The 280,817-nt window shown below is 32.7% G+C and overlaps 8 protein-coding genes, 1 long non-coding RNA gene, 1 other non-coding gene and 1 pseudogene across 30 annotated transcripts; 4 read left to right on the forward strand and 7 right to left on the reverse strand.

Moving 5' to 3' along the window:
• Positions 1-1,483: 1,483 nt before the first annotated feature.
• Positions 1,484-13,979, reverse strand: LOC148601279 (caspase-7-like). Its single transcript, XM_088555006.1, has 9 exons — positions 13,840-13,979; positions 12,619-12,776; positions 11,828-12,050; positions 11,174-11,265; positions 9,904-10,107; positions 8,597-8,819; positions 7,598-7,783; positions 6,044-6,153; positions 1,484-4,952 (listed from the first exon to the last, which is right to left on the reverse strand). Exons 2-9 carry the CDS (start codon positions 12,751-12,753, stop codon positions 4,803-4,805), a joined length of 1,323 nt encoding a protein of 440 aa, XP_088411132.1. The 5' UTR covers positions 12,754-12,776; positions 13,840-13,979; the 3' UTR covers positions 1,484-4,802.
• Positions 13,980-20,472: 6,493 nt separating this feature from the next.
• LOC148601280 (voltage-gated potassium channel subunit beta-2-like) lies at positions 20,473-70,471 on the reverse strand. 10 transcript variants are annotated; one of them, XM_088554779.1, is made up of 17 exons: positions 70,388-70,471; positions 63,273-63,308; positions 50,276-50,316; positions 47,882-47,925; positions 40,847-40,884; positions 39,969-40,048; positions 39,102-39,191; positions 36,180-36,223; positions 34,990-35,076; positions 34,487-34,693; positions 32,561-32,655; positions 31,419-31,539; positions 31,002-31,090; positions 30,081-30,169; positions 29,405-29,464; positions 24,991-25,002; positions 20,473-22,814 (listed from the first exon to the last, which is right to left on the reverse strand). In XM_088554779.1, the coding sequence occupies exons 3-15, from the start codon at positions 50,302-50,304 to the stop codon at positions 29,431-29,433; spliced, it is 1,047 nt and encodes a 348-aa protein (XP_088410905.1). In that variant the 5' UTR covers positions 50,305-50,316; positions 63,273-63,308; positions 70,388-70,471; the 3' UTR covers positions 20,473-22,814; positions 24,991-25,002; positions 29,405-29,430. The 10 variants fall into 10 exon arrangements, 9 of the variants coding, with proteins under 9 accessions (XP_088410905.1, XP_088410910.1, XP_088410909.1 ...); XM_088554784.1 differs by lacking the exon at positions 24,991-25,002 and adding an exon at positions 53,345-53,438 and having other exon boundaries at positions 70,388-70,467; XM_088554783.1 differs by lacking the exon at positions 24,991-25,002 and adding an exon at positions 59,322-59,373 and having other exon boundaries at positions 70,388-70,467.
• Positions 70,472-73,614: 3,143 nt separating this feature from the next.
• On the reverse strand, positions 73,615-78,574 carry LOC148601281 (large ribosomal subunit protein uL29m-like). Its single transcript, XM_088555128.1, has 5 exons — positions 78,404-78,574; positions 77,304-77,404; positions 76,751-76,811; positions 74,789-74,885; positions 73,615-74,043 (listed from the first exon to the last, which is right to left on the reverse strand). The coding sequence occupies exons 1-5, from the start codon at positions 78,532-78,534 to the stop codon at positions 73,630-73,632; spliced, it is 804 nt and encodes a 267-aa protein (XP_088411254.1). The 5' UTR covers positions 78,535-78,574; the 3' UTR covers positions 73,615-73,629.
• Positions 78,575-78,621: 47 nt separating this feature from the next.
• LOC148601282 (prohibitin-2-like) lies at positions 78,622-90,384 on the forward strand. The gene is made up of 7 exons (XM_088555127.1): positions 78,622-78,819; positions 81,952-82,113; positions 83,730-83,854; positions 84,884-85,069; positions 86,093-86,200; positions 87,714-87,791; positions 90,039-90,384. The coding sequence occupies exons 1-7, from the start codon at positions 78,690-78,692 to the stop codon at positions 90,144-90,146; spliced, it is 897 nt and encodes a 298-aa protein (XP_088411253.1). The 5' UTR covers positions 78,622-78,689; the 3' UTR covers positions 90,147-90,384.
• LOC148601283 (small nucleolar RNA U85) lies at positions 86,523-86,806 on the forward strand. The gene has a single exon (XR_015917536.1). It is a non-coding gene; the product is annotated as a small nucleolar RNA U85 (small nucleolar RNA).
• A 2,135-nt stretch (positions 90,385-92,519) lies between the features above and the next one.
• LOC148601284 (solute carrier family 2, facilitated glucose transporter member 1-like) lies at positions 92,520-141,210 on the reverse strand. 2 transcript variants are annotated; one of them, XM_088556206.1, is made up of 11 exons: positions 141,109-141,210; positions 110,882-110,989; positions 108,635-108,945; positions 107,647-107,771; positions 106,654-106,794; positions 105,949-106,086; positions 104,732-104,919; positions 103,985-104,215; positions 103,320-103,395; positions 102,228-102,355; positions 92,520-101,416 (listed from the first exon to the last, which is right to left on the reverse strand). In XM_088556206.1, the coding sequence occupies exons 1-11, from the start codon at positions 141,124-141,126 to the stop codon at positions 101,222-101,224; spliced, it is 1,659 nt and encodes a 552-aa protein (XP_088412332.1). In that variant the 5' UTR covers positions 141,127-141,210; the 3' UTR covers positions 92,520-101,221. The 2 variants fall into 2 exon arrangements, with proteins under 2 accessions (XP_088412332.1, XP_088412333.1); XM_088556207.1 differs by lacking the exon at positions 141,109-141,210 and adding an exon at positions 129,997-130,145.
• LOC148601285 (uncharacterized) lies at positions 123,322-125,653 on the forward strand. Its single transcript, XR_015917246.1, has 3 exons — positions 123,322-123,978; positions 124,397-124,488; positions 125,323-125,653. It is a non-coding gene; the product is annotated as an uncharacterized LOC148601285 (long non-coding RNA).
• A 1,399-nt stretch (positions 141,211-142,609) lies between the features above and the next one.
• LOC148601286 (solute carrier family 2, facilitated glucose transporter member 5-like) lies at positions 142,610-166,243 on the reverse strand. Of its 2 annotated transcripts, none has more exons than XM_088554713.1 (12): positions 166,115-166,243; positions 154,786-154,835; positions 152,295-152,402; positions 151,259-151,518; positions 148,071-148,195; positions 147,563-147,703; positions 146,909-147,046; positions 146,424-146,611; positions 144,962-145,192; positions 144,381-144,456; positions 143,159-143,286; positions 142,610-142,877 (listed from the first exon to the last, which is right to left on the reverse strand). In XM_088554713.1, the coding sequence occupies exons 2-12, from the start codon at positions 154,792-154,794 to the stop codon at positions 142,659-142,661; spliced, it is 1,623 nt and encodes a 540-aa protein (XP_088410839.1). In that variant the 5' UTR covers positions 154,795-154,835; positions 166,115-166,243; the 3' UTR covers positions 142,610-142,658. The 2 variants fall into 2 exon arrangements, with proteins under 2 accessions (XP_088410839.1, XP_088410840.1); XM_088554714.1 differs by lacking the exon at positions 166,115-166,243 and adding an exon at positions 162,710-162,844.
• Positions 166,244-172,071: 5,828 nt separating this feature from the next.
• On the forward strand, positions 172,072-216,667 carry LOC148601287 (membrane metallo-endopeptidase-like 1). 6 transcript variants are annotated; one of them, XM_088554561.1, is made up of 23 exons: positions 172,072-172,172; positions 179,980-180,128; positions 180,678-180,716; positions 181,508-181,669; positions 182,960-183,043; positions 185,810-186,024; positions 188,196-188,372; positions 189,478-189,573; positions 189,916-190,061; positions 192,226-192,319; positions 192,697-192,825; positions 193,332-193,430; positions 193,947-194,024; positions 195,148-195,251; positions 197,519-197,577; positions 202,102-202,153; positions 203,168-203,235; positions 205,202-205,335; positions 205,869-205,934; positions 206,869-206,967; positions 207,517-207,593; positions 211,227-211,326; positions 212,826-212,980. In XM_088554561.1, the coding sequence occupies exons 1-23, from the start codon at positions 172,132-172,134 to the stop codon at positions 212,868-212,870; spliced, it is 2,313 nt and encodes a 770-aa protein (XP_088410687.1). In that variant the 5' UTR covers positions 172,072-172,131; the 3' UTR covers positions 212,871-212,980. The 6 variants fall into 6 exon arrangements, with proteins under 6 accessions (XP_088410687.1, XP_088410692.1, XP_088410689.1 ...); XM_088554563.1 differs by lacking the exons at positions 172,072-172,172; positions 212,826-212,980 and adding exons at positions 174,697-174,767; positions 216,432-216,605; XM_088554560.1 differs by lacking the exon at positions 172,072-172,172 and adding an exon at positions 174,697-174,767.
• A 3,251-nt stretch (positions 216,668-219,918) lies between these two features.
• Positions 219,919-231,129, reverse strand: LOC148601288 (GDP-fucose transporter 1 pseudogene; annotated as a pseudogene). 3 transcript variants are annotated; one of them, XR_015917082.1, is made up of 3 exons: positions 231,050-231,129; positions 226,277-226,343; positions 219,919-225,799 (listed from the first exon to the last, which is right to left on the reverse strand). The product of XR_015917082.1 is annotated as a GDP-fucose transporter 1 pseudogene, transcript variant X3 (transcript). The 3 variants fall into 3 exon arrangements; XR_015917080.1 differs by having other exon boundaries at positions 230,953-231,118; XR_015917081.1 differs by having other exon boundaries at positions 231,028-231,102.
• Positions 231,130-238,298: 7,169 nt separating this feature from the next.
• Positions 238,299-241,404, reverse strand: LOC148601289 (uncharacterized). Of its 2 annotated transcripts, none has more exons than XM_088555914.1 (2): positions 241,220-241,404; positions 238,299-240,179 (listed from the first exon to the last, which is right to left on the reverse strand). In XM_088555914.1, the coding sequence occupies exon 2, from the start codon at positions 239,423-239,425 to the stop codon at positions 238,424-238,426; it is 1,002 nt and encodes a 333-aa protein (XP_088412040.1). In that variant the 5' UTR covers positions 239,426-240,179; positions 241,220-241,404; the 3' UTR covers positions 238,299-238,423. The 2 variants fall into 2 exon arrangements, with proteins under 2 accessions (XP_088412040.1, XP_088412039.1); XM_088555913.1 differs by lacking the exon at positions 241,220-241,404 and adding an exon at positions 240,664-241,189.
• Positions 241,405-280,817: the final 39,413 nt, after the last annotated feature.

Raw genomic sequence — 280,817 nt, forward strand, 5'->3', positions numbered from 1 at the left:
AAATGGTTTCAAGGATTTTGGAGTTGTTGTACAAAGAGTTGTTGACAGAAAGACAGTGGTATACCATAATACTTCCTATAAAAAATGACAGGCCTATAAAAAAAAGTCCACAGTTTTTTTCTAATTGTATAAAAACCCTCCTGCAAGAAATAAGACACCAAAAAGTTGAATACTGCATGAAAAAAGACCCCAAAAAGGTGAATACTGCAATTTTAACTAAATTTAATTTGTGCAGTAACTTAAAAAATGTTGGTGCAATTAAAACTGTCCACATGTCTGATCAGACAGCATTGATTATTAAACTAGTAGTTCAAATGGAAGAAAGGAAATAAGGGAGTATAAATTAAAGTAATAGGACATCTCAATTTAGAACTTTCTGTTGTTTTAATTATTTCTATATATAATAATAAAACACACAGTAAATGAAACTATTAACAAGCAATAGGTATTACACCTTGTAATGGCAAATGTCAAGAGAAAAAAAACAGTGATACATTAAAATGTATCTGCCAAAAATAATGTAATTCTTTTTGAAATTACCACTGTTTTGAAGTCATTCAGCAGAAATTTTGAGATGTGCATTATTATTTTCTATTAAAAATGTTAATTAGCAATCCTTCTGTTAATCTGCAGCTCACATGGGAATTTAAGAGTAAAGAAGTGTATACAATATTCCATGATTATTCAGGATAATACCAAAAGTTAACAAGTCCTCCATTTTCATTATACACATGAACCAAAAAATGTAATTGCAAATCAACTTTTGTTATTCCAATACACACAGAAGGCTTTGCTTCTATGTATAAATAAAGAATAAAGTAAATAAAGACCAAAAAAAAATGCAACTGGCATAACCTGTGTAAACCAAATTATTTCTCGTCAGCATTGAATCTGTGATGACCAAACAGCCTTTAAGTATGATAAAAGTTCACTTTTGCCAATTTCTTGACATTACCAACATGAGAAAACCAAGAAAATTTGTTGGCGATTTGTTTAGACAAACACTATAAAGGGAGATAATTAGGAGTCTGAAAACAAAGCAAATTCATTGGTGACTGATTTAGACAAGCACAATAAATGGAGATAATTAGTAAGTCAGAAAACCAAATAAATTCACTGGTGATTGGTTTAGACATTTTTTACAGTAAAAACACCATAAAGGGAGATAAAACCAAACCAATCCATTGGTGATTGCAATTGGTTTACATGTTTTACTGTAGAGACACAATGAAGGGAGATAAATAGGGTGTCAGATTCACTGAGTTTCTAATATTACATTTTATCACATTTTAAGCTAACCATGATTGTTGAATAGGAAACAACATTAAAATGTAATCAAATATTAGCTTTGATTTAATACACAAGCAAGACTGATACTATTCTAAAGTTGATGATTGAATGATATAAAGCAAGTTCCAAAGCTGTTTTTAAAAGTAAATCATTCACAATTATTTTATGACTGAATGAAAATTAATACAATTCATAAAACATATGCACATTTACTCATTTAAAAGTAATTTTAAATACATTTTGTATTTAAACTTCTTATGTTAGTCAGTTTACATGAAATTATTTATATTTGACATCAAGGAAAATACTCGATCCTCAAATACATATAACACATTTCCTGCAAAATAGCTCTTTTGAAGGTACATAACTATAACATTACCCTTACACACTAATGTTTGTTATCCAAAACAAGTAACTACTACACCAAGCCGACATGACTGTACAACAGGTCATTATAGTGAAATTGATAATATCATAATTAAATCAGGACAATATAAACATGTATGGTAAGCCAAAGTGGACAAAAATCAATATTTTGTAATATTAGAAAATGAATTTTAATATTACAATATCATTTTTTTAATATTAGAAAAGATTTTTTAATATTAGAAATTCATTTTGTAATATTAAAAATTCATTTTCTAATATTATAAATTCCTGATTTAGTAATATTATAAAATATCACACATTTTGTAATATTACTAATTGACTTTGTAATATTAGAAAATCAGTCACATTTTTTAATATTAAAAAATGATTTTCTAATATTAAAAAATCGCAACTGAATACGACAAATCCATTTTCTAATATTAGAAAATCAATTTCTTATATTCAAAAATCACTTTTAATGTTAGAAATTCAAATGAAGTTTTGATATTAAAAAAGTATTTTGTGATATTAGAAATCTGATTTGTAATATTAGAAAATGAATTTGTAATATTAAAAAATCATTTTTTAATGTTAGAAAATTCTCATTTTTGTCCACTTTGGCTTGCCATAAACATAGTAATAAATCTGAATATATAATAGTTTATACAATGAAGAACTGTACTAAGGAATTTAATAAACCTGTTCCAGTTTTTGATAGTTTCAAGAGAAACTTGTCTAAACCAAATTTTAACCAATCCCCTCATGTAGACCTTGTTTGGTTTACTCAAGTTAAAAATATTTATCAGATGTGATTAAAAAAAGTGTCTAGTGTGGACAGGTTTTCCTTTTCTCAGGGTTTGGTTTAGACAGGTTTCACTGTATTGATTATCATGTGTTGACAGATGGACAAACACCGGTATATTCTGTATTGAGAATAATAATTACGCTCAAATTTGACAATTAAAAACTAAAAAATAAAACAACATTTTTCTGTTTATCGTTTATCTAATTATTATGTGTAAGTGTTTGTAAGAATCAGGCAATATGGAAAAAATCAGAAACATGCATGTCAAAACCCCACCAATCTGACAGTGTAATATCACTCAAGGATGCTTTCTCAGTCTGAAAAAAAGCATTATTTGATCTGTGCATCACTGGCTTTGCTCAGAAATTTTTCAACAGAATGTTAGAAAAATGAGATTTTTTTTACAGAGTTGTCTGCCCTTGAAATATTCATTGTCAATGCTTTTCAATGAAATTATAACTCAATGCATCAACATGATATGGAAAATATTGTCTTCTTTCTTTGATTCTGATGCTGCAAATAGTCAAATTACACTAACAAAATGATGGGTTTTTAATACCAAGTTTCACCCACTGCTAGATTCTTACAGAGACTGACACTTAAATATTTTAATGTTCTTTTGTCACACAAAAAATCTTTTAGTGTAACTACACACTGTAGCTGTGTGACATGATTTTCATTTAAAACTCTACAGATCTGAGCAAGTGACAATCACCCCTAATATATAGAAAGATAGTTTTGAATATCTTGCCATGTATGAGACAGAGAACTATCTGTTCAAAGGAAACATGTAGATCTACATCATACAGATAAATCACAATAAATCTGAGAAAAATTAGCTGTAGAGAATAAGTAACTTATAGGCACACAATATAATATACACTTTGTTCCTACAGCTGCATAGACTGTTTATTTCTCTTCTTTTGGCACACTACTGGGCTGTAACAATAAGCTATATAAACATTCAGGAATGTAAGTACGTACTTAGATTTTTTCAAATCTCAGTCCTTGCCTTGAATATACTTGCCTAAACAGGCTTGCAAGATTTGACTTCAGTATTAAATTGGTCATTAGATATCAGACTGTCAGTATCATCATTAAATTACTCTGAAGCCTGTACTGCTATAAAAACTAAATTGGTTCTTTTTTTTTTATACTAAATCTTTGAAAGGGTGGCAAAGTGTAGAGTGAAGTGGGGGGGTCACCAGTTTCATTCCAAGCCATCTTGAGTTAAAATACTTTTAAAATTATCACCTATACAATTAATTATATATAAGAGAAAATGAAACAAGTACCCTCCTCTTCATTAATATTAGTGTGGATTGTGCTTAATTGAGGTAGCATATTAAATATACATTAAGTAAAATTCCACTGAAGAATCAGGCAGAACCAAAGATTAGAGATATAAGCACAAAAAAATGAATTAAAACAAAAAAAAATCAATTGATTGTTATTCTTTAGTGCACACAATAGAAAACATTTGAATGAAAGTTGAGTTCAGCAGATACATGTATTACAAATTTATAGATAAAAAAAAAGTAGTGTAAAATTTCTTGCAAAAATTACTATGTTATAGCAATGCAGTCAAAAATTATATCATATTCTGGTGTCATATGATATTTTGATCCCCTATGAAGAATTGATGCCAGATGCTTCAGGTGTTGTTTTATGATATACACCTTAGCTATTTAAAGCTATGACTTAAGCATGGTTTTGGATGGAATTGTACTAATCCTGAATTTTAGTGAAACCTGTCTTCTGAACTCACTGGATATCAGTTGAAATGCATTTTCAATTTGTGTTTCCAAGGAAATTCTTCAGTCTTAAATGGATTAGGTTAGAACATGTCATACATGTACATGCAACTAAACATTAAACTACAATTAATCAATAGCAGGAATGTTTTTTTTTCACAATTAAGGGCCACTAAAAATAAATATTTGGTTCTCAAGTCTCTATTGAGTGTGCCTCTTTACTCATTTTTATCATCATATCAAAAAATAAGAACAAAAAAATCCCCCAGTGGGAGCCCAACCAACGTTTTTCTCCTTGTAAAAAGCACCCTCAGCACTTTTTTAGGGCATTAAAAGGTAAAAACAAATGTATCCCTCCTTCACTGGTTTTCATGTAAAATGGCCTGAGAACCAAAAGAAAAAAAAAAGTTAGAATAGCTTAATGCCAGTACAAATTAGATATATTGCAATACAAATCAAGAATACATTCAACTGTTGACTACCCTTAAACTTTAGTGCCACGATATATTAAAACCTAAACCATACATTTTTGAAAAATTCCTGAATAGGGCAAGAAATAAAAAGCAAGGACTGCCAGCATTCTGTCAAGGACTTGATGCCTGAATTGGAACAGTCTCACATTGCTGTGGAAAAAAGAAGAACTTTTTTGACAAAGTCGATTCAAATTCTGAAACAGCAACTGCATCCCTGTTTGCACTGTCTCTGGCTTTCCCTAGGCTCACAAGGTGGTTTACCTGTAATAAAGGTTAAAATTATTATGGAATGAAAAAGTTTTTGCATGTGAAATCATTTAAATGTTATCTAAAATTGTTAAAATATCTTCAAGATTTTGGAGCATTATTTTGCATTGCCACAAAAATTAACCTATGAAGATAAAATTTTGTTCAATTAATTACAAGTTGAATCTACATTTTTAGACTACAAAAAATAATGTTTTTTTGCCTGCTTCTTTACCTATAAATATCTGGTTTCACAGAAATTTTCTGTTGTAAGGAATGCGAATGTATTTTGTCACCCATCTTACAATTTTACAAAACTCCTCAATAAGGTATCAGTTAAAATGAATGACGGCCTAGGACCCTGGGGTAACTGTTACATCAAAGGTCTGAAATCAGAAATTGTGGGTCCATGACCTCAGACTGACATTAATTTGGACCTGGACATATACAAATGTAACAGTTTAGGAGTGTCTCAGGGAACACTGACATATTCTACATCCTTCTTTTATTTTCTTTGTCAAACTTTTACAGACTGCTCTCGGTTAGAACCATGAAAATGGTGGCAAATGGGTTATTCCAAATAGAATAATGAGTGTCACTCAACTAAACAGTACATTATAATAAAACTTTTAGTATAATGGCAAAACCTTATGTAAAACTATTGTCAGTATATCAGGAAAATCCTTGTGTTTGGCCCCCTGTTTGGCCCTCTAATTCTTAATCAGTTCAAGTCACAACCCCAAAATTTATCCCTGGCATTACTTTTGAGGCATGACACCTTGTGGTACAATTTGAATGTGATCCATTTACATTTAACTGCTTTATTTTCCAGATATTATGAAAATGCTTGATTCTGGCCACTTTTGGGTCACTAATTCCTAAATGGTTTAAGTCACAACCCCCAAAATCAATCTCAGGCTTCCTTTTGTGCTATGACACTTTCCGGTATAATTTCATAAAGATCTGTACACTTACTCTCAAATTATTGAACAGAAGTGGAAGTGTCTACAGACCAAGATGATGATGAAGCATAATACCATTATTGGACCACAAATTGTTTGCGGTCATATAAAAAGAAATCAAGCTACAATTAATACTATCTCTACCTCTGAAAGCATGGATAGAATGTCCTCACAATGGGCTCTTTTTCTGAAGGTATATATAACAGCCTGTATAAACCAGGATCCTAAAATCTTGTTCCTGAATGAAACCATGTCTGAAATGATAAACACAAGTCAATCATTACAAAGATCAACAAAACCAGGGTCAAAAATGTCTGTTCCTGAAGAAATCTATTTCTAAATTTACACATGTCAACAAGATAAAAAAAAAGACCTGGATCCTAAAATCCTGTTTCTGAAGGAAACTATCTAAAATGATAACACAAGTCAATCATTACTAAGACCAACAAAACTGGGGCATAAAATTCTGTTCCTGAAGGAATCCATATCCAGAATAGTTAGCACATAGCAATGATAATAAGATAAAAAAACCAGGAACCTCAAACCCTATTCCTGAAGGAAACTATGTCTGAAATGTCTAACACAAGCTCTAAATGATCTACAAAACCAGGAGCATAAAACCCTATTCCTGAAGGAAACATTGTCTGAAATAACACTTGTCAGATACACATGACAAACATTTTAAAGATCAACATAACAGGTTAAAGAAGTTTTTCTAAATAATAATAGATTAAAGCTGCATTAGCTGTCATTTTCCTCAATGTTTGTTTCTGTTGAAATATGCCTTAATCTTAAATTATTTCTACTAAATAGTACTTTTTCTGTATAAATTCATTTGATATCCACAAATAAAATGCATTATATGTAAATACATGAAATAGGTGTCTAAATATTTATTGTCTTGGAAGACAAAAAATTGACCTGGTTAAATTCGTATGCATGTGACTTCTGGTGACCTTAATCTGCGCATGTGCTGTAAGGGTCGCTTCTTTAATATCAAATCTGATTGCAAAGCAAAAGTGGTTATTCAACGGCAAGGAAGACTGGCGGACTCAAGTAGTAAAAGGAAAAAGTTCGAATTTAACGCAAGGATCCTTTTGAAATTTACATACTGTGTTATAATGTGGCACAAATATGGCCATTATTTATTTGAAAACTAATCAAAAAATAGATAAAATGATATGAAAATAAGACACGTGCTTACCTGTGTATCTGTTATTGTTATTTTTTAACCAAGGTTTAAGTATTTTGAACCCAGGTAAATGGCCTATTAGCGATCTTCGGAAGTAATGGCAAAAAATAATTAGATCACAGCTATATCGATCTTCTCTGATAAAAAAAACATTGTTTTCACAATATTCTGTACGCATTATGGACATTTAAGGCTACAATTGCATTACTACAAACTTATTATCAACAAAAATTCAGTGGAATCAAAACTGAACAGCTAATGCAGCTTTAATATAAAGTTTCAACAGAACGGGTTAAAAAAGTTTTTCTAAATACTAGATTAATATAATGTTTCAACAGAACCGGTTAAAGAAGTTTTTCTAAATAAAAGATTAATATAAAGTTTTATTTATCTTTACATGTACATATACACCTCAGTTATACACACATATAATGCACATTAAAGGCAAATCATGTGAATCTAAGAAGCAATCTAAAGCATACGGTAGCAGAAGTATAAACACTTACCCATAGTAGTCGCCATGGCAACAAGTCTATGTGAGTCTGCTGGAATACTTCGCTCAACTATAGCATCTGAATCATTAGCATTTTGTATAGTCATACTGTCCATTTCATTCTTCATTCTTTCTAATTTTAAGTTGATAACAGGTTTTTTTGGTGCTGCCACATTGACTCTACCTTCATCATAATCCTCTAAGAATAGAAGAATAAACATTTTTATATACTATGCAATCTAAAAATCATGCAGATGGTCATACCCTCCATTTATTTGATTTTTAACCCTATGTTAGGTGGTGTATCTGATATACTGTTAAATTTTTTTTGCAATGTTATTTTTTCCAGGAATGGTGAAAATTATGAGATAATTTTTGACTGGTAACAGTGAAAAATAGTGTTTCCTTCATTAGCAAAAAATGTTTATTGCAGATTCTGATAACCTAATGATAAACCTCTTCACCAATCCTGACTTTAAGTGGCCCTAAAATTTTTAAAATGTTTCTTTTGAGCCTTCTGAAGGGTTCTGGTCAAAATGTTTTTGTACAAAAGAAACATGAATCCCTTTTTTTCTGCTTTTGCATTATTCTTAGGTTGACTTATACATATGTAAACAAGAAAATAATATTGTACATCTTCACAAATGGAAACAATAAAAATCACGTCATTCCAAGATTGAGTTCAGCAGAATTACAATTAAATACAGCAATTAGATTTTCTTTTGCTTTTTATTCAGTTGGTTTCTATTCCTTCCATTTAATTCATGGCCTTGCACATCTACATTTCATCCCAGAAAACAGGACAGGTAAAATAATTTCACACTTCAAAATTTTGCATACCGAATAGGATACTATAATGTATATACATAAAAAGAATGAACTCATTTTCCACACCAGAGTAGAAATACTAATCTTACAATGTTAGAAGTAGAGTATCAAATTTTCAATTTGATCCTTGGTGAATTATATTACTTTATAACAATCAAAAGTATTAAATCAGAGATTACCGTACCTCCACGGCATGCCTGGATGAAGAACAGCTTTGGTTTTGTGTCCATACATGCAAAATTTCTAGCATTAAAAATGTCTTTTATGACCCTTAATTCTACAGTTTTTCCATCGCTACCATAAATAGCATTCTGAGTTCCGTGAGTTAGAATGACTAATATAAAACAGTCAGCATGGCGATGGAACTGAACATCACTGGCCTCTTGTTTCAAAATATCTTCTATTTTCTGTGAATAAAAAACATTCATGACAATAATTTAGCTAAAAAATATATTAATGAAATACAAATCACATATAAAGTTATATCATTACACCAACCCACTTTAATAAAGTTAAATCCATCTGTAGGGTCCTGCAACAAACTTAGAGATATTTTATTAGCCAATTTCAGTCATTCTGTCAGTCTTGGAAAAACTTCAGAAATATATTTTCATGTGAACTAAGGTAAAGGCAATTTGCATTGCTAACATGCGTGTTTGCTCCTCCTGAATGTAATTCAGGAAGAAAATTTGTTTAATAATAATTTCTGTCCAAGTCAATGTACTGTTATTGTTTTTCCCCTGGGAGCAATCCAAGTTTCATGACAATATGTCCACTCTTTCAAAATTTATTATTTTAAGAGAAAAATCTTCATAAGCAGGAAAATAAATGGACAGATAATAGATAAACATGTATATCATATATACAACTAAGGACTACTAGCACTTAACTGACATGCCAGCTCCAGACCATTTTAAACCTACAAAAAGTTATGTCCCCATAGTATGTAAAATGAATCCCAATTTTTCCCATGCAGGGTTGAGAATCATGGTACATCATAAGTCATACAATAAGGACACAACCCATGTCATGCCAAAAACTGCTTTTAAATATGGTGTTTTAATTTCCAAGTAGACCCTATGAGCATATCAATGTTAACACAAAAAAATGCTATCCTTAACAATTTGTCAACAATATCATAACTACATCCCTTAGAAATTAGCCTATTAAATGGGAACTCAAGTCAAAAACTACATCCCTTAGGAATTAGCCTATTAAATGGGAACTCAAGTCAAAAACTACACTACACTTCAAGTGGGAATTAGCCTATTAAATGGGAACTCAACTACACTACACTTCAAGTGTTGTTTTGTAAATTCCACTCATACATTGTGGAAATTAAGCTTAATCCACCTGAAATGTCAACAATTACTTCCTCTCTATATATATATGTGTAAACATAAAAATATATGCTCATTAGCTGCACTTCAACAGAGAAGAGTGGATCTGGCCAAATCTACTTGAACTGTAATGTATTATCTACCACTTTACCCCAGCATTTTTATCCTTGTGAACTTTGACATGAAAATGCAGTTCTTTGAATAGTTTTTCCAGTCCTGCAACATCTTCATCGGTACCTTCTCTCATAGCTAACATAACTCGATTCTTGCCGTCAATCTCTTTTACAGGGCCATGGAATATTTTGTTATTGATTATCACAGCTCTTCCTCTTGGATTTCTCTTCAATGAATAAGCCTGGGAAGGAGAAACAGAAAGTTAAAGTTAGATATTGCCTACAAAAAGGTATATATGTATGCCTACCCCCTGTTCTGAAGTTAGAGGTATTATTCCCAAAATTCACTGAATAATAAATTCTTGGTAATATGCACTACTACATATCATGTCCAAACTACCTACAACGTTTCATGAAATTGTGTGCAGTAGTTTCTAATGAGTTATGCTTACAAAAGTTACAGACAGACAGGGCAAAAACCATAAGTCTCCCCACCATAGTGAGGGAAGACATAAATATTAGTAATATGGCCCTGGATACAAGGAAAGTGTATGCATATTTCTAGTATTGACTCATCACAATTTATTCTTCTGAACTGTTAGTTCTTAGTTTTTGAATTGGGTTTAAGTGCTGTTTTCATTATCATCATATGTCAAAACAAATCATTGAACAGTTAAGTATAATTGTTTAATTGTCTTAATACAAAATTGAGATATATTCATTGGTAGAATTAAAAAAAAAAACAGTCAAGCAGTCTAACTCGTTACATCATTATAAATGATTCAATTTACTTCCAAAGATTCATAACAAAATTTCAGTTTTTAATCTAATTATCTACTGGTACTCGAAATATTCAAAAGGGATGTTATTGTGTTTATCAGTGAGTTCAAAAGTCATTTGATGTAATGTTGTCATTAGACATTGCCAATATTTTTAATATCACAGCAACACACAGCCAAATCTGCCACATATGATAATCATATGGTAATCATATGAAAATCATATGATATCTGACATATGATAGTCATATGATTATCATATGTTAATTTTGGCTTGAAAACATATGACAATTATATGTTTGTGAAAAACATATGATTATCATATGATAATCATGTGAATATCATATGTAAAGTGAATCATATGATTATAATATGGTGCTCAATTTATATGATAATCATATGGTGCAAACCATTTGATTCCCATGTGTGGCACATTTGCCTGTGTAGGATAAGATAGTAAATATCAGGCAGTTAGAATAACAGAATAAAGTTGCCAAAAAATATGAATTCCACAGACAATACTACTTACTCTACCAGTATCTAAAAGTCTACTGAGTGAGGGGTCAAAGGGCTTTATTACATGTTGGTCAGCCTCTAATATGCTTCTTTGGTCTGGCCATACTGTAAAATGAATATGTGCATACAAGTGTCATCATTTAGTTACTGAATAAGTATTAATATCAAAGATCAAATGTCAAATGTGCACTTCATGATGACATTGAATAATTTATTTGGGCAATCATTCATCATCTATAGAAATCCCTCAAATTATGACCATTTCTGGTTCAGATCACAATTGTACATCAATAATCAATATTGTAGTCTTGGTCATATGTTTAGTCTATAAAACTTTCAGTAGGTTACTGAGTGATGGGTATTTCAATGATGTCTGTAATATTTGTATTTCTCAACTTCGATGTAACTACAAATCTATGGCCTATAATTTCTTTAAAAAATTAGTGGAGCCGAACAAAACAGTAGCTTTAATGTAATAAAATAGATGCAATCACATACCAACAAAAAATCTCAACATATGTACCTGCAAGAGTTTCATACTAAGTCTGGAGAACTGTTTACAGTAGAATGACAAACTGCTAAACAATAGTATACATGTAACTATATGCCTTGGCAACTTTGAGGTGCAGGTATAAAAAGTAACTTGATATGACCTTCAGGTACTTACCTTCAGGTAGTTGGTAGTCTCCTGACCCTGTAGACAAATCTACAGGTTGTCTTATATAACTTCCTTGCTGGGAAACACCACTAGCACCATTCATTAGCCTATCATAAATATGGTCATTCTTTGTTTGTCGTAAGACATCCAGAAAAAAGTCAAAAGCTTTGGGACCTCTTCTAGGTAAAATATCCAGTAGTTTTCTCACTTTCTTATCCTTTGTCTCTTGAACCTGTCAAATTAAAAAATAAAATAAATCATTTACCTGATGAGTATACACAAAAGAAATTTAAATATACCTGAATAAAAAATAAAAAGGAAAGAAATAAACACATGAATATACATAGCATAAAAAATAAATGCCACAAACACTAAAGAAATTTTGTTTAGAGTCAGATTTGAATTAAAGGTAATGAAGAATATAATTTTTACATCTGGCCTAAGCCCAAAAAACTTAAGTTTTTAAGTTTGAAAAAATTCCATGGTAACTCCAATCAATGTCTTTGAAATTAGTGTCACAAACAGTTATGAATTCTCTCAGACTTGAGTAAATTTTGTGGCAGTGGGGCCAGAATTTGAAGTAGGCGGAACTTATAAAATTATAAAGAATAAAAAATCATATTTTTGTGCAACATGTATTGTCAGCAATCATATACATGTACATACATTTGCAAATACATGTACAACATGTACACGACTTGTGTAAATATATTGAAATAAAACATTATTCAAACAGCATTAGTATTGCAAATTATTTATAATGGCAAACTCTTTGTATCTTTTTTTTCATCCTTTCATACCTCTACATCACATTTCATTCCTTCTGTGAACACATCCAGGCTATAAAGTTCTTCATTGATATCCTCAATGTTTTCTATATTTTTCACCAAGAATGACCTATTGGTTTGCAGTCTTCTTCTGTCTTCATCATTCATGATTACTAGTAAAGCTTAATCATCTGAAAACATATAAAGAAACAATGAATCAAGGTCAAATTGGCTTCTAAGAATGAAAAGTCTACATAGCAAACATGAAGCTGCAGGCATTGCCATGCTAAGTAAACCCCCAGTCACATGGCAATCCCATGAAAAATAGTAGTTGATATCAGACAAAAGCCAAATTGCTAACAAAATTGTATTAAGAAGTTCTTAAGTTCTCTGTGTCTTATTTCTTCAAATTATTAGAGGGGGGATAAATTTACAAAATCAGAACTAATAAAGCAGTCTCTTCATACATTTTTTTGTATTTCATACTCATAATTCAAAATAATGGATGGTGAAGTCAATGTAAAAATAAAAATGTGGATACAAAATTCAAAGAATAAGTACAAGATTACTTTTTTAAAGATATTTTTCTGTTACTAATTTTATGAGAGCGAAATATATACTAAATGGCCAACCAGCCATTGTTGGACTCTGAATCACAAACACTTATTTCTGTCAGTTACTATCAAATATTAATGTAGTTAGTCCAGATAATCATGACATTTGTTGATGCATTTTTTTCAAATCTTACATTTGATATACAATATTAGCCAAGAGTGTAGTAACTGACCATTGATTGAAACAAGTGCCTGCAGTGGTCCACGGTTTAGGTTGCCCCAATAGGATGAAATTTTGGGGAATTCCTGACACTGTACCAAAAACCAATCATCCGGAACGAGGCTCCTCAGACAATTTCTAGATTTTGGCCAGAAGAAAAGTATACTCTTATACTGAAGACCAAAGCTGTTTACAGTTCAGTGTACATCAGCCATAAGTAAGTAGTCGTAAGCACTATAGTCTATATGCCTGTACCCTGTTGTTAGTGTTATCTAGTTTTTTTTTTAAAAAGCTCGTTAGTTTTTCTAGAGTTACCATTTTAAGAATATTCTGTGTAATGATCAGTGACTAATTCAATACCAGGGTTAGTCAATAAGCAACACTAAGAACATGACAATGTAAACATTGTCTTATTTTCATTTTTATTCAATCACAAAAGAATTTACCCCCAAAAAATATAATTGTCTACGTATACTGTACCTGATCTTGAAATGAAACTTTCAATTGCAGAAAATCGTTTGGTTATCTTTTTAAAGGGAAAGTAAGGGACATTTTGTGTCATTCGTGTTTCCCTAGCAAAACGAAAGTAAAGGTATTTGTGTATGCGTTCTACGTCATTGATTTTTTCAGAAAAATAAATAAAAGAACTTCTGTCGGATTCTTATCCGGAAATGCATCACTTTCCCGGGCTTTTCCGCTACAATGTGTATTTATTTAAACATATTTGTTTTTATCATGTATCATTATGGTCACAAATAAAGCAATAATGAAAGAGTAATCAAGGGAACCAAGGCTATGGCGGTAATCAAAAGAATGTAATCCAGGGACAAAGACCAGACATACACAACAAAGAACATAAAGTAACTGAAATCATACATACAAAGTAACAAAAGCAAATGAGCAACTCGGACTCCACTGAAAACTGGGAACACGGACCAGGTGCACCGGTAGGGTAAGCGTCCTCTGCTTTTCTAGAAACACCCGCCGAGTTGCTCATAAAAAGTCAAGTCCGGGTTAGAAAAATATGGTACAAGAATTAACGCCGAATGTTTTATCATAACAATTTAATAAATAGGACTTTTATATTTGAATTGTCCCCATTATACCATAGACATGTAATTAATTATATGTCTCTGATTATACTATCCCCATCTCGTATTGATCAGTGGAAGCATATATTCATCATGATAAGTAACCGACTATAGGAAACAGAAAATGAACCTCTCATTCACCATTTCTATCGGAAATGCTTGTACCAATTTAGTCAGGACCATTTCGTTTTTTTTCTCAACTTACCGGATTTTACTTTGATGTTGCCCTTAGAACTTTCCTACTTTTGGTGATTCCTTTTGACTGTTGTCTAGCTAGAGTTTGCTATTATTTATTATGTGGCTCAAATGTCCACAAACCATTTCATAATGTCATTCGTTTTCTTGTTGATCGTTGAGGCTCAAATTTTCATTGTTTTGGTTATTTGAATATTCTTCCAATGTATACCCAAAAGTTGCGCCTATGTTTTTAAATCAGAGCTATTTACTGATGATAGTATACTGCCAAGGATATACTAGAAACTTTCTTCCCAGGATATACTGGAAACTTTCTTCGAAGTTCTCGCTCATATTCAATATTTTCATTTGTTCTAACACGTGTACAGTAAATGGTAATAACACAAATAACAGAAACAAAGTATGTAAATTCTGACAACAAGAAGTTAACAAAAAAAAAAGAAAGATATAAATGCATATGGTCTACATCTAGTTTGATTAACATAGGAACTTGCGGCAGTGGTGACTCAGTTGTTCCAATAAAAAATAAATAAATAAAAAAAAAAAAAAAAAAATTGAGTCTTTAAAAATACACTTTTTTGTCTTGAGATCACCAGGAACATATATTCGTATATATATATGTCCCTGAGATCAACCAAGATTACTTCAAGGAAGATTTGGCAACGATGGTTAAGGATATTAATATAACGAGAATATGTGTATATATCAAAGAGACAACAACCCCATACACCTTTAGCACGGGGAACATTTTATCATTGCCACACGGCACTAAAACTCTGTAAAAAAAAAAAATAACGAGAATAGGAATGGTGTATATATCAAAGAGACAACAACTCCACCGGGATGAACATCTCAGCTCATGTAATATTTGTCATAGGAGGTTGATGTTAAATCGGCCGTAGGTGAACCAGGCCCTTTATTCGTTTATTTTTTTTTGTATTTTCATTTTGTTTTCAGCGTTTTTTTGGTAGTTTTCGGTGATGGTGGTGGTGTACCATTCTCAACGACAAAAACTTAGAATTCTGACCACCCCTTTTTCTGTCTAATTCTGGAGATAGTCGGAACCATTCCTCCCCTAAAGGACCATGTTCTTAACTTCTTATAAGATCAATCATTGTAATTGATTTTTTTTTGCTCTTTATGGGTCCTGTAATTTGGAAAAAAATATTATATTCTATTCTATGCTATGCTATGCTATGCTATGCTATGCAATGCAATGCAATGCAATGCTATGCTATGCTATGCTATGCTATGCCATGCTATGCCATGCTATGCCATGCTATGCAATGCTATGCTATGCTATGCTATGCTATGCTATGCTATGCTATGCTATGCTATGCTATGCCATTGCTATGCTATTGCTATATATATTCTATTCTATTCTAAGCTATGCTATGTTATGCTATGCTATGCTGTTGCTATGCTATGCTATGCTATGCTATGCTATGCTATGCTATTGCTATGCTGTTGCTATATTATATTCTATTCTATTCCATTCTATTCATATTGTGACCTTCCATGGTCACAATGACAATTTTTGTTGTGTGTTTGTCATTAATAAGTTAATCGGTTTATTATTTCATCCTCTTGATACACTGGTAGTTCAATTAGGAACCCAACTCCTTTTGCTTCAAAAATTTTGGTTAAATATGTATAGAAAATACGAAATCACTGAAGTGGTACCCTCTTAGGCCAGTCATCAAGCCCTCTCCTTATAACAGTTTCAGATTAGGTGGCCTAAATAGTGTTTAATGCCGTGGAGGAAAGACATCTATGAAAAATCAAGATTTCATGCAAATAAAAAAAATCCATATTTTAGGGGCATATATTGTGTTTAGTCATTGTATATGTATGTTGTTATTTGTTGTTTTGTTGATTTTGTTTCAACATTTTTTTTATTAATAATATCCTCTCGTTCGTAACATTTTCTTAAAAATGCACTGACTAATCCACTTCTTCCCATAGTTGAGACAAGGGCACTACTGTTTCTCTCAACTTATCCCTTTGCATTCACAGGCCGATGTAAGGGCCCATTTAGTCTCGAAAAGTTTGGATGATTATACAGAAAAAAAAACACCTGAATTACCTTGAATGCCCTCACCTTGTAGGAACTTTTGGACCACTACTGCCATGGCTGTACACAGGCAAAATTATTTCACATGATTTTCACACGAATTTCACATGACTTTCACCTGAATTGAGCAAATAAACTAAGTGACAGAGTTCACATGAAATTCGTGTTTAGTGAATTTCACATGAAAATCATGTCAATTTCATGTGAATTTCACATGAATTTCACGTGAAGCTCGATTAACATGAATTTCTCGTGAAAAATATTTGCCTGTGTAATTCAATATAACTAATACCATCACAATAAACTAAAAGACTATGTAATACATATCTATTAGAGTTTCGAGGTTTATTTTCACTTTATCTGACCACTAGGTCTTTAATAGTCGTTTAGAAATACATTGCTTAAGCATATATAAAGATCCCTAATCTCTGCAGCTTTTTCTGTCCATTTAGAAACCAGGTAGTTCCTATGATATGGATGACACAAGGTAAATTTTATCACTGTGATTATTTTTTTTGTTCCAATGTAATGTTTATACATGTTTGTCATACGTATGTCCAACGGTTAAAAAAAATTTTTGAATCGACAATGGATGGCTCAGAAAATTTTAACGTTCCCAAAGAAAGCAAAAAAATTTTGCACAAAATGAAGGAGTTTCTCCCTTTTTCAATGAATTTCATTTCAATTTATTTCTCTTTCACTGCTGAAGTTAATCAAAAACCAAAATTCATCTTTGAGAAAGGATGCATTTGTGATATAAAATAGACGATTTAACTTGGTGTGCGAAACTGTGCCTAAATGTAACTGTATAGTGCACCCTCAGGTAAGACAACACATTTGCAGGAAAAAGTGACATGTGAAAAGTGTTTTTTTTCACTTGGTTTCAGCTTAAAAAAAACCAGTATTTTTAACATCACTAAACTTTGAACAAGGTTACTGTGTGATACTGTTTATATTTTGTATTTGCGTCTTTTAAAATAACAGTCATCGATTATAAATTGCACTCAAAGACCTTTCCATGATTCCCTATAGACAAAAGACCATGCTATCAAAAGATGTGTCTATGACATTGTGTCTTCTTTAAATTGTACCTGTAAAACATAATCAAAGTGCTATCAACACGGTAGGTTTTTGATTCTTGTGAAAATTGTACCATCAACAAGATTTTGAAGATTAAATGATGTGATGTAAAATAAAATTGTGATCATACATTTGCATTTTTTCATATCTAATATCAAGAACGGTTTTTTCATAATATGTATAAACTGAATGTCAATCCATACTTCTGATCCAACTTCACACAAAAATACAAATTTTGTTCCATTTCACCTTTTTCCTAAATTTTTAAAACTGTCCAAAAGTGAATTTGCATTAACATTAAAAAACTACAGTAACAGATTATTTATTATACAATGTACTCAATTAAAACCAATTTCAACTAAAGAAAAAAAATTCATTGATGAACATAAGATTTCCAAAAACTTGACACCTTTATCAATTTGAATCTTCCTGCTAATTTTACTTGATTAAAATCACTGCTCTTCACTTCCTGTTTGTTATTGGTAAAATATTAATGATAAGATGGAAAATTTGACTGATACATTGTGTGTTAAAATGGTACATGCTTAACACATTTTATGATTCTTGACACATTACTGCAAGAACTAAATTTCCTAAATACAAATTTATCACTAAATATGACCTGTCAAGGCCAAAAAGGAGTCCCTCAAATCTTCAGTTGATATGAAGACTAAATCTCAATTCTATTTACAGAAATAATAGAATATTACTGAGCTGAATAATTGCAAGAAACATATTTACTGGTTATAAAAGAGGTATTGAATAATATAAAAGGAATTACATATGGACTATATTTTTGTGTAGTGTTCTGAAATAGTAGGGAAGTTCCAGTAATAGACCGGTGACATAAGGTATTTTGATAAATCAAAAACCTAAAAAACTTCACTGAGCACAGCATAATACAACAACAGTGGTCGAACCCTGAACCATTCGGGTAAATGTGGACACAATATTAGTTTTTGACACACTTAAGCATAGGGACTTACACAATTCATTATGGACACAAAAAAAAGGTTTGGACACTATATTTCAAGATCAGACTAAAAATAAAAAAGTAAATTTATTTGTGGGTGTGGCCCCTTTTAAACCCTTATATCTTGAAAACCGTAAGAGGTATCTGAAATCTGACTGAAAAACACAGACAGGAATCTTTAAAAGACATCCAATAAAAAAATTTGAAATTGGACCAAAAATAAAAGTCAATTTATTTGTGGGTGTGGCCCCTTTTAACTTGAAAACTGTAAGAGATATCTGACATCTGATTGAAAAATGGAGGAAGGAATATTGAAAAAGAATCCAATCAAATTTTTTCTTTTAAAACGGACCAAAAAAAAAAGTTGATTATGTTTTTGGTGTGGCCCCTTGTAATTCGAAATCTGTAAGAGAATTCTGAAATCTGATTGAAAAATGCAGGCAGGGATTTTTGAGAGGTCCAAAACACATAGAATTTGCTGGATACATTTGTTTACCAGAATTAAATAAGGAACACAATAAAAAAGAATAATTAAAATTGAAAAAAACCATACATTCTACATGGGTTTTAATAAAACACCTATTTTTACCCTTTTTGAAAATGGTACGGGCCACAAAGTCCAAATTAAATAGGAACCTTTCTTTTATGGTTAGTAAAATCATATCCAAATTTCAAAACAATTGGTCATTCACAACTCAAGTTATCTCTTGGAAATGAAGTGTCCCCTGACAACGACGACCACTGTGCCATAACATTATACAACGCAAAATGTTTGCGGTCGTATAAAAATTAATCCATGCCATATGTGTTCATTCAAAATAACTTACATCAAATTTACTGTCTTACCATCTTAATTTCCAATGGAAGTGTGTTGGACATTAGACTCCTTGGTACCTTATGACCCAAGTGACCCTAATGCGAAAAAAATTGTTTTAAGGACATTTTTGTAAAAGAGTTAAATAGTCAGATTTAAAAAAAAAGATTCTTGTAGAAATTATTATATATAACCTCGATGCAATTTGTTCGAGATTGATATTCTGGTATAACCCCACAACACTTTGGTGGTGTTCTAATGACCACAATGTATAACCCCCATTAGAAATTAAGGGGATTGGTTACCAGGGTTACAATTATGACCCCTACTTTCTGTACTAGGGCTTAAAGCGATGTGTTTTACTACTACCTGGTAATTACCCCTGGAAGATACATGGACAGGTGAACAAATAGATTATATATTTGTAATCTTAAGTAGAAGTCTCAATAAAAATCAGACAGGAGGTAATTCATGTATGTCAAAAACCCACCAAAGTCACTTTCATTTCTTGTTCAGAAACAGCTATAGAACATATAATCAATCTTAGTTTTTCATTTGGATGTTGTGCTTTTGAGATAAAATTCATATTGATTGTAAATGAAATAAGCACTCTGCAAGAGTTATTGTTCTTGATTTGGTTAATTTTAGTAAGAGGATGAAGTGCAGTTTTCTCAAAAGTACAGATCTAAATACAGAAAAGATTATTGTCACATAAAATTGTAGCATATGCAGACCAAAAAAGCATTGTTTGTTCTGTGGGTGTTTCTACACCATGAATCCCTTTACCATGGGCAGTGTCTGAATTTTATATAGACAGGTACTTAGAATCTTTCAAATCAATTGAGCACTAATTTGAAATAAGAAGCAAATATAAGTTAACAAAAGATGCAATTGATTTTTATTTTGTTTGTCCTTGTGTCTATAATCAATGTTATAAATAGAAGACATTATGTTATAGATATATATACAGTAACAATCCTTAACAAATATTCACAACCTGTTGAATGAGATATGTCTGGAGTCACATGGAACTAACAACAATGAAAACTACGGTGAAACACCTTGGACTATAGAGGCCAGTGAGTGAGGAAAACTACGGAGAAACACCTTGGACTATAGAAGCCAATGAGTGAGGAAAACTACGGAGAAACACCTTGGACTATAGAGGCCAATGAGTGGGGAAAACTACGGAGAAACACCTTGGACTATAGAAGCCAATGAGTGAGGAGAACTATGAAGAAACACCTTGGACTATAGAGGCCAGTGAGTGGGGAAAACTACGGAGAAACACTTTGGACAATAGAGGCCAATGAGTGGGAAAACTATGGAGAAACACCTTGGATTATAGAGGCCAATGAGTGAGGAAAACTACGGAGAAACACCTTGGACTATAGAGGCCAATGAGTGGGGAAAACTACGGAGAAACACCTTGGACTATAGAGGCCAATGAGTGGGAAAACTATGGAGAAACATCTTGGACTATAGAGGCCAATGAATGGGGAAAACTACGGAGAAACACCTTGGACTATAGAGGCCAATGAGTGGGGGAAACTATGGAGAAACACCTTGGACTATAGAGGCCAATGAATGGGGAAAACTACGGAGAAACACCTTGGACTATAGAGGTCTATGAGTGAGGAAAACTACGGAGAAACACCTTGGACTATAGAGGTCTATGAGTGGGGAAAACTACGGAGAAACACCTTGGACTATAGAGGTCTATGAGTGAGGAAAACTATGGAGAAACACCTTGGACTATAGAGGCCAACGAGTGGGAAAACTATGGAGAAACATCTTGGACTATAGAGGCCAATGAATGGGGAAAACTACGGAGAAACACCTTGGACTATAGAGGCCAATGAGTAGGGGAAACTACAGGGAAACACCTTGGACTACAGAAGCTTTCCAGGAAATAACAAAGAATGGGGAAAACTACAGTAGAAACTTGACCTTATGAGGCTTTCTATGGAAAACAATGAGTGGGGAAAACTACAATAAAACCTTGACTATAGAGGCTTTTTAAGGGAAACAATGAGTGGGGAAAACTACAGTAGAACCTTAACCTTTAGAAGCTTTCTAAGAAAACATAATGCATGGGGAAAACTACAATAGAACCTTGACCTATGAGTGGGGAAAACTACATTATAAGTTAATCTTCAGAGGCTACATAAAGACAATCTATAAAATAGGTAAGATATTAAATAGGAAAAATACTTTCACATAAATTTTACATGATTTTCACTGTAATCAAGCAAATTAGTTCTTGAGACAGATGTCATGTGAATTATGCTTTTATATGAACTTTATGTGTGAAATATTCACATGAAAACCATATGACATAGATTCCACATGAATTTCATGTTAAAATGCATAAGCATTTCAAGCAAAGCTCAATTTAAGTGAGGTTAACATGAACTATATTCCCCTTGTTCAATTAATTGGCTTTAAAATCTGGGGATAAACTAAAGATGGGTACTTGCTAAAGGTAAGTACGTTAGCACCAGAAATATAATCATGTACTAGTCTGAAAAACAAATTTTAAAGATTTTGACAAAGTGTATGAATTCTACTACTCTGAGGTATCAACCAGTGTAGTCTGTCAAGCAACTCAATAAAAAAGGTGATTTCAGCCTTATTTTAAGTAAGCTCAAGGTTCTGCCTTTAAAAAAAAATTGTTTTTGTACTTTTTAGTAATAGTGACCTTCTACTTTGACAAAATGACTCTAAAAGCAACGAATTCCATCTGTGAAAGTTTTTATAAAAATCTGTGAAATATTTAGATACGTTACAGAAACTACAGTCAAACTTGTCCTACGACCACCTGTATTCAGCAATTGAAAGACTGTAATTAGAATATCCCTATGTAATGCATTCTTGAAAAATAGAAATTAAACACCTAAAATCTACATAAGAATCTAAATATTCACAAGAAAACATACTAAAGTCTACAATCTTATTTTCACCAAAAATTTATATGTACAGTTGGATTTTTCCAAGGATGTGCTTTCAGTCTTCAAACTTCATCAATAGCACATACATTTTCTATCACCAAAAAAACCCAACCCACCAATTTAATTGTCACATCTCTAGTATAAAGTCCTAGCCATTCTGTGTGTGTCTATATTTCTAATGGAATGTTATGGCACAGTGCATAAGTGTCCCTTTCATGCATCAAGCTTCTGTAGCTTAAAGCTTCTGACTGGATTCCATCAATTCTTTTCCTATCACCTGTAAAGAATGAAATAAATGTATTGTTCATTATTTACAGCCAGTAAAATGGTTATCTTCAGGGGATAGACTTCCTTTGGTAGAATGACCATCACCTGATGTAATATCTTAGGCAGTTAACTGAACAATTAAAAAGGAGTTTTTGAGGACGCTTACTCCACAGATGCACCGGGTCCATGCTCTCAGGTTTTAGTGGAGTCTGAGTTGCCTGTTTACTTTTGTTACTTCGTATGTGTTATTTTAGTTACTTTGTGTTCTTTGTTGTATTTTTCTGTTCCATGCCTGGTCTTTGTCCCTGGATTATATTCTTCTGATTTCCGCTAGAATCTTGGTTCCATTGATTACTCTTTTAAACTTTCTATCATTCTATAGGTATTGAATCTGTGTATCTTCTAAATTGTCTAGTTGACAACCTATGGAATTTCATGAAGCAATTGTCAGTAAAACAAAGGAAAACCAACTTGATCCCAAGAATATCATTACAGAATGTGCTATAAGTCAATGAAAATACAAGGATATTCAACAGAATAAAAAAGAGATTTCATTGAAAGTTCATGGTCAAAGGCAAATATTTTTTCACATGAAATCGAGCTTCACATGAAATTAACATAATTTTCACATAAAATTAACTTAACACAACTTTCATGTGAACAATTCACATTAATTTCAAGTGAATCCTCATTTCATCAAAATTTTACATGAACTCTGTCACAAAGTTTATTTGCTCAATTCAGGTGAAAATCATGTGAAATAATTTTGCCTGTGTAAGACCCCTTCCCCAAAGTCAGGGTTTTGATTCTAACTACGCTACCTCAAACTGGTGTGAAGGTGGCTCAAAATGTGGATGTGGTTAGACAAAATTAGGAAAAGCATGAAGATTAATTCCCATCTGTCAATACTTTCACAGTATTTTAAATACCACAATATATCTGGTTCCATGTGATTAACAAAAAAATGTTCATACAAAGAAGCTAAAATTTAATGACATATCCTAAGGGCTGTACAGTCAATGTAAAAGGAACATTTCTCCAGACCAAGGGTCCGGTAAGGGTAAAAAAATGCCAGACTTTTAACTATTTTTCTATACGGACATTTCTAAAATTCATTTCAGTAGCTTTAGATCTTTTAATCAAAAAGCACTAAACTGTAACCTAATCATTTTGGTTAATTTAATATTGCATATCAATAATTGTGTGCAATTATTATTTTAAGTCTTATTATGATAATTATCAATTTAAATCCAGCTTCATTTTATAAACAATTAGCAATGATATACCAGTAAATAAACAACTTGCTAAAGCACATGATACATTGGTTTTAAAAAAATTATAACTTGTAATTAAAAATACTGTGAAATCTGCCTATACCAAACCCCTGTACAATTTGTCCTTTATTGCAAGGTGTCAAGGTTCAAAATGTAATCAAACTGATAAAAAAAGGACTTAAAAAGTGTCTGGTTTACACAGGGTTTCAATTTATTCAGGTTTTCAGTTTTGACAGGTTTCACAGTGAAATCAATGAGAAAACATAAGGAAGCTTGCTCCCATTCAATCAAAAAGTTTGGAGTTTTTATTTGACATACAGACAGACAGACAGCGCCATACCCTTATTTATCTGACAAAAAAAAGAGGCATATAAAATTGTAGAAATTGCATACTGCAAGAACTTCAATCTGAAAATTTTTTTTTTCTAGCCAACCATAAAACAATATCCAAATTTGTAACATAAACATGATATCTAGATGGTGAAATATCTAATAGTGTGTGCTATACATGAAAATGTGTTCATAAAAAGTCAATATGAATTAGAAAAAAAAATGACATGCAGAAATAAAGAAAAACAGGCCTCAAATGTTTTAGCAAAGGAACATTTTTTCAGTGTCTTAATAAAAAAAAAGCTATGAGATTATTAAAACAAGCAATTAGTTGCACTCCAAAAAGTATTTTGTATATTTACATAACAGGTAAATTTGTAGAAAAAGGAACTTTTCATTCTTCACAATTGAATTGAGAAGGATGAAATCCAGAGAACAAAAAAGCATAATATAAAAAGTTTGTGAAGAAATATCTGTATGTACTCATGAAGAACTCTGTATAGAACTGAGCTACTAAAATAAGAATTATATTCTCTCTAAATGAAGTCATGAAGATGCACTGATGATGACATATACAGTTACCTTCGTACTGGCCTAAAATGACAGAAATATTGTGATGAAAAAAAGAAGCTTAAGTAGCACTCCACCTAAGAATCAGGCAAAATGTGATACATGGCTGGAAAGCCTGCATATTTTTATTTTTGATATTTTGTATCAAATGTTATAGAAAACAGAAATTAGCATGTGGTTTTTCATACAACCCATGCTCTTAGGAGACAAAAATAACATAGAAAATGCTGTAGAATTCAAAATTAAGGGAGATACCTCTGTAAATGACAATATAATACAATAGAAACTGTTGTATTTTCAACATGGATTATCTACCAAGAGCAGACAGATTGGAATGAATAACTATTCACTTCATCATATAGACCTATAAAGCAACTTAATTGCAAAAATAAAAATGTGTAGACTTTTTTGGGGTGTATCACATTTAACAGAATTTGCATGATTCTTACAAAGACTGATACTTAAATGTTAGAAAAATCATTCTCATATGAAGTCCTATAAATGCTGAATGATATATTACCCAATATATCTATCCCTGCGTAATTCAGATGTAGAGTTAAATGGTCTTTTTGTCATATCAGAATAATTGGTTAGGTATGGTTTAGTACTAATTTACACAGGGGTACCCTTAATATATGTATTTTATACCTTAAAAATGCTTGGTATAAAATAATCAAATATAAAGATCCATTCCATGTTTAACTGAGTACAACACCATATTCCCTTGAATTATTTCTTAAATTTTACAGGAAACAGTAGTGTATGGCAGCACTAACCAGGAAGTACTGTATACTAACTAAAAAAATAATTCAATCCTGCTATGCTTTGACATTCAACATGTAAATTCTTCAGCTGAATTATCTCCCCTTAATATTATTTTCCTTCCATGCTTATATATATATGATTTCTTAACCTTTAAATATAGGTTCAACAAAACGCATTTAACAGCTGATAAGATACTGGGGCAGAGGGTTGGAGGGACCAACAGACAGATAGACACTGAACCTGGTGGTGCAATATACCACTAAAATTGTAGATAATCAAGTGTAGTAGGACAGACTTGATTATTGACTATCTCTAAGGATTATTTTACAACCAAGAATTGTATAAAAGCACACATTACTTTTTTGGTTGTAAAAAGCAGTTTCCTTCCAAAACTTAATGAGAGTAAAAGGAGCCCATGATTATAATGAGGAACATGATATCCATAATCAATGGATGAAGACCAGACCTTAAAACAGACAAACCATTACAATTAACACCAAATAACTTAAAATTACACAGAAAGAATGAATCAATGCCTGTTTACTTTATGTTCATTAGAAATCCAGAGGGAGGATACCTACTGGTATGCTATGGTTGTCACTGAATCTTTAAAAATGAACCAAAGGACTTTTAATAGTGATGTTGCAATAGTCATTCCAGAGTTTACATTTAAGCACAAAAACAATTTATCTTTGGACCCTGGTGACATAGCCTGAGACACCAAAACTAGTTGGCACCAATAATATAAATTAGACTTGCAAATCCAGATGGTTTTGTGGTTCACTTTATTAGTTCAACAATTTTAAGAATATACACAGAAACTTAACAACACATAAGCTACTTGGAATTCACTTGATTTGAAATTTGGACCAAGTTGTGGGTAACTTTTAAAAAGTTGAAACTACATTGTTAGTTACTTAAAACTTTATCTTTTGCCAACATGCCGTAAGTAAGAGATTGACCTCATGCTCACTAGTATTAAATTTCAGACACAATAATGAAATACACAATGAAAGAAAGATGCATAGTAACAATCATTCAAGGACTTAGTAAACTTTGCCTGAACAGTGCATTATCTTCTAACCAAGCAGCGATTTACCTTCTTTTGTGTTTCCTATATCAAATTAGGAAAGAATGGACTAAATGTACTTTTAAATAATACCAACTTCTCTCTCTCTCATTTCACTAGTCAATAATGTATAGACAAATTAAATTACAAGTAATAAAATTAATATTGGTGGTTGATAGATTAGACCAAAGGACTAATGAACATTGAAACTGTTGTAAAAACATGAACATACTAGAGAGTTCAAGGGGTGATGGTGACTCCCCTCTTTTGGGAGCAAAAAGGCATTAAAAAGTGCTAAAATCTACCTTAAAATTTGTTAAGCATCATTAAAACAAGAAGATTTGGTCCAAAATGACCACTCTTAGAATCACCCTAAACATTACTGCCTACAGGCTTGCAATTTTCATTAAGCTGACAACATAACAAGAAGCTGCCAGGAGCCTGAATCTCACTCACCTGGTTAAATTTCTGCCATTCAAGGGCAATAACTCTAACAAGGAGTTGTCCAACAATTTTGATTCAAAAAAGACTTTGGCAGGCCTCATCATATCACCAATTGAAAGTTTCATTCTGTCTATCATAGTTTTCAAGATATTGGCTGAAAACTGCTAAAATTATAATTGTTTGCCTTTCAAGGGCAATAACTCTCGACAAGGAATTGTCAAACAACTTTGATCCTCACAAACTTTAGTAGGCCTTATCATAAGGATCATTTCAGCAATAGAAAATTTCATTCTATCTAACATAGTTTTCAAGATATTGCCTGAAAAATATAAAAAAAACCCCTCATTTTTAACCTTTCAAGGACAATAACTCTTACAAGGAGTTGTCTAACAACTATGATTCCTCAGAAACTTTTGTAAGCCTTATAATAAGGATCATTTCAGCAACTAGAAGAATTTGGCAAAACTTACCCTTTTTTTAGATATATGTTCTATTTTTAGTAACAGCAGCCATGTTTTTTGATGGACCAAAAATCCTAACATCAATTCTATGCAGGACACCCAAAGGAAAATTCAAACCAAGTTTGGTTTCAATTGGTCAAGTAGTGTCAGAGGAGGAGAGTTTTGAAAAATTGTTAACGACGATGGACCCCAAGTAATGGCAATAGCTCATATAGCCTTAGGCCAAGTGAGCTAAAAAGGTGTAGAAATAATAAAAATTTACTTTATTTATAGATTGAAAAGGTATGATTCTGAATAATGCCTGGGATGTCAAATTTATTGTACTTTAGCTAGAATATATAAATGAATGGATGTACATGCACATGTATGTACCAGTGTAAAGGTCTCAGTATCGCATTGATTTTTCCATAGACTTTTATAGTGAAATGCATATTTTTAGGATTAAAAAAAAAATGTACATTGATTCAATAAAACTTTCACTTATGAAGCATTTCTAAGGACATGTCAAAAAATAATTTTCTGCAAAGAAAGTAGGGTGAGTCCACAAAGATTGGACAGAAAAGTAGTCTTGAACTATAAATAGCTATTTTCCCTACTTTCACTTTCATTTTGCACTCATCAAACCAACCTTTTCAGTGGAACATTTTTATGTTATTATGTCAGATTTTCTTTAAAAAAAAGTTTGTCATTTTATAGATGCTTGCTCCATTGAATAAGTCATAGTTCATACCTTTTGACAAAATATTACTTTGTAGAGAGGCAAAAAGATTGATGTATACACCCACTCAGGGATATGCAATGCAATACTGTCCCTAAATTTTAGGTTTCAAGAACTTTGAAATCTGATCAAACTGATAAGGCAGAAAGTTATATCCAAAGATATAGAGTTATCTCTCTTTACATGGTAATGCAGTTATTGTTTAGGGTTATAACATATCTTGACTGATGTCTTTTAACGAGCAAAGTTTGTTTTTTGTGAGTGTAATAAACAAATAAATAAAATAAAGATACCAATATGACCAAATGACCAGACTAGTATCCCCTGTCACCTTGAATAAGAGAAATTTAGGTGAAAGAAAGACACCTATTCTCTTTCGCAAGTAAAAAACCTGAATTTCAGGGAAAAAAACAGTTAGGTTTGGAATGCAGATACTGATTGCAGCACATTTAATTTTCATACTGTGAAAGTACTATTGTTCATGGGGTACAATTTTCGTGGTTTTCATTGGGAGGTCAAACCATGAAATATAGTTCAAAACAAAAAGGAAATTTCTATTGTTGTGTATACCAACAACTTCAAAACCACGAATTGAAGAATCCACGAACTTGTGTTTATTCCCTAATCCACGAAAATTGGTATCCACCAATAAAAGTACTTTCAAAGTATGGATCTCCTTAGAAGCCTAAATTTTTTAAAAATCCTAATAACACTATAGACAAGGTGAATGCAGAATAGCCTTTACTCTTACAATTGGGTTATAATAAGCCCTGTTGACCATTTGGTTTGAATGTTCTAAAAACCACCAATACTTAAAATACAGAAAGTCGAGGAAATGATCACTACAAAGAACAACACAATAAACTCATTCTGAAGGATAGGAAGGGAAGGACAATTTCTATACAACCACAAAAACAAGGGAAAAAATCATTCAAAATTGACATGGCTATTAAATAAATGGAGAAATACCTATATTTGGTTGTATGACATAAAACTTATGGTTTACTTGATGATCTGTGCAGCCAGCTTCTATTGAATTCAAAAGAGCAATAAACATTGGGATACATTCAGTAATATCATTACAGCTATTACTCGTTTCAAAACAGCAGTTAGCAAAGGATAAGGATTATTTTTATCCAGCAATTAGCAAAGGAAATCAATTTTTCTCATCACAACAGTTGGCAAATAGGGATTTATCCCTAATCAGAAATGAAAGCAATTAATTGAGGCGTATCAAATTAAAAGAAAACATTTTCTGCTTTCTGTGACCTCCAAATTTCTATTATGATTTTGCATAAAAACCATGCCAAAAATTTACTACATGTCGAGTTAAAACCCTAGTACCATAAAGAGTTTTGACACAAATAACCTGCTATCGAATAATACATAAAACACTTTAAAAAATTGGTTATGGGGTCCACACAAGTCAATGAAGATTAACTTACACAGGGAAATGAAACATCTAAATATACCACATATTTCACGACACCTCCACTCAAAGCACACAGAAGAAGTAATTTCACCTTAAAATTTAATATTTTGACAAATGAGAAGGAAATCTTAAGTGTGGTAATTAAAATCATATGCAACGACAAAAAGTCAGAAAATGGAAATGGGTTAGTAATTATTATAACTATTAACTTACCTCATACTTCCATCCTTTTTCAGTTTTGGATTATTTCCTAAAATTTTATCTAATTCTACCATAATACTGCTTGTTAACTTTGGAACATACTGAAAGAGACAGAAAATTTGACTTCCAAATGTATGTTATCTATAAATAAAGATCCAATGCTTGATAACTTAAAATATTTCGATTTATGCATATACTTTGATTTATTTATTTTTTTTTTTGGAATTTTCAATACTGCTGTATTACTTCTAGACTGCAAGTATAACATGCCAGACAGAGAAAATGTACTTGAAAAATCCCATTTGAGCACTATCTCACAAACTCCTTAACCTTGAGTGTCATGTTAACAACCAGTATGTGTGAAGATAGATTTGGTTACTTAATTTAAAACTCCTTAACTGTAATGCAGTTTAAATTTAGAATCAGATGGTGTTAGAGGGTCATATCTAGTTACTATCATACCATCTCCTTTACTTGAAATGCACTTCATTTTTAGAATCAGATGGTGTGAAGGGGCCATGTTTAATTCCCGCAATACCATCTTCTTTACCAGTAATGTACTTTATTTTTAGAATCAGATGGTGAAAGGGAGCCATATTTAGTCACTGTCATACCATCTCCTTCACCTGTAATGTACTTTATTTCTATTATCAGATGGTAAAGGGAGCCATATTTAGTCACTGTCATACCATCTTCTTTACCAGTAATGTACTTTATTTTTAGAATCAGATAGTGAAAGGGAGCCATATTTAGTCACTGTCATACCATCTCCTTCACCTGTAATGTACTTTATTTCTACATGTATTATCAGATGGTAAAGGGAGCCATATTAAGTCACTGTCACACCATCTCCTTCACCTGTAATGTACTTTATTTCTATTATCAGATGGTAAAGGGAGCCATATTTAGTCACTGTCATACCATCTCCTTTACCTGTAATGCCTGTATATTTAGATACAGCTGATCCACTGTGGAAGCTCCTAACAACACACACTGTACATGTTCATTCTTTAACACCCATGCTAAAATATAGAATTAGATTAGCTAACATAACAATGAATATCCAGTGCAGGGTGGGTATTATCACCATAAATGGTAGTATTTAAAAAAAAAATGTAATATGCCACACTCACACATATATTTAAAGCATGCTAATTGCAAATCTGTGAATATTTTCACACAATTAGAAAAATCTAGTTTGCTTTATTAGATTGTTTCAATGAATGAAATAAAAAAAATATATAACATGGTTTTAATATTTTTGCTGTTGTAAAAATACTCAATACCTACCTATATTAATATACAAAATGAAATATGACGGGAATATAATCATTTCTAAAATAATCTCACCTAAAGCTAGCTGTGACATTGAACATCCAATTCTATCTGCTATAATTGCAGCCTCCCTAAGTTTAGCTTGTTGCCTGCGACCCTCTTCACCTAAAATTTTATCCTTGAACCAAGAATAACCCTGTATAAATAGGAGACAGAAATTAACTCAATTGCCTCCAGATTCATTTATAAATTTATAAATAAAACCTTTTATAACTTCATTGGTATACAGCCCTTTCTTTTAGAGAAAGCATTATTGACATAACTGCACATTTCTAGTTTCATTAAGTCAATTTGACCAGTTGTAATTTGAACTATATAAAATACCAAAAATCAATGAACAGTTAATCCTAACATTTTTAACAGTGTGAAGTTTATATTTCACAGCATTGATTACCTTAGTAACAATATCCATCTGCTCAAAAAGTATAAATACACAGATGAAAATTTTGGTAGTCATGTGAAAGCCATGAAATCAAAATTCTATATTAAAATTATCACTAAACTTGTTTATTTTAAAATGAAAGGAGTTAGGGCACAAAGTTTTGTTTTTTCAACTTGATTATTTATATACTGTAAAAGAACTATCGTTCCTGGGATACCAATTTTAGTGGTTTTTCGTGGGTATGCCAGACAATGAAATTTGATTCCCAACAAAATGCAGATTCCCTTTGATGAGTATACTGAAAACCTCAAAACCACAGAATCAAAAATCCATGAATTTGTGTTTCTTCCAAAATACATGAAAAATAGTTATCCATGAATCAATGTACTTTCACATTTTATATCAAAATTAAACCGACAATATTTTACTGCAGGACACATACTGTGTTTTGAACATGCTTATACTGTGAAAGAACTATTGTTTGTGGAGTACCAATTTTCGTGATTTTAGTGGGTAGGCCAAACCACGAAATTAGATTCCCATTAGATTTCCATTGATGTGTAAACTGAAATCCTCAAAACCACAGATTCAAGAATCCACCAACTTGTGTGTCTTCATTGATCCACGAAAAATTGGTATCGAAGAATTAAAGTACTTTCACAGTATGTGTTTTATAACACGACTGTTGGACAGAAAATTTTGACATTTCATATTACTTTGGGTTAATTGAAGCCTTTGTTAATATATTTCTTGTGAAGTACCGGTAGATGAATACCTTTAAAGCAGCCCTGGAATAAATAGGAACACCGTCATCATATTTCCCTGTTAGTATTCCACCAGCCAGAGGGGACCAGGTAATTGTACCAACTCCTATGAAAATAAATACATCAACATATATGAATAATGAAATGAAATGTCATGCTTAAGTTCTCCCTATTACCATATAGCCGGTAATTTTTGCAGGGAGCTAATTTCGGAAGATTTCAACAGTAAGTTTAAAAACACCAAATCAATTCCGTAAAATATTCATTCTAGGCTGAATTACATACAAAATATTCACTCTAGGCAGAATTACATACAAAATATTCACTCTAGGCTAATAATTTAGTGCATCACTCATCACCAAAATGAAAAACACTGATTTTGTTTGTATACTTTTTGCATAAAATCTTCAAATTTTACATCTGCCAAAATAACCCACCATACAGTAACACTGAATAGCCTAAAGAAAAACTGGGAGCATTACGTCACAAAGAGATTACCAACCTCTTAAAATAGAGTTAAATGTTAAAACCCTTATGTTTGATTTTATCAATTTTGAGTCCTCCTACAATAATAATAAATACTTTCAACCTGTATTTTGATAAATGAAATTATGTACATAGATAAATGAGCAAACAGACAATGATTCCTATATAACCCCCAAACTTTGTTTGCAACAAGTCAAAATATGAAGGAACTTGAAATGAGTATATGGAAGATATTTCCCATTTTCTACTTTCTTCTCTATGAACATTTCCTTTCAATATGCAACTCTTCAAGACAGAACAACCTAAACCAAATATCATTTCAGACAGAAGAACCAGGAGAAGACACCTGAATTTTTTCTAGTTCAACAAATAACAAACATACAGTCCTTGAACCAATCCATGCAAGGATTTGACAGATTGATGATCGTTGACTGATTGACCGCTGACGGATCGATGACCAAAGACTGGTGACCGATCTGTTCACAGTTTGTTATGTAAAATGACATAAGATCTATTTGAAATAAAAGAAATGTAAAATAAAAGTATAATTTGTTGTTTAAATCTATTATATTGACCGCTCTGTGGTCAAGTGATGCAATCAGTTTAATGGATCAGTTTGACGGATCAATGACTGACTGGAAACTGATCGGTTATTGATGACCGATTGCAATTTCTGTTGCACGGATCGGTTCAGGTACTGTACATAAATATCCCATAAATAGCCAAATACTCACTAGGGTTGGTTTTGTAAAACATAAATTGAGATTTTCCTCAAATTCTTCTTCAACTAAAATTTCAACCAACCAGATCGCTTGAAATTGAAGATTTGAGGAGAATCTCAATTTGAGATTTTTTTTTATTAAACTGGGCCCTGGTAATTTGTATTTCTTCGAGCAAGTGAGTCTACATTGGTGAATTTGTTTTATTAACCACAATTTAACAATGGTAAACTAATGAAAGAAGAATTGGGTAACAGAGATTTAACAAAAGGAAATGAAGATAAAACCCTAATATCATTGAACAGTATATTTCATGTAGTATAATACTTTTTTCCATATAAAATTCAGACACTGCTTTTGGTGAGGTGATACAAGGTAGATAAAAAAAATCACTGAAATAAACAATGCTGTTTTTAGTCTTTGTATTTTTTTTTAAATAATTATGGTCCTTCCCAAATATAAATATGTATTTTGGAGATGACTATACATGCATCTCCCTCTGTAAATCAAACAATTCAAGAACAATAACTCTTGCAACATACCAACCTCATATACCATCTGTATTATTTATATCTCAAAGTGCAACAACCAACTGACAAACTAAAACTGGTTATATGGTCTGTCAATGTTTCATAATTAGAAATATAAGTGAAGTTGGTAGATTAGAAATGAATAAATAACCTCCTGTCTGATAATTATAAAGACTGTTAATAAAACAAAGGTGAAATTAACCTATTTTCTGGAATAGCTCTGGCATCTGTAGTTCCACCTTATCTCTCTGTAACAGATGATATTCTGCCTGTTCTGCTATTGGTGGAATCTGGTTAAATTGTCGCGCCACTGAGTATGCTTCCATGATCTCTGTTGGTGACCATCTTGATGTGCCCCAGTACATTGCCCAGCCCTGGTTGATCACAAATGTAAACGCCCTAACAATTTCTACAGAAAAAAAGTTTTTACTCAGTCACATTTTACTTCATTCAATTGATAACCTAATTAAAGGAAATACTAATATGCTTCAGATTCCCATCCATTATTCTGGTCCAGCAAGTCTATAATAAAGAATTGACAACTTGGCAAACAATGAAAAATAAAGAAAAAAAGAGACATTTTAACCATAAAATCAAATATTTTATAAGAAAGATTAAAATTTCTTTATACTTTCGTGAGTATTAACTGTAGACCAAGAGACAACTAACCATATAATGTTAGTCAACCTCTAGCAAAGATAATACCTTCCATAGGTGTATGAGAGTCAGGTCTGTTTGCAAATACAATATCTACATAGTCCAACTGGAGTCTGTCTAATGAGCCTTTCAAACCTTAAGATGGATAATTATAAACAGATAAAAATGTATAAAAAGTTTAAGAAAATGGTTATGAACTTTTACATATGTAGTATAAATTAGACTATAAAAATCTAATTTAAAAAAATACATTTTTGAAAACTACTATGGATGCTTTGTCAGGTCATTACTAAAAGAACAATTAATTGGAAAGAGTGAATAACCAAATATGATCATGAGTGCAGAAGAATGCCTGGACTTAAAGAGTGTGTGGAACATGTCCTGCACATGAGTTAGAGATTTATGCTTTCTTGGCAGGAATGATAATATTTTGGTTATTCACGATAACCAATTGATTATCCTATTTATTATGTCAATTTCCTCCATTATTCATTGCTTTTTTCAACATGAATTTTAAATTTTGTAAACAGTGGATTGATATTCGTGTTGTGACTTTTTGGCAGGAGAAAGTCCAAGAGTAAAATTACTGAATTTATTTCACAGTGTGAATTATCGAAATTTATCACACTGGGAACAGTTGATAAAACACTGCTATCTATATAATAGTAGTATTTTTCTGATACTTCATCATGAACTTGTAAACTTGATTTAAGCAGCTGTCTTTGTAAGAATCATGCAAAATCTGAAAAATATGATACACCCCAAAAAAGGCTACATATTTTTATTTTTGTAATTAAGTTGTTTTATGGGTGTATTATGAAATGAGTAATTATTCATTCCGATCTGTCTGCTCTTAGGAGATAATCAACACTGAAAATCCAGTAGATTCTTTTGTATTTGAGTGTCATTTACCGAGTTATCTCCCTTGATTTTGAAATCTACAGTGCATTCTATATAATTTTTATCTCCTATGAGCACGGGTTATATAAAAAACCAAATATTAATTTCTGTTTACTAAAGCATTTTAAACAAAATATCAAAAATAAAAATAGGTAGGCTTTTCACCAAAGAATTACGTTTTGCATGATTCTTAGCTGGAATGTTACTTAAAAAATCTCAGTTTAATGTTGTTAATTGCGACACTATATTTTATTACTTTAAATTTGAAGAAAACACCCTAACAGTAAATCAACATTGTGCAATTCGCCTATCAAAATTTGTATGAAAAGAGAACAAACCTTCTATGATATGTTTTCTAGATAATCCTTTCTCTGTTTCTGCTCTAAAACAAACAAAAAAAAATACATCAAGATAGCAGGTTTACCACTGCTCTAGCTCTTGTTAATACATTTCCTATCTGTGTAAATGTACAAACTCCACCCTGATCAGTACATGTCTAAGTAAAAATCAGGCAGTGATTTGAACAGGTTCTGGTCTGTTCACAACAAAACTTATAAAATACTTGTAACTGAAATTATCATCCTTCATGTCCAATTTGTTGTTTTCATTGGTTCAATACGATGCTTTTAATGAATTTATATGATCAACTAGAAATACTGTGAGCCCTGTCAAATACCCATCCCCCCAAAAAAAGTAAATAAAAAATGCACAAAAAATTTGGCACTATCAAGGCTACCTTAAGTTTAACAAAGTTTGTTGTCTTGATTTTTCACCCATACATTTTTACCTTGTTCAAAACCCACTTTTCTCACATGGTTACCAAGTACCTGTTATATTTCTTAGTTGATCATCATAACAAATGGTACGTTTTTAACAAACTTTCTATGGATAAATTTCCTTCGCAGTTTCTGTCTTTTTTAAAGAGAAAAACTTCGTAACACGGAAATGTAAAATTTGACATTTATACAAATCAGAAGGGAACTTACTTCAATAGATATGAACAATTCACCAACGTTTCATAAAAGTTGGTGAAAGCGTTTTTGAGTTATTGTCCGAAGTGTTGATAATGGACGAATGGTAGACAACAGTATACCATAATACGTCCTGTCTAAGACAGGCGTATAAAAATGTGTAGCCTTTTTTTGGGTGTATCACAGAATTTGCATGATTCTCACTAAGATTGTTATTTAATCATCCCAAAGATTGAAAAAAGAAACATTGGAAAGGTAAAAAAGGTATGTTGCACTAACATCGTGGGTACAGTAAATAACACAAGACAAACTAATATATCTGCTTATCATAGTTAGGGCATAGCTGGTATATATCAACATGTATCAATATAACATCTAGAGGCTGTCAATTTAAACACTACAAGTTACCCATAAATTCACATTAAAGCTTATGTAATCAAATTAATTTCTGTTTTACATTAGCCATCAGTATGTTCATCTTGAAAGAAAGGAACAGGTACATTTAGTTGTAAATTTGGCCACCTGTTTTTAGCAAAACTGAGAAACAGTTATACCTGCAGTAAGAATGCCCTCATTCAAATTTTCTCTTTTATTTGGAATACTAATATAACAGTACTGACTGCAGATTTGATAGACCTTACTCAGAACAGTTATCAATAAGAATTTAATCTTTGCTCTTAGAAGCACTGAAAGTCTGATTTCAGTCTGGCAGAACTTAACCTGTAAAACCAAGTAAGGAACTTTATTAGTTTCATACCTTAAACAAAACAAAATGTTAATCTGTTTATAGCTCACATCTAAAACTTTTAGTAAATTATGAAGAAAAATACATCATAGTTGATGAAAAACTGTACAAGGCACAATTATTTAAAACTGGAGGCTCCCAGGAATTTGCTCACCTTGTTAAATTTTTGCCTTTCAAGGGCAATAACTCTAACAAGTTGTTTGACAATTTTGACTCCATGAAGGCTTTGGACTTATCATGAGGATCATTTCATCAATAGAAAGTTTCATTCTATCTATTATAGTTTTAAAAATATTGACTGAAAACTGCAAAAATTGTAATTTTTGGCCTTTCAAGGATAATAACTCTTATATGGAGTGGTCTGACAACTTTGATCCCTGGAGACTTTTGTAGGATTATAATAAGAATTATTTCGGGAATTGGAAGTTTCATTCTATCTATCATAGTTTTCAAGATATAGGCTGAAAACTGTAAAGAAAAAAGTCATTTTTCCCCTCTCAAGGGCAATAACCCTTATATGGAGTCGTCCGACAACTTTGATCCCTGGAGACTTTTGTAGGCCTTATAATAAGGATATTTAAGCAATTGAAAGATATTGGCTAAACCTAACGGTTTTAGAGATATATGCAGAAAACTACCGTACGACCACCATGTTCTATTTTTAGTAAAGGCAGCAATGTTTTTTAAACAATACACAATCCAAAAGGTAATTTTGTTAAGGATACACTAAAAAACAAAAACACCAACTTTCATTGAATTCTGTACAGTAGTGTCTAAGGAGATTTTTGAATGTAATAAAATTTGACCAGATAGATCTCATCGTGCTGAATACTTTTTGTTTTGTCAGAATTTGGCTAAACTTAACGGTTTTGGAGATATATGTAGAAATCTGCTGTCTGACCTTTATGTTCTATTTTTAGTAATGGTGGCCATGTTTTTTTTAACTGATCAAAAATCCAAATGATCAATTTGTTAAGGCTACAAAAAAAAAATCCCAAAAATTAAAACTTTCATTGAATTCGGTATGGTAGTTTTGAAGAAGATTTTTGAAAGTAATAACATCAAAAACAGCAAAAAATGTCCAAAAAGGGCAAAAACTTGAACACGGTCAACAGAATTTCACCAGAATTTGACCACAGATAAATCTCATCATGCTGAATACTTTTACCCTATGTCGGAAATTGGCTAAACCTGTCAGTTTTGGAGATATATGCAAAAACCTGCTGTCTGACCCCTATGTTCTATTTTTAGTAACAGCAGCCATGTTTTTTAACCGATCAAAATTCCAAATGGTCATTTTGTGCAAGATACTCAAAGGAACAGTCATTGTAAGTTTCATGCAAATCTATTTAGTAGTTGGAGAAGAAGATGTTTGAAGAAATTAATAACGATGATGACGGACATCAAGTGATGTCAATTGTTCACATGGCCTACTGCCAGGTGAGCTAAAAAAACACAATATATTCAACTTCATCCTCTTACAATCTACACCTGCCTAATATTATTATACACCAGTACTTTATGGATGGAAAATTAACACTTACTTTCCACCCCAGTAAAGTTTTGTTGATATAATATAACTAGATCTTCTCCAGGATTTCTTCTTTAGTATTTTTCCAAGCAGAATTTCAGCTCTGAAAAAATGTTTGCAGTTAAATTCATACAGAATGTTGCATAAAAAATAAAGTTAATTTTACAAAAAAAATGTGTAAAGTTGTAAGTGAAAATATTTAAGAACAATACCTAGTCATATCAAATAAGAAACTGGATCTGAATTTGAAATGCTTCAAAGGTATTCAGACCACAGTAGAAGTAAAACTTCAATAAACAAAAGCCCAATGTCATAAATCGATGACAGTCTTATATCCAACTTCATAGATAAATTTTCAGCAATTTTACGGACATCGCAACAAGATTTTGGTTGTTAACGGTTGCCTTTTTGGTAGATTTTACAAAATTTATTCTGTCAGAAACAAGAAAAAAGGTTCAAAACATGCATAATTATAAAGATGGCCTCCAAGAATTAAGTACCATTCTGGGTAAGGATCAGGCAATAGGTGGCACATCATTTTTTCTCGGTTTAGTCTTTTTTGCCTAAAATATATTCGTTACATCTAGAAAACAAGTGAAAAGCTATTTAAATTTATCCTGAAGCATCTGTAATGTAGGTATTTTTTTACTCCTTATTTTCCTGCTATTTTTTTATAGTGTATTTCAACTAAATTTGACCTATCAATATCTTAAAAAGGCAAACTTTACAAACACTTTGATGAATATTTCTGGATGTTATGAGGTAAAAATACTTTGATAATGCAAAAAATTGTCGGCATATTTTTCTTTGTGTCCACATTTTATACACGTTTTTCTTGATTCTTAGACAGAGAAGTACTTAAATCTAAAATAGAACTTACTTGCCAGCAGCATAAACTTCAGCAGTATCGAAGTAATTAATTCCACTTTCATAGGCTAATGTCAAAATTTCTTCTGCCATCTACGATACAAATGGAAATATGTTAAAAAAACAACTAAACATAAAAGAGAATATACATAAAAACAAAATACATGTCCTTCATGTCAACGGGAAGAATGTATGGGTGGATTTCATGTTTCCTTTCATAATGTGTATGCTATTTTGGTTATTTCATGTTCTTTGTTGTATGTATCTATTTTCCCCATTTAGTTGTTATCCTAAGATAATATTCTTTTGTTTTTGCTAAAATCTTGGTTCTCTTATTTCCATTTCAATCAGGGATGACAAGTCTCTACTCTCTGATATCAAATCTTTGAAAAATCATGAATTTTCAGAGAAAAAGAAACTTAAACTGTACCTTCAGTGTGTAATAACTACTGCAATTTTCTATTTTTAGATTACCAGAAAAATGTAATTCTAATTATTGAGACATCAAGAAATTTTGTGTTGAGAAATAATTTCTGAATGATCAGTAAGCAGCTTCAGTGCAATTAAAAATATCTGTTTCATAATTGTGTTTTCTATTCCTTGAAGTAGGTAGACCAAGGGTAAAGGACATAACTCTTGTAATCAGTGATGTGTTTGTATCATATTCAATCTCACCAAAGCCTATCAAGCTTTCATTTGAAAAATAATGAAATCAATTCAAGTTACTTTGATGCTTACATGAGATTGATGTAAAGTGCTGAATACAAGCAATGCAAAGAGTTGTGTCCCTTACCTTAAGGTCTATCTTTTTCAATAAATGGTTTTTACAAGGTATAAACAAAACGCATTAAAGGTCATAGAATAATCGTTTATTTAGAAAATGAAACTGACCTCATCTGTAATTTGACCACCAAAGGTTATCCATGTTCCTAAAATAGAAACAATATAACATAAAGTCACACAGGTTGTCAAGCTAGGTATACCCCCACTTATACAGGAAGTTGAAATGGACACAAACGAAAATTGCTTATAACCTTTGACCCATACCTATATAAAGCCAAACATCAATTTGGAATGAATCTATCCATTGAGAGCAGATATTATTGTGACAAAAAGTGTGGACTGACAGACGGATGAACAAGGTGATTCCTATGTACCATCCACTTGTTGAGTAGAAATATAATTTTATGTACCATTCTGTGTAAGAATCAGGCAATGAGTGGCACATCATATTTCTCAATTTGGTCTTTTTGGCCTCAAATATATTCAATACATCTAGCAAACAACTGAAAAGCTATTTAAGTTTATCCTGAAGTATCTGTGACATACATATTTTTTTACTGCTTATATGAGGAAAAAGTGTGGGAAAATTTCCCTGCCATTTTTGCAAAGTGCATTATAACTAAATTTGACCTATCAATATCTTAAAACAGCAAATTTTACAAACACTTTAATGGTTATTTCTGGAGGTTATCAGGTATTTATACTTGGTTAATGCAATAAAATCTCTGTGTTTTTCCCTCATGTGCCACACCTTATACATATTTTGCCCGATTCTTAGATGGATAAGTACTTAACAAGTATAGTAATTTTAATACCAGAAGAATGCATGCACTTAAGTCTGCAAAATGAAGTGTCATACACTCTGTTGCTAAATATTACTTAGTAACCTATTGATGTCCTCCCATTATTCAGAAAATCCAATGATCCAAAGTTGCAGTAGTCAAAAGGCTCAATAGGCTGATGGCCAAACATAAGTAAAATTTTAAATGTTTGAAATGATCCCCTACAATATTAATTCAATTTGTCTCACTTAAGAATCAATTTCATTTTGAGGTCATGGTTTACCCCTGAGATCCCTACCTTAACACATGCATGACCAGCAGGGAGAACTATAACTCCAATTAAAAGGACTTTAAAATAGAATTTTTTGTCAAGCTATAATAACAGGAACACCTGGTTTTTGCAAAATAACAAATCAAGCCCACCCTTATTCATTTCATATAGTACAACACAGATATAAACACTTTTCACCGAGATCTTAATCATGTAAATAGCAAGTTAATTTTTAGATCAAAATTTCCCTAGATATTTTCAGCATAATTTATTTTTTTTGGCTTAAAACAGAGGCGCATGAAAGCAGAACATATATATCAGCGTGATAATGTACCTAAAAATAGACCAGAGAAAGTCATAATGAAGTTAAGTTGCCAGAAGGTCAAGAAATGGGTCAGAGAATCTGATAAGTTGCTCAGTAACATAAACAATGTTTTATTTGTAGGAAATTAAGTGTAAAACTGTTTACGTTTAGTGGATTGAGGAAAATGCATTTTTGAGTGTACTTATTACTCTTTTTAACCTTTTCTTCAGAATATTTCCCGTTTTATCTACATGTACTTTCCAGTTGACTTTGTAACGGCTCTTGAGACATTTATTAACAGCACAGATAGCTTTGAAGTTCAGGTTTGTTGAACCTTTTTGTTCTACCATGGGCCATAGATTTTCTATGAAGAAATTATCTGAGATACTACCAGGAAAAAAAACAACAACCCACACAATCACCAAAGCCAGCTGAAAAATAGGGGATTGCAGTTTGATGGGCTCTCTGCCACTAGAAGAAAATAAAAAATCAATTCAGTGTTTTTTTGTTTTTTTTTTTAAAAACCTCTATTTTAAGTTCTACTTACAAATGCATTTAAATGCCAACTTGAACCAAGAATTAAGGAGAAATACCATTTAACCAGGAATGTACAAAATGTGCTCTTCTTAATTTTGTTAACACTAATGACACCATCTACAAGCCTTCAACATTAAATCCAACCAATACACAGCAGTGAGCTTTTATTTGTTTGATATGATGCAAACAAGAGTATTAAAAATTGACATTGACCTTCAACCTATGACCTTAAAATTCAACAGGGTCAAAACACATTGCAAGATATTAATTTAAAAGAGTTCAAGAGGATGTTATAAGATTTTTCAAGTTCCACTGTAACTTTTAAGATTTTAAAATCAGTAGGACCTATAATGTTTGCCCCCAAAACCAAATGATGGATGTTTATTCAGGACTGGTTTATGAAGGTGTAACAGTACACATACTGGTTGAATGTAGTGTTAATTCATTCCTCTGAAACTCCATTGGGAAGAAAATAATATACCTAAACAAAATACCAATTAACCAATCATTTAACATAAGAATTTTTGCTGCTCATGTTCAGTCATTTTTGTCAGATTTTCAGACTCCTCTGGTTTTATCCTATGCTTAGCAAACAACTTTTTGCCTTGTGACTCCCACCTCTTTCATAATCTCATTAAACAATACTCAAAATGTAATTTTTTATGAAATTCTGGTTATTTCCTTGGGATTTTTAATAAAAACAATGTATATAAAACCTACAAAGACAAAACCTTTACAAGATCAAGAAATATCCTTTTCCCACCAAAATTTCAAATGCTTACATCTCAAAAATGAGCACACTAACCCATCAATTTATTCTACTAATATTGTTCTAGAACAAAAAATCTTCAAAGATTTGACAACCCTTTGAAATCCTTCTTATTCTTAAATAGAGCATCAAACATCCTCAAGTACAAACCCATATAAAAATTCAGACACTGGATACAAGGTGTAGAAAAACCCACCAAACTAGTCGTGTTTTTTTTGGTCTACATTTATATGCTATACTTCTAGGTAACAACAGTCCTGAATTAGCTAGGTTTTTGAAATGCATGAATCATCTTCTGTGTCTGCTTCTTATGAAGACTAGTAGTTAAAAACTATAACCATTATGAGAAAAAGGAACAAAAATCAATCAACTTAAATCTCCACAGCATATCTCTACTAATTATAAAAGATAATTTAAAAAAGCTACAAAAGAGAAAAAAACAAAGAAAGTAGAAAATAATACTGTTACATGTATACAAAAAAAAAAAACAAAACAAAACAAATATACAAGTTACCAACTGACTTTAAAACAGACTTGATATATTCTATTGATTTTCGTCTTTAAAACTATTCATCTAAAATACCTTTTCCCTTTTCTTTGAAGCTTGTTAAAATAAGGAACAAAGCTTTGTGAGTATCTAAGTTTATTTTCTTACTTCTAATGAAAAAGGAATTTACTTTAATCACAGAGAGATTGTCAGACAAAAGTGTTATTCTCTGTAAGAATCAGGCAGTGGGTTAATCATGGTGAAAAAAAAACCACACACAAGTATTTCCATGAAACTTATTCAAAGTGCAGAAATGGCATTAATTTCATTCTTATTCGGCAATTTATTTGTATAAACAAAAAATCTGTAAGCCATGGCTCACTAGTGATACCCCTGCTTTGAATCACAATATAAGGAAATTAAACAAAGTCCTCGATAAACAGGAAGTTGTTATCAATTTTTTCTGAAAATGAATCCCACCATATGGCATACCTACAGGAAGAATGTGTTAAAATTTCAAGCTTTATGATAAGTAGTTGTTGAGAAATGTGCAACAGAAAAAATTGTTACAAACAAGAATAAAACAATGTATGCCCTCTCCTTGTAGTGAGGATATAATAATATGAAATGCATTGCAATTTCACCATCAAAGGGAGATAACTCACTTTCCACCATCATTCTATAACTTTGAACTCCCTTTTCTGTATCCTCTGATACTTCTCAATAAAGGAACTGTAAATTTTTTTTTCCAAAGACCATAAATTATGTGCCCACAATGTAAAATTTGTGTGTTTTTTCTGATTCATTATTTTTCAGTTTTGCCTTATTTTAACAGATTTCAGTACTTAAAAAAAACCGAAAGTTAATGCATTTCACTGAAAATTCAGGTGAATTAGCAATTACATGTAGGTAAGTTCAGATTAAGTGCAATTCACAACTGCATGGAGAACGTTAACATTCTTCATGTTTAAATTACAAAGACTTTAGTGGTCAAAGACTTTAAGTTTGTATGAGAAACACTACCAGAATCTCAGATTTTATGCCAAGCCATTAGTGCTAAACATTGTTGACTTTTATCTTCATCTCTTTTACACAAAGCTTCTAAAAATTTCATTTAACTTGAGGATAAACCATATTTTTACTAAAGAAATTTTAACATCAAAAGAAATTGTTTTAGTTTTACTATTTACACAATAAAAGAATATACAACAAAAGTTAATCAACATGAAAAAAGAGAAAGCAAAGGAAAGTGTATCAGTTAAGTGAACATTGAAGAGCCTCTGAGTCTTATTTGTTTTTTATTTACTTTTTGGCATTTGATACACCATTGGTACAGTGAAACCTGTCTTAGCAAAACCATAAATAAACTGGACAGGAAGGCAAAATTAGATATCTGCTACCATCTGTTAATTTTCAGATAAAAAAAAAGGCATTTGGTGGTTGTACATCCCCTTCAGTCTTGTGCCTGTCCTATATCATTTCAGTGTACTTTGAACCTATGTATACCTGCTTAAACTAAACAGTCCTTAAAGGGTTTGGTTTAGACAGGTTTCATGGTGAAATGTTAAACAGTCAAACCTGTCTCAGGTAACCAGACAGCAAAATTATGGCCAAAAAAGACAGGTTGCTTTCTTATACAGGTGAATATAAGACAGAATGCACTATAATGTGATACTTAAATCGAAGTCTTCAAGGTTTTTAGTGAATATGTGTGGTTACTAGTATAACGAGAACAGGTATGGTGTATATGTCGGATGAATCGGATGTGGTTACTAGTATAACGAGAATAGGTATGGTATATATGTCGGATGAATCGGATGTGGTTACTAGTATAACGAGAACAGGTATGGTGTATATGTCGGATGAATCGGATGTGGTTACTAGTATAACGAGAACAGGTATGGTGTATATGTCGGATGAATCGGATGTGGTTACTAGTATAACGAGAATAGGTATGGTGTATATGTCGGATGAATCGGATGTGGTTACTAGTATAACGAGAATAGCTATGGTGTATATGTCGGATGTCGGATGAATTGGATGAAAAGGTTTTACTGTAATACTATGTAATGAGTCCCAAGTTATCAAGATTAAAAAATCTTTTATCAAAATAGAAAATGAAAATGTAATCATGCATGCTAGTGAAAAGCAGTAGGATGATAAACTTATATCATTGGAAGACTTTCAAGACATTCTTATCATTGTATAACATTATACAAATTGTAGAAATTTTCTGCATCATATTCTGCAGGTTTCCAATAATAACAGGTGTTATCTAAAATGGATACACCTTGCAACCACAGTTTATGTAAGGCTTATGTAGGATGCAACAATATGATGAATGAAATTTTCAATGCTAGGCCTGGTTTCATAAAAAAAAAATTCATATTGAGATTTTTCTCCAATCCTAAAGTTTTCCTCAAATTTCAAGCAAAGTTATTCATGTGTTATTGGCTGAAATCCGAGGAATTCTCAAATTCAGAATTTTCTTGAAATCATGCTCTTTATTTTTTCTTATATGTCTGCCCTGACTACCCACAACAGGAAATGGAAACTTCAATAGTACCACTTTACAAAAATATCCCTAGTCTCCATATACATAAATCCTAATACAGGAAGTTTGAAACTGCTATTTGGAACACAAACCCAAATCTCATTCAGATAATCAGATACAAAAATCAAAATAGTAACTTTAAAATGCATAAATCATTTCTGTAAATTTTAAAAGACATCTAAATAAAAGGTTAAAGACAACAATATAGCAAAGGAAAGAAGAGAAGTGGTTGAAAAGATTTCCTTTTCAATTTTTCTAATACCCCTTACCCCTACCCCTGTTTCAGAGTTCAAAGGAGTAAATCTTCCATCAAATTAAGTGGATCTTAAATTTCTGGCAATATGGACATCTACATATCATGTCCTAATAACAAAGTTTTATGAAATTTGGGAAGTAGTCTCTGAGAAATTGCACTTACTAAAGTGTGACATAGACAGATGGACAAGACAAAAACAATGTCTCCCCACCAAAATTGGGGGAGACATAATAAAGAGCTGAGCCATGAGCGCATGATACGCCTGTCAGATGAAAGCTTTTTTCAAAAGAGCACGAAAACGGAATCACCCCCCTTTTTCATGAAAAAGTGCCAAAAATCAAAAAAGTGAAATTTAGATTTCATTGAAATCAAAAGGAGACCTATAAACATGGATACAAAGAATATCCTAAAGTTCCATGGCATTTGTTGAAATCATTTTTCAGTTAGAGCAAAAAACTTTCCTCCATTAACACAATATATTGACTTAAGTTTTATTTAAATGGCTTAAAGCATTTTGGAGCACGAAGTGTTGATAATGGACAGATGGTGGTATACCATAATACACTGCATAAAAATTGGCGGTCCTACAACAATGAAAAGCATGGCAATAAAGGAAATCTCTACAAGTATCAACAATGTTATCCAAAGGTTATGCATTAGTGTACCCTTTCAATATTGAAATAAAATTTGGCCAGCAGAGTAATGGTGGACCTCAGGGATTGGTTTGGAACCCCTTTTGTTGAAAAATTCTGTTAAATTTGTGCGAAGATATTTCAGAGCATCTTTATATATAGGATGCTGCTGAAACTGCATCATTATCATTGAACATTTCTGATGACACTGAATTCTCAAGATATTTTGACAGGCATATGGAGTTATACCTTTTTCTCTGCACAAAATTAAATGTCAGAAGGTCATAGACAAAGGTAACATCTTACCAAAAAGGTAAAAAAACCCTCACTACCAATGAAGAAAAACTGTACATGGCCTTATCTAGAAGGCGAAATGAGCAATAACGTTCCATTGTGTGTACTCACTTCTTCTACTTGTCTATGACACAGAGAAGTTTTTGTAATCAATTACATAGACAAAAAAGTCAAAAGAGTTATTTTTCTAACACAATTTACTTAAATTCCTCTTGCCATGCATGTCTATATTAGGCCTTGTGATCAAGTTATCTTACCAAGTCCAACACATGACACCCTCAACCCAGATTTTCCAAGGTACCTGAAAAAGACAGAATTTGAAGTAGTACTCCGGATAAGAATCATGCAAAATGTGATTTATGGTAAGCCTACATAATTTTATTTTTGATATTTTGTTTAAAATATTGTAGTAAACAGAAAGTAACATGTGGTTTTTCATATAACCCCTGGTCATACGAGATAAAAATTATATAGAATGCTAAGTAGAATTAAAAATTAAGGAAGGTAACTCTGTAAATGACATTGAAATACAATAGAATGGTTGGATTTTCAATGTGGGTTATCTCCTAAGGTATCAGTCTTGTATTACATATTCCTGAGCGGGTGTACGTCAAAACATGGAGCCTAAAAAATATAGTGTGCTTCCTTTTTGCCTCTTCCTTTTTTGTTTCTTGGCAAATGACTATCATTTTTCATCACAAGTACAGGGTTAATATCAATCTATGACACAAAAAAAATGTTTTTGAGTAAAAACAGTATTTTCATGAAAAATAATGCTTCAGTATAGGGGTCTACCTTATGAACTCAAAATAAAAGTGAAAGTAGAAAAAGTATATTTTTAGTTTGACCTGTCCTGGTGTACCAAAGTTCGTGTCTTTTTTTTCTAAATTGGATCTAAAAATTATTTTTGACAATTCCTTAATTGAAAAACATGGTCAAAATTTAGATTGAAACTCCTAGTCTATTTTTTAAAAAATCATGAAAAATTAAGGTATACTATAGAAGCCTATAAGCCTATGGGGAAAAGAATACAAGACTGAGACCCTAAGAGCAGACAAATTGGAATGAATAGTAGACCTAGGATAAGGGACATAACTCTTGAAATCAGTGATATGTTTGCATCATATTCAATTTCACCAAAGCCTATCAAGCTTTCATTTGAAACAGAATGAAATCAGTCCAAGTTACTTTGATGCTTACATGAGACAGATGTAAAAATACAACTGTTCAAATGATTTGTAAGAGTTGTGTTCCTTACCCTAGGTCTACCTCCTAAAGATGTTAGTCATTTTCTGATGAATCAAGAATCATACTAAGACAGGGGTATCCTTAATCACTTGAAGCCGGAGACTATCTTAAGTAACACTTTTAAAGTCATAGCTTTATTACTTGGAAGCATATTTAATAATTAGGTTTTGATCGACTGATGTAATATTGTTGTCATTTTGTTGTATGTATGTCTTCAATCACTACTGAGCTTTACTTGCTCCTCAAGAGCCCTTAATTTGTCAAATAAACTTGTTTTCTTGTACAGATCAGTATTTTGGAGAAAACTATACTTTCATTTCCCACATAAATCAACCAAATTAAGAATGACAACTCTTGCAAATACCAATTTCATATATAATCTTTATAAATATTTTTCTCTAAGCACAAACACAATCAAATCATGGCATTGCAAAATTTGTCTTTAGTTTAATTGGGGTTAAAATCGCTGACAAACTTTAATGTTTGCAAGCCAATAACTTTTTGAAAAGACAATTTACTAATTGATATTTATAGCTTTGCATTAATTCATTTCATTGATTATTGTTCCAAATTTCTACTGCACAAGAAATCCATTCAAAATACCTGCCAGCATGTATAAAATTTTATTTCAGTTTTCATTCAAACTGCATGATATAAATCTCTTTCTCAATAGTCTAAGTGATTTGTTGTAATTGGAAAATATACATTGTAGACATTCTTCAAGTACAGGTAAATAATAGTTAACTGGCTGATTAGTGGAAAAGAGAAAACTGCACTCATACTAATAATTACTAAATGAAAAGGTGCATACAGGGATTAATTACAAATTATAAATAATGCTGGTATGTATCTTGTATCATTAAAATTCCCACTATATGAATGAGGTTCTATGCACCTTTAAAAGACTTTGGCACTGGAGTGGGAGCAAACGTCATACTAACAAGATCCTGAAATTTCGAAAAAGGGGAGCAAAAGGAGGGGTGGGGGTCTCCTAGGCAACTTGGATCCACCTATAGATGAAGTTTGCTAAACAGTCCAGTCAAAGAGCCACAGGAGGATGGTGTTAAGTTGGCTGTTAAGTCCAATTAGTGAAACCATTGCTGACATTAACTGCCGAAAGGTCTCCAGACTTGCAAAAATCTTTTTTAAGTAACGAAACCTACTGAAAGTAAAATATGTTGGTGCCAGTAATATTTGCATCTGTGCATCAAAAATGAAAGCTAAAGCTTTGTAACAGAAACTGATTATGGATGGATGTACAGTACATACATTCTATAGTTACAATGGAACTTAAGCTACAAAAGGTGAAAAGGACAAAAATTTGTAAGATGACTATATGCAAATTTGAAGTTTTGACTCCACCTGTTTCCAAATAAGTGTGAACGGTCTATTATTGTACTTACCTATAGTTTACCAGTGAGTTGGCACTCATTTTGTCTTGTTACTGAAATCAATAAGAAAATCATAGCAAGCCGATCTACAAAACATTTATTATGTCTAACAAAACATGTTTTGATTGATTCATAATAATGGACAATGAAAGATACACGAAAACATGTATGACTGAAACTCAAATATCAGGTGAAGTAAAAGAAACGACATCAGTTCTTACATACAGTGAAACCTGTTTTAACCAAACCATGAATGATCCGAAAACTTATTGCAATCAGACACTTACATGTATCATCAATATACATTATTATAAACCTTTGTAAACCAACTACCTGTCTAATCAGAACAAATTTTACAGTACAAAAGGAGTTCACTTTAGACTGGTTCCACTGTATGAAGTCAATATTTATTGGATATGAAATGAACTATATGTCTCCTGATATATTGATGAGATTTTTATGATATTTTATCAGACCATTATCTAGTATAGAATTAGAAACAAATGATTTTAACTAGACATTATTGTAATTCCATGTTTATTTTAGATCTCTACAGAAGCCTCTGGGTGTAATGGATCTCCAGTTAAATAATTAGAAACATATTACATGTACATGTACATAGAGCAAGTCTACAAGTCCCTCTATATTACATATGACACAAAATTATTTACGCCACTACTAACTCCCCCGCAATAATTTGTAGATTTGCTGTCAGAGAGATATACATGCAATCATTTTTTTTTTCATTATTCTATTTTTAAATTTAAAGATAGGGACTTGTCTAATGCCCATGTAGTACTGATGTAGTTAGATATTCTATTCTTGAACTGCTATTTCTCTGAAGTGGGAATATTTGAAGGATATTATGCTTGAATAAAGATTTTATAAGTTCTGATATGTTGTAAGCTTATCAAATTTTATGACAATGTGACCATCCCCCTCACCTGAAAAAAAATTTTCATACAACATAAACCTTGCAACAGAATACATGCCATACTTGTGATAAAGTGGTTCCTTCAAAACTGGAGATTTGTCATTTTTCAGCTGGAGATCGGGTTTGAAAACTGGAGGTTTTTTTTTTCCTTTGGCGTAATGAAGCAGATATATGTGAAACTTATGGAAAACCCTGTATTAAGTCTGTTTCCATGAGAAAAAATGTTGAATACTCTACTTGAATAGTTAGAATAACCCTTTTAATGGAGTAACACTTGGACATTTTAATGATTTTATTTATCAATGACGATATTTACATAACAAGAACAGCATAAACATTAATAACCTTCCTATTTAAGAGTGTCATCATTACTAAATAGCTAATATTAATTAAATAATTTTCATTTAAAAATTGTCACTACGTGAAATTGCTCCTATTGCATTAATATGCATCAAAATGATTTCATTTAAAATAGTCATTACTGGCTTGGCACCACTTTAACTTTAACTTCCATGCAGCATTGAATTTGGAACAGTACTTTGCCTCCTAGGCAGGAGGTGCTGAAGATGAAATATTATGTTTCGGTATTTTGACAGTTGATGATCATGAGAGTGCTCCAAACTGAAAAATTCACATAGTTGACTTGGATAATAAACAAAACCATACTTTGAGTCAATTTCATTCTTTCCATAACCATTAAAAGATCAAATGTCCCGCATCAATATTTACACAATGCGTCGCTAATAAATACTAGTTTAATCATTGAAGAGTGTGCCATTAAAACTTTGGATAATTGTCATCTCCTGTTGTTATATAATCATCGCATCTTTTGAATTACATCTCATCGATAACCACAAAGGCTCTAAATTACTGTTTATGACCCTAATTTGGGTGCACTATATAGTTACATTAAGGTGCACTGTTTCGCACACCAATTTACCTCCGTCAAATTTTGTAAAATTAAAAGTTGAAATTTGGTGGATATATTGTTTAAATGTAGATAAGCATTTATACATAGACAGCTGTAATATATGTTATGGTAAATAGGTGTAATTTAAATGAAGAATGGTTTCATTTCAGTCCCCTGCCGTACTAGGTTCTCTCCTCGGCATCAGATGGCTGATTTTCAAAATACCCTATTTTGCACAAACTTTTGGGACTAAAGAATCAAAAAGGGTCATATCATTTTTACCTTTTTTCCACCTACTCCATGCATGCTTTCATCCTGTGGTAGTGTCTGATATTTTATAAAAACAGTATTTGGTTGTTAGTTTTGGAAAGGCACCCCTGAGTTGTACTAAAACTCAGTAATATTTGATCTCAGTATGTTACCATGGCTACTGGATTTTATAAGAATAATCACTAAATTATTTATAAATGACTGGAACCTCCACACACCAAGGATTTCAGAAATATGCACTATGTGCGGACTGCCTCAAAACAGCTTTATTTCAACAAAATGAGACTAAATTTTCAAAAATGACTTAACTGTAATGTACTACCTTAACATGTTCACCTGTCTACCCCAAATCAACCAGAAATGTTGTTATTTGATCCTCTCAGGTTCTTTCATTCAGTAAATAAAAAAATGGCGTCCAAAATTTGTTTACAGTATAATGTTCGGAAAGCAGTAGATTTTCTGTTTAAACAGTAGAAAGGTAGGCAGGTTCTAATTCTGGTAGAATTGAACTACCGCCGGTAGGTTCACGTGTATGACATGCCCCACATCTTTCAAGTTGTAAAAGTTTCATAATTTCAAAAATGTACTAAAATTTGAAACATTTTCTTTTTCACTGATTTAATTCTTCGAATTCCACTAACAAAATATCAAATTTTTTATTTGTTTCAATATTATCTTAAAGATATTTCCAAAGAAAAAAATCATAACTGGTGCATTTCTTCAATTGCTGAGTATAGTTTTGTGAAGCCTATGAAGTAATGACCATGACTAGAAATTAAGAACAGTAATTCTTCCAAGAATTTTGATGTGTAGGAAAAACCATAGAAAGAGTGTATTTGTAAAGCCTATATACAAATTAGCAGGACTATTCCTTTTAACTGTTTCCCAGATTTTATCAGTTCAGTAATTTTTTACATGTATTACCCTTCATATATACATGTAAAGGGTAAAACTTAATCATCCTTACATTGTGTAGCCCCTGAATTAAGCTCATAATTCCATCTTCAATCACATAATGATCACACATATATCAAATAAGAAATCTTCCAAGTAAGTATCCTCTGAAACATGAAAAATGTACTCAAATTCACACATCATTTAACAAAATATGTAACCATGGTAACATTGCACATTTATTAGAAAAACACAAAACCTTCTGGCTTGGCTGTCTGCTGTTTTGATGTCACCTCATCATTGCAAAAATTATAAAACAATAAGAAGTGTGAGCAATGCTAATTAAATTGATACCCAAATCCTCTATTTTCTATAGCTTACCCCTATCACAATATATCTCCACTCAAAGTGGGGGGGGTATAAAAAATGATCAACACATATATTTACCATTACCCTAACACAATTTGAACAAAATGAAAAGACATTGCAAGAAGTATGACAAGCTACAGAGGATAGAAACACAGAGCTATCCTCAAGTTCCCAAATCTCTCACCAAAATTTAATTTTAGTAACAACCTTGACCTTTTTGTTGCAAAACTAAACATTAAAACACATCTTCTTCATTGTCAAAAGGCTTTCATTTGTACTAACATCATTAAAATCCATCCAGGTAAAGTAAATCTATGGAACCAAAGATGTGCAGGAGGACATTTTTATGACAGTTTTGTTTTTGCTTTATTCACTGTAAGACTTGTAACACATTATTAAACTGTTGTTTGTGAACATTTTCTTTGAAGAACATTATATTATGATTTGGGAAACAGTTGTGAATATAAAACTGCATGATAAAATATTGATCGCAGAAACTGCAAAAAAATGACGGTGGCTTAAGGTAATAGTCAGTAGCTGTAGATACAGGGGAGGGACAGAGTGAACATTCATCCATTCATGGTGGAAATAAAAAAACATAATCTCAATTTATCTTGGAAAAAAATGCACATTTTAACAAAATTATACCACAAAAATCCTAATATTAGAAAAAAATGTATAGTTTGCTAACAACTGGGATTTTCACATCAAGCTACACCCCTAAATTTGGCACCTTGTTCTGCTAGACAATTACTTAACCATACATTCCCTCTACTCTGAAATCTTGAATCTGCCCCTGATAGTGTAATAAACTGTATTGATTCGACAATAATAACCAACTTAGCACCAAACAAATAATGAAAAAACTTTGTTCAGAAAATTCAAATACATATGTGCAAGAGATAAAACTGCTCACAAACATAAGAAGGGAGAGAAAAATTACAATAATATTGAATTGAAACACAATCTTAGCAGCATATAACTGTGATATGAACATTTTCCTAATATCCTAATAGTAAGATAATTTTTCTTTTCACTTGGGAAATAACTCCAATTAAGCTGGCCTTTAAGCTGAGAGGAAAATTCCCTAATATTAGCATTAAGTCATGAAGTCATGACAAAGAATGACATTTTGGTTAGAATGCTTGACACTCAATTTTTCTCTTCTGGAAGTTTCAACTGAAGAGTGCAGTTGTCAAAGACCATTTTAGAAAAATAACAGTATTGTAGATATTTTCATTTAAGGACCTGGTAGTGGGTGGCACAAGGCAAATTTTGTTTGTAAAAATGTTCACCCTTTCATATTACAAATGCAGCCTTTCTAAAAGTTGAAAGTTGGTTTTTGATTAACTTCAACAATAAATTGAAATTCAATGAAAAAGGGGAGTAAATCTTTAATTTGAGAAAAAATTGGTTGCATTGTTAGGGACTTTTAAGCCATCCATTGTCGATTTAAAAAAAAATTACACTATTTGATAAACATATGATATATACAATACATTGGAACAAAAAAAATTCAGCGGAACGAAATTTAGTTTGTGCCACCCAATTCATTGGATCGCCTGATTATTACATGGACAGCCTCTAAAATGAATGAACCCTAGAAAATTTAATGATGGCATATTTGGTTATAATTCTTCCCCTTATTTGGACAATTGAGTGAAGTTGTTCCCACTGTATCCCCTGGAAGCATCCTAATGGATATTTACATTCCGATAACATCTGTCTATGAACATTGTATGGCGGCAAATGGTCTAGTTAAATATTAGCATTGGATAAATCACGGAGACATTAGTCTAAGTTATAATAAAGCAGCATAGAAACAAACTTTTCTTTATTGACTTTCTATTGTACAACTGTTGAGAAATATCCTTATGGCTCCGAACAGAATATGGAGTGATTCTTGATGATGACCTACATACTAACCTTTCAAATAGAAGAGTTAGAAGTTAGAAATACCAGCCTTACCCCAAATTAGAGACTGGTTATACAAATAGAAAATATTTGCTTAAAATTACTAAAAATCAAAATATCTTTATAATGATAGCTGGTACTTTTTCCAATGACTTCCTAATTAACCAATCTAAAATTTTATACATACTTGGATTATTTGTATAATGACATTTTTTTAATTTCTGTTAAAATCATCATTGATATGACAATTTTACATACAATGACATTATGGAAAGTTTTATAAAGAATTGGAATTCAAAATTTAAAGGTTGTTTGCTCTCCAAATACCAGTCTTTGACATTATTCAGTAGACCAAAGCTTGACTAGAAATTTGTATACAAAAACATAAAGTTGCTGTGCTAGGTGTTCCCCCACTCATTACTTACAATGTAAATGTTCCATTTATACATAGACACATACAAATATGAAATCAATCAATCTATTGGGAGCAGAGACGGTGATCAGCATGGGCCTAAGATGGACACCTGGTGTCAGTTTCACAAAAAGTCGTAAGTGTAAAATTGATGGTAAGTAATGACCTCATACACTAAAATAGCATTGCAACGTCATGATTTACGATTAATTTCACACTTACGACTTTTTGTGAAACCGACGCCTGAAGAAAGAGGGAGATAAGGAAAACCTAAGACAACATGGTGACAAACTACTGAGAAAGAAATAGTGGAAAGATAATACAATAGGGGTCCCATTGAAAGGTAAGCCAATAGTCAGGAGTGGAGGAAGCTTGTTCTTGCTCTATGTTCCAACTGACATAGCAAGGACTACTATAAACATACTAATTTTTGCAGTGTACCTATTTTCACAGACGAGAAAAAAACACGAAAAATAATACCTGCAAAATTGATTTTTTACCCTATATAACACTAACCATTTTTTATACTGCAAAAATGATACTGTGAATATATTCACTCGACAGAATCCATGAGAATTAAAATGTTTACAGAATTTGAATAAAGGAATTGGGAGCTGAAGAAAACAGCGACCAAAGTTGGACCAACAAACAGACAAGCTGATTCAAATGTACCACCACTCATTAAGTGGGTATATAAAGACTATCAATACTATGGTACATGTATTTATATATTTTACAATCAATTGTCACTAAAATTTAATTCAGAGTAAAGGCCAGGATTTGTTCACTAATAAAAGATTCATCTTTCCTATATCTTCTACACAGCATCTTGAGCTATTCCTAGAAGCCAATCAATTATAAATGATGGAGAAAGACCCATCAGAGAAAGGGGATCAATAATCTATTATGTCTATGTGTGATAATTTAATCAGGGTAACACCTTGGATGATTAACATGACAATTGGTAGGTTGCTCAAAGAAGATTGAAGATACAGTGAAATCTGTAGTAACTAAAGCACACTTTCTTGGAAGATGGAAAAATTTAGGCTTGCCTATCTTTTTTTTAATAAACATAGTTAATGATATTTTGTTAATTTTATATACATATGTTGGCTGAATAATACCCACTATTGAAGTGAAAAGGTACAGTAGTATATAGTGATGGGGTGTCCAACCTTCATTCCTTTCATCAAGCAAAGGGTACAAATTTCTTATCAATTACTCTTCCTACACCAGTAAATAGAATTTACTTTAACTTTCACAGAATCTTTATTACATATTGCCATTGTGCATCTCCTAATTCATATTTTAATCAAAATCATGTTGGAGGTCAAAAAGTGAAATGAGGGAGTGGGGGTATTAAGTTAATGAGCACAGATTTTCTAGTTTTGAATATGATTTCTACTTCATGTTAAAGGCTACTAAATTCAAAATCTAACGATGTTTCACTAAATGCACAAAAAAAGAAATACATGAGGTAGATAGGTCATGAGAAGATAACCAATCTACACATTCACTCATCACATTTCTGGTGCACTGATCCAGCAGTTACCACAATACTTAGGAACTGATCCACCTATTCCCACAATACCAAGGAACTGCTCCAGCAATCACTACAATACAGGGAAACTTCTCCTGTAGTCACCACAATACTGGGAAACTGCCCCCTACAGTCACCACAATACTGGAAAATTTTTGCAGTCACCACGAGACTGGGAACAACTCCAGCTATCACCACAATGCTGGGAATGTGCCCCTGCAGTCAACACAATATTGGGAAACTTCCCCCACAGTCACCTTAATGTTGGGAAACTTCCCCTGCAGTCACCACAATTTTTGGGAATCTGTTCCTACAGTCACCACAATATTGGGAAACATCCTCTGCAGTAACCACAACTGGGAAGCTGCCCCTGCAGTCACCACAATATTGGGAAACATCTCCTGCAGTCACCACAATGTTGGGAAACTTCCCATACAGTCACTACAATGTTGGGAAATTTCCCCTGCTGTCATCACAATATTGGGAAACCTGTCCTGCAGTCACAACAATATCGGGAAACTTCTCCTGCAGTGGCCAAAATATTAGGGAACTTCCTCTGCAGTCACCACAATGTTGGGAATCTGCCCCTGCAGTCATCACAATATTGGGGAACTTCTCCTGCAGTCACCACAATATTCCTACAGTCACCATTTTATTTAACATTGGGAAACTTCTACAGCAGTCTTCATACTACTAGAAGATTCCCTGTAGCAACACAGCATGTACCCCCAGTAGGACACATAATGAAACAAGTAATTAATTACATATTTGTCATTATCTTCATGATCAATTACAATGTAATTTAATTAGATTCACACCTCTGCTAATTACACTGACAATAGCGATATCTGTGAACAGTAAAAATAGAAACAGATATATATCATATTGTTTATTGTAGAGACATGGACAGGAATAACAATAGAGATAACCTCAAACAAATGTTTATAATAGATGAAGACCTTAACATACCACTTAGACATTAACACAAAATCTTGACACTATACATTGTAATGCTTTGGTGCATATTGGAAACTGAAGTTTACTACATCTTAATGTTCACACAATTCTAAATGTTTACACAAGACGAGTAACAGGAATTATTCCAAGTCTTAACAGATAAAACACTACAATAAGGCAGAAAGTTTTCAACCCCTCATACATGTACATGTAATTGCACATGTAACTAACTTGTCTACCATAAAAGATGCTTGTAGTACCTTTAGTAGAATTTGTTCCACTTAATAACCCAGTACTGTTACTTGAAAAAAAAGGATTAAATTTTTGTATTTTTAATAAAATTTTCTCAAAAAATCATATTCAATTTTTTTTTTAAAAATAAGGCATTAACGGAACATTAATTGATACCCCACCATGTAATGGTGAAAAAAGGGGAATGGCAAATTATTTTCAAAATGGTTGAAACTTGCAACTTGCTTGCCAGAGAGTTTAATACATTAATTGTACTAAATGTAAAATTCTAAATATGTCAGGAAACTTACATGTACTGTAAACATTTTAATTTTCACAGTGGACAGAAAACAACCAAAAATAGTACCCACAAAATGGATTTGGTAACTCTATATATTGCTACTCACGAATATGTCCATTTAACAGAATCTGCGAAAATTAGCAACTGCGAAAATTAATATGTTTACCGTATATTGAACAGCACAAACAAAAGCAAGTTTATTACCAAACATTTTCTATCTTTAAAAGGTAATAGCAAAACTTTCAAAACAAAGTAAATGTAAAAAACCATACTTGACATACTGTACACTATAACCATACTTGACATACTGTACACAAAAACCATACCTGACATACTGTACACTATAAAAAAGATAAAAGAACAGCGTTCCAATATCCCCTGCGAAAAAAAAAAGTGTGGAAAACTTTAAATTCCCTGAAATTTTCTAAGTCCAAGGGCCATAACTTCCATAAAAATCAATCAACCGTAACAAAAGTTAAACTTTATCTGTAACTTCTCATAGTAACACTACATACAAAATATAAAATCAATTGGTAATAGCATTACAAAAAAAGTGCGGACAACTTTAAATCCCTGAAATTTTCTAAGTCCAAGGGCCATAACTACCATAAAAATCAATCAACCGTAACCAAAGTTAAACTTAATCTGTAACTTCTCATAGTAACACTACGTACAAAATATAAAATCAATTGGTAATAGCATTACAAAAAAAGTGTGGAAAACTGTAAATTTACTGAAATTTTCTAAGTCAAAGGGCTATAACTACCATAAAAGTCAATCAACCGTAACCCAATTTGCACTTTATCTGTAACTCTTCATAATAAGGTCACATACCAAAAACAAACTTATTTGGTAAAAGCATTACATAACAAGAGGCTCCTAGGAGCCAGAATCGCCCACCTGGTTGAATTTTGCCTTTCAAAGGCAATAAATTTAACAAGAAGTTGTCCAACAATTTCGACTCAAGAAGTCTTTGGTAGGACTTATCATAAGGATCATTTCAACAAATGAAAGTTTTCAAGATATTGACTGAAAACTGTAACAAAAGTCATTTTTTCCCCTTTCAAGGGCAATAACTCTTACAAGGAGTCATCTGACAACTTTCATCCCTGAAGACTTTTGTGGTCCTCATAATAAGGGTAATTTCAGCTACAGAAAGAATTTGGCTAAACCTAACGGTTTTGGAGATATATGCGAAAAACTATTGTTTGACCACTATGATCTATTTTTAGTAACGGCTGCCATGTTTTTTTGACGAATCAAAAATCCCCACATCAGTTCTATGCAGGTTACCCCAAGGAACATTCTAACCAAGTTTGGTTCCAATTGGTTAAGTAGTATCAGAGGAGAAGATTTTTGAAAGAAATAACATTAAAAATAGCAAAAATTGTTGAAAAAGGGCAATAACGGATTAAAACCAAAATTTAACAAGAAATAGATCTCATCATGCTAAACACTTTTCCCTGCATCAAAATTTAGCTAAACCTAATGGTTTTGGAGATATATGCAAAAATCTCCTGTCTGACCCCCATGTTCTATTTTTAGTAACGGCAGCCATGTATTTCGACAAATAAAAAATCCCCACATCAGTTCTATGTAGGATACCCCAAGGAACATTTATACCAAGTTTGGTTCTAATCAGTCAAGGTGAAGAGTTTTGTATAATTGTTAACGACGACGAGGGACGCCAAGTGATGGCAATAGCTCAAATGGCCCTTGGCCAGGTGAGCTAAAAGGTGGGGAAAACACGGGTGGATGGATGCCTAGCCATTTCCATGACCCCTCGCGACGAGTCACGGGGGACAAAAATCAACATGATCAAATTTAAAGTCAAAAGAAGTTCTCAAGTTTCTTGAACAGAAATCAACAGACAGACCAGTAGTAAGGGGAAAAAAGTTCTGTCTGATCTGTCATTCTGTAAATTACAGTAAAGTTAAACAAAGTAAAACTAAGAATATAAATTTACCTTAATTTTGTAAAAGAACAGTGTACATTTGTATATTCCTTTCCTCGATGTGTTAGAAAAAGTAATGTTTACAACATATTAGCACTTCATTACTTAGGATGCTTTTATTGTCAAATTAATGCCATGCTGGTAATAATTGCTAATCAAGCACTATCAGAGAATAGGTATAATCAACTATTAGATGTTTGGCATTGTATAGATATACTGACCCTCTTTATAGTGAGCTGTTGATGGATAAAAGTACACTCTGGGGTGAATGGGAATTTTGTCACAGAGCCATAATGTCTTAACTTTATTATTGCTCAATGAAATTTGACTTTTTTAGATCCTTTCTATAAGATTTTATTAAAAAATTCAAATCATAGGGGCAATCTTAGTCTTTCAGCAAAAATATTTAAAAACTAGACCCATTGTCTCCCTATATCCTGATTATAATGGAATATACAACAATTCTTTAGGGAACGTTGAGTGGTGAAAGACAACTATAAGGAGATCAACTTTCTATACGTTTAGTTTCTAGACATTCCATACAAGAGTTGCCGCTTCCTGTTGTGAGGTAGCAATTATTATGTTACTAATTGCGGGAAATAATGGTAATCTCTCTGGTTCATAAATAAAAGATAATTGATACTCAGAAATAAAGAATCTATTCATAACAATGCCTTTAAAACATGTTACACATATTATAGGGAAAACAAAACAAAATATGTTCAAAAACAGAAGAAGGAATTAGTTTCTTGGCATTTTTCAAAATAACCTTTTCCAATGAAATGTTTGTGAATACATAGTACAAAAATAGATTCAACATTTTTTTCCGAAGACAAAAGGGATATAGCACAACATTCTTGATTTCTTCGTGTAACAAAAAATTGTAAATGTGAAATATATATATATATATATATATACTGTTAAACCCTTCAATTGGATAAGTGTTAATTCTTTAAACTCTTAGATTGGTAATAAAAACAACAAAATTTGGTATGAAGGGAATGGAGTGGAATTCCCAGGGGCTAAATCATAATATATGTACTTTCAGTTTATAATGATTAGCTGTATCTAATATCCCAACAGAGTCCGATCAAGGGTGAAAATGATCCTGTATCACAAAAGATCGTAAAATTGAATGTGAAAATACCTATAACTTTTGCTAATGGTCTGGTGAAGTAGAAAAACAGAAGTGACAGACAGAAATGATGTATTGCTTACACTTAGTACAATATAGCCACTTATCCTTGAGTATAGGTGGGTTACAATCAGGCAGGGTGTAACTTTGGCACTTATCCTTGTTTTCAAGGCTTGTAAATTATTTCTCAATTTCTGAATGTAATTCTACAGCTTCTGTGATTCTAGGAATAAATCTGATTTTTATCATTGGGAATTCAATTCATAATAAAAATATAATTATCTTATTTGTATAATACAAGAAACTTACGTTTGTTAATATTCCAAACTTTACAGGTAACATGTAAATGAGTAATATGTATGCTGATGCCAAATTTTTCCAACAAAAAGGGGGCATTCCAGTTACTAGAATCCCTATTAGATGTGCCAATGGACACAGCTGGGTCATTATTAAAAGTAGGCTCCCTATAACATCTTTGTCCTGGAAATTGAACCTAAGTAAGCTTGTATAATGAGAAATCACGAATAATCTCATAATTTAAGTAAGGTTTATCCAAGTGACAAATTATAATGACACAGACAAATGGGCGAAAAAAGCCTACCCCATAAGCTAACCTAGTATATACCAGGGACAGTCATCACAGTAAAATGGTCCAGTAATAACCCCAAAATAGAATAGATTGATTATGCTTCAAATGTGATACATATCATGGGCAGCAGAGAGATAGTCAATAAGGAACAAACAGCTCTATTTAAGTATTATACTTTATATTCAGTAGAAAATGGAACAAAGATTCTACAAAAAAACATTATTTTTAGAGAGTTATTTCCCCTTTCCAATTAAATTTTCCATTCAAAATTTTTACAGGAAAATGCTTCATTGGAGCTTTCCGCAAGTTATAAATTAGAATTTTTACACTTTTTCCAATGTATATATTCGACATGATGCAATACACTGTAAAACATTTTCTGTTGCAATTAGTAAAAGGTTAAAATTTATTTTGACTAGACAGAAAGCATGACACAAAAGAGATTTCCTTGGTGAAGACAAATATTGTACGAAAAAATTATGAAAATTCCTTGGAAACAATTTTTAGACAATACAAAAGACTGGCATATAAAAGGTATATCAACATGTTCAAGAACTTGAAATTGAAGACATAATAAAACTACATGTACTTGTACTCACAATTAAACTTCCTTTCCCTAAAATAATCCCTTCTTTCTGAAATAACAAAATTCAATACATGAGAAAGATACATATCAAACACATAAAATAAACATATAACTGTTAAAACGGAATTTTAAATGATCCCTAATCAATGCCAAAGGCATGTTTCATCTTCTTATTGATTTTGTTAATTTAAAAATAATACTCCACAAACAATCCAAAGGTTCAATTAATAGGTATTTCCAGACAATACAAGTCAAAGCTACTGCAGTTCAAGCAATATGCCTAATTGTCATCATTAATTTCAAAGCATGCATTGATGTTTCCGAGATGCTAAATTGATTGCATAGCTGCAAAAATTGTCCTTAAATTGTCAATTCAGCACTTGTGTAAAATAAAGGCACAGTAGCAGATATACAATGTACGTCTTATAAAATCAGGCTTAATCCTTAATCCACGGTATCTAAGCATTCAAGCAAAATCATAAGTAAATTTTTAAGACTTACAAAAAGCAAAAGCTGAAGTTGATATTTATGACATTTTCAAATGTCATCAACATTCTCTCAGAAAAATGCTAGATTGATTTTCTTTAGGCACAATAACACTCTAGCGATCCAGCTCAATCACGTATTGATTTTATTTCTTGGAGTTTTAGAAAAGTATTATTCTTGATAAGTAATGTATTAGATAAGGTGATTATTGCTTATTGATATTTTTGTTTATTTACACCAGATGTATTGCAATCTTTGTACGATTAATTTTATCCATGCCACTGAACTGCATTTATAAATTTCATCATGCAAGGCACTAGTAAACAAAAAAGAAATAGCATTAAAACCCAGCTGTGAAGATCTTTTAAAAATTAGTTTATTTCCATTCATTCTATAATGTTAAGTAGCACTCCAGCTAAGAATCATGCAAAATTTGATTCATGGTTGGAAAGCCAACATATTTTTATTGATGATATTTTGTTTAAAATATTATAGTAAACAGAAATCTGCATGTGGTTTTTCATATAACCCTTGTTCTTAGGAGATAAAATTTATATAGTATGTACTATAAAATTCAAAATTAAGGGAGATAACTCTGTAAATGACAGTACAATTCAATAGAAACTGTTGGATTTTCAATGTGAATTATCTCCTAAGAGCAGACAGATTGGAATGAATAATTATACATTTAATCATGTAGACCTATAAAACAATTTAATAACAAAAAAAATATGTAGTCTTTTTGGAAGTGTATCACATACATGTATTACAGAATTTGCATGATTCTTATAAAGACTACTACCAAAGTAAAACCTGTGTAAATGATACTCTGACTTTACCAGATACCTGTCCAAACCAGACATTCCTTTCAGGCATTGTGTGTCAGTTTCAATGTATTTTGAACCTGTGTGAACCAAATTGTGGCCCCACTTGAACAAAGCCCTCAGTCTACACAAGGTTTAGTTTAAACAGGTTTCACTGTACATGCTATAAAGTATCAGTCACTGTAAGTATCAGGCAGTGGGTAAAACATGGTGTGGAATGAACAACTACTTGGACCCTGTAATTTGATGAGGTAGACCTAGGGTAAAGGACATAACTCATGGAATTAGTGATATGATTGTATCACATTCGATTTCACTAAGTCTTTCAAGCTTTCATTTTAAACAGAATGAAATCAGTCCAAGTTACATGTACTTTGATGCTTACATGAGATTGATGTAAAATGCAGAATACAAATGTTCCAATGATTTGTAAGAGTTGTGTCCCTTACCCTAGGTCTACCTCCTTAACTATCTGTACCATCAGAGTAAAAGAATGAAGATAAAATTATCCATAACATTTTGGTAAGTAAGTTATAATTTCACTGAAAAGCACTGCAAATGAATATTTCATGGAAAGGCACTCTCTATAAAAATACTTCCATTTTGAAAAATTCCTAAATATCTCATGATGCAGGAAGATCAAATACTGTCATTTAAAGTAGAGAAGACTTCAATGAGTGGAAGTATGTTGTCAGATCAGTGAGTATTTGACATGCATGTTTAACAGATTTTTCTCATTTTCCCAGATTCTTATAGAGACTTATACTTCATTCACAACATTCATATACATAACAAGAGCCAGTTATATCAGATTGATTTCTGCTGATATAGTACAATCTATAAATTTTTATTTTTCTAATGAGGAGATAAACAACAAAATTATATCTTTAATTTTAAATTTTTACTACATTTTGAAAACAGACAGAGACAATGGATATACATGAAAGGCATAACCTTTTCAGTACAAATCTGAACACCTGATAGGAAAGAAATTAAAGGCTATCAGTATTTTTTTCTAAAAAAGTATCCCTTAAATTATGCTTCTTTTACTAGTTATGCAAAACATACTTACCGCGGTACTTTTACAATTGTTTCCTTTCACGGAACCCTGGCTAATGAATATTACATACTTTATTTTTTGTTGACAAATGGTTTACTTTTTTGTACTTATAAATCTCTTGCCAAAATCATAAACCTTTTGAAAAAATCCTTATTTTTTTTATTAATATGGTTAATTAATCCTTTGCTTGAAATTTCGACTAAATTGTGGTTTTAAACCTTGCATTTCAATAATTAAAATAAACTGGTCCTGTTAATTTGTAATGAAGCCGTAAAATTAGTCAGTGTATATTGTATAAGTCAAAAGTTAGATATGTTGAGCCATTGAACACTAATTGGATAAACATACAAAGTAGTTAGTGATAGATTTATTGAAGGGGCTGCTGCACCTATTGATATTTGAAAGTATTCATTAATCAGCTATATTTATGTCCATTTCTGCCCACATATTGGAATTCAAAAGCTCTCTGTACAATTAACAACCAATTACTAGTAATTGTAAAGGATAGTTTCACTGTTGCAACTTCTATCAACAATAAATCAAATTTCAGTGCACGCAGTGCTACATTTTCCAATTATCACTTAAATACATGTATATAACTTCACTGAAAATGTTTTTTTTTATTAAAGGAGAATAACTCAAATTATCAAAGGGTAGAAGGTACCAGTATCGTATTGCATATCCCTGAGCAAGGGTACGTCAAAACATGGATGCTAGAAAAATATAGTGCATTTTCTTTTTGCCTCTCTACAAACTAATGTTTTGTCAAAAGATATGAACAATGACTTAAAAAATAGAGCAAACATCACACTGTAAGATGAAGAACTTTTTTTAAAAGAAAATCTAACATAATATCATAAAAATGTTCCACTGAAAAGGTTGGTTTGGTGAGTGCAAAACGAAAGTGAAAGTAGGGGAAATGGCTATTTATAGTTCAAGACTACTTTTCTGTCCAATCTTCGTGGACTCACCCTATTTTCTTTGTGGGAAATTGTTTTTGCACATGTCCTTAGAAATGCTACATAAGTGAAAGTTTTATTGAATCAATTTACATAATTTTTAAAAAACCTAAAAATATGCACTTCACTATAGAAGTCTATGGGAAAATTAATACGATACTGAGACCTAGTAAGCCAGTTTTTCAAGTAAAGTTGGATACTCAGCAAGTGGTCTTTACCAGCTGAAAAAGTAGTACCCAAATGCAGGTAACACTTTTAAGATGAATTAGCCAACTTTTGAACCTGATTTTTTATGGTAGCTCTGTTTTTTTGCATTTATGGTTAATCTTTACCAAATTTGGAAATGCATTTTGTTTTCATGAATTTGTAGGATATCAGTTCAATAAAATTATTATCTTGACTATTTATGATGAGCATATCTATATTCAGGTAACCTAAAGCAAGTAATACTCCTGCATAAAGGATAGTTTTCAAGTTACAACACATTTTAAGTATGTGGTTAGGACTTGAAAATAGTCAATTTCCATACATTGCCTCTTATATATGAAAAAATGAATATTTTTTTTATTTTTTGTTTTTCTTTTAAATAAATAGCTAAAATCAGTTGTCATATAACTGTGTGGTTGATTTAAACACAAAAATGTCTCACAAAAGTCATCAGCCAATGTTTTAGTGGACTTTTTTTAGTGGTTCAAATGGACAGATTCTAATGCGGCAAGAAAAATAATGGTATTTTTTCATATAAAAACTGAATTTTTTCAAAAAGTACCTAAAGTAGACAATTATTATTATAATATTTATACCAGTAAACTATTTTTCTTGCATCATAGCTATCTGTTTTAAAGAAAAAGTCCTTTTCCTGTCATATTGAGGTCCATTTGTATCTGCCTGGGGTACCAAAATGGCTTAAAATCTGTATTTTCTGCATATGAAAAGCTATATTTTTTTTAAACTATGATATTGGTATATTTTTTTCTGGATTTATTATAATTGAAATGACCATATCTATAGTTTAAAACAGTTGGTTGTACCGGTCATTATACTTTACTTTAAACAAGAGGCTCCCTTGAGTTAAAGACAAAAAAGGAAGTTCGGATATTAATATTTCCATATATGGAACTCACAAGTGGGGATTAAATAATGATTTGGAACTCATAGTATAGCTCATGTATCTACCATGTCAGAATAAACCACAAAGTTGCTTAGGTTGATTAATGCAGCAGCTTTTTATCAAAAGTAATATTTTCTGGCTAACATTGAGATATTAGTCTTATGCCTGGAATAGGGTACCTATATAAGAATTTTAATAGAAATTGATATTCTGAATTTTCTGTATGAAAATGAATACTCTAGCAGATAAACAACAACTTTTATGATTATATTGAAATGTTTATTAGTAATAGGTACCAGTATCGTATTGCATATCCCTGAGTGGGTGTACGTCAAAACATGGATGCTATAAAAAATATAGTGCATTTTCTTTTTGCCTCTCTACAAACTAATGTTTTGTCAAAAGATATGAACAATGACTTAAAAAATAGAGCAAACATCACACTGTAAGATGAAGAACTTTTTTAAAAGAAAATCTAACACAATATCATAAAAATGTTCCACTGAAAAGGTTGGTTTGGTGAGTGCAAAACGAAAGTGAAAGTAGGGGAAATGGCTATTTATAGTTCAAGACTACTTTTCTGTCCAATCTTCGTGGACTCACCCTATTTTCTTTGTGGAAAATTATTTTTGCACATGTCCTTAGAAATGCTACAGAAGTGAAAGTTTTATTGAATCAATTTACATATTTTTTAAAAAATCCTAAAAATATGCACTTCACTATAGAAGTCTTTGGGAAAATCAATACGATACTGAGACCAGAAACCTCAAGATTGATATGGAATTGTGTGCATAATAATTACATGTACATACATACAATTTTGTAAATACCAGAACTACCTTTTCTTACAAGAAATATAATTTTTTAAGTTACAGATGACTTAGAAATCACGGCCCAAATAAAAAAATGTATCTAAAAGAATCTGTTCACTTCTCTTTTAAGTGGCAATCCCAAGTACAGTTGTAACCACTATACACAAAGCTCAAAATAAGCACTCTCTCTCAGGATTAGCGCAAGCAATTCTCTTGACAGACAAGTCAAGTCAAACAGAGCTGGCCTATGGGGCTACCAAATTTTGGATGTTTTTTTATTCTCTCTTGAACTACATGTATCATTAGGGCAAGTAAACTCTTGCCCATTCAGTTCAGGCAAAACTTGCCTGCTTGATCAGTTAGACAAATTTTACCATTTCTACCCCTGTTGGTTTATGGATAAATTATAATACAATAATCCTTAAATTTATTATCAAACACATATATAGACATGCATGTAGTAAGACTATCAATACCACTTGCTTGCACTTTTATATACTTTGTTTTAAAGAGCCAACCAAAAAAAAGTGAAAATAGTGGAAATCAGTAGTAAACATACGGTAAAAAAAACCATAACAGTAAATCAGTGTTTTATGATTTAACTTTCCCATCATCTGGAGCAAGTGCAATTTTTGTATGAGAAAGTTGATTATCATGATGCACTTTCCTTTTGGTAAGTAGAAAGCTTGAATTGGATATGTTAGGTTTGGAAAGCATACTTCTAGTGTCGGAAAGTAAATCTTGTGTGTGTGACTCCTTGTTTAGTTGTCAAAAATGTCATACATGTACCCACTTTTGAACACTGTACCATTAAGAGATTTTCCATACCCCTGCACATACATGTACCTTTCAATCTACATGTAAACATTATATATTAGATTCTTTGTAACAACTTTTAAATAGGAATACATGCAAGTTAACTGGACATAGTGTTTAATGTTATGCAAGGAACTTGAGTGTTTTTAAGTCACCAATATTGTAAGCAATTTCTTGCACTTGTAATTTCAGTACTGTACATTCGTGTATAATTTGCATAATATATATTACTACACCACCTTATGCTGCTGACCAGTGGTGTAGAATTGTCAATTATAGCTTCATACTAGATCAAAATGTACCTCTTAAATAAAATGTACCATATGTGAACATGTGTTTTACATGTTTTTACTTGTATGAGAGCGGGAGATTTACATTAAAAGATGAAATAATGGGTTAGCATTGAACTTTCTGTAATATAGCTGAGAACACCTAGTCCCCGAGTTGTTTATTCAGGTCATCACGGTTATGAAGTCACCCTTATTTAAATAAACCATATCGCTTGAAGTTTGCCGATCTTAACTGATTGATAAAAAAACAAAGCGCAAAGTTCAAAAGTATTTTAAGTCGGTACAAGTACATATGAAACATTACAAGACAATCTCTAACGAGATTTCAGAACCCACATAAACTTTTAAAACATTCTAAAATGTCAAGAATATTTTTGAAAAAAGGAATACACTTATTTTGCTAGTACTAGTGTACACATATATGATACAAACAAACAAAACAAACAAATGCTACATGTATGTCAAAAGATGTGAAATGGAAAAAAAAACATGAATGTATATTATCAATTGACCTTAAATCTTTAATTTTCAGCTCACTAAAATTTGTGATTTTTTTTTTTAATTATTAACCAAGACCAAACATAAATCAATGCTAGGCCTAGGGTTTCTAAATTCTAATTTCTAGTGAAAATGAGAAAATCACTGATTAATTGGGAGTTCAGTTTAGTAGAGCATTGAATTCGCTTGGATTTTGAAAGCAAGCAAAACTCAGTGACATAGAATATTTGACAATTAGCTACTTTGAAAACTTAAGTCTTTGATTTTAATACCTGTCCGAAGCACTATAGTCTATATGTATTGTTTTCATAATTACTATGTTGCAACACGTCTTTTCGAAAATGGCGCCAAATTCAATGTGAAAAATCTATAAATCTAGAGAAAATCGGAAGACATATATTAGGGCTAAAACCAGACTAACAATTTCGATTTTGGCAAATATTTGGAAAATGTTTTCAAACACGTACATGCTTAAACATTTTTTATTGCACATTTGATTAATTTTAATCATCAAAGTTCTTTCCTGTGATAGCTTTCATACTAACATATACTGAAATAATTTTCTTTGCATTAAGATACAAACAATATATTTTTACGGTTTTATGGGGCCACTGATTTTAAATTTGAAATAAAAATTTCAAGAAATAAAAAGGCAGGACAGCCCATTAGAATTTTTGAAGACCAAACAATTGAATTTCTCATAATACAGAAGCAGCCACTGCATTTTTTTTTGGAGAAGTGTACTAGGAAGAAATTTTCTTCACATTTTTTTTAATTTGAGAATATAATTGCTTTTTTGCTAATACATTTTGTATTGTAATGCAAATAATAATGTTTTTATAGATCTGTTGCACCGTCGATAGGTATTTCCTGTTCCTGAGAATTGTTTTTCTCAAATAAATAAAGCACAAGGAGAACATTTTAATTTTTTTTCCTTATTTTTAATTTTCTTTCTTAATCTTTTCAAGACAGGCCATGCAGTAATGCTCTTTCTCATGAGTGTAGGCTAACTGTAACTGATCTTATTTATGCAAACATGAATATGCTTAACACTTTTTTTATCCATAATTGACATTATATGTGTGTGTGTGTGTGTGTGTGTGTGTGTGTGTAATCTAATCATTGTAATATCTCTTCACTTTGTGAGACCTTGATTATGTAAATAAACTGTTTGTGCTTGTTTTGTACATACATGTATATACATGGAAAAAAGTTTGCACTCCTTTTTATATACCCCTTTCTTGTTAATTGGATTAAGTCCTTGGTAATGCATGACAAATGATATACTTCCAAAATAGAGGGTTTTGGATGAACAAAAAACATTTCCTCACAAAAGCACATACTGAGCATGCTTCATTCATGCATGCTGATCGACTGTCCCACATGTAATACACAAGGGTCTATTGGTGCAAAGTGCAAATATTTTTGGGGAAATATAAACAATAAATTATCAAGACAATAAAATAAAAATTCATCCTAGCCCCCTCCCCTCTTTTATTAAAATGGTATTGCTTTTAGACATATGAAAATAAATAATTTGATTCATTGTTTGTGAAAAATAAATATTTCATAGTGTATAAACTTGAGGACAGTAAATATCTGACTAGAAGAAAACCCCTTCAATATTAAATTGCCACCCTTAATTTAAGTATGACTGAAAAACAAAACTGAACAGTGATGTTTTACAAGAGCATCTATCTAATCTTTTTCAAAAGGAACACTTTTTCTTGAAATAATTCTGAAATTACTTGAGTGAATTTGTCTCCTACTTCAAGATAGAGGCCCATTGACTCCATCCTTCCTTGTGACTAATCTAATCTTAAGTGTTTTTTAAATCAGACTAGATGCTCTAGAGAGCCTCAATCACTCACCTGGTCAAAAATAGTCTTTATAGATGTAGCTTTCTAAAGCTGGACTCTTGACCCTACTATACTATGTCACAAGCATCATTTAATCAACACAGAGCATCTTAGTTATCCACCTAGTTTTCATATTATAAAATAAATCTCTAATTGTCATTTTTTTCTCTTCAAGGGCAATAACTCCAACATTGAGCAACAGATCTTTATGAAGATTTCATTATAGGTCTGTCTCACCATGCTGATCAATTTTCCTCCCTAGAAAATTAGGCTCAACCCTTAGTTATTTCAACAAGTCATCAATTTTTAATAGGGGTGGCCATGATTTTGACAGATAAAGAATTGTTAAGGATATCCTTACAAACATTTTTGCGATGTTTGGTTACAATCCTTCCTACAAGTTATCTCAGAGGAGATTTAAGAAAAAAAATCAATTTCAGGACCTGTAACTCATTCATTTATCGACGGATCTTACCGAAAATTTCAGCATTCACTTACATGCAGATAATACCATCATGCTGAACAAGATTAATCCCTGCCACATTTAGGTATACCCAACTATTTTTGAGTTATTTGCACAATTCTTCAATTTGACCCCTATGATCTATTTTTAGAAACGATGGCCATGTTTTTCACAAGATCAAGAATCCACACACATAGATAGCTAAACGTATTCTACATTATATTCATGCAAAGTTTTGTTTTAATTCATCCAGTACTTTTAGAGGAGAAAATTTTCAAAGTTGGAATTCAATTTGACCCCTATGGTCTATTTTTTGTAATGGTTGCAATATTTTTCCAAAGATCAGAGATTGTTAAACATGTTCTTAAGATTTTCAAAGTTGGAAATGTAAAATTTGGGGAAAAAATCCATTTCAGGACCCATAACTCATTCATTTGTCAACTGTTTTTGACTTATTTGCATAATCCTACAATTTGACCCCTATGATCTATTTTTAGTAATGGCGGCCATATTTTTTGCCAAATTAAAAATTCCCACACAACAATAGTTAAAAATACCCTAAGGAACATTCATGCAAAGTTTGGTTAAAATCTATTGAGTAGTTTCAGAGGAGAAGATGTTTGAAAAAGTTTACGGACAAAGACGACGGACAATGGACACACAGTGATGGCAATAGTTCACGTGGCCTTTCAGCCAGGTGAGCTACCAAATCTTTGGATAGTTACAGAATAACAAAACAAAAACATAGGTAAAATGACCATAAGATAACAACGCAAATAGAATAAAATCAATGCAACTACAACAAAAGAGTACTATCTATCCTGTAACCAAAAATAGCAAAAAGGACTTACACTACACAGCAAGCTCCTTTGACCCATCATCATAAGTGAACAAAATTATATAATCTGATTAATTCTATCTCAGCCCCAACTTGATGTGAGTCCTTTTATTAAAGTTTTATAAAGGTATCAATATTCAGTCTGTTATGACAACCATCTGTATCTGTACCTGGTACATCCTAAGATTTTGTTTAAAGTGTAAATGCTATTAGCTTAATACTTTTTGAGTTACAGATTACTTAAAGTAGGTACCCCTAAGTGTGATGAACAGACTGACAGTTTGGGGATGCAGGTAAAAATAAAAAAAAAAGAAAAGGAAGGAAAGAAAAAGAAATTCATTCAAACAAATAATTTTAATATGACTGTTTAGCTGTTTCAGTATAGCTTCCCATCTTTTTCATTTCTTCCTGTTCTTGTTCCCAGGCAAAATCTAAGTCCTCCTCAGTTAAATGAGGAAACTTCTCTTTTAACTTATTCAAATATTTTGTTTTCTCTTCCTCATCCTTTTCAGCCTTTTCCAACTTTTTCTCATTGTAAAGTCGAAGATATTTTTCCATCCACTTTTCATATTTAGGATGTGTCAATTTATATTGTTCATTCAGACAAGACGGGACTAAATGTTCCTTTTCTTCTTCTTCAACAGTCATGCCTAGGTAGTTCATGACCTTTCTGACCTTTGGTTCCCCGGTTTCGCCTGTCTCTAGAAGGTTAATTGCCTTCTCTCTTTCTTTAATGACCTCCATTACATTTCTCATTGACTCCTCAACCTGCACAGGAAAAGAAATGAAAATCGAATTGAACTAAGCTGTAACTGCAAATCAGGAGACAAAAATTGAAGAACATCAAGGAAAAAAAAACAATACAATAAAAATATACACCCAATATTTAACTAACTGTAAACTAACTTATTTTCACACTTTATGCCATCAATTCAAATATGCTGGTTTTTGTTTTGAGTCTGACATTACGTCTACCATCTCATTCACAGTAAGGCACTTTTTTGTAAAAGTGTATTTTCAATATTTTTTTCTTGCTTACGAAATCAGCAAAAAAATAAATGGGTCATGAAAATAAGTTGGTCTACAGAAAAATGATAAATATTCAGAAACCTGTTACAAGAGTGTTTGTAGTAAATGTACATGTATAACTAGAAACTGTGCTGTATCACCAGATGTTTATGTTTTTAAGTGACATCACTGAAATGATATTAATTTCCTCTCAATAAAACTGTGTCATTTAATATAAGTTTAAATAAAAACCATCCTGCAAAATTTTCTGGTAATGTGATGCTTAAATATCAAATATTTTTTATCCTCATGCTATATTGGTAAAGTCACATTTTTTTGTAAATACAGACTATGGATACTTAGAGTTTTTGTGATGAGTGAAAGTTGAATATTGTAAAATATCAACTAAAGTTATTTAATTTCTTCAACATCATAACAGACAAGCTTCAGCTACTACAGACAGACAGGTTGATTTAAGATTATCAAGGATATGTATTTACTGTACCTTCCATACTCTTTCAGGATTGGGAAAAGCCATTCCTTCACTCTTGTACATCTCCTTCATAGTGAATAACATATTTCTTTCCTTCAGCAAAATATACCTGAAAAATAAATGATGCAATACAAATTAATATGGTAATATCAGACAGTACATGATAATATGAAGTTTACACCTATAATCAGTTTAATTCTGTCTTAATTCATACAATTACCATATAAACATGAAGTTGCACACATTGTCATGCTAGGTGCCGTATATCCCCACTCCTACAGCTATTAAAATTGCCTACAATGTATGCCTCATCTGTACAAAGCCGCATGCCAAATTAAATATCAATCCATATATTGGCAGTCAAAATAATTGATGAAATTTGGACAGCAGGATGTAATGACCAAACGTAGATGGATGGACAAGGTGATTCTAATATTCCATCTACTCTCCCCCAAAAAGATTTCCATATAGTGAATACAGACAGATGGACCTACCAAAACATTACACCATTTGCAACTTTGTTTGCAAGCCAATGCAAAGGTTATAAAAATATCTAATCCTGTACTTCAATTAAATTTTTCCCTTAAGGAGGTAGACCCAGGATAAAAGACACAACTCATACTATTAATCATTGGAACGTTTGTATTCAGCATTTTACATCAATCTCATGTAAGCATCCAATAACCTAGACTGATTTCAAATGAAAGGTTGATATTCTTCAGTGAAATTGACTATGATACAAACATATCACTGATTTCAAAACTTATGTCCTTTACCCTAGGTCTACCTCCTTAAATTAACATGTATTAATTATTATTCAAGTCCCTGAACATAAAGTATCCGGGACTTATTTTTTTTGTACATTTTTTTTAACCAAAGAACTTGTCAGCGCATTTTCTCAGAAACTATTGGAGGGATTGGATTGAAAATTTCTCAGAAGTTCGGACTTACCCTATAAATGTCCACACCACAAAAAAATTTTGAAAGGAAGGTGCTTCGGCAGAAAAGGCATATAGGTCATAAAATAGGACATTTTGATATCTCAGAAACCAAGTTGGCCAGGAATTTGAAAATTGGTGTGGTGGTGAAGTTAAATGAGCTCTCCAATAATATGCAAAAAAAAGTGAATAGATTTTTTCTGTGTTCCCATGGTAACAAAAAAAAACCCAACAAAACTTTGGGTGATTTTTGTGATGTTTTTTCTTAAATTAAGGAAAAACTAGTGGAGACATCTTTATTAAACTCATCATATAGATAGAACTATCTAAGCATGGTTTTATGCATATTTTGAAATAACTAAGATGGCTGCAATTCCAAAATGGCCTCCACCCAAAATAAAATACCCTATTTGAAAAAAAGTGTTAAATTCATCAAGATTTTATGTAACTTGGTATTTTAGCTTAAGATTATGCAGATTTCTAAATTTTGGGTTCTGGGACCATTTGGGGAACATGTGGGGACTTTTGTGACTTGTTGCAAGCACAATTTAAAACTTGTATTTTTTTCTTTCAATATTTCTTTGATCATGGAAATATTTTAATAGATTACATTCATACAATGTACCTAAATGTTTGAAATTTCTTTAGTTTTATTTGAAAAGTTTTTTCTGCCCTAAATCATAACAGTATAAACACGAAGTTGCTCACATTGTGATGCTAGGTACTGTATACCCACACTCCTATAAGAAAATCACAATGCACAGTATCAACTACAGTGGGAGCAGTGTTCAAAATTAACCATAAGTTTGATGGCCCTGGCCAGTAACATTTGTTTTGGGCTTGTGAAAATCTGAAAATGTGGAGTTACAAGCCAATTATATTTAAAAAGTTTACATTTTCCAAATAGTTAGCAATGAAGACTGAATGTGACAAAAAATTTTGACGATTGGTATGACAGATGGACAAGGTGATTTCAATATATGGTACCACTCACTCATTGAGTGGGGATATAAATTTTCAGCACAATACACCATACCATAATTTATGAAGATCTTCATTACTTTTTAATCTAAGTTCTCCCATATTCCATGGTCTTCCTGTGAAAAACAAAACAGCAGTCAAGAACAAAAGTTCAGGAATTTAAATGAAAAGAACAGCAACAATTAAGTCTAAATGTATAATGCCCTCAAGTCTAAATGTAATTTAATACAGACTTGGGTAAAAGATAAATAGCTACACTAATGTGCCCCCCTTTTTTTTTTAACTTTAATCATTTGTAGCTTTCTCAAATACAGATTGTTTGATCCATCAAAGCATTTTTGATTTTATGCCCAGTGTGTGGATGGATAGATGGAAAGAAAGTATTATACACTTGAATTTGAGAACATTCGATGAAAATTCCTAAAATCTCATTTATATTTTCATGTTATATTCAATGATTTTGAAGTGTCAAAGTTTGAACCAATTCCATTAAGAGTAAAAGTTACAATACACTTAATAATTATCAAATTTTCATATAATGTATATTGTATGTACAACTGGAGCTCAAACTCAAAGAACTATAGCTACAGTTGCACATTGTACTCAACCTGTTTTCACATCACTTTCAATCATTTCTTCCTTAGTTGCAAAGAAATCCATCAAATCCTGGCAAGCTTTTGATGTTTGAAAGGACCTAGTGACAGAGCATCTACAAATTTTAAAAAATCAGCTGTTAAATCAATAAACACAATGATGATACACACTTACAGCTATTTGAAGCTGATCAGTTCAAATATCAATAAAAAAAAATAGGTAGGTTAGTGAGCAATTTAAATAGATCTTTTGTTAAAAATCTGCCCTACATAATACCATTGTAAGCTACTTAACTACTATATAACACCTGTGTGATCTTTTGGATACTGCTTTTTTGCCTTTCAAGTATGAATACAAAATGTAGCCATGTCAATTATAATGATGGATGTCAAATATAGAGGTTAAGGTCATCATAATTGACAACTATTCAAAATTAAAAGAAAGTGTCCAAAAGATCACTCAGGTGACTGAAATATCTTGTCAGATGCAAAAAACTACTTGGGGAAAAAAACCATTAAAATGATCCTCATTTTCGAACGCAAAAGTGATTTAAGCTTTCAAAATCCTGAGAAAAACCCTGTAATATGCAAATTCATGAATTAATACTATAACCACTATTAGGTGGTTGGAAACATACAGGAAAGTAAACACTCTCCAAAGAAAAATGGACCATTAGCAAAAGGAGCTAATTACAAGGACCAACAGACTTGATACCGTATGTTCAGAGATGACTAAAGCGCTACAGCCTGCCTAATCCCTTTTGGGATTCGGCACTGTAGATATTCTTTGTTTCGACCACCACCGAGAGGTCAAAACAAAACATATCTCCAGCAACGAATCCCAAAAGCCTTGAAAAAGGATTACAGCCTGCCTTTTACTCTTAAAAGTCAGAAAAAAAAGTGAATGAATTTATGTGATGTTGTGAAATTAACAAATGATAATTTAAACAAAAATAAATTTGAATAGGATACAGTAATGTCTGAAAATTTTGAAAGACTCAACTGCAGCGGTAAGTACATTTTGTACTACTGTTGCGTGGAGCTTGCCAATACGGCAATAGTCAATACCCAATATCCTTTCATTAGTTTCAATTATACATGAGTTAACTGCGTACTTTGAACATGAATCGTCGATTTTGTGAGACTGACTCAGTTTATTATGTTTGGCCTGGTTGTATAATGCTGAAAATTGTCGGCATAATCGCTTAGAAGTCCAGGAAAATCGTCGTACACTGCAAAGTGACATTTTCGTTTTAGCCTATTTTTTTTCTTCGAAGTCAAATCGACGCTTGAAAACAGCCGTCAAGATTCTAGTTTCTTTCAAGTGCTCTCGTGATATATACAAAGCGAGAGCTTGCCCACATGTTCTGAAAGTCAGGACCGGTACGAAAACATTTAATCATGGACCCTAAAAAGATGGGAGAAGCCCTTGGACGAATGAAGGGAGGCGGTGGCAGAATTGGTGGACTTGGATTGGGTCTTCTAGCCGCTGGTGGTGCCATTTATGGCATTGCAAATTCCTTTTACACGGGTTAGTTTTCAGTTGCATCATGATGAAACGTGACCTTTGCGTTTCAGCATTACGTAAAAGTAATTGTATTTAAAAACGATCTCTAGCCCATATCATAAAGAAAATCCAACATTTTGAAAAATATAAAATCTTAAAAAATATGGTCCATAAAAAGTACAGTATACCAGAGTCATAATGCACATACATATACTCGACCCACATACACAAATAACGAGAATAGGTATAGTGTATATATCGAACAGACAACAAGCCCCCTGGGGATGAAAATATCAGCCCAATGCCACCCATTAGTCTTCAGTGAACAACAAAGAAACCCTCATACTCATCCCTGGCACCAAAACATTATACACAGGTATAGTGACAGAGTTGCCTCTATAATACTCGAGAAACCAAAAAAAAAAATGAAAAATTAACCAAAGGTAAAGACGAAAGGCAGTAGCTTCTCGTGCATGCATTCATGGATGGAACCCGAAAATATAATTTTCCCATGTGTTAAAAAACGCATGGAATGTTCCTAAATTTCAGTTTCTATAAAAAAGGACCAGTGTGAATGGACATGTTTCACATCTGCCATCTGGAATGGCAGCATTATGATTTAAAATGTGCCTGACTTAATCATGTGCCAAAACAGTCTTTCTCGATGTGCAAACTTTGTTTAAAGTAGTCTTTCAAATTTGTTACATGTGTATTTTGTATTAATTCTGTATGAATTTTAATTGTTATTTGTTACATCAGTTACTTTTGTTTTTGTTTGTTGGAGTTTATATTCAGCTATATTCAGGCAATTTTACATCAGTTACAATTTAAGTTGCTCCGTGCAGGTCCGGGTGTCAAAAGAATAGGCCTGCAGCAGCGCTAAGCTTGTCGTAAAAGGTGACCAAATAGTGCTCATTATAGTGCCGGGGGCTAGGGCGCTTTGCCCACAGAGCAACTGGATTGTGTGCCCCAGGTGGTGGAATGGGGTACCCCTGGCGTGTCACATGCTGGGGTTGTCAGGCTATAATACAGAAAACCTGACCGCAAACCATAGTAGTGCATAGTGTTGGGAAAGATGCCACGTTCCTCACAAGTTAAAAAAAAACCTACTGTGGTATTCTTACGGAGTAGGAACCATAGGGCTCCGCCACAGGAGGCTAAATTGCCTGACCCTGCCCACCTCCCCCTATTTCCAGTGGCAATCAAAATTTCTCGACCCCATTGTTCATGTTCATTTTATCATCCACTTCATGTTCATCGCCTGAATATAGCTGAAATATTGCTGCTCGGGCGTTAAACCCGAACAAACAAACAAACAAAGACAATTTAAGTTACATCAGTTACAATTTATATTGTATTGTATCATTTGCATATATTTATATAAAAAGAATTTATCACAATTTCCACATTACTAACGTAAATGAACTGTTTCTGTCATGATTTGGTGTGTTATTGTCTTAAACTTGATACGTGGATGATTAGCATGTAGAGGCTCCCAGTCCATGAATGCATGGACAAGCAGCCACTGCCAGAATGGAACAAGATATACAGAGGCCAGAAATTACTGACTTGGGACAAGGGACAGGCACAAATAATGTGGTGGGGTTAAAGTAGTTAGGCCTGATCACTACCCTTACCCTTTGTCTGGCAACTGTGGAAAAAATATTACACAATTAAACGCACCTAAAATCAGATCAGAGGTCTGAGTCTCTTGTTACAATAGAAATCAAGAAACTGAATATAAATAACACAAATGTACAAACTAAGGACTACTAGGAGTTAACTGACATGCCAGCTCCAGACCAGTTTAAACCTACAAAAAGTTATGTTCCCATTGTATGAAAGTAAGGCAAAATTTAGTTGGTCCATAGGACAATCATGAAAATTTTTCAAGTAGTTGACTCCAAAATTAGGGTGGCACAGGACTATCAGACTACTGTAAGTGTCGATCCCTGCATATGTTAAATCAATCCCAATTCTTCCTATGTGTGGTTGGGAATCTAGGTACACAATAAGTCATACAATAAGGACACAACCCATGTATTGCCAAAAACTGCTAAATAAATATGGTGTTTAAATTTCAATGCGAACTACTATATTTTCCAGACTATAAGTTGATGTGGAGTATAAGTTGAATTGCCTAATTTTTACCAAAATCAACCAAAAAAACATAGATAAGTGGAATGTGCTGATGGTCAAAACAAATAAATATCTGGCACCAAATCCCCAAAGGGTTCAAGTGGATTCAACTTATTGGCCAACATGTTAATTGCATATTCCTGTTAATCATATATTAACTATAAAAAAAAACACACAACCATTTCCCATATTGTCCATATTGAAAGAAATCCTCCTTTTTGTTCAACATATGGAAACCAAAAAAATTAGAAAATTCTTTTTTTTTGCTGAAAGACCTTTCAAATTTACTCAAAAATGTACCTACAAATGTGAATGGGTAAAACAACAATGCATTATTTGTGAATTCCCTCAGATTTCTTATGGAATTTGTTTTTTCTACAATATTTTCTCTTTCCTTTGTCTATACACTGAGTAGTATGAGAAATAGATACGTCCCACATGAACGTTGAAAATATTGGATATTTTCCCTAAAATGATAATTTTTGTTAATTGCATATTTTTTTCCCGGACAAATAGGGTATGCAATTACCATGAATCCACTGTATATATAAGATTTATCAATTTTGTTCATCTCCATCATTTTACTCCTTTGGAGTCATATGGTTGTAACAATGGTACAAGACAAATTAAATAGCTACAGAATTAAGGAGGTAGGCCTATGGTAAGGGACACAACTCTTACAAATCATTGGAATGTTTGTAATCAGCATTTTACATCAATCTCATGTAGGCATCAAAGTAAATTGGACTGATTTCATTCTGTTTCAAGTGAGAGCTTAATAGGCTTTGGTGAAATTAATATGTTACAAACCTATCAATGACTTCAAGAGTTATGTCCCTTACCCTAGGTCTACCTTCTTAAAACAAAATGTGAGGTTCTATCACATAAATGTACTAATGTGGAGCAACAATATTTAAAGGTAATAGATGTTCAGGTGTACTTTTGCATGTACAACCAGCTTGAATTTCTTTTTTACTTACAAAAATGCACTTTACTATACTTACTCTGTCATTTCAGTTGATGGTGGTCACAGGTCTATAATATTCAGTAGAATTGGAGGTGTACAGAAGAACATTTACCCTGAGGGTTTACATTTCAGAGTTCCATGGTTTCAATACCCAATTATATTTGACATCAGAGCAAAGCCCAAGAAATTAACATCACCAACAGGAAGTAAAGGTATTCACCATACCTAAAGATTCAGGCTTTGAACTTAGCTGGGGCCCACTTGCCTATGGCCCCCAAAATTTGTGTGGGCTAAATGTACTCCTGTGATAATGAAGAACTATACATATTCAGTGTTCTAGGATTCCTATTTCCCGTAACCTGGGGCCAAGTGAAATTTGGGTCATGGAAAGTTAGGTACTTAATTACACTTTCCTGTGGCAAGTTGAAAACTTCATATGCTGTAAGGATTTGTTTCGTTAGGAAAGCAGTCACTGACTGTGGGAAAGTTGATTTTATATGGAATTTTCCTGGGAAAACCTCGATTTCTGAAAAATCATAGAACACTGCATATTGGCTATTAAAATTTAAAACTGTAGGGTACCAAGTGAAAATTTTAAGTTAAAGCCCTGGTATATGGACTTAGATACAATATACATCCTTGCATTTACAAACAAACAAGTCTAGGAAGACAGGGTAGAAGAAAGAGCAGTCATTTTAAAGTCTCACATATATTTCTTTCTTAAGCTAATGGAGTGCATTCATTGTCCATTTACTGCTAGGTTAAACAAAATTTGTGTGCACTTATTTCCTTACTTAAAGATCAGGATTTAGTGCTTATTAAATGGCCCCTTCTAATCTGAGTATTCAAAATAATGCCATTGAAACTGTATTGGACTGTATAAGTGTAAGTGCCCATCATTGATTTCTGCTGATAAAATTAAATTTGTATTTTCAAGAAGAAATAAAAACAGAAATTTAAGTAATTTACAATAAAATAATTAAGAATCAGGCAGTGGGTGAAACATGGTATGGCATAAACCATCATTTTGATAGTTGAGTTTGACTATTTGCACCATTAGAATCAGATAAATTGGAGAGGAATTTTCATAGAATGTTAGTAAATTGAGTTATTTCATTGAAATGCACTAAAAATGAACATTTCAAGGGCAGATAACTCTTTAAAAAACCCTCATTTTTCTAACATTCTATTGAAAAAATTCTGAGCAAATCCAGTGAAGCAGATATCAAATAATAGACTTTTCTAATAGAGAAAGCATCCTAGAGTAATACTAGAGTGTCATATCAGTGGGGCTTTGACATGCATGTTTCTGATTTTTCCCAATTTACTTGATTCTTACCAACACTTACACTTAATTGGAAAGATATGATCACAAGTGCTGAAGAACACAACAATTAAATAAGTGTGTGGAACTTGATCTATGCACAAGTTCAATATCCAAGCATTCTTGACAGGAATGATTATATTTCATTTATTCAAGATAACCAGTACTATATATATTTTCTCAGTTACTTCTTGTTATTTTCAAATAAATTTTAAATTTTGTGATCAAGAGAATACAAGAGGATTGATATTCTAAATCATCATGGAACATCAGTATTGTCAAATGAAGTTAATGTATCAAGAGTTATGCTGGTCTGAGTGAAATTACAGAATTTACTTCAAATGTAATTATTCAAATTTATTAGACAGGGAACATTCAATTATTCACTGCTATCTATATACTAAAAGAATATAAGTTCATGATTACTGCCATTTGATGCTTCAGTATTCCTGCTCACTTGTTTCTGTTTTATTTATCTTATACTGTTAATTCTTCTTTCAAAAGATCTTCAGATGGTAAATATATCTTTGAGAGTTCTATACAGACCTGACCAGAAAATGTTACCAGAGATTTACAGACAATTAGGATTGGATTATGACGAACGTGTTCTGCCTTCCATATGTAATGAGGTATTGTACAGTATTCCCAAAATTTGGCCACAATCCCAAAGACAAGGTGTGAACAGCATTTGCATATGAAATTCCTTATAGATACTATAGATAGACCTTTCAAAAAATGCAAGAATCTTGCAAAGTCTTGGAAAAAGTGAATGATTTTATGCCATGTTACCCAATTGTTAAAAAAAACCCATTTGATTTGAATAATGTCAGATAATTTTGAAAACCTGTGTGCAGTGGTAAGAAAAGGAAATAAATGTCTGCAGCTGCATGGAGCTTGTCCTAAAGGATAGTTACATTATTTTTTCAGAAACAGTATTTAAAAGCCATTGTAGGTTTATTTATAGAAAAATGATGGAAAATGAATTTCAGTCATGTGCATCATATTGTTGAGTGATGACTGATAGTACACACTTACCTGAATATTTACAGCATACACAGTTTTAATTGTTTTGTATAGTAAACTTGTACACACTATCTAAAAAGTAATTAGGGCTGATGAATAAACATGCATACATAATTTTAAATGTTTTGGTATAGTAAACTTGCGAGTTCCAGAACCTGTGAGAGTGCTGCCAGAAGTGCTTGTTTAAATGAAATGTAATCCAATTTTCCAATTGAGTCCGAGTTGCTTATTTGCTTTTGTTACTTTGTATATATGATTTTAGTTACTTTATGTTCTTTGTTGTGTATGTCTGTTTTTCATGTCTGGTCTTTGTCCCTGGATTACCTTTTGATTATCGCTAGAATCTTGATTCCCTTGATTACTCTTTCCAATAAGTCATGGTAATTAAGTACTGAAACATCTACTTTTGAAATGAGCACAAATGTTATGCCATAATTTAGTCACTTCACTTCACATTTGTATAAATATCTTATTGAGCTGTAGGTCAAAGGCTGAATTGATAAACATTATTATTTGTAGGTTTAAAAAATATATAAGACCCTTCCAGTAATTTTATTAAACCACACAAATGAATCAAATTTAAGTGCACTTGCACTGTGAGCAATATTGTTGATGTATTTTTTTATTCTTTTCAGGTCTTAAAATCAGTTGTAGCTAAATTCAATGCATCACAATTAATCACACAGCGTCAACAAGTCAGTTTGTTGATCCGACGAGAGCTGATGGAGAGAGCTCAGGACTTCTACATGATTCTTGATGATGTGTCAATCACAGAGTTAAGTTTTGGCAAAGAATACACAGCAGCCGTAGAATCAAAACAGGTAATATAAAGAACTAAGGTCACTACTGCTGTTCCCATTGTTGAATTAGTTAAGTCCTTAAAAAAATACCGGTGTTTCCACTAACCCTACCATCTATAATTTATTGTGCCATTTTTTGACAAGCACTGTTTAGTCTGAATGTGTCTTCGAAACAAACCGGTCAAAAACTGTTGAAAAAATAGAACATTTTGCCTTCCTATCAACTCTTGTCACCTGGACAGTGCCTTAATTTTTCTACCTATTTCCTTCAAAAGTTCATGAAAGCTTAGTAGCAACAAAGTCTTTGTTGGGATTGATTTTCATGGAAATTGATTTAGGAGGACCACATTTTTTTGGAGAGGAACTTAGTGAAAAATCAATGATTTAGGCTTGTTGCCTGGATAGTGCCTCTATATTTTATGGATTTCATTCAAAGTGAATGATTAGTATCAATACAGTTAGGATGGGATTGAGTTTTACAGAAATCATAGGGAGCAACTTTTTTTGGAGGGGGCTTATTAAAAAAAAAATAATGATTTAGGCTTGTTGCCTGGATAGTGCTCCATCATTTTGACCATCTTCTTTCAAACTTCGGTGAATGGTTAGTTAAAATTGGGATGCGATTGATTTCACAGAACTTTTTTTAAGAGGGCAACTTTTTATTTGGGTATAGGGAATGAATTTTTTTGCGAAAATGAAATATTTGTGTGTGGGGTATTGTGAGTATGCTCACTCAGTCACTAGGTTTATTTGCCATGGAGTTATTTGGTATCAAAGTACATTTTAACATGTTTTTTTTTCATTTTGGCAATGCTGCATTTTCACATTAAACATGTCATGATGTATTAGCAGGTGCAAAAACAATTTCATGGCAAAGATGACGTAATTTATGACTATCCTAAATGTCATGCAGTAATCCTTTCCAAAGACATTAATTACAAGATCCCATTTTGGATTTAGAGTGTTTGCAAATATACATTGTAGTTGTGATTTGCTGTGAACATTTTCAACTCTGCTGTTCAATATCTTTTCTTTATATAACAGGTAGCCCAACAAGAAGCTCAGAGAGCTCAATTTTTAGTAGAGAAAGCCAAACAGGAAAGACAACAGAAAGTAGTACAAGCCTCTGGAGAAGCTGAAGCTGCTAGACTTATATCCTTTATCAAAATTAAGAATATATGGTCATTTTTGAAAAACTAAATTTCCAGAAATATACCAATGTACAACTTTCAAGCCCTATTAAAAGGGCTATCTGTAATAAATAAAAAAAATACTACAATGGGAATAATTTTACAAATTAAGAATTTAAGTGGACATGCTGTATATAACGAGAATAGGTATGTGTATATATCAAAGGGACAACATCCCCACTGGGATCAAAATTTCAGGCCAAGGCCACCCATTTGTCTTCAATACTCTAAACTCCTATTTTTTCAGTACTTTGAAGAACTGTTTATCGTAGTGTTTATGATTTGGCATATGATGATAACTGCAGTCTTGAGACCAGTGATTGTGATTTTAAACCAGAGTCATACTATTGTCTGTAATCTTGGTAGGCATGTCCTAGTGTGCATGTTTGCTGTAAGGCCAGACATATACAGGGGACACTGTCAATCAATATGGCTGACTTAAGCTGTAGTCTGCTGTGATTGCTAGTGCATAAATATTTATGGGTCTGGGGTCAAGGGGAGTTTTTTGGTTGGGAAATTTATAGCCAATCATTGGTCAGTGAGACATATCTTTAGTAATCTGATGCCATATAGGTTTATAAATACTTGTATAAACCATGTTTTGTACTTAGCAATGAAATGGGGAAGAAAAAAATTCCAGTGTAAGTTTGCTTTTAAAGATGGATTGTTTTGTTTTTACTTATACACTTGCAAGACTCTGCACATCATTGATCAAATAAAATCACTGTTAATAAAGTATCACAAGTGCATGCTATGACTTCTAGTTTGACTATTTTTAAAAAAATAAAAAACTTTTGTGGGACTAATTTTGAAGATTATGAATTAGTTTTGGCAGTACATTTGAATTTTTACTCCCCATGGAACTTCATATTTCTGTTTTCAAAAAAAATGATTCTCTAAAGTCTAAAACCTTAAATCCATTGCCATGACTTTACAAAAATATTAATAATTCACAAAAATTTGGTCTCGCTGGTTAAAGCTTTCTAATGCTGTATTCATGCATAATTTGCATTCAAAGTATATTTTAAAATATCCAAATTGCATTGAGTCAGTGTGCATTGAAAACTGAATAATATTCACACATATTTTGAATTCACATCAATGCGCATTTGCTTTCCATTCACACATGTTAAAAAGTTAAATTCACATTGGATTTCTTTTAAGGATCCATTTTTTGTCTCATCTGAATATAGCTGAAATATTGCTGCTCGGACGTTAAACCCCAACAAACAAACAAATATTTTTTGTCAAAATCATCAATTCTCACAGCATTTTAATGGGAACTATTAAATTCACATTTTGAGAAAGGTACATGTATCTAGAAGCGAATTCAATACTGCTCATTATTTCAGCAGTGGAAATTGGTTTTATGTGTGAATGCATAACTTGATAAGAATTGGCATGGAGTGTGCATTATTTGACCATGTGATTGCATGATAGCATTTTTGTTTATGTATTGTCTTTAACGGTCATACATTGGTGAGGCTATCTCTTTGAACCCTGGATATCTCAAATTGAGGAAAATCAGAGCATCACAGAGCATTGCTAGAACAGTAAGTTTTGACTGGTTTTAATTGAATATTTTATTGAAATAACACCAAATTTCCATGTGTAATTGAAGAATAGATTTGTTAGTTATTTTTACACGAACATCACCAATGATGAGAGCAGTTCTTTGTCTATCTGTTATATTGAAAATGTGCACTTCCTATTATGGAGAAATTTGGTTGTTTTTCACCAATGATGAAAGCAGTTCTTTGTCTATCTGTTATATTGAAAATGTGCACTTCCTATTATGGAGAAATTTAGTTGTTTTTTTCTACATTTTATGATGTTGAACTTTTTTTATCCCTTTATGTTGTGGCCAGTACCTGCATTGTGTAATCTGTAACTCAAAAAGTGTTAAGTAGCTGTCTTTGTAAGAATCATGCAAAATCTGAAAAATGTAGTACACCCCAAAAAAGGCTGTATATTTTTATTTTTGTAATTAAGTTGTTTTATGGGTCTATATATAATGTGTAATTATTCATTCAAATCTGCCTGCTCTTAGGAGATAATCAACATTGAAAATACAGTAGATTCTATTGTATTTGAGACCCATTTACAGAGTTATCTCCCTTAATTTTGAAATCTACAGTGCATTCTATATAATTTTTATCCTAAGAGCATGGGTTATATGAAAAACCACATGTTTATTTCTGTTCACTATGACATTTCAAACAAAATATAAAAAAAATAAATATATGAAGGCTTTTTACCCTTTAATCACATTTTGCATGATCCTTATCTGGAGGGCTACTTAAACAAATATTATTCAAACATGTTTTGGTGTTTTTTCACATATTGAAGATATGCACCTCTAATTATAGAAAAAAAATGATAAATTGTCTAGTGTTTTGGAGGTTGTGACTTGAACTATATTTGAATTAGGGGTCAAAAACAACCATTTTCCTTATAACAGGACAAAAACTACTATAAGTGAATGGATATTTAAAATTGTATCACAAGGTACCATGCCACAGAAGGAATGCTTGGTTTAATCTGGGGATTGTGATATGGATTGTGTAAAAATGAGGGCCCGGAAACAAGCATTTTCATGATGTTTGAACTATAACTTTGAAGTGCTTCCTTCAATTTTCTTGAAAAACTTGCTGAATTTTTATTTCAATTCATGTATGACCCCTTATTTTTTTTATATATTTTAGATGATAATCCTGTGGTCTGTCTTCTGAAAAACATTTTGGAACACTCTCATTCTTCTACAGGTGAAAGCTAAGGTCATAGATCTAATATCCACTTTACAGATTCAAGTTTTCGCAAAGAACTATGATGCCACTTTTTAGCTCACCTTGCCGAAGGCCATATGAGCTGTTGCCATCACTTGGCATCTGTCGTCGTCAACAATTTTTCAAAACTTCTCCTCTGAAACTACTTGACCAATTGGAACCAAACTTGGTGTGAATGCTTCTTGGGGTATCCTGCATAGAACTGATGTGGGGATTTTTGATCTGTCGAAAAACATGGCTGCCATTACTAAAAATAGAACATAGGGGTTAGACTATAGTTTTTTGAATATATCTCCAAAACTGTTAGGTTAACCCCATTTCTGACCGGGTAAAAGTGTTCAGCATGATGAAATCTATCTGTGGTCAAAATTTCATTTTAATCTGTACTGCCACATTGGAGTTATTGCCCTTTTTCGACATTTTTTTTTGCTATTTTTAATGTTATTTCTTTCAAAAATCTTCTCCTCTGACAATATTTTACCAATTGAAACAAAACTCAGTATAAGTGTTCCTTGGGGTATCTTGCATAGAATTGGAGTGGGATTATTTGATCCATCGAAAAACATGGCCACTGTTATTAAAAATAGAACATAGGGATCAGACAGTAGTTTTTTGCATATATCTCCAACACCGTTAGGTTTAGTCAAATTCTTTCAGTAGCTGAAATGATCCTAATTTTTAGGACTACAAAAGTCTTCAGGCATTAAATTTGTCAGACGCCTTCTTATAAGAGTTATTGCCCTTGACAGGGGAAAATGACAGGTTTTTTTAGTTTTCAGCCAATGTCCTGAAAACTGATAGATTTAGACTTTCATTTACTGAATTGATCATTATGATAAGTCCTATCAAAGTTTTCTTGAGTCAAAATTGTTGGACAACTTCTTGTTTAATTTATTGCCCTTGAAAGGCAAAATTTAACCAGGTGAGCGATTCAGGCTCCAGTGAGCCTCTTGTTACATATCCTCATATCTTGTTTTTGATACTACTACTACATGTCTTTGTCTTTTTTTACAGATTGCACAATCACAGAATCGTATTTACCTAACAGCTAACAACTTGATGTTGAATTTATCTGACAAAGACTTTGATTCTATTGTGGACCAATATTCCAAGAAAAAATAGTGATTTTTATATGGAAGTATCGTGTAGTTCCTAAATAAATGTTTAAGATCCCGATATTAAAGGTTATCTATCTTTCACTGAAGATCTTGCAATTCATGGAACCTACTTTGTTGAGCAGGAACAGGAAAATTTTTACTACTATGAACATGGTAATGAGAAATTATGTGATGTATTGAGAAAATTGTTTGTTAGTGTATACATGTACATGTATCTTGATTAAAATATTATACAACTTTAACTCATTGTACTTCATTAAAGGCCAACTGGATATTTAAATGATCACCTGTTTGCTTTTTTTTTGTTTTGAAAATGTAATTATATACATCAATTATTTTATGCAACTATAATCATTTCTGCATACAGATCTGTATTTTGCATTCATCTCCCACTTAAATAAACCAAATTAAGATAAACTCCTGCACAGTGGCATTTTCATAAACAGTGAAAAAGAAAGACTAGTTATATGGGTCTGTTATGAAATAAAGCAGATGTGGGTTTTTGACATGCATGAATCACCTCTTGCCTAGATTGCTATAAATTACAAAAAAACTGTTATTGTCTGTTTGCTTTAAGCAAATATAAAACAGTGGTTCCACTTCATTGTATACCTACCTGTTTACTGCATAGTTAATATTTATTATCTCTCTGAAATTCCTCTTAATTGGCATGACATAAGACTGAAAATCAGAAAATTCCTCATAATTGCATGAATAGTTTTCCAAATTTACCCCAAAGTTTTCCTAAATGGGTAAAACAATAAAACAACCATATTTTCTATTTTATTTGTTTTTGTTCATCCACTAAGACTGTGAAAGTATTATTGCACATGGGGTACCAGCTTTTGTGGTTTTGGTGGGTAGGTTGAACCATCAAATTTGGCTCCCAACGAAAAGAAGATTTCCATTGAAGTGTATACTGAAAATCTTAAAACCATGAAATCAAGAATCCATGAACTTATGTTTCTACCCTAACCCAAGAAAATTGGTATCCATGAATTAAGTAGACACGAGAAAAGAATAAAAATGGGGTTTCTGTCAATAATAAACTTCTTATTAAAAACATTTTGGGAGCCATGTCAACTTCTCAGATTTATGCACATACAGCAATGTGTTTTTGCACTTTAATGTATATGCTGGTTTCATTATAATGACTTTCTGAAAATTGGCAACAATTTCTGGCAACCTATTTTTTATGGCCAGAGAAATAGTCATTAATGTTAGAATATGAAAGTAACAAGTAGAAAACTTAAAAAGTTATGGAAGAATGCATTTAATGAAATGAATATCATAATTCTAACAAAACCCCAAAACAATAAATTGTTCAATTGTGCCGTACAATTTTCCTCCATGGAGAACATTTAGGCAATTGGTGAATCCTGGTGGTAAAAGGCACATAAGCCTTTCCATGAAATCTTGCTCAGAAAGTTAATTAAAATGGAGAAATGCATTCATTTCTTTTGCAAGTGTCAGTAATTTGAGGTACAAATTATATGAAATGCAATCATCAAAGGGAGATAACTCACTTTCCATCCATCATTCAGTTGTAAGTTTGACCTCTCTTTCCTGCATCATCTGACTCTTCTAAGATGAACGAACTGTCAATTAATCTTTAATCAAACAAACTATTTCTCCACATTGTCATTGTCTTTTAGCTAGATTATGACCGATGCCAACACTTATGTTACCCTACCGGTGCACCTGGTCCATGCTCCCAGTTTTTAGTGGAGTCGGAGTTGCTAATTTACTTTTGTTTCTTTGTTTGTATTATTTTAGTTCATGTTCTTTTTTGTGTATGTCTGTTTTCCATATCTGGTCTTTTTCCCTGGATTGCATTCTTTTGATTACCACTATAACCTTGGTTTCCTTGATTACTCTTACAGATTCCAACAATTTTGTATGTATTATTTTAGTTTATGTTCTTTGTTGTGTTTGTCTGTTCTCCATGTCTGGTCTTTGTCCCTGGATTACATTCTATTGATTTCCGCTAGAATCTTGGTTCCTTTGATTACTCTTAATCAGAATAAATGGTGGAAATAGATCAAAATTTGTTTATAGAAAGCCTGATGTGGCCTATCCCATAAATCCCATTGAGTGTATACAAGTTTTTGTTTTTATTCTGTGAATGTGTCAGATAGGGAAAAAGGATAACCAGTTATTAGCTCAGTTAAAATATTAAAATCTGAAGAAGAGTATTAGCCAGTCATTATCAAAATTCCAACTTGACCAAAAGATTCATTGAAGTAACCTTTTGTAGTAGTAAATTTTATTTCTTGGCAAGAGAGACTCCCAGGCAGTTTTGTAAAAGGGAACAAAACAGGAGAAGTTGAGACAAATTATACTTATGACTTTTCGACTGGAAAGTCAACACAACTCATAGATTTTTAGTATATTTATTTACAACCACTACATTGGAACACCACTCAAAATAAATATTATGAATTTTACAATAATGCAGAAAAAGTATATGCATGACTGGTTTACTCAAGAATTTTTGATTAGACACTAAAAGATGTAACTATAGTCAAATTAAAATATTACAACTTTAATTTCAAACTTCATATAATTGGTACTTTCAAAATAGTTCACTCTTGATATATATAGGTAATTTAATTTTTTTTTAATACTGCTCAAAAATGTTTGATATGCTTGAATCCATATTTGTTAAACAACTCCACTAGAAGAGTTTTAGGAGCTAGACCTAAGAAAAGGGACACAACTCTTACAAATCATGAGAACATTTGTATTCAGCATTTTACATCAACCTCATGTAAGCATCAAAGTAACTTGGACTGATTTCATTCTGTTTCAAATGAAAGCTTGATAGGCTCTGATGACTTGAATATGATACAAACATATTAATAATTTCAAGAGTTATGTCTCTTACCCTAGGTCTACCTCCTTAAAGCAAAACAAAAGTATCACACTGAAGAGAAAAAAGTTCCAATGATTATATAAATGTTTCCCTATTTACAATGGCAGTGTTACAAGCACACAACAAAATGAAATGATGCAATGAAGAACTTGTCATTAAGTGATCAGTGGTCACCTTCACAAAAATTCTTGCATGTTAAATTTGTAATAAAACTACAGCAAAATAAAAAAAGATTAATTCTATCTTCTTCATTCATGATTATAAATTTACATCTACAATTTTTAATGAGTTGACCACTTAAAGATCAGCCATCAACAGGTGACGTGAGCTGTACTCTGTCATAAATTTTATTTGTTTTAGAATCATGACTTGGTGAACTCATAAAAACCATTATATGTATTCAACTGGCAAAATTTAAAATGAACATAAACTCATAAAAAAAAACATGCTAAAATGTTTAATGCTATGTAAGCTTGCATCCAAATAAAAACAATAAACACACATTCTTAGCTAAAACAAATACAACAGGCACCTGTACTGTTAAGATTATCAGTAATCTACTAAGTAATAGAACTAACACTAAAAAAAACAGGTCTTGGCTTCATAAAAAAAATCTCGATATTTTCCTAAAGTCTTTGAGTTTCCTCGTATCTTCAATTTCAAGTGATCTGATTGGTCAAAATTTGAGCTGAGAAAGAATTTGAGGAAAATCTCAAAATATTTTTTATGACACCAGCCTAGGTGTCTGTGAACCACACTCCAGTTGTAAGTTCAATCAAAATAAATTCAAATCTCAACAAATTTGGCATTCAGTATTGACAATGTATACATATATATTAAGCAGGTAAAAAATCACAAGTACAAAATGTACTTGTTAGAGATTCATGAAATAAACAAGTTTTTTCTGCTCAGTTTTTTACATTTGTTTGTTTTAAATGAGATTCAAACAGAGTATAAGAAAAAGTTACCATTGATATTTACCAGATATGAGATTCTTGAAGAAAAAGCACTAATTCTGATTCATGTAAAATTTTTATAAGCTAAGCTTTCAACAATCAATATGGTAAAAGATTGTGTTACAATAGAATCAAAATAAAATATTTTAAGCACTATCTAAAAACAGAAATATACATTTTTTTAAATTAAAAATAAACTACTAACTTGTAGCACTCAAATTAAGCATAAAAAGATGAAGCACTAATTAACTTAACAATTTAAAGAAAAAAAAATAAAACTAAGTTGCAATTTGAGATAAAAGCACTAAAACTTAAGTTTTGTTTTGCTCTACAGCTACAATTTGGCAAAAGCCACAAATTTGTTTTCATTTTTTGTAACTTTTTATTATTTTTTTAGAACTATTTCAAAATTTTTTTTAACACTATTTGTACATGTATACATATCTAAACAATTCAACTGTTTAAGTCCTGTAGGAAGTTTTTTTAGTTTTTGAGTAAATTTTAATAAATATTTTTATCGGCAATTAGTGACATTTTCCTTTGATGTACACAGATGGATAATGCTTGTTACGGCGTACTGTCCCAGATACAAAAAATGACTGGTCAGTTTAAAACCAGGCATGCGTGCAAAATCGTAACCTCACAGAGGAGTTGAATAATGTTGGCTCATCCCGACAAAATAGGTCAATTGAAAGTGTTCTTTTTCAATGTCAAAATTTTGATAGTAGTATTTTTTTAACATACAAAAAAAAAATGAAAGTAAAGTGTTACCTATAAATTACCGATAAACATGATATTAAGCATTTGGTTATTGATAGTGGCTTTCTCGTGGGAATCTCAAGTTCCCCTTACAGGTCTGACCTGAGATACCTGTGATAAAGCCAGTATCAAAAACCAATTGCCTGATATTCTGTATTAATATAAGTCTTAAAATAAACTTTTGAATGTCAAGTTACTAAACCAGCTGTGAATCGGAATATTTGTGATCTTCAAGAAGGAATCATAATAGCACAATCATTAACCACTCAACAACTAAAGTTATAAATACATCAAAATTATAACAAACTTTGAGAAGCTGCCAAAAAATCTATGTATATGTAATGTTAGAAATTCTAAACTGTATATTCTATTCCCATTAAAACATATATACTGAAAACAGAGCTTAAGTCTATATTTCATCATTTAAAGTACATAATTTTTTTTGGTTTGTTAAAAATGTAAAATGTTAAAAACTAACATCTAAATAAAACAGAGCACAAAATTTTAGATTTTACAGCAATGTGAACATGACATTTGGGCAAACCATGTGAAATACAAAACAAAAACAAACGTACATTATCAATTTATCACACCAATAATATACACACCTGTACAAAGTAAAATAACCTAGGTTATCTCCCCTTGTCCAAGGAATTTCCTCCTTCTAAGACCATTATTATCATCAAATTTTATTTAATTTTTAATCCTTCATTATTCAAGTTTGATCATATCATTCAGATTTTTTAATACTAATTTTAATCATAGAGTATCTAATATCTTAATAAATGCTTCAATGAGGTTATAATACATCAATTTAAAGTGATCTTATGAAAATTCTCAAATAAAAACATTTTTACTCAACAAATTTTGAAAATAAAAGTTTGCTAAACAAACATACATACATCCTCATTTAAATTTTTGAAGTCTACAGTGGTAATTTATGCCACCACCAATAAAAACCATGCATGATAAATTTCAAATCATAATGAAAACACTGGCAAGTGGATGATTTCATAAGTATGTTGGCTTACAAAATTTTTTTAAATTGAACAATAAAACATTTATCGTAAAAAAAGTGATGTTCAGGTCTCCCTTTGATAGAATAGTAATCACCTGATGAACTTCATAAGGTAGTACAGTACAATAGGGTATATAAGACTCATCAGTCAAAGTATACCATTCAAATGCACAGACATTAGACACAGAGTTCAGTAGTAAAAGAAGAACATCTTTCCATGTAAAAATACCTATGAAAATGACAATATTTTCTACATGATAAAAATTGATGATTTTGCATTGTAATGCTGCGAGATTCCAGAAGTAAACAATTAAAATATAGATTTATCTTAAGTTTTCAATGCATTCTTCATCGCTAAAAACCCAAATAAGAAAATGAAATAGAACTAGACTTTCCATATCCTACTGAAAAGGGAGATCTTAATCAAGAGAGGTATAGAATCTCAGAGATGATTTTACGAGGTCTACCAACAAAGCGGAAAGTAAATATACAGTAAAAAAAGAATTCTGATGGTAAAATCCAGATTTGAAAGAGTGGAATTCCGCTAAAAAGTGGAAAAAAATCATGTCTGGTTAAAATATGTCTGATAGAAATTTACGTATTCTTCTTAACTGTTCAATTAACTACCTAAAGATACAAGTTCATCAGGTGATTGTCATTTAATCAATAAAGGACAACTCTATCCCCCTAACATCAACATTGTATGCATTTTTACAAAAATTGTTGGTCAATTCACGAGTCTCATTTGATGATATGTTGTATCAAACAACCCTGGCCAATTCATATTTTGTTTGAAGTTCATGGTTAAATTTAATATACTGCAAACTTAAGGGATGGTACACTATGAAAAAACCCTCTTCATTAAATATATATCCCCCTGAGTATTGTGTATAAGAAGAACTATATCACTAAAATATGTTACAAATAGGCAAAACTAAAACCAATAGTTACCAACACAGATCATAACAAGAAAACATATAAAAATACTTACCATATGGTGGATTATTTTGGCAGGTGTAAAATTTGGAAATTAAGAGGCAAATTATGGTGTCTCTAGTTTTGGCGGATGTTAGGTAGTACACTGAGTACTTAACCCCAACTAATTACTTTGTAGAATTTATCAATTAATTAATATATTATTATTTTAGCGTTTCAAGACAGACCACTAAAATATGCCAAAATAGAACCCTGCAAAAATTACCCGCTATATAGTATAATACTGTTACCACTTATTAAAAATTTCGAACCCAACTCTTATTATAAACAAAAGCTTAAAAAAAACACACATGAAAATGAATAAAATTCGTTATATCAACTAGATTCTTAAGTATCCTTGGAAACAATTAATGAAAAAAAATCTGATTAAAAAAAACCCAAAAAAACCCATTCTTTTTCATTCTGAACAGCATTACTGTGCTATACTTGTAAAATGGACAGGAGAAATCTGTTTTAAATGATAAACATGACCTAAAAATACAATTCTGCTTGCTCGACCATTACACCAAGAAACACTATAATATTATACCATTTGAACTCTATTGCGTACAATGTCAATATCATATTAGTATAAAGTATGCATGATTACTGCCATGACATGTTACAACATTTTGTATGTCAGTACCTGTAAGAATCAAGGCAGTGGGTGAAACATAGTATGCAAAAATCCACCATTTAGAAAGTTTAATTTGACTATGCCATCAGAATCTAGGAAAAAAGACAAGATTTTCCATATCATTTTGATAAAGTGAGTTACAATTTCATTCGAAATGCACTGGAAATGAACATTTCAAGGGCAGACAACTCTGTCAAAACCTCTTTTTTCTAACATTCTATTGACAACATTTCTTAGCAATGCCAGTGATGTAGAGATCAAATAATGGTCTTTCTAAAAAGAGAATAGAAGAAGCATCCTTGAGTGAAATTATGTTGTCAGATTGGTGGGGTTTTGACATGCATGTTTCTGATTTTTCCCATTTTGCCTGATTCTTACAAACACATACACATAAATGTAAGCCACACAGACATTACTTTTTTTGTTTGTTTTTGTCAACAACAAATATTTTTCACAAAAAACACTTGATATAACAATCAAAGCAGAATATGTATACATATATATATACAGTAGCAAAATTTCACTACAATATATTTTGGTCAATGCCTCCATATTTATCCAGTAACTTCTATTTCTCATATTGACCACATTTTACATCATACCAACTGTTCTTTTGTCATTTAATTTTTTATACAGTGCCCCTACAACAATACACATTTAAATATAATGCTGTTTAAATAATTTCTTTACCCAAATAAACATTTTTGACATTAAAATATCTAGTAATCTACAAATAAAAGTTTTTATAATTATATTTGACATCCTTAGGGAGTGGACTGAAAGAAGTGAACATTTTTTTCAAAGAGAAAATGACTTATATGGTTTTAGTCTTTTAACTAAGATAAAAATAGCTCATATGAAATTCATGTTAACTGATTATGAATTTAACATAAATTTCACGGGATTTTCATATTAACAACATTTGTATGAAAGCTCAATTCATATGAACTCTACCACAAAACTCACCATATATGTACAAAAATATTTCTTAATCTGATACTAGACTCACATTTTAAAAATGTTGAAATCTCCTTAAAACTAGGACATTGTGTGACTTAAAACTAATTATTATTCCATGAAATAATGGTTAGTTTACAATACATTGTAAATTCATATGATATCAAAGTTTAACAATTAAAGCTGAGAAGCAATGCCCAGGGTGATTTCTTTTATTCCCCATAAATATGATTAAAAGCAAGAAATGTTTAAAAGAATGGAAATGTAAATAAAAGAATGTACTATCCAAAACATCAATTAATTCTTTGCCTTTAAAAAAATATTTTTAACTTTTGCTGTTTTTTTTTCAATTTCCTTCTGTGTTTACAAAGTGGAAATTGGCAAAATTAGAAGTAAATATACAGTAAAAAAAGAATTGTAACAGTAAAATCTGGATTTGAAATTGCGGAATTCCGCTAAAAAGCAAAACAAAATCATCCCTGATACAACAATCAAATGAAAATAACTAAATGACAAGTGATGTTTGTTACATACATGTATATGTATTTGCGATTGTGCAATATCATAATTTTTACACCCAGCTTATTCATGCATATTTTTTCCAGAATGACAACTGGATTTTTTTGTATTTAACTAATAATAAAAAAGTTCAAAACCTTAGATAAAAATTGAATGAATGAATGAATATACTGCAATCAAACATATTCTATAACACAAGCTGGATTTACACAATACTGAATAAAGGAACAATTAATGACACACACAGTAAAATCTTGGTAAAATAATTTGGCACTTAGTGTTTGGCCAAGAATAAGATGTTCTACCATGACTGTGAATGTTGTTTTAATAAAGAACAAACATGAAAGGATTGAATTTTAAATCTAAATTCCTTAATCATCTACATTTTCCTCCTTATGGAAATATGGTTTCAAAAGACTTGAAAACTATGTTGAAATTTAAATTATTATTTCCTTCTAAAACTCAAAAGAAATACACGTTAAGCATTTGATATGCTCACCCCTTTTTGCATGGTTAAAGTCCAATAACTCTGCAATAAAAAGCCAAATGGGCTCCTTTCTACCAAAAATTGTTATTGGTTTTTCAAAGCATTATTAGTTTTTGTAGGATATAACAAGACAGACAGCCAGTACTATGCCATGATACATCCATCAAAAGTCAGGCATAGAATAAATTGCTTGTAGAGAATTCTGAAAATACATATCTTAGTAGAAAATATCACATAAAAAGCAGTCCCAAAAATAAGTTGATGAATAACAATACATTACTAAAAAGGTGCCAGCTGGTAGAATAATCTTTAATGCCCTTTCACTAAAGTACAAACTTTAACACACAAAGATTTTTCTATCATTGAGATTTAAAATCACAGTTATCACATTAAATACAAGTGAGATTCTAGCAAAAAATATGGACTAAAAACATCAATGGTTTAAAACTTAATTTCCTTAATCTATATCACAGTACACATTTTTGACCAAAAAATTGAGATGTATCAAATAAATATTATTAGCTATAACTTTGATCAGCTTTTGCTTTATCATAATACATGTAACAAGAAATAGTTCTTAACAAAGTGATGTAATAAAAAAATATATGGTACTATATGAGATTCTATCCCATTTAGGCCACAATTTTTGACCTAATGAAATTGAGATTGGTGAATTAAAAACAATAAGATTCATCAAAAACAAAAAAACACAGCAACAAAACTTTAACAATAACATGAAATCTGCATAAACAAGGGGGATAATTCTCATCAAAACAACAGGAAACAGTAGACCCAGCTTCAAAATACCAGTGTAACTGACCTAAATTAAGTTATCTGAGAAATTTGTCTAATCAAATAAAAAATCTGTACAAGATAAAAATAAAATCTAGACATAAAAAAAAAATCAAAAAAGATTTTGTAACCTGTAATGAATGGCCCCTTCTAAAACAATACCCAACAAAAAATTCATTAATAAATAACATTGAGCACTACAATGTCATTCTGAATCCACTACATTGGAATTCTGAATCAACTACTATGTCATTCTGAATCCACTACAATGTAATTCTGAATCCACTACCATGTCATTCTGAATCCACTACAATGTAATTCAGAATACACTATAATGTAAATATGAATCCTTTTACAAAATAGCACATTTTAGATCATTAAATTTGGAAGTCCCTATTTAAACAGTTTTCAATTGTTTTCTCACTGAAACTATGAAAATGAATACCTGGAATTATGTTACATGTAACTTGGCATAATTCACAAACATCAGCAACTGTGAAAATAAATAGAGTATTTTTTAATAAAGCTACTGGTATGTTGTTGCTGGGTTAAAAGCAATAACGGACTGGAACACATATTTATAATGGAATGAGCCCTGAATCTACATGTACGAAAGCATAAAAACAACAGAGTAACCCTTCAGAGTGAAAATTGACTATATGCCTACAGTAACCAATCTATTTCACATGCTCATTCAAAGTGATACAAACAATAATGTTCAAATTTAAACTATTAGACAGGTTTGAAAGTTTTAATTATCAATAAATCAAAATTGTTGTGTTTGATTACTTAGTCAATCTGATTTTCAAATTTCATAACCAAGTGAACATATTTGCAAGTATCAATTTTCTAAAAAGTTATCAGTATTACACAGTGTTAAAAATCAATTTCCTGGGTACTATTTTTGTGCTTTTCAGTCCACACCCAAAAAATGGTGAAAATTAGTACTCCAAGAAATTAATATGTTAACGGTAACTGATTCTGAAAATTTAAGAATATAGAATAAACGTATGATTTGGCACAGGTAATAAAAAGCATGGCATATGGTCAATTTCCAAAAAGCTTCAGGCTTTAAACTAAAGAAGGTCCTAAATATGACTATCATCAAGCTTTCATTGTTTGCATCTCTTCTCCCTCATGATTAAGCATGCCGTCCTGCTTTCTGCCTCCTTTATGAATTGAAGCAGCAATTTCATCAAATGTTCTGTTCTTTGTTTCAGGTACCATAAAGAATATGAATAAGATGGCAAGAACTAGGACTCCAATAAATGGTAGATATACAAATCCTGACATGGCTTTCTGCAATATACAATATCAATCACATAATACTACATCAATTTAAAGAAAATGCTCACTGATTTATACTATAGTATCATTCATACTTTAACATTAACACAAAGTTGCAAGTGTTGATGTGTTAGTTATAACCCCACCTGTACAGGATATAAATAATAAATATCAGAGAGCAACAAAAATTGCTTGAAACTTATGCCCATCAATATAAAGCCTCGTACCAAATTTGAAATCAATCCTTCAATTGGGAGCCAAGAAAATTGTAGTGAAATTTGGATGGACGGACAGGGTGTTTTCAATACACCACCTAGTCATTTATTGGGAGTATTATAACAAGCCCTCAAGCTGTTATCTTCATATTGATATGAAATTTGAATTTTTGGAATTTAAAGTAACATGGTTGTCTTTATTTCCTATTCATTACTGTTGTTTTATTAAATGACTACTGTGAAAATACTTTAATTCGTGGATACCAATTTTCGTGAATCAGGGAAGAAACACAAGTTCGTGGATTCTTGACTTCAAGGTTTCAAAGTTTTCAGTATACATGTCAATGGGAATCTACTATTCGTTGGGAACCAAATTTCATGGTTTGACCTACCCATAAAAACCACAAAAATTGGTACCCCATGAACAATAGTACTTTCACAGTAGTTCAAATTCCCCCTAGTTTGTTTATTTTCCATTGGAGACAAAATAGTCATATTACACCCTCTAACACCAGCTCTTTCTCAATAACATGTCTGTCTAAATGACAAAAAAGAAAGTAAAAATAAAAAGTAAAATCACATGTGTGAAGTTAACAATGAAAGCTCACCTGCATGAATCGGAAGACCATCATAAGTATGAAGTTACAGACCCAGTTAAAGGTCAAGGACAAACTCATGGCGGCAGCTCTAGGTTCCTGTCTGAAGATCTCACCAACAACAATGAAAGGAATGGGTCCTAATAAAGAAAAAAAAGTTCTCGTTACCTTTTAAGTAGCATTTTTGACTCTTCTGCGCTTAAATGTTTGAAAACATTTATTTGGTCATATCATTACTTAAAAAAATCTCTGACTACCAACTTTTATTAAAACAAACTGCTGGATGACATATACATTACTTCACATGATTTTGTGAAATTCTAAGAGCATCTGACATTAAATACTCACTTTAGATGCTGCAGTCAGCCCTCTCCAAAAATGTAAGAATCTTGCAATGTTGGGAAAAATTGAATGTAAAACAACATTTGTTTTTAATACAATCTGAGAAATTTGAAAGGTCTGAGGTGGTAAAAGAGGACACAAACGGCTGCAACTGTGTGCAGCTTACTTCTGATTCCTTGTGGAGCTTATATCCGCCACCATGTGGGTCTTGTTAATTTCACAGTAAAAAAGTATTGGAAGTTTGACTCCATTGTGTAAATTTCAATTATGTGACACATCATTGCATAATTGGTGATGTGATAAATACTTTTTAAGTATCAGTCTTTATAAAAATCAAACAGGAGGTGTTTCATGCATATCAAAAACCCACCAAACTCAGTTTTATTTCTTGTTCAGAAACCATTGTAGATTACATAACCAGTCTTAGTTTTTCATTTGGTTGTTGTGCATTTGAGACAAAACTTATATAGATTGTACATGAAATTGGCACTTGGCAAGAGTTATCATTCTTGACTTGGTTTGATTTGAGTGGGAGATGAAAGTGTAGTTTTCTCAAAAGTACAAATCTAAATACAAAATGGACTATTGTCACATGAAAATACAGCATACATAGACAAAAAAATCATTGTCTGATCCATGGAGTTTTCTACACCATGAACCACTTTACCACAGGCAGTGTCTGATATTTTATATGGACTGGTAATTAAATTGTCCAAGTGTTTGGTGGATTCAGTGAGTATCAGTACTAATTTAAATACATACCAAGTCCAACAGCAAAACCAATGACGTATGTATGCATGGCAATAATTCCTATAATAGCAAAAATAGCATGGGATTCCTGAAAAATAAGACAAAGCGAAATTATGTATCTATTAAAAAATTAAAGAAATTCTCTAAAATATGAAAAATGAAGGTAATATTATTTGTACATGACATTTTCAGAGCATTCACATTTGTCTTAAAACTTAAAGAAATAAGTCCACACAATTTATTCAGACATCAATCTGGTGTCATACCAGAATGGAAATTTTGTTATATTTAAAAAATAACTAACTTGAAAAGAAACAGACATAGAGTAATTCAAATAAACACAACTGAAATAATACAGGCTGCATAACAAAGCACACTGCTACAGAGTTTGTCTTGTAAAGATATGATTACTTAAACCTCATATAAAATGTGTTGATTATTATTTGGGACAGATGTACTGTAAGCAGTAAACTCCTAGCCTTAAACACCAATTAACTAAAGAACGAATTCATTTCTTCAAGGATTTAAATACACTGAAAAAAAATAATATACTCCAGTATATTTTTTAGTCTTTGGAATGTCAATCTTGACCATTGACAACTCGATAACAAAATAACATAATAACTTGTTCAAATTAAAAATGAATCATTGCTTAATAAAAAGTCAAAATTACATACTTTCAATGATTCAACATACTGCAGATTGTGGAAAATGGTCAGAACAAGGAAGGACAAAGCCATAATAATCATTGGATAGATAAGAAGTGGGCGTCGGCCAAGTTTCTCCATCAGTGGTACAGCAGGAATGGTCGTCAGGACATTAATTGTACTGGTCAAACATACAACCCATTCAAGTAAGTTTACATCTACTCCAGCATTTTTGTACATGAACTTTGAGTATGACATCACCTAGGAAAGAAAAGGATTAATGATTAACATAAAACCTGTACTACTATTAAGTTAAGCTAATTCAGTCAATATATAATAATTTAATTTCATTGTGTGTTTTTCATCTGGGCAAAATAGGTCATTTTCCATAAACTAACTATGTACTGTGACATTATTAACATTGATCAGTCTGCAAATAATTTCAACTAAATAAGGCTTTGATGGAGGGACAAATCTTAATTTTGACTTCAATAGATTAGAAATTAAACTAGATATCATTGAGATGGAATCCATCACTGTGGCCCCCCTCAGGTAAAAATCTGGTAGCAATTATGCTTAACTAACTCAATTAATCATGCCAAAATCATTACAGTCAAGACATTAGAATTAGAATTAATTATGTGGTATTTTAATCAGCTTTTGCCTGATATTTATAAGGACTGCTGCAATGCATGTACTTAATAATAGCTGCTATATGAAAATTCCATCTCAGTTTTTTTCTAGTTCTAAGTAGGGTTTGTTTTTCTAGGTACTTACAGCATTTATACCAGAGAACTGTTGAGAAATCTGCAGACAGCAGGCAATTACAATCGGAATACGCAAGTCAGGTGTAGTCAATAATTCCTTCATTGAGAACTCCTTGATGCTTTGAGAACGACGGGCTTCAACCTTCATCTCATCAATTTCATCTTCAACATCCTCATACCCACGTAACTTTCTTAAACCTGCAAAATTGAAATTGAGGTAAAAGTAAATAAAATACCTTGCAGGGTGCAGTTTGATATGACCACAGAGGAAACTCCTTGAACAATATGGACACACAACTAAAGTTTGATATAACCTTCCTTTTTGAGGTTTGTTGTAAAATTTCATTAAGATCAACCAACTGCATGAAAACCAAGTGTCTGTGGGCGACAAAATCGACAGCGTCATTAAAATTAGACTGACTGTAAATTTTACATATGGCATCATGCCCAGCATACTCTTATTTATAAAACACTGAATAATTTGTAGTTGCCATGGGAAACTAAAGTGATGAGATTGTAACCTAGAAACAACAAAAGACACCATGACAATTAAAGTGATGGGATGTTCAGTGTGGGAAACCATTTTTTTCCCCCAACTTGCCATTCTGGCTAGTGGATTATTGATCTTGCTAGCCAAATAGAAATTCAACAAGCCAAATTCATTTGTTTTTAAATTAATCAAAAACTTTTCCACTTTCGAATAAATTTTTCATGCACTTTACAGTAACAAAATAGTACTTTCACTTTCACAATGAAGTCAAATTGTCATTGAAAAAAAGCCCCTTCAACATTGAAAATATATAAAACATTGCAAAATACTTTGAAAAGTCCCCTTTTTTCAGAAAATGTTTTATCAACAATAAATTCTTCATTTTTAATCACTATAGCAACCAATGGTTTCCATTAATGTCATTTTTCATCCCTAGCCAAAAGTGCGAAACTAAACTGAACTGTGGAGTGCTGGCTAAATAACCTGTTAGCTGGTTAATTTTCCTTGGAACTTGCCAATCAAATGACGGTTGCCAAATTGACGAATGTAAGCTAATAAGAACTCGCCAAATTACACATCTACTCATATTTGGTGAGCTGACGAGCGGTGCTTTCCCACACTGGATGTTTGAAAATTCCAAATTATCAGGTTAACAGGGCTAGTTAAGGTTCAGGTCCTTCTTAACTTAATCTGTATATATATACATATATATGTATATAAAAGGCCTTCATTCATACCTTCTCTAGCTTCTTGTTCTTGTCCTCTTTTGATCAGTAAATATCTGGGACTTTCTGGACATAGAGGCATGAGTACTAAACACAAAAATGCTGGGAATGCATTAAATATAAACACCCATTCCCATTTATCAGGTGTTCCTAAAATGGAGAGAATTTTCATTGTAAGATGACATACAACAATGATATTTCAGATACACTTGAAAATATTGTTCATGTGATATTCATGTGAATTGAGCTTCTCATGAAATTAAGTGTCAGCCTCTGTAATAATCAAGCAGTAGGTGAAACATGGTATGAAAAAAAAACACCATTTTGAAACTTTAACTTGACAATCTGCACCATTAAAATCAAGGAAAAAAGGCAAGATTTTCCAAATGACCTTGGTAAATTCAGATATAATTTCATTGAAATGTAGTGAAAATGAACATTTCAAGGGTGCATAACATTTTTTTAATATTCTATATAAAAACTTTCTGAGCAAATCCAATGATGCAGAGATTAAATGATGGTCTTTTCAGAGAAAGCATCACAGAATGAAATTATATTGTCAGATCAGTAATGTTTCTGATTTTTTACCATTTTACCTGATTCTTATAAAAACTTAGATTTAATGTAATTTTTATGTGAAATGCACTTACCATGAACTTCACGTGTGACAAAATGTAGAAGAATCCACTCCCAAAACATCTATATATATATATTTACCTGCTAACTTAGATACACCCATGATGTTTGACCACAGAATACCAATGGTTATGAACAGCTGATGACAGGTACCAATTGCTCCTCTGATCTTTTTTGGAGAAATCTCAGCCAAATACAGTGATGCTAAGCTGACATTCAACCCTGTATTGTATCACATTTTTGATAAACAGAATTAAGTCAGTTTTTAATATTTCTACATATTTTTTTTTTATTGAATTTTCTTTGATACTATTTTTTTCTTTCTTCAAAAATGAAATTTTTATATCAGTGTGAAGACTTTTACAACAGCAAACAGGTTATGTATTCACAGGGGCAAAGCCGAAGTAAACCCCCTAAAACTGGAATAAAATGCAACATTTTTGCATGTTATTGTAAAATTTCACACAAAAATACACCAAACAAATTGTTTGCCTGTACGACAGATTTCTACCAAATGAACAAATTAAATCACTAAGAAGCTCATTGTATTGAAATGGATATCACTTTATTTCAAATCACTGTAAGTTTTTATCATTTTTTTGTTATTCCTGTCTCCATGGTTTTCAATACTTTATATTTGTCACTTTAAATATTGCCTTAGATTTAGCTGTAATAACATGGCTACCTTTGAAATCATTTGAAAACACATAAAATATTATAATGTGCCACATATGATAATCATATGGTGCTTGATTCATATGATAATCATATGGTAACCATATGATAATCTACATATGATGGTCATAAGATTATTATATGATTCTCATATGTTAATTTTGACTTGGAAGATATGACTATTATATGATTCTCATATGTAAATTTTGGCTTGAAAACAGATTATCATATAATAAACATGTGATAGCCATATGTAAACCAAAACATATCATGTTTGATTCTTATGAAAATCATATGTTGCAAATATGATTCTCATGTGTGGCACATTTGGGCTGTGTACAAACTCAGTTAGTCCCATTTGTGCTTAGGAGTTAAATAAGGATGTATACAAAATCTTACCACAATGTAATCCAACTAATGCCCTGTGAACAATGATAACTTCTAAAGACTTGGCTATCTTGGGTATACCACCGGCAATAGCTGCCAAAAACATCAGTACCGTAATGATTATCATTCCTTTCTTCCTGAAAAAAAATACATGTACATGTCTTAACTTTTGTCGGACTTTGGTTTAAACAGGTGTTCATAGAATCATTAGATCAGATGAATGGGGATCCGTAAGGATAAGCTAAATATGGTTTATACTAGAAATCATTGAGATGGAATCCATCTCTGTGGGCCCCACCATGGAAATCAAGCCGTATATACTAAACGGATTCAGGTGATCTACCCACATGCCAAATATCAAAAGCCCACATCAAAAGACAAAAAATTACAGCCTAGACAAGAATTTGTCACCGAAAAAACAGGAATTTGACCTTGAGGTCAAGGTTTCAAGGTCCATGATTTTATGAAGGGGAAGCATAATAATGAGAATCGGTATAAACCAAAAATAGATTATGACATCTTTCATAAATGGATATAATAAATTGCCGCATTTAATACAATATTTAGCAGATAAAGATAGTTTTTTTATTTATTTTTTTTTTTTAAGGGGGACGTACACCCATATTGCCCTCACCCGGCCTGCCCCTGGTCTTCAGGTGATCTACCTACATGCCAAATTCAAAAGGCTACATTGAAAGACAAAAAAGTTACAGCTCTGACCCAAGTTTGTAACAGAAGGACCCATGACAGAGTGAACACTATAGGGTGACTGCCACTCTTCATGGTGGGGCCCTAATAATCTTTGCATTGTATTGCTTTTATTTCTTCCACTGAACTGAGCTACAAAAATTAAAATAAGGAAAGCTTGATGAATTTTAGATTTTTCTTTAATGAGCCCCTTTAAGTAGCTTACCAGCAGTTAGCTACATGTAACTAGGTATCTTACTTGTGGTTACAAGGTCATGATTTACAGCTTTATCAATGTACATCTATAACTTACCTTCCAAATGCATCTGCAAACTTGCCAGAAAGAAATGCTCCAATCATACCAAACAATACAAATATAGCCACTGTAACGGACCACAAAATTTCTATGTTATCGTCATGTTCAGACTTATAATTAATTCCGTCTATAACAGATTGAATGGTGTTGTTAAGAGATGTCATATTTGTACTATTCCTCCATTGGTTATCCAATTCAGCCTTCTCGTCAGACATGACATCCATATATTTTTGTTTAAGTTCAAACCAGTTTGGAGGAAGTTTTTGAGCTCTTATGCCCAATGTTTCAACATAAAACACACGGATAACCTGAAAAATATGAAATATACAATACTGAATGACTGAATATTAGGTGATCAATTTTTTTGGTGGTTTGGAGTCAAACATGTGTACATGGTATGTAATTTATAGTTTCTGAATCTAATGTGGTACTTCAACTTATTAAAATTATCAATAATCTAAAGCTTCTTTATGTTAAGATTAATTGCTATTAAATTTTGTGGTTCAATTTTCACAATCTGGGTAACCCATAATTTCTAAAAAAAAAACTTAAGACATCTTAACTTCTTCAGGAATTACAGATTCATGTGTACACTGCATGTAGTATAATAATTGTATGAGGGAAAAAATTAAGGTGGTTTTCGAAATGATTTTTAGTTTGAGAGGTACCAATTGATGTTGTTAAAGTATGGTTATAGTTTGAGAGGTACCAACTGAGGTTGTTTAAGTATGGTTATAGTTTGAGAGGTACCAATTGAGGTAGTTTAAGTATAATTATATTTTGAGAGGTACCAATTGAGGTGGTTTAAGTATGGTTATAGTTTGAGAGGTATCAATGAAGGTGTTTTTTTTAAGTGTTTATAGTCTGAAATGTACCAATCAAAGTGGTTTTTGAAATAATTTTTAGTTTGAGTAGTCCAATTGAGGTTTTTTGTAATTATTCTTAGTTTGAGAGGTACCAGTTAAGGTGATTTCTATAATTATTTTTAGTTTAAGAGGTAACTATGAAGGTGGCTTTTGTAAGTGTTTATAATTAGAGAGATATCAACTGAGGTGGTTTTTGTAATTATTTTTTGTTTAAGAAGCAACCATGGAGGTGGTTTTTGTAAGTGTTTATAACTTAAGAGTTACCAATGGAGGTGGGTTTTGTAAGTGTGTATAACTAGAGAGGTACTAATTGAAGTGGTTTTAATTATTTTTAGTTTAAGAGGTACCAATTGAGGTGGTTTTTGTAAGTGTTTGTACCTTGAGAGGTACCTTCTTCAGCCCCAAATGAGTTCATTTTAGACAGTTTACAATACTGTAAAAGTATTAATTTTAACTGTTGTTTGTTACAACAGATTATTAAACAAACATCTGATGCTGTCAATCTCTTGCAGTTTTAAAAAATAATAAGCCATTCATAATGTATTTTTCAGGCATATTTGAATAAACAACAGTAATAAGTATTACAATACTGAGTTTCAGTAAATGCTTATAGAAGACTTTCACATTCACCATTTACCTCAAACCTGGCGGAAACTGGTTTACTCAGTCTTTCCAAATGATCATTTTTTTTTCTGGACATTTGGTCCTGTGATTACATACTATTTTCAGGACCGAACCAAGATTTACTGTCTACTTTGACATGAATCAAGAATGACTAATATCGTAAATTTTCCTGACTTCTGGTCTGGCGTTACAGATTTTTTTACTGGTCCTTTCACATTTTTACCGGTGATATCGGATGGTCCAACGAACCTTCAGAAAGACTGATTTACTGTTTAATACTAGACAAAGAAAGGAATTCGGATTTGAAGGATACAAGACTAATAATAATTATGTAGAAATATATGTCCACGAAATGCTTCTATAATAATACTATATAAGTATTAGTTTTCACTGTGAACATGAAAGCACGAAAAATAGTACACACGAAATTGATATTTAACATTATATAAAGCTTATCAGAGAATAGATTCCTGTTCGCTTGACAGAATCCATGAAAATGAGCAAATACGAAAATTAATACGCTTACAGTATATCATTTAAAATTTCTTTAAAGAAATCAAATCATTATTGCAATGTGTCTAATTTTATGCTTGTTGACCTTAGTTGACCTCCATATAAATGAAGAACTTTTCAAGAAATGATGTGAATGTGAAAGTAGTCTACTCAATCTGACTAAATAAGGACTGATCCATAAACAATAAGAGATCCAAATGGCAATAACTTGTTTGTCTGTCTGTGTTTTAAAGAGACTTACCCCTGACGGATTGTTGATAACACCAATGTTATAGCCATAAAGGAAACTGTTACCAATTACACAAACAATAATGCTGAAAACCAGCATACAAGTGTAGTTTATTTCTCGCTGAAACAGAAAAAAAACCCAATATTTTACTAAATTGAAGTTAAGGTAGGGTAAGGGACTCTTGCAAGTCACTGGAACATCTGTATGCAGCATTTTACAACAATCTCATATAAACACCTAAGTAACTTGGACTGATTTCATTCTGTTTCAAATGAAAGCTTGATAGGCTTTTAGATAGGTGAAATAGAATATAATAGAAACATATCACTGATTTTAAGAGTTATGTCCCTTACCCTAGGTCTACCTCCTTAAATAAATGGTAGGGTTATCATCAGCGCTTGTCACTCCTTGTTCATTGCAAATATTTAAAGTAAAAAGGGTCAAAGGTCTATGATTATCTCACCTTGAAAGTGACCTTTGAGAGTGATGTTACTTTGGTAACTTGGGCCTTTATATCATTGCATTACAACTTTTTTTTCAGTGGGTAGACCTTTTAAATGGTCTTGGATCATGCATTCTAATTTGAAACGATACCTCATGTCTGTACAGTAGACTAAGTCATAAATTTTTACTTATTTTTATATGATTACTTATTTTTTTCCCAGGACTTTAAAAAAATAATAAAATTTCTTAATGCTTTTGCATGTTCAATGCACATGTATCAAAGACTATATCTAATATATAAAAGTCAAACATCTCACATACCATCTTTAAAATTTATTACAAACCTAACATCATCTTATGATTTCAAAGTTTTTTGAGAGACTGATGTGTACAAAGCATTTGAATGGAGACATCTGTACTATTTTTGAAGATTTACCATTTTTAATCTTGTGTTAACAATCACAAATAATTGTACTACAGTACACTTGATTCACAACCATCAAATCTTCAAATACAGATATCCCCATAAATCCCCAAATTAAACTACCAGTAGGTTGGACAAATAACCTCTTGTCATAGATTCACCATACTTTATCAACAATAATGGTCACCTTTGGGGACACAACTAAATAAATCATATATCACACAATTTTATACGGTCTACAAATTATATTATAGTTGCTATATTTTACCAGGACCATTAACATTGATTATAGTAATACGACCCTGACATATTTGATTGTGATTGATTGTGGCTACTACATATAAATGACCAAAAATAGACAAATTACACAGTGACTAGGTCCCATAGAGAAATGTGTGAACTTAAAAATGGGAACTGTCCAATTTACTTCAGCAAGTGGTTATATTTATACAATATACAAAATTTCAAACAACTTATATCAATATTGCCAATATCAGTATGGGTTTGCAGGAGTAGCCTCTTATCAGCAGCATAAACATCACAGCAAAATACTTAGGCAGATCTAAATTCATAAACAATTTGTATACAATAAATACTCAGAACCAAAATTAATGAAAAACAAATTGAAAAAAAAGCCAAATCATCTGTGTTATAAATCAGGTCAAACATGTCTGACTACTGGGTTGGTTAATACCCACTATGACATCAGGATCACAAGCAGTAGAATGTCCAAATTACTCATGTGATCACTAATGCATTCAATACCTTCCAGGAGAGTATGCAAAAAGGGAGAAATGTCTCTTAAGTGTAAGTGTTTGTAAGAATCAGGCAAAATGGGAAAAAAATCAGAAACATGCATGTCGAAACCCAACCTGATCTGACAATGTAATATCACTGAAGGATACTTTCTTTATTTGAAAAGACCATTATTTGACCTCTGCACCACTGGCTTTGCTCAGTAATTTTTCAGTAGAATGTTAGAAAAATGTCAGAGAGGTCTCTAACAGAGAGATCTGCCCTTGAAATGTTCATTTTCAGTGCATATCAATGAAATTGTAACTCAATGGTCCAGCATATGGAACATCTTGTCAGTTTTCCTTGATTCTGATGGTAAAAATAGTCAAACGAAACTATCAAAATGATGGGTTTTTTTTCACCCACTGCCTGATTCTTATAAATACTGTCACTTAAAACTTTTCTGCAATATATGTTATGCTAAGTAGAAACTTTGTTTACATGTGATAAATCATGCACTTCTATAGCCACTTAACTCAAATATGTGTCAAATTCAGATTCATCTACCACATTATTTAATCTAAGAACCACAACTCAAAAAATTTGTTGAGCAAGTCATCGACCTTCAATAATGTTCAATCTTTGATCACATTAAATGGTGAGAGTGTCATCAGTTTAGTTAGGCTGAAGAAGGTTGATATCAGAAAAAGTTTACACAAATGTTACAGATGGACAGACAGTAACATCACTTTATTCTTTTTTTTCATACCCATGACTGTCTTCTGACAGTGCCATTTGACCCTACCCATCTATCCCTCTACCTCTAAAATATAAATAAATGTTTTTTCATTTCAATTTAGCAATGGAAAATATGTAATAAGCTTAAAATTTTCAATGCATAATTCACTGCTTAATTTCTCAGTAAGTTAAGCAAAAATGAACCATAATAGTTAAGTGGGGTTGAAATAGTAGATAATGAGGTTCTTAAAATGTCAAATGAAATTGCCAAGTTATTTTCAGTTCTTAATGAATTTCACACCTTTTGTAATAAGTGACTCAATTAATGATAAAACCAACTTCATCATACCCAGGATAAATTATTACTTTAAACAGATTTTCAATGTTATTTGTTACATTAAACGAACATAAATAAATAGCAAAGCAGAATATTTTTTATCCTTCTTGGTCTCCTTCAAATTAATGTGACACATTAGTTATATGTGTTATGCATAAAAAATTTGAGTGATGAGAGAGAAACCATCTGCATGTCGAAAAACTAATTAACCTTAACTGATCAAAACAATCAACACAGAGATAATTTTATCATTGGTGTATTTTTGATTTTCTTATGAGTGGATTTGCAATGTTCACATCATGCATGAACTTTACTTAAAATAGCAATGACTTATCCAATGTTCCTGTGTAAAAAAATCTGTAATTTCTCTCTTGGACTTTCTCTTGCCAAAATGTCAAAACCTGTCCCTTACAAAATTTTAATTTTATGTTGAACATAGCAATTAATTATTGAGAGAATCTCTATGAGAAGGTGTGTTTGCACTTACCGAAGACCTATTGGTGATCTTTGTAACTATTTGTTTAGGGGTTATAGGATTTGTTGCTTGTCACTAGATCTGTTTCTTTTTCTAATTTCTGATTAATAATATAAACTCCATTTGGAAGATTTCCTTGTGTACAGGTACTGAACAAGTTCTGTACCATCATTAAATCTAGGCGTTCTTCAGCACTCATGATTTACTCTTTCCAATGATTGTATTACACTACTATTATTCTTCGTCATATTTTGAAGCAAACATTTCAGTTCTTGTAAGGTCTAGGGCCTAATAGAAAAATTTGGATATCAGTGCTTAAGTATAATATGCCTATCAATCAACTCTTTGCTCAAAATCATGTATTTCAAACTAAGATACCAATTCTATACTAAACATGACACTATTGACATTTCAAACCTTAAAATCATTGTTTGCCTTTATTAAAGTTCATAAAAAAGGTTCTTAAATGTGACTAAAATCATTCACAACACGATATGTGAGAAATATCATACTTAAGCCTTAGTATTTGTAAGAATCAGGTAAAATTGGAAAATTCAGAAACATGCATGTCAAAAACTGACTGATCTGATATTATAATTTCACTCAAGGATGCTTTCTATAATTGAAAAGACCACTATTTGATTCCTGCACAACTGGATCTGTTCAGAAAATTATTTTTCAATAGAATGATGGAAAAATAAGGTTTTTTGACAGAGTTATCCCTCCATTGAAATGTTCCTATTCAATACATTTCAATGAAATTTTAACTAAATTTACCCAAATGATATGGAAAAAAAATTGTGTCTGTTTTCCTTGATTTTGATTGTTCAAATAGTCAAAATTTCAAAACGGTTAGATTTTTCATACCATATTTAACCCACTCCCTGATTCTTTCAACGACTGACACTTAAGTATTACTTGTAAATATTGAAATTTAATACATATATTTATAATTCATTATACAAATTAACAATAAATCGATAAGAATCATTTGGTTCATTTAAAACTCCACTGATACACTACAAAGTGTGTTATAACTACTATGACCTAAATACTTTAGAGTACCACTACATTGTATGTGCCTATTAAACATGTCTCATAAAATACATGTTTTTTCCCATGTTCCAATTGGAGAGTGTTGATTTATTAAAAGAAAGTGCAAGTGGAAACTTGTCATATTTTAAGGGTGTTGAATAATAATGTATTTTTCTTCCCTGTCCTTTCCTTCAAAATTCTCAATGACTAGCCCGAATAATAGAGGACTATATAGGATTCAACTAGCCCAAAATAAGAAATGTACACATCATCTTACTAGCCCAAATATTAGAGGACTGTATAGGATTCAACTAGCCCAAAACAAGAATAGTACACATAATTTCACTACCCTGAATAATAGAGGACTGTATAGGATTCAACTAGCCCAAAACAAGAAATGTACACATCATTTCACTAGCCCGAATAATAGAGGACTGTATAGGATTCAACTAGCCTGAAACAAGAAATGTACACATCATTTCACTAGGCTGAATCAATTTTTGCTAGCCCAGGCTTCAGCACTGTTTCTAAGATAAGTTAAGGTTAAAAATGTTTGTTCGCTGAATAAGAAGCTTCAGTATTCCTAATCATTTTAAAACAATGGTACTACCAAAGATTACAAAAAAAAAAAAAAAAGCCCCCAAATTCAACAAAAAAGAGTATAAAAGTTGTTTTATCTTGTAACTTGCCAGTGATCTTTTTATCTTATAACCTGATATTTTCTATCTTAGGCTTTCGTCATGATACTAAAAAAATATTGACCAATTTAAATGACAACTTTATGTCAAATGGACAGGTCAGAATGTTAGTTATTATTTCTGGATTTCGTCTGAATATAGTTGAAATATTGCTGCTCTGGCATTAAACTCTAACAATCAATCATATTTCTGTATTAAGATCTTTTTGATTACTCTTGGAATTCTGGTTCCCTTGATTTCCCCTTTGAATGTCATGACAGAACTTTATATCTAGTCCTATTAAGCTTTTTGTGATGTTTTCTGTCCAGACTTCAAAAATTGCCACCAGGAAAAAGTCTCTGAAATTAATACAAATTTATAGGTACTGGTAATTACCAAATCCCATCATACCATAAAAATGGAAGTGATGGTCTATAGCTCCTCCCACCTCAAAAAACAAACATTTTTTTGTTTTCTTACTGACCATTTTTACACCCATATATATACTTAAAAAATATTTACATATGTAGGAGCTAATAAGGAAAAATCAACATTTTTTTCACAGAAAAAATTACCTCATATCAATACCGGGAAATCACAAAAATAGTACTTTTTTACTTTAAAGTCTTTCATGGCAGAATTTCGGGTCACTAAGTTCATTCATGAATGAGATCCTTTTGATAAGATATGAATTCGGAACTACAGAACTATTGGGTAAATCTTTAAAAAGATCCAATTACTGTACAAAGTAATAAAAGGATATTAAAGTGTGTGAATTTAAAAAAAAAAAAAAACCTTTGTGGTTAGCTCATGTAGTAAAAACCAATCCTTCATAAACAACCATAAATGGTAATAGATACTGACACAAATTTAAACCGTTAATTTTGTCTTAACCATATCCTTCTTAAACTAAAAGCCGGACTGAAGTGACCGTGCTCGGGAGTAACTCTGTTCCAGGAACTCTTAACATCTAATAACCCATAACATAAATTTGACAACTGCCTAAATATCCTGATATACCTAAAATTTATTTTTCATCCTAAAAAGGTATGCTTTCATTGAATTCAGTTCCATAGCAACAATGTATTTCAAGAAGCCAAGGCTTCAACATGCCTGCAATAGAAACCAACCAAAATAAATCCCTCCCTCTTTTCTGTGCTATGAAAAGCTTCCTCATTGATTTGGCCCTTGCTACACCACTCAAACTCATTTTGTGTTATAAGCATCTAAAACTTTAGAATCAATTTTTCCTGGTATTACATAAGGTACTAAATCCGAGGCATTCAAAACTACAAATATACACAGGTAAAATAAATCAAAATATTTCCATGTTTTGAAATTTTCTTTTATAGTCATACAACACCTACACTTCAATCATTATGTAAAGGATTTATCTTGGATCAGTGTCGACTGGAACTATTTTTTTTTCAACTTTAAAGATAGTTGTTTTAGGGGATACTGATCTTTGAAAACATTTTATACAACACTCCTTATTGAATATTTTTTAACCATTCCCTCCCACCACAGTTTTGAATGAGACCCAAAAAATTGCTCTTGTGCCTGCATGTGAATCATAGCCGTAACCCACACAAATCTGCTGATTTCAAGAAGCTACCATCAATGCTGTTCAAAAGCAATTTCTTCAGAATTCTTCAAGTTCTTTAAATGAAGAAGCAACAGATGAAGAAAGTGGTCCTTTGGTAATTAATTAACAGAGGCTTATTTTTAATGCTTTCACCTTCTGGTAAGATATTCTGAAGTTCAATAACATAACCCAAAACATTTTCCTAAGTGATTTTCCAGGTCAACAAACACTATTTCCACTGCATAATTACAACAGATGATAATTAACAGATGGTAATGTCAATGGTCATTACCTGTACAATAGTTCTACCTAGTACAAACATTGTTGATAAAAAGAATTTGGTCAGGAAAAACAAACACTATAATTTAGGTACAAAAATCACATCATATAAATGACTAGAATACTTAGAAGAGTGACTGCCCTTGCATTACAAAAACCAACTATGACATATATTGTGTTTCATCAAAAGCTGTAAGCTGTGTTAATAGTAGTAGAATATTTAGGCCAAGTCAAACAATTTTGATTCTAGTACCAGTTTATGTATGTCTATTCTAGTCTGATAGCATGTCACAACAATTACTGATGGTAGTATATTTGTACATCAGTCTGTGCCATTACGCAATAAGCCCTGCGCCTAAGTTGATAATCAAAAGCTAGTACATATTCAGTGGAAGTCTGCTTTTTGTTGAAATTTGAGATACAGGCTAAAATTTGAAAAATATATTTGGCACTATGAGTTAGAATTAAGAAAAAAACATTCCAGGTCAGTTTTCACAATACAAATCAATAAGTATATTTTTGTGGCTTTCTTTGACATTTGTATCAGTGTAAAAATACAATTCAAAAAGATCAGGTCAACTTATTACAACATATTGAAAATAATTTGATGACTAACTCAAGTAAAGCATTATATTAGGACATATAGTCCATATCGTTCTAAACCACTTTTTGTTTATCTTTGCCTAAATGTCTGAAGTAATAAATGAATCAGTAAACAACATTACAAGTACGTAATACGGAAGATAGATCGTCATGTTCTACTTAACAATCCACTTATGCAATTCTGAACACAAGTAGATACAGCTAAATGCCTTGTCTCCCTTAGAAAACACAGCTTTCCTACTCTTCCCGGATAAAGAGCTTTAACCTAATATTTGTATCTTTTAAAGAAAGTTGATAGCACTGGAGAAAGAAGGTTTGTGTTGGTCAATAGCTTAGCTGGCCAAGTGGTCTAGGGCTAGAGTTACAAATAGTAGCCTACCCACCAGCCTGGCTGGTTTTTGGCAGGGCTGGCTAATATTAGCAAAAATTTATATAACCATATAGTTAATATACTGAAAAATTGTATTCAGGACTGGCTAGAATTTGAGTGAGATTCCTACCCTGCAAAGGACTAATATACAGGCGGTGATGCTATAGATGTCAGGCAGTTGTGCAGAGGAAACAACTACAAATTTGACAATTCTAACATCACTGGGAAGTTTTCAGATCTTTAGATGCTTGCGTTACCTTCCCTTTTAAGTGAAAAACAAGATCCAATGGAACAGAGTGGTTCATATTTATTAATGTATTTTCTTGCTTAACCCTAAAAGGTATCAAAGCATTGAATAAAGACATTTTTGTATTGCAGAAAGCCAGTATAATGTCATATACATTGTACTTCACTGTTTATTGCTGACGTCATCACTGGGTACATAATTTCAAGAAAAAATATATTGGATTCCTGTTTGAACTAAAAAATTTTTCTTTAAACAATGCATTTTGATGCTTTGGCCTACAATACCACAGAATCACAAGTATTAGCTGTATTATCCACAAGCCATACAATGTCAATTTAACATAAAAACAGGATGGTGTGTAATAGGGATATGAATTGTATCCAGTTGCAGACCCTTGGGGGATTCTTTGAATTGAAACCCCATTATTGTGTTGGAAAATTTTGTTTATTGCCTACAACATTTGAGCCAATTATAGCCTGGAACCCTCTGCTTCCTCCCCAGGCATTTTTTTTTCTGTAATAGTTCCTCACTAATCATAGTTCTGAATACTCATAATCCTTGATATTTTTATTTCATGCCATTAATTTTTTTTTGCACATGGCCTCTAAATTTTCCAAAGTATCAGTGACATCAGACAACATGTGAGCACTATAAGCAAAGAATGTGTTGCCACTAGAATGTCCAAGAGTAATATGTTACAAAAAACTAGTTTTATATGCAGAACATTAAATTTATACTAGTACATGTATATATAGCATTCAGTCTTGAGTTTGTTGAATATTATGGTGTACTTTTAACTAATTGATACCATGTATGTAACCTTGGTGATACATAATGTATCATCTAAATATGTTATACAAGATGTACTTTTGACTGAACTATTATTTCATTAAAATACACAAAATTGTAAATGACATCTTCCTCTTAAGTATGAACAATCACATTTTGGAATATTTCTTATTGAAAATACTTGTTCCAGCATAAATCTGTAAAATTAATGGCTTTTGATTTTTTGTGCATCTTGAATTTTAGAAAAAATGGAAGTTTGTCATACTGTACTTTGGAAAAGTATTGTTATAACTGGAGTTCAATATCCTTGTTTGTACATGTATGAGCAAATAAATGTATAAATGCAAAATCACTACATGTAGTGTCTCACAGTGATACGGATATATGCGAATGTCTTGATAGCAGTTGTTCATATAATATATAGACATACATGTCTCAATGCATTGCGTATTTATTAGACCAAATTTACATAATTAACTTTATAACATATAAAGCAGGATGTTTCAAGAGGTCCCATCCTAATCCTAGTCTCTGTTGAGAAATTATCTTAATCCATTGATAGGGAATAAGCATCAGCAACATCCTATTTACAAATTTATATGTATGTAGAATCCACTAGATGTTCTGTGGGTATTAAGGTATATACGAAATTATATATGCAGGGATCGACACTAGTAGTAGTCTGGTAGTCCTGTGCCACCTTAATTTTGGGGAGGACATCTTGAAAATATTCATGATAGTCCTATTGGCTATCTAAATTTTGCCTTATTTTTCATAAGATCTAAGTCTGACTAAGAACAGAACCATCTTCACCAACTGCAGACTACCTGTTTTACTTCTGTAGTAGTTCTTTGACCACCAAACAAATGAAGTTATTGTCAAACCCAGTGTATGCAGTTAGAAAGTGATTGTTTGAACTTTTAATACAGACACACATCATGTGTTATAGAAAGATTAGGAAAAGTCTAATGTTAATTGAGCACATATAACTCCATTCTCAAAGACAAAACCTAAAATCATTCAATATCAATTCATATGTTGATGTTTGATAAATTGTATACAATACATGTACATGTACAATTCTGTGGTTTGACATTTCATATACATAACAGTGGTTGGGAAGGAAAATTTTGAGCTCAAAATATTAAGGATCCATTTGTTAACAAATCATATCAATGGCATTCAAGGGGTCATTTCCTGTCAGAAGGGGCAAATGGCCCCCTGCCTTCCCAACCCCTGCATGAATTAGCCCATATCTTTCAAGTTTTTATAGTGTAGTCTAGGGTTTCTTATTTATTCTTTAATTTGTATGTGTATTCTTTCAATTAATTTTTTACCATGCAGGGATGATTTTACAAGGTCAACAAACAAAGTGGAATTAGCAAAATCAGAAGTAAATATTCAGTAAAAAAAGAATTACGCTAAAAAGCGGGGAAAACAATCATGTCTGAATTTATGGTGATTTGTCTGTTTCCTTCTCAGTCCCTGGATAATGGATATCAAGTTTCACTTTCTAATCATAGTTTCTTTGCTTTGTCTTTCAATGCAGTTTAAAAAGTACAAATTCCAATACATGAACATTCTCTAAAAATTTAATGAATCTTTCAAGTTTTCCAAATGACATCATTCTGCCATGTTTTACAAGAAAACAAAGTATAGTACTGATTATATGATTTACCCGGCAACCCTAACAATACACAAAAAGAAGCACCATCTTAATCATCTATTGAGTCCAACCCACTTAGAATCTGTAAGAATCAGGCAAAATTGATAAAAAATGAATCATGCTCAGAAAAAAAAACCAACAAATAGGGATTGAATTTCAGAATTTTTTCCACCAGCTAAATTTAAGTTTTTGGGTTATTTCCAGACTTTACCTATATGACACAGAGAATTCCACTTGCAAATTTTAGCAAGCGGAAAGAATTAGTGGAAAAAATAATTTAAACTTGCATTTAGCAAGTATTTCCCTTTAAATTCAATCACTGACAAAATTGGCAAAGTGAGCACATAATGAATGGTCTATTGAAGACAAATTTGACAAAGTAGTTGATTCAGGAAGGGCAATATTTGGCCTAAAAAACAAAATCTACATGAAGAAATTTTAATGTTGTTTCTCAAGCTCTTTAATGTGTTTTATAGTTGTTTTTGATTAGTTTATGGTAATAATTTGAACATATACGGTCATATATGCCCTTCAATTTTGGCTGACATAGGGAAATTGTTAAAAAGGCTGGAAAACACCAAATTTTGGGCAGTTTTTCACTCTTTTAACAATGGTCACATGCGTGTTGACCCTCATGCTTCATATATTTTATGTATAATTGTCAGTTACAACTCGTGTAAAAATATCTGGAGTTAACAGATGTGTGGCCACATCAGTTCCACACAAAAACCATCTTGAAAATTGCAGAAATGTTAAAAGTTCAAGGTTTTTGTAAAAGTTATATAAATGCATACTGTTATTTCTGGTATAATGTCATAAATCATGTCAAAAACATCTAATATTCAATGTTTGCAACCATTTTACTATAGTACTACTACCTAGAAATCAGCTTTAATAAAATTTTCAAAAACACCCAAATTATGAGGCCAAAAGGGGTCCTTACCCTTTGTCAATGAAGTGTCAGAAGATGTAGATATTTTTTCTAAGTTACATTTATATTAACAAAGGTAAAGTGAGTTATCTCCCTTTGTTGATGAAATTGCAATTTACATTTCAAATAATTTATACCTCGAATTTCTGACACTTGCTATTTCTGCATTTCAGATAACATACTGAATAAGATTTCATGCGATGATTTGTGGTTTTTTTCCCACTATAATTCACCCATTGCCTGATACTTACAGAGAATCAAACTTAACTTGTAGTGATGATACTCAGGAAAGTTGATAAATAGCCATTCACAAAATAAAAGGGATCACATTCACTTACAAGTTAGGAAGGTCCTGACCAATTTTTTTGCAAACGAAAGGTCTATCATGAGAAAGTGAGAGGTCTAGAGTAATGATAGATGTACGTCCAGGACCTAGTTAAATATAATTTCAGTAGTCCTGCATTAGGTATGGAGGTGGCAGACCTTGAGCCAGCATTAATTTGTACCTTTGAAAAAGAGACATAATGAATGGTCAATCGAACAAGAATAGTTGAAAAAAATCAATATTTCGGTCAAGTGTCTGGAATAGTGTTTGTTGATAAATGGGCCAGCTAAGTACATATACAAACTGAATCTGACTTCCTAGCAACTGAGGGAAAAATAGAACTTATTTCAATAGCACTGATAAGTTCTTATAAATGACAATTTCTAAAAAAAAAAAGTTTTCAAAGCTATCAACCCATTAATTGATTACTTTTGCACAGATTGATTTGTTTAGTGATAGCTTATTTAGAAATGTACTAAATATAGAAATGTTAAGGTCAACATTGTCTCTGCAATGCAAACATGACTAAAAACAGGATTTTTTTGTGGTTTCAAAAAGGAGTCAAGCACTTTTTAACCTTTTCAATGTGCAGCTGTGCAACTTGTGGTTTGTGTTAAATTTTGTGATTTCATCTTAACATAGAAAATGCGTAAAGCCCTGAGTGGGATTCAAATACAGATGGAAATCCAATAGATAGCAATGTGGTATTTCCTTTTTACATCTTGATTTATGTAACAGACCATCCAAAACACAGACCAAAAATCAATATGCCCCAAAGTCAATGTAGTTAAAGGTGGAGTTCAATAGTCAGGTGATCATGGCTCTTTTTCAGTTAAGTCAATTACATTGTTGAAAAAATTATGCAACTCATATAAATGTAATCAGTTTCATTTCAATGTCTAATGAAAAATTTAGTTTGATAACCTAAATAATAAAACCTGAAAAATGATGTCCAGGTCAATATAATACAATGAAAATGTATTTGTGGGTAACCTCTTGTACGTCAAGCTTTAACTTGAATAGGACAGTCTAAAACTAATCCTAGAACCAAATTGTGTTCAAAATATAAATATTATTTCTGTACGTCATCTTTCATGAGAAATTTATTGGAATTTAATGAAATATCAAAACACAACACCCTTTTAAATTAAAAGAATTTAAAGTTTCATGTAATTCCATCAAATCAATTTAAATCTTATTTCATGAAGAACAGTATTACGTGTACATAATGAAACGTTGACCTACTTTTTACCCATTAACTCCTGTGCTATGTAATACTTTTTTTTAAAATATGTTTAACTACACAATTAGCATCTACGTCAAACAATCAGTGATGCTTCACTTTGCACATACACAAAAAAAAAAAAAAAAAAAAAAAATCTGTCACGTCATAAAACTGTAAGGATTATACCACTCCTGTAAGAGAGGTGTGTCCAGAACAAACTCACAGTAAGAAACTTCTGCATTAAATTTTTCTTGTTCAATGACCGGATCATTTGTAATATGAATTTAAATTATTCATGACTGTAGAAAATTTTTTTATGATTTTGATTTCAATCATTGATGTTAACTTTTAGTAAATGTTGTGCAACTAAGGTACACTGTAGGAGTGTATCACTGCTAAGAGTGTTTTAAGGCTAAATTTAACCAAATTATAAAATTCCATGACTATTTGCACTGCAGTATAATTCTTTGTTCAATTATGTGGAAATCCCTTTTTTTACTGAATTTAAAACAAATTAATATCTTGTATTAGGTCTCAACTAGAGACTCTATAGTAGTGCTTGCCTTTAGCCACTAGCCTGAAGCCCTAGGCTAGTAAAAATTGATTCAGGCTAGTAGATTGAGTGTACTTTTCTTGTTTCAGGCTAGTTGAATCCTATACATCCTCTATTACTTGTGCTAGTCATTGAGAATTTTGAAGTAAAGGACTGCTAGAGAGCCTGAATCACTCACCTGGTAAAAAATAGTCTCTTTTAGCTTTCTAAAGCTGGACACTTGACCTTACCGTACTATTGTCACAAGAATCATTTAATCAATACAGAACCTCTCAGTCATCGTCCTGGTTTGCATATTATAAAATAATTCTACCAAGGTCATTTTTTTACCCTTCATGGGCAATAACTCTAACATGGAGCAACAAATTTCATCATACTGATCATTTTCCCCTGTGAAAATTTGGCTAAACCCATTGGTTTTCAAGTTATTCAAAACATCCTACAAGTTGTCTAAAAGGAGCATATTTTCAAAGTCGGAAAAAATTCAGGAAAAAAATCCTTTTCAGGATCCATAACACATTCATTCTTCAACAGATCTTCCTGAAAATTTCGGCATAGGTCCATGCCATCATGCTGAAAAATTTTACACCAGCCAGATTTTAGCTAAACCAAACTGTTTTTGTGTTATTTGCAAAGTTCTGCAATTTGACCCCTATGGTCTATTTTTAGAAATGGTGGCCATATCTTTTGCCAGATCAAAAATCCCCAAACAAGGATTTTTAAAAATACCCTAAGGAATATTAATGCAAAGTTTGGTTAAAATCTGTTGAGTAGTTTTAGAGGAGAAAATGTTTGAAAAAAGTTGATGAAGACGGAAATGACAGACACCTTTTGGCCGGGAGAGCTACTAAGCAGATCGAAAGCAACACTTTTAAATTACTCTTTTTGGAAATGGGAAATCCACAAATTTAAGAATCAACAAACAAAAACTTTTTCATGAAACCATGAAAATTGGTTACCATGTGTAAAAGTACCTTCACAGTAAATTATTCTGACATTTTTATTTTACACACAGGGGAGGAGGTGTAACATTCAAAGTACCTTTAATGGATTTCAACTATTTCACAGACTAGACTTTGATTCTCTGATTTCAAAAAGTTTAAACATAGATATGTATTGTATTATCTTACATTTTGTTACTGTATTTCAAAGTTTTGTGCAACTAAAACAGACTATGATAAAAGCAGACAAACCATTGACGATGTGCAAGTATAAATGTGTTTTATTCACCATTCAAACTATGAATAAAGTACAATAATAAAGCCTGGATTTATGTTAATAGTACAGGATCAAGATGGCATTAAATGTATTTTTATACAAATAAAAACGTCAAAACAATCCTTTAACAGATGTCTATTTTATATTTATGAGCTGCACATGAATGAACTAAACAAGGTTAGGGTGCATTTCTACATTAAGAATTATTCAGTCAATCATGAACATGAAGTTGCATGCATAGATGTACTACAATGAAATGTACAATGTACATGTACATATACCCCTAATCATTCCATATAACCAAAAATGGCAAAGTCTCACAAAACAGGAAGTCAATATCAGACAACAACCAAAATCACTTACAATGTATGCTTCACCTATATAAAGCAGCATACCAAATTTGTCATCAATCCATCCAATGGGAAGAAGCTGAGATACTTTGCACCAAATTAGGATGGAAGGACAGACAGAATGACAGATGGATATGGTGTTTCCAAAATAGCATCTCCTTGGTGAGAAAGAATATAAAAAGAAGACAAAAACAGTTATATTTGATTCTGTGCCTATGCATTTCACATACATTAACATAATGTACATTTAGGGTGCAGTTCCAAAAGTTTGCATGTTAAGGCCAAGAAAAAAATATCTGTTATAAAAGCAATAAAACAGTTTTTGATCATGTTAGTCCAGACTGACACTAAACACTGGTTTATTTCTATCACTGTAAATGCTTAGTTGAAATGAATCAAAATTTGCATTTCTTTTTACAAACCTAGTAGACACCACAAAGGTGCAGTCATACTGTTCTTTATTATACAATTTACAGTCTATGTAGAGTATTTTTGTACATGTACAAATGTACATGTAGTTGTATGACTACCCTAACTAGAAACTTTATGCATAATACCAGAATTTTTATAAATGTGTATTAGCATGCTGATTTGAGGAAACCAAACGTAACAACTGACTGAGTCAAGTGCATGAACTAAAGATACATACACTATTCTGCCCTTAGTCCTGCTTTAGTATTGCAGGGGATTTACCACATATGAAATAAAAATTTCTGTAAAAAACTTACTGGAATTTGCGAACCTTCAGATTTCATATAAATTCAATGGTAAAATTACATGCATATTGTAAGGACATATTCATCAATCAAGTTGATTTCAACAGTACTGATACAAACTGTACATGTACCTACAGTATATTACATTATTATAAATGTAGCCTACAGAATGTTAATTTTCGTATACAATATACCTGACAATGTATCAAGTGAATTAATTTACATAAATTATGTACATGTTAATGTCTAACTCATACATGTTTCAAATGCATTAATACATGTACATATTAGTACAGTAAAATGATATGCATGTTATCAGTATAACTTCCAACAAAATAATAATTTGTCCAATAAGTTATTTTAAATGCATTTTCATAGATTTTTTTAATTTCATTTACTTTTCAGACTGACAAAATGAAAGTGGTAAAAAAACTTCAAAATGTAAGGCATAAAACTAAATAATTTAAATAAAAATATGCTTTTTAATCTAACCCCCTTTCCACCCACCATCAACCTTAAAAGGCAATACATGTACAAATGTACATTGTAATCCTTTAAATTCATCAAAAACTACAATTTTTGGTGTGAAAATACACTGCAGTATGGCAGTTTAATTTCATAGAGATCTATACACCTCAACTTGGGTGACTGCCTGGAAACCAGAAAAATGCTTGTTTTTCCCCCTTTTGACATTTAATTCCTTAAGGAATATGTACATCCCAATATCATTCCCACCCTGACCTTAATTTTATTATGCTCAGAATAACTAATAAAGCAGTCCAAGAAAATTATACAAAAAGTCTGATAAACATGTACAGTATGTACATGAAGGCAGCAACAACTCACAAGTATCACTTTAGAGGATGCTTTCCCTTCCAGTGCACCTGGTCCATGCTCCCAGTTTTTAGTGGAATCAGAATTGCTCATTTTTGTTTCTTTGTTCATATTATTTTGGTTGTTTTACATTTGTATGATCTTTGTAGTGTGTGTCTGATTTTCCTGTCTGGTATTTGTCCCTGGATTGTGTTCTTTTAATTTCCACAAGAATCTTGGTTCCCTTGATTTCTCTTTGGACTATATGAAGTAGGTACAAGACATATTTAGTTTGATTTGGCCTTAAACAGTTAACATCATAATAAATGGTTTCTGTCTAAGCTGTCAACCATTAAATTTTAAAATGCCCCTGCAGATCAAAAGATCAGACACATTAACATACATACATTCAAAGGTATATGTGTAAAAAATCAATTTATCAAATAAGCATTTAAAAAGGATTAAGCAGGCATTATACATTTCTTTGGGTCAAAGAGATGAAAAAGGTTTAAAACTGACCTTGAAATTAATACTAATTGAAATGTAAAAATACTTGTATTTCTTTTATAACATTAATTGATGTAATTCAATCTAAAAGACAGTCCAAAGCACTATAAAGCAATTCAGACTGTTCCCAATATTTTATCTAGAAAAGAAAACTGTGGAGTAAATGTACATTGTAGTTTTGAATTGAAATTATAAATATGTTGCTTTTGAATAACTAACATAGTTAAGAAATTACCACATTTTTTTTTTGGGGGGGGTGGGGGGGGAGGGTGTGGCACACCTACAAAAGTATGATGCCCATATACATGTACATAATGTAGTAGCTAATGACGATCCTTTAATACATGTATGTATTATTATATTACTCTATTAAGCAGACTAGCCTGAAGTCATGGGAGATAACACATATGTAAGTCGAAAGTTCTAGAGCATTCAATATTACGCAATATAAATAGTAAACAAAACATGGGAGTGACATTCAACTTCATCAACAGGAAACAAGTCATTAAGTGCATAAATAAATCTGGGCCAACCTTAAGACTACCTTGTTTGATGTACAATTGTACAAGTACATGTATGTACATGGATATACAATTGTACATGGACATGTACATTAATAATGGACAATCAGGTCAATCAGAATTTGTCACATCTTGATAGTTAAAAAAAAAATCATAATGTGAAAAGTGATTTTTTTTTTTGAATACTCTAATAGGGCCACTTTTTCTAGGTATGTTAACAACATCAAAGAAAATTTACTTCAATTTCATTGTTCGAAGAATCATGAATATAAAAACTTATCAAATTCACAATCCAACTTCAGTAAATTACTTTTCATATGATGTCAGTGATTTGGATTACAATGTACATGTAGCAGGGGCATATGAAATATGCCTGTACATTTTACACATACATTTTGTACATGTACATGTATGTATCATATTCCAACCAAATATGGGACTTTTAACTGTCCCATTTTTATCAAAATAAATACCAGTGTCTCTTTAAACATAAGAAAGTGTTTAACGCAATGCAAAATCTAGAAATAATCAAACAAAAAGGGGGAAATAATCTTTAACAAGGAAAGATATTAACATAAAATCTATGATCTTTCTCATCAGAAATCTCTCCACCTACTTTAAATCAATGAGTTTTTATTAAAAGACAATCCCTATTTCATCATCAAGTATCACTTAACTCATGTAAATCAGATAAACCAAACAAGATGCCACACTGATGGGTACATCTGTTACCCTATATCTATTTCTATACAAATTTCCTTGAAATATCTGTAAAATTAAATAGAAATAAACGGTATTGTAAAGTATGTTAGTGATTTCATCATCCAAGCAAAAATAGTTTAAATTTCAAAGAAAAAAGTTTACTCAGTTCTTCTTTCACAAATGGCTTGCATTTCATAAATAAAACAGAACTTTTCACAAAAAAATATATACTTTTAAAGTTTTACAATTTAAACGCCCAAAACATATCAATTTTCCATAACAAGATAGATACATGCACATGTATCAACATTAAAATGAGGAAAACATAGCAGATACAAATGTTCATTTGTACCATAATCTTTCCATTCTATTCAACCATCTTCATATGTACTTTTAATGAATTAACTAAAATCATGTTTAAAATAAAATAGACTAATTACACAATATAAAGTTTCCTTCCCATGAAAAAAATACGTGGCCTGTTTTGATTAATTTCAATTCTATACATGCTATAAGGCCAGTCTACAAGTACAGCCAATCTCGGTGAGTTGATGCATGTTTAACGAAATTTTACTCATAATGAGCAAAAACTAGGATTATCGAAGGCAAAATAAACAATTGTCAGTCCATAAACTACACAAATCGATACACATTTCATTCGTTTAAAAGACCACTTATTTGAATTTCAATGAAACATGCTTAATAATACTCCATGCATTACACGTTATGATCGTCCATATTTTGTGTATTGATCTTAGCATGTGTCCAGTGAATATTCGTCCTTTGTCAGAGATATCTTACTTTATAAGTAAGTGAAATGAAATGACAAAAAAATTAAGCCAATGAAATATAAAATACTCACTTCTGTCATGATTTTGAAGCGTGATCAGTTAAATTTATCTGTTGAAAAATCCTCTTATATTAAATATATATTTTTCAAGGTTAACTGGTAACTGTTTGTTTAAAATATTTAGGACAAGCAGTAGCGTGACAGGGAACCAGTACTAGAGGTGTGTCTCATCTATAAAATTGATTGGCTGATGCATTGTATGACGTTATTGCAATTTATGTCCGTGTTTATCTGAACGTTTTTTTTTGAGAAATCCGAGTCGGTAATGATTTCAGAGATTTTCAGAAGCTATATCCTGGGGGTCCCATTTTTTTCATCAAGCATAAAATGGGTTAAAATACACACTTGCGTATTTCTTTGGTTCGTATTATAATTCTGAAGGGGGAGGGAGGGGGTGGGGTGGGCTGGTAGATGTTGGGAAGAAAATATTTTTTTTTACGTCAAATTTATTTTCAACCACTTCGGGCCAAGATTATTGATTCCAATTAACTGTATGAAGCTTATAATTATTATCTGTACGGAATCGAACGCGTGGAATCGAATCCTTTTCGGGCCAACAGATATATATGTATATAGAAGGGTCTGAAAAATTCCCAACGATGTTAGAACTGTCAAATTTGCGAAGCAAATTTTTGGTCGTTCCCTCCGCGGGACTCGAACTCGTACCGCTGTGACACGAGCCTAGCTGGCCGAGTGGTCTAGGGCCATGGACTTAATGTAGGCGGTGTTGCCATAGATGTCACAGCGGTACGAGTTCGAGTCCCGCGGAGGGAACGACCAAAAATTTGCTTCGCAAATTTGACAGTTCTAACATCGTTGGGAATTTTTCAGACCCTTCTATAAGTTTACGTTATCTTCCCTCTATCAATTTGATCCGATGTGTAGCGTAGAGTAGTGTAGCGAATAGAGTCGTCACATTCTGAGACGTTGTATATATATATAGAAGGGTCTGAAAAATTCCCAACGTTAGAACTGTCAAATTTGCGATGCAAATTTTTGGTCTTTCCCTCCGCGGGACTCGAACTCGAACCGCTGTGACATCTATAGCAACACCGTCTGCACAAAGTATATATATATATATATATATATATATATATATATATATATATATATATATATATATATATATATATATATATATATATATATATATATATATATATTGCGATTATTTGCACAGAAGTTTGTGCTTATTCGCAAAATATTGCGTTTATTTATAAAATTTTGTGTTGAAACGTTAACTACTGCGGTTAACTGTAATATGCTAATTATTGCCAGCCAGCCCCCTTTAGAGTCAAATGATCAACCACTCGTATATACTAAACTTAATTAGTCCAAAGAATTAGGCACTCTTTTTATTTTGATTTGTACTTGTTTGATTTTGGAGTTTTTTCTCTGCGATTTTGTCAAATTGCTTTGAAATGACAACGTTAAGATATCACGTATAAGTCATAATTATGTATATGCATGCATTCGATGACGTTTGTTGAAATACTTTAACACGCGAGTAACTTTAACGATAATTCGTTCTGACAGTCCAATTGAACAAAGTTATGTAATTTTATAAAAGAACAATGAAAACTTCAAAAAATAATGCAGCTGTTCAAAATAAAATGATGACATCAAAACTACAGATCAACGATCTAAGAGACAATCACGACTACGCATGTTCAAATTTCACAATATTAATTATTGATCAAGGTAATGAATGTTACGATTATCTTTTCCATTTCCATATAGTTTCTCGTCGAAGCATTTTATGAAATACAGATGACACAATTAAATTTGTGTTTTATTTTCATACCCCCGATAAAAAAGTCGTGGTATATAGGTTTCACCCTGTCTGTCCGTCTGTCCATTATGGATGCCGTGGAGGACTACCCAAGAAAATGAGTAAAACGACAACAAGAAGACATCAATTGACTCTCTGTCAGAGTGGTTAAAGGCTGTGAGGTCTTTAATTTTGAAACAAATAAATGTTTTTTAAGTAGGTCAATGTGTACCAATGCTACATCAGTTTTCAAAGACCCCGAGGTAGCAAAAACATTGTCTACTATACATGACAAACATGTTATCGTACCAGCAGACAAAGCCCAAAACAACATTGTTTTCGTCTGCAAAACGTTTTACATCCAATGTTTATTATCAGAGGTAGACGTAGAAAGTAATAGCAATGACAAGACCTATATTGCATGGTACTACACTCTCCAAAGAAGAGATTGTGGAAAACCATAAATCTGTGCTATCCTCTTTTGGTCTCTCTACCAAAGACGATGATTGTGATTTAGAGTCTGTGTACTGGATTCCTAAACTCCACAAGAGTCCATACAAACAACGTTACATAGCTGGATCTGCAAAATGTATCACCAAACCTCTTTCAAAACTTTTAACTTCTATACTCACAGCCGTCAAAGAGGGTCTGCAGTCCTATCACAACACTTGTTACTCCCGTTGTGGTATTAATTCAATGTGGATCCTGAAAAATTCGAAAGATATTCTGGAGACCATCAGTTCAAGGCTATCATCAGAATATAATAGCATTAAAACCTATGATTTTTTAACACTGTATACTTCTATTCCATATACTCAGTTAGAATCCCGATTTAAAAACATTATACATCGCTGTTTTTTCCAAAAAAAAAGATGGTACCTTGATACAAATAAATAGTTCTTGGTAGAGATTCCTCATACTTTGTAACAAATAATTCCAAATCATCTTCCAAATATACAGAAGAAGATATTTACAAAATGCTGGTATTTTCAATCGACAGCATATTTATCTAGTGTGGTGGAATAAATTATGCTCCTCTACTTGCTGACCTATTCCTTCACTCTTATGAGGCTGACTTTATAGCTGATCTGGTACGAAAGAAAGAATATCGTTTAGCTAGATCCTTTAATATCAGTTTCCGCTATATAGATGATGTATTATCTTTAAACAATCCAAATTTCGGGGATTTGATACATCGCATCTACCCCGAAGAACTTGAGGTAAATGATACTACAGACACTGTGAAGTGAGCCTATTATCTTGACCTACACTTAGAAATCGATGGTAAGGGAAAATTATTGACCAAACTTTACGACAAACGTAATTACTTGTCATTCAAAATTGTCAACTCTCCTTTTATCTGTTGCAACATCCCTTCAGCACCTGTGTATGGAGTATTCACAACTCATACGTTATGCCAGAGCTTTGCCGAAACTACGCGGACTTTTTGTATCGCGCTAGACTTCTAACAAGTAGGCTTCTGAAACAGGGTTATGTTGCTACAAGATTGAAGTCATCGATCACTACAGAAGTTTTATGGTCGTCATCATGAACTCGTGGATCGTTACGGTGTATCCATCTGCGCCATGAAAACTGATTTGTTCAACGGGTCATAGTTTTCCTTTCCTCTTAGGACTTCCCCGGACTTGAATTTTTATGAGCAGCTCGGCGGGTGTTTCAAGGAAAAAACAGAGGACGCTTACCTTACTGGTGCACCTGGTCCATGCTCCCAGTTTTTAGTGGAGTCCGAGTTGCTCATTTGCTTTTGTTACTTTGTATGTATTATTTTAGTTACTTAATGTTTTTTGTTGTGTATGTCTGTTTTCCATGTCTGATCTTTGTCCCTCGATTACATTCATTTGATTACCGCTAGAACCTTGGTTCCCTTGATTACTCGTCCAAACAATTATGTGTTATAAAACTTAGTGAAATTTAATATTAACGTATGAAGATTTGCATACTGTCAGGAATTTTATGTCAGGACCAAAATTGTAGAAATAATTAATGGCTGTTGAACTTAGGCGTTGTTCAGCAAAACTCCTCCTCAACGACTTGCCGGATGTTATGAAACTGAATGGGGGTGTTATATTACCATATTAAGATGTGCAATGCATACTGTCAGAAATTTATGTTTGGACAATAACTGTACAAACAATGGCTGTTGAACTTGAGCGTTTTTCAGCAAAACCTTTTTCTGACGCGTTGTCCGCAACGCCTCTTTTACGACTTGCAGATATTGTCATGAAACAGAATAGGACCTGTTAAATTACCGTACGGAGGTGTACATACTGTCAAGAATTTATGTTTGAACAAAAATTGTAGAAATGACGACCATTGGACTTGTGCGTTTTTTAGCAAAACTTGGTCTGATGCGTTGTTCACAACAAAATCAGTTCCGATTGTTGTATGGAGTTGGGTGTTTTAGAAATGGTAGCAAATTGTGTGTCAAAAATGCTTATTCTACCCAAGGATTTATATATAGCAATCTATATTTAACTTTTTGGTCTACCCACCATAAAATTGTGTCCAATATTATGCAATATAAATTGTATGTACACATTGGTCCCCAAATGTACAGGGTTCAACAGACTGCGGGTGTATTAGTCGTGTTAAGGGCAATATCTAGTTTCATTTTGAAGCCCCCTCTTATCTTAAATACTATACTACATGACCAATCAGATGACAGGTAACCTTATATATTTGCACTAGTAAAAGTATTCGGGAGAAGTTAAGAGAACCAGGATTCGAATTGTGATAAACAAAGAACATAGTCCAAGGACAACTAGATGAGGAAATATACACGCACAAAGAATAATAGGATAATTAACTACAAAGAGTGGATAACCAAAATATTATCACGAGTGCCGAAGAATAAACGATTCAGTGTTCCGCGCACCAGTTAAATCCTCAAACGTTCCTGACACGAGTGATCATATTTTAGTTATTCACGACAACCAATTAATTATCGTATTTATTATCAACATGAATTTTAAATTCTTTGAACGGCGGATTGATATCAAATTTGTGCCATTTTGGCGGGAGAAAGTCCGCGAATGAAATTACCGAATTTATTTCACATTGTGAATTTTCGAAATTTATTACTCTAGGAATATTCGATAAAACACCGCTATCTATATAACATAAAATAATTATGATAAAACGCACATAGAAAAAAAAGTAAATGAGCAACCCAGACAATATACTACAAACTGGGAGCATGGACCAGGTGCACCGGCTCTGCTGGTCTAGAAACATCCACCGAATTGCTCATTAAATGTCATGTCCGTGGACCACGAAAGAGGAAAGGAAAACTATCACACGGCGAGCAAATATGTTTTCATGATGATGTAGATGGAACACCATATATAATGATTCACGACAATAAAACTTTTCTAGCGATGACTTTAATCTTGTAGCAGCATAATCTGGTACCAGCATACTTAACGCTGTGAAAATTATATTTAAGTTCAATAAAGGTCTGTTACTGAATATAAATCTTGCAGCTAAACAACTCTCCGGCATATCTCCCGCTTGGAGAAAATATTGAGAGTGGTGGGGGTGGGGTCTCCCCTATAATTTTCGAAGGTTAACATATACGCATAGACCTTTAACGATCCACCAATCTTATGAGTAGGAAGAATTATAAACTCTCAATCTCAATCAATTTTGATTTTTTTTAACAAACCCAGTTCATATCTCACTGTAGGCCTACTTTTTACCACCGTAAGCCTACTTTTAATCACCGTTGACATACTTTTCAACCACCGTAGGCCTACTTTTTTTTTTTACCACAGACACTAATTTGGTTCATTAAAAAAGATTTACAAGCACTATTTATCGTTTAGTTCAATAATTCATTATTTGGTCCAAATATAAAAATGATGATGATGATGGGAACGATTGTAAAAAAAGGTTTGAAAGCTACCATAATTCAGTCGAAACAATTTCATGATTACAGGATGACTGACCCGGAAAAGTTTTAATTTAAATTTTCTACCCGGATTTCATGAAATGTTTTTAACGGATAAAGGATATAGGAAGATAAGCAAACAAAAATATTTCTATCCGTTTGAAAAGAGAGCGTCATTTAAAAGTAAAAAAACCCAAAAAACAAAAACATTCATGAGCAGTCAAACTCGTCTATCGAAATCGTCAATTCTTGTCTGTTTGGTCGAAAAGTGACTTACGCTTTCCTCATCGCCAAATACAAAGAGAGGCTTATACGTTTTCTTATTAATTTCTTACAAATAAAACACCAATTGCTTTCGTAAAAATATTTTTTTATTCATATTAGTAAACAGCTCTCTCAGCGACGGACCAAAAAATTCCGAAAAGCAGGGTCCGCTCAGATGATACCCAGTTTTTACTAAATAATCGACCATGCATCCCCCTTGGATCAACTTTACCTCAAGACAAAAGTTTTTGTATTCAGCCAGGTTGATCGACTTTAAGTGGGGTTTCCTGAAGCAGTACTAGAAGTTGACTGATAGGATACCTTAAACGGACATTGTCTGGGTATGAAGCAATTTAAAATTTAAGATGAGAAATTAATTTTCTATTGAGGTCTATTCCATACTATCATCCACCCGTCATATCAAAAGAAAATTGCCACATTACTTTAAGAGCTCAATGCAAATACATTTGGATTGGTGGAAATATTTACTTTTGAGTGATACCGCAGTGGATGTGTATAAACTTGTGAAGACCTTTGGGTGCATAGTAATTAAATGACGATTTTGATATGAAATGACATATTTTTTGTAGCCCTTCGTTGTGGAAGTGATAGGCCAACAATAGGTTTCTTTGCGTTTGTCGTATAGGTTAATGACCACGAGTTTCCTATATTTCCATCAGTCTCTATGAGTAGGAAGAAACTACTTTTTTTACCACAGACACTGCACATTTTTTTTTCTAAAAACATTCTATTTTTTTTTCACAATTTAGTTCAGTAGTTCAATATTTGGTCAATATATAAAAAAATGATGATAAGGGGATCGATTGTAAAAGGAGAACTGGATTCTTACACCTGGTCCGTGCTCCCAGTTTTTAGTGGAGTCCGAGTTGCTCATTTATTTTTGTTTCTTTGTACGTATTATTTCTGATATTTTATGCTCTTTGTTGTGTGTGTCTGTTTTCATTGTCCCTGGATTGCGTTCTCCTGATTTTCGCTAAAATCTTGGTTTTACTCTTGCATCTAGCGCCGCTGTGTCATATATAGTGGAATAGTTCGAAAGCTACCACAATTCAGTCGAAACACGACAATACTATCGTATATTTCGCGACAGGACATCTCGAACCTGTCTGGCTGTATAACACGGAAAAGTTTTAATCTAATTTTACTAACAGTTTTTTTTTTCAACGGATAAAGGATGACAAGTAAACATAAATTTATCTATTGAAAAAGAGAACATTTTTTACAAGTGCAACGAACCATTCATTATTAGTTCCTCTATCGAAATTGTCATCTTTCTGACGATTGGATGTTATTTTAGGGGAAACGGTTTTAAGTTTACTGCAGTTGGTCAAAAAGATTTTAACATAGTTAAACCAAAATGGACTTGCGTTATCATATTTCCTGAACAATAAAACACTATTTGCTCACGTGAAAATGTGTGCTAATTAGCATTCCCAGTGACAGGTCCTGAAATACCAATAAGGGAAGGTCCGCTCCAGTGATTTCCAGTTAGTTTCTATAAAATCATCCAAGCATCCCCTTGGATCAACTTATGCAAGTTATGCCCCTTGATCTCGAGACACAAGTTTTGTTTAATCAGTCAGGTATACTTCAAATGGGGATTAACTGGAGCAATACTAGAAGTTGACTAACAGGATACCTTTCACGGGTATGCAGCAATATACAATTTTAGATAAGAAATGAATTTCAATATCTAAATAAAACAATGTGTCATATATAAAGTGTCATGTCTTCTGTTGACGAGGATTCTCAAATTTGAAATGTCTCGTAAATTGTGTATTTTGAATTGTATTATAATTTAAAAACCAGGCCATAAAAGTGTAGCAAAAGTGGGCCAAATTTTGGAAATTTATATAATCTAAATAGAACATACATGTGTATAATGCGTATAACTTTGAATTAAACCTCTAAGAATAAACATGAAGACATACCTGGACACCAACCAATACACTATTAATGAAATTGATCTAATGCCAAAATATTTATTTGTATGATGAAATATTGGATTCTAATACCGTGGTTGGTTCTGCACGACTTTTGTATGTGTACATATATGATATAGCTTTATTTGATGATGGGACAAGAAACGTCTTTTAACAGAATGTCTTATTATCATCACGGGAATAGTTTAAAGCTGAAATGGCAACTCTTTCATTTTGATTTCTGCGGAGCAAATAAAACAAACGACGGGCTGCCATTGTCTTGTTTGGGTCCACCAACGGCAATCAGTTGGATTCTACGCTATTTCTCATGCAACAAATCATCCAAAATGTCGGTCATATGGGATGGAATCTCTTGATTTTCTCTGAGTCCTTCCCATATGCCATACGAAATATTGGTATTTTTTTATATTTAATAACCAGATACTACTGCTGGCGGACAAACTTTTTATGATAAACTGAAGTAAGATATAATAATGTATCCTTCCTGGAACTCCTTTATTGAGCCCTTCAAAGACAACAATCATGGATAAAATATTACCCTCAATACCTCTTTCTTACTATGGCTAACGAGGGAACTGAAGTAAGAACATTTTCAGTGAATGCGTGTGACTCGACAATTAATGGCCTTCCTACGGTAAAACATTTCAAACGTACTTTGCGGTGTTCAAAATCTGTTTCACAGAGACTCCGTTTTCACTTGTTTTTGATATTGTTGCGCCACGAATCGAATGAGCTTTTAAAATTTGCTATTAATACCCGGTTTTGATTAAGTCACTTTGCTATAGTACACACACGTACCGTTTTGAACAGTCGGATGTAGCTAATAAAAACTTGGGTTTCTGGGCTTCGTACCGATTGAGTTCTGTCCAAATATTCAATTGAACTTGACATAACATCAAGTTTTACATCCTCAAAATTTCCTGAATTTAATCTCAATAGGTTGCATGCCCGTTCTTCTACCCTTAGTAAGTTTTGCCAAAGAAAAGGTTACTTCGTTTTAAGAAATTTTCATAAGATTTAGGTCAAGTTTGAGAATTTTAGATGGTCTGCAAGCGGACGTGAACGCAAGTAACATTGCGAGCTTGAATGATAAATATGTGATGTGGAGAAACATTTTTTCGGGTTGCATGTTCAATATCTTCGAACAATATTCACATACCAAGTGAACCCATATCTTGGTTGTGGGGGTCTTCCATTGAAATTTCCTGCCATAATTTGCTTAATCAAGGGATCTATCTTTTGTCCATCAATTTCTGCATGTAGAGGTGAAACCGCAGAATCTATGATCGTTTATAGTCCGATATTCATAACCAGATTCAAAAAGAAAAATCTAATTGTTTATTACCCATTACACAGTGGTCTGAGTGGGATCAATTTCCTGTTCGCTACACCAGCTACTAAAGTGTCTCCAGCATCTGTTGTAAGTGATTTTAGTTCCTCCACGCCATGATTTGACAAGTAGCTCGGAAGCTTGCTTTGAAATTCCTTTTTGTTTCGCTGTTACACATGAAATCTTCCACACCATTAATTCAACGCATTTGCTTCTATTAACGGATGATGGTTCCCCTCCAGATCCATAAAAAAGATATTGTGGGCAACAAAATTGTTACTTGTATCGACATACTCAATAGCATTGAATAATATAAATGCATCTCCAGTGTTTACTAGTAAGTTATTTTTTGCCAGTGTTGATTTCGCAACTTTCAGACTTCTCAGGATCTTGGCCATAAAATGCACTCGTCTTTTGTACATTTGTCTGACCAATAAGGGTAACAACAAAATTACCAATTATATAAATCAAGTACATTCCAAAATAAATCTATGAAGAGGACAGTTTTTTTTCAATCAGACTAAGTAGTTCAGTGATCTGCATCTCCGAATTCTCCTGGCCATGTCGGACACCGATGATTTCTGTCCAAATTTTCGATAACGGTCCCAAAGCCTGAACCAGTTTTTTTCTGAATATATTTCATGGAAATGTCTTGGATTTTAGTAGGTGTTTCAATACGTCTATTCCGTCTGAATCATTCCCGAACTCCGTTAGCATGCAAAGAGTAGTTAAGGGAATTAAGGTTATAGCGGTAATCAAAAGAATGTAATCCAGGGACAAAGACCAGACATGGAAAACAGACATACACAACAAAGAACATGGAGTAACTAAAATCATGCATACAAAGTAACAAAAGCAAATGAGCAACTCGGACTCCACTAAAAACTGGGAGCATGGATGGGTAAGCATCCTCTGCTTTTCTTGAAACACCCGCCGAGTTGCTCATAAGATGTCAAGCCCGGGGTAGACGAAAGAGGAAAGGAAAACTGTGACACGTTGAACAAATCAGTTTACATGGCGCAGATGGATACACCGTAACGATCCACGAGTTCATGATGACGACCATAAACATTTTGTAGTGATGACTTCAATCTTGTAGCAACATAACCCTGCCCCAGAAGCCTATTTGTTAGAATTCTAGCGCGATACAAAACGTGCGTAGTTTCGGCAAGTTCTGGCATAACGTATGAGTTGTGATATGAACACTCCATACACAGGTTCTGAAGGGATGTTGCCACAGATGAAAGGAAAGTTGACAATGCTGAATAAAAAGTCATTACGTATGTCGTAAAGTTTGGTCAATAGTTTTCCTTTACCATCGATTTCTAAGTCTAGGTCAAGATATGACACTGACTTCACAGTGTCTGTAGTATCCTTTATCTCAAGTTCTTTGGGGTAGATGCGATGTATCAAACCCCAAAAATTAGGATTGTTTAAAGATAATACGTCATCTATATAAACATTTTCCGATCCGCTAATTACGCTTTCCTTCCATTTTAAGTATGTTTATCACTCTTTTTGCCACAAAAAAACGCTCCCATAGACATATTAACTGGAATTTCCCCATTCACGTTCTGTACATAAAATCTTCCCCAGGAAGCTTAAGAGTAGTATAAATATTTAATATTATTATTATATTATGATATTCACGAGATGGTAAAATATTTCAACATGCGAGGTTTAAATAGCGAGCATGTTAAAATGATGTTTTTTTTCGTCGAGAATGAAAAAAAACAAGACTAAAAGAAGAATGGTTTTCTCACATTTGAAAATGACTCTGAAACGTTGGTAAATATCTCGTGTGTATATTTATTCTTTCGTGAAAATGAGAGAAAATATTTTACCATATAAGCTATAAGAACCAGAAGTTCTGATATTTACTGACCTGATCCAAAATCGCCATGTGTGTTCTTCCTTTTAAATGAAACTCAATTGATATTAAAAGTATTAAAAGTGACGAAAACAAATATAAACCACTTGAAAAAAAAACAACATTTCCTTAACGTACTTCCATTCTTAAACAAAATGATAAAAGAATTTAATGAATTTTTATGTGATTATAACAAATGACGTAAGATGATGAACCATTTTTATAAAACTGCAGAAGCTGTCACTGTAGTGCTTTTTCGATAAAAACAGGAAATATCTCCCCAAACTTTTCTTCAATATTCAAACAATTAAAGCCACTCTTGTTTATCCATAAAGTCTAAATAAAGGAAAGATATCATTCTTCGCTTTGACGTGCTAATATTAAAAGAGTTTCTTATGGTTTCATGTTTAAACGTGACTGTTATCACGAAACTAAGACTTAACAGAGAGTTTTCTCACACTCCCGTTCGGTCATTCTTGATTATCAAGCGCATTAATTGGAACGAAATTATTAAGTGGTGAATGAAATAGAGGTATTTGAGTTGATTCATCATGATGGAAAAATAATGACTTGGGTAAATGGAAAGTGAAAAAAAATCTGCAACAACAAATGATCGTGATTTTAAATTGAATATTAAATTGTGCTGTCCGCATCAAGACTCCGGTCTTTGATGTCATCCCGCAAATTAAGCACCGCCATTCCTATAAAACACATGTTTGTACGTGATTATCGAAAGCCAGCTGAATGTCATTTGGAGGACGTTATTGTTTTGATGTTTCGGAACTGTCAGATTACGTAAGCAAGTGTAAGTCTAGACAGATCGATAGTTCTATAGAGAAATACTGATAAATCTGGAGTGTTGTTGCTTATTCTGTTAAGAAGATGACTTCAATGAAGTAACGTATGGCATTGTTTCTTTAAGAGGCAATTATGAATTTCCGGAGACAGAAGTGCAGCAGTTTCGAGAAATCAAGATGTATTTTTAATCATTTTAGCAGGACTTGTGGTTGTTTAGGATTTCATCGTTGTCAAAAGTAGTACGTTTGTATGTGGCATTACCTGGTATGTTACTATCAATGCCCAATTCTTTAATAAAGCATTGAGGTAATGCGCTTTACAAACAAATACAATGTTGTTTGAAGCTTTGAAAATAGATAACGTATTAAAACACAAGATATCTTGATTGTAAACAAATGAAAATACGGCTTGCTTTGCATTGGAAAGTTTTGGTCTAAGACTAACACTGTATTTCCCTCACACAACAACTGAATCAATTAAGTACAACTTAAATGGTTTGAAAATATCTGCAAGCCTTAAATTGTGAACTATTTTTTCATCGTTTATCTCAAAGCAAGGCATATTTTATTTTCACATTTAGTGAAGTTATTGTTTGTGATGTAATGTTTGTTTTTTAAAACACCATCGACTAAAGACCAATCGAATCAGTTGCAATCTTTTTATAATATTTGAAATGGTGGTCTCGATTTATTTTGCAAATTATCATATCAATATATACTTATACACCATTGTATTAAATTTTAATTCTTATATTAAGAATAAAAGTTTCATGTTTTTGGCTCTTTGTTCATCGGTTCTAATTCTTTTTCAGCTTCTTCGTTTGGTAGTCCTCCCTTCTTTTTTCGAAGCCGGAAACCATGCGATAACTCGGCTGCTACGTCATCAAAAGTCCGATTTTTCGTTTCCGGTACAATAAGGACAATGAATGTAATTGTAGTTACTAGAACAACACAGAAAGGAAGATAAACATAACCCTTTAATCCTTTCTGAAATGAAAATGAAAGAAAAGAAAATTACAAATGACATAAAACAAGCGATAAAAACGTGGATAAAGGTGAGATGAAATACGCTGCTATAGGTAGACACAAATTGTTCTTATATGGCATTATATTGAATATAATTATGATAGTGACGAATACACCTTATTTCATGGTATAAAGTGCGTACAAAGAATTAATTACAGAAAGAAACACATGGCTTTACCATAAATGTATGTTTTTCTTATAGAAGATAACCTTTAGTTTCAATATTTTTAATCACAACGCACCTGCATAAAACGGAAAACAAGCATGAGGATGAAGTTGCACACCCAGTTAAAACATAATGATAAACTCATAGCTGCCGAACGAGGTTCTTGTCGGAATATTTCTCCAACAACAAAAAATGGAATAGGTCCTACAAAAGAAAAAAAATATGTCGAATTTATTTCCCAAGAATGATAACTCAATTTCGATGTGCACACAGTTTAACAATAATACGGCGACGTTTATTTCCCATGATTGAAAGTAATTAGGTATGATGTATAGTTCGAACAAAAATTGGTTTGATGAAGCCGACTTTAAAAAAAAATAAATGTCAGATGCTTTTAGAAGAAGTTGCTTTAATCATTCGATATGATAATTGGAACACCAGGTGTACACGAAATGAGTAAGCGTTGCAATGCTTATTTTTTAAAGTTCTTACAGTCCTTTTCACAAAAAATCGTAGGTGCAAAATTAGTCGTATGTTATGACGTCATAAAACTTAGAACTACTTTGACGTCATAACATACGACTAATTTTATACTTACGACATTTTTTGTGTGTGAAAAAGACTATATTGGAAATAGCATCGTTCCCTTCTCGCATAACTATGCGTAAAATAATATTAAGCATTAATTCTTCAATTTTCAGCAAGCTCGAGAGCAATTTTAAAAAAAAACCTGAGTGTTATCACAATTAAATTGGATATGGCACATGTTTGCGTTTGTCAAGAAGATTTTTTATTGTTTTTGTCAATTTAGGTTATTTATTCAATCTGTGGACATCATAGTGTTATTTTTATTTGTGCTTAAGATGTAAAGAAATGATTGGTATGATTGGTCACTTTGATGACTTTTCCTCCTAAGAATTTATTAAATCTATTAGGTATAAAAGTCTCGTCATGTGACCCCGTGATTTCACGAGATTGGGTCTTAGTCTACCATTCAAAAGCATGGAGACTTGTCATTTAGAGAGCGTTGAGATCAGTGTTTTGGGCAAAACATCTTTTTGTGTAAAAAATACCGATAAAAAATAACAAATATCTTTCTCCATGATAAAGGTATTAAGAAAAAAAAAGATTTTGCATTGTTATATAGGTGTTCCGAGTACCCGGAAGTAAACAATAAAGTGCAGATCAGTCTTCGGTTTTCATTACGTTCTACGTCGTAAATTTCGGTAAAGAAAATGAAACTAGAACGAGATTTACATACCCTATACATAGTGCTTGCAGTATAAGTTTTTACTTACCTAGACCTAAAGCGAATCCCATGACATAAGTATGCATGGCAACGATACCTATGATAGCAAAGATGTTGTGATGAGACTGAAAATTTAAGGGTAAAAATTGTCTATTTGAGTTTAAAATATTTTAAATAATTCATGACTTACGATATTAATACCATCTAACTTATAGGTATCGTTATTTCTGTTAATTGGTACATGAACGAAATTTCAAGGAGTTTTCAAGTGAAATTTATAGTTAGCTACTGTTTCAACCCAATGCTATCTCGTAAATATATGAACAATACACAGATGATGCAAAGATGCGTATTGGGAGAGTTCAAACGTATAAAGAGAAATTTCTGTAGAAAATGCTAAGAGCGCATGTAGGAAAAATATTATTGAAAAGGAAAAATGTCAAATGTCGAGTCAAACCTTTCAGAAAGTAAGATGACGAACATTTAACGTAAAATGTTGCATGTAACAACATGAAGGTAATCATCCAAATGGATATTAAATATAATTGATTCGTAACTATTGATCGTGACTTGGATGTAAATTAGTTTAATAGTTCACTTAACAAGATTCTATTAGTTCACTCTATTTACCTCCATATGGTCAACATATTGTAGATTATGAAAGATAGTGAGTACGACGAAGGAGACCAACATACAGGACATTGGATATATCAACAACGGCCGCCGCCCTAGACGCTCCATCAGTGGTACAGCTGGGATGGTAGTCAGCATGTTTATAACACTTGTACCACACACCACCCACTCTACGATATTAATTGGTACACCAGCATTCTTGTACATGAAACTGGAATATGACATCACCTAAACGAAGAAGTGCAAATTTGTTTGAAATGAAACGACAAGAATTAATTTTCACACATAATTACTGTAATTATCAGATGCTTTTTAAATCAATTTTAATGAAACACTCATCCATGGAACCATCCAAATTTTTATATGAGCCACCACTCAGCATAAAAAATAGTTTTACAGAGTATATGCATGTATAAAAAAAACATTTGCAAGTATTTCCTAGACGGATTTATATAACTTCTAGATGAAAAGAAAAGGCATCATTATTATTTGATAATATATCAAATAAGAACATCTAGGTTATTTTTCGAAACTACTTAAGTAGCACTCCAGCTAAGGATCATGCAAAAAATGTGATTCATGGGTAAAAAGCCTACATCTTCTTATTTTTGATATTTTGTTTGAAATGTCATAGTAAACAGAAATTAACATGTGGTTTTTCATATTACCCGTGCTCTTAGGAGATGAAAATTATATAGAATGCACTGTAGATTTCAAAATGAAGGGAGATAACTCTGTAAATGACACTCAAATACAATAGAATCTATTGGATTTTCAATGTGGATTATCTCCTAAGAGCAGGCAAATTTGAATGAATAATTACACATTTCATAGTATAGACACATAAAACAACTTAATTACAAAAATAAAAATATGTAGCCTTTTTTGGGGTGTATCACATTTTTCAGATTTTGCATGATTCTTACAAAGACAGCTACTTAATATTTGGTTGCTTTCTGAATTCTAGATAGAAATACCACCTAGAGGAATCGAGTTTTATAAATTATACTTTAGCCGTCTTCTGATATATGTGCAATAATATCTGGTGCCGTATTGCTAAGGTCATTTTTTTAACCATGGTTACACAGTGTCGACATATGTTATTTGTTCAGCTTTAATTAAGGAATGACTGTTATATTCTAAGGACTATGAAGACATAACCTCAATCTTGTGGTGCACTTTGAGGTTATTTCAAATAGACCGAAAAGTATAAAAGTGATTACTTATAGTTGAAATTTAGTATCGAAATTTAACGAGTAAATCATAAAAAAAGATTGATGACGTCGCTGTCACATAACAAAATTTGGTCTATGAGATGATGGACAAAATTTGTTATCCAATTAGAAAGCGTGTTACACCTGAATTAAATTATTACCAAATATATGTTGTCCTATTTGTAATCATTTATTTAATTAGTCATACTTATAACAACGGTATCCATCGATAATGTTATACTTACAGCATTAATGCCAGATGCTTGTTGTCCTGCTTGTAAAGCACAGGCAATGATGATAGGAAGACGTAACTCTGGTGCTGTGAGTAGCTGCTTGAGAGTAAATGTTTTGATACTTTGAGATTTCCTGGCTTCAGCTCGCATTTCATTTAACTCGTCCTCAACGTCTGAATAGCCAGTTAAGCGTTTCAAGGCTGAAAATGTTAAACTTGTAATTTCAATTGTAGTTGTTTAGTTCAGTCGTAGTTTTATTAGTAAATCCTTTACTGCTAAAACAATTTGATAATTTAAAAACAAAAATACCACAGTGTCTCAAAAACCAATTATGGAAACGTGATCTTTAACCTATAAATTTATACCTTAGTGTTTCTACAAAGTGTCGAAAAAGCAGTACTTGCAAAATTTGACTCCCTCGCTAAATCACTTTACGAAATTCAATCAATCAATTACTCATTAATAGGAGAGGTAAATTAAATACAACACGTACCTACCTGTTCTTGCCTCTTCCTCTTTACCTCTAGTTATCAATAAATATCTAGGACTTTCTGGACAAAAAGGTAGTCCTACCAAGCAAACTAAAGCTGGGAGGGCATTAAATATAAATACCCCAGGCCACAATTTGTGTGTACCTAAACAAATAAGCAAGTGTAATTTTTGACATTTATTGAGCATTTTACAGGATGCCTTCTGATGTTTTCCAATAAACTTCTAGGTAAAGCTAAACAGAGGTTATCTGGTTAAAATAAGAACTTAAGACCTTCTTGTCAGATGCTACGAAGGTTTCTAATATTTAATTTTGCTCTCAGGGATCATGGGTTTAGAAGACCGTTTTCGGGGGTTGGGATTAAAATATCACAGAAATGTCTAAGTGATCGGTGATTGGTCAACATGAACAAATTCTGAGATGATAGTATAATCATTGAAAGTAGGATGTCTATTTTTCTCAGGCTTATTTGGCTAATCAATTCATTAAATAAAGACGTACGAAGCTATAATTTTCACCATCTATGGTCAATAATACGCAACAATACAACTAGACAGTCTGTAAAAAATGTCTGTTCTTTACTTAGTTATGAATTTCAATTCATTCGATCCTTAAAACGTTATTCAATATTTGTAGGTAGAAAGGATACACCAAACCTTACCAAACACTTTTGTGACACCAAGAATATTGGAGACTAAAATTCCAACAGTAATGAATAATTGCTGACACGTTCCAACTGCTCCCCGAATTTTTTTAGGTGAAATTTCAGCCAAGTATAAACCACACAAACTCAAACTAAGGCCTGAAATAAAAATCGCAATAACTTCTAATTTCTTGATAGCTCGAGAACAAAATGGTTACTTGGATCCCATAAAGCGTAATTCGAAAAAGGTATTTCTTTTGATATTTTAACACAAAATAGAACTACAAAGGGAAACGAAAAAAGTTGGCTTTTCATTTATTTTAGAATGTACTCAACCCACTTCTAGTAGGTATATACTTGTATGTTGATAGTTCTTGAATATCAGGTATATATATGTATTGTTTTTATTTGATACGTTGAACATGGTTGAAGATAAAATCACATTATTATTCGAATAATTCCGACCAACAATATTGCTAGTACCAATTTTTTAAGGTTTTTTTTATTACATTAGATCCAATTTTACCATTATGAAGGCCAACAAGAGCTCTGTGGACGACCAAAACTTCAAATGAACGAGTAACCATGGGGATTCCACCAAGTATTGCGGCCACAAACATGATTGACGTAATCGCCAACATTCCACCCTTCCTGACAAAATAACAATTATCTTATTTCATGAAAACGATTTTAAACTAAATCAAAGGTTTTTAATATTTAACCGGATTTCCTAAAGAAAGAAGGTTATCAATTAGTGATAAATTGCGGCTGGACGGCTGCAAAACTTTGTTCCTTCATGGAATCATTTCAAATTCAGATTTGTTGTTTAACACTGAATGTCTTTGCTATGTTATGATTATCAATTGGTTTTAACTTTGTAAATAAATTTCAACTTGATGCTTTGGGAATGCAAAGATACCAAAAAATTATTTCTTGTACAGAAAACATCGAAAACAAGCGCAATGTCTGTGTTTAAGTTTCATAAATCAGGGCTCTAATTGTACAGGTACATGATTATGTGCATGTGACGCAAATTTTAGTTATAAATTGTTCTGATAAAATATTCCTTTTGTTTCTTCTATAGTTATACCTTTAAGACTGTAAAACAGAAATAAGGGTATCAACGAAATTACCGAACACTAATCCGATCCATCATCAAGTCAGTCAAAAAAAATCTTGCAAAATAGATAATAAACTACCGGAGAAGCTGGTACCGCAATAGTTCTGACTTGGTACATGTATTTCAAACGATATTGTGGTTTAAATCTAGGTTTTACAGCACCCTCTTCCATTGTGGCGTGAAAATTCAAGTGATCGAAACAGCATTTGTATGCTATTGTGTCATAATCGGTAAATCGGCGATCACATCAGCACATAGAACAATTTACAAGAAACAATCATTACTCATTATTTTAGAAGAAACTGAGTATTTTTCAAAAAAGGACTGATATCTTAAAAAGAAAACGATAAGAGACCTTTTGAGAGACATTTCCTCATACACCTGATTCAAGAGTCTGTTAAGCAGATATTATGGTAGTTAGTACTTGTTCCAGCGTAGCGAATCGATTGTGAAATATAAACACCATATGCAGGAGATGAAGGATTATTGCTGCACAGGTAAGGGAAATTTATGATATTAAAATTAATAAAAATTTTTAAATTATTTCTTTTTTTCATAAATCTTAGTACTGAGATGACCACTGTTGTCAAATTCTAGATGTAGGTCCAAAAAGATGCAGAACAAGCTATTTCTATAGTCTCCTTTATCTCGAGCGTTGGTGGATATATTGATGGTAACCATTTACCAAAAGAAGGGTTGTTATTGGAAAATACATCATAAATATATCTGTATGTAAAGTTAAAGGACTTAGCAACTTTTATATTTTTATTCTTTACGAGATTCTGAATTTCGAAATTCAGTTTCATGAATATAAAAACAAATCGGCTAGGAGAGAAGCACAGTTAGTGCGCACTGGAATGCCAACTTAGTGTTGAAAAAAATGTGACAAACATATTATCAAGCATATCGCAAACCTGCTTTTATGTGTAACACATTTTGCCTCTCTGCGATGTTTTAGAAAAAAAATATGTTGATTTGTAACCAAGAACAACATAATTTGTCGAAACAGCAAAAGATTTACGAATTAGTTCTTTTAAACGAGATCAATTTATCAATTGAAAATGTAGTGTAAAGAGTTGAGAAGTCAAAAGTTTGGAGAGAACTGATTTTCGAAAAGCTGGGGGATTTCAGGTTTTGATGTAAATCTTTAGAAATTTTAAGTATACATATATGATCAATGCCACTACGAGGGTAGGTGGTTTGCAGCTAGCTTGCTGTCCATCCGTCACTGTGGACAATATCTTTATCAGATGAATTTGCATCTCCTTCGTGGAGCAAGATGAAGATCCTGCTATATACATTTCTTTCTATGGATGCTTATGCAGTTTGGAAATCAATACAAATAACATAAGTCCTCGCATTTTGTTTTGATGTTGAGAGAAGACATGAATGACTTATGGTTGTTGAGGATTTCATCTTTGTCAAAAGTAGTACGTTTGTATGTGGCATTACCTGGAATGTTACTACCAAAACTCAATTCTTTAATAAGGCAATTGAAATAATACGCTTTACAAACAAATACAATGTTGTTTGAAGCTTTGTCCACAGGGACGATAACATATTTCTCATGTAGTGAGAAAAGACATTTAAGTGCCTCACGATCGTTGAAAACGGACACATCTTTTATGGACACATTTCTTGAGATCATTAACAATACGATTCCGTAAAAGATTTGAATCTTATTTGAGTCAGTTTTTTATGGTAGCTTTTCAGTCCTAGGAAAGCAATAGAAATGATTATTAAATAAAACAGTCTATATACCACAAGGAAGGGTGCCTAATGGTATAAAAAAACGTGGTATATGAACCAAGAAAAGTTGACAAAAAATAATAGCCGAACTATGCGAGAAAAAAGACGTCGTTTGGACAATGCATAATGTTATAATTGAAACATTGAAATGTTGAATCAAAATGACTTACGTCAATGCTTTCGTAAGATATAAACCTTGCCTTTTGGTGTTCTTCAATAATTATAATTTTATTAATCCTGTATTATTATGAATTATATCTGTATATGATTTAATACCCATCTTGCCAGTCTTGATAAAACATTAACCTAAGTACGTAAAGTGGACTCCTTTGAAAAGAAACCGATTTATCGTAAATTAGTAGACTTAAAGTAACGTGTTGTAAGTGAAAAATTTACCGTTTCATTGAAGTAAAATACTGTTTTTATATAAGCATTTAATGTTATTTATCTATATCCAACAATTCTCTTTTAATCTGATGTTATTTCATATAAAAAATATATGAAAAAACTTGATTTAATCCACCATTTGTTTGAAATGCCGGTACAAAGTCAGGACCATTGCAGTACCAGTTATTCCGGTGGTGTATAAAGTCAGGACCATTGCAGGACCAGTTATTTCGGTAATGTATATTTATTTTGTCAGATTTAATTTATACTTGAATTTATTATGGATCGGTAATTTCGTTGTTACCCTTATTCGTTACCTTCTAAACTAGTATTTTATTTAAGACTTTCTCCCAAAGAATCTTTTTACCTCCATTTCACTTTAGAGGACTGTATGGAAACACACAAGAAATCTTTTACAATCTTTATGCAAACTGATATTTCTACACAAACAAATTTACCTTCCCAATCTTTCGGCCAATTTCCCAGACATAAAAGAACCCATCATCCCAAAAAGCACAAAAATTGCCACTGTAATAGACCATAGTATTTCTACTTGGTCGCTTGTTTCTGCTTCCTTTACCATCTTCTCGTATAATGTCATCGATGTATTAGATATATCATTGGACGTAGACGTAGCATTCTCTTCCGTTCCATCCCAGTCGGTTGGGATCAAACCTTTTCTTTCCCAGAGGACTCTAACATAAAACATTCGAATTACCTGTAAAATAATTTGTTCACTAGGCTTTAAGTAAGTTGTCGACGGGAACTACAAAGATAGGATTCCTATTGCCTTAACCAAAGTGCTGCATTGTTAATTTCATTCTGCTGCAATTGTTTTATGTTTTAATGTCCATACAAAAATCAGATTTAAATGAAATGTTCTAGTGACTTAAGAAAGACGGTGCCGTATTTTGCTAAGGATCGAGAGAAAGATATATAATATTCGAAACTAAACTCATTTTTTTTCAAATTGACTGTCACAGTAGGAACGTAACAACAAAGTCTCTGAATAAATTACTTATCATACACGACACTGCACTTTAATAGTGATGAGCGATACGGTTGGTACGTCACAACAAATGCTGATACAATTATTAAACTATTTGTTTGTTTATCATTCTGACAGGAAATACATTCCATGAACTCAAATGTGAGCAAGGGTAACAGTGAGTCCAAAATGGTCAACAAATTAGAGTTTCCACCAATGTATCTTTTTGGTCCAACCAAATAAGGTTTTTTTCATGATAGGGTAAGGCCACTAGATGCAGATCATTTAGAGACCAAATTTACTTTTTTAGCAGTGGAGGTAATTTTTGTTGACCACATTTTGTTTCACGAAATTAAACTTGAAACTTGTTCTAGAAGTGAGAAAAAAAAAATTATTGATAAAATGAAGAATCCGATAAAAGTTAAAGTTTAATTTATTTGGGATACCTAAACAATGGAAATAATAATTCATGTCGTGAAATAAATCAGATTCCTTAAGATACGTACACCGGCTGGATTGTTGACATCACCAATGCTGTACCCATACAGGAATGAGTTCCCAAACACAGCAAAAAAGATGCTCAGGAATAAATATCTAGTATATTTCACTTTCCTCTGAAAATAGATATATACAATCTTCTTCACAACATAGATGGTATATTCTCTATTTCAAAGCTTTATACCTCTGACACACTCAGTGTTAAACCCCTCCCTTTTATGCAAATTAGTATAGTACACCGGAAACAGCTTGGCATATATATTTATAATAAAAGCACAATCGGAACTACTCGGCCATTTCCGCTACACTAAAAATAACCTCGGATGGAGAATTCGGATTGTATTCATACGCTAATCAAAGTAGTTCTATCCACCTGGTGGCACTAGAATACCAGATATCACTAAACATAAAGAACAATAACTCTTTGAAAATATTGACACGGAGCGAGGAGCTAAGAAAATAATGGTAAAAATTTCAACTAGTCTTACTTAAAGTTTAAAATCGTGTCCGACAAATTCCGGACAGATTCTTCCGCCTAGTGCCTCTATTTTTTTTCTTTTGTTTCATGTGATAGGCTGAGGAGTTCTGACTAATTTTTTTCCACATCTGGTATAGCAGACCTATAAGCTAGTGAAGTGATGCAAAGTAAACCAGGAAGCGGTCAAAGGTCTGGGTTGGAGATTGAGATAGATATTAGTCAACGTGATAATTAGAAAAATTAACAGGAAAGTTCAAGTAGACCATTATAATTGTAATAATTATTGTGTAAAACATATATCCTTGAATATATGTTTATGTTGTAATACCTATGCTCCTGCACGGATTCAGCAAAACCAAAAAAGGCAATTTATTGCATACAAAATTATTGTCCTTGAATCTATTATTACAGTACAAAATATTAGCTCTATTTGTTTCAATATAGTATATGTTTCCCATACTTGTTGTTTTCCCCAGTTCTATGAAAGCTCCATAAACTGTTACTACAATTTTACACAAATGATATAAGAAATGATGGAATTTTGTAAAGAGGACAAGAAAGCGAACACATTCGTTACTAAAATGGACCAAATTAAACAAATTTTCGACAACCTTATGAACTTTAAAAAAAGCATATTTTAAAATTGAAACAGTCTATGTTCTTTTAAAAAAAAACAAATTATTGAATGCAGAAAGAAGAAATTTTGAATGCGACTAGTTTAACTTGTAATCTACATGTACCTTAATTAGACATAGACACCGTGCTTAATTTCCTAAAAATACGATAAGAAATATACTTAAGGTATTCTGGTTCCCGGGACTACGTTCCAGGTATTAGCTACTAGCAATACACTCTCACGAGGCCCCAAAAATATTAAATATTTACTTTCTTGTATCATTGTTCTATTTTTTCTATATGTAGAAAACTCATTGTTGAAAAAGAAGGTAATCAATATAACGATAGTTTAGGATGTTCTCTGGTCGTGTTTAGCCATTTTGTCAAATTTATAAAAACAATCTTATGAAATCCTTTTCCCGCATAACATTAAATGCTTATATCTCAGAAACGAATACACTGACCCATCTTTTTTTCTGATATTGTTCTACCGTGAATGATCTTAAAGATTTTTTTAACCAATTGAAATCCTTGTTATTCTAAAATAGAGTAGTTAACACCCTTAAATACATTATGAATACGGAAATTAGTTCTGATTTAATTTCTCTAGTAAGTTCCTTTAGACAATACGGGTCATTTTCAGGTAGTCCATGGTAGGGTGATCAAAAGAAAGATCGATTGAAAAATATGGAAATTAATTGAGACCAGATTATATGATAGCATAACCAGCTTCACAAAATGTTACAATTGTTCATGACGTTTAATTGTCCAAAGGTTGATTGCTGTGCATAACTTGAAAAAAGTACAACAAATGAACGAAAAAAAATTCTTTACTATAAAAATTGTATTAACATACGGTGTTATAATGTTTTCGAAAATATAAAAAGGACGGTATGGTGAAACACAACGAATGCACTGATTAGCGTATAATCAAAATACAAAATAACAAATACTTTCAGAGGTCACCAAAAGACGTGTAAAAACTCCTTTTATATAATTGTATCATATTTATATAAAAAAAAAGGTTTTATTCCTTGTACGGCACATGATAAAAACCCCTCGGAGATGGATTTTGCTTCGATAGTTTTGGTTCAGAGTACTTCTTGTATACAATTGAATGTTAGGTTATAAATTTTCCTAAGATCTGATTATAATGCTGCTGATTAGAGGTTACTCCTTGAAACACGTGTACAACATACATGTGATTGGTATTTTCGTATTTTAGAACATCCAAAGTAACAGAACGATAACACAAAGACACACTAATGACCAACAACTCCTGACTGCAGTGGGGTTAAACTAGTTTTATAAGGCCTTAACCACCCCCTTTTTAATGTAAGTAAAAATTATCAACTTGAACAACAAATAAACACGCCGTTCAATTTCAATGAATTTTAAGAGCTTACCTCAGTCATCTCTGTCCTACTGGGTCATTCACTGATCGTTCTGTCTGGTCCTGGAAACATACAAAAAATTGTTAAGTATTACATAACGTTTTATTAACATAATTTATTTTTCTCAAGCGTTTTGTTTTTTACATAATACTAGTATCGGTCAAAAGGACAAACCATAGGAAATGTCAAATTAATTTCACACCATAATTTGTAAAATGATGGTTATACCATTGCCAATTGACAAAAACAATGAATCATTAAATTTCCATGTTCCTTGATTGCACTATAAAATCAGAGTTCTGTATTATGCTCTGTGAAAAAGATCTTCATTTATGTATTAAAATAAAATAAAAAACATCACCTTTAAATGATGCTTAGTTGATTTGAAATTTTCAAATGTATAAGTAGCAGTCTTTGTAAGAATCATGCAAAATCTACCAAATGTTATACACCCCAAAAAAGGCTACATATTTTTATTTTTGTAATTAAGTTGTCTTATGGGTCTATATTGTGAAATGTGTAATTATTCACTCATGTCTGCCTGCTCTTAGGAGAAAATAAACATTGAAAAAACAATAGATTCTATTGTATTTGAGTGTCATTTACAGAGTTATTTCCCTTAATTTTGAAATCTACAGTGCATTCTATATAATTTTTATCTCCTATGAACATGGGTTGTATGTAAAACCACATGTTACTTTCTGTTTACTATGACATTTTAAACAAAATATCAAAAATAAAAATATGTAGGCTTTCCTACCATGAATCACATTTTGCATGATTCTTATGTGGAGTGCTACATAATTTCTGACTTATCTTTATATATCTGAAAATAAATGCTTGAGAATTCTGGATTAATAAAATATATGTGTTAGTATGAACAACTTTGCTTTATTGTAAACCAATTTTTCGATTTTTATAGTATTGAATTCATTTCATGTTAGAATATAAAACGGGACTAGAAAGTGATACCCATGCCACCAACAAATTCGAAATCCAAAACAAGAAAAAATGAAAAATTCTGACTCGCTAATCAGATGAAGATAGTACGGCTTAGTTTAAATATCATGCAGAAAGTATTTAATTCATCGTCTATTTGATATTTACTCTTAAGAAGCTTAGATAAATCAAGGTAAATAAAGACTCTGTTGTGAATTCTGAACTTTTCCAGTTAAAATATTTATTAACCATTCAAAGTCTGCTTTCGCTTGATCCATAAGCAGAACTATACTTCATGTCGTAAATTTATAATTGTTTCACAAGGAAGGACGTTTAAGATGGAGTAAAGAAGTAAAAGTTGGATACAATGAAATATCATGGAGGACATTAACAAACAGTATGTGCATTAAATGTCATATGCACATGATAAGTGTTGATAATAATTACGTAATATTTCATTGTGTTAATTAGTTTCGAATTAAATTCGAGGTCCCATTTATCTAGTAATCCTTACAAACAACGTTTCATAGCTGGATCTGCAAAATGTACCATCAAACCTTTTAACTTCTATACTCACAACTGTCAAAGAGGGTCTGCAGTCCTACCACAACACTTGTTACTCCCGTAGTGGTATTAATTCAAAGTGGATCCTGGAAAAAGATCTTTTGAATCAGTTCAAGACTATCATCTGAATATAATAGCATTAAAACTTATGATTTTTCAACACTGTATACTTCTATTCCCTATACTCAATTAAAATCCCGACTTAAAAACATTATACACCGTTGTTTTTCCAAACAAAAATAAAAAATGGTACACCTAGATACAAATATATAGTTCTTGGTAGAGATTCCACATACTTTGTAAGAAATAATTCCAAATCACCTTCCAAATATACAAAAGATGTTTACAAAATGCTGGAATTTTTAATCGACAACATATTTGTCCAGTGTGGTGGACGTGTTTTTCAGCAAACGGTCGGCATTCCAATGGGAACAAATTGTGCTCCTTTACTTGCTGACCTATTCCTGCACTCTTATGAGGCTGACTTCATAGCTGATCTGATCCGAAACTATTGACCAAACTTTACGACAAAAGTGATGACTTTTCATTCAGAATTGTCAACTTTCCTTTCATCTGTGGCAACATCCGTTCAGCACATGCGTATGTAGTGTTCATATCACAACTCATACGTTATGCCAGAGCTTGCCGAAACTACGCAGACGTTTTGTATCGCACTAGAACTCTAAGAAATAGGCTTCTGGAACAAGGTTATTTTGCTACAAGATTGAAGTCATCACTACAGAAGTTTTATGGTCGTCATCATGAAACTCGAGGATCGTTATGGTGTATCAGAAAAACAGAGGACGCTTACCCTACCGGTGCACTTGGTCCATGCTCCCAGTTTTTAGTGGAATCCGAGTTGCTCATTAGCTTTTGTTACTTTGTATGTATGATTTTAGTTACTTTATGTTATTTGTTGTGTATGTCTGTTTTCCATGACTGGTCTTTGTCCCTAGATTACATTCTTTTGATTACCACTATAACCTTGGTTCTTTTGATTACGCTTTCTTAATACAGGCAAGTTCATGTTCTTAATTTCACCGAGTTTCGAAAATTTGCCAGTATCTCTACTTGATAAAATACGATGACATATATATCTGTAACTATAAGTAGAATGTGATATAATACTGTTGATACTCAAGAGATATTAATGAATGGTTATTTATGGGACATACTATTGTTCTATGGTTAATTATGATGCTGCGTAACTTATCTTAACCGAACCCCTTTCGGACTTTAGAATTAGTTCGTTTTAGACAGCTGTACGGTTCACCTAAGTTACATGTAAAATATTGACTGGTTTAGAGAGTAATTTTGATTTTTTTAAGGTTTTTTTTTAGACAGGTTTTGCTGTAAATGAAAAATAATCAACAAAATGTTGTATTGGGATCAGATAAAATTAGTTCTATAAATGTGCTTGTATGTATCTTCACTTTAAAGTATTATTTATGTATAATTCTGGGTATTCCATCCCACTGTCAGTCTGTCTGTCTCCTTATTCAAAAATATACATACGATTGACATTTCTAAGGATAATTATGCCTTTCATATTTTAACAAACCTTTAAGATTTAATCCACGAACGTTTGTCTGTTGAATATACGAAGCTTGTAAAGATCCTTACTCAGTATTACTGGTTGCCGGCTGAGCTTTTTTACTACGCACAATAATGTAATCCATTAAGTTATATGCCCATGTTAACTTTCTTTCAGACTGAAATTGGACTCTCAGCACTTCTTAGATAATAGGTTATTTTCATATTGATTACCATAATGAGGACCTCGTCATAGGGATTTAACTATAGTAAATAATGAGGACTTCGTCATTCAGGGATTTAACTAAAGAAATTTGATTGATACAGCGTTTATCACCTTAGTAAATCGCCATATGTATCAGTTAACGTTATGATAGAATATAGTATTGTGACGTCATGATTTACAAGATAGCAGATAAAAATATTGCGTTAAAACGTAGCACGTTAAATGTCTTTCCTTATTTTTTCAATAATATTTAATTACATGCCTTGATTTTTCTTTGTGTCACTGTTTGTCCAACAAAACTATGGTCAGTAAAATTCAGAGATCAAGACAAAGCATAATGAGTCAGAAACAAAACAAAACATAAAAAACGAAATGCAGTACAACGAAAAGTACAAAGGAGCTCGGAGGCAATAAAAAAATCTGGAAGCATCTGATGCAGGTGCATCTGTAAAGTAAGTGTTTGTAAAAAGAAACTTGAAACATGCTGCATGACATTCGTTTTGTACAGTGCTACTCATTACACGTACTACAAAAAAACATGAATTGCAAAGTGAATTGTTTATAACGAAGTAAGTATGGTTTTAAACAATGACGTATTGTCCTTGGTCTAAAAACAGATGGTTTGTTTTATGTTACAACAAATTTTATCCGTTACATGCTGTATTGATTTATCCAAGTCTAAAATATCTTATATATAAGATGTTAAGTGGAACATGTGATTTATATTGTTCTTTTTTAATACATGGATAATTTACATTATTTAGATGTGGTATGTGGCACGTGTTGACTGGCCAGCATCATTCAATTTAATTTTCTATAATGGCAACAGGTCATACTCAGTTGAATCCTGATTAGCATTTTGAACTATGGAACATAAAGTGGCGACGCTCTATAGTAGAAACTTTAGATGAATTGGCAGAGAGTGTACGGAAATCTTCCCGCAGTGACCACAATATACCTCAGTTGGTTGATTACCCACAGGCACCAGTATTATTTTATAATTGGGCACAGTTTTTCAAAAAAAAGATGTTTAAAGAGTAATCAGGGGGGCCAAAATTCTAGCGGACATCAAAAGAATGTAATCCAGGGACAAAGACCAGATATGGAAAACAGGCAAACACATCAAAGAACATAAAGTAACTTAAATAATACATACAAAGTAACAAAAACAAATGAGCAACTCGGACATGGAGCATGGACCAGGTGCACCGGTAGGGTAAGCGTTCTCTGCTGTTTTAGAAACACCCTCCGAGTTGCTCATAACAGTCAAGTCCGTGGTAGAGGAAAGAGGAAAGGAAAACTATGACAAGATATGAGGCTGACTTCACAGTATCTGTAGTATCCTTTATCTCAAGTTCATTTGGCTAGATGCCATGTATCAAATCCCCGAAACTAGGATTGTTTAACGATAATACGTCATCTGAGGTTAAAGGATCTAGTTTACCCATTTTTTATTTGAAACCATATCATCATTTCAGGTAACTGAAATATTGGATAGGTTTCAATGCAAACAAAGTTTAATTAGTATTCAAACTTAGGACTCAAGCTGATTGCATATATAGCTGCAATGCCGAGAACACCAAAAATACAAATAAGGGGTGGGGCAACATTAGACAAAGCAAAGACGGGAACACCAAAAGTGCAACTGAAGAAGAACAAATTGCACGAGACAGAATAACAACTAAATACAGCCAGACGAACGAACAACTCGAACCCAACTAAAAATGAGCATCTTTGACCCATAGCAAGTGCACCGGATAACAAGTTCTTTATTTTGATTTGCAAAATAACACTACTTTAACTTCAGTCCATTTGTACTGGAAATGAACTTTTTTGTTCAGGATCTATCAATAATTTTTTTGCAAATTAGTAATGAAAGTGGCTACACAAAAAGGAAACCAAACAGACAATTGCATGGACTATCTTTAAAGAGAAAAAATGTGGCTATATCATTAGCAACATTAAACTGAATATCTAATGTTATTTATTACTGTATCATACTATGTCTAATTATGTTGATGACTGTTAAAAAACATGATAATCAGGCTAATTATGCCAGACAGCAAGATTTTAGTCAAAATGACAAATATCTATATCTACTTCTTACACAACGGAATGTACTTAATTAAGTAAAAGTCTTGTAATAATGAGGACATGGTTGCACAATGTGCAATTATGTCTTGAAGAAATTACTTACAGCCGTAGATTTACAGGATCGGAACCCCTTTTTGTTGGAAAGTGATGTCAATTTTCGCGCAACATTCTTTGGACATTATGGAAGAGTAATCAAGGGAACCAAGATTTTTGCGGTAATCAAAAGAATGTAATCCAGGGACAAAGACCTAACATGGAAAACAGACATACACAACAAAGAACATAAAGTAACTAAAATCATACATACAAAGTAACAAAAGCAAATGAGCAACTCGGACTCCACTAAAAACTGGGAGCATGGACCAGGTGCACCGGTAGGGTAAGCGTCCTCTGCTTTTCTGGAAATACCCGCCGAGTTGCTCATAAAAAGTCAAGTCCGGGGAAGACAAACGAGGAAAGGAAACTATGACCCGTTGAATAAATCAGTTTTTATGGTGCAGATGAGTACTCCATAACGATCTACGAGTTCATGATGATGACCATAAAACTTCTGTAGTGATGACTTCAATCTTGTATCAACACAAACCTGTTTTTCAAAATAAATGTGTGCAATATAAGCAAATATTTTCACATTTGAAACCTGCGATTAAACATGCATCTGACTACTGATTACCAGATGCTTATTTAAACAACGTCTTGAACAAGGGCTATCTTACCTCCCTTTGTTTGAAGGACACTTTCATAACCTTGAGAGCAATAAATCATTTAAAATAGTTTTTCAGTTAAGTTTAGTTTAGGTATTTATAAGACTATTCTAGACGCTGAAAAATGACGGTTTAAGTATAGTTATATCTTAAAAATAGGCGGCAGCTTATAATTAGTGATTCATGTGTTTCTAAAAACCTATTTTTTAAAATTGGAAATCCCCCAGAAGTCCTCATATACTTTTAGTAAACTGTATTCGACAATGAGAGTGCAAATGAAAGTTGATTTATTTGAGATATTTGAGATATTTAAAGTTTGGTTGCATTCTACCACAGCAAGCATGGAAACCGCCAGAACTTTTACACTATGTAACCAGTCAAAATATTTTTCACGATACATTGCAGATCCAAGGAAATTAACACTGGAAGAGTTGTTTTTACGATTTTACAAATGTGTTTGACCAGTTTCTTTGTAAATCTTAAAATATGATGCCTGTGTTATTTTCACAGACCCATACTACCCAATGCACGCGGGAGACCACGAATATTAATGCATATACACATTAGAACAAAATTCCAACGTCGCAAACTGATTAAGATTTATCTTGCTTCATGATACTCTTCGATATCGACACATATGCTTTTATTGCATTTAATCATATTTATTAGTAAATGCATAAAAACAGGAAACATAATGAAACTTTCTGTATACGTGTTTTCTATAATGATCTTTTAACCTCCCTTATAACTGTCGTATTGTTTATATCGATTTTACTTTTGCTAACATTAATTGCCCTTTCAGACATATTTTAAAAACACTTGTGATCCGTACGACATTTAAGAAAACTTAAAAAACTTAATATTCTAGTAAATCGGAACTACTCGGCCATTTTCGCTACAATGAAAAAAATATGTTGTGTGTATGTAACGAGAAAGGGTGAGGAGTTCCGATTGATATTCTAGTAAATATAAAAAGTTTGCAACTATCTTCTTTAACCTCTTTCGGGCCGGTACACAGGATTTTCAAAAGGGGGTGCAAAATTAATCGGTTAGGGATAGTGTCCACTTTCATAGTCGCAGTTAAATAAGACGACAAGTTTAATAGTGCTTGTTGGTTTTCAAAGGCGGTGCGGTCGCATCTCCCGCATCTTCTGTGTACGAGGTTTTATTTATCTTCTTAATGAATTTATCAATAAAGATTCGCTTTGATAATGGTTTGCATTATAGGCCACCCCCCTCTTTGCCTTACTCTTACACTGAACATTTCATATCATTTATACAGCCAAAAGTACACGACATTGAACTATATTTGTTTATCAAAATAGAACACCAAAATTTCTAGGTCAGTTTTTTGCAGTGAAGGTTACAAACTTTACTTTTTAACATGTTTGATAGTACACTATCATGAATAACTTTCTAATTCTTTTTTTTAAATTTTCATTGGTCTGCTCACTGGTTTATCTTTATTCATAATTAACGTATCAAGCTTTGTTTTCCTATAGACGTATATTTTCACCAATATATTATTCTAGTTTCTTTCCATTTGGCTATCAAAATTATAGTAAGAATGTCCTAAAACAGGAACAGGACCAACGTTTAAAGCGGAAAAGGGTGTCGGGACAACTGACATATAAATATAAACGGCAGTATTATAAACGCACAAGCAGAATGAGGTCAACTTAATTGTAATGGCATGGTAGAAGATTTAAATCCCACTATATATCATATATCACATTAATTATAATATTGTAACTATGTCATGAAATAAACAGTCAAAGCATAATCATGCACAATTTAAAAAAAAAATCAGCTGCTTCAGCATATTAATTTGAATATATTTTAAAAAAGAAGCAACAACAATATATCATAAACCTACCAGTTTAAAAGCACACGTTCCTCTGAATGATATAAAATATACGATTTTGCAAGCGTACACTTTTCCATTTAACTATTTTCAACCACACGTTTCGTACAAATGAATTTTCGAGGTCATTATGTGCTAGATAACAAAACTTCATACACATTCCTCTGGTACTGCGTTGGACTATGCATGTAAGACAACGATATACCCTCGTTGGGTCATGCAACATTCGTGCTTCTGAATTATATGAAATTTGATCAATATTTCACCGAGTATCAACAGGTTTTTTTTTATCTTTTTAAGATAACAGTATATTATCAATTCTATCAAATATTGCTATAAATTCGAATTAAGCCAGTAACTTTGATGTAAAGGGAACACACACACACACACACACACACACACACACACACACGGAGTGAAAGAAAGGATATAAAAAAGACTGTGGCACATCAATCAATGATACATTTGAAATCAATAAAACAATACTTAAAACTAAAAAAAAAACGGACAAAGCTAGTAAAAAGTAAATAAAAACATACAAAAGAAAAAAAAGATTAAACCATAAAGGCAAACATTATATATTAATAATAAGAAGAAATCCAAAGAAATAATAACATATAAATAATCGGAGTATACTACGGAAATAACATACCTGTTTTGGATTGATATTGTAAAACTCAATGTCAACAGCATACGATCTTACACAAGAAGTAGGGATTGCTTTCAATTTCAAAGCATGATTTTTGGTATCTAAATTCTTGATTTGGTGGGTTCTTTAATTTTGTTTAAAAATATTTTTACATTTTATTCATATTTTATTTATATATTGTTCTTTTTACCTTTTAACCGGCTATTGCTCACTGATTCATTATCCTTTTTTTTAGTTCAATGCTTGCTTTTTGACTGTTTTCCCTCATTTTACTCCGCGGGACTACTAGGGTGTTATTATTTATTATTAATGAACGCATTAAAATTTTATAAATCTGATACAATACAAAATACAAACGGAGAAAACAGAAATGAACATAGAAGAGCAGCAGTTCCTGCAGTAGGTAGGTTAATATAGGTAAATTATACCCAGGATAACCACGATTTAAGGGGTAGACCTAGGGTAAAGGACATAACTCTTTAACTCAGTGATAGGTTTGTATCATATTAAATTTTTCCAAAGCCTATCTAGCGTTCATTTGTAAAAGGATGAAATCAATCCAAGTTACTTTGATGCTTACATGAGATTAATGTAACATGTTTAACACAAACGTTCAAATGATTTGTAAGATTTGTAAGAGTTATACCCCTTAGCCTCCTTCAGGGAAATCAGAAAAGTAAATAAAAAAGATAAAAAGTAAGAAGGAATGGAATATGAAACAGAAACTATAAGTAAACATGTGTAGAAACCGAACAAAAACATACAAAAGACCTAAATCAAACGTAAAAAACCTAGATGATATATTTTTAGTGAAAAATAAACAGGAAAGATAACAAAATTTACAAATAAAACAAAACAAAATGCCAAATAAATAAATGAATAAGCCCTTTATTTTCTGATTCCACCATTGGTAAATACGCAATAATGCGGTAATTTTACGCATAACAATTGTAACAAATAGTATTTCGTACAAACGATCAGGTCATCTTTTTAATGATTCAAGTCATTTATTAAAGTAGTGCTGACCAAAATAAATATTGAATAAGGTTAATTTATTTCATTCTTGCATTAAATTCCTCTTTTGATTCCGTTAAGAATCATGCAAAATGTGAAAACAGACGAAAAGCCTATATATTTTTATTTTTGATATTTTATATAAAATATTATAGTAAACATAACTTAACATGTGGCCTTGCACGTTACCTTTGGTCTTAGGATCTTTAAATTATATAGAATGTACTGCAGAGTTGAAAAGTAAAGGTTACAACTCTGTAAATGACTGAAATACAATAGAAACTATTAAATGTTCGATGTGAGTTATCTTCTAAGACCAGACAGATTAGAATGAATGTGTATTCAAAGACCAAAAACAGCCACTTAATAGCAAAAATAAAAATATACATGTAGCCTTTTTTTGGGTGAGTATCACATATTACAGATTTTATATGATTCTAACTAAGACTGCCACTGAATATATGTATTCCCAGCTTGCTTATAATTCTTATATCATACTGATTTTAAAAAGCAAATTTAAACTAAGTCCTTGAATATGAAAAAGACTTCGCGATAGAGATAAAGGCACTTGACATTTTTGAAAGCATACAAAGTGAACCGACAAAATGAATAAGTGCACTACCAAGGCATATATGAATACTAGTACGTCATCACCAAGTAAAACAATGATCAATATTTTATACAATCTTAACTTCATTAAACAATATGATGCGTGTGAAATAAACTGGTTAATATACTCATGTATGCTTGGTTACTTTCGGTTTCGATGTATTGTTTCTATTTTCAATTCGATAATACAGATCGAATTTCTAAGTTGACTTTAAACGCGTTACCTTACACATGCAGTCTCGTGCTAGTTACTCAATAAATGCAAGATAAACATGTGAAGTTTAAAATTGCGACGCATGGAATTAGGTATGCTGGTCCATACATAAACTATATGCATATTAAGTATTGGCACGAGTCGAAATATATTTCAATTAGAAAAACAAAAACAAAACAAACATAAAAGCAAATGTCTTGTTTATAAGTTGACGTTTTTAAAATGTTTCTAGAAAAGCAGAGGACGCTTACCCTACCGGTGCACCTGGTCCATGCTCCCAGTTTTAGTGAGGTCCGAGTTGCTCATTTGCTTTTGTTACTTTGTATGTATGATTTAAGTTACTTTATGTTCTTTGTTGTGTATGTCTGTTTTCCCTGTCTGGTCTTTGTCCCTGGATTGTATTCTTTTGATTACCGCTATAACCTTGGTTCCCTTGATTACTCTTTTATATTATTAAAGCAATTTCTACTGTAAATGAACTATTTTAGCGGGTATCAATTTCCGCTATTAGTGATTTTTGTTTATTTACGCGAATATTTAAGTTTGTATTATATTGAAATATACCAAAGTGTTTAAATAAATTTGTTTATTTGCAAGTACTTATTGTCGCGATTAATTAGTGATCGAGAAGGTCGAATGAATAAATGCACTGCAAAAATAAGTACAATTACTGCATATAATAGTATTTAAACCCAAATTGATGGTGTAGTGTTGCAGTGAAGATTAATGACCTCATGTCACGTTGAATAAACGTGGCTTGTTTGACCAAATGTTTGTTGTCAAATCAAATTTTCAAAACAATTTATAGAACCAGGCAAATAATGCTGACCTGTTTCTGAAAGATTGTGTAACGTTGCATACACATCAATAGTTGTAATTCGTTAATCGAAAGCATTGTTGTGCATAGAAGACAACATGACAAACATCTTACCTTTTGAAGACACGCCCCTCTTTTTCACCTGTGACACAATGGGAGATAACAGATAGGTAAACTCATACCCAATTCAAATTTACACAAGACTGCCATACATATCTGAAATGTACAAATATGAACTTCCTCGTCTCAAATATCGTATAGACGTATCACATATAGTAAATCTCCTGATATCCAAGTAGAGCATTTTATATATAGTTTACTCGTAGTATATGTAGTGTCATGTTTTCTTTTCATATGGCTTAATGATATTACTTATTTAATATGAATTTTATTTATTAAGGTATTTAAAGAGTAATCAATGGAACCAATATTCTAGCGGAAATCAAAAGAATGTAATACAAGGACAAAGACCAAACATGGAAAACCGACAATCACAACAAAGAACATGAAGTAACTGAAATAATACATACAAAGAAACAAAAGTAAATTAGCAACTCGGACTCCAATAAAAACTGGTAGCATGGACCAGGTGCACCGGTAGGGTCGTGACCTCTGCTTTCCTAGAAACGCCCACCGAGTTACTCATAAAAAGTTATGTGCTAATCATATGTGTTTATAACGTAGCAATTAGTATTAAATGAAGGTAAGAGAGCTATAAAACACACAGAATGATGACAACAAACAAAAGGGATTTGAATTCATCAAAATAAGCAAATCAACAAGAAACAAGAAAATATTATCATAACGGTCTTAATGAATGATTTACAACAGTTTTTTTTAAAGTTCCAAGTTGTTAAAGAGTAATCAAGGGAACCAAGGTTATAGCGGTAAGCAAAAGAATGTAATCCAGGAACAAAGACCAGATATGGAAAACAGACATACACAACAAAAAACATAAAATAACTAAAATCATACATACAAAGTAACGAAAGCAAATGAGCAACTCGGACTCCACTAAAAACTGGGAGCAAGGACCAGGTGCACCGGTAGTGTAAGCGTTCTCTGCTTTTCTAGAAAGGCCTAAGTACATTATGAGAGAGGACAATAGCAAATATGTTATTTTTTGTCAGATATGACCATTCACACAACAAGATAAACAATGCTTTACCATTCAAACAACAAGAAAAACAATGCTTCACCATTCACACAACAAGAAAAACAATGCTTTACCATTCACACAACAAAATAAACAATGCTTTACCATTCACACAACAAAATAAACAATGCTTTTTAAACAAACAAGACATATCATAGTACAATATTTCCATAATTCACATACACACAAAAATGAAAAAAGAAGAAAAATAATCAAAAGACAACTTAACGTTAATATAAGCGACTAGTCGGGTGTTATAAGAAAATCAGAGGATGCTTGCCTTCCCAGTGCACCTGGTCCATGTTCCCAGGTTTTTGTAGAGTCTGAGTTGCTCCTTTGCTTTTATTTTTCTGTACGCCTTTTTTTTTGTTATTTCAAGTTTTTTTTTGTCTGTATTTATTTTCCCTGTCTGGCCGTGATCCTACTTCCTATATTTCTACAGTTCGAATCCTGACTTCATTGATTTCTAATACAAATGGGGCTACACTTGTAAAATGGAATTTGAACCAGGAGCATCGGTAGTAGAAATGATTCACAAATACAATCAATTGAAGCTACTTGGCTATACTTTTGTTTATGATTCTTTCGTAAATATTTTGTGCCGTTGAAACAATGCTTGACAGATGGAAAATCCTTGAACAAAATTTCCTTTATCAATTTCTTGGATTCGTTCCTGAATGATAATTATCATTTTGCAAATTTCAATATCAATTCTCAGTACATTTAAAGCAGTACTAGATGAACTCTATATTCTTTGAGCGAACATTACTAAACTGATATAAACAAGATAACCAAGAAAATGAGGGTTATTTATGGACATCGCTCACATTATTTAATCTCCAACCATATTTGTCACAATCAATGAATATATCTTAAATATAATGCAGAGTCACTATCAAATAGGATTGAACGTGTCATATGCTGTAAAACTTATGGAATCTTTATCTTAAGGATAAGTATTCGACAGATTATTTCAGTGTGTGAATTTATGACAGTATATGACCTTTTCAAATATATAATTAATTTAAATCAAAATTTAAGTTGTGATAATATCGAAAAATCCCCCATATTATAACACAAAAAAAAAATAACTGTTTGTCAGGTTTGCTCTGTTCGTTTTCCTGTGTGTGTTTTATTTGCTTGATTTTTGTGTTAATTGTATGTTGTTTATTTTGTCCCATGATGTTTCTGTTCTTGTCTTGATCTTGGATTGACCTATATCAATGTAGTTCTGTTCCTTTTTTCTTTGGATTCTATTCCATTCATCTGAAGACGACATCATATGATGTATTTACATCTCTATACAACTAATAAGGATGCAGGGAAGTTAAGTAGCATTCCAGCTAAGAATCATGCAAAATGTGATACATGGTTGGAACGCCTACATATTTTTATTTTTAATATTATATTTAAAATGCTTAAGAAAACAGAAAATATTACGTGGCTTTTCATAAAAACCGCGTCGTAGGAGATAAAATTATATAAAAATTCTAAAGAAATTCAAAATTATGGGAATAACTCTGTAAATGACACTAAATTTCAATAGAAACTGTTTGGGTTTCCATGTAGATTATCTCCTAAAAGCAGACAGACTGGAATGAATGATTATTCATTTCATCATATAGACCTATAAAGCAAATTAATAACAAAAAATATATGTAGCCTTTTTTTTTTTTTTTTTTGTTTTTTTTTTTTGGGGGGGGGTATCATATATTACAGATGTTGCATGATTCTTACAAAAACTGATACTTAAAAATCCTAACACTTTATATTTAGTGCTTTGTTTTCGTGCAATAGTTTCAGTATATTTGCGAAATACATACATTAACAGCTTTATTCAACTTTGTTTGATAATGGAATTTTTTTTTATTGCTACTCTTTTAACATTGAATATCGGAAAAAATCAAGAGCATCAACATCAGGACAATTCAAATAGTCAAAATCGAAAACCATGAACAAACCGTGAAAACAGTAAACTAAAACGATCTACATACACAATGTAACAAATCGAAAAAAAATAGATTACATGAAGATAAGCAAAATTATACGCAACTTAAAAAAGTAAAGCAATATGAACTCCAACAAAAAAAAAAACGGAAGTGACCACAGGTGTTCCGGAATGACGGAAGGATAAGCTTTCCTGCTCCGCCAGCGGCACCCATCACATCACAAGTGGATAATGGTTATTGTATTAGATAATAATATTAAATAAATTTAGATTGGCATCTTGTGTTCCTGAACTGTGCCGGAGATTAAGAATGACCCGATTTGTAATTTACCTTTCATATACTAGATAGATTGTGAGTAACTAGATTTGTGTTAAAATGGTGTCGGACAGGTCCATATATAATAATGATAATAATAAGAATAATACAAAAAAAGAAAAGGGATAGACACGAAAAAGGGCCAATTGAAATGCAACAGTTTTCGACCTATTTATTGTCGTTACCCTAGTAATACTTATTTCTAAACTGCATAGAAGTAAGTACAGCGGCAAAAAAATCCTTCTGTCAAAAATGTTGAAAAATGAAGAATGTCTTGAAAAATGGACACACACACACACTACAGTATTTCTATAAGATCCTTAAACCTTTGATTTTGCCTTTTTTAAGTTATCCGGGTCTACAATACATTTATTTTAAATGCACAAGCTACTATTTTCATTGATCGTTGATGTTTTTTGTACACTATTATTTCTCTTCGTTGTCTTCCATCCACTTAATTACGTTTCAGTGTTTAACATCAATTTTTTTCTTGCTTTTCGAGTCGTATGATATTACAAATACCATTGACACATGTTCTTGGGCGAAATAAACTAGCATTATTAGTTTTTGACGTTTTCATTAATTTGACATAGCATATCAATGGCAAGAATCACGATTCACGTCCATTTTGGCATACTTGGCTGGGGATAATTCTGACAGTTAGAATTAGCTTTGATGATAACATGTCGAAACACGTTAGATCGCGTACTGTACAAATAGAACGTATTTAGGTTAAGTTAGTCAAAGGCTTGGGTATTTTGAGAACGCAACTAAAGCTGATACTGGTCTATTTACTTATTGTTTTTTAATCAAACTTCAAATGGTACTTTTTAAATTTTTTACAGCTTCTTGACGTCGAAATGAGCTTTTTTTGGCTTTCTTGGCTTAGTTATTAACATATTAGCTGCCATTTTTTATTGATGTTTTGATCGAAGTAATAATATAACTAACACAAGATTTCACGAACATGGCTTTCCCAGTTTTTAGTGGAGTCCGAGTTGCTCAATTGCTTGTGTTACTTTGTATGCATGATTTTAGTTACTTTATGTTCTTTGTTGTGTGTGTCCGTTTTCCAAGTCTGGTCTTTGTCCCTGGATTACATTCTTTTGATTACCGCTATGACCTTTATTCCCTTGATTACTCTTTAATTTAGGTAACCGACCAATCTAATTTTAACCAGACCCATCAATAGTTTCATTCAATCATTGCATCTAGGATCTAAAAACACCCAATTCCACTTTCTGTTCAGATGACCTTTTCTGAATTTTCATGTATTTCCCTCAGAATAATGCTTTAAAAATAATGACAAATGAATTCTGAGTTGCTGATCAGAAAGGTAATCAGAACATAAATTATAATGGATCGTTGTTAGATCCTACACGCACTGACTGGATGAAATAATTGATGGACAGAAGTTTTTCATATTTCTTCAAAACCGTTAGGTTTAGACAAATTCTTTTTTTGTCGCAATGGTCCTTATGATAAGGTTTACAAAATACGTGTGGTTAATTATTAATTAGTTTAACCTTCGAATTCCGATTCAGAATTAAAATATGAATTTTTAGATATTTCGAGGCATAGAATTAGAGAGTTATAAATAGAGAGTTATACAAGTATTTCTCGATTCTTCAGTTTTTACGTGTTATTTTTTTATTCGGTTCGCTACGTTGTGTGTGTAGATCGTCTCTGTTTCACTTGTTTACGTTTAGATCATGTTTTTTTTTTTTATTTCTGCATGTTTGAATCGTCCCTTTGTTGACGCTTCGGTATATTTTTTGCCAATATATTATGTAAAAATAGAAAAAAATAGTAACGAAAATTTCAGTATCAGTCTTTATAAAAAAAATCAGACAGGAGGTGATTCATTCACGTCAAAAACCCACCAACTTTATTTTCGTGTCCTATTCAGAATTAGTTACATACCACATATCCAGTCTTGGTTTTTCATTTTGAGATAAAACTTATGTAGATCGTACATGAAATTATCACTTTATTAGAGTTATCTTTCTTGATTTGCTTTGATTTGGTTGGTTTTAGTGTGAGATGAATGTATGATTTTCTCAAAAGTGCAGATCTTAATATAGAAAAGACTAATGTTACCTACTTTTTTGCGGTAAGACCCGTAACGCGAAAAAAACTGTCGAGAATGTTTTCTTCGAAGAACATTATAATATAATCTCAGGAAAACTCGCGAATTTTAAACTGCGCGAAAACTGATTGATGGCTGAAACCCCGAAAAAAAAAGACGGCACGAAATGTTCCCAGGTTACAGTATAAATGTCAAACCCTATTAAAACAAGCTGAATATTTTATAATAATTTTTTTTTTCTTGTTGTTCGTCCACTTAAAACATGTTTGCTATGAACTGTAATAGGTATTTGAGTACTAAAAATAACTTTTTTCTTTGTTCTTTGTTGTGTATGTCTGTTTTTCATGTCTGGTCTTTGTCCCTGGATTACATTCCTTTGATTACCGCTATAACTTTGGTTCCCTTGATTACTCTTTTAGATAGGCATATATTCATGAAATTAATACTTTTAGTTGACCCCATGGTATGCTTACCAAGTGAACAAATGCGACATCAAACGTAGGTTTAAAAATATATACAATGTCATAGATAATTAGAACAAAGGTCAATGAAACTGCAGGAATGATATCATTACATGTTATTTTTACCGGAGTTGTATACTATATAATTTGTTATCTTTTGCATGGCATGTGATAGAAAACTGGAGAGAGTTCTGAATATGATGTAAGTTTTCGTAACTACTTTGCTTAATCTATTTGCAAAAAGATTTTTTTTCTCTTTATTTTATATTCTTGCAAGTGTTATACAATATATTAACGCAAATTCATGGAATTACAAATTATATACCAAAACTCTTTTGTAAATAACAACACTTTTATATATTTTTTTAATTATTTTTTTTACGGCTTTATACGTTTCCTATTTTGTTTCTTTCATACATTGCTTGTTAAATGTTTCGTGGCAGGACCAACTAATAAAACAAATTTTATACTAAAAACAACCAAGTTTAGGATGGTAGAATTACAAATCAGAAATAAGTGATGGCCACGAAAGCTTGCTCGGACGTTAAACTCCAACAATCAATCAATCAATCAATCAATCAATCGAAAGCTTATTTTATTTTTATTTCAGAATTTTGTTGTTTTTTTTATACTGATGATACTGTATATCGTTTATCGGTATTTCAGTGTAAGTGTTTGTAAGAATCACGCAAAATGGGAAAAATCAGAAACATGCATGTCAAAATCCGCCAATCTGAAAATATAATATCGTTCTATCTGAAAAGACCATTATTTGATCTCTGCATCACTGGCTTTGCACAGAAATTTTTCAATAGAATCTTAGAAAAAAATGAGTTATCTGCCCTTAAATTGTTCATTTTCAGGGCATTTCAGTGAAATTGTAACTCAATGGTCCAGCTTGATATGGAAAATCTTGTCTGTTTTCCTTGATTCTGATGGTGGAAGTAGTCATAAAAAACTAACAAAATTGTATTGTTTTTTTTTTCATTTTTCATACCATGTTTCACCCACTGCCTGATTCTTACAGATACTGACACTTAAATAACCAACCATGCCCATCAGAAATGCCTATACAATATCATTGCAGTGGTTTCCAAATATACGGTTTTCCCTTGATATTGTCATGTTTTTTTTTACCTACTTTTTTTACATTTCTCTAGACTATGCCTAGGGTTTATCTAGAGTTCGGTAATTTTGCTATAACCTATCACGGTTAAAATATAACTGTCAATAAGCGTTCATTTTATGTTCAGCTAACCGTTAATGTCACAGCTAAATTTTCATTAATAAGAAAAGAGTATAACTTATTCCTGTAAAACTTTACAAAAAAATACAGATTCAGACGGTTAAGTACTTGATTGTTTTGTGTGTTTTAACTCAATTTAAAACTTCATTTGTTCTACCAATAATGACTTAAAATTGAACTACTAAACCATAATCATAAAAAGTAGAATAAAAGTAAAGGTTCTGAGTCTCATGCATATAAATGATCATCCAAATATGAAATGAAAAATTAAAATTGAGTATCGAAATCACGTTGATCGTAGAAAAGCCTGTTTTGATAAGTTGAAGAAAACATTTCATTATGTCTGTTATCCATTTTCTCTTTTGTCTTATTAGTTTTACAGCAAATTTCACATCGTTAATACAACAATTAATTTGATATGATTGATCCTAACATTATGTTTGTATATTATGAGAATGCCCAAAAAGACGTAGGCAGTGAGTGTCCCATGCCAATTTTTTTTCAAATTATGTTCATCCATTTGAGATCATTAACTCATGTTTTCTAAAAAAATAAATATGTAATTTAATGAAATGGTAGGTACGAAATAAATCACATACAAAGCACCACTAATTCAAAATAAATGGGAAAAAACTCTTTGATCTGCTCAAAACAAAATCAAACAAACAAACAAAAAATATTAGAAAAAAAAACAAAACAAAAACAAATTAAATCTGTATAGGTACACGAATGTGTCATACATAAATTATTGTAACGATCTCACGTATCCGTATGCGTAGCGTCATTTAGTAGCCTGATCCATAGTATTTTAATAATCGCGATAGCTCTAGGTGGTTTCAGATTTTTTTTTTATTTAAAATATTTTGATCCGTCTTTCACATCAACATCTTACAGTTCTATGTAAGAGTAATCAAGGGAAGCAAGATTCTAGCGGAAATCAAAAGAATGTAATCCAGGGACAAGGACCAAACAACAAAGAACATGAAGTAACCAAAATAATACATACAAAGTAACAAACAAGCCTGAGATATCTAAAAATACATGGCCGATATGAATTTTGGCAAAACCGATAAACATCGATAAAAAATTAGATAATTTTGACTTCAGATCTGTTTTCTATCCGTTGACACCAATAAGTAGATAGCGCGTTCATGTGCTGTAACACAGTTTGTATGCTTGTACATCCTGATGTTGGCCTCATTAGAAACAGACATTCTTTATCGATTAATAAATATTATAGAAGTACTCCAGCTAAGAAGCATGTAAAATGTGATTCATGGTTAAACAGCCTTCATACATTTTTATATTTTGTTTAATATGTTATAGTAAACAGAAATTAACATGTGGCTTTTCATATAACCCCTGTTCATTGGTGATATAAATTATATAGAATGAACTATAGAATTCAAAATCAAAGGACAATAGCTCAGTAAATGGCAATGAAACACTTTTGACTTTCACTTTGACTTTTCAGTGTGAATCTTCTCCTAAGAGCAGACAGACTAGAATGAATGATTATACATTGCATCATATAGACCCACAGAACAATAGGTTACAAAAATAAAAATATATAGTTTTTTTCGGCGTATATCACATATTACAGAATTTGCGCAAATTTTACAAAGACTGCTATTTAACTTAACACATTTAGCGTTTTCATAGAAACGAGGCTAAAATGAAATTCAAATTTCATTTAATGTCTTTTTTTTCAGAAAAATTAAAGTTTCTATCATCAAATTTATTCTTTATCTTTAGAACATGGAATTTGTTTTCATGGAAGTTATTTTCTAACTAGGGTGAACTAAGATGCTCAAAGACAAGTGTATGTTACTTTTATCATTTAATCGATTGTAAAAGATCGTAAATAAAGCAGATATAAATTTCGACAAAGTGAAAGATATAAGATAATCATTGAAATCTTCCCTTCCTTGGGCTGTAAGGTTTTACCGACGTATATCAGTGATTTGAATTTTCGATTTTGAAAGCGTTACTAATAATCATGTCTGGCAGCACTGAAATACAATGCTTACAAGTCATATTCCAGCTGGTTGTTTGAGTATAATAAATTATGTAAATATTATATTCTAGTGTTTACAATAGAACCATAAGCGTTAACTTAAACATTTAGTAGTAGTCTTTATAAAAATCATGCAAATTCTGTAATATGTGATACATCCCCCCCCTAAAAAAATACACATTTTTAATTCTGTTACTAAGTTGCTTTATAGGTTTATATGATGAATTGTACAACTATCCATTCCAATCTCTCTGCTGTTAGTAGATAATACGCATTGAAAATCCAACAGTTTCTATTGTATTTTAGTATCATTTACATGGTTATCGCTTCCTTAATTTTGAATTTTACTGTATTTCTTTAATTGTTTTATCTCCTAAGGACAAGGTTCATATGCAAAGCCTGGTGTTAATTTCTGTTTACTATAATGGGACGACAATTAGATTCTTTGGTGGCTGGTAATTTTTTTCAGGTCAGAAATTTTATTTCCAGTCAGATTATTTATTTTCATCATAACCTTGGCTAGATTATTTGTACGACGTTATCCCCAGCAGAGCTATTGAAAAACGGTACTTTAACGGGTATTACACTAACACTTTTTATGAATAGAACCAATCATGCGTATCCAAGTTAAAAGTAGGTCACAATGAGCAAAACGCACAATTTGTTCTATTCGTAAAAGTGTCCGTATAACATACGCGTAAAAGTGCTAATTTTCTGTAGCTCAATGGGCGTCAAATCGTTTTTTGGGCAATTTTCAAAATGTTTGAGACAGATGAAAACAACCTTTACGTTGACAAAGCATTGTTAATCTTCCAATAAATTGTTCGAGACCATGCACACAAAACGATAAATATCTAAATGTGTGTGTGTGTGGAGGGGTGTGAGTTTTTATCAAAATAATCCTTATATACCTTGTAATACGACGATGTTCTAATAATATTTTCCGGTTAAAATTTAAGTTGAAAAGTAACACCCCCTTTTGAAAACTTTATTAAATCCCCCATTACTAGTACACGTGTTACTAGACAGGATTAGATGCGCTCCTTTCCTTTGGTGTTTCGGTGTCAGATGCTCCAGAAAAGTTTCCACTCGGGGCTTGAGGACGTCAGAGATTTGTTTTATTTGTCTTTCACTTGTCCTTTTGTATGCCCGGACAGCATCACTTTTGGGGCCAGTGCGTTCTTTTATCAGTTGCTCATCATAATCGTGATGAAAAATGTGGTTGCGGTGGTTACCCGAAAAATAAGCATACCATTATTGTGTAATATGATTTTTTTTTAAATCACGAAGATCTATCATTTTACCGTACGTCATTTTTTTAAAGCATGATCTTACAAGAGAAGAGCCAATTCTACTGTCCAAACAGAAAAACATTGATAAAGTGAATCAGGTTACGGCAGTTAGAAAAACTTTGATAAAGTGAATCAGGTTACGGCAGTTAGAAAAACGTTGATAAAGTGAATCAGGTTACGGCAGTTAGAAAAACGATATTATTTATTACATATTTTCCAGAACAATCAAGTATTACATCGTAAAATTGGACCGAAAATATACTGGAAAAGTATATGAAATTCGGTTAAACATTTTTTGCGCACAGTAATTTATTCCAGAAATGTACATATGTTATATGAACGAACAGAAGTTAAAAGAATGTAAACAATTACCTTTCTGGAATGTCCCGGTTTTCTTCCCTCAACACCAGTTGATTTGCGCATTTCTCTCATGTATCTCTGCAAAGTATAATGTCTAATTTCTGTTGCGAAAAGTTTGGACCTTTCGCTGTTTAACCGTTTAACGATCGTCTGTAAAAAGGACCAAATGGTGGAATGACAGGTAGCTAAGGTATAATTGAAATAGTCTTAACTACACACCAAGAATTTAATGGGTTTTCACAATGGCGAAATCACTTCTTGACAACTTTTTTTATGATAAATTCCACTTTGACAATTGCTTGCCGACGTACCCTGGTACTGCAAAGAGGCCTCCCTCACTTCTATCAAATTCATATTGTTCAATAAGAAGAATTGAATGTTTATCGGTGGCCCTCAATGCAAATAGCTTGCAGTTGTAGTAATAAATAGCATATGACAGAACTTAAGAATCATTTTCGTAGTTATAAAATAAATTTGCTCACAAATGTTCCTCTTCACTAAGTGAAATGGGTTCAGCCCGTTTTAGTACATGCGGATTTTTCTATTCTATTTCCTTCATTATCTCATCAAGGATATGCTGAAAGATAGCCAATTTTGGGTTATCCTTATTGAAGGGGTTAAGGTCGTATCGTTTAAAAGTGACTCTTACGTGCCCCCAAATGGCTGTACCTTACAGACGCAGAGACTCAGCAGGGTACTCTGTACCGTTTTGTCGTTGCACCTAGGATAGATAAGTACATATAATAAAACGTATAACCTATGTGTATTTTGACGAACTCGTACGACCTTGAGAAAGTCTGGTCATTCCCACCTCCCAAGATTCTGAATTTTCGCAGGTCAATAATAAAAAAATCGGTGTGACAAAAGCAACCCATGGCAAAAATTCTGCCCAGGCAGAAAGTCAGAAAGACAGACACATATACAGAGAGGGCGGCACAGATATTCATGCATGAAATAAATATTCTTACCTACATGTAGCATTTTATATAAAAGGAATAATCTGCAAGGAGTGGACCTCTGACTCTTAGTAATTGTTATACTATATTTTTAAAATGATAAACAAAAACATATTTGAAATCGTGAAGCACACTAAAAAGTGAAATGGATATTACTTGCATGAATAGCCTTTTCGCTTTTTGATGCAAGTTGTATAAGCTAAACATGTATACAATGCTGTAACTGCAACACCTATGCAAGAAATAAGGCTATTAATGTACAATTTGTATCATTTTCAATAAGTCATCCAATATCCTGATGCTGGATCGCCTAGATACCATCAAATCCCTGAAAACGGGAAAACTTGTCTAAATCATACTCTTTCATATTAGTCGGTATTAGTTAATATAAGTTTATTTATTGTGCATACAATTAAAAATACAATAATCTCATTGAAAAATCGGCTTGATAATTCGGCGAAACACATTTTTTGTGAGGCATTTTATACGTACCAACCTCAAAAACAAACTAGGAAAGCCAGAAATCCAATTCTTCGTCGTCGATTACCAAACTTAAAGGTAGGACTAGAGTATAGGGGTCACTTGAAGAATGTCCATTTTGTCTAGTAAAATCATTTCGCCACCGTCCCCAGGCATCATCAGTGTTAATGCCCCAAATTGCTGTTTTTCACCGTGTTTACTGGGAAACTTTCATCCTTGACTTTTTCCACTTTTTCAGTTGTTGATGGACGGTCAAATTTCTTGTTAGATTGACAGGGTGTCAGGTTGAAATCTTCGCCATCGTCAAGACCAATACTTGTGTTATAGGGAAGGTTCCCTCTTTGTTGTTCTTCCGCAACGTCAAATAGTGTGTGTGTCGCTCATTGCTCTACATTATAGCCGCGGTATTGCTCCATTTAACATATTTTTTACGACCTTGACCCAGGCTATGGGTTCACTCGAATATTTAAATATTTTCGAATATATCAATGGTACACTGTAGTTGTTATTAGTGCTGCGGACAGGTATCAAAAAGCTCTTTACTTTTCGAGTTTATTGGGCCTAGAGAATATACGGCTATATCACATGCAAATGGAAAGATAAATCTATGTAGTTTTTGAATATCGTACTTATCAAAGTGAAAAACGGTAAAGTTTTCTGCTGTTTTGCATTAATTAGAGGAGGGGTCAAAGATCAAACGACCCCATTACACTTTGATAAGTAATTTAAGTGAAATTGTTTATTGTAGGTAATGAGAAACATGTCAAGATCAGATGTATTGATTTTAACAAAATTTAAAAAGGAACTTTTTCCGAAAAAAAAAGTTGACCATTTAATCATTTAGTCGATCGATCTTTAACCTCTCCTCTAATTAATGCAAAACTTTACTACTTTTCAGTTAGAAAAGAATGATATTCAAAAAACTACATTGATTTATCTTTCCATTGACATACGATGTAGTCGTATACCCTCTAGGCCCACTATTATGACGTGAATAACAGAGGCGGGTCCAGAAATTTTTAATAGCCAGATTCCTTAAAGAGGGGGTCCCAGGCAAGACTTTACTCTTTCATATTTTGCTCGAAATAACCAAAATATTTCAGCAAAATGGTCTTGCTTCATTCCCCGAAACCCCTGGATTCGCCTATGGATAATTTGATTGATAATTTAATAACAAAACAACCAAAGAAAAAAAAGAAGTACCACGTATATGTATGATGATGCGCGATTAATTTTAGAATAAGCTGATTGAAAGGTCCTCGCATATCAAAAAATGTAATACGGCATGAAAACGTGATGATATTGATTTCTTATAGTTTTCCTTTCCTTTTTCGTTTGCCCGGACTTGACACTTATGAGCAACTCGGCGAGTGTTTCTAAAAAAGCTTACCCTTCTGGTTTACTTAGTCCATGCTCTCAGTTTTTAGTGGAGTCCGAGTTGCTCAATTACTTTTGTTCTTTTGTGTGTATTAATTTGATTCATTTATTTTCTTCGTTGAGTTTGTCTGTTTTCCATGTCTGATTTTGTCTCTGGATTACATTCTTTTGATTTCCGCTAGGATATTGGTTTCCTTGATTACTCTTTTAACAATAAGTCACAAGTCCTAACTCTCTACATAGATATTTTCAAGGTGAAAAGTTTTATGATACTGTTTTAGAATGGAAGATGAGACCAGTTCCAAAGCAAAATCAAACATGGCGCAAAAAGCGATGTGTCTAATTCTTGTGCTGTTCCTTGTTATACTTGTTCTAGCTGCAGTTGTGATATATTTAGCTATAGTGAATATAGAAGGACGAAACAAACAAAGTAAGTTTATTGGCTTTTTTAAGGAGGGTATAACTCTTGAAATCAGTGATATGTTTGTATCATATTCAATTTCACCAAAGCTTTTCAAGAAACAGAATGAAATCAGTCCAAGTTACTTTGATGCTTACATGAGATTTATGTCAAATGGTGATTACAAACGTTCCAATGTTTTCTAAGAGTTGTGTCCCTTACCCTAGGTCTACCTCCTTAAACATCATTTATCGGGTGTCTTCAACGATACAAGACATTTTAAATCACACTCCCCCATTTAAAGGGAAAAATAAATATACATTAAAAAAACTGATAATTGGTGATATTTTAATTGGTGGTGGAAATGGAGCTATCACTAAAGCCTTTCTGAAGTGTCATGGATAATTTTTATCACGGGAAACATTATGTTATTTGTGGTTTCTGTTTATTTTATATTCGCCTTGTTTTTGTAACTTGACCAAGAATATTGCTATAAACCTGGTTGCCCCTATTCAAAATTATCAGTGTTACAAAGAAATGACGTCCTGTAATCTGTTTTCTTTTTATTATATGTTTTAGTCTCTGATGTTTGCCTAAAACCAGCTTGTGTTAGGGCCGGTAAGTATTCATAACTTCCCAACTTAGCATAGATTTATGAGGCAAATTTTAATTATGCGTTTGCAAGTGATGTTTCTTTTCTATTCCTCGATTCCGTATCAGCATTATCATTAACTGGTCGACTAGGTTTATATGATTTTCACGGAAAGTATTTTGTGGAACTTATAAAATAATTCTCAAACAGATTTCTTGCTTTATTGAATAGAACTCTTTTTTGAAAATAAATCTCGTGGTTATTGAAATTTTCATAATTATACAAAAACAAATGCGTCAGCATATACGCTAAATACATAATAGTAAATATTTTCAGAGGTCTCCAATAAAATCTTCAACAGGTTTTAAGTAGCTGTCTTTGTAAGAATCATGGAAAATCTGAAAAATGTGATACACCCCAAGAAAGGCTACATATTTATATTTTTGTAATTAAGTTGTTTTATGGGTCTATACTATGAAATGTGTAATTATTCATTCAAATCTGCCTGCTCTTAGGAGATAATCAACATTGAAATTCCAGTAGATTCTATTGTATTTCAGCGTCATTTACAGAGTTATCTCCCTTAAATTTGAAATCTATAGTGCATTCTATATAATTTTTATCTCCTAAGAGCAGAGGTTATATGAAAAACCACACGTTAATTTCTGTTTACTATGACATTTCAAACAAAATATCAAAAATAAAAATAAGTAGGCTTTTTACCCATGAATCACATTTTGCATGATCCTTAGCTGGAGTGCTACTTAACACACAAGTTCTGATAAGCAACAATTATGCGTCTTTCTTACATTCACAGCTACCAAAATATTAGATGCGGCTGATTTCTCAGTAAACCCATGTGAAAACTTTTATGAGTTTGCATGCGGAAAATGGATGGAGAGGAACATTCTCCCAGAGGACAAGTCGTACTATTCGACCTTTACTATAATGAGAGATGACGTGCAGGTCAAACTGAAAGGTGCGCTGTTTGTTTAATCGAAGTATCCTATTCACAAGCTCAAAAATCGAAACCCCTATAACACTGAAGCTTGATTCCTTGTATTAAACGTGGGTTTTTTATGATGTAGCTCCTTTGGCATACTACTAATTCCGCTATGATGTTTTAAGGAGAAATCTCTCATCCACAGCATTATAACCAAGAACTTACAAAGTACGAGATCTAAAAATAAAATATATGCAAAAATTACTGAAAAAAAAATAAATAAAAAAACAAACACAAAAAACAAAAAACAAAAACAAAAACAAATCAAAATAAGAAGTCAAATCCAGCATAGATACGTTTTACACACGTATTCAAAGGAGCCACAATATTGTAGCCATCATGTTTAAACCAACAAATGAAATTTCAGTGTTTCTGGGTGTAGGGTATAATTTTGGTATATAATCTAAATAATAATAATAATCAAGCTAAGCTTATCTTTTGAGACATTTTGTAACCTTTCGATGTCTTTTTTTTATTTTTTTTTTATTTCTTTTCCGATTTGTAAATAATTAAAAATAATCTAATATGGAAGCGTATTGTTTTTTCAATTAAATTGTGATAGGCTTAATAATAATTCTAACATGAAGTCTTTAACAGGCCTCGAGTTAACAATTTTCAATTTTGGATTGCTATATTAGCAGCGCGACTTCTTGGGCGTGGCTCGTGTGTGTGTAAATTACTGCCCACCTTAATCATTCCGATGTGTATTAGCTGTTTTCATTCATTTCAGTAACTTTATGTTTTAGAAAAGTTATATAATATTCCGTAAAAATCACTTACACACATACTCGGTAGCATTCGCCACGTGCCACGTGCACGTGCGCCATCATATATGAAACCAAATAATAACAATGGTCAATGAATGAAACATTTTACCTGTCCATGTGTGAACACTGTGACTTTATAATACAAACGACTATTGCCATATCTAACAAAGTTCTACTTATATCGCCCTTTCCTTCATTACAAAAAATACAAAGCAAAGTTTCACAAGCGATCATTTCAACTGATACAGCTAACGTAAAGTGTACATTCAAATATGGAGAAATATGGCAGGTCTAAGGTTACCGTAGTAGGTCACGAAAATGTAAAAAGTACCGTTATTGTCCTATTAGAACCAAAGTAAATCACAGAAACTCCATTTTATCATTGTTTTACCACGGCCTGACCATTTATGACGCATTATTTTATCCTGAGCGATATCATATTTCTTAAACATAATATTGAGCGATAGAGTAAAAGGAAAGAGTTATTCTGTATTTGCAGACATGTTAGAAAAAAACATAACAGACGAAGACATAGAGTCAATTGTAAAAGCAAAACACTTATATCAGTCTTGTATGAACACAGGTAGGTAATCAAGGAGGTAGACCAAAGGTAAGGGACACAACTCTTACAAATCATCGGAACGCTTGCATTTAGCATCTTACATCAATTTCATGTAAGCATCAAAGTAACTTGGATTGACTTCATTCTGTTTCATATGAAAGCTTGATAGGCTTAGGTAAAACTGAAAATGATACAAGCATATTACTGATGTCAAGAGTTATTTCCCTTACCCTAGGTCTACCTCCTGAAGTGTACTACTGTAAAAGTCAATTCGCTCAACTTTGTTTGGTCCACAAAACTAAAACAAGATTAATCAGCCATTACGGCTTGCATGCTGATTATTTTTATTTTTCCGATATTTTAATAGCAGCCGACTGCATACTTTCGTTAACATGATTAGTGATTTCAATTGACAACATCAAATAACTGTGACGCCAATGACGATATCGACGCTTTTGACGCGGTACCAGGGTCATAACTACCAATTTTAGTATATCCTTTAATCGATTTTAGTATATAACTGCTGTGATAGTACTTAAATTCGTTGATACCAACTTTCGTGGATTAGGAAAGACGCACAAGTTCGTGGATTTTTTGGGATTTTGAGGTTTTCAGTATACACATCAATGGAGATCGTCTTTCCGTTGGGAACCAAATTTCGTGGTTTGGCCTACCAGCGAAAACCACGATAGTAAGTACCCCACGATCAAAAGTACTTTCACAGTAGTTATACGCGGAAATATGAAAAAGGGGATTAAGTACCGTTTAATGAAAACTGACAAAAACGGATACAATTTCTTCAAAAAGTGTCACTTATAGCCTTGTCAAGCTCGATACGAAAACTCATTATTTTATATATAATTAAGAGGGTGTATATGCAAAAAACAGGCAGTGGAGTACATTAAAAGTTTTGTATTAAAAATAATTCATTAATTTTATATCACATTTATATCCTTTCTCAAAGTTGAATGGTGGCTTTTGAATAACTACAGCGATAAAAGAAATGTGAATTACATACATGTTGACAGCATTGAAAATCATTGAAAAAGGGAGACAACTGTGCAAAATTAGTTATGTTTGCTAGGTAATTATAAAAATTCATCCAGTGTCGATTGGAACAAAATCTTTATACTACTTGACGTAAATATGATATAAATATTACAATGGGAAATTATGCTGTGCCCGCCATCCTATAGGATTTGCCTGATTTATACATGGACAGCCTCTAAACATTTTTAGCGATTGATTCTTGTGCCCAGGAGCACATATCATATACTGCGTTAAATTTGAAGTGAAATGGTTTATTTTCATATCGGATCTAAAAAAACGAAAACAACATAACCCTTTCTTCTGCATGACTTGTACAAAAAAAAAAAAAAAAAAAAAAAAAAAAAATAGTACCATGTTGTTCGTTAAACTTTGCTTTGTTTTTGTTGTCATATTCAAGTCATTGCTTGATATTGTCGTTCAACTACACGATCACTGGTTTAATCTTATGTGTTCATTTTTGTTCTCAAACCGTCATGTCCACAAATGTGTTTATAGAAAAGCTGTAAAATTTATGCCTTACTGCCTCAGTTGTTTCATGCACTATATATATACATATTATCGTATATGCCCCGTGCAGGTCCGGGTGTCAAAAGAATAGGCCTGCAGCAGCGCTAAGCTTGTCGTAAAAGGCGACTAAACAGTGCTCAGATACCTAGCCGGGGGCTAGGCGCTCTGCCCACAGAGCAGCTGGGTTGTGTGCCCCAGGTGGTGGAATGGGGTACCCCTGGCATGTTACATGCTGGGGTTGTCAGGCTATAATACGGAAAACCTGACCGCAAACCATAGTGGTGCACCATGTTGGGAAAGATGTCACGTTCCTCGCACGTTAAAGAACCCTGCTGTGGTATTCAATAGGAGTAGGAACCTTTGCGTTCCGCCACAGGAGGCTAAATTGCCCGACCCTACCCATCCCTCCCTTTTATCTTGTGGCAATAAAAATTTGTCGACCCTATCATCCTTGTGTCCCATCCCTTTTTTTCATTTCATCATCATCATTTCGTGTTCATTTTTTCATCCCTTTCATGTTCATTGCCTGAATATAGCTGAAATATTGCTGCTCGGGCGTTAAACCGCAACAATCAATCAATCATATTATCATATATCGATATTAAGTGTTTTTCATATCGTTGATGTTTTCATGACTTTGCTTTCATGAAACTAAAGTGAAACCTGTTAAAGCCGAACTTGTTTTTGACTTTAAAATTGGTTCAGATTAGACAGATTTTCTGGTTACCAAGGTTCATATTACATTTAAATTGATAAAAGGGGGATTTTAAAAGTGTCTGGTTTAGACAGGTTTATGGATTATTCATGGTTTGGATTAGACAGGTTTCACTGTATATGTCATTTGACTCTCGGGTTAGGAATACATAATTATTATACAGATAGCAATGTTTTATTGAATGTTCTCAGTTTAATAAATTTCGATAATTCACATTCGTAATTTCAGTCTCGGACTTTCTCCCGCCAAAACGTCACAACTTTGAAATCAATCCGCCGTTCACAAAATTTGAAATATATGTTGAAAATAACAACGAATAATCGAGGAATTCTATATAATAAATAGGATAATCAATTGGTTATCGTGAATAACCAAAACATGCGTTCTTCGGCACTCGTGATCATATTTTGGTTATTCACTCCTTCCAATTAATTATCCTATTATTCTAAACTCACTAGACACTTTTATATCAGACCTCAAGGGATGCAAATAATATTTGATTATTTTTTTTATAGAACTGATCGAAAAAAGAAACTTATCTCCTGTTTATCCATTTCTAAGAAAACTAAATGGATTTCCAATGTTAGGCAACTCCCTGGGTGGCAAATGGTCGCCACAAGAACACTCCCTGAATATATTACTGGCAAAGTTATTAGAATACAGTAATGATCCATTGGTAGAAATGTATGCATATAAAGATGCTAAACAACCCAACAGGAGTATCATCTACGTAAGTTTGAAAGAAATGAACTAATTCAAACACGATTTTATTTTTTAAAAGCAAATAATTTTTTGTTTTACATTTTTTACACTTATGATTAAACGACAAATACGTCTCTACACATGCGATACACTTTAGATGTGGATTCTTACTGCTTCGAGCGATCGTTTGATAAAGTCAGTCTCTTTTTCAAACTGTTTAAGGTATTAAATTACCCATTTCGTATGCATGGGTTTATCAACAGATGTACTCAGGCCTACTAGTATCTTTACACGTGCATGCTCTTCGACATTCTTTCGATCTTCCAGAAGTTAAGTAACTCGTCTGCATATCAGAGCTGAAACTGCTTTTTAATTCCATCTTTGTAACTTTTGCTTATGGTTTGATCGATCGATTGTAGCTGATCAACAACATTTTAAAATTAATATTTCAGCAAGATTTTCCAGCATAAATTCCACCCACGCAAAACGATTGTCCTTCTAAAACGCGAAAAAATCATCCCGCAAAATGTCAAAGTTTATAGCATATAGGATAGAGAAGAAAGCCAGTGCCTAACCTGTATCTGTCGGAAAGGGAAACTTTTGAAACAATCCTTGTCAAGCTAAAAATCTATAAGTCTTCTTTTTCAGAAAACACGGAAATTAGAATAGGAATATTTTTACCTTGATACATATTTTTTTATGATTAAAAGTCTTTCTGGTTTTTCCTGTATTTGTAGTGTATTTAAATATAATATAACTGATGTCTATAAATATCAAACTAGAAATTATTGCGTGTATTTTTTATTTTCCATTTATCATTTTTGGTAAAAGAAATGGGATTTCAATTTTTTGACATTGTTAAATTCCCTAAAGAGAGTTGATTTATTGCGATTTTAACTTTGTGTCATTTTTCGCAATAATAAAAGCATTTCAGAAATTCCCTTTAAAAACAAAAAGAATGGTTTATGTTTATAAATTTTGAATGCCAGACATCAATGACAAATTTGAAAGAGCAAGAAAATAATATATGTAATGGTAAACAAGTGTAATTTAAATGAAGAAAGGAATCCGAAACGTTTCAGTCCCCTGACGTATTAGGCTCTCTCCTCAGCATCAGCTGACTGATTTTTAAAATACCATATTTCGCGCGAATTTTAGGAACTAAAGTTGCGAGAAAATGAATCGAAAAGTTGCTACATGTATTATTTTAAACTTTTTTCCACCTCCTCCACACACTAAGGATTAGAAAAATATGTACTTTTAATGAAAAAGAATCTTGAAAGTTTTGTGTGGACTGCCTCAAAACAGCTTTATTTCGACTAAATGAGGCTAAATTTTCAGAATTAACCTAACCGGAAAGTACTACCGCAAGTCCTCAGGAACTCCTACTTCTGAAAAATGTGATTTTCACCGCAGAAACCACAATTTCCTATATAGGTTAAAGTCATGGAAGTTATTATTGCATCTTCTTGCGATAAGTACTTTTCTAACCAATTTTAAGTGAAAAATAACTTCTACGGCTTGTGATATATGAAAATGTTACCCGAGCAAACATTTCTTGTCAAATAAGTATTGCTATGCAGAAAAGAAAGTAAAAACAAGCCTTTTAGTACCAAGCTTAAGTTTTGGGAAAACTATACTTTTCCAAATTTTAAGCCTCATGACCTATTTTGTGGGTATGAAAACTAATGATGAGATAAAAACATCAAATAAATACTGTTTTTCAGTACCCGGAGTGGGAAAAAAGATCTGTGTCTGAATAGGTTTTCTCATTTTTGCCATGTATACAGCCTATCTCATTTTATAAATGCATATAGCTAACCATACGGCAGAACTAATCTCTACATGGGAGAACAAACCAAGCACTATATTAGCTTTTATGTTGATGAAATAACCTGTATAATCAGCCCACAAACTATTGTGAAGAAAAGAGGCCTATTAGGAGTTTCTAACCTTAAAAAATAATTAGCTATTATATAGTTTTCAATTTATATCTTTAGAACATAAGCAGATGGGAAATATTCTGTTATTCCTGTCAACAATAGGAATTTGGCAAAGACAAAGCAATTGGTGTCGGCTGAGCAATTCACACCCTCTAGGACCACTTGTTTGTAACCTTGTCACATTCGAGTTGCAGTTAGTTCTCTAAATGCGGTTACCTTGGTTTTACTCTTTTACTCTTTTTTACTCCTTATCCAGGTGGACCAGAGTAATTTTTTCTTACCAAGTAGGGAATACTACATTTCAAGTGAAAAGAATGTAAGAGAAGGTTTGAAGGATATATTAACGAAAATTGTTCTGTTGTTTGGTGTCGAGCCTGTAGTAGCTAATAGAGATGTTCACGATGTCGTAGATTTCGAAATCGAACTTGCTAAGGTATGGTTATACACGCCATGTGTAGATATAAAGTTACTGTCTTTATAACAATCAGACAGAACGCAGATCATGCAAGTAAAAAAACTCTTCAAATTTACTATTATTTCCTTTTCAGAACTAGTTTCATAACAGGTCTTAATTTGTTATTTTGTTTGCGCTTTTGAGATAAAATTTAGATGAAACTGATACTTTGCAAGACTAAATGTTCTTGATTTTGTGATTCTAATAGGTCATATCTAAGGAGGTAGACCTAGGGTAAGGGACACAACTCATGCAAATCATTTGAATGTTTGTAATCTGCATTTTACACCAATCTTAAGTAAGCATCAAAGTAACTTAGATTGATTTCATTCTGTTTCAAATGAAAGCTTGATAGGCTTTGTTGAAATTGAATATGATACAAACATATCACTGATTTCAAGAGTAATGTCCATTACCTTAGGTCTACCTCAGTAAAGTCATATTTTTTTCTCGCAAAAAAAGATAAATTCTGAATACTGATCTGTGTACAGAAAAGACTATCGTTCTTTCACAATACAGTATATGTAGACCAAGTAACATGGGTTTTTTGTGTGTGTTTTTTCTGCATCACGAATCACCACAACCATTGGCAGTGTCTGACATTTACACGGAATTGCACTTAAACATTGCATACCAACAATTTAATTATATAACAATATCGTTACTCATAAAATCACAGTTAATACTGATATGATTTATTGCAAAAGGTTTGAGAGTACAAACATGACAATGCACTCGCTTGATATAAGTGCTATAGGCCTCATATTTATCTCGTAGAATTGTAATCATAAATCACGTGACTTTAATTTTGCAAGGGTGAAATGTTAAGACCTGCCATGCTAAGTAATGGACGAAATATCAAATCATAATTCTCTTCTGTCCATGGCTGAATAAAAATAAAATTGTTAAAATGTGGAATAATAAAAATAATAAAACATGTGATGCCCCAGATATGTCCGTTGTATGTAAGTTAGCATTCTAAGGTTACTACTGAATCTTCTGTTATTATGATCGAAACATTTGCGATTAAAGTTGCCATATCTCTTTATCTTTTTACGTACGTAATAAACTTCACAATTTCCAGGCACACACCCCAAGAGAAGAACGAATTGATGACGAAAAGCTTTATAATCCTCATACGTTAGGTGAATTGAACGATAAATATGGCATATCATCAAAGGTAGGTAAAAATACATATGATAATTGTCCTCAAATCTGCGAAACTATCCTGTCCTCAAATGTAATTTAAATTTTCTGTTTCTGTTTCATTGAAAATTATATATAGGAAATATTTTCCAAAAATTAAATGGGTAAATTTATTTTAAGGACAATAAATCATTTATGCAAACATTAATATAAAGCCATCTATGTTTAATTTTATAAAAGATGTTTCCTGGCGTCTATTTCTGTAATTGGACTTAATTTTTGTTTGTTTGATTGGTTTTGTTTTGTTGTGTGTTTTGACGTGTGTGCCGACTTCTTCTCATTTGACAATTGGGTATAATTTTTTTTTCATTTTAAGCACAAATTCGATCTTGAAGGGTTCATACGTACTAGTTATGCAATGGAGGGTGTTAACATCACACTTGAAGATGATGCTGACGTTATTGTTCAAGATCTCAACTTTACTTCAAAAATCGTGGCATTACTTGACCAATTTTCACCAAGGTAAGTTCGAGCACGATATGAAATATCATTTCCCCCTTTTCTACACGTCAAGGATATTATATCAAATTCGAAATAAATTTGTTTAAATCAATATATATGCAGCTTAAGGAGGTAAATTCTTTTTGTTTGTTTGTTGGGGTTTAACGCCCGAGCAGCAATATTTCAGCTATATTCAGGCGATGAACATGAAGTGGATGATAAAATGAGCATGAAATGATGATGAAATGAAAAATGGGATGGGACACAAGGACAATGGGGTCGACAAATTTTGATTGCCACTGGAAATAGGTGAGTAGAGTCGGGCAATTTAGCCTCCTGTGGCGGAGCCCTATGGTTCCTACTCCGGGAGAATATCACAGTAGGGGTTTTAACGTGCGAGGAACGTGGCATCTTTCTTTTTCTTGATACATCGCATCTACCCAAAAGAACTTGAGATAAAGGATACTACAGACACTGTGAAGTTAGCCTCATATCTTGACCTACACTTAGAAATCGATGGTAAAGGAAAACTATTGACCAAACTTTACGACAAACGTGATGACTTTTCATTCAGAATTGTTAACTTTCCTTTCATCTGTGGCAACATCCCTTCGGCTCCTGCGTATGGAGTGTTCATATCACAACTCATACGTTATGCCAGAGCTTGCCGAAATTACGCAGACTTTTTATATAGCTCTATAACTCTAACAAATAGGTTTCTGAAACAGGGTTATGTTGCTTCAAGATTGAAGTCATCACTACAAAAGTTTTATGGTCATCATCATGAACTCGTGGATCGTTACGGTGTATCCATCAGCACCATGAAAATTGATGTATTTAACGGGTCATAGTTTTCCTTTCCTCGTTTGTCTACCCCGGACTTGACTTTTTATGAGCAACTCGGCGGGTGTTTCTAGAAAAGCAGAGGACCCTTACCCTACCGGTGCACCTGGTCCATGCTCCCAGTTTTTAGTGTAGTCCGAGTTGCTCATTTACTTTTGTTACTTTGTGTGTATGACTTTGGTTGCTTTATGTTCTTTGTTGTGAGTGTCTGTTTTCCATGTCTGATCTTTGTCCCTGGATTGCATTCTTTTGATTGCCGCTATAACCTTGGTTCCCTTGATTACTCTCTCCTTCCCAACACGGTGCACCACTATGGTTTGCGGTCAGGTTTTCCGTATTATAGCCTGACAATCCCAGCATGTAACACACCAGGAGTACCCCATTCCAACACCTGAGGCACACAACCCAGTTGCTCTGTGGGGACAGCGCCCTAGCTCCTGGCTGAGGTTCTGAGCACTATTTAGTCGCCTTTTACGACAAGTTTACCGCTGCTGCAGGCTTATTCTTTTAATACCCGGACCTGCACGAGGCTAAGGAGGTAGACCTAGGGTAAGGGACACAACTCTTACAAATCATTGGAATATTTGTATTCAGCATTTTACATCAATGTCATGTTAGCATCAAAGAAACTTGGATTGATTTCATTCTGTGTCAAATGAAAGCTTGATAGGATTTGGTGAAATTGAATATGATACAAACATATCACTGATTTCATGAGTTCTGTCCCTTACCACAAGTCTACCTCCTTAATATATAGTAAATGTGCCATTAATTTGACAACAAAGTATTTGTTTTCTGTACATCCAGTATCAAACATGGAAACCTTTAATGTATAATGAAGCAAAGTAGTATTTGTTTTGCCAAGTTAGTAAAACTATTTGATTTGATATAGTTTTAGGCAAATGCGTCGACAACTTGATTTCCAACTATAAAAGTCATATAAAGCACCAAGACAATTATTGAATTTAATTATGGTTGGTATGATGTATAGGAATTCTGTAATAAAAAACCACAAAAATCAAACTGACTAGAAGACTATTATAAATAATCATTGATTTTTCAAGACATTAATTTTCTGACAGTAGGTCTCTTAGCGAAAGTGAAGAGGCGTTCTAAATGATGATTAACTCTGTTAATATGTAAACCATTTTGCATATGACATCGTTATTTCAACATTGTCAAAGGAACCTGCGTTCTTAATTTTGGCGTGTAATGCTATTGTTTATTGTATTGCTATATTGATATTCATTATATAAAAGAAAATTGAAGGCACACAAGTGATGTTGATTTACTCAACTTTATTTTTTCTTTCTGATTTGTTTCTGTATTATTTTATTTATAGGATAGTTGCCAATTATGTCATTCTGCGCTTTCTGAGATATAGGTTACATTATTTGCCTAAAAGATTTGAAGACTTATCTTTAGATTTGGAAAAGGTAAAATTTTAAGCAAGAATATTCCGTCAATTATCAATTTTATCTGTTAATATGAAAAAATTAACGATGTTCAATCGCAACGATTGCTTATTCATTTTGAAAACAATTCAATACTAAGTTGAAGTATATGGGCGTTGAACTAATTATAATAATTATAAATTCAGAAATGACTGCGATTTTTGTCTGTGATGTAGTAAATCCCTTAAAGTTATGATTCATTCTGTTTTAAACTTTCACCAATATGAAAGCTGGTGATATCCAATATCACATACATTTAAATCGCATTAAACCTTAATTTGCAGTAATGAACTAGAAGGAGACTAAATTTTACCTTGTAGGGTTTTGATCGACTAATTTTGTTTTGTATTGTCTTTTAGCTGACTGATGGTAAAACCACTTCTGTACCCAGGTGGAGAAAATGCACTAGAAATGTTCAGAATTTCTTAGGACTCGTCGTAGGACGAATGTTCGTCAAAGACAATTTTGTTCCCGAAGCAAGAGATGGTGTAAGAGTTTGATGTTCACGTTGTTGACTTTTGTATTTGCATGTCAAAAACCCACCTATCTGACAACATAGTTCATTCAAGAATGCTTTCTATATTTGAAAAAAAAAACATTATTTGTTTTTTTGCATCACTATATTTGCTCAGCAAATTTCCAAAGAATGTTACAAAAATAATGTTTTTGGCAGTTATTTACCCTTGAAATGTTCATTTTCATTGCATTTCTATGAAAATATAACGCAATTTACCAAAGTGATATGGAAATTTTGTCTTTTTTCTGGATTCTGATGGTGCAAATTGTCAAATTAATATTTTAAAATTGTTTTTTTCATACCATGTTTTACCCACTGTCTTTCAGACACTGACAATTAAACCCGGTTCCATAAACGTGCCGTATATAGTGTATGCTTATTGGACGATCTGCAGGGTTTTATTTAACTGTTGGGTTGAAAAAAGGAAATTAGTATATTTAATTTCTTAGCGTACGTTGTTCATGTATCTAATTTTAGATGTCATCTATGATTAAATACATAAAGGAATCGTTTTACGAGTTGCTAAAGGATTTAGATTGGATGGATAAAGAAACCATTTCTGTTGCCTCGGAAAAGGTACTATAAAATTAATTCCTTTGGATAGCAATTTAGTAAATTCAAAAACCACTGAGTGCATTTATCATTTCGAAAACATTTTTTCAAACGGTGGATAGAATTTCTTTGAAAAATGTATGAAGAACACTTATCTGACTTTCCTCCTTATGTCTAAAACAAAATTTGAGGTTTTCGAACGTCTTGAATTTCACAAAAAGCCCTAAAATTCACAACATCTTTCTTTAGAATATTTTCTAGTCAATTATCTCCTTCTTGAAAGAAGTTTTTTTAAATATTTGTTTGCAATTTTACCATACATACATTTATGTCAAAATCTGCAAAAGATGCAGGTTTTGACAGGTTTCTAGTTTATTCAGGATCGGCTTAAAAAGTGTTTACTGTAACAAGAGTGCTAATGATAAATGTTGTATTAAGAAAAATATTGAAATCAAGTTCTCATGTACTCATATTTTGAACTCTGAACTCAACAGATGCGTAATGAAGTTAATAAATAGTGTAGAAAGTTTTTTTTAATAGGTTGAACACATGGGAGAGGATATTGGTTATGACCCAGATGTACTTGATGACGATATACTGAATCGTAGATTCGAAAATGTAAGCACTGTACAAAGACATAGGAAGGAAACATTTTTTTCGACGAAGCCAGTATAGTTTTGCTTTTTTCCCTTTTGACCTTAAAAGCACTTTCATTCGAAACGCAAATCACTTGATCGTAATTCTGTTTCGCAATTGGCCAAAAACTGACAGCTCAAAAACAATCGAAATTGAAATCGAATCTCATGTGTCATTATTTATTGATAAAACATAGATAATTTTTAGGTAAAAAAAACTTTTACTGCATCTCCTATCTTTTTATAAGAATAATACTTGTTAAAAGTTGTATGGTGTAGATGACTTCTATTCCATTTATTCGAAGATCAAATCAATGAAGCACAATTGTTCTCTAAATGTTAAGGTATTAATTCATAACAATACTAGTACATGAGCATCGCATTTTGCTAATTATAAGACGAATATGAATAAAGTATAAAAGATCTACTGTTACGATCAGGACTTGTTCATCTATTTGTTGCTCATTACCACCGACAAGGTCAAATTCCTGCGCACCTTACAGATGCCTGCCATCGGTATAAAACATTAAAAGTTATCTTATCTCAATGAAATCAAAGTGAACATGAAGAAAGATGGAGATATTTAGTTATATTTAGGCAGAGTTAGGGGCAAAATCCATGGCTTGTATTATAAATTGCTTTTAGAAATATATTAAAGAGGGTGTCCATGTAAAAATCAGGCAAGTGGCACAATATATATTTTCCTTACTGATTTTTTATTCCAATGTTTTGATTATTTCATACAAAATGTATGTATGTCAAAGATTGTTTATAACCGACAATGGATGTTTCCGAAAATAATTTTAAAACCTCCTTACAATAATGACCAAATTTTGCACAAAAGGAAGAGTTTTATCACCTTTTCATCAAATTCCAATGCTTTCTATGTAATTCACTTTTCTTTAATTATTGGAGTTAATCAAAAACCAACATTCAACTTTTGTGATATAAAATGGATGAAATTTATTGAAAAAAAATATTGTCATGTGCCACCCGCTGTCTGGTTTTGCTTGGACATACTCTTAATTCTACAAAGTTTGGGCGTCTATGGGCCAGCACGAAAAACACTAACATCTATATTATTTGTATTATTTGTTTTCTATCAGATAACAGAGGATCCTGAATTATACTTTGAAAATATACTAGGAATGTTAAATCAAATTATGGCATCGAATCTTCGTCAAGTTAAAGACAAAGACTTTCAGTTGAGGTAATGACTACGGTTTTACAATTTATACAATATAAGTAAATTTTGTACTTTTTAATTTTTTTTTTTAAATATATGACAGAAACAGGTACATCAAAACAGCATGAAGAAAAACTCATGTGCATATATTAATACAAAATGCTGGAATTTTTAATCGACAACATATTTGTCCAGTGTGGTGGATGCGCTTTTCAACAAACGGTCGGCATTCCAATGGGAACAAATATCGCTGCTTTACTTGCTGACCTATTCCTTCACTCTTATGAGGCTGACTTTATAGCTGATCTGATCCGCAAGAAAGAATATCGTTTAGCTAGATCCTTTAATCTCAGTATCCGCTATATAGATGACGTATTATCTTAAAACAATCCTAATTTTGGGATTTGATACATCGCGTCTACCCAAAGAACTTGAGATAAAGGATACTACAGACACTGTGAAGTCAGCCTCATATCTTGACCAACACTTAGAAATCGATGGTAAAGGAAAACTATTGACCAAACTTTACGACAAACATGATGACTTTTCATTAAAAATTGTCAACTTTCCTTTCATCTGTGGCAACATCCCTTCAGCACCTGCGTATGGAGTGTTCATACATTATCACAACTCATATGTTATGCCAGAGCTTGCCAAGACTACGCAGACTTTTTGTATAGCTCTAGAACTCTAACAAATAGGCTTCTGGAGCAGGGTTATGTTGCTTCAAGATTGAAGTCATCACTACAAAAGTTTTATAGTCGTCATCATGAACTTGCGGATCGTTACGGTGTATCCATCTGCGCCCTGAAAACTGATTTGCTCAACGTGTCATAGATTTCCTTTCCTCTTTCGTATACCCCGGACTTGACTTTTTATGAACAACTCGGCGGGTGTTTCTAGAAAAGCAGAGGACGCTTACTCTACAGGTGCACCTGGTCCATGCTCCCAGTTTTTAGTGTAGTCCGAGTTGCTCATTTGCTTTTGTTACTTTGTATGTATGATTTTAATTACTTTATGTTCTTTGTTGTGTAAGTCTGTTTTCCATGTCTGGTCTTCATCCCTGGATTACATTCGTTTGATTACCGCTGTAACTTTGGTTCCCTTGATTACTTTTTTAATGTTCAGATACTTATTGATAACGGGGTTTTACTGATACATGTATAAAGTATCTACATCCAGATCATACTCGATTTGTGGTCATCTGTTTTTAAACAAATTATTTTTGCTTAGGGGAAACATATATTAAAGACAATATGTCAAGTTTAATTCCAAATATTCACCAAAAGAGGTTTTGTTCCAGTACATCTACACTTATATATAATTATTTAGCAATCATCGAAACATCTTTCATTTCTACATTAATGTCTTTAAAACTCAAAATCAAATCTCTTGATGATATTTGAGATATTTCCTAATCACATGACTTAATAAAAATACTAATGATATCCAGATGTTCCTACTGCACATACACTCATGAAGATATGAATAAACATTTTTGTTTCATTGCAAAAAAGTACATAGCTCAGTTTCTATTAAACCACATTTAAAAAAGGAAGGCTTTAGTGCTCGGAATTCTATGGATCAATCTATATTATTGTTTTATGTAATCTAGAGTATTTGGCAATACTGAAATTGCTCCTGTGTAATAAGTTCCAATCCAAAGCATCTGCGTATGACTCCCTCCCATTTCTTTTGCATTATTTGTACTCTATATGTCGAGTATACATATGCTTGAACCATGCAGACCAATTGAAATATTACCTCAAGACACAAATACGTGTTTAACGACGAAATGTACACATTGCAGAATAAACTCATAAAAATCCGTCCGTTATCTTATTTTATTGAACGAATATTTTTACTGATACTGATATTTTTGATAAGAGATCGATACTTAATGGGTATAAATTGGGTTTACGTTTAGTTTATATTGTTTAATATGAGAACCACTGTTGTTTAAACTTAAAGAAAAGGTTATCGATAAGAAGAAAAATACCGATGCGACAATGAAAGAAGGACTACTCAAAATCCAAGTTCATAGCTAAAATGTATAACAAAATTACAAACGACCCACATACACAATGTTGCGAACACAATAAAATACTATTATAAAAACTAAATATAAGAGAACAAGACGTAACATAAGAAAACTAAAGCACTTCCAACAAAAAAGGGGATTGTAATTAGGTGCTCCGAAAGGGTAGGAAGGATACGCATGTCCTGTTAGTGAAAAAATCTCATTTTCCTATTTTTAAATGCTGTTATAATGTTATGATTTGTCATTTTAGTTGGGAAGGATCACCAACAGCCGTGAACGCATACTACAGTCTAACGTTTAATAAAATAAGTAAGATTTACGTTATATTTATGTTGGATTTATTTGTGATCAATCAATATAAAATTATTATTATGGGAACCACGTTAAGGTAGATGGTCATCTCATTTATAAAGCAAATGCTTTATATTTATTTTTAACGTGTTTTAAGTGTCTAATTTGAGCGGGCAAGAACGGTTATAACATGGATGCCATGCAGGTAAGACAAAGTGCAAACATGTGAAAAACGAGAAATAAATTCGGAAGTCAAGAGACACACACAAAATGAGACAAAATCGAACAAATATAAGAAAAATTAGCATACCGATTTTCAGAGGTATCAAAATATTGGCAAGTAAATCCCTAAGCATCAACAATCAGACTATATAGATACATCAATATCAAGTACATGGCCTGAAAATGAAAAAAAGAAAAGAAACAATGACTACCTTTCTAGACAATATAGCAAACCAAATAAAATATATTTCTTATGAAATTTGAAGATGAGGAAAACAAAACTTAATACAAAAAAACTGAAACATAAGCAATATGAACTCCAACAACACACTGGTAGTGATGTCATGTGCTCCAGGTAGGTGAGCATGTTCTGCTCCGTAAGCTTCACCTGTCACATCGCAAGTAAGTACAATTATGTAAAAAATAGCTACAATAATGTAGTTTCTAAGCACAAGTAAAAAGGGTCTGATAAAAAAACAAAAGCAAAAAATAAAAAAAAACGAAGCGATTAACTCTAAGATCACAGGCCAGCATAACCCCTTTTCCCCAAGAGAGATATTTGTAGACCAATAAAGGGTTGATTATTGATGTATTTGAAACGCATTCCGCCTGTTTCCCAAAATATAAGTGCAGCGCTAGCACGGGATTAATGCAATAGTGAAGGCCGTGACGTGTAAATGACGAAATATGATTTAAAAAAAGGAGTTTTTCAATATAGACGATACAGATACAAAGACATATCAGATACCATTTAAAAGTTCAGCTTTCGAATGAACGTATGGTTCTTAGTTTTCATTCAAAAATTATAGCGAAAAAGTAGGCAAATCCTCCCCTCCCTCCGAACTCAGAGTTCACCAGCAGACACTATAAACCAGTTAAGTGTTAAACTATTGTTTGCAAACAGGTATACTTTTAAAGCCTAGATTTAATGAAACAAAATCCAATTTGTTTGCTGAAATATAACTGCAGAGTTGATCTTCTAATCGAAGTTGAATGATTGACACCCTCCTCATTTTGGGCAATATTACAATATCTTACTATCAGAGGTAGACGTAGAAAATAATAGCAGTGACAAGACCTATACTGCTACCACTCTCTCCAAAGAAGAGATTGTGGAAAACCATAAATCTGTGCTATCCTCTTTTGGTCTCTCTACTAAGGACGATGATTGTGATTTACCGTCTATGTACTGGATTCCTAAACTTCACAAGAATCCATACAAACAACGTTTCATAGCTGGATCTGCAAAATGTACCACCAAACCTCTTTCAAAACTTTTAACTTCTATACTCACAACTGTCAAAGAGGGTCTGCAGTCCTACCACAACACTTGTTACTCCCGTAGTGGTATTAATTCAATGTGGATCCTGAACAATTGGAAAGATCTTTTGGATACAATCAGAATATAATAGCATTAAAACCTATGATTTTTGAACACTGTATACTTCTATTCCCCATACTCAGTTAAAATCCCGACTTAAAAACATTATACATCGTTGTTTTTCCAAAAAAGATGGTGCACCTAGATACAAATATATAGTTCTTGGTAGAGATTCCTCATACTTTGTAAGAAATAATTCCAAATAATCTTCTAAATATGCAGAAGGAAGATGTTTACAAAATGCTGGAATTTTTAATCGACAACATATTTGTCCAGTGTTGTGGATGTGTTTTTCAACAAACGGTCGGCATTCCAATGGGAACAAATTGTGCTCCTTTACTTGCTGACCTATTCCTTCACTCTTACGAGGCTGACTTTATAGCTGATCTGATCCGAAAGAAAGAATATCGTTTGACTAGATCCTTCAATCTCAGTTTCCGCTATATAGATGACGTATTATCTTTAAACAATCCTAATTTCGGGGATTTCATACATCGCATCTACCCAAAAGAACTTGAGATAAAGGATACTACAGTCACTGTGAAGTCAACCTCATATCCTGACCTACACTTAGAAATCGATTGTAAAGGAAAACTTTACGACAAACGTGATGACTTTTCATTCAAAATTGTCAACTTTCCTTTCATCTGTGGCAACATCCCGTCGGCCCCTGCGTATGGAGTGTTCATATCACAACTCATACGTTATGCCAGAGCTTGCCGAAACTACGCAGACTTTTTGTATAGCGCTAGAACTCTAACAAATAGGCTTCTGGAACAGGATTATGTCACTACAAGATTGAAGTCATCACTACAGACGTTTTGTGGTCGTCATCATGAACTCGTGGATCGTTATGGTGTATCCGTCAGCACCATGAAAACTGATTTATTCAACGGGTCCTAGTTTTCCTTTCCTCGTTTCTCTACCCCGGACTTGACTTTTTATGAGCAACTCGGTGGGTGTTTTTTTTAGAAAAGCAGAGGACGCTTACCCTACTGGTGCACCTGGTCCATGCTCCCAGTTTTTAGTGGAGTCCGAGTTGCTCATTTACTTTTGTTACTTTGTATGTATGGTTTTAGTTATTTTATGTTCTTTGTTGTGTATGCCTGTTTTCCATGTCTGGTCTTTGTCCCTGGAATACATTCTTTTGATTACCGCTATAACCTTGGTTCCCTTGATTACTCTTAAATAATTGACCATTACTTTACATGTTTATCACGAAAATACAATAAAATTTGTTTTCTAGGTACCTATAAATAATAATTAGGCGATTGCTTTTTGTAAGAAAAAAAGTCTTGATAAAAATGTTGAGTCCTTCTATTTTTCACCTTATAACAATTAAGGGAATGCAAATTTTAATGACTATGCTGTAAACGCAGACAGAAATAACAATAAGGATGAACTTGTTATGAAGTAACAGTTACAAAAGCTAATCTTTGATTTGATTGAATTTTGCATGGTGATGAAAAATGGAATAGTGAATTGGTCATGCAATTCATTTCCTCGGTTACACATAGTGCTAGTTGTAATATTACAATTAAATAGATGTCTGATCATGGATACAGATATTTATCTTTTGATCTTCTTTTGTGATATTATCAATTACATGCAAGATCTATATACGTATAAATATAGATCATCATTTCTAAAATTTTCAGTCTTTTTTATATACTAGAAAAGCCAATCATATTGTCTGTAACATAAACACCTTTTACATATTTAAAAATTAAATTAAATATAAATATCTTGTTGATTTTATATAAAAAAAACTTTATTACTTCCAATAGACTACAGTTTTTTTATATACATATCAGAAGTCAGAGGAATACTGTGTACGAGTACTTCCTCTTTAAAGATTGATAGTTTTCAAATTCAATATTACATTTTTCAAAAGGATTTACTGATGTTTTATTATTTGGTTTACAGAAGTGTAAACACACTTGCTTCAAGGCTTTGTATCTGAAAAGTATTTATTCTACGTGGAAGGAAGCAAACTGTTTCAAAGCCGTATCCTCAGAAATGGCCTCGTGGCCGACTTTTAGACCCTGGTTTCCATGACACGGCTGCATTTATTTTTTTTCTATTTTTTGGCAAACAGTTAATAAATGTTTCCAATGTAAATATATTTCAGCCTATATAGGTCTGCAAAAATCCCTCTGGGGTGAGAGTTTAGTAAGGTGTCCCACGGACTATCACACTTTGTCGATATTTAATTCAACGAAGTATCATAATGTAAATACAGTAAACAATACAGAAATGGTGGAAAAGAATCCTGTATATACAAATTAAATTTTAAAAGATGAATTAAAACATTACCATTAAATGAGACAATACCAACTGTATTTGCATAAACGCTAAAACATTTGATCTTTAACAAAAAATAACATAAAAATTAATCATGCGTAAAACTGACACCATATCCAGAATGTACTTAAAGATTTCAATGGAATGAAACGTATCTGTGTAATTTCAACGCCCTCACATGATGTCATTGTGATTAATTCTGTAATAGAGAAAATACCATGGTTCATATGATCTAGCTCGATATACTTGTACTGACACAGTACATTTGTATGTTAAAGCAGCTAGTAAGTGTCAAGTTTTGTAGATTGTCAATAAATCAAAGACATGTTATTCTTGCAAGGTAAAGAAAAAAATGTTTGTTATTTGTGATCATCAACAGACTTAGTATGGGAGAATTGTTTACAAACAGTCTAAAGTAGCGATATTACTACAAGAGGCCAACCATTGATTTCGCTTCCATTTACTATCTCGACTAACATTCTATTTAGAGAATGCATTCCATAACGAAGGGACTTATACGCGGCGACTATTTGTACAATTTTCTTTTGCTGGAGAAATTGAAAAAAAATAAATCGCTCGAGAAAAATCTTGGTTTACAATAATTTTGTCTAATTCACTTTACTGTCATGTTTTAGTGTTTCCAGCGGGAATACTTCAGCAACCTCATTTTCATATGGATCAACCATGGTATGTTACGTATAACAAAAACTTAAGATACCCCTGTAGTTCCATGGGCATATTTTTATGGTTTATTCATGTTTGGTCAAACAAAGATTCAAATTTCCAGCAAAATGTAAAATTTCGATTGAAAACTTTAAATCCATTTGTTCAAAATTTAAACCAAGCATTGTTAAACCTATGAAGTTCAATAAAGGTAAATTTACGATAGGTAGAATTGTGATGAACCATGATGGAAGAAGACCAAATTTGTTTATGTTCCTTGTTTGTTTCTGTTTTTATGCGCTTTTCTGAATAAGGTTTTCTTTTTTATACCTCAATTATGTTTTCTCATATTTAGTACCAATATATATATATGAACCAATCCTGTTCAAGAACCTTATAGATTCTTTTAAGTCGTTAAAAAACGAGGCGAAAAGAAACTTATTTTGTATTGTAATTACATTATAAACGTCATAGGGTACTAACGTCCTAGTGGCTTTTCTACAAGAGTGGTTTAAAAAAAACATTTATTGATATCGTCCTTTACGTATCAAAAATCCTGAAACATCTAAAAATGTAATAAAACCGTCGATCTCATCTGGGTCTTCTTTTTAAATTTTATCGAGATTTTAGTTAGTTGAAAGTCGTCTCACCAAGTACCAGACAAATATTGCAGTTTTTTTCTACGGATGATACCTCCTATTCTAGTTTATGAATAAAAAACCTTACATCATAGATTGAAGTTTAAGTGGAGGTTGGTGTATTTTAATGGAATAGGTTGTCGAGCCCCAAACATTGTCTGACATTTAAAATTCACTCTAGACGCTGCAGACAGCCCTCCCTCCGAAGAATCTTGCAATGGCATGAAAACGTGAGTGCTTTTATTTGACGTCTGTTTGATACTGATACTATCCGAGAATTTCTAAAAGGCTGACTGTAGCAGTTTGAAAAAGAGAAGATGAAAGTCTTTGGCTGCTTGGAGATGTGTTAGGTTGAATACTCTAATAAAGAACTGTAGATTTATTTCTTCTTGTTTTTCAGGTCTTTAAATTTTGGAGGCATAGGCACACTAATTGGACATGAAATCACTCATGGCTTCGATAATAATGGTATGGTTTATCAACATTTAAGTTAATGGTTTGAAACTGGCATGAAGAGTAGTCCTTGTTAGATATCCTAAACTCGAAAATCATTGGACAAAAGCGAAGCATCAATTACAACTAGGGTTAAGGCAATTAAGAACGCACTAGGATTCAGGTTTTTTTATGACGCGAAACATCAACTGAAAATTTTATTATTTAATACTCTTATTCCAGACATAAACTACCAGAAAATAAAAAAAATGTTTGGTTAAAACTTGGAGATCTTAATAGACTTTTCTGACTTTTTTCTTTTTTTTTTTCATTTGATTTTATTGTATTGTATCAAACTGTATTTTTTTTAAAATCCGTTCATTTGGAAAAATTGAACCCTTATTACCATGCTTCAACACAATGTAGTGACAATTCACTGTATGTGTTTGAGAAAATAAATAAATCCGAGGATTTGGATGTACTGTAAAAAACTGACTGAACCGATTCCCCATTGAGACAAAAGGTTGTATTAGGTTAACAACTGGTAATACTGTAAACGTATTAATTTTCGCAGTGTACTTATTTTCGCTATCTTCGCAGTGGACTGAAATCTGCGAAAAATTGATTTTAATACTATATAACGTTAATCATTTTTTAAACGCGAAAGTTGATATCCGCAAATATGTTCACTTGACAGAATTCGCGAAAATAAGCAATCGCGAAAATTAAAACGTTTACAGTAAATGTATTGAAAGTTATATAAATTGACTTTATAAGATTTGGTTTTCCAGGGTTTGATATGTTTTACTGTACATGAGTAATCCTTATTGCTAATTTTATGCAAGAGCTTGCTGAAACTACGCAGACTTTTTGTATCGCGCTAGAACTCTAACAAATAGGCTTCTGGAACAGGGTTATGTCGCTTCAAGATTGAAGTTTTATGGTCGCCATCATGACTCGTGGATCATTATGGTGTATCCATCAGCACCATGAAAACTGATTTATTCAACGGTTCATAGTTTTCCTTTCCTCGTTTGTCTACTCCGGACTTGACCTTTTATGAGCAACTCGGCGGGTGTTTCTAGAAAAGCAGAGGACGCTTATCCTACTGGTGCACCTGGTCCATGCTCCCAGTTTTTAGTGGAGTCCGAGTTGCTCATTTACTTTTGTTACTTTGTATGTATGATTTTAGTTACTTTATGTTCTTTGTTGTGTATGTCTGTTTTCCATGTCTGGTCTTTGTCCCTGGAATACATTCTTTTGATTACCGCTATGACCTTGGTTCCCTTGATTACTCTTTAAAATTTCTTGATACAGTGATATTCGATATCTATTATTCCAGAATCTTGTACTATCTGGCACTTTTAGTAAACAAGTTGGAACTATATTTACTTTCGGTTCTAAAAGTATGTTAGACTTAGTTGTTTCACATCTGTACCATGAAAACCATGTTCACCGTATTATAATATTTCCTTTCCTCTTTCGTCTACCCTTGATGTATCAAAAGCAAGTCATCAGGTGTTTCTAGAAAAAAACAGAGTACGCTTACCCTACTGGTGCAAATTGGCCATGCACTCAGTTGTTAGTGGAGTTGCTCTTTGACTTTTGTATCTTCGTACGTTTTATCTAAGTTTATTTAATGCTCTTTTGTGTGTGTGTGTGTGTGTGTGTGTGTGTGTGTGTGTGTGTGTCTATTTTTCCCGTTTAGTTTTTATCCTTGGGATAAATTTGTTTGATTCTGCTCGCTTCTTGGTTCCATAGATTACACTTACAATATGTTTTTTTTGTTAATGAAAGTATTCATAATTTTTAATCAACATATTCAGTTAAATTAATTACTTTATTTATTTTTTGTATGCTGTCGATCATAAAAATATCAATAGTATAATAAATGGTTTCGCCAATATTTATTGGCCATTCGTGTGTGTGTGTGTGTGTGTGTCATGAGTACACCGCATAACTACTAATCTTATAGAATATTGAATATGTCATTTATTTTCAGGTCGGAAATACGATAAGGATGGAAAACTTCAACAATGGTGGAATGATAGCGCGATAGATCGGTTCAAAGCTAAAGCACAATGTTTTGAAGAACAATATGGGCGTTTTAAAGTACCAGAGGCCGGATATGTACATGTCAGTTTTAAGTTACAAATTACTGACAATTTTAATTGTAACACTCTAGTGAATTACCTTTGTGCAATATTTGTATTAATGATGGTATGATATAAAAGGGTAATCAATGTATCCAGATTTTGAATGGTTATCTAAAGAATGCAATTCAGGCATAACAAAAAGAAAAATAGAACATACAACAAAGAAACATGAAATTAAATGATATCACGTCATGAAAAAACAAAAAGGAAATAAGCCACCTGGACTCCACTAAAAACTTCGAGCATCGGTAAAGTAGGCTATTCTAGAAATAAAATGACACTACATTCGTGAAAGACGAAAAAAAGAAAAGGAAACTATGACACAGTGGTCAACAATTCGGTGCAAATGGATACGACAATACTATCCAACTCCTGAAAATTGATTTGATATAATGAACTATAAACTTTTAAAGAGTAGAGCCTGTGTAATCGAAAGGCTAATAATTGTATAGATCGATTGCAATATTCATATATACATTCATTGCAATATATATATATACATATATTTGTTAGATGAACGGGATTACAACATTAGGAGAGAATATAGCTGATAACGGTGGAATAAAACAGAGTTTCAGAGTAAGCATTGAATAAACGAGCCTGACATAAGGGTTAAATCATTGGTATTTATCATTCTCAATAAAAGTAGAGTTGAAAACGTTTACGCATAACAAGGTGATACGTCCGTGCTGGAAAAATATTTGTCTATATTTGGTACAAAACATTTTTACTTTCAGGAAATCCTCTCCCAAGCACAACGCAGCAAATATTGTTCGCGGCGGGTGTTTCTAGAAAAGCAGAGGACGCTTACCCTACTGGTGCACCTGGTCCATGCTCCCAGTTTTTAGTGGAGTCCGAGTTGCTCATTTACTTTTGTTACTTTGTATGTATGATTTTAGTTACTTTATGTTCTTTGTTGTGTATGTCTGTTTTCCATGTCTGGTCTTTGTCCCTGGATTACATTCTTTTGATTACCGCTATAACCTTGGTTCCCTTGATTACTCTTTCGCCTTAATTCTTACCCTCTATTTTAAATTAATCATTTTTTTACGGTGGGATTTAATACTGTAATTTCATGCAATAGTCCTGACCTCTGGCAATTGATGACAACAAAATTCTCTTTCTCTCTCTCTCATCTAGATAATTATTGTGTAAGTATAATTTCTTCCCAAACACATTCCGCATATTCTTTATAATGTATTCGTTGTAATGTTATGCTAGCTCATATTATGTTATAGTCCGTAATATTTGTATGTCTGATATTGCCAATATTTGCTGATATGTCTGTATGCTTTGTATGTGTAAATATAAAACAAAACGTTTTGCAATTGTTTTCTTACCTTTTTGTCATGCTTTATTTAAAAAAGAGTATTGTACGAAGATAATTGTATAATATTTTCAGAACATGGTAATGTGTGTTTCTTTTTTTTTTATTTTAGAAATTCTTTGATGTCTACATATATTGTTTGAAATTATAAAAAAAAATAATGAAAAATTCAACTATTTTTTAAAGGGATATCAGAAATGGTTAGGAAATAATGGCGGGAGAGAAAAACAATTACCAGGTGTCAACTTAACTAACGAACAGCTATTCTTTCTTGGATATGCTCAGGTGCAAAACTTTAAAAATATGATATATTATACTGAAGCATGATATATAAAACCCAGTATCAAAGGCATACAAACACCGCATAGTTCTAATGTAAAATAAATAACAAAGTGAAAGCGAAAAAAACCGGCAAAATTAAAGATATACATAATCTATCCGAACGGAGCTGAAAGCTTGAAGAATTGTCCTTATGCAATTGAAGGGTACACAGGCAAATATTTTTCACGTGAAATTCATGTGAAGTTCACATGAAATTAACATGATTTTCATGAGAAATTCACTAAACACGAATTTCATGTGAACATTTCGTGTGAATTTCACGTGAAGGCTCCATTCACCCGAATTTCACGTGAACTCTGTCACTTAGTTAATTTGCTCAATTCATGTGGAAAACATGTGAAATTCACGTGAAAATCACGTGAAATAATTTTGCCTGTGTAGACAAGCCCATTTGTTCTAGAAAGACCTGTTTATTTGTTCATGACATGATTAGATGTCTGCGAAAATAGAATATTATGATGATATATATAATTGTGTCAATTACTTTTATAGATCCGCTGCACCAACTTAAGAAAGCAAGACGCTAAAAAGCATATACTTACAGGAGTACACAGTCCGGCTCGTTTCAGGCAAGTTTCCTTTATTATTAAGATAATCAGAAACATCACCTGACCAGCAATTGTGGTTTGGTTTGATACTTCTTTATTGTCATTGAATGATATAATCACGTGATCAGGAAATATAATTAATATGAACTTGGAATGTCATTGTTCTCATTTCTAAGATTTAAATCTACTGTAGAAAAGGAATATTGACATATTGTTACTAAAAGTAATAAAGTTCTTTGAACATTTAATTATCGGATTCTTATTGATTAAATATTTCGATCGATTAACATCACTGGGATTTTTGTTAAGATTTAAATTTTAATGCAGTATTGAGATGCAATGTCCGCTATGTACATAATGATCAGATAGTTTGTTTATGTTATGTTCCTCTAAAACTAATAAACTAATTTGAATAAAGTTTGGGATATACTTAAAAAGTAGCTGACATATGTATTGAAGACTAGTTTTTCCCCTTTTTTGACGTTCTAGATTAGTGTCATATTTGTCTATCAAGTTTGGAAAGCTATCATATAAATCTGTATCAATCTCATATATCTAGCAGTCATTTATCTAAGTGCAGTCAAACGGCTACCTATATATATTTAATCATAACTAAAGAAAATGCGACGAAATGCACTAGGAATCCGAGTGTACATTATAAAAATAATAACTGGCGTGAATTTCAAAATTCAGAGAATGTGGTCAGATGTACTTTCGATCATCACCAGATGAAAATTTCTTGAACCATCACCAGACTAACATAACAAAAATTTCTAAATTCATCACCAGACTAACTTTAGATTTTTCCCTACATAACACAATTTAAACAGAAGTACTGCAAATTGGAAAACAAATGTTAAAATTTAATTGAAAAAATATATTATTCTACAACGCTGATTTCTATTCTTAAAAAAAGTATTTGAATTTGTTATTCGTTAAAGTGTGGTAATCTCAAACATGCGAACAGATTTGTTCATGATGTCGCAGTTTCTTGAGCAACTTGGCGCGTATTTCCTGAAATGCAGAGAATATTTACCAAACAGGTGCACTAGTTCCAAAATCTCAGTTTCAGTGGAGTTCAGGTTGCTTATTTATAATTTTTGTTTCTATGTCACTTGTACTCTTTCAGTAAATTGTTTTATTTATGGTAGTTTCTTTGTAGTCACAAGTCTTTGCATCTGTATTATGAATATATTGGTGATTGTTTTTGGTTACCTTACTATTCCTATGTTAAACGGGAATATTTGTTTAAATGTCGGCGCAAAAACGTTTGGTAGGAGATCCCTTTAAATATAAGCACAACCAATGGTTATGATTTCGGACATATAGGAAACCTGAGTCAAACGAACATTGTTTTTCTCTAACTTCAGGGTAATAGGTGGTCTCCAGAATTCCAAGGAATTTTCTAAAGTATATGGGTGCCCGGTCGGTAGTTATATGAATCCAGAAAAGAAATGTTATGTCTGGTAGATGCAGTTGAGGTGAAAGTGATTTGCATTTGAATAGACAGTAAAGAAGAACACTAAAACCGTGTGTTTCCGATCAGTATTAAAATGTAGACGTTCATGACAATACAGGGACTTATATTATTGTTTTTTAATATTACGAAATGGTTAATATTTTTAAAAGAATATAAATGATAAGCTGAATGGAAGTGTCTGTGATGGTCCCAAATAAGTTTGATTTACAATACTTATTGAAGAAACGAAACGAAATCATGTTTTAAAGTAAGGTAATTACAGCATGAAATGAGGAAAAAAATGGCCGGGTGAAAATCTCCTTTCTATTAACATATGAATTTTAGACAATGTATATATAAAGACAAAAATACATTTGCAACTTTCCCAAGATGGGATCATCTTTAAAACAGTTGCTGACAGACAGTTGAGAAAGTTATGTGTAAAAGTGCAGTGGCAAAATTTTGAGGAAGTGTCCTGACTGCATTACTTGAAAATGTTCCAAATTTTGAACAACAAAAATCATATTTATCTAGGCTTAATTTATTCACAATTGTCTTTCCGTAAAGGCAGAAAAATATTCTTCCTTTTTCATGAGTTGATGAGTGTATATGGGTGTCTTGGTGTGTTTATTTGTATGTCTATATTACTGAAGTCACTTCTCTCATCATTGTGTAATTGTATTAAGTGGCAGTTTTTTTTAATATGAAAATCAGGAGGTGATTCATTAATGTAAAAGAAAACCACCAAATTCACTTCCATTTGCAATTTAAAATCAATTACCGACCACATACCCAGTCATTGTCGTTTGGATGTTGTGCCTTTGAGATAAAATAAATGTATCTATTGTGTATCAAATCGGCACTTTGTAACAGTTACTGCTCTTTACTTGGTTTATTCAAGTTGAGAATACGGAGTTGAGACTGGTCTGAGCGAAAGGACAGCAACTGAAGCATTATATGGAATATTGATAGCAAAATTGATAGTCACATTCCGGTATATCTCCAAATAGATTATTTATTTACAGCCACTGAGAAAAAAAAACAATGAAGATATGTTTTCTAATGTGTCAGTAAAAACATTTAAAAGAAACCAGGCTTGTTTTCAGTTGACTGGTGTGGTCCAACTTTCTCTAATTCTCCTTCCGGTTCGTCTGGTTTGTTGTCTGAGACGAACCACTTTGTGTTGGCTAATAATGGTGCACGAATCTGTGGATCAATTGGAATGAACCGTATTATGAAAAGCGCCCTTGGTCAATGGCAAATGCACATTCAGTGCGTGAACATTTTGATAAGTCATTGATGATTGAGGACCTAAGGTCAATCAGGCCTTTCAAAAGAACTGTTGACCGTCCACATGATTCTTTAAAGTGCATCTGAGTACCTAACTGGAGCTTATTTCCATGAATGGCTTCAGAAGAGGATTGAATCTGATGGCACAAATCTAGCCATGTAATATGAATATGAGGCAAATAGAATATTTGATAATTCTAACAGTTAATATGTTCCTGTATATTCTATATTCTATATATTTGTGAATCACAATTTATGGCTAGAATAAATAAAGACCCTTCCAAATAACATTTGGTAGAAAAAATTAATAACACCTTTTGATACCCGGTATTTTCGGCCCTAAACAATTATGTCTTCAATTGTTATACTAATGTAGAAACTGTAGATCTGTCTTTGAATTGAGCAAACTTTGATCATTACGAATTTCCGTCTCTTTATCTTAGTAGTCATATCGATAATGGTAAACTTAATAATAAAATTTACGATGAAAGGGATTATTTTTCATTCCTTACTGTCAAATATCCGTTTTAGATGGTGCGTCCCCTTGTCACCATCATATGGTGTTTATATATCAAAACTGGTTCGATTTGCTCGTATTTGTAACAATGTTTTGGGTTTTAACGAAATGAATCTTTATACAACCGGGAAATTACTACACCAATAAGTTAAGTAAACCGTTGAATAGGATCATTCGTAATTGTTGTAAAATCGTTCATGACAGCATATTTTGGTATTACATTTAACACTGATTCGCTCATAGGGTCTTTACCTAGAAATTAAAACACTGTTTTTTGCATGACATGGGTTGTGTCATTATTGTGACTTATGGTGTACCGTGATTCTCAATCCCGCATGGGAAGAATTGGGATTGATTTTACATATGATAGGGACATAACTATTTGTAGGTTGAAACTGGTGGAGCTGGCATGCCAGTTATCTGCTAGTAGTCCTTACTTTAAGATGAAGAAAAACGATCATTTCTTCCACTGCCGTTTGTCAACAAAGGTATAGATGCGATTAATTTGTCTAACATCCTCCATCACAAAAACGTAACCAACAAAATTCCCTCATATTTCAAAGACGAATCCATACTAATTATTTCATATTCCTATACTTCACCCACTGAGTCCAAAATTTTCAATTATAAAAGGCTATTGCAGAACCTCGAGATTGAGGACCACCTGAATGTTCTTGCAAAAACTCTCCATTCAAATATGGTCCTTGTCACGTCGTTACGGGAGATTTAACCATTATCGAAAACAAATCTCTGCGTAATATCCTTTCTAAAGGTCCCAAGTACTGTGAACCACACTCCATAAATTGGAATTATAACTTTAAAGTTCTTATGGGTGCCGTGGAGGATTATGCAGAAAAATGGATAAAACGAGAACAAAAAGACAATGATTCTCTGTCAGTGTGGTTAAAGGCCGTGAGGTCTTTAATTTTGAAACGAATGAAAGTTTTAAGTAGTAAATGAGTGCCAAAGCTACATCAGTTTTAAAAGACCCCGATGTAGCAAAAACATTGTCTACTATACATGACAAATATCCTCTTTTGGTCTCTCTACTAAGGACGATGATTGTGATTTACCGTCTATGTACTGGATTCCTAAACTCCGAAAGAATCCATACAAACAACGTTTCATAGCTGGATCTGCAAAATGTACCACCAAGCCTCTTTCAAAACTTTTAACTTCTATATTCACAACCGTCAAAGACGGTCTGTAGGCCTACAACAACACTTGTTACTCCCGTTGGAGACAATCAGTTCAAGACTATTATATGAATTTAATAGCATTAATAAATTTGATTTTTGAACACTGTATACTTCTTTTCTCCATACTCAGTTAAAATCCCGACTTAAAAACATTATACATCGTTGTTTTTCCAAAAAAGATGGTGCACCTAGAAACAAATACATAGTTCTTGGTAGAGATTCCTCATACTTCGTAAGAAATAATTCTAAATCATCTTCCAAATATACAGAAGAAGATGTTTACAAAATGCTGGAATTTTTAATCGACAACATATTTGTCCAGTGTGGTGGACGTGTTTTTCAACAAACGGCCGGCATTCCAATGGGAACAAATTGTGCTGCTTTACTTGCTGACCTATTCCTTCACTCTCATGATGCTGACTTTATAGCTGATCTGATCCGAAAGAAAGAATATCGTTTGGCTAGATCCTTTAATCTCAGTTTCCGCTATATAGATGACGTATTATCCTCAAACAATCCTAATTTCGGGGATTTGATACATCGCATCTCCCCGAAAGAACTTGAGATAAAGGATACTACAGACATTGTGAAGTCAGCCTCATATCTTTACCTACACTTAGAACTCTATGGTAAAGGAAAGCTATTGACCAAACTTTACGACAAACGTTATAAGTATACTCATCAATGTCACTTCTTTGGCATTCTTTTTGACATTCCTTTCGCTAAACATTTTTGGAAAACAGGTGGAACAACTTTATGTGTTTTAAAGGTTTTCTTATCTCTTCTAGCATTTGCTTGACAACAGTGTCTTTGTATGCTTAAAGAAGAAGTAAAGGAATTCCATATGTGTAGCACAAGAATGTTACAGTCCCTTGCATGGTATCTCCTGTGGAAAAAGAAGAAAATTATTGAAAGACCTCATACCATCTGTCAGATTTTGAAATTCAATACTAAAGTAGAAAAAAAATATGACAACTGGACATTAACTATTGAACGAGAAAAATACTTTTAAAAGTTGAAAGAGTAATCAAGGGAACCAAGGTTATAGCGGTAATCAAAAGAATTCAATCCTGAAACAAAGACCAGACATGGAAAACAGACACACACAACAAAGAACATAAAGTAACTAAAATCATACATACAAAGTAACAAAAGGAAATGAGCAACTCGGACTCCTCTAAAGACTAGGAGCATGGACCAGGTGCACCGGTAGGGTAAGCGCCATCTGCTTTTCTAGAAACACCCGCCAAGTTGCTCATAAAAAGTCAAGTCCGGGGTAGACGAAAGAGGAAAGTCAAGTCACTACAACCCATCTATTAAAATGAGATTATAATCCGTCAATTTTTTTTTATCATTATAACTTTAAAAAACAACAGATATACGATGTATAAATATCAAATGTCTTTTTTTAATTGCATCGTGTCTTCTCGATGTACATATACGAAGTATTGCTAAATTAAATGAATAAATTATATTATTACCCATTTGAGTATTACCATCACGAGTTATGACAGATCCACATATGTATATTCATATCCTTCAAGGGTGTGTTTCAGGGACCTCGTCATTCAGTTGCATGGCGGGTACCGTTCATACCTTGAGAATGTACAATGTTCATCTCACATTAGGAAAGAGTCTCAATTTGTTTTTAGCAAAAAAAACAATGTATAAATTCAGTGAAATGATGGCATTATTGAAGAAAATAATGGAACTTGTGATATACATGTACAAACAGTTTCAAAATTCAGTAATGACTTCATTGATATGTTGAATGGTGAGAAAAGGTATTATAAGAGACGAAACCGCGGAATAAAAACCTAAAAACTGTTTACGCTCTTTAGTTTTGGTATTTTCTAACAGTAATGACGGGATCGATCAAGGTAACTTCTGCTTCAGCCATCTCAATTTTATCAGAGGTTGCAGGTTTTCTATATTTAAATGGTTTTTTCCAGTTACATTCTTTCTGCATGTGATTCTAATAATGACTTAACACCCTCGACCGATTCTTTCAACCCATCAACTGTTTAAATTTTTTTTTAATTTCACTCATACTGTTACAAGACCGGATGTTCTGTACGACGAATATTGTATAGTGCACCCTAAAAGATTTTAACATCGGGGTCGATATACTAGATAAAAAATTATCAGCATTATTGTATGCCAACGATATAGTAGATTAAAAAAATCCGAAAACGATTGCGTTAGATAAACTTGGCGATTGGTTTGAGAGATGGCGTTTTCTTATAAACACGAACAAATCTTAATGTGTTATAATGTAGGGCAGAGTTATAACCTGGAGAGCTATTTAAATTATTCAGTAACCTACACAGATTTGTATTGAAATTGGAATTGGTCTTTTTTAACTAGTTGTAAACTATCAATGTAATGCTTTGTTTTGTTTTTGTTTTTGTTGTTTTTTTTCGTAGCAAAAAAATACTAGGTTTCTGTGCAGCGCTTGTTATCTTGTGATAAAATATCCAGTCCCCTAAAAAGTAAACAAAAACAAAGCGAAAACAAATTGTGTCTGCCACCAGCTTCATTGCGTTCCTTATTTTATTATCAAATATAATCTTTCAATGTTCAGACATTTGTTAAGATACAAGGCTAAAAAGATATGAATAAAGAAATGATTAGACTTTATTAAGGACTACGTATTATACCAGGATCTAACTGGTTTTTGACAACTGGGTAATGAGGTAGACAAACAACCACGGAAAGGCATAATATGGTCCATGTTTTCAGTTGAGAAGACCTGACTTGGCGCTTGTCATCCTAACAAGATATTATGCAATAAGGATGAGTCGGCTTAGGAACCTTGCAAGCAGAATTGCAGTGGCAACTATCTGCTAAAGATTTCTTATGGGGGAAATCATACTTTAATTTGATTGTACAAGGCTTAAATCAAATGTCCTTGTGGGATTTTTAAGATCAGCATATGTGTCGAGAAACATTCAATTTGATAGTTGATACGAAAAAATAACAAAACACAATTACAATGTGCTCAACATGACGAAAACGCTGTTTTAGCAAGCGCATTTTTTTAATATTTGAGATTGTTTTCTAATGTTTGTAATCAACTCATATTTTTTCAGATGAATACAATAATCACGAGTTAATTAATGAAGCATTGCAAATGTAAATCAAATTCCTAAATCCTTCTCGTATAGTTAATTTTCTCGTATTTGGGGAATTGATTTTTCATTAAATGGCTATTAAGTTGAAGCTATACCTTACAATCATCTATGCAGGTGAATATACAACACTAATTTAAGTATCAATTGAACAAACACAATAATGATCTAATTTCCGGGATATTTGGTGAAGATAGTCTTTAAAATAGGATAATTAAATCAGGTTTCATTTACCTGTTGAAAATATGGACTGAATAGCGAACAAATCATACCGTAAGTCTTTTTTAAATATATTTTACACTTTTAAAAGTCGTAACAGCTGTTTTTTTTCAAATAACATTACAAAACTTTTTCTTTATATAGATTTAACACGCATCTTTTGTAAGAGTAATCAAGGGAACCAAGGTTATAGCGGTAATCAAAAGAATGTAATCCAGGGACAAAGACCAGACATGGAAAACAGACATACACAACAAAGAACATAAAGTAACTAAAATCATACATGGAAAACAGACATACACAACAAAGAACATAAAGTAACTAAAATCATACATACAAAGTAACAAAAGTAAATGAGCAACTCGGACTCCACTAAAAACTGGGAGCTTGGACCATGTGCACCGGTAGGGTAAGCGTCCTCTGCTTTTCTAGAAACACACGGCGAGTTGCTCATAAAGAGTCAAGCCCGGGGTAGACAAACGAGGAAAGGAAAACTATGACCCGTTGAATAAATCAGTTTTCAAAAATTAAACGCTGACTTAGTTCTTGCAAAAAACAATTTTAAACTACAACCTAATATGAAGTTTCAAGCAACTTTACACTTATCGTCAGTAAGTTTATCAGGCGCCACTAAAAAGCATATTCTTGAAATTTCAAGAACCACTAACAAAGCATATAAGTTAAGTATCAGTCCCTGTAAGAATCAGGTAGTGGTTGAAACATGGTATAAAAACACCATCATTTTGAAAGTTTAATTTGACTATTTGCACCATCAGAATCAAGGAAAAAAGGAAAGATTTTCCATATCATTTTAGTAAATTGAGTTATAATTTCATTAAAATACACTGAAAATAAAAAGTTCAAGGGCTAAAAACCTATTTTTATAACATTCTATGGAAGAGGTTTTGAACAAATCCAGTGATGCAGAGATCAGTTAATGGTCTTTTCAAATAGAGAAAGCATCCTTGAAGCATTATGAAACTAAAAAAAAATAACAGCACCAATAATATTACTTCAATACATTGTTTTATATATTTCATTTAGTCCAGAATTCTTGGCATTCCCTAAGGCAGCAGAAAATGGAAAACACGTCATATCCGACGGACCCATCTACGCCAACACTGATAACGGTCAAACTTCTTGAAGAAACCAGCTTCGTAACAGTCATCGATGTTTATTTACCGCCAGTCTTAATTGTGATCGGCTTTATTTGCAATATTCTCGTCTTAAAAATTATGCGCAGTGTGTATTTCAGATTTGTGTCGACTTCAGTGTTTATTTTTCTGACGTCATGCTTGGACATTTTCAGTCTTCTAGTTCTTCTTTCTGTTCATTGGGTAAATGCAAACTTTCCTTCGGCTATTTATCGCGGAGATCACGCGCACATCATGTGCAAAATTTTCAACTTTTTTGGATGGGGTACTAGTGATCTTGGAATACTGTTTACTACAGGAATGAGTGCAGAAAGGTCGCTAGCAATACTGTTTCCAATGAAAACACATAATCTTTGTACTAGGAAAAAAGCAAAACAAATATGTGCCGTGTCTGCTTTCTTCGTAGTAGTTAAAGATTTTCATTTTACATTCACCTCGGACATTACTCCGCCCACTCGATTGGACCTTCTGTGTTACGTATCTGTATCTAACGCTTTTGTAAAAGTTTTCTGGTATGATGTGTGGCCATGGTTACACAATGGATTTCTAGTTATCTGTTTTACAGTTATAATCATCAGCAATTGTATCATCATAAGCCACATTAAAGCATCGGACAAATTTTATTACAGCAAGCTTTCTGAAATAAAATCATCACCGCTACGTCACAGTGCGACTTATCAGAAACGCGGATACGTCAGGCGTCGGCAGATGGCATTGCTTCTTCTATTTGCCTCGTTCACGATCGTTATTTGCACACTTCCGTTTTCCATTTTTGTAACACTTGATTCGAATATCTCCTTCCTTAATGACAGCTTAAAGGAACAACAAATTAAGCATATAATATCTTCTGTGTGTTTCTTTCTCCTATACATTAATAGATGTTGCAGTTTTTTTCTATATTGTATCAGTGGAGCTCGCTTTAGAAAATCACTGTCTGTAGTTTGCGGCTGTTACGAAAGTTCTAGTGGTGCTAAATCAGACAATAACCCGTATGTTATCTCAAGAAATAGTACCGGTCGAATTGTAAGCGGTGAATTTACGTTGACACAGAAAATAACCACAGACCTAAACAGAATACGGTTGTCAAGTCCGCCATCAGAAACTGTCATTGTGTCAACCAGATTTTGAGTATAATTTAATTCTCAGGAATTCTCAAGTTATCAAAATTTTACTTCATATCGACGTCTGTTCTACACACAATCAATTCTAAAGACTGTTCATTTGACTTTATGAGTAAAGGATTAGAAAAAATGTTTTGTTTGTTGGGGTTTAACGTCCGAGCAGCAATATTTCAGCTATATTCAGACAACGGAACTATTGGTCTTTTAACGAAAAAGTTAAAACTAAAAATGGAAATATTGTAAAAGAATCAAGGATAAACAATAAATCAAACATGTTAACAAATTGACAAGATGTCCAGACATCCCAAAATACCAAACTATAAATTCATCACTATTCCATTTTTCCTTTTTCCTCTATTTTTTGCTATATATACTTGATGATGGAGTAATCGTGACAACGGTATGTGCATTTATGGTCTTCCTTTTGATTAAATTATTTCGATGTTCCTAAAAGATGCTTGCATACGACATTTCGTTTTGGTATTTTGCATACTAATCCAATTTTAAATTATGACATAGTCTATATGGTAGAGATGGAACAGTGTAAAAAACCCACTGAACAAACGTTTTGAGGTCCTCATATGCAATAGTATTACGTAGCGATAGTCCTCTCTGCATTTTAAGGAAATCCATGATACATTAATCTCTTGTTTGAAGCAACCAAATCAAGAATGGTATCTCTTGTAAGAGTAATCATAGGAACCAAGGTTATAGCGGTAATCAAAGAGGAACCAAGGTTATAGCAGTAATGAAAGAGAAACTAAGGGAACCAAGGTTATAGCGGTAATCAAAAGAATGTCATCCAGGGACAAAGACCAGACATGGAAAACAGACATACACAACAAAGAACACAAAGTAACTAAAAGAGTAATTAAAAGAGTAATCAAGGGAACCAAGGTTATAGCGGTAACCAAAAGAAAGTCATCCAGGGACAAAGACCAGACATGGAAAAGAGACATACACAACGAAAAACATGAAGTAACTAAAATCATACATACAAAGTAACAAAAGCAAATGAGCAACTCGGACTCCATTAAAAACTGGAAGCATGGACCAGTGCAAAGTGATAATTCCAACCCATGTCTATAAACGTTTTAAATCTTGAATTGACAATGACTGGTAGTATTATGACTGTTATCTGTAACTGCTTCGAAATAAGAAATATAACTGGATTTTGAAAGGTTTTTACATGTACGAATCACCCTTTGTCTGATTTTTATAAAGGATGATACTTAACTTGTACATACATGTTTTTCCAAGTTTTTTTTTGCAATTATTGTACATTTAAATTATTCTTTACCGCTTTCTATAAGATGGGTTTATCGTTATTCTCTTTCGTTCGATTTTCGATTTTTTTGGATCATAAACCCAAACTATAGCATATCTGTATTTGTAATGAACCATTTCAGTGAGAAAGTTTGCTGTGCAAAAATTTTGAACCGCTGAATGAAGTTTCTCTAGTTTCCCGCTATTTTGTAGTTATTGTACGTTGCCTGTAATTCTCTTGCGCTGCCGAATGGTTTTCGCTGTCCATTATCTGTTGTTGATTGATACTGGCATTCGCTTCCGGTTTATATATTGAATATAGAATGGATTTGAATATCAAAATGAATATCAAACAGGATTTTTTTCTATTCGATATTCATTTTACATTCGTTTCCGTTTTGTATATTGAATATAGAATGGATTTGAATATCAAACTGAATATCAAACAGGATTTTTTCTATTCGATATTCATTTTACATTCGTTTCCGGTTTGTATATTGAATATAGAATGGATTTGAATATCAAACAGGATTTTTTTTCTGTTCGATATTCGTTTGACATTCGTTTCCGGTTTATATATTGAATATAGAATGGATTTGAATATCAAACTGAATATCAAACAGGATTTTTTTCTGTTCGATATTCGTTTGACATTCGTTTCCGGTTTATATATTGAATATAGAATGGATTTGAATATCAAACAGGATTTTTTTTCTGTTCGATATTCATTTTACATTCGTTAAACATTGTGTTTGCTAGTTATATTGTGTACTTAGATTAGCGATCTTGGTGACCTAGATAAAGGTCAATGAAAGTTTCCTGAGATGTGAGATTCCAAATTGTAAAATAGTATTAAAATTTTATTATGAGGACTAACAGTGGCATATTATTTTTGTTCGTGTCAAGTTAGGTATTTTAAGTATTGGTACAATGTTAATAAAGGTTTCTTTAATTATCCTGATTAGATTTGTAAAAATAAAGGAAAACAAGTTCAAAAATATCCTTTATTCAAATACTAGGTTAAAAGAACCTTTACACGACTGGCAAAGCAAAAAGCAAAAAAACTCAAGGTTCATTTGGACAGGTTTTGTCTTTAAAAAATTAATAATCACAATTCGTAAGTCTAGTTGAAGTATTTTCAGTTGATTTAAACAGGTTTAATCATTATTCATAGGATTTTTTTTCATTTTTTGTTTACATAGATTTTAAATCGTGGTTTAACATTGTCGACTGTAGCATATACACTCGCTCTGCACGATAATTCAACTTAAACTAGAGGCTCCAAGGAGCTGAATCACTCAACTGGTTCATTTTTTTCGCCTTTCAAGGACAATAATTTTCACAAGGAGTCATCCTACAAATTTGACTTAATTACCAGGGCTTGCTCTCACTATCAAATATGCAGCCCCACTAGTATATAACCTATACAGGGGTGATCCCAGATTTTGCTCGCTTCAACTAAATTTTTTTTCCCCCAAATAAAATCGAATATATCACTATTTATTGCTTAGCAATCACTTTCGGTCCAAGCGATTGTAGAAATATGGCGTTTGAATGTTCAATTCATTGTGTTTATTTAATTAGAAGTATTTGATGGTGATACCTGTTTATTCATTAGATTCATAGTTTTTCAAAGTAGCTGCTGTGCAGTAAATAGTGATATATTCGTTTTTATTTGAAAAAAAAAATGAATTGAAGCAAGGCACCCTAACTCTGGGATCACCCTTGTAGAAGTTATACACTAGTGGGACTGCATATTTGATAGTGGGAGCAAGCCTCTGACTTTATGAAACGTTTTAGGCCTTATCATAAAGATCACTTCATCTGCTGAAAGCTTTTGTCTTTCTATTATTGTTTTCGAGATGTTGGCTAAAAACTGCAATAATTCCAATTTTCGCCTTTCAAGAGCAATAACTCTTAACAAGGAGTCACCCTAAACTTTAACCCAATTAGAACTTTAGTATAGGTCTCACTAACCACCTCTAACATTTCCAAAACAAATGGCATATATTCAAGCTTCAAACCATTGTGAAGTTTTGAAAATATGGCTTTCAAAATCATCATGCTAACGGTACCATGATCATAGAAAAATTTTGCAAAATTTACTTGAATAAATAAAACATAAAATCAACATTTTTTACCTTTTTCTGCTAACTAACAGCATGGCGGCAAATTATTCACACATTTAATTAAACAATATTCATACAATTTTGTATTAAATTACAAATATGATTTGAAAGTACACATTCTCAGTGTACTAGTACCTTGAAATCAGTGGTTTTACCCCTATGTTTTATAAATAGACATGGTGGTAATGTTTTTAACAGATCATAAATCCAAATGCAATTTCTATGCCAAATACCCCAAAGGGACATTGATGCCAACTTTCATTAAAATCTGTTAAAGTATTTTCAGAGAAGTTGTTTGAAGAAAAGTTTACAGACAACGACGACAGACGCCAAGTGATGGCAATTGATCATATCTTAAATCTGCAAAACAAACTTGCAAAACTAACAAGTCCCTAAAAATTCAGCTACTTGTTCCTTTTAGTTCAATTAAGGATGTTCGCTGGTCTACTTAAGAATAACAAAGATTTTAAAGGGTTGTGAAATCTTTTAGATCTTTAAAGGTCACTGGGCAAAAGGTATTAATGCTATGAAATGAATAAAGCCAAAGTATACCAAAAATCTGACAAAAATGGCTAAACATGACCAGCGAACATCCTTAATTCAAATGAATCGCTGCCAGACTGACCCAATTTTACAAGCTAGGTCATCAAGACAGAAAAGTACATGTATAAAGATGATTTCTTCTTAAGCAAATAGTCACAATATTAAACATTTATAATAAGAATGTACCAAAAAAACATAAGATTTAGAAAATACTAAAAAAATGAATAAATATATTAGGAAAAGCAAAAATAAATACATCTAAAAATATTTAATACAACAAAACTGATCCAATTATGTAGCAGCAGAGAAAGATCCAGAGATTCTCGAAAGAGGGGCCCTGGCTCTGTCAAGGCTCAGTGATTTCCTATACAATCAACTAAATTTTTCCAACCTAAGAGAGGTCCGGGCCCCCTGTGCCCCACTGGATCCAACTATGAGCAGGCCGTAAAAGTGTGTGTATCAGGTAATGTTTCCATTTAAAATGAAGAGTTAGCCCACAAAGTGCAATTTTCAACTCTACTAATTTGAATGTCTTTTAAATTAATGCAAGGAGAATTAGAATTAGGAACAAGACATGATTCATGATCCAAGGACAAAGATGACAACTAGAAAACGTTAATTACCTGATTAACCAACAGAATATACGCATTAACTAAACAACAAATGAGAAACCCAACTATTGCAGCAATCTTGTTTCATTTTCTAAAATTGAATGCTAAAACATTACTTCATGCACTTTTTACTACATGTATATCTTTATACATGGAGTTCTGAAACACAGAAAAGTGACACACTATTTACACTGGAATTATACCTGTCTAAAATCACCTCATAACAGAATTTCTTAACTATTTCATTGATTTTCAAAAGTTTCAAATTCATACAAAACATATTTAAAGAAAACTACATGTAAATGATACACAGTGCCAGGTCTAAAGGTGTGCTTACATGGATTACAGTATCCCATCCTTATCGGAAAATTTGTGTTGATTTCGTGCAAAATTTTGGACAAATATGAGCAAATACATGTAATAGTCTGGTGCCTCTCCATTCAAAATTTCCTTATCTGCCCTTTATGCATTTAATAGATAGCACAGGTAGATTCAAGGCCTCCAATGCTCCAAAAGGTTGGGTTATTATATACCAGTAGATAAATATGGAAATCACAGGAGTATCCCCCTTTTTTGAATTTCTGGATCATCCCCTGAGTGTTTAACACTGTGTTTTTCTGAGTTCATCTGCATCACTTCCCTCATGAAAGTGACACATCAATCATCAAACATTACCTGTACATGTACTTACATGCATACCTGTATGTACATGTAGATACTAAGATAGGGAAACATTTCTATAAGCTTTTAATAAGATACAAATCCTAGGCTATATGTATTTTTGTCACACCTTGCATAAAATACATGTACATGTATATACCTTGTACAATGTTTTATATGATAAATGTGAAAGTGTTCATTGTGGTTTTCTGGGTTCATCTGCATCACTTTCCTCATGAAAATGACACATCACTCATGGAAAGACAATATACAATTACAGCCCTCTGAGGAGGTGAATATCCAAAATTGTCAACCGAACCAGGGTTATTATAAATAACCTTAGTGATATCCAATTGTGGATATTCATTGAATTAGAGTGCCGCAATTGTTATATTATACCAAACAAACAAAGGACTGACAATGCATGGTTATTCACTTGCATATTTGATGGGTTATTCATCGGTGAATAATAGGTTATTCAACCTTTCTTGCGATTAAAACAAAAAATATCCAAATTAATCTTTGTCATGTGAATATATTTCATCCAACAGAATTAATCCTTTATTATGTAAGGTATAATAACATAAAACATTACATGTACATGTAGTTCACAGACATTTGTATAAATTACAAGTATCTCCTCAATGTGCAATCAAGCATGAATAACTTCATTCAAGAAAAAAGACAAATTTTTAAAAAATAAACCGTTACATGTAAAAGAGCAAATTAAGTTAATGAGACCAAGTACAACTCAACGTTTGTTCACTTCACCATTTCCATCATACTGGAATTTTTTTTAATCAGATTAAAAAATTAGGAATATAATGCACATAATGCTATAAATGATTAAATAAACATCCTGGCATACACTATATGTAAATGTACAAGTACCAGTACACTGTACAGGTAAAAACACCTGTGTAATGTGCATGTTCATTAGGTATCACTATACTAAATCACCAAAAGTAGTGTAGCCATTGTTAAACCTTGACACAGACTATTTTCTTGTTAAGGGGGTGATGGCTGGGTTTACATATTTTTTTTGTAAGAGCGAAACATTTTTTTTCAGAAGTGACCAGAGTTGAAATTCTTTAGTGAAAATCGACATTTTTAATTTATGGGGGGAACATTGAATTACATTTTGTTCTATCCATGGTCAAGTATACAATTTGGGTAAAATCAGAACAATTTCTTTTTTTCAAACAAAATCCCAGTCCACTGGCTAATAAAATGGTTGGTGCCTTACATGTTAGTAGTACAAAAACATTATGAAACATCAACACCTATAAAAGTTAGAAGTATAATGTACAATGTACAATGTACTCAAGTACATCAAATACTGACAATGTATATAGTGAGTGCCCAGTAAATTTAATTTTGAACCAAGTGCCAGATGGTGCCATTTTGATTACTCTATTCAAACGATTGGCTAACTTATTTCTGTGACTAAAGTAATTGTAAACCTGGAAAAATTCAACTTAAGTGAAAATCAAGACAGATGCAAGATATTGACTATAATATATTTTTTTTTGTAAAACTGTCAGTTTTCAATTCAAAGTACAAAAGATGAAAACTCTATAAAAATAGGCAATATTCTCTTTCAGTTTTTAATGAAATGTACCATCATAAACAGTAGACAGTATCATTTTCATATTTAAAATCCATGATCTGACTTTTGATTCAATTTGAAAGTACATGTACTAGTAAATAAAACAATTTATCAATGACCTACATGTACATGTAACACACATAACAATATACTCATGTTTGTCTTCTTAGTATACACTGTACTACAAATGTACATGTATGTTAACAATGTGTACATGTATGTTAACAATGTGTACACGTATGTTAAAACTATTAACAGCTGTAATACTAAGCCTGTAGATGCCCATCTTTGTTCTTTTCTGGTAAAACTGGTTGAGCTTCGAGTCTCTCATTAAGTTTAGAATAGGTGTAATACATTACACCAAATATGACGAGAAAGTTTCCACACCACCATAAAAATGTTTTATGCTCATTGAAATACATAATGGCAATTATTGTCTGAATAACTGACTTTGTTGTGTTACTGACATGATGTGTGATAGGTGAGGTGTGCTTAATCTGTAGCACACTGACCCAACCAATTGACATGCTCAGTATGCCAGATAATGTCAAGTATATCCAGAAATTGAGTTGAAAGACAAATTTGGAGGTTAAAACTTGTGTTAACTGACCAGTGCTATACACAAGAGGGAAAAAAATAATTGCTCCATTAATATTATTATAATAAGCCTGCTTGAATGTATTTCCTTCAACCAATGGCTGGACTCGCTTTATAAATATCCCAGACAATGCAGTTGTCAAACTGGCAAATATTCCATAAATTATTCCCCAGACACTTAAAGTTCCAGAGGCATCCTCTTGATCAATGCCAATAAAAAATCCACATGTCACAATTAGACACGCTATGATCGCCTTCCATGTAATTGGTTTGTGGAGCATACACTGAGATAGTAATATTGTGAATATCAAAGTTGAAGATCGTGCTACTTGGTAAAATGCTACACTGATATGTTTTAACATTAAATTATTCATCGTCAGACTTGCCACAAAAACACAAGAAAATCTTAAAAAATCCTTTTTGAAGAGCAAATCCCATTCTATACTAGGTATTTTGATTGGTAACTTGGTTCCCCTAGTGAAAAATTTACACAACTGTATCCCTGCTACAGCTGAAAAGCACTGATACCAGGCAACAAATATGGAGATATCATCATCACCATAAGTCCCACTGAGCATGTGCTTGTTTAAAAATACCATAGATATAGATACCACCCAGTATAACAGTACAACAGAACACAACTTCCCAATAGAAGACCTTTTCTCCATGACTTTGAATTCTCGTTTATTTTTATTTGAAGACTAAGGAAGGTCAAAGTTTTCCTGCAAAAATAACAAGTAAGCAATTCTAGTCAATTACACAAATATTGTATCTGAGTAGATACAAGAATTTTATTCACTATAGAACCACACTGTTTGGATCTTGTTAGTCTCCTTCTCGCTTTCCTTTTTACCCAGAGTATTTGTTGTTGAAAACTAAGGACGGACTTGTATTTAGCTAACTATTTCCAGGTACATTAACATAATACATAGTTATCAAAATTGTTCATTTTGTATTACATGTATTACAAAACTTATTATAGTGTAAAACATTTAAGTCGTATTTTTATCATAGTATTTACGCATAAGACTAGAGGTTTTCATTGATAGATTTTAGTCTTTACTTGTTATGATATAAGAATAACCCCTCTCATGATTTAATAAAAAAAAAAAAATTTATAAGTAATACACATTCAATCTTACACCAAAATAAAAATAAAAAAAAGTTGACAAGTAATAAAAAAAAATACACAAACATACTTTTTCTTCTATTCAATATCTTTTTATCCATCTGATCATGCCATCACCATCCATCAGGGACTTTGTCCTGCAAAAAGTATAAAAAAAATTATAATTTCTACATGTATTAAAAGGGATGGAGCTTCAGCAACTTCCTGCATTAGTAGATCCTCTGTCAAAACATGAAGGGCTCAAAATCTTTCCTTTAGAAGTGATGTATTTTGGAAGTGACATAATTGTTTGATTTTTTAATGCAGGTACACATCATGTATTAAAGGAAGTCTTGCATATTCCCGTGGTGTTGGTTAAAACTTATACTATTACAATGTATGTATAAAAATATCATTGTACATTTTTAATAACATCAAATGTAATTTTAGTACAAATAGAACTGTCCCTCACAGGCAAAGCCTAAAATCATATTTAAACAAAAATTATTTGACTACCGGTATGAATTTATGGATCAGTGCATGTTTTCTGAAGGGAAACAATCTGTATTCAAATGTTTATATAAAACATTATAACAAAAGTACTGACTTTCTGTACAGTGCTGAAACATATTACTATAATAATATTAAGTTCAGCATGATGCAGCTTGAAAAAAACCACAGAGGTTGAACCCTGTAGAGTGAGGCAGTTATAGACAATACATTTTATCAACTCTGAATATTTATTAAGACATTTTTTTTAACACAGCATAGGTTTGTGAAACAGAATGTCAATGATTGTGGTCATAGAATTTAAGTACCAGTCCATATAAAAATCAGACACTGCCTGTGGTAAAGTGTAGAAAAACACATCAATCAGACAATGCTTTTTTGGTTTACATATGCTATATTTTTATTCGACAATAGTAATTTCTTTATTCAGATCTGTACTTTTGAGAAAATGACACTTTTAACATCCCATAAAAATCAACTAAATCAAACCAAATCAAGAAAGATAACTCTTTCAAAGTGCAAATTTCATGTACAGTCTATATAAATTTTATCTCAAAAGTGCTACCCCAAATGAAAAACTAAGAATGGTTATGCTATATATAATGGTTTCTGAACAAGAAATAAAACTGAGTTTGGTAGGTTTTTGACATGTATGAATCACCTCCTGTCTGATTTTTATAAAGACTGCTACTTAAAATTTGAAATTGGACACTTTCATGTACCTTCAATGGTCCAAAATTCAAAAATCGAAAGAAGATTAGATTTGGCATAAAACAAAGATTGACCCAATTATTTAAAGTAATCAATTTTTGCTGAAAATAATTTTAAAGATATTTAGTACAAGTACAATTGGTGAAAACTTAGGGTAAGGGACAAAACTCTTAAAAATCATTGGAACATTTGTATTCGGCATTTTACATCAATCTCATGTCAGCATCAAAGTAACTTGGATTGATTTCATTCTATTTCAAATGAAGCTTGATAAGCATTGATGAAATTGATGATGGTACAAACATATCACTGGTTTCAAGAGTTGTAACCCTTTCCCTACGTCTACCTCCTCAAGTTAAATGTGAATTCAGAGGACTGTGTAAAAAGGCAACATATGTACAGCTAGTAGGTCATTCTGGTCTCATTAAGGCAGATAATGAGAAATTGGAACACCTGGCAGTAATGAGTTTTTTATTACTTAAAAATAATAAGTCACGAATGATTATTCTCACAGACTTTCATGCACCAGCTACTTATTACAAATAAAATGTACTTAACATTCAACAGCCACCAAAGTTTTAAGTTAATATGAGACAGGGTCAATGATAAAAAATACACTTGCCATTGCAGATTCATGTCAGTTTCACCATATAAGTACAAAAAAATGTAATTTGAGTTTCACTTGTACTGACTAGTACTAATTGCACTTTCCTTTGGGTTTTCATTGGTGAACATTATGGCTTTCATGTGTTATTCCACATGCAGGAGCAAACTCAGCAAAACTAGAAGAAATATGCTTATTTCTTGACAACTTTTCTTAAAGTCTACAACTATGAGTGACTCTTCTTTTACATGTTCTTGCAGTTCGCCCTCACACTTGGATTTCTGCTTCCTAGATACAAATCTATTGGTCTTCTGTAAGGCATCATTTGTCATATAAAGTTACCACTGGATTGAGCCACTCTTACACAATGGATTGATTAATTGTGGTTTTACATTTGTAATTCACGTATGTACTTTATGCACTTCAGTACAAGAATTTCTAATTAACAAAACAGAACCCTGCTTTGTAGTTTGTACTAGTCTTAACACAGGGCCAGATTTGTATTTTTGCTGGGCTGCTTAAGCTAACAAAGCAACTGAGCTTGGAGGTAAATATAATGTAGGCATGCCATCCCACTCAGACACATTATTCTGACTGTAAGCCAGCCAGTCATTACTTGACGTTCTATATGGCCTATGCATTGCAGAAAAGGAGTGACTACCAATTTTAAAGTCTGGTTTGACTTTGCCATGGATTGATTGATTGTTGATTGTGGGGTTTAACGTCCGAGCAGCAATATTTCAGCTATATTCGGACAATGGACATGAAATGAAAAAAAGGGATGGGACAAAAGGATAATAGGGTTGATAAATTTTGATTGCCACCAGAAAAAGGGAGGGATGGGTAAAGTCAGGCAATTTAGCCTCCTGTGGCGGAACGCAAAGGTTCCTACTCCTATCAAATACCACAGCAGGGTTCTTTAATGTGCAAGAAACGTGGCATCTTTCCCAACACCGTGCACCACTATGGTTTATTGTCAGGTTTTCCGTATTATAGCCTAACAACCCCAGCATGTAACACGCCAGGTGTATCCCATTCCAACACCTAAGGCACACATCCCAGTTGCTCTTTGGGCAGAGCACCTAGCCCCCAGCTACATGTAGGTTTCTGAGCACTATTTAGTCGCCTTTTACGACAAGCTTAGCACTGCTGCAGGCCTATACTTTTAGCACACGGACCTGCACGGGGCGACTTTGCCATGGACAATCAAAGCAAGAACCCTAACATAACACTAATTAATGCAGTATGACACACATAAATGTAGATAATAATGATAAAAACTATATTGGACTAAGTTTTTTTTCATAATCAGATGGTGTTAGAAATGTTAAGTGTTGCTGAAAAGACATTTAGACCAGACAGGTGTATGTCAGGGGACAATGCATGTACCGTATAACAGTTGATGAACATAAAATACAAAGTTGATTGATTGACTGTTGAGGTTTAATGCCCGAGCAGCAATATTTCAGCTATATTCAGGCGATGAACATGAAATGGATGATATAATGAACATGAAATGATGACGAAATGAAAATGGGATGGGACACAAGGATAAAGGGGTTGACAAATTTTGATTGCAACTGGAAATTGGGAGAAGTTGGTTGGGGTATGGCAATTTAGCCTTCTGTGGCGGAGCCCTATGGTTCCTTCTCTGGGAGAATACCACAGAAGGGTTCTTTCAAGTGTGAACGTGGCATCTTTCCCAACACGTTGCACCACTATGGTTTGCAGTCAGATTTTCATTATTATGGCCTGACGACCCCAGCATGAAACATGCCAGGGTTACCCCATTCCACCACCTGGGGCACACATCCCAGTTGCTCTGTGGGCAGAACCCCCTAGCCCCCGGCCAGGATTCTGAGCACAATTTGGTCGCTTTTTCCAAGAAGCTTAGCGCTGCTGCGGGTCTGTTCTTTTGACATTCAGACCCACAAAGGCTACAAAGGGAAGAAAATGATATCAATATGATTGGATGTACATGTTAAAAATCCTGGTTTATGACTTTGTTTGTATGATATTTGCTTAATATTAAGTTAAAGAAAGCTTTTTTGGTAAATGTAATGTGCAAGTTTATTAATTATATGTACATTTGCAAAGTAATTGTATGGTATGGATGTATGGTAATTTAATTAATTACAAGTACTTTCAAATGTATTTGACCCATCCCTGGTGGTGTCTCAGTATTGTTTTTTCTAATAGGGTAAGACTGTTTTTCTAATAGGGTAAGATCAAAGGATGAAAATTCAATCCAGATGACCAAATATTATTTACAAATGTACATCTAACATGCCAGAATGAAAATCCATGTACATTTGCATTTATACATGTAGCAGGAACACTCTGGATTCTAACCATAAATGACTGTGTTCTGTCACAGGGGTCTTGTTAGACAACACTGTGCAAATGTGAAGTTAAATATCACACAACAAATAATGGTTGATAACACATTTTATACAGATTACTTTAACAATTAAATGACGAGAACAGAGAGGTATAATCTATCAGTCTACTGATCAAGTTGTTCAGTAAGTAATTTTCGCCAACTGATTTTTTTATCCTCTCCTGTGTAACAAGTTCATATCAAAACTTAATGAAAAAAAGTATAATAAATTGCTGATATATAATGCTCTCAAAAATGTGTTATCAATTAACGACTTTCATAGAGAAATAAAGTTCTGGTGATTAGATTGGCGAAAATTGCTTCTTTCTTGAAAACGTAGAGATCAACTCCACTAGTATCCATACACGACCATAGTCTTAATAATTATGTCGTCTTGAAAGGCGAATTTTATTTGCTTGATCGCCTCCCTCCGATTGAGGCATAAACGTCAGATTTAAAAAAAATGTCCCACTCGCACCAGCAAATCATCCCAAATGTCGTGAATATCTGGACTACCCTCCCCCTTTTCTATTACTAGGCATTGTACTAAGCGTCAGCTTACAATGAAACATTGTCATGATAAAATAATGATGTTAATCATTTAATAGTGCTGGAGATACTGTGTAGGGCAACATACTACAGATCATATCACAAGATACCAATATTTTGTTGATCGCATGTCAAAGCATACACGGGAGCTAATCATGTCCTGTGTAATGGCGAAACAAAGGTTGGAAAAGATGTGAAAACAATCCGGAAAAAAGATAAGCTTTCTTGAGGCATGTACCGTTCATTCGGGTGTGTATGAGTGTCTGTTTTTAATTGTTATTTTTCATTTACTTTTATTTCATGTTTTTTCTTTGTTTTTGTTTTGTTACTATTTGCAAGGAGTTAAATATAGTCTACTATAAAGATCCTCGTTATTTGTTTTATTTTTCAATGTATTTTTATTAATTTAAAGTGCTAAAAATGAAAAAAAATAGAACTCAGGGACTGTATTGAAAATCAGTCATCATTCGTACAAAAAATGCATCAAAACAAAACAATCATCACGACAAACGAAAGTTTGTTTTAAAGTTTTGGTGTACATGTATAACCAGACCCATCTCTGATCATAATTCTAAGGCGAGTACCGAACAAGGGATTTCGAAGTTTCTAATGCACCTACCTAACACACGGCTATATTATATATCTTTGGAAAGGTCTTTTATCGTACTTTCAGAATTGCTTGGTCGTAAAAATGGGAGGTGGTAACATTTTTTAAACTGCAAAAACAGCAAAAACTGTTTTGTATTTCAAAATCATATAACATTTAAATAAAAACGTCGTTTTAAAAGTAACCATACTTTAAAATTATATCAAAATTGTTAATTAAGCAAGCTAAATCTAAGTTTTATTCATTTTTAAATTAAAGTTACCTTCCAGAAGTTCTCTAGAATTTTAGGGTAAAAAAACGTATAATTTTGTAAAAAAAGAAAAAAAAAACAAAAAAAAAACCTAAATTTTTTTAGAGTTTCCATACTAAACGACCGGCATTTTTTTCTGCCTAATAAACATAAAAAAAACTTATGTTTTCATCACAAGAACATATTTATCTATTTTTGTAAACCTAAGATCGCGGTTGATTCGCCACTATTTTGCTTGAAATACTGTTTTTTAAACGCGAAAATGCGGAAAAAGGTATTAAAGCGTTAACTTAAAAGTATTACAATCGATGAAACTTTTTGAAAAGTAGCGGAGCTTTGATGTTTTTGGTCCGTTCAAGCATCAGTCCGTACGTCCATACCTCCGTCCGTGCGTCCGTCATAACGTCTTGTGGCCTAGGTTAACGCCTCCGTTTTTTACCGATTTACTTAACACTTTAGTGGCCCAGTGCAGGTCCTGGTGTCGAAAGAATAGACCTGCAGCAGCGCGACTAAATTGTGCTCAGAACCGTAGCCGGAGGCTAGGGTGCTCTGCCCACAGAGCAACTGGGTTGTATGCCCCAGGTGGTGGAATGGGGTACCCCTGGCGTGTTGGGGTTGTCAGGCTATAATACGGACAACCTGACCGCAAACCATAGTGGTGCACCGTGTTGGGAAAGATGCCATGTTCCTCGCACGTTAAAGAACCCTACTGCGGTATTCTCCCGGATTAGGAACCATAGGGCTCCGCCACAGGATGCTAAATTGCCCGACACTACACACCTCTCCCTATTTCCAGTAGCAATCAAAATTTGTCGACCCCATTATCCTTGTGTCCCATCTCATTTTTCATTTCATCATCATTTCATGTTCATTGCCTGAATATAGCTGAAATATTTCTGCTCGTTCGTTAAACCCCAACAATCAATCAATCAATCAATCAATCAATCACACTTTAGTGAATGATAAGTAGCAATAATACCTTACACGTTTTTCACATACATCGGTCAATGGGCAATATTTTATTTGGGTACATACATGTACAGGATTGAATTTTTCTAAAGTGTGTAAATGTTTGCGCGTTGGATATTGTGAGCTCTTCAAGTTTGCCCCCTTTTAGGTAGACAAACATACAATTACGAATAGAATAATGAATGTAAATGCAGGCCATATATCTTTTCATTGTTCACTCGGATATTAATTAGCAAAACTTTTAGAAGTTATAGGCTAATCATTAATGTCCATTCTTAAAATTTCTTAATTTTTAACCCAAGTTGCTTTATGGCTTTTTGATGATTATGATGATTGCCCAATGTGAGAGAACGGCTTAAAAACTGTCAATTGTTGAATGCGGGATGCCAAAACACTTAAGGTATTTCATGACATTTTTGTTACCTGATATAACCTCAAAAAGAGCAGATTCAGTGAGCTATATTGATGACTTACACAGGAGTTTGAAAACTCGTACGGCACAGATGGATTGTTTTCCTGAAAGCATTTGGTAAACAGGAGTGGCTGCATATAAATCTGAATATACCAACAGATATTAAAGACTCCCTTTCCCCATTTTTTCCTAAACATGAATTAAAACACGACAGAGTATAAAAGCCATCAAATCGCAGAATGTGTAACTGAAAACGGATGCTCCAGTATACACAGAAAATGGTCGACATGTCTGCTCGCATACATCAGCTCACCTCGTCATTGGTTTACAGCATACAACATGATAAATTATACTGATGTTGTATTTATACTTGTTGAACACAGTCCACAAAAGAATTAGCTGTCTGTCAATCGTAGGTAATTTACATAGCTCAATACAAGTCCGTGGTAAATTTCTAAAGTACCTAAAGTAATCATAGGTTTCGACATGGAAATGAAACATTTCAATAGCTTAGAAGCAGCATAGTTGTTCTGAACATGATCAGATCTTTGCTTTGGTTGCACCAGTAAAAGCAATGATTTTTTTCGTCTATTGGCTGGGTTTTTAATCGACAACTGGTGATTCTCTGAATGCGTTGCTAAGTATTTTCAATTTCTATACCTCCTAACAAACATGGAATGCGGCAACTGTTTCAACATTCATGTCAACTTTGACATCATATTGGCAAATGCAGTGGGAATATATCAAATACAAACATGCAAAGGTTGTCAGCTACAATTTAACCTCGTGACATGAAGCGCAAATTCTATGAAAGTATAAGTCCTCTACTAGAAAAAATGACATTCGATAAAGTGCAGTTGCAAAGTGTGACTAGAGCCTTTGTACGCAATGACACAATGCATTTGGACAAACCTGAGTTTTTTCCTTATATATTTAAAAGGAATTCAATTAAATTATCCCTTTTCTACGTTGCTGTAAGATTTCTCATCAAAAAGTCATGTAATAAACCCTGTCGATAAAGGAGGCAAAGTCTTTAAAGATTTCATCAGTGTCATTTTGTTCGCAGTAGGATATTTACTGAAGATCAGTAATCCTAATTTCGCGTCTTCAGTGGAGTAGCTACCATTGACGCAGCGACACACCTGCGTGCACAAAATTTTCCTGTGAGTGGGGGTGGTGGTCTTATTTTTTTATAGCCAAGAGAAAAACTGAAGTATGAATGTTCATATGGCGGGTCTATTGTATATTGAATCTGTGGTCATTTGAAACGAGATGCTATCGATTGAAATATTTCCGGATTTATCACAATTCTCTTCCTAACTTGTTTTGATTTTAAACGTTACAAAGTTATACTTCCGCAAAAATTAAAAAAAGAAGGCAGCAGCAGAGTCATGTCTAGCTTCGAAACGTTGCTCTAACTATTTTTTGGTATTTTTTTTTAGATCTAGATCGCAAAATAAAAAAAAAAAGATCAAGAGCTACGATTCCGCAGCTAAGTCTTGTCAAAAGATAGATTCCTTTTTCCGTAAACGAATAGCTATTCTAGATAATACATGTTATAGTGTCAATGTCCATTCAGATGATCAGGCTACGGAACCAGATTTCAGACAAATCAATGTCAAGTCCGTCTAGTCGCAGTGATAGTTGTTCATCAAACCAGTCCTCTATCAAAGGCCTGAAAAGAAATGGCCCCTCTTATCCTGATATTGGTGATATACCGAGAGAAGTTATGACCCGGGACAACAATATCAAAATGCTTATCAAAAAGACTAGCTGGGAAAGTGTAGACAATTTCTCTTTCCCGTCTGGGTATGTACCATTTTCTATCATTGATCTAAAATAAATCACCGGCCATTATTTAAATTGTCATAAAATATGGACAACTATAGTAAAAAAAAATACTAAGGAATAATCCAGATTCACAACCAATAGGGCAAAGACAAATTCGAGGCAAGACCAAATAAAATAGAGTTGTCAAGGATATGCCGGATGTTATCAAAATTAAGTCACGCAGGATACGTGTTACGGACCTAAAGTCTCATCAGCTACGTTTATCAAAAGTATAGTCAAATCGGTTAAAAATAGTAAAACTTTAACAAAAATACGCTGACTTAGGGAAAATAAAATTTCACATCTGAAACATATTAAAAATAGGAATCAACTCTAAATTGTCCATCATCTACCATATAAATTATATTAAAAGTGGAAGTTTACCCCCACCCCAACCCTCAGGTTTTTTGGTTTTTTGTTTTTTTGTTTTGTTTTGTTTTGTTTTTGGTTTTTTGTTTTTTTTTTTTTTGTTGGGGGGGGGGGTTGAACTAAGACTGTCCATGCTAGGGGATTCATTTGACTTCGTGTGTTTAATCTTGTTTAAAAAAAATAATAAAATGAAGTCATCAAGCTGAAGAATATCGAGGTTAACACAATTTAGTCACGTAAGACACGTGTTTCGAACCTATAGTTCGCATCAGTAAATTGCCATTGAAATTTGTGTACAGCTGTGTTCGACTGTTGGAATTGAGAAACAATCATTAAAAAAACTATATATGTACTTTCAATAATGAAAGCAAACCTAGTGCATATTGTCCTACACTAGTCCTTCGTTCGTTCAAGTGCAATTTTTGCTATCTATAGGATGTTATTTTTGATAAATTCAAATGAAATAAAATCTTGACTTTCAGAGATATTGGTGGTATTAAGAGAAAACTGTCTCCCTTGTAGTTAAAGAAGCATCAATGCTTAAGGTATTCCGTCTCTCAAGATGCCTTGTATTGATATTGCTGTGTGTTGTTTGGGAATGAAGGTGCTCGCGATAAATCGTTTGTTACTTCTCGCCTGTCTTAGATTGGTCGAACATTCATAACTATATCAAAAGACACGAGCGTTTTGACTCACATTCCCATAATGAATGACCTGCCCAGCACTTTGTAGATATGAGAGACTCAAAGAACGAACCGGTCACATCTTTACTTTCATCAAAACGGAAAGACGACATTGGACGAAACAGACACATCCATCGTGAGACAGTTGAAGTTCTCATATTATGTGGACGCCAAAACATACCAATAAGGGGACACACACCCGACAAAAGTAGTTTTATGGCAATATTGCAGCACACAGCAAATCGTGACGAGATTTTAAAGCACCATTTAAACAACCCACTAGCTAAGGTGAAATTCACCTCTCCAGACTTTCAAAACGAGATCAATATTTGTGGGGATATGGTAAAAAAGAAAATTGTCGAATCGTATAATCAGGCCGGGTACTTTGCTTTAATAGGCGATGAGGCCACCGACGTGTCTACCCACGAGCAGGTTTCTGTATGTGTCAGATTTGTCGACACGATTGATGGTAAACTGAAACTTAGGGAAGGGTTATTAGGATTCGTGAGGGCAACTGATACCACAGGTGAAACACTCACAAATCTATTCATTGCCACGGTAGAAAAGTATGGTATCGAGGTACAGAACATGAGAGCACAGGGTTATGATGGGGCGGCCAACATGTCTGATGTGTTCAGGCAAGAAATTAGCCATGTTTTAGGTAAGTTTGTTAACTGGCGCTCGCCTAAATGTTCATGCAGTAATAATTTAATTTCAGAAGTAACACGGATTCTGATTGGATAAAAAAAATTGTCCATCAGCTCAAAGACCAAATTCTGTAATAACTGCGACGTCATGAAACTTTTTTTAAGAAACGAGCCCGGTTTAATTTTTTTTTACCTAGTTTTGAAAGCACAAGAAGGCGGACCGGCAATTCGTAGAAAGATAGCTATGGATACCCTTCATATCATTCTCGTATGGCTTCACGCGTATTTGCATCCTCCCAAATCAGGGTTTTGAGTCCAACCTCGCTCCCTCAAACCCCTGACATCACTAATTTATATTTGCAGATATCGTCCAGCCAATTCCGATTGATTGCTTCTCCCGGTGCGAAGCACCAATGACAATCGATTTAACATGTAATGTCAGTGGAGAGGTAAACAATAACAGGAGGTAATGGACGAACCGATATAGTAACTGATAGTTGTAAGATGTCACAAATGATTCAATATAAACATAAATGATTAGTGTAGATTATGTTTAGAGTCTACCGAAAAAATAGACTATCTGTAGCCATTATGTAAGTTATATCGAAGAATTTCTATTAAAAGTGATTTGATTGGATGTTGGATTCGGGTTAAATTTAGGTAACTCACTAGATGGCGCTTGACGATACCCGCTAAATTTGAATGAGTAATGCCAGGGCTTTATGGGACGAAGGTGGACTCAAAACATTGACTTGGGAGGATGGCGTACTTGTACCTTGTAAAAATAGAAATATATAGACTGCCATAACATTCTTTTTAATTGATAGTATACGTATATTGGCAAAATGCCTTAGATTTCTAAGGCAATTTAGCCTCCTGTGGCAGAGCGCAACGACTTTTGATGCAAATTTTGGTACTTTTCATCTATACAAATATTAACAAATTTGCATTTTTGGGACTAATAAGATTATAAATAAATCCAATAAAATTCCGGAAATGTAGACACTTTTTGAAATTGACCCCATTTATGGTCAGAATCGTGGGGGGAAATGGTCAAGGTCCTTGCGTCGTGGCAGAATTGATTTCGGATCGGACCATAAGCTAGGTTCAGACATCATCGTTTGCTGCAATGTCACTGGAGCGATAATCAGCTTGAGTAAGGGTGTTAGATTAACTAAAGGCAAACTTGGAGTGCCAACCGAGCCTTGCACACAAGATGCTTCCTGTTGTTTTGAAAAGTATTGCGACAATTTACTTTGTCCTTTTCTCGCAATTATTTAGTTCTGAGAAGGCGGAGTTGGTTCTATTCATTTGATTGTCCAAGGCACTTTCAAAATACGTATCTTTCAGTTGAACGCGTACAATTGTCACACGCAAGCTAATTTGACAAAACTAAATGCAAATTAAAACTGTATATTTGATCTTGAACATTTTCAAGAGCAATGTAACTACGCAGTAAATTACATCGCAAGAGGAAGTAAGTTTCAATAAAATTAGCTGTGTATTAAAAAAATGCCAAGTTTTTTTTAACAAAAGCTAGAGTTTATACAGTGCTAGAATGTTGCTACGTTGGCTAGATAGGATGTGAAAAATCAAAAGACACTGGTGTATTCTACAAATCATATATATAAATAAAGTAGGAGCTTATTTCTGAATGTACATATGGTGTAAAACAGCGAATGTACATTGTACATCTGCAAACTTTAAGGAGATTAGTTCAAACCTCTATGTACCGCCCTTCTAGTGATACCGATACCAGGACTGTACATATTGACTTAAGCAGTTTAAAACAACCATTGCCCAAGCCTCCAAAGAAAAACCGAGGTATTGATAATTGACGGATATCCGGACACAGTTTAGCAATCGACAACACTGTTTCAAACTTTGCATTGCACTCCTCTCTTTCAATTACTAAATGAGTAAGGTGAGAGAAACGTTGAATTGTCCTATTCTCCACAATTTCTTTAATTCTTTTCCTTGTTGATCGGATTACACTGGATTCCCATGAGATGTCATCCACATCCGGTTCTGTTCCTAAACCGGATATGTCAAGCACACTAGATGACCCCTCTAAAATCAGCTTTTTCAGTTGTATACATTCTAGAATCAAGATCAAAACTCCAAACAAAGTAATTGCTTCTGAATGCCAACTGCAGTACCTTGTGATTTCAACCAAAGTAGAATCCGAAATTAGAGGACAATGGTGCAGAGTGAGCTCTTTTAGCTGGGCACAGGATTGCGCAAATGAAATCATGTCATTGTCTGTGATAGTAAATGCTTGTCGGTATTTGAATTTTTGTAGTTTTCGACACCCCTTCCATATATGACCTATTCCTTCGCTACCCAAGTGGTCCGAATAATCATAATATTCTACGACTAAGTCGTGTAGGTTTGGACAAAACTGCGTCAAATACATAATGCCTTGTGACGTCACTTCATTACAATGGTCCATAGAAAAGCTCTTGAGATTATGTGATCGTTTAGCGAGATTAAGCAAAACTTTGTCGTTTATGTCTTTGCAATAAGAAAAGTTTACTTTTTCGAGTAAAAGTGGAGTCAAATCCGAATCGAACACATCATTTGAAACACCTACAGGAGATGCAAAGGAAAATATCCTCAACTTTTTACAGTATTTGAAAACGTATTGTAACGTTTGTGTTTCCATTTCGTCATAAGTAAATATTGATAGCTCTGTCAAATCTGGCTGAGATGTTAACATATGTCTGATGCTCTCATCGAAATTCTTCACTTCTCCTCGATCTTGTCTACAAAGGTTACAATTTGAGCCTTTTTAAACGTAAAGCAGACACACATTATCCCGTTGACGTGAATTTTTAAGCTCTTCAATCTTTCAAACTGTAATTCGGAGTTTATTTCAATTATTTCTTTAAATTGATGTTCATCCAATACTAACTCTTGCAAATGCTTACGAGTCTGAGGTAGCAAGGATAAAAACATTGGAAAATCCGCTTGGTTTTTCTTATAATCAGGTGAATTGTCATAATAAGTAAAAGAAACAGATTTCCACAACTTAGGTGATAGCCATATTTCTTCCCTCCACGAAGAAAGACTGCTTACTTTGTAAAGTTTTATTTTATCTGTTTGAGGCAAGTAAGAGAATATCTCAATCAATAAATCCGGGAGAAGGGGACATAACTCCATGATAAAATCAGAATCAATATTATCCTGTTACTGTTATCAGGAGAATTTGCAACTTTATTGGTGAAATAATTTACATGTAGTTGGGTTGTAATTGTTTTACACCTTTGTCTGCCAAGTCATGATTTTTCCATTGTCATACTCGAACTTTTAAATATGTAACACTATCTTTTTGCCACAACATTTTCATCCTTGTGGTGACCATGCATTTGACTTCCCTTTATTTCTTCACAATTCCAATGTGTCTTGTTGCAATAATAGCCATTGAAAGACTTATCCACGTAGGATTACACTTAGGCTGCTAAGCTGGTTTTCTAAAAGTGAAAAAAAAGGTAAAATGTTTGATTAATTGTGTTATCAGAGTATCAAATTATTTAAGTTAAACATTTTCCAAGGCTATCAAGACCCATCCATAAATCAAGGTTCCTTTTCAAAAAGAGCATGACTCAAGAGAGAGATGGTACAGTTTAGCACTAATTCAAGGGTTCCTATATATCTGTGAACTTCAACTCCATCTTAGCTTTTATGGTTGCCAACAATTCTCCCATGCTTGAAGGAAATCTGACAAGAAGGCAGCATCCAAGTGGCAACACGAAGATGACCGACGGATGAACGGTAATAACTTGGGTTAATTGTTATTAAAGTATACAATTGATGTGAATATATAATATAACTGCTTGAAATGTATGTTTGCCTATTACTGTACCATTTATAATAATGGAGATAAGACTGTTTTATTGAAATTGATGATTCAGAATTAAAATTGATATTATATTATATAATTCTTAAAGTACCAACCTTTCCACATACCTTCATCGGTAAAATGTACTGATAGCCCGGGCATATCACATTAGCCAGGTAACGACACCCATCCCTTCTCCACATCATTTTTTAAATCTCAGATTTAACGTAAATCAAGGCATAAGTTTAAACCTTCGAAAATTCTAAGGAGGGGGTCTCCCTTTCAAAAGTTTCTTCAAGCGAGAGATTTACCAAGCGTTTGTTTTCGCTACATGTTTTGACCACAATTAAAGTAAATTAATACGATTTTAAGCTGAAAACTCAAATTAGACGAGAGAAAATTCCGAAAATGCAGCTATATCTCTCGCTTTGACACGTGCATGGTAACAGGAGATTGAATTTTTCATCAAATATCAGGAGGCTCCCTTCGATAGCCGGAGACTAAACATCTACAGATGCTTCATGCCTCTCCTGTCCTACGGACTAAAGAGAAAAAAAATTAACATATTACCATATTATGAGTTATATCGCTTGATCTTTCTATAGTGTACGTTAAATTTGATTACAAATGTAACAGTTATTGAATATCTTTATGATCTACATATATGCCTACCTTGAACAGTTGAATAATTTCAGTTCTTTTATATCTACATACGACAATTTACACTATTCTAGTACATCTAAATGCATGTAATAACCATAATACTTATAACCAGACTAGTTATGATACATGTATATTTATATATGTATCAGACAACGTCCAAAAAACATATGGAGGACAATTAGAGTAGGGGAGTGGAGCGGATCAAAATACATCTGCCTGATATTCAATCGTCACTGTGAGATACGTTCTATAGGGTTACAATAACGGTTCTTCATTCTAAGCTGCTGACACCATCATTAAAAGAACCGATATGGTGAAACACAACATATTCACTAGCGTATAATCTCAATCCAAATTAGTAAATACTTTTCGGAGACCACTGACAAGTCTTCAACAAGTGCAAACTGAAAGAGACCGACAACAAGAGTAATGGAATATGATGCACACTTTTCGAATGGAATTTCATCAAATCTCTTTAGCGTTATTTCGTCAGGGTAGGAGAAAACAGCTTTTTTATACCTACACCTGGTACAATGACACAAATCTATCGAAATGAATACCCATCATATAATCAGTGATTGGGAGTAGAGGGGGCATGTGCTTTTTATCATATTCTTGCTGAAAATGTCCCATTTAAATAAGAAATTTTTACAAAGAATGTTAACGAATGACCCATTGAAATGTTGAAGATTATTAAAAATGGCCCATTCTCAAATCGGTAATCCAATCACTGTATAATGTGCCACGCGGCAACCTGTATTTATAAAACTAGATGTACTGGATCCTGCTTGTTCCAAGTTACCACCGATGTTCGTAAATGTAAAGGTAACACAAAGTCGCGACACTTTCAGAATAAAAAAAAGTCGTATTTAATGGAATGTGACCTGAAGTTTGTGTTACGCTTGAATTAGGAATGCGCTTGTTTCTTATGTCGGAAAAACAGGTAGGGTAGCTTACTAGTATGTTCTCTGTAAACTGATTTCGCCATCATTACACTGTAGTCAACAACTCTAATGCTTTAATGTATTAAGATTTTTGACACATATATCAGTTTTTTAATCTATCTTGTATTTTCAGCAGTTATACTCTTCCAATTTTATCTTGTAGAGTGTTTAACGGCTTTGAATAGTTTAGGTGGTTCGTGCCATACCAAGTAAATAAAATCACATTTTCTGAGACTCACATCATGATCAGGTACAATAAGTTAATCCATTAACGATGACACCGACATGTATAGCGCCAGTGATTGGTACTGGTCCTGAAGAAAAAGTAGTTATAAATTGCCTGTCAAGATTTTTAGAAACTATTTTCTACCTTTGATATACAATTCACTGGAATCTTAATATAAGAAAAGCGATATCTGAATATCTGAAATGCAGAAGAAAAAACCAGGGCCGTAGCCATGTTTTCTGTATGGATGGGGAGGGGTGTTTGTTTTGTTTGTTGGGGTTTAACGTCCGAGCAACAATATTTTATTGGGGTGGAGGGGGGGTGCGAACTGATCACTGATAAGCAATTTTATTTGGTTCTCTGGTAGGATTTCTCTTTAATTACAGGCTAAGATGTAAATCAAAGTTTTTTTTTCAAAAAAGGTTTTCCCAATCTTGAACTTTCATTTTGGTATTTTTGGAATTCTTTTTAATTTCACTCCCTGTTGTGTACATTATATTTGTTTCTGTGTAAATATTCAAAGTTTTCACTTCCTGCTCCGCCAGCGACACCCGTCACACTGAAAGTGATTAAGTGCAAGTATTTGTAAGAATCAGGTAAAGAAGAAAAATGAGAAACATACATGTCAAAACCTCACCGATCTGACAGTATAATTTCACTCAAAGATGCTTTCTCTATTTAAAAGGACCATTATTTGATCTCTTTATCGCCGAATTTGCTCGGAATTTTTTAAAAGAATGTTAGAAAAAATATGTTTTTTGTCAGAGTTATATGCCCTTGAAACGTTTATTATCAGTTACATGTCTATTTAATTTCATTGTCATTTGGGTAGATCACGTGTAAGTAATCATTGGAGTTATAAAAGCGCGCAACTTTTGCTAGTGACCGAAAACAATAGGTTAATAGAGGAAATTGTTAAATGAACTTTGAAACTTAACTGAACCGGCAGAACAGTCTCAATAACATCAATGAATATTATGTGCACATGTGTTTACTGTCGTATTATTTATAGGAATTATATTGCAACATACGCAGTTGCTTTTTCTTCTTCGTCCAATACTCTGAAACATTAAAGGATTAAACTAAATTTAAGGAACAGTGTAAATTCATAAATGGACAACCAGGAAGTCTATTTAATGAATGACCCGGGAAATAGGAGTTTGATTTCTGTTATAATAACGGGACAGTGTACTACATTGAGAAGCTTAGCCAATCAACGAGAATTAGAAGAAGTATCATGTGTCTATATTAATTCCTGTATAAAGCCTTAGGTTTTTCAAAATAAACAAACGGACTGATTTAATACAAGGAATTTCATCGTTCAATGTCATTGGCTTCCTGAGCGATACTAAAACGCCTTAATCACACTAGGACATCCTTTATAACCTAACGAAACATTCTTTATAATATTCATTTACAATGCTTAAATTATGCAGATTAATGTCGTATTACCAAATAAGATAAATAAACAGTTCTTTAATTGACAACATGACATACAATTAGAATTAAGCAAGGAGTTTGGTGCAATCCTGATCTGTGTACACAGTTGGAAGGTAAATGCAGAATCAATTCACGTGCGTATTTCAGCCTATTCAGACCGGTAACATTGATATGTAGTTTGGTTTCTGAACGAGTTTCGTTGTCCACCACAATATCATATCATGATATGAAAAAAAAAGTCTTCACAAGGTCTTTCTACGGACAGTTTTTTTTTTTTTTAAACAAGAATGAATGTTACAGAATTGCCGAATGTGCTGGGCTCAGGTTTGAACGAGACTTATGTACCCCCTATATTGGTAGGCGTATTTTATTTTCTCGGCAGCTTGACAGCTATTTTCAATGTTCCAGCCGTAGTGATTGTTCTCATGACATGCTTTAAAAAGAACGACATGAAAAACTGCTGTGTCCTTCTAAGTTTAAGTCTGTCTGACTTGCTTTTTGCCAGCATTTGGCTGAGTATGATTGAAACATATACATACCCAATGAAAGAAATATCGATAACTGAATGTGTGATTCGATACACGTGTGGTTGGATTACTTACTTAGTTTCAAATGTCCACGTAATGTTTATTTCAATGGACCGAGTTCTCGTTCTCTGTTGTGGCTGTTTCGTTTTTCGTGAACACCGGAGAGCCATTTCGTTCTTATACACAAGTGTTTCTTGGGTATTCACAACGGCATTAGTGGCAGTAGTAGTAGCATTTCGTAGTAGTGATTCGGGGGAAGAAGGTTGCTCTATTTCTCGAATTTTCCCGGTGAAGTTTCCTTATACTGCTTTATTTCTTTTGATAATCCAAACTGTTGTTATTATCAACACCATCATTCTCATGTTGTATCTTTGGAGACACCAAATTCAAATGAGAAACTTAAAAGTAGTGCCATCGACGAACAAACGCGGTGTCGGAATGTGCTTGACTGTGTGTCTTTTGTCATCAGTCTGTACAGTGCTCAATATACCTTTGACAATTCTGTTGTTCTATGGCACGATGGTTGAGTGGCCGTCTCTAATGGTTCGATTAATCGTGGTTTTACTGTCGGCATCTACGTCATTAGTCAACCCTATAATTTATGTGCTAAGATTGCGTAAATTTAAGCGTTTAATCACTGCAACTCTATTAAATATCTTGAGACCCAACAAATCCGACGCAGTATGCAGTACATCTGTGTAATGGAATGCACAAGATATTTGACTTTCAAATTCGACCCTCGGATTTCCATCAAAATATATTTAAAGATACTATAAACATGCATCGAGAGACTTGTAATGATGAGTCTTGTTTTACCAAAAAAAATTTTTACTCATGATCAACGTTGGCAAAGCTCTATTCAGTTTGTTTCGCCAAAAATCACTATTTTCCTGATAATTCCGGGCGATCTGCCAGCAGCGGAGGAATTTCGAATTAGAAAGATACACGGATTTAGTCTAGAATGGATCAGCTGGTCAAGATGTATATTTCAAGACACAAACAACTACTGCATTGTTAGTCCTTTTGAAAATATGTTTTTTTAAACTATTTATTATATATTGGCTTATACTCGGAATCAAAGAAGTAATAAGCAGAAATGGAATCTATTTAGTAACAGTCTTTGTAAGAATCATGCAAAATCTGAAAAATGTGATACACCCCGAAGAATGCTACATATTTTTATTTTTCTAATTAAGTTGTTTTATGGGTCTATACTATGAAATGTGTAATTATTATTATTCAAATTTGCCTGCTCATAGGAGATAATCAACATTGAAAATCCAAAAGATTGTATTGTATTTGAGTGTCATTTACAGAGTTATCTCCCTTAATAATTTTCAAATCTACAGTGCATTCTATAAAATTTTTATCTCCTAAGAACACTGGTTATATGAAAAATTGAAATCAATGTTTATTCCTGTTTACTATGGCAATTCAAACTAAATATCAAAAATAAAAATATACAGGCTTTTAACCCGTGAATCCATTTTGATTCTTAGCTGGAGTCCAGTTAACAACAAAAAATCTACACAATGTATTACTAACAGGATCTATTACGTGCTGTTGACCACTTGACAAATTCTTTTCTGAATGATAATTTACATAAATTTATGTTAAAACCATACACGTTTTTTTATTAACTGTATAAAAACCATACATCATAAAAGACTGCATTCTAAAATTTATACAAGGTACGCCAGTCGGCAAACCAAGTCTTGCTATGAGGCCAAAAAGAAATAAATAATACTCTTGTTTCATGCTACCGACAAGAAAAAAAATATGGTAGGTAAGTACGGAAATTATTTTACATTTTAAAATGCATGGGTCAAAATGTCAATGAAAATGAAACACTGAAAGTTGAAAGGGAGATGAGCAATAATGATTTGACCGTGATCTCTAATCTTGTTGAACAGGAATAGACCAAGGTAATTTTAAAATACATGCACCAGTTTTGTTAATTGAATTGATCTATTGAATTAGTAATAATGGAACTGAAACTATGGTCATTTAAATAGACACCTTCACGTATGTAGTTAAACTGTTGTGGAATCCGCTAGGAGTACCAGTAGGTAACCACTGGATTGTGATAGAATACAATTTAAGAAAAAACAAAACAAAACAAAAACGAAACAAAACAAAACTAAAAAGAACAAAGCAAAACAAAAAAAAAAAAACAACTGGGAAACTACTGTGCAGGTGAAATCAGTGTTCCAATAACAATTTTATGTTTTGAATTGCAAATTTGTTATAGCTCTCTAGAATTTATGTTACATGTAATCTTATTTTTAGAAGAAAATAATTCATAACACACTTTGGATAATGTATTCATCATGTTGCAAATATTTTAAATTTTATTTTTCTGTAATAAAAGAAGTGCATGGATTTTTTTGGGCTAAACCATTTGTATTTTATCGTAATTTCATTAAATTTAAGGAGAAGTCAATCCAAGTCTTTGTATAGTTTAGCATGAACATGTCCCCTAGTAATAAAAAATATAAAAAAAATGATACAGCTTTAATTCTCATTCGCCATTTAGTCAATTTTACTTTACTTCCATCACAAAGTTAAGAGGATCAAGCATTTTCCTTTGATATTGATAACCCCCCTCCCCCGAGTCTTTTTCCTGTAGGTAAAACATTCCTATTCCGTGGGTAAAAATCTCCTACTTTCAGCTGTTTAACTATTTAAATGAGTGTGTCCATTTTAATGACCACAGAGTTTAAGCTTGGTTATTACTGATTTAATTCCGTAGGTAAATTCATCAGGCATAAATGCATTAATCCTGGGCTTCACAGTTTAGGGTCAGATGTCACGGTCGACTCACTATAACAACGTATACAAGAAGGCAATAGTATACATAAAATGCAAAGAATAAATAACCCTACAAGAGTAAATTTCTAGGATTTTCATTGGCTAGGAACCCGTTTAGCCGGGGTTTGCTTGGCCATATAATAGGGTGTAACTAACCCTTCACGTCACACCCTGATATAGGTTTTAACACTTTTTTTTCCAGAATTAATCAATGTGTAAAATCGGTGCATTCAATCACTTAACAAATAAAATCACAGGGAAAATGAATGTTCAGTATTATTCTGTCGGAATAACGTACTTAATTCGGATGTGATTGTTAAAATGTTACATGTCACATCAGTGAAAAATTTCTCAACTTATCGGAAGGAAATACATACACTTTCGTCAGGTTAGCTCGAACGTTCACTCATTTAACAATGCATTGGCTGATACCAACATTGACAACCCAGTTTTGGTTCGTACACGGCCGCACAGAGATTTGTAGGTATGATACACCCTGGTTTAGATGCAAATAGTGGAGAACGACCCTTAGATATTGGGGGGGGGGGAGGTTGCTTGGAAGATTTTCATGAATTAAAATATTTATTATCACCATATTAAAGGTAAACATATTTATTTTTCACACACTTCAAATCTTTGGGTTTTTTTTTCGTATATGTAATAGCATAATGTTCAACCAGAGTGATTTGAAAGGATCAAACTATTTTTTTTCTCCCATCTTCTAGATCAAAAAATATTTTATAAATGTCTGAGTCGAAATATTTTATTTTAAATTCTCAAAATTCTCAAATGGTTGCCTTCTAAATGGTTGCTAAAATTGCATAATCAGACCACATCGTAGTCTTCCGTTGCATTGGCCGCGAAAAATCGTGACAACGTGTGCATTTGGATATAATAATTACGAATAATTAATTTTTATTTGTAATATTTTCTCGAAAGAAAGTGGAAATTGGACGAATTGTATCATAAGCTATAAATACAGATAAAAAAGTGTTCAATTGGGTTATTGCAAGTATTATGATTTGTACTTTAGACTTATAGGGAAACACTTTGGTAAAACTTTGTCCTGGCAGATAGAAAATATCATTGTGTATAGACAATTGGAATTGCCTATGTATCTTTAAGTAACCTTCATAAAATCGACACATTCTTTACAAAACATTTTTTTTACAAAAACTTCAATGTTGCTATCACTTTTGTCCAATGAAATGCGAGGTACTAAGCTCCATCGGTTACGTTACCTTGGATTAGGATCATAAGTGTCACCTGATGTCATTGCGAACTCAATACCGACTGCGTCAGAATATAATATATGTTAATAAGTATGTAATTTCATATTGTCCCTGTTATAGGTTTGGGGTCTGTCATATTGGTTGAGGCGGTCGTATTAGTCCCGAGGCATAATCGAGGGCCAATACGGCTGTCGAGGCCAATATGGTTGACCGAAACCTATAACAGGGCCAATATGAAATTATATACAAATGTATTTATTGACAATTTTACAAGTGTGTCTTGAACGTGTTTGCATTGTCTAGAAAACTTCTCCATTTATTTATTTATCAATAATTGAATTATGCACATGTTGATAAATATCCATTAAAATGTATTACAATACATCTAAATTGGGGACAAATTCCACTATGGATTGCCATAAGACAAGTCATATACATATTACAATGCTTCTTCCTTGAAGGTGTGTTGAACTTGCTATGTCATATTAAGGATTGGCCATTTCACTTTATACAGGTTAGCTCATAAAATTCTGGACTCTCAGTTTTTTTAGATTAACAGAAACCTACAGTGTAGTATCTGTCAGTTACATGAATGGCCTTTATTTTAAAATGGTAGGGGCCATAAACTCAAAATCAAATAAGAGCATTTCTTTAGTAGTTAGTAAAATCATATCAAAATTTCATAACGATTGATCAACCATAACTATGAAGTCATCGCACGAAAACCAAGTGAATATGGACGACGGTACGGACGCCGCCGATGGTGACGCCGCTGTCAGAATCACACCAATATACAATGTTTTGCGGTGTCACTATTATATTAAATATATATACATATAGGCTAATTCGGGGTTTGGGAATGCTCCATTTTTACTTCCCTAAAAAGCCTGTCAATCACTCTTCCTTAGGACCAACTTGGTAGTGTGTGATTTGCTAAGAATTTACATCTATAAGGTCTTTGTTTTTACATTAGTCCTAGTTAAACAGTTCTATAGCAAAAGAGAATAAAACTGCATAATAGAAACAAAATCCCACTTATAGATATGTACTCAACAGATAACATTCGAAATTCTTATGAAACAAAATTACAATACCGGTATAAGAAGGACTTTAAGACTAAATCCATCGTTACTGGCTCACAGTTAATACTTTAAAATAGGCTAGAGGACGCCCGCGAAATCGCGGTCGATTGAGCAGAGTGTGGACAGAGTACTAATTTGACGAATTCAGACAAACTGAGTAAAATTTGTAAATGATCTATGATAAAATGATGAAATATGTACTTTTCTAACACATGTAAGCGAACTATCCATTGTGTCTTTTTTTATTCACATTACTTATTTTTTAACTATTCCTTACCAAATTATTTTTTCTCCAAAGTCAGGATCGAAATATTTTCAACAACCAAAGAAAAAAGCAAGCCCCCCCCCCCACTACGGAAGTTAAATGCTGCGCCCCTAAGAAAAGTTTCATGCATGCCTCATGCGAATGATGCACTTTCCTGGAAAAAGTGGTTTAATCTGGGACTTGGAAGCTGCTTTATTGGTCCCAGGTTTAATTTGATCCAGGGAGGAGCTGATATTTTACGACGGCGATGACGACACCGACAAACGCAAAGAGAAGACTTTAAAAGTTAATATGGCCCGTTGAAGGAAAAAAAAAACAAACTCCATTAAAATTTACTTGCAATAAACAATATGACTGCTCCAGATCTAGACATGCGCTGCGTTAATGACGTATTTTTGCAGAGATCGATTAATTCAAGATCAGCAGTCCCTACTTGTAATCCTGGTGCTATTAGCTGGTATTCCGGAAATATTCATAGCTGTCAAAACTTGAGCAAAAATAAGGTAAGATAACAAATACGTTTGACCAATATCTGAACAGCGTCTGACGTTCGAAATTCTCCGTAGACGCTACAGCTAACCTGGCAGCCCGGGTAATATTTTCGTTCCACAAGTTTCTCTCAAATAGAAGAGGGTCGCTTATGATATTAACCAGGGAACCAGATTACAGCCAGCTCTCTCAGAAAATGCAAGAATCTTGCAAAGTTGGGAACAAGTGAATGATTTTACGCAAAGTTATCGGATCCGATTGTCAAACGACGTTTGATATGAATAATGTCCGAGAATATCGAAAGGTCTGTCTGCAGCGGTTAGTAAGAGAGAAAACGAGCGACTGTCGCTGCGTGGAGCTTGACGTTTGACATCATCATATGTTTAGGCAGACTGTCGACGTTCTCGTTCAACCTGTCTTCAATAAAAATCCACAGCCATCTCAACAATTGGTCTAGATGAAACCGGCAAAAAGGAAGGAAAAGCCATCAAAGCAATTGGAAGCGCAAGAAATTGTCGCCAAAGGCAACAAGGAGGCGTTGACAAACCAGAAATTCTCATTGGAGGGCCCGCTTTGACCGGCGGCGAACTTGAAGCATCGTCTTGATTCCCAGATGTGGACAACGTTCAGACCCCTTGCCAAAGGCAACCAGAAAGTTAGGGAGCCACTGCTGATGGAACAATGAGGCCATGGCGAGCCAAGTGTCAACACAAGGAGCCCCAAATAGGGGTAATACGGGTACGTTTCAATACACAGGAATTTCATCAGATTTTTTTGGGAAACACAATACAGGAATCACTGGGCCGGGATGTTATGCATGTTAGCCAAACATCAGATTACACATTGAGCGTATTTGATCCCATCGGTGCTCATATTCCAACAAAAACAAAAAAACAAAAATAAATATGGGCGGGCAAATATATAGAAGTTTCTATTTTATTAAAATCTACAAAAGATTTGGCCACAGACCCTCATCTTAATGGAAATATTACAATAAATAGGGGCCAACTCACAGTGGTTCAACGAAAACAAATCCCATCTGTCATACACATATTTATGGACCTCGTCTTTTATGACATTCATGGGGGTCGTGTTGGAAAAATGGCCTATCAAGAGTCAGAAGCTTTTAACGTACATGTACAATATGCGTCTTGCTACTTCAAGGGACATACCACTCGGTTGGGTGTCATACGATGAGCAGTATAGGTTCCGTAAGGTCATATCTCCACATTTATCATGGGGGATTATTGAAATGGATCTGTGGTTACTTTATGTGTCCATCCCGTCAAAATCTTTAAATAGAACTGGTCACCAGTCCGTCGTTGGTAATGATGCTGAGGCATCTGATCAATACACACAAAAAGGGCAAGGTCCCAGTAGTAATAAAGGGTTTCGTTCTGTTCGCACCTGCTGGAGCTACAATAGGGGAAGCACAATACAGTGGTCACTAGGCCGGGATCTTTGAACTCCTTTGAAAGCACCGGAGAGTTTGGGTAAATATTTGCTGTCGTATCGGGGTTCGTGTTCCATGGTCTCTTTTGTGGTATATTATCATGGGTCTAGGAGGATTGTAGTTTTACTGGTACCGGTAAAGCGGGGCTAGGCTTGCCACATCACTAAACTGTTCAGGCAATTATTTTTCACTGTGGCCGTATCTTCCACTTAAATTTTGTGTTTTCGATGACCAAATGAATCCTTTGATAAACCGCAAGTATTCGTAAAAACTCGTTGGGTTATATATCGTAAGCCAATTGCTAACTATCCGTAAAAACTTGAACCAAATCGCAACAATTCGCTTTATGCTTGCAACTATTCTTAACAATGTCGTATACATTTGTAAATTGCTGGTATTAGACAACGCAATGAATCGTAAGCTGTCATCGTAAACGCGTCGTATTCATGCTTAGTAAATACTCCTTAGTAATTGTTCATGCTCGTTACAAATCGTAAAGCACTCGCAAATCACTGGTAAAAGTGGAATATTCGTGAGGATTTGTAAGACAATTCGTGTACATGTATGTGGAGGGGTATAAATGAATTTACCTTTTACCTCTAATAATACCGGTATAGGTACAGGTGTCAAATTGCAATCTTATTTGCCAGTCTAAAGTAATACATCGACAACTGCATGCCGTTATCGAAAGATGTTGATGAATTTTACAATTAATTGAATTTGACTGTACACAACTTTAAAATGATGTGCATACATGTATATCCTTAGTCTGAAAGGATGTTGGAAGATCTACCATCTTACTGCAGTGTAATTCGAAGGTCAACTTTACTGAAATATTGATGCAAACAACAACGACGACATCATCACATAATACGACCGCATTTTTGCGGTCTAATAAAAATGGGATGGCAGTAAACAAGTCTGTTGGTTGCCATATACTTGTATATCATAGCAAAAAGGGGAGGGGTCCGCGCAAACATGGATAGACCTTTAGAATTAGTATATATATAATGGTTTCAAGAATATATTTGTACTAAATCCGTGAAGTCATGATAATTGCACTGTATCTTCTCTGAAAACTGATTTCTGACGTCTCAGTATTGTAATAAATTCTTTGATTGTAACGTTCATGACACTTCGAATATCAGTTTTCTTCATTAGTCATTGTCATGTAAATTGATATTAGAAAAAAAAACATGTTTTTCACAGCCTCGAATTGTTTGCTGGACCCTGACATATCTCGAACTATCTAAATATATAATATATGATAATGGAATCAATGATAGGTGTGAATATAGTAATAGTGTCCAGATTTTGATTGGATGCATACAGTTTAGTGGAATTATAACACGTTTATTTTATTTTTTTTTTCACTTTACAAGAAAACATCGGATTATTTAAAAGGCTTGAAGGAATTTTTTAGGAGGAAAATGTTTCAAGGAAAAAAGCATACTCCTCAGCAAAACCTACCAAAAATTCCATGAATATAGTCTGTTTATGTATATGTATAGAAATTTTGCCAACGTATTATTTTACAATCATAATTAAATTAGGAATGTTACAACGTAACTACGGAAGTAAGCACCAAGGGACATATTCTTCATTATCCAGAACTCTGAATTATTAAATAATTAAGGAAAAAACGCAAGATAATAATGTAATGGAATAAGTCAAAGGCTTAGCTAATAAAAGATCCAGAATATAAGAAGTAGTTCACTGTTTAATATAGTAACAAAACAATACTGTGACGAGAGGAATAGCTAGATGCTGATTTATGAAACAATTTCATGAATGAGGTCTTAGGATGATTTATAACAATAGAAAAACGGACCGCTTGAATATACAAGAAATATCACTATCGTGCCATCGAAGATTACTGACGATTGAGTAACTTACTTAATAGAACAAAATACGGAAATTCTTTAGATAAGAAAAAAAAACTGTTCTAAAAGATTTGCAATATACATACTAATACTCTAATTTTGGAATACAGTAGATACAAATAAAAGAGATAAAGATTTCAACGAAATAATAACGCCAGTTATACAATATGAGATATGATTGACATTAGGCATGGAGTGTGGTCACGTTCTAATATGAAGCAGAAGGAATGTAAATGTCCAATTTACACTAGTTTACACAGTTCTAACCTACTTACAATGGTGCACAGTTAGTTTGTATACGCTGTTCTAGATTCGTTGACGAAGCATTCTTTCAGAGACTTTTCATGGGCTAGATGCTATAGTTTCTCAAATGATGACAGCTGGGAAACCATAAAAGGCATGAATCCCTACCACTGGGTTAAAAGGGAGATTTATACTTAAAATGTGTCTTATGCATTTCTTAATTTTGAATCCTTAAAGGAAAACAATTGTAGCTCAACTTGAAAAAGTGGGTGTTTATTGGGATATCTAGTATATGAGCACCAAGACATCATACTAACTTATTTATTGCTAAACAAACCAACGTCTGCAGTGTTTTAAAACAAGAATGAATGTTACAGAACTGCCGATTGTGCCGGGATCAAGTTTGAACGAGACTTATGTACCCCCTTTATTGGTAGGTGCGCTTTATTTTCTCGGCAGCTTGACAGCTATTTTCAATGTTCCAGCCGTAGTGATTGTTCTCATGACATACTTTGAAAAGAACATGAAAAATTTCTCTGTCCTTCTAAGTTTAAGTCTTTCTGACTTGTTGTTTGCCGGCATTTGGCTGAGTATGATTGAAACATATGCATACCCAATGAAAGAAATATCGATAACTGAATGTGTGATTCGATATACATGTGCCGGGATTTCGTACTTAGTTTCAAATGTTCACGTAATGTTTATTTCAATGGACCGAGTTCTCGTTATGTGTTGTGACTGTGTGGTTTTTCGTGAACACCGAAGAGCCCTTTTGTTTATGTACACGAGTGTTTCTTGGGTATTCACCACGGTATTAGTGGCAGTATTAGTGGCCTTTCGAAGAAGTGATTCGGGGGAGGTGGGTTGCTCTTTGTCTCGAGTTTTCCCGAAGGAGTTTCCTTATATTGCTTTTTTCCTTTTGATAATACAAATTGTTGTTATTGTCAACATTAGCATTCTCATGTTGTATCTTTGGAGACATCAAATTCAAATGAGAAACTTAAAAGTAGTACCATCGACGAACAAACGGGATATCCAAATATGCTTGACTGTGTGTCTTGTGTCATCAGTCTGTACAATACTCAATATACCTTGGACAATTCTGTTGTTCTATGGAACGATGGTTGAGTGGCCGTCTCGAATGGTTCGATTTATCGTGTTTATCTTTTCGGCATCTACATCATTAATCAACCCTATAATTTATATTTTTAGATTACGTAAATTTAAACGTTTTATCACTGACTTTGTGAAATATCATTGGCCCCCTATAAAACCGACGCAGTATGCATTACGTGGTATGTCTAATGAAAAGAGCATCGTGGATCGAGTTAATCATGTAGACTCCAACTCGTGTTAACATCTAGAAAGTACTTCGTGTATTAGACGAAACGCTGATGGCGAATAATATTGAAATAGTGAAGTATGTCATGTTCAAGTTTGTCAAAGTTACTAGGGGGCACAATGTTGGTAAAATGATTAAATTATGAGTTTCTTCATAAATTTGCCAATAATCATTCGACAACTGGAATCGACTACGAAGTATTTTCCAAGAATTCTTGTAGATACATGGATTTGGTCTATTAAAAACCAAAAGGTTTTAACAAAAAGTGTTAATTCCAAGAGAAATAAACATGTATAACTACTGTTATTTTTTAAACACAAATATGCAATGGATTGATATTGACATAATTCTCCAAATCCAAAGGAGACTGACTTTTCCTTTTGTATAAGGCAGTAGTGGGTATCATCCCGGATATCACCATGAAGATAAATCGGTGAAGAACCCGCATGCAAATTAATGTTGCATTAAACAATCACTGAATTGAAGCGGAGCTTCAGTGTATCAGTAGAGATCTATGAAAAATATAAAACATTAGAAATTGTCGAAAGATACAGCTCGAGGCTTGTGAACGGGGGGAATGCGAGATCGAGACAATGTGAGTTTTTTCTTCGTAATGCGTAGAATACATATTGTTCGATTCCAAAGAACGCCAGACCATCTTTCTTTTTCTTTGGGTAACTCCATACAATGTATTGTAACACCCCATTTTTGTAAAACGAACACGTTTAGATGATGACAAAACAATATGGATAGATATATAGGTTACAAGTTAGTGCATTTGTTTTGTTCTTTTTTCTGTTGGTGTTAATTTCAATGAACCTTGTCTTTATACCTTGGTTCGTCGAATTACAATGTATGTGTTGTTGGTTATGTTATACCATGTTTCACCAACTGCCTGATTCTTACAGACACTAATATTCTATTTGAACTATACTTTTTGTATATATATTACGACCAAACCTTCCACGTTCATTTAAAGAAGTAATGTTTATTTGCAGTTCATGCAATCATTGCATTTTGAACTTAGTTATAGTGAATATGACGGCGGATGAACTCTCAGTAATAGTGCATTGTACTTTGGTGATCCTATTGTGACAGGACGGGTTCTCAAAATAAATACCTAATAATAAATTGTAGATACTGATACAATACAGTTATATATTTTGAAAAAATAAGTAAGTGTGGCTATTTCAATAACGTAACTCATCTAAACGTTCATGCAGGGACTTCTCTGCTACATTACCACGCACGTGTGCAAACTAAAGAGTTACTTTTACACATTTTTTTTAACCACCAAAACCTTTCAGACTGAGAAAAAAATGATACATTCCCCCTGTATGGTATTACTTTCATACACAAGACAGTTATACCACAATGTGTTATTTCTGAACTTTTTTTTATAATTAAGAAAGTTGGAATTCAGATGGAAATTCTACTCCCTGCTTTTTAGTGCATCCACAGTTGAAATCACAGCGATTTATAAATAGAAATATAAAATAAATGTGGTTCTTAGATACATGTTTGTGAAATGAATTAGATTTATTACACAAAAATAAAAAATAAAAGCGATCTATAGGAATACAAATCAATGCAATTTATTATATAGAATTATAAAATAAAAGCGATAGAAATATGAATTAAAACCTCCATTTTTGTAAAACGAACACGTTTAGATGCTGACAAAACAATATGGACAGGTTTTTACAAGATAAAGTAAAATTCACTTCGCTATCTTGTTATGAATTTCTAAGTAAAACCTAAGAGATTACAAAATTTAGTATCATAGCCACACCGATCTTGTTGATATGGTGTGTCATATTTCAGCCATAACAGATGTTATAAAGTAGATAATGTTTTCCTCTGCATATCAAACAACCCACCGGGGCACATAATCCATGCTTCTAGCCCTTATTTGACCTACAGGTTTGATATGTTTCTAAAATTGTGGGATATTCCGTTTCCTGCATGTTGTCTGTTTTTTTTTCATCTTTGTCTTTGCTTTGGTCGCCCTAGTCTTCACCAATGCCCGTAGAGTGGTCTACACTATAAGGCATACATTGTACCTATATAATTAAAGGGGAATGGTTGAGCATTATAAAACTAATTTAACCCCACCACATGCACTGACCTCTTCACAGTCAGGGGATGTTGGTCATTAATTTGTCTTGTGTCGTTATTTCACTTTTAACAGTTTAGGTTGAAACATCCACCCAAGTCAGGGTTTTGAGGCCATCTTCACTCTTCACGGTCAAAAAGGGCAATAATTCTAAAATGGGTCAAAAGATTTTCTCAAAAATTTGACGAAATATAAATCTCGACATGCTTAACACTTTTACCCAATCAGAATTTGGTTATATCTAACAGTTTTGGAGATAATTACAAGCAAAAAACTGCTATTTTCTTTTTTTATTAACGGTGGCCATGTTTTTCCACGGATCAGAAATCCAAGGGTCATTTTGTGCAGAATACCCTAAGAAACAATTATAATAACTTAAATTGAATTTGTGCAGTAGTTTCTGAGGAGAAGATTTTTTAAAGTAATAACATCAAAAACGTCCAAAAAAGGGCATAAACTCCAACATGGGTCAACAGATGTTCACCAAAATTTGACCAAAGATAGATCTCATCGAGCTAAACAGTTTTACCAACAATGTATGTCAGTTGAACACTTTTATCTATATCAGAATTTGGTTAAATGGTTTTGGACATACTTGAGCAAAATTGATGTCTGATCCCTATGTTTAATATATTTAGTAATGACGGCCATGTTTTTCGACTGATAAAAAATCCAAACGGTCATTTTGTGCAGGATATCCAAAGAAACAATCATGCCAAGTTTCAACCAAATCCAATCTGTAGTTCAGAGGAAAAGATGTTTGAAAAATGTTGACGACGACGACGGACGCCAAATGATGGCAATAGTTCATATAGCCTACGGCCATGTGAGCTAAAAATCGGATCAACAATAAACTTTTCCAATCAATTCTAATGATAACACTCTTTTCCTACTTTTAGCCTCTTATTTCTAAAATGAATGGGGCAAATACCTCAAAAAACTATATGGCTCTAAGCCATGTCCCTAGGAACAATGTGTTATTTCTTTTCAAGATCGTAAATTAACTAGTTAATGCGTGGACAACAACAGGGTGGAATCATTAAACGACCGAATTTTTTTTGGCTGTCGTATTAAAGAAGTTGGAAATCTGATTGAGAAACGCATTTAGGGGGTTTCAGGCAGGATTTTCTTAAGGAATCCTAAAAAAAAATCAAAATCGGACCGTAAGTTTATTATTATTGTTTTTTTTTTGGGCATGGCCTAACTTTATTCCTGTTTCTCTACTCCCAAACGGTTAAAGATAAGTCTACAATGTAATAAACTTTTAAAAGGAAGAGATTAACGTCTGAATCATGAAAATCGGACCCACTATAAGGTTTTCCTTCCATTTTTTATAACACCCCCCATGCATTTCCCCCTTTTAGGTCCTTATTTAAAAGAGGGGTCAGGGCAAAAATCTCAAAAAATATTCATAGGGCCCTCCACCATGTCTCTAGAAGCATTTTTTGTGGTCTTCTAAAAAGATCTCGTAAGGACCATTAGTCAAGTTCAGAACGTTTAATAGAAAAGCACTATAGGCAATAGGTAGAATGATACTATTTATTTCCCTTGAGCGAGTAGAGTTCTTCGTGATGTCACCCATCATTTAACTGTGACTTGGCTTTGGTTGTTAAAAAATCCATTGTGTGGCATGACCGGGGGCGTGGGGGTTGGCATCAACTTTAAATCGTCATTACTTTTTCATTTTGTAAGATTGTTGAAAAATTCTTTTGGCTACTCCACAGTTTTTAGAAGGACCAACATTAAAGTCTAATGTGAGGTTTTTAATATGCTAAAATCCACATTTTTTCTGTAAATTTGGCCACCTGGGAACTAATTAATTAACTAATTAATTAACCATAAACATAAAGCAATTTAAAATACTACAATTCCTTACAAGTTATAACATTATATAATACCTCATCCCTGAAACTTGGTACTGCCTCAAAAATGTTATTTTATATGGAATCTGCATGAATTAAGAACCATCATACACTGGCCAAAACTATGCATTTTTAGGGGTGAAAGAAGCATCATTACATTAACAATTTGAAGAATTATCTTTGTTAAAAGTTGACAAATAGAAAAAATAGTACCTAAGCAGCATGAAAATATAGGAGATGGAGCAAAAATAAGTTAAATTTTAATCTCAGAGGTCTTCCCATATTGAGTATTGGGAGATATTAAGAAATGTTGACTCAGCAAAATTTCATAAACCAGATTAACAAATAATCTTAATATTTGTGTATTTCAACTATCTAGACAAAATTCATCAATTTCAGGAACAGAAAGAATTGGAAACAAAATTCTCGAACATAAATTTTCTCATTTTTCTCTATCCCCAAGACTGGCATAGGTAGAACGGTACTATTTATTTCCCACAGGCAACAATAGTGAACTGTAAAATTTACCTCTTTAAAACAATGACAGAGCTATAAACTGACTTTTTTCTAGTCATATCTTCATTTTCCTAAAAATGTGAGAAAAGTCAAAGCATAAACATTTAATTTTTTTTTTATATTCTAAGCCTATAACGTTTGAAGTCAAAACCCCCCTTTTTTCTGCCTAAAGTACACAAATTATATATATAATCCAAGTTTTGAAAAAAGTATAATAATGTTAGAATCTGGAATTAATAAAACATTTTGGATATCCGGAAGTATTATTTAAGAAGGGTAAATAAAGGGCAACCTTAAATAATGAGAAATAGACTTACCGTTCTACCTATAGATTGAAATTAGTCTACATTGAAAAGAGGGAACACACGTTTGTTGCTGCTTTGGCAATAAGCACATCGACAATAGGTTGATGTAATTAAACCAGTTAAACTACGATTATTAATTGTGATTAAAAGACTTGACGAAAATTAATCAAACATCATGTTCTACTAAAATAACTAAATTATGCTTTAGTTGTGTCATTAACTGATTCGATTAACTTGTATCATGACTGAACTATTGCACTTGTAAACGCATTGTTCCTAGGGACGCATCGTAGGGCTCTATAGTTTTTGGGGCTTTTGTCCCACCCCGTTTGGAAATAATTGGCTAAAACGAGGAAAAGGTAGCTATAATTGGAATTAGAGTCAAAGGGCCTTCGCCCTAGAAAAATCGACCTTTTCCGACGCAGGCGGTATAGTTTCACTTTTTACCCATTGACCTTAAGGACGCTCTTCTATGGAAACGCAAGTCACCTGATAGCAATTCTGTTTCCCGATTGGCCAAATACTGATAACTTAGTGGCGTTCGAAAAAAACTGTATCGAAGTTGCGTGCTATGTGTTATTTTCTTGAATGAAATGAAGAAAATTATTAGTAAAAAGAAAAAAAAATTACTGCGTCGACTATATTTTTTTTAAAAGATAGTGCTTGTTTAGTTTTGTTCCGATTTCGATTCTTTTTATTGGTTTCCTTTTTAAATCTTTAAATCCGTCCGCTATTTGCATCAGATTTCAGATATCTCTTATGGCTTTCGGGTTAAAAGGAGTCAAAGGGCAACACAAAAAAATCAACATTTTTGTTTTGGTTCGATTTCGAAAATTGTTTTTTTAATTGAATTCCTCATGAAAATCCCTGCATGCATTTTTAAAGCAGGTTTCAGATATCTCTTACAGTTTTTGAGTTGTAAGGGTCAAGAGGCCACACCTTAAAAAAATATATTTTTTTAAACTTTGGTCCAATTTTCAAAATGTTAAGTGAATTTCAAATTTTGTGCTATATTGTGTCCAAACCACTTGTGTTCATAATGAACTGTAAGTCCCTATGCTTAAATGTGTCAAAAACTAATATTCAGTGTCAACACTTTCCTTCAGGGTTCGACCACTGCGGTTGTATCATGCAGCACTCCGCGTAGCTCTTTCTTATAATGTTATATGGACAGAAAGGACATCGGATTGACTTTTTCGTTTTCAAATTTAGAATAAACATTTATAAAGTAAAGATGCTTTTCTCTCATGAATATTCCAGACTAAACTAAGTTTTTAAAAGTCGGCAAGAACATGTACATGTAGCTAATAATGCATGTTACTTTGAGTAATATGGGGATATATGTCTAGCCCGGATGGTCCTAAAAATGTACATTTTTTACCTCAGCTACCCTTTGAACGGACAGAAAGGGCCCAGATGTTTTTTTAAACGACCAACCGGTCATATTAAGCATCATGAATTATTTGCTAATTAGAAGCTAACATCGAATCAAAATGGCGGCGCAATATCCTATAAAACTTGAACAAAATCTGTCAAGGGGCTTTCGAGGAGCTACATCCACAGATGTGACCGGACGCAAGGTACCAGTATTTTTATGATGCCTTCCACATAGTGACGGGGACAAAAAATTAGATTAAGTCCTTGTTGGCATGTGACCATATGATTTACTTACATTTTAGTGTAACCCTTTGTATTGTAATGTATGAGTGTCTCCACTGATTCCGAATTGTATCTATTTTATCAAAGACCTCTTTAGGTCTCAGTATCGTATTAATTTTCCCATAGACTTCTATAGTGAAGTGCATATTTTTAGGATTTTTTAAAAAAATATGTAAATTGATTCAATAAAACTTTCACTTATGTAGCATTTCTAAGGACATGTGAAAAAATAATTTCCCGCAAAGAAAATAGGGTGAGTCCACGAAGATCGGACAGAAAAGTAGTCTCGAACTATAAATAGCCATTTTCCCTACTTTCACTTTCGTTTTGCACTCACCAAACCAACCTTTTCAGTGGAACATTTTTATGATATTATGTTAGATTTTCTTTTAAAAAAGTTCTTCATCTTACAGTGTGATGTTTGCTCTATTTTATAAGTCATTGTTCATATCTTTTGACAAAATATTAGTTTGTAGAGAGGCAGAAAGAAAATGCACTATATTTTTATAGCATCCATGTTTTCAAGTACACCCGCTCAGGGATATGCAATACGATACTGGTACCTATTACTAATAAACATTTCAATATAATCATAAAAGTTGTTGTTTTTCTGCTAGAGTATTCATTTTCATACTGAAAATTCAGAACATCATTGCCCTGCTATAAACATGAGTTTTCTATTAAAATTTTTATATAGGTATCCTATTCCAGGCATGAGACTAATATCTCAGTGTTAGCCAGAAAATATTACTTTTGATAAAAAGCTGCTTCATTAGTCAAACTAAGCAAATTTGTGGTTTATTCTGATATGGTAGATACATGAGCTGTACTATGAGTTCCAAATCATTATTTAATCCCCACTTGTGACTTCCATATATGGAAATATTAATATTCGAACCTCCGTTTTTGTCTTTAACTCAAGGGAGCCTCTTGTTTCAAGTAAAGTATAATGACTGGTACAACCAACTGTTTTAAACTATAGATATGGTCATTTCAATTATAATAAATCCAAAAAAAATTATACCAATATCATAGTTTTAAAAAAATATAGCTTTTCATATGCAGAAAATACAGATTTTAAGCCATTTTGGTACCCCAGGCAGATACAAAAGGACCTCAATATGACAGGAAAAGGACTTTTTTCTTTAAAACAGATAGCTATGATGCAAGAAAAATAGTTTATTGGTATAAATGTTATAATAACAACTGTCTGCTTTAGATACTTTTTGAAAAAATTCAGTTTTTATATGAAAAAAACACCTTTATTTTTCTTGCCGCATTAGAATCTGTCCATTTGAACCACTAAAAAAAGCCCACTAAAAAACTGGCTGTTGACTTTTGTGACATTTCTGTGTTTAAATCAACCACACAGTTATATGGCAACTCATTTTAGCTATTTATTTGAAAGAAAAACAAAAAATAAAAAAAATATTCATTTTTTCATATATAAGAGGCAATGTATGGAAAATGACTATTTTCAAGTCCTAACCACATACTTAAAATGTGTTGTAACTTGAAAACTATCCTTTATGCAGGAGTATTACTTGCTTTAGGTTACATGAATATAGATATGCTCATCATAAACAGTCAAGATAATAATTTTATTGAACTGATATTATACAAATTCATGAGAACAAAATGCATTTCCAAATTTGGTAAAGATTAACCATAAATGCAAAAAACCAGAGCTACCATAAAAAATCAGGTTCAAAAGTTGGCTAATTCATCTTAAAAGTGTTACCTGCATTGGGGTACTACTATTTCAGCTGGTAAAGACCACTTGCTGAATATCCAACTTTACTTGAAAAACTGGCTTACTAGGTCTCAGTATCGTATTAATTTTCCCATAGACTTCTATAGTGAAGTGCATATTTTTAGGATTTTTAAAAAAATATGTAAATTGATTCAATAAAACTTTCACTTATGTAGCATTTCTAAGGACATGTGAAAAAATAATTTCCCGCAAAGAAAATAGGGTGAGTCCACGAAGATCGGACAGAAAAGTAGTCTCGAACTATAAATAGCCATTTTCCCTACTTTCACTTTCGTTTTGCACTCACCAAACCAACCTTTTCAGTGGAACATTTTTATGATATTATGTTAGATTTTCTTTTTAAAAAGTTCTTCATCTTACAGTGTGATGTTTGCTCTATTTTATAAGTCATTGTTCATATCTTTTGACAAAATATTAGTTTGTAGAGAGGCAGAAAGAAAATGCACTATATTTTTATAGCATCCATGTTTTGACGTACACCTGCTCAGGGATATGCAATACGATACTGGTACCTTTAAGGACCTTTTGAACAGTAATATTCATGTGGTAATATTACACTCCCTGAAGCCAATAATTCATTATTGATGCTTCATTAGCTATAGAATTTTAAAGGAAACGAGTTTCCTTTAGTATGGGTAAGTTTTATGTCTTCATTGAATGTATTATTGTACATGAAGGTTGTGGGCGCATAAAGAACGAATGAACCAAAAGAAATATTAACTACGAATTAGAGACAGTAATATATTTCAGCTATCAATGCTTTCATGAGGGATGTAGTCTATAACTTCTAAATTACTGTCTTTCCAACTTCACTATACATTATTAGTGGTCGGCAAAAAATGTTTTCAAATGGACATTTTCAGCATTTATTACAAGTAAATGGATTTTATTAATATTCTAAGTAAAATTCTATAACTTTAATGGGTCATTTTCAGCTTCAATGGGCAAATAGTCCGTGCATTGCCCCTGTGTTTCCCTATCGATGCATTATTTGCAAATGAATATAAATTAAACTATAATGTTAAAAATACTCCACAGGTTGCAGCTTCTTATGACTGCAAACATCAATGCATTACGGTCGCCCGGCCGTCAACCAGCCTTACAGCCGTACACCCCTAACTTATAAATTAAAAATCGAAAATCCGGTAAAATATAATAAAATTGTAAATTTAAAGAACATTTCCGTAACAAGAGCCTCCCAAGAGCATGAATTGCTCATCTGGTTCATCTTTTGCCTTTCAAGGACAATAAATCAAACAAAGAGTTGTCCGATACTTTTGACTCAAAATAATACTTAGGTAGGACATATCATAAGGATCATTTCATCAACTGGAAGTTTCTTTTTACATGTATCTATTATAGTTTTCAAGATGTTGGCTGAAAACTGCCAAAAAACATCTTTTTTTTTAACTTTTCATTAGCAACAACTCTAGCAAGCAGTCGTCCAACATCTTTGATCAAATACAGACTTTTGCAGACTTTATCACAAAGATCATTTCATTTATTGAAAGTTTCTTTCTATTGTCACTATTTTGGACTTGAACTTCATCACATTAGAACCAAACTTTATTCTATACCTCTCACTTTACTACACTCCCTTTACAAAACAAGTCTTGACACTCCTATTTCTGACCCCACCTCATCATTATACAAACTTGTTGCCATCATTTTGGATGTTGGTTTCCACAGACTCTGTAAACCAGTTTGTGTGAAAAGTCAAGATGAAGAAAAACTACCGTTTGTCAACAAAGGTATAGATTCAATTAACTTGGCTAACATCGTCCATCACAAAAACGTTACCAACAAAATTCCCCAATATTTCAAAGACAAATCCATACCAATTATTTCATATTCCTATACTTTACCCATTGCATCCAAAATTTTCAATTATAAAAGGCTATTGCAGAACCTCGAGATTGAGGACTTCAAGGCTAAACCCCCTGACTGTTCTTGCAAAAACTCTCCATTCATATATGGTCCTTCTGGTCACGTCGTTACAGGAGATTTAACCATCATCGAAAACGAATTTCTGCGTAATATCCTTTCTGAATGTCCCAAGTACCGTGAAACACGCTCCATAAATTGGAATTATAACTTTAAAGTTCTTATGAATGCCATCGAGGACTATGCAAGAAAATGGACAAAACGAGAACAAGAAGACATTGATTCTCTGTCAGAGTGGTTAAAGGCCGTGAGGTCTTTAATTTTGAAACGAAGAAAAGTTTTAAGTAGGTCAATGAGTGCCAAGGCTACATGGGTTTTCAAAGACCCGATGTAGCAAAAACATTTATCTACTATACATGACAAATATGTTGTCGTACCAGCAGACAAAGCCCAAAACAACATTGTTTTTGTCTGTAAAAAGTTTTACATCCAATGTTTATTATCAAAGGTAGACGTAGAAAATAATAGCAGTGATAAGACCTATACTGCTATCACACTCTCCAAAGAAGAGATTGTGGAAAACCATAAATCTGTGCTATCCTCTTTTGGTCTCTCTACCAAGGACGATGATTGTGATTTACCGTCTATGTACTGGATTCCTGAACTCCATAAGAATCCATACAAACAACGTTTCATAGCTGGATCTGCAAAATGTACCACAAAATCTCTTTCAAAACTTTTAACTTCTGTACTCACAACTGTCAAAGAGGGTCTATAGTCCTACCACAATACCACATTACTCCCGTAATGGTATTAATTCAATGTGGATCCTGAAAAGTTCGAAAGATCTTTGGGAGACAATCAGTTCAAGACTATTATCTGAATATAATAACATTAAAACCTATGATTTTTGAACACTGTATACTTCAATTCCCCATACTAAGTTAAAATCCCGACTTAAAAACATTACACATCGTTGTTTTTCCCAAAAAGATGGTACGGCTAGATACAAATATATAGTTCTTGGTACAGATTCCTCATACTTTGTAAGAAATAATTCCAAATCATCTTGCAAATATACAGAGGAAGATGTTTACAAAATGCTGGAATTTTTAATCGACAACATATTTGTCCAGTGTAGTGGACGTGGTTTTCATCAAACGGTCGGCATTCCAATGGGAACAAATTGTGCTTCTTTACTTGCTGACCTTTTCTTTCACTCTTATGAGGCTGACTTTATTGCTGGTCTGATCCGAAAGAAAGAATATCGTTTAGCTATATCCTTTAATCTAAGTTTCCGCTATATAGATGACGTATTGTCTTTAAACAATCCTAATTTCGGGGATTTGATACATCGCATCTACCCCAAAGAACTTGAGATAAAGGATACTACAGGCACTGTGAAGTCGGCCTGATATCTTGACCTACACTTAGAAATCGATGGTAAAGGAAAACTATTGACCAAACTTTACGACAAACGTGATGACTTTTCATTCAAAATTGTCAACTTTCCTTTCATCTGTGGCAACATCCCTTCAGCACCTGCGTATGGAGTGTTCATATCACAACTCATACGTTATGCCAGAGACTTTTTGTATCGCGCTAGAACTCTAAAAAATAGGTTTCTGGAACAGGGTTATGTTGCTACAAGATTGAAATCATCACTACAGAAGTTTTATGGTCGTCATCATGAACTCGTGGATCGTTATGGTGTATCCATCTGCACCACGAAAACTGATTTATTCAAAGGGTCATTGTTTTCCTTTCCTCGTTTGTCTACCCCGGACTTGACTTTCTATGAGTAACTCGGCGGGTGTTTCTAAAAAAAAAAAAAAGGACGCTTACCCTACTGGTGCACCTGGTCCATGCTCACAGTTTTAGTGGAGTCCGAGTTGCTCATTTGCTTTTGTTACTTTGTGTGTACGATTTTAGTTGCTTTGTATTCTTTGTTGTGTGTGTCTGTTTTCAATGTCTTTGTCCCTGGATTACATTCTTTTGATTACCGCTATAACCTTGGTTCCCTTAATTATTCTTTCAAGATATTGGCAATAAGCTGAAAAAAATCAACATTTTTGCCTTTCAAGGGCAATAACTCTAACAAAGAGTCGTCTGACACCTTTGAACCATTGAAGACTTTTAAAGAATAATCAAGGGAACCAAGGTTATCATAAGGATCATTTTGGCAATTGAAAGAATTTGGCTAAACCTAAAGGTTTTCGAGATATGCAAAAAACTATTATTAATGGTGGCCATGTTTTTCTACAGATCAAATATACCCATATTAGTTTTATGCAGAATACCCCAAGGAACATTCATACCAAGTTTGGTTCAGAGTGGTCAAGTGGTTTCAGAGGAGAATACTTTTGAAAGTAATAACATTAAAAAGAGAAAAAAAAACAAACAAACAAACATGAGTCTCCCAGGAGACTAAATCGCACTCCTGGTTATTCTTTTCCATTTAAAGGGCAACAATTTTGACTCAAGAAGACTTTGGTAAGACTTATCAAACAGGATCATTTCAGCAATAGAAAGTTTCTTTCTTTCTATCATAGTTTTCAAGAAATTGGCTGAAAACAGTAAAAACAAAAACAAACAAACAAACAAAAAACCGTCATTTTGCATCTTCCAAGAACAGTAACTCTTACAAGGCGTCGTCTGACAACTTAGATCCCTCGAAACTTTTGTAAGGATGATAAGGATCATTTCAGCAGAATTTGGCTAAACCCTACGGTTTTGGCGATATAAAAGAATCAAAGTGCTGTCAGCACTGGAGGTTTTTGATTCTTGTGAAAATTGTAGAATGAACAAAATTACATGATGAAAAATAAAACTGTGGTCACACATAAATTTGCATATTTGATATTTAATATCAAGAACTGTTATTTTTCCTTGTACAAAAATGTATGTATAAACTGGATGCCAAACTATACTTCTGATCCAACTTCACACAGAAATATTAATTTTGTTCCAGTTCACCTTTTTCCTGAACTGTCAAAAAGTTAATTTTCATTAACATTAAAAAACTATAGCACTATTACACTCAAACAAAATCAATTTCAGCTTAAGAAAATAATCTCCTTTATGAAGATTTTCCAAAACTTGACATTTTTATCAATTTGAATGTTCCCGCCAATTTTACTTGGTTAAAATCATTGCTCTTCACTTCCCAGGTAGCACAAACATTGGTGGTGCTGAAAAACGTTCTATAGAAACATTATTTTAACATTCTTAAAACATTTTCTGAAATAAAAAAAAACATTATAGAAACATTCCAAAAACATCGTGATAGAACATAAAGATTGAGCTTTAAGGAATGTTTTAAAAACATTTCTGAGACCATACAGAATCACTTAAAAAATACATTTAAAAAAAATGTTTTCAATCCATTTTTTTTGCCCCTTTGTTCCATTTTTTAATAACAACGGCCATGTTTTTCCACAGAACAAAAATCCCTACATCAGTCACCAATTCTATGAAAAATACCCTAAGAAACATTTATACCAAAGTTTGTTCCAATTGGTTTGGTAGTGTCAGAGAAGATTTTTAAAAGAAATAACAGTAAAAATAAAATATATATATATATATATATATATATATATATATATATATATATATATATATATATATATATATATATATATATATAAACCACTGTCTGACCCCTATGTTCTATTTTTAATTTTTAGTTACGACAGCAAGGTTTTTTGACGGCTAAAAATCCCCATACTAGTTCTATGCAGGATACCCCTAGGAACAATTATACCAAGTTCGATTCTGATTGGTCAAGTATTGTCAGAGAAGAATTTTGAAAAAAAAATTAATGACGACGACGGATGCCAAATGATGGCAATAGTTCACATGGCCTTCGGCCAGCTGAGATAAAAGGGCAATAATTTCAACAAGGCTAAATATATTTACATAAAAATAAGACCACAGATAGATCTCATTATTTTGATCAATTTTAATTACACAATATCAGAATTTGCTTAACCATATGGTTTTGGGGATATTTGAGAAAAACTCGTCTGACCCGTATATTCTATTTTTAGTAATGGCGGCCATGTTTTTCAACAAATCAAAAATCCCCACACCAATTCTATGCAGAATACACTAAGGAACATTCATACAAACTTTGGTTCTATTTGGTCATGATAGGAGGAATTTTGATTTTTTTTAATGAAGACGGCGACGATGACAACAGGTGCCAGTAATGGTAATAGCTCATATGGCCTATGACCAGGTGAGCTAAAATAGAAATCCTCTCAAAAAATATCCTTGCTACAAATGGATGTAATCCTTCAATGTAAAGTACTTCACAATTCAATAATATCTCTTTGAAGTCCTCTAGAAGCAATGTGCACAAGGTTTTGAAGGGGTCAGACAGTGGTTTTTAGCATATATCTCCAAAACCGTGAGGTTTAGCCAAATTTTGATATGGGATTAATCAGAATCAGGGAAGATATGTAAACGTATAGAAAGGTCTGGAAAATTCCAAACGATGTTAGAACTGTCGTCAAATTTGCTATAACCGTTGGGTATAGCCTAGCTGGCCGAGTGGTCTAGGGCGATGGACTTTGTGCAGGCGGTGTTGCCAAAGATGTCACAGCGGTACGAGTTCGAGTTCCGCGGAGAGAACGACCAAAAATTTGCATCGCAAATTTGACAGTTCTAACATCGTTTTGGAATTTTTCAGACCCTTCTATAAGTTTACGTTATCTTCCCTGTATCAATTTGATCCGATAGAGCAGTGTAGCGAATAGAGTCGTCACATTCTAAGACGCTGTATATATATATATATATATATATATATATATATATATATTTCTTTTTTATTTTTACTGTTATTTCTTTTAAAAATCTTCACACATCTGACACTACCAAACCAATTGGAACAAAATTTGGTATAAATGTTTCTTAGGGTATTTTTCATAGAATTGGTGACTGATGTAGGGATTTTTGTTCTGTGGAAAAACATGGCCGTTGTTATTAAAAATGGAACAAAGGGGCAAAAAATGGATTGAAAACATTTTTTTTAAATGTATTTTTCAAGTGATTCTGTATGGTCTCAGAAATGTTTTTAAAACATTCCTTAAAGCTCAATCTTTATGTTCTATCACGATGTTTTTGGAATGTTTCTATAATGTTTTTTTTATTTCAGAAAATGTTTTAAGAATGTTAAAATAATGTTTCTATAGAACGTTTTTCAGCACCACCAATGTTTGTGCTACCTGGGAAGTGAAGAGCAATGATTTTAACCAAGTAAAATTGGCGGGAACATTCAAATTGATAAAAATGTCAAGTTTTGGAAAATCTTCATAAAGGAGATTATTTTCTTAAGCTGAAATTGATTTTGTTTGAGTGTAATAGTGCTATAGTTTTTTAATGTTAATGAAAATTAACTTTTTGACAGTTCAGGAAAAAGGTGAACTGGAACAAAATTAATATTTCTGTGTGAAGTTGGATCAGAAGTATAGTTTGGCATCCAGTTTATATATACATTTTTGTATAAGAAGATATGATGTCATAGTCCTGTAATTAACTATAGGTTTTTGATGATATTCTTCCATACTTTTTTGGGTGTGAAAGAAAATAAGAAAGAAATATACACCTAAATATTTTGCCCCCTCCCAAAGAAAAAGCAACAGAAAATTTGACACTAATTTGACGAATATATTTGTGCCCTTTTAGTAGTGTATGCATTAACATTTTTAGAGTACCCACCACACTGTTGTAAAGAAATAGCACAGTGTATAGTTTTCCGCTTTATCATTTAAACTTACCTCCCCTTATAAGCATTCATTTATCTCTTCTCCTATAAACTGCAAGAAACTGATATCCTGGTATTTCATGTAAATGTACATTATATTTAATTAATTGTTAAAAGTATTAATTGTTTTAACTCAGGATAAGTTAGACAATAATAAAGGTTAAAACTCTCTGATACCATGATATTTATTCAGAAATCTAGAATCTTCCATAACTTTACATAGCTTGTATTTGGTTCATCCATGTGCCGTTTTATGTTTTTTTTTAGGACTTGAATTGAATATGCCATATTACTGTCCTCTTTTCTATGAAGTCTAAGTTCATGTTGTCAAATCTATATAAATTATCACCACCCCACCCCCCCCCCCCCCCCCAAAAAAAAAAAAAAAAATTAAAAAAAATCTGTGGCCTTTTTTACTGTTTCTTAACTTAGAGCTGAATTTAGCTTTTGGGATCCCAAACCAGTAGCGCACATCTGCAATAGTTTGGGATTATACATTACTCACCTCTACTCAGTATCACATAATCAACCCTGGAGTCTGTGTAAGCATTGGCAAACCAAACATGGCTGCTAGATGAGAGTAATGATTCCCAACAATATCATTATAGTTACCAACAACTTTCATGGAAATCACTAATGTCTCATCAATTATCATGTTCTTGTGTTCTCATCTTATTTTAACAGAATGCTCAACAAACATATCAAAGGCAGTCGACACAGTGGTCACATGGAACTCGATAAGTATCATACCAAGTTTTGTCAGCTTCAGTGAGTAGAAAATGGCCTGACTTGTGTCAGGGTCAAAGGTTGAGGAAACCACTCCAATCAGAGAACCATTGTAAAGCTCTGGGATATTTAATGAAGTGTTACTCTCCGCTGAAGATCCTAAATGAAAAAAAATAAGTTACAGCCAATCCTGTCATAGCAACCAGCTGTATTCAGCAATAACATGTTTTAAAGACTATGATTAAAGCACACCCATGTACCAGCACAGAAGATTCCTGTTAATTGCATAGCCTAAATATGCAATTATTAAACAGGAATTATTATTTCAAGGCAAAATAACAAATATTTTCAAAGTTTAACTTTGACATATTCTTTAATTAGATTCCCACCATAGTGTCTAGTCAGAAACCATTGCTGTGGAAACTAAGTTCTTTAAAAAAACTGAGGTATTTCACTTATAATGTATTGTTGTTTTACCCATTTAGGTACATTTTTGAGTAAATTTGATGAAAAAATATGTATGCATTTAAGAAGAATTTTTTTATCTTATGTCATGCAAATAAGAGGAATTTTTTACATGGATAAAATGGACAAATGTTTTTGCTCTTCTAGTTTCTATGCAGTTAAGTGGAATCCACTGTTGTACATTCTATGTGAAATTACCAAGAGGTACCAGTATCGTATTGCATATCCCTGAGCGGGTGTACTTGAAAACATGGATGCTATAAAAATATAGTGCATTTTCTCTTTGCCTCTCTACAAACTAATGTTTTGTCAAAAGATATGAACAATGACTTATAAAATAGAGCAAACATCATACTGTAAGATGAAGAACTTTTTTTAAAAGAAAATCTAACATAATATCATAAAAATGTTCCACTGAAAAGGTTGGTTTGGTGAGTGCAAAACGAAAGTGAAAGTAGGGAAAATGGCTACTTATAGTTCAAGACTACTTTTCTGTCCGATCTTCGTGGACTCTATTTTCTTTGCGGGAAATTATTTTTTCACATGTCCTTAGAAATGCTACATAGGTAAAAGTTTTATTGAATCAATTTACATATTTTTTTTAAAAAATCCTAAATATATGCACATCACTATAGAAGTCTATGGGAAAATTAATACGATACTGAGACCAAGACCAATAATGACCACCTGTCTAATGTGACCATGGTTTTGCTCTCTCTCTCTCTCTTGGAAGATAACTTAAGACAAGTTTCACTGTAGAGACAATTAACATACATTAAAAAATTGGTATTATATAGTTATGATATTGTTGTCAAGTCGTTAAGGATAGCATTTTTGGCTATTAACATTAATTCACTTATAGGGTCATTACATACATGTAGAAAATAAAATACTTTATCTAAAATCAGTTTTTGGCATGGCATGGGGGTATATTTGAATCACCTTGTTTGTTTATTCAGTCAATCCAAATTTTGCCACATTTAGTGTATGGCTTAATAAATATTGTAAGAAACTTTGATTGCTTTCTGCTGTCATCTACCTTTGCTAACGGGGGCATATCTATGAAAAGAACACATACAATTTCACATTAAATTAGAGAGGCTAAAAACCACTAATTCCACTTCCCATAGGCTTCTATGCTAATTTCGCAATATTCAATGGCTTCTCTGGACTTTACCTTAACTTGAACCTGCAGAGGACTATATATCAGCATGATTCTACATATGTCAGCTCACAATCCTCAGAATGGCATGTGGGGTTAGCAGACTTGCAGTGCAGTACTGGTCACCGGAAGTGAAGGGTCTATAAATAGCATGGGAAATCCCAGTGTTTTCACAAGATAGGGGTATATTTAAAAATCATTATGGAGATTAGGCTTCACATCACAAGAAGCAAAATGCACCTATAAAATGTACAGAAATGTTTTTCCTTTCAGAAACTGTTTAATTTTTTTAAATAAGATGAGAACTTTTTTCACAGCGCTATGAGGAACAGGGGTAATTTCTGCGTAGGACTATTTTTGTGTACGTTCCAAATGCTCATTGGTTGAATTGGTGGTCTGTAACCGAGAGAAAAAGTAACTGTTTTTAGACAAAATAATTACCTCCTTTCTGATATTTATGAAGACTGTTACTTAAATGTTGAAGACACGCACAAATTTATGATTTATTTTCATTGTGGATGAGATACTGAGACCATTGAGAGTCAACCCTTATTAGATATTAAAAAAATGAGTATCCCGTTTTCATACTTGCTTACCTTTTGAACAGTTCAAGCAAGAGAATCTCCCCATTGACACTGTCTCATTTAAGAGATTTTTAAGTAAAAGAAAATTTTTAATGTAAACTTCTATTATTTATTATTTTTCGTAGGGTCAGGTTTATGTTCAATCTTCCTTTGATTTCTCTTTCACAGAAAATATAGTCATATTAACAAAAATCCTCCCACAGATTTTACATTTTCATATAGGAGTCTCCCCTAATTTGCGAGGCTTAACAGGTATGCATTTTTAGATCAAAGATTGCACTCTGATAATGATACCGCATTTGTTGGTATTTTGGGATCACCTTGTCCATCAGTCATTCCATCCATCCATCCAAATCTTGGGTTCAGATGGATGGATAAACTTCAAATTAGGTAAATAAGGCTTTATAGATTGGACATACGAGTGATTGTGGTTGTTGTTCAATATCAACTTTCTGTACTAGTGTTGGTATACATTACAAGGTATGCAGCTTCATATTTTGTTTGTCTTGTAGATAGTATTGTAATTAACATCACAGTTTCTGGAAGTCCTGACAGTATTAACTCTACGCTGCACTCTCTTTGTTCAGTCATTGAAGGAGGAGAAACTTTCTTGTTCTACGGAAACTCACTATCTCTGTCACTATACATGACCTACAATGCCAAAACTTTCAGTGGAAATGGTGCTAAATGTAATATGGAGGTTAGTTTATGTATACAGGCGAATGTGCCACACATGAGAATCATATGGTTTACATCATATGATTATCATATAACTTGAGCACCATATGATAATCATATTATTCGCTTTACATATGATAATCACATGATTATTTTATGATTATCATATGTTTTTCACAAACATATGATTGTCATATGTTTTCAAGCCAAAAGTAATATATGAGTCATATGATAATCATATGACTATCATATGTCAGATATATGATTTTCATATGATTACCATATGATTATCGTATGTGGCAAATTTGGCTGTGTATTCATGCCAGCAAAGATGCCCTACATGCTTAGTTCTGTGTTCTAATTATGATTCAAATTTTTAGTTTTCTCATAAAAATCTTATCTGTGCCTAAAATGTGTTTTAAGTGTGTTTAAAGAATTTAAAAAGTTATTTTAATTTATTTGAAATGATTAAGGATTTACATGTATACAGGAAACATATTAAGTGCATTAACACAGACTTTGACAAAAGCACCTGGTATTGATTTTTGTGGAATCGAGGTATAAAAAAAGAAAATTATTATGATTTGAAAGAATTCATTTTACAGAAACGACCATCAACCAGATTTTTAATGACAATTACACTATTTGCTTTGTTTCTTTCATTTACGTATTATTACATGGAGCAGCCAATCAATCATTTTTATGAATGGCATTATTGTGTTCATTTATAGTTTGTGGATGCAGATTGTCCATAAAAAGTAAACGAGGGAGTGTAATAGGTTCAATATAAGCTACCGAATAACAGTAATGTTTTTATGTTAGGCTAGGTCTATATACATACTTTATTGAAAACAATATTTGAAAGGCCATCCTTAAAAAAATGTTGGATTGCTGTTTTTAGATGTGAATTGGTAGTTAGGTGATTTATTTACTGAAAAAAAAATAAAAAGTGAAACCATGTGCTCCAAATAGAATAAAATTATTTTGTCTTGGAAAAGATAAATAAAAAATTGAGTAGTTAGGTTTTTAATGAGTAGGTAAAAGATAGAGGGAAGAATTTTTAATGCCCTAAATTTACATGATAGTGTTAAGATATTTGATAGATATTTATAAATATTTATAAATAGATAGACATGATAGATGTTTAATTTTTTATTAAAATTTATTAAGGTATTAATGCTATCCTTCCATCCCTAACATCAGTCTTTATTTGTCCAGTTAAACAATATTTATTAAAGTTAGATCTATGTATATTTCAGGCGTCAGATGATTCTGATGACACCAACATAGCTATCATCATTGGCTTGTGTTTGTTGTCTATGTGTATTGCTGTCATTATGTGCAAGTCAAAGGTCAAAGGACAAACCAAAGTTTATGGTAAGAGAAAATTTGAAAGGAACTGTATTGACTTGTAATATTAATGGGAAATTTCATTCTACATGCAGCCCCATAAAAGAACACCAACATAGCTATCATCATTGGCTTGTGTTTGTTGTCTATGTGTATTGCTGTCATTATGTGAAAGTCAAAGGTCAAAGGACAAACCAAAGTTTATGGTAAGAGAAAATTTGAAAGGAACTGTATTGACTTGTAATATTAATGGGAAATTTCATTCTACATGCAGCCCCATAAAAGAACGAATAGTTCCTCCCTCAAGTGTAACACCGAAGTGGTATACATTAACAATAAATACATTGTCAATGATGTGTGATTGCTTTTAAATACATTTGTGGTATCATCGTAGATATGAAATACCCAACAATTTTAGACTTTATATTTTGATTCATGCAAGCCTCGCTATGGTGTTTTTGTTCAATGCTTTATTTTGTAATATTTCTACCTTATACTAATATTTAGCAAAGTTTTTCAACAAACAGTCGACATTCCATTGGGAACAAATTGTGCTCCTCTACACTGTGAAATTAACCTCATATCTTGACCTGCACTTGGAGATGGATGGTAAAGGAAAACTGATGACCAAATTATACAACTAACGTGATGACTTTTTTATTTCCTATTGTCTACTTTCCTTTCATGTGTGGAACATCCCTTCAGCACATACATATGAAGTTTTCATATCATAATGCATATGTTATATGCTTGATGTAGCTACACAGACTTTTTGAATTGGGCTAGACATCGTACATGTAGGAACAAGGTTATGTTGCTACAAGGTTGAAGTCATCACTACAGAAGTGTTATGGTCGTCATCATGAACTCATAGATCGTTTCAGTGTATCCATCTGCATCATGAAAACTGATTTGTTCAACGTGTCATAGTTTTCCTTTTCTCTTTTGACTACCCTGGACTTGACTTGTTATTAGCAACTCCACGGGTGTTTCTAGAATAGCAGAGGACGCTTACCCTATCGGTGCACCTGGTCCATGCTCCCAGTTTTTAGTGGAGTCAAAGTTGCTCATTTACTTTTGTTACTTAGTATTATTTTGGTTACTTTATGTTCTTTGTAGCGTATGTCTATTTTCCACGTCTGATCTTTGTCCCTGGATTACATTCTTTTGATTTCTACTAGATTCTTGGTTTCCTTGATTACTCTTTAGCAAAGTGTACTATTATGACAGGAATGTATTTGTTTGGATTTTTTATGACAGCAAAAAATTTGTACATTGGTATGGCGCTGTCATTATCTGTGCCATTGTCATCATAGCCGTTGTCTGTAAACACTTGTTTTTTTTGTGCGATAACTTTAGTTGTGGTTGACCATTTGTTATGAAATTTTGATATGTTTTTACTAACCACTAAAGGAAGATCCCTATGGTATGTGACCCCTACCATTTTAGAATAAGGGACCAAAAAGGGTTAAAATAGGTGTTTTATTAAAACCTATGTAGAATGTTTGTGTTATTTTCCTTCTGATTTTGAAATGTGTCCACAGATTTGATGCGTTTTGTACTTTTTTCAAGTAATAAAGGTTCAAAAAACTTTTTTTTTTATTTTTTGTCCTTTTTCAATTTTTTTTTTATGGCTGTCAGCCGTGATAAGGAATCAAAGTGGCCACATCCCGAAAAATTGGCTTTTTTTATTTTTTGGTATGATTTCATAATATTTTTTTTCTTTGGACCTCTTATAAAAGTCCTGCATTCAGCTATCTCTTATGGTTTTCGAGATATAAGGGGTTAAAATGGCCATACTACCTGCAAATTAACTTCTTTATTTTTGGTCCGATTTCAAAACAACTTTTTTTATTTCTTTTGAAAATCCCTTCTGTCCTTTATTCAATCATATTTTTTAATCATACGTCATCATCCTGTTTTTTTATTTCAGATTTGATCCAAGTACTCCCCTCCCTAAAAAATCAAATGGTTGCTCCCTAAACAACTCTGTGTTAATCTGCACTTCATTTTTTTTTTTGGGGGGGGGGGTAATTTTTTAATTACAAATCGGGGTAAATACCAATGTTTACACAAGACTACCAGTTATTTTGTATTTATCACACTCTAGAATACAAAATGACCTTTTCAAATTCTGTTGTATTGAATTCAAACAATACAAGTGCTACAAGGTTATTGATTACCTACAACTGTCATAATGATAAAGATTAGTTTAATACAAACACCTGTTGATTTTTTTCATATTACATGTACTGAATATTACACCTATCAATAGCTACAGATAGTCTAATTAAAAAGACGGACTGAGAAAATCTAATGAAATGAAAAAAGCTCACATTTTAACCTCATTCTGACATTTCATTTAGCCAAATACGTTGATAAACAGCGTAAAAAATGTAATGGAATTAGAAACATTAATTTGGCATAAAGTTAGAGCGGCTTAAATTTTCTGAATAATTTTGATCCTCCAAAAATGTTCAAAAATCACTTTATTGATGCTAGATAGGTTCTGAGAGATGGTTTTCATCACAATGTTATCTATTTTTAGTTTGATGGTATAGATTTTTCAAGTGCTTTAGAGTTGCTTCAAATTTTTATTTGATTTATTTCCAATGTTTTATTTCAGATGAACATAATCTGGGAACAAGGTATGTCAAGGTATGTCAAGAAAGATGAGATAGAAGAACTATTTTAGGTGAAAAGGAGTTTTTGGGCGTCAGAAATGCACCAGCCTCTACCACCTTTTTGGGAATGCAGAGAAAGAATGTGATAAACCCTGAAAGCTATTGAATAATACAAATGATTTACTATTGTTAAAAGAAAAATAGAAGAGAGAAATATATGTAGCAGTATTTTTAGCTCACCTGGCCAAAGGCGAAGTGAGCTTATGCCATCATGGTGTAGAATGTTGTGGAACACTATTACAAACACATCAACATTTACTGGAGTTCAGTGGTATATTCTATGAAATTCATGTTTTGGGCTTTTTCTGACATCTCAGAAACAGATAGGGCAAAAACTCTCAAAATCAATACCAAACTTCCTTTTGTGGTCTGTGAAATTTCATAAAGATGAACCAACTTATTATCGCATGTAATCCCAGTGTCTACAGACAACAACATGGACGATGACAATGCCGTACCTTTATACAACCACATTTTTTTGCGTTCCTATTAGAACGAAACACATTTTTCACTGGATAAACAAATGATTTGAAAATGTGTGGCACTCCACAATAACAAAAAGATAAACTATTTATCTCAGACTGAACCTTATTGGAATGTAAACGTCTATAAAAGCTGGTTAACCATTCAATTTATTAATATTATATATTCAGGTGATAATATAGATTTTGTATTCACTGTTTTGTTATTTTCCAAGGTTCTTTTATCTCATACGTTTCTAATTCCATTACATTTTTTAAGCTGTTTATTAACGTATTTGGCTAAATGAAATGTCAGAATGAGGTTAAAATGTAAACTTTTTTCTTTTCATTAGATTTTCTCAGTCCGTCTTTTTAATTAGACTATCTGTAGCTATTCATAGGTGTAATATTGGTTAAATATATGAAAAAAAATCAACAGGTGTTTGTATTAAACTAATATCTTTATCATTATGACAGTTGTATATAATCAATAACCTTGTAGCACTTGTATTGTTTGAATTCAATACAACCGAATTTGAAAAGGTCATTTTGTATTCTAGAGTGTGATAAATACAAAATAACTGATAGTCTTGTGTAAACTTTGGTATTTACCCCGATTTGTAATTAAAAAATTACCCCCCCCCCCCAAAAAAAAATAAGTGCAGATTAACACAGAGTTGTTTAGGGAGCAGCCATTTGATTTTTTAGGGAGGGGAATACTTGGATCAAATCTGAAATAAAAAAAAACAGGATGATGACGTATGATTAAAAAATATGATTGAATAAAGGACAGAAGGGATTTTCAAACGAAATAAAAAAAAGTTGTTTTGAAATCGGACCAAAAATAAAGAAGTTAATTTGCAGGTAGTATGGCCATTTTAACCCTTTATATCTCGAAAACCATAAGAGATAGCTGAATGCAGGACTTTTATAAGAGGTCCAAAGAAAAAAATATTATGAAATCATACAAAAAAATAAAAAAAAGCCAATTTTTTGGAGTGTGGCCCCTTTGATCCCTTATTACTTTACAGCCATAAGAGGTATCTGAAATCTGATTGAAAAATGAAGGCTGGAATTTACATAAGGAATACCAAAAAAAAAAAAAATTGAAAAAGGACATAAAATAAAAAAGTTTTTTGAACCTTTATTACTTGAAAAAGTACAAAACGCATCAAATCTGTGGACACATTTGTTTACAGGAATTAAATAAAGAGTATAATTATAAAGAATTATCAAAATCAGAAGGAAAATAACACAAACATTCTACATAGGTTTTAATAAAACACCTATTTTTACCCTTTTTGGCCCCTTATTCTAAAATGGTAGGGGCCACATACCATAGAGATCTTCCTTTAGTAGTTAGTAAAAACATATCAAAATTTCATAACAATTGGTCAAACACAACTAAAGTTATCGCACAAAAAACCAAGTGTTTACAGACAACGGCTATGATGACAATGACACAGATAATGACAGCGCCATACCAATGTACAAATTTTTTGCTGTCATAAAAAATCCAAACAAATACATTCCTGTCATAATAGTACACTTTGCTAAAGAGTAATCAAGGAAACCAAGAATCTAGTAGAAATCAAAAGAATGTAATCCAGGGACAAAGATCAGACGTGGAAAATAGACATACGCTACATATAACATAAAGTAACCAAAATAATACTA

Source organism: Perna viridis, chromosome 12 (assembly GCF_037379345.1).
Source record: "Perna viridis isolate PV_CMFRI_1.1 ecotype Kerala chromosome 12, ASM3737934v1, whole genome shotgun sequence".
NCBI lineage: Eukaryota > Metazoa > Mollusca > Bivalvia > Mytilida > Mytilidae > Perna > Perna viridis.

Bases quoted from the DNA above. Each gene is read 5' to 3' on its own strand.
- LOC148601279 (XM_088555006.1), bottom strand. From the start codon at position 12,753: ATGAATGATGAAGACAGAAGAAGACTGCAAACCAATAGGTCATTCTTG. The intron at 6,154-7,597 runs GTAAGTGTTTAT...TTATCATTTCAG, and splicing joins TGCCATGGCGACTACTATGG to ACATGGTTTCATTCAGGAAC. The intron at 4,953-6,043 runs GTAGAGATAGTA...CCTTTATTACAG, and splicing joins TTCTATCCATGCTTTCAGAG to GTAAACCACCTTGTGAGCCT.
- LOC148601280 (XM_088554778.1), bottom strand. From the start codon at position 50,304: ATGAGTGCCAACTCACTGGTAAACTATAG. The intron at 31,091-31,418 runs GTGAGATTATTT...TCTATATTTTAG, and splicing joins AATGTCACAGCTAGCTTTAG to CATGGGTGTTAAAGAATGAA. The intron at 29,465-30,080 runs GTAAGTTAATAG...TGAATTCAATAG, and splicing joins AAAAAGGATGGAAGTATGAG to AAGCTGGCTGCACAGATCAT.
- LOC148601281 (XM_088555128.1), bottom strand. From the start codon at position 78,534: ATGTCACTTTGCAGTGTACGACGATTTTCCTGGACTTCTAAGCGATTA. The intron at 77,405-78,403 runs GTACGCAGTTAA...TAAAATTTGTAG, and splicing joins ATCGACGATTCATGTTCAAA to ATGCTCTGTCACTAGGTCCT. The intron at 74,886-76,750 runs GTATGGTGTATT...TTTATTTTTCAG, and splicing joins GAAGATCTTCATAAATTATG to GTATATTTTGCTGAAGGAAA.
- LOC148601282 (XM_088555127.1), top strand. From the start codon at position 78,690: ATGGACCCTAAAAAGATGGGAGAAGCCCTTGGACGAATGAAGGGAGGC. The intron at 85,070-86,092 runs GTAATATAAAGA...TTTATATAACAG, and splicing joins CAGCCGTAGAATCAAAACAG to GTAGCCCAACAAGAAGCTCA. The intron at 87,792-90,038 runs GTAAGTTTTGAC...CTTTTTTTACAG, and splicing joins CACAGAGCATTGCTAGAACA to ATTGCACAATCACAGAATCG.
- LOC148601284 (XM_088556206.1), bottom strand. The intron at 107,772-108,634 runs GTAAGTTATAGA...ATTTTTTTTCAG, and splicing joins TTTGCAGATGCATTTGGAAG to GAAGAAAGGAATGATAATCA. The intron at 103,396-103,984 runs GTATGTAATTTT...CTTATTTTTCAG, and splicing joins AGTATGTTGAATCATTGAAA to GAATCCCATGCTATTTTTGC.
- LOC148601286 (XM_088554713.1), bottom strand. The intron at 151,519-152,294 runs GTACGTATCTTA...ATTATTTTACAG, and splicing joins ATGTCAACAATCCAGCCGGT to GTAATTCGAATGTTTTATGT. The intron at 146,612-146,908 runs GTAGGTACGTGT...TAACATTTTCAG, and splicing joins AGAGGAAGAGGCAAGAACAG to CCTTGAAACGCTTAACTGGC.
- LOC148601287 (XM_088554560.1), top strand. From the start codon at position 174,724: ATGAATGATTATACATTGCATCATATAGACCCACAGAACAATAG. The intron at 189,574-189,915 runs GTAGGTAAAAAT...TTTCATTTTAAG, and splicing joins AATATGGCATATCATCAAAG to CACAAATTCGATCTTGAAGG. The intron at 194,025-195,147 runs GTAAGCACTGTA...GTTTTCTATCAG, and splicing joins TGAATCGTAGATTCGAAAAT to ATAACAGAGGATCCTGAATT.
- LOC148601289 (XM_088555914.1), bottom strand. From the start codon at position 239,425: ATGTTAACATCTCAGCCAGATTTGACAGAGCTATCAATATTTACTTAT.